General features: G+C 37.6%; 16 protein-coding genes and 1 long non-coding RNA gene across 27 annotated transcripts; 7 read left to right on the top strand and 10 right to left on the bottom strand.

Moving 5' to 3' along the window:
• Positions 1-13,932: 13,932 nt before the first annotated feature.
• Positions 13,933-23,203, bottom strand: LOC309473817 (cystathionine gamma-lyase-like). The gene is made up of 12 exons (XM_082135985.1): positions 22,926-23,203; positions 21,933-22,014; positions 21,757-21,852; positions 21,533-21,642; positions 20,535-20,669; positions 20,267-20,324; positions 20,104-20,181; positions 19,178-19,330; positions 18,279-18,400; positions 18,146-18,198; positions 17,431-17,569; positions 13,933-14,350 (listed from the first exon to the last, which is right to left on the bottom strand). Exons 1-12 carry the CDS (start codon positions 23,106-23,108, stop codon positions 14,336-14,338), a joined length of 1,224 nt encoding a protein of 407 aa, XP_081992111.1. The 5' UTR covers positions 23,109-23,203; the 3' UTR covers positions 13,933-14,335.
• A 4,796-nt stretch (positions 23,204-27,999) lies between these two features.
• Positions 28,000-35,855, bottom strand: LOC309474783 (cystathionine gamma-lyase-like). Its single transcript, XM_082137408.1, has 12 exons — positions 35,555-35,855; positions 34,535-34,616; positions 34,356-34,451; positions 34,129-34,238; positions 33,766-33,900; positions 33,496-33,553; positions 33,333-33,410; positions 31,384-31,536; positions 30,482-30,603; positions 30,349-30,401; positions 29,377-29,515; positions 28,000-28,605 (listed from the first exon to the last, which is right to left on the bottom strand). Exons 1-12 carry the CDS (start codon positions 35,735-35,737, stop codon positions 28,591-28,593), a joined length of 1,224 nt encoding a protein of 407 aa, XP_081993534.1. The 5' UTR covers positions 35,738-35,855; the 3' UTR covers positions 28,000-28,590.
• Positions 35,856-36,305: 450 nt separating this feature from the next.
• Positions 36,306-38,548, top strand: LOC309474787 (T-lymphocyte activation antigen CD80-like). The gene is made up of 5 exons (XM_082137412.1): positions 36,306-36,515; positions 36,654-36,989; positions 37,075-37,359; positions 37,544-37,702; positions 37,780-38,548. Exons 1-5 carry the CDS (start codon positions 36,467-36,469, stop codon positions 37,857-37,859), a joined length of 909 nt encoding a protein of 302 aa, XP_081993538.1. The 5' UTR covers positions 36,306-36,466; the 3' UTR covers positions 37,860-38,548.
• Positions 38,549-40,188: 1,640 nt separating this feature from the next.
• nit2 (nitrilase family, member 2) lies at positions 40,189-43,561 on the bottom strand. Its single transcript, XM_082137414.1, has 10 exons — positions 43,412-43,561; positions 42,826-42,944; positions 42,436-42,556; positions 42,261-42,349; positions 41,654-41,747; positions 41,078-41,152; positions 40,911-40,989; positions 40,724-40,822; positions 40,579-40,634; positions 40,189-40,483 (listed from the first exon to the last, which is right to left on the bottom strand). The coding sequence occupies exons 1-10, from the start codon at positions 43,437-43,439 to the stop codon at positions 40,389-40,391; spliced, it is 855 nt and encodes a 284-aa protein (XP_081993540.1). The 5' UTR covers positions 43,440-43,561; the 3' UTR covers positions 40,189-40,388.
• Positions 43,562-43,788: 227 nt separating this feature from the next.
• Positions 43,789-47,911, top strand: gtpbp6 (GTP binding protein 6 (putative)). The gene is made up of 10 exons (XM_082137399.1): positions 43,789-44,375; positions 44,460-44,597; positions 44,683-44,753; positions 44,954-45,084; positions 45,790-45,860; positions 45,944-46,102; positions 46,183-46,391; positions 46,857-47,005; positions 47,538-47,690; positions 47,772-47,911. Exons 1-10 carry the CDS (start codon positions 43,970-43,972, stop codon positions 47,896-47,898), a joined length of 1,614 nt encoding a protein of 537 aa, XP_081993525.1. The 5' UTR covers positions 43,789-43,969; the 3' UTR covers positions 47,899-47,911.
• A 179-nt stretch (positions 47,912-48,090) lies between these two features.
• Positions 48,091-52,603, bottom strand: plcxd1.2 (phospholipase C, X domain containing 1, tandem duplicate 2). Its single transcript, XM_082137411.1, has 6 exons — positions 52,207-52,603; positions 51,380-51,516; positions 51,064-51,192; positions 50,789-50,944; positions 49,255-49,441; positions 48,091-49,162 (listed from the first exon to the last, which is right to left on the bottom strand). Exons 1-6 carry the CDS (start codon positions 52,280-52,282, stop codon positions 48,930-48,932), a joined length of 918 nt encoding a protein of 305 aa, XP_081993537.1. The 5' UTR covers positions 52,283-52,603; the 3' UTR covers positions 48,091-48,929.
• Positions 52,604-53,760: 1,157 nt separating this feature from the next.
• Positions 53,761-60,261, bottom strand: plcxd1.1 (phosphatidylinositol-specific phospholipase C, X domain containing 1, tandem duplicate 1). Of its 2 annotated transcripts, XM_082190199.1 has the most exons (7): positions 59,761-60,261; positions 58,996-59,116; positions 58,514-58,656; positions 57,168-57,296; positions 56,796-56,951; positions 56,506-56,686; positions 53,761-54,914 (listed from the first exon to the last, which is right to left on the bottom strand). In XM_082190199.1, the coding sequence occupies exons 2-7, from the start codon at positions 59,105-59,107 to the stop codon at positions 54,658-54,660; spliced, it is 978 nt and encodes a 325-aa protein (XP_082046325.1). In that variant the 5' UTR covers positions 59,108-59,116; positions 59,761-60,261; the 3' UTR covers positions 53,761-54,657. The 2 variants fall into 2 exon arrangements, with proteins under 2 accessions (XP_082046325.1, XP_082046326.1); XM_082190200.1 differs by lacking the exon at positions 57,168-57,296.
• A 4,053-nt stretch (positions 60,262-64,314) lies between these two features.
• On the bottom strand, positions 64,315-78,001 carry jade3 (jade family PHD finger 3). Its single transcript, XM_082189729.1, has 12 exons — positions 77,802-78,001; positions 72,602-72,661; positions 71,787-71,846; positions 71,603-71,682; positions 71,306-71,463; positions 69,623-69,813; positions 69,300-69,511; positions 68,332-68,499; positions 67,996-68,112; positions 67,008-67,466; positions 66,264-66,381; positions 64,315-65,994 (listed from the first exon to the last, which is right to left on the bottom strand). Exons 3-12 carry the CDS (start codon positions 71,833-71,835, stop codon positions 65,153-65,155), a joined length of 2,394 nt encoding a protein of 797 aa, XP_082045855.1. The 5' UTR covers positions 71,836-71,846; positions 72,602-72,661; positions 77,802-78,001; the 3' UTR covers positions 64,315-65,152.
• A 1,309-nt stretch (positions 78,002-79,310) lies between these two features.
• Positions 79,311-86,248, bottom strand: rp2 (RP2 activator of ARL3 GTPase). The gene is made up of 5 exons (XM_082189699.1): positions 85,948-86,248; positions 82,862-83,530; positions 81,662-81,776; positions 81,479-81,564; positions 79,311-81,036 (listed from the first exon to the last, which is right to left on the bottom strand). The coding sequence occupies exons 1-5, from the start codon at positions 86,122-86,124 to the stop codon at positions 80,953-80,955; spliced, it is 1,131 nt and encodes a 376-aa protein (XP_082045825.1). The 5' UTR covers positions 86,125-86,248; the 3' UTR covers positions 79,311-80,952.
• Positions 86,249-87,920: 1,672 nt separating this feature from the next.
• slc9a7 (solute carrier family 9 member 7) lies at positions 87,921-130,192 on the top strand. Of its 2 annotated transcripts, XM_082137442.1 has the most exons (17): positions 87,921-88,278; positions 99,409-99,611; positions 100,255-100,332; positions 103,180-103,256; positions 103,858-103,970; positions 104,172-104,277; positions 104,759-104,900; positions 105,507-105,612; positions 106,638-106,726; positions 107,315-107,428; positions 108,730-108,841; positions 109,279-109,432; positions 114,005-114,064; positions 117,249-117,312; positions 121,561-121,643; positions 123,675-123,780; positions 128,767-130,192. In XM_082137442.1, the coding sequence occupies exons 1-17, from the start codon at positions 87,993-87,995 to the stop codon at positions 129,028-129,030; spliced, it is 2,157 nt and encodes a 718-aa protein (XP_081993568.1). In that variant the 5' UTR covers positions 87,921-87,992; the 3' UTR covers positions 129,031-130,192. The 2 variants fall into 2 exon arrangements, with proteins under 2 accessions (XP_081993568.1, XP_081993569.1); XM_082137443.1 differs by lacking the exon at positions 114,005-114,064 and having other exon boundaries at positions 87,922-88,278.
• On the top strand, positions 92,983-95,435 carry LOC309474826. The gene is made up of 2 exons (XR_014197434.1): positions 92,983-93,200; positions 94,046-95,435. It is a non-coding gene; the product is annotated as an uncharacterized lncRNA (long non-coding RNA).
• A 909-nt stretch (positions 130,193-131,101) lies between the features above and the next one.
• Positions 131,102-141,165, bottom strand: chst7 (carbohydrate (N-acetylglucosamine 6-O) sulfotransferase 7). 2 transcript variants are annotated; one of them, XR_014197433.1, is made up of 2 exons: positions 139,652-141,165; positions 131,102-132,083 (listed from the first exon to the last, which is right to left on the bottom strand). XR_014197433.1 is itself a non-coding variant. In XM_082137444.1 (2 exons), exon 1 carries the CDS (start codon positions 141,037-141,039, stop codon positions 139,789-139,791), a length of 1,251 nt encoding a protein of 416 aa, XP_081993570.1. In that variant the 5' UTR covers positions 141,040-141,164; the 3' UTR covers positions 131,102-132,083; positions 139,766-139,788. The 2 variants fall into 2 exon arrangements, 1 of the variants encoding a protein (XP_081993570.1); XM_082137444.1 differs by having other exon boundaries at positions 139,766-141,164.
• Positions 141,166-141,787: 622 nt separating this feature from the next.
• tubgcp5 (tubulin gamma complex component 5) lies at positions 141,788-156,617 on the top strand. Of its 2 annotated transcripts, none has more exons than XM_082137440.1 (24): positions 141,788-142,062; positions 142,255-142,408; positions 142,598-142,651; positions 142,753-142,861; positions 142,937-143,033; positions 143,129-143,208; positions 145,540-145,675; positions 145,773-145,890; positions 146,071-146,160; positions 146,437-146,530; positions 147,416-147,677; positions 147,759-147,961; positions 148,056-148,171; positions 149,353-149,621; positions 152,059-152,257; positions 152,342-152,530; positions 152,622-152,804; positions 152,920-153,004; positions 153,176-153,296; positions 153,931-154,082; positions 154,218-154,343; positions 154,549-154,637; positions 154,811-154,911; positions 155,906-156,617. In XM_082137440.1, the coding sequence occupies exons 2-24, from the start codon at positions 142,275-142,277 to the stop codon at positions 156,019-156,021; spliced, it is 3,123 nt and encodes a 1,040-aa protein (XP_081993566.1). In that variant the 5' UTR covers positions 141,788-142,062; positions 142,255-142,274; the 3' UTR covers positions 156,022-156,617. The 2 variants fall into 2 exon arrangements, with proteins under 2 accessions (XP_081993566.1, XP_081993567.1); XM_082137441.1 differs by having other exon boundaries at positions 141,789-142,062; positions 155,985-156,617.
• An 801-nt stretch (positions 156,618-157,418) lies between these two features.
• On the top strand, positions 157,419-201,944 carry cyfip1 (cytoplasmic FMR1 interacting protein 1). Of its 2 annotated transcripts, none has more exons than XM_082190191.1 (31): positions 157,419-157,631; positions 166,637-166,757; positions 167,032-167,121; positions 168,078-168,155; positions 168,246-168,347; positions 168,429-168,610; positions 169,569-169,665; positions 169,844-169,972; positions 171,126-171,230; positions 171,347-171,438; positions 171,824-171,941; positions 174,303-174,425; positions 177,863-177,988; positions 178,366-178,532; positions 178,621-178,768; positions 180,898-181,051; positions 181,392-181,548; positions 181,834-181,930; positions 182,047-182,123; positions 182,247-182,355; positions 182,454-182,573; positions 183,114-183,313; positions 184,650-184,737; positions 189,247-189,390; positions 189,959-190,049; positions 191,577-191,707; positions 198,576-198,648; positions 198,762-198,856; positions 200,287-200,525; positions 200,602-200,749; positions 200,826-201,944. In XM_082190191.1, exons 2-31 carry the CDS (start codon positions 166,641-166,643, stop codon positions 200,988-200,990), a joined length of 3,762 nt encoding a protein of 1,253 aa, XP_082046317.1. In that variant the 5' UTR covers positions 157,419-157,631; positions 166,637-166,640; the 3' UTR covers positions 200,991-201,944. The 2 variants fall into 2 exon arrangements, with proteins under 2 accessions (XP_082046317.1, XP_082046316.1); XM_082190190.1 differs by having other exon boundaries at positions 157,419-157,637.
• On the bottom strand, positions 184,744-189,257 carry fndc9 (fibronectin type III domain containing 9). Its single transcript, XM_082190201.1, has 2 exons — positions 187,936-189,257; positions 184,744-186,497 (listed from the first exon to the last, which is right to left on the bottom strand). The coding sequence occupies exon 2, from the start codon at positions 186,398-186,400 to the stop codon at positions 185,735-185,737; it is 666 nt and encodes a 221-aa protein (XP_082046327.1). The 5' UTR covers positions 186,401-186,497; positions 187,936-189,257; the 3' UTR covers positions 184,744-185,734.
• A 937-nt stretch (positions 201,945-202,881) lies between the features above and the next one.
• Positions 202,882-214,218, bottom strand: nipa2 (NIPA magnesium transporter 2). 6 transcript variants are annotated; one of them, XM_082190197.1, is made up of 9 exons: positions 213,789-214,218; positions 213,641-213,688; positions 213,464-213,554; positions 213,096-213,256; positions 208,202-208,429; positions 206,459-206,515; positions 206,240-206,330; positions 204,795-204,955; positions 202,882-203,924 (listed from the first exon to the last, which is right to left on the bottom strand). In XM_082190197.1, the coding sequence occupies exons 1-9, from the start codon at positions 213,901-213,903 to the stop codon at positions 203,269-203,271; spliced, it is 1,608 nt and encodes a 535-aa protein (XP_082046323.1). In that variant the 5' UTR covers positions 213,904-214,218; the 3' UTR covers positions 202,882-203,268. The 6 variants fall into 6 exon arrangements, with proteins under 6 accessions (XP_082046323.1, XP_082046322.1, XP_082046321.1 ...); XM_082190196.1 differs by lacking the exons at positions 213,096-213,256; positions 213,464-213,554; positions 213,641-213,688; positions 213,789-214,218 and adding an exon at positions 210,813-210,905; XM_082190195.1 differs by lacking the exons at positions 213,096-213,256; positions 213,464-213,554; positions 213,641-213,688; positions 213,789-214,218 and adding an exon at positions 210,806-210,889.
• Positions 214,219-215,477: 1,259 nt separating this feature from the next.
• On the top strand, positions 215,478-284,878 carry herc2 (HECT and RLD domain containing E3 ubiquitin protein ligase 2). The gene is made up of 92 exons (XM_082137227.1): positions 215,478-215,616; positions 217,298-217,406; positions 219,901-219,994; positions 220,092-220,223; positions 226,312-226,534; positions 226,637-226,737; positions 231,402-231,543; positions 233,877-233,987; positions 234,210-234,381; positions 234,996-235,169; positions 235,452-235,640; positions 235,804-235,955; positions 236,623-236,780; positions 236,888-237,001; positions 237,090-237,341; positions 238,650-238,843; positions 238,933-239,133; positions 239,282-239,510; positions 239,699-239,823; positions 240,090-240,268; positions 240,343-240,527; positions 240,636-240,800; positions 241,389-241,574; positions 241,831-242,001; positions 242,103-242,206; positions 242,305-242,455; positions 242,621-242,835; positions 243,003-243,135; positions 243,327-243,454; positions 243,727-243,922; positions 244,005-244,132; positions 244,554-244,867; positions 244,946-245,097; positions 246,116-246,307; positions 248,983-249,170; positions 249,277-249,469; positions 249,595-249,777; positions 249,882-250,066; positions 250,255-250,402; positions 250,551-250,747; positions 250,883-251,113; positions 252,394-252,532; positions 253,213-253,359; positions 256,963-257,105; positions 257,397-257,661; positions 257,970-258,112; positions 258,225-258,323; positions 258,461-258,629; positions 258,790-258,915; positions 259,161-259,269; positions 259,356-259,495; positions 259,613-259,803; positions 260,366-260,471; positions 260,553-260,644; positions 260,729-260,904; positions 260,987-261,098; positions 261,307-261,388; positions 262,486-262,629; positions 263,263-263,353; positions 263,442-263,619; positions 264,190-264,271; positions 265,655-265,826; positions 265,953-266,097; positions 266,274-266,499; positions 266,592-266,763; positions 266,880-267,066; positions 267,282-267,419; positions 267,732-267,923; positions 268,038-268,191; positions 268,841-268,948; positions 269,042-269,173; positions 269,258-269,416; positions 271,256-271,374; positions 271,483-271,608; positions 271,694-271,849; positions 272,180-272,295; positions 272,424-272,622; positions 272,780-272,994; positions 273,728-273,905; positions 274,391-274,552; positions 274,642-274,733; positions 274,841-274,980; positions 275,929-276,116; positions 276,237-276,434; positions 276,513-276,596; positions 277,847-277,988; positions 278,104-278,298; positions 278,429-278,541; positions 281,881-282,071; positions 282,167-282,272; positions 282,363-282,575; positions 283,861-284,878. Exons 2-92 carry the CDS (start codon positions 217,335-217,337, stop codon positions 284,131-284,133), a joined length of 14,484 nt encoding a protein of 4,827 aa, XP_081993353.1. The 5' UTR covers positions 215,478-215,616; positions 217,298-217,334; the 3' UTR covers positions 284,134-284,878.
• Positions 284,879-288,358: the final 3,480 nt, after the last annotated feature.

The raw sequence follows: 288,358 nt of genomic DNA, 5'->3' as shown, positions 1-288,358 counted from the left end.
TGAATGTTTCCTGTCGATGTTCTTGTTGTGAGTTTCCAGTTTCATGCCTCGTCATGCCTTTGTTTTATGTTTGATCACATTTTGTTAATAAATTGCATTTGGGTTCTCACTTCAACTTGCCTCCAGTGGACTAAATCATTATAATTACCACATGGCCTCAAGACTGAGCTATTAAGTGATAACTTTTTATTCCTCACTCTGCAGTGGAAAGCTGAATGAATGCTCATCATTAATATTTATGTGTTCACTTAAAGAGAAACTTATATGCAATATGCTCATGCAATGTCCTCTGGGAAAAGGTATTCACCCATTTTTCCTATATCAATCAGCACTCTAATTTATAGTGAAAAATGATAAAAAATACATAGTAGTCAATAAATAAGTGTGCTCACTTTAAACTGATGTGTGGCTACTGCCTCTTAAAAAGGGATAAAAGGCTGTATATAATGAAAAACTTATGTACACATGAATCTGTTCATGCTCATGGGGGCATGTTCAATTTATGAATACATTTGTCTGCATGTATTTTAGAATGCATCCTAAATCCTTGTTTTATACCATCATGTAGCAATCCATAATGAAATAAAGGATACTGGAAGCATAAATAACATCACTGTAATTCTAAATGTATCCAACATGTTAAAGCTGGGAAAATAACTTCATAGAGAGACCCTTTACCTTTGGGATCGCTGAGGTGAGGCTATTTCTGATCAGATCCAGGAATTAATACACAATGAAAGCAATTCAATTGGCATTTGTGTAAATTATTACTCTTTTTTTTATTTTTTGCACACCACAGTACCCAGCTCTTCAAAGCTTGAGGTTGTTTCATGGCAAAGTAGTTCCTCAGCATGTTCTCCAAAAAATTGGAAATGTGCTTCAAAATTGGAACACTTGGGAAATTCAGATTAGAATCCAGCGCAGATGCAATATGATTAAAATCCTTTCAAAATATGTGAGAATTATTGTGAAATGTGCATGCTTTGTTTGTTGTGTAAAAATGTCTTATTTTCTATTATCACGCTAAAGTGCACTCCATGGCATCATTTCTCTCAGCTTTGGTCTGTTGAGGAAAACACAGTATCTCAGAAATTGATTTTGCATCGAGAAGTATAGAGATCTTGATCCCTGGAGTAAGTGCTGGTCAGCTTCATCCTGATCCTGATGCTGTGGGAAACAATGTAGTTGATAAATGAGAATGTAAAGTGTCAGATGGTGTCTCGATTGGTTTTGCCATTTGACTCTCTCAGGAGTCATTATGATACTGCTGAAAACAATGAAGCCTAAGGTTAACGTATAAACGATTGAGTATGCATTATCTTTGTCTGCCTAATGATACAGACTCATAAAATTCATCCTTGTCTAAATCAATGGTGTATGTTTGGGGAGGAGCAGTTTGTTTGACCAATAGCAGAAAGATTTTTAGGAATACCTGTTTTCCAATCGGTAACAGTAGTGCAGAAATCACACAGGTATTGTTTGAAAGACGAATAAAGGACAAGTTCTAACTCTGTGTGCAGCAGAGCATTTATTATAGTTTATGTTGCCTGCATTATGAGTTGTAAATCTATACATTTTCTCCCCTCTTTCCACTAAGATAAGAGACCCGTACTTGTGTTTTGTAAACACATCATATTTTCAGCTATACTGCAGTTTGTTCTGACCTCTGCAGAGGGGAAATATAGGCTGCGAATAAACACAGCAGAGAGCTAAGAATTAAAGTATAGTCCATTAAATCTGTGTTTTATAAGGGCTTTAAATAACTGTCTGTGTTGCCAGAATACTGCTCTAAAAGCAGTTTCAGAATTGATTGGGTTGTGCGTTTAGTGCTTTGCATAATTATAAAGTGGTCTGTGTTCTTAAGTAGCAGCTAATAATAAATATCAGATTGCTCATTAAACTGACAATATGGCAATACATAAAGCAGTATAAATGAATGTTGCAGTAATTTACAGGACTTTAGGTATGTTACAATTCACTTTCAAGATGTAAACCTGCATGTCAAACATGGATCTGGGAGTCATTTCTCATCCTTCCTTTTTCACAACGATCAAAGCAAGCGGACACTCCTCGCCATAATCAGTTCTACATCTATTTATTAAGCATCTGGATTGGAGGACCATATTCACTTAGTACCACTAAAACTATTTTAAACAAATATACAGTAATTTCACACACACAAAAAAAGTATTTTTCTAGACTTTAACTTGGGCAACAGTTTTTCCAAACATGAACACAACTAAAAATGAATGATTTTGTGATTTGATGGTTGATCACATGATTTGTCCATTTATCATGTGTCGTATAGGGGAGGCCAGGAGTAACATATCATGAGCCTGACCTGTGGAGGTACTGTCTAAATGACTGAAGACCCTATAACTCGGGCTGGACGGTTCTTTGCATGTTGCTGAGTCAAAGTCTATAAGAGCTGCCATTGTTTGGTGCTGTGGTGCAGCTTTTTGATTTATGACCGTGCACTGAAAGTGCTGCTTATGGCTTTCCCAGGATACTGAGTCTTGGGGAAAACCTATTAACTTCATTTTAGAGCTATATCTACAATAATTGTATCACTGAATCTTGTACACAGAGACACAGAAATTGTACCCTCTGATCCACAAATATATTATACACAAGTAAATTATACTGTACACTTCCTTAGAGGGGTCATATTATGAAAAATTGGATTTCCCTTAATCGATCTTTTTAAAAGAATTGAATGGTTTAAAGCAGGGCTCACTCAGTAGTTTCGGGATTTCTTCGCTGTATTCTCGCTTTTTGCTCGCAGGTTTCTCTCTAGAGCTCCCCCCACAGCTTCGGAATAGATATTTGACAACACTGTTGTAAAAACTCGTTGTTGATTCTCAGACACCAGAGGCTAGTAGATCAACGACATCAAAGCAGATGGGACATTCTTTAAAGCGTCTTCTTCATTCGGGTTCGGACAGCGTGAGGGAGCGCAATAATGACAGCATTTTAGCAGATTTCTTTTGGCCGTAAAGCAATTGTTTACATCGCGAGTCCACCTGATATCACGCGAGACTTCCTGACGCAGCGGCCGGCGGCCCGCCGGCTCAAAGTTGCAGGTGCGGATTTTCCGCTCACGGGCACCAGGGGGGTGCGAAACGACCACCATTCAACCCGAAATAAGTAATATAACCATTCCAATGACTCCGAAGCTGTTCAGTTAAGGTAAAAAAGTTACTTAGAGCACCTTTAATGAACTGAAACTTTCTCAAACCCTCCTATAAGTGAGAATTCCCAGAAAACACACTAATACCAACTCAACGTAACTAAACAAAAAGTAGGCTATGTGTTGCAGAATTTTGTATTAGGTGTCTTTAACTACTATGTGTGGAAGTAAAATAATGACAAATGTTTTTGAACATTTTTATGGGCTGAAATTCAAGATGGTTGTATATTTAAGCAGTGAATATTTCAATTCAAAACATTTCACACACCTTTTCATTTTTAAAAATTCAATAATCCATATTCACCTTTCAGATTCAGATTTCTGAAAACTCGTTTTTATGAATGAATGACTCTCACACCATTGCTCTATAGTTTTCTTCGTCAACAGCCGCTTGGTGAGGTCGACTTACAGCTCTGGAGATTATCAATCGACAATCCACTGATATTCCTGTCATTGTTCCCGGGTATGAAATGTCGAATTTTCTGTCGAATTTGAACCACTGAATTTGTAGAAGCGAATTTGTAAATCGAAATAAAATGGACCGAAAATGGCTTGTCGAATATTATTGGTTGTATTTTTAAACAGAATGAATATTTTGGAAGTGAAATCTGAAAGGTGAATATGGATTATTGAACTTTTTTAAATGAAAACGTGTGTGAAATGTTTTGGATTGAAATATTCACAGCTTAAATATACAACCATGTTGAAAAAGCAAGCAGGGTTAAAGCAATGCATATTTTTAAGTGGTGCAGTTCAACAGGCTTTTTTGTTTCAAAGACATTTGTCATTATTTTACTTCCATAACTATGTACTTACATCAAAAAAATAGTTAGGTACTTGTTGTATTGCAAACACTTTTCCTGCTATTGAGGTGGAATACTGGTAAAGTTAGGGAGTGGTTTGGTGATATGGTGAGGTTTAAGGATGGGTTAAAGTGTAAGGGAAAGTTCAACAGATAGATGTAATTGGAAATAACATGCAGGTATTTTTACAACACAATGTATAATTTGATTGTGTATATGTACAAAGGCCTGTGATTTCAAGAAGACTTGAGAGGGTCTTGAGGGTTTGATTTGACATTTAATTAATTAATTATCCCATTCCTGAAACACATCATGAGTTTGTGAAAGACATCCTTGGATAACTGAGTGTTAAGATAATGACTAGAGTGGTTTTGAAATCGCATCTCAGCAGGAAAAGAGGATAATATCCTATTAGGGCTTTCAAAGAGAGGCTTCTCTCAGATAGAGGTCAAAGTTCTGGCTCAAATTCTGCTTTGTGCTGCGCTGGATGTTTTGGTCATGCTATTTTCAGAAAACTTTGTTTTTCAGAAAACATGTTTTTCTTGCTTTTGCACACATATATATCATCATACAGTATCAGCATTTTATAAGTTTACTTTCAGCCTGTGGCAGAAACACAGAGAGAAAAACAAAACATTAAAGCATACAAAATGTATAATGTTCAACAATTAATTATTTATATATTTTTTCAGATTATATATATAATCCCTTTCTTTGTAACACATGCTGTAAAACACCTCCAATTCCATAGAGGTGAATTATAACTCAATTTTGGTCTTGTAAAAATGTCTCCTGATTTATGAATCATAGCCTGCCTTTTTGATTTATTTAGGAACTCCATGTTCCAAGAAGCCCTATCTAGAAGTTGATGTTCTCTGATTCATCTGAAAGTCAGTGTCACCTTGTACATGAGCCTGTATAAAGACCTAGAGGCTCCATAAATTCCCAACTAAACAAATTTCAACAGGAGGGATCAAGGAAATTAATAAGACATTTCACAACTAGGCTAATTACAGTTTTTCTGAATTGCTAAAACACTAAACTCCATTCTGAACCAAATTCTCAATAGCCTATACCAATTTGTCGAATAAATCAATCACTATTTCTGAAAAACATTAAACAAGTTCAGGCAGTTAGACACTGTTTGCAAATATCCTGCACTCTTTTTGCAAAATTCTAAACACATTCTCACTCATTAAAACACATATCGCACTGTGATACATTTGTGTCGGAAAACACTAAACACAAGAGGCAAAAGTTAAACACAACTACAACACAGTTGTCATCATTTATACACACAACATCATTTCTAATGATGTGATCAAACCAATTATGAGCCAGTTCAGAATGCATAGGTGACACAGGTGAAATTAATTTTAATACGAACAATTGATGGAAACAATCTGAGAGGGAGAGGAGGAAGATGTGTAAGAGGAGAAAGAGGATGAGGACAACCCTTACAAAAAAAGAAATATACTTCAAGTTCATTTTATGAAGCATACTTAAGTAATGTTCAAGTATATTTTTAAGTATATTTTATGTAGTAAGTATACTAATATCAATGTATACTTGTAGTAAACTTGTAAGTGTACTGTTTCAATACTGCTTGGGACTAAATTGGCCCACTTTTAGTATATAAAATTATACGTTTAAGTGTACTATAAGTGTAAGAGTAGTAAACTTTAAGTACACAACGGTTTCTCATTTGTAATGCATCTGTACTAAGTAAACTTTTAAGTATACTAGTAGTTTACCATTTTAATACAAGTACATTTTTTAGTTTAGAAAAGTACACACTGAAGTGTATTCTCAGTAAACTACTAGTTTAGTAGTTTATACTACAAGTATACTTGTAAGTTTTCTTTAAGTGAACATACTTATAGTTTACTATTTATATATTATTTTTGCACTTGCAGTATACTACTATGTTCAAATGAAGATATTTTTTATACTTGAAAAATACCTTTAAAGATACAATATGTAGGCAAATTTTTTTCGGAGCTAGGGGTCGCTAACCTCTTACAATAACAAAGGCGTAGGTTGATGACGCAAAATTTCCTGCGGAATTTTGGAACTTGTCGTCAAGCTGATGGATCTAATAATGTTTATGGATGAGTGAATACATTGATGTTTTTATCATGACTGTGGTATGAAGCAGGGCACGATTGATAATAAGAGACAGGTATCAGCGCCACACGCGCGTCCCGCGAGCCTCGCGGATATAAAGGAATAAGGACATTTCATTTCACCAAACTACCCGCAAGTGCTGAATTAATACTCACACAGGTTAGTTTATTAGACAAATTAAACTTGTGAGGTAACGCAGCACTGTTTCTACACTATCACACTCAACTGCATTTGAGTGTGTTGAAAGTTATGTTATTCTATGTGTTAGTTTGGCTGTATGAAACTAGCAGTAAGCTACAGTGGTTCCCAATCCTGGTCCTGGGGACCCACAGCTCTGCACAGTTTGCATGTCTCCCTCATTTAACACACCTGATTCAGATCATCATCTCGTTAGGAAAGAGCTCTGAACTGAACTGGGTGTGTCAGATAAAGGAAACATACAAACTGTGCAGAGCTGTGGGTCCCCAGGACCAGGATTGGGAACCACTGAGCTAGATCAACATTAGAATAACATACTGATCATATTCTAACATTTCATCATGTTGAGCTGTATAACATTGATTAGTTTTATGTACATTTGCTCACCTGTCTAATAGCTACATGTAAGAGCTCTGTCAAGTCGAAGTTAGTTGCAGACGTGGAGCTCTTGGCATCTCGAAAACGCCACGCTGATATTGAGCCTTGCTTTAGTTCTCCTTTTTTCCCCAAAGTCTGCTTGCCATGATCCATAATGTTTGAACGAAACAACAACAACAGCGTGAGCGTGCCGCTAAACATAACGCTGTTTCCACGTCTGTCGCCATGGTTACTATGGCAGACAGTACAAGCGGAAACCAGGGATAACGCGGATATTACGTCAGTGACAGGCGACAAGTGAACAGGGATTCCGGGACGGCCAATTATTTAAAATTGGAATTTCTCTGAAATTAAAAATCTTTGGGAACTTTTGGGATATTGTAAGTACACAACTGCAGGAAAAATATCACACTATGCAAGTGATTTTGGGATATTTTATTATAAAATTCTTACATATTGTACCTTTAACTGTAGGCTACTTTAATTTTAAAAACATTTTATTAGCTTCATGCATCCTTTTTTATCAACACTTGAATGTCGGTAAGTTTCATAAAGAAAGGCAACATTTTAAACAAAAAAAGTTGAGAAAATCAAATTTGTGTCAAAGACTACGCCTTGATCAGATTCAGAACGAGGATCAAAACACAGATGGAGGAGATCGAGTCCAACGCTTCACAGTCGTTTACTCTTCATGGGTTACGCTTCATTTAATTTGGTAATTTTAAGCAGTTTTGATTTACACGCTGTTTAATGTTTGATGATCACGTTATTTTACATTTGAGTGAGCAAATTTCTTCTATCACTTGTTTCAGCTTCTTCTTGTACTGTATTTTGATCCGGAGATTCTGTACTAGAAGATGTCATAGCGCCCCCTACCGTATAACAATGAAAACATGGATAGCTGGAAAATTCAGTCAATGGTGGGGAAAGAGTAAAGTAGAATTAAAGTAAATTCCTATGGGCACTACCAGTGGACTAGCCTACACAAAAATTCAGATAAGCAGAATTAGAAACATATCTGTATTATATCAATATTCTAATCAATATTTTCAAACAATGTAAGTTTCATAAGACTGTATATGAAAAACTACTCGATCAAAAGAGTTAACACAACTACAAGCCAAGTATACTTTGAATACTTAATTATACTTTTAAGTATATCTCGATCAAAAGATTGAGTACAAGTACAGGCCAAATATACTTGGACTTTTCACTCAAGTACACTTAAGTGTAATTTTAAGTATATTTCTGAGAAGTACATAAAGTATATTTTTGAGAAGTATATAAAATGTAGACTGAAAGTATACTTTCTTATTTTTAGTTTAAAAGAAGTAATAGAACACTTGAATAAACTTCTTTTTCGTAAGGGAAGCAAGGACAGTGTTGTCAAGGCTGGATGTGTAAGATTGGAAGGTTATTCCCTTTGTCTGGCAAGAGACAACATTGCCTGTGATGTGGATAAAGTCCTCAGGCCAGAGCCAGAAGGAAGACATGATGTTGAAGCAGAATGAATCTCTCATTGACCTTGATTTTGCAGTTGCACCACATACCATAACCATAACAGTGTACCATAACTTGCTTTTCATTTAGTTTTATTTGAACTTTTTGGCTTTTGCAGTTGGACGGCAGTGCTGAATATACATTATAAACATATAATATACATTCAGTAGCCTACTATTCAATATACAGTACAATACTATACTTGCAGTGCATACAACAATATATTCACCTTACTCAGATGCAATTACTAAACTTTTTTATACAATATCATTTTTTTGAAACGTTCTGGATGCTGTGTTCTCCATTTTTTTTAAGTAGTGTCTAATTAATGTTCTGTAGTGCTTATTTTATTGACTCATGTGCGTATGATCTGAAAGCATTGTTTGATTGAGTACGGGTGAAATGGTTTTAAAGCAATTGTTTGACTTAGCCAGAAGAGTCAATGGTTTTGTGAGTTTAGTTTGAAAATTTGGATTTGTGTTTAATGTTGTGAGAAAATGGGTGAAGGTTTCAAGAAATGTGTCTTAGCTTTTGTGAAAAACTGTAATAGAAACTACTAATGTATACTATGCACTGAGAATATCAAAGTATATATATATGTATATATTGCCATAATAATTGTTGTAAGACTTTGCCTGTCATGTTGAAATGTGATGTCATATTTTTGTTATTAATAATTCTGTAACAATACTTTAATACAGAAGAAAATGTCTTGTTTTTACTTCTTAAAAGAGTATAATGCAATGCAGAAAGGACGAAAATAACAAAATGTGTCCTTTTCATGCCTGAAACTCAAAGCCTGAGTGTTATCACACTATGACAAAGTTCAGCTTTTGGTGTACAGGAAAGTGTCCATCTCAGTGCAATGACGCATTAGACAATGCCGTCCCTCACACAGGAAAATAAAGTAATTCAGCATTGTGTTCCACTGAATAACAAGTAATCTTCATTCTAGTGTGCGTCAGAGTAAAACACTAGGAGTGAATCTTGTCCCTGTCAGAACTGAATGTTACCTTGATGAACCTCCTGTCTCTGACTCAGAAGATACTTCTGTACCCTGTGATGCATGCGACCGATTTCACTCATTACAGAGCTAACCTGGAGTGCCAAAATTATTTAATTATTTAAAAAGACATAATTGAGAAATTAAAAAGAAAGTTATATGCACTGAAGCAGTTACACTGTCAGAGTTACACTTCAAGGTTACACTTCCTGTCTCTTCATTGCAAGGAATAAAAAAGGTTTCCATGGTTAAAATTTCCATGGTTACTCTGTATGGTTTCGTAAGACATCAGATTTAATTAAGTAGCGATAACCCAGTTTGCATCCCTTACATTTAGAAGTATTTGAATGTGCAGCAGAGGAATAATTTCCAATCAGCAAAGATAACAACCAAAAAAGCCAAAACAATTACCTTGATTGTCTTTTCTGAAAGATTGATCCATGAAAGTCTATTATGCCAGTGGCACCACATTAAACTGACGATGAGAGGTTCCATGTACACAACTGGACTTTATCGATTGTGAAGCTCTGAGCTGTTTTTGTTTTGTCCATTGGAAATGTAGTTTAGCATGATTTGTCAGACATGCTCATGAACACTATTACGATTGGAGCACTAAAAGTTTGATTAAAGGAGAAAATAGCACTGACAAGGATGAAAACAGCACACACAAAAAAAAAAACAAGCCCCTGGTTTGTATGATTTCTTTTACGTTACAAATGGCTTTGGGTAAAGTCCAAGATAAAAAGTTTTTTTAAGAGGTGGTTATAATGAACAAAGCTGCACTGTGTAATGGATTACTAAGATAGAATCAAGGGAAAGAGAATAAATAAACATACAGTGTGTTAAAATGTGCAACAACAAACATGAACCTAATACAAATATTAACATAATACCTTTTGTCCTACATAACCATAATTACAATCATTGGTCATTTAAACTTTTTGAGGATGTCTAATCTCTAAAGCCAACCGCTTTCTAAAACCAAATGGATGGCTCAAAGTTTAACAGAGTAATTTTCAACTTGATCTATCTGAATGACCTTACATGGCCAGAGCTGCAAATGAACTGGCACATCTTCACAAAGACACTCTGAGGAACGAAACGTGTCATCATCCAGTAATTACACCTATAACATTTCTAATATGATGCATAGTACTGGCCAAAGTCACTTTTCATTATTTTGTACCTGCGCCTATGCGATGGGAAGAGATTGTTATTACCCATTTAAGTGAAATATGAAAACTATTGAAAGGAACGTTGTAAATCAAAATATAAAAACAGCACAGTAAATCTCTGGGGATGAAATGGCTATTCATTATCACAACATTTAGTCAGTCCTGTAATAGCATGACTCATAAAGTAAAGCCTTCATTTTATCAAATTGTTCAAAGGTAAGCTTTTAAGCAGGTAGATGGTAGAGTGTGTAAATACAATTTCAGATTCCACTTTTTATACAGTTACGTTGCATTGATAAAGCATTTGAATGTTTACCAGCCAGTGGCACAGCATGTAAAATTGTGGTCATAGGAAAATCAAATAATGTGCAGGACCGATCTATTCATCCATATTGTGAAAAATACAAAAGCAGGGTAGGGACTTTTTTCGATCAGATCAATTGGATGAAGGCAGATCTGAATGTGAGCTTATGGTTAATTGTAAGAAAGGAGAAGACTGAGTTATGACATTTTGATTAAAAATTACCAGGTCAAAAATTTAACATGTGGATAATGGATGAATGGCTCACAAAATCAATAAGATGCATTTAGAAAATAGATGAAAATAGGGTGAATTTCTATTTCATGCCGACTTAAAGACAGTAGGCAGTTTAAAATGGACTAAAACAAAATATATGACAGTATTAAGAATCAGAATCAGAAGGAGCTTTATTGCCAAGTGTGCTTGCACCCACAAGGAATTGTTCTTGGTACTGAAGCTTCCAGTGCACATATACAAATACAAATACAACAAGAAACATAGTAATACAAATTCTAAGAATAAAATATATAAAAAAAATAAAAAAAATTGTATAAAAGTAAAAAAGGGGTCACAGTTGGGTTTAGTCCGAATAAACATTTACAGATTATGAACATATTTACAGTATTTTGAGTAGTATGAATAATATAAATATAAATATCACCTGAGTTAGAGAATATTGCACTAGACAGTGGGAGTATTGCACTTACAGGCATATGCCTTGGGGGGCATGTTAAGTGTTCAGAAGGGAAATGGCCTGTAGAAAGAAACTGTTCCTGTGCCTGGATGTTCTTGTGGCCAGTGATCTGTGTCGCCGTCCTGACGGTAACAGTTCAAACAGGGGGTGACCAGGGTGAGTGGAGTCTGTGATGATTTTACCTGCTCTCTTCCTCACTCTGGAAGAGTACAGGTCCTGGAGGGTTGGCAAGGGGGCACCAATAATCCTCTCTGCAGTCCGGACTGTCCGTTGTAGTCTCCTGATGTCTGATTTGGTAGCTGAACCAAACCAGACAGTGATGGAAGTGCTTAAAACAGACTCAATGACGGCTGAGTAGAACTGGATCAGCAGCTCCTGTGGCAGATTGAACTTCTTCAGCTGGCGAAGGAAGTACAGTCTCTGCTGGGCCTTTTTCACAATGGAGTCAATGTGATTTGCCCACTTCAGGTCCTGAGAGATGGTAGAGCCCAGGAACCTGAATGACTCCACTGCTTCCACAGTGCTGTTCATGATGGTGAGAGTGGGGAGTGCTGGGGATTTTCTCCTGAAATCCACAATCATCTCCACTGTTTTGAGCGTGTTCAGCTCAAGGTTGTTATAGCTGCACCAGACAGCCAGCTGTTCAACCCCCAGTCTGTAAGCAGACTCGTCACCATTTTGGATGAGACCGATGACAGTGGTGTCGTCTGCAAATTTCAGGAGCTTGACAGAGGGGTCTTTAGAAGTGCAGTCAGGGAGAAGAGCAGTGGGGAGAGAACGCACCCTTGGGGGGCGCCAGTGCTGATGGTGAGGGTCCTGGATGTGAGCTTCCCCAGTCTCACTCGCTGCTGATGCATGCATAAACTGATGATGCATATGTAAACTTTTGAACTGGTTCGTTTGTGTAAAATCAGATATTATTTTCACTTGTGGACTTCAAGCAATTTTGCGTTTAAAAGACGTCAGAAAGTCGTCCAAACAGCCCAGACATCTAGACTAAAACAAGCCAAAATTTGGGCTGTCAGTGAATATGTAATAGAGTCTAAACCATCGCCTAAGAATAGTCTAGTCATCAATTAGACAACAAAGAAATGAAATGAGTGAAGAAATTAAACCAAACCTTGTAATCACTGTTTCCTTTGCTTACATGAAGCAATATCATACATCTCGCAAGTTATTTTGGCAAAAACGACATATAACGAAATTCAAGGTTATTTTGGCCAGAAGTGCGTTACTCGCAGCCGGACTATATCGGGTCTATAGTTAACCTAGACGGTGAAATGACAGCTATTGCTGGCTGGGGCTGTTCAGGACAGTACTAAATATACTAAATACTAAATATGACCACAAACGATTGTTACTAGCATAGTGCAAACAGTGGCAGCTAACACTAGTCCATTTAGACTAACATACGATGTTGTCTGCTTAAACAGTTCAATTGCTGGTCATAGTTCTGAAATTACATATACGAAACTGTGGGAATAGCTAATTATATAATCTCAGGTCAGGAGAAGAATTAGGAGGATTCGCTGTCACCACCAACCTACTGTGAAAATGCTGCAAAGTAGCATCATCTTTGAGATAGGCTAATGTGTGCAAATCAATCTTCTCTTTTGGCTATGTGAAAACTGGAGAGCAGAGCATGAAAGGAGCCTGGCAAGATCAAACATGAATCTTGATGAAGGAAAAAACATTGTCACACAAGAAGTGCAACTTCAGCTTTGCTCATGTTACAATTTATTCTATTACTAGCCTGTAGCACGTACACATACTGCTCCCAAACTGTACCAGCATATTAAACAATAGGCTACTTATTTATAAAAAAAACATTCTAGAATGAACTTTACACCTCTGAGCCCGGACCCTTTAAGAGATTAGGGATGACATGTTGTATGCGCTATGTCTAGCTTAAATGGACAGTATTATGTAGAGTTTATGACTCTGAGCACAACCTTTGTCACTGAATACCTGGGTTAATGGTGTTGTGCTTCCTGTGTGTACATTTTGCTATATAGACCTTTGAGTCAGCAAATAACATAATTGAAGTGCTTCTTTCATTTGATACAGAATACTGTATATGCCTTGTGGCAAGATGGTGGAAAACAAGCATTGAAATATAGTGACAAACAACAAAGCCTTAACTGACTCCCACTGAATGTCATTTATCAGTAAAACTGGAAATATAAAAAGCTAAATTGGCTGTCAAGAATTGAAAAATATTTGCCATCCTGATTAAATATTTTTTACATAATATATTTTCTTCATCATTCAGTTTCTTTCAGCACCCAGATAAAAAGGACCTTGTCAGGACTAGTAATGTAAGCATCACGTCAAGCCCATTGTAGAAATAAATTTAAGCCTGATAAATACTGCAGAGAAATGATTACTTCTCAGTTTAAGCTGTCCTTGCAGCATCATTGATGTATTTGTTAGATTGGCTCATTCGATATGTCTTTTAATATTCATCTTCCAATTACATGTGTGGAGCTTGTTGACTTCAAAGTGATTGCTTATGGAGTACAACCATCAAAGACGTTCAGGAACAAGACAAAACAGACAGGGAGAGACTACAAATGGCTTTTAATGGGTCTGGCAACACAGACAACGATCATATGCGATCCCTTTAGGATTAAAAACACTTAGGCATCTAGTCAATATCTAGTATTTAAAATACTAAACTGATCAATGAAAGACATTATGAGGTGGCTTTGCATCTTTGATGCAGAAAATAAAGACTGATTGTGTGCTTGTGCATTACTTGAGAACTCAAGAGGGTTTCTGTTTTGTTTAGCCCCACGACCTCATCAAACTATAATTACAAAAATTAGAAAGACAAAAGAAGCAAATCTCCAGTACTTTGAATGAAAAGATGGTTTTTCAAGCATAACTGTCAAGCATAAAGTAATTGATCTTGTCTCGTCCACATGTGGCATCACTGTTGTCCCTGATTGATCTTGATCAGACTCTTACTTTTTTGGATGCTGTTTAAAAAACAAAACAGGTTGCATGACATTAGACTTAATGAATATTGAACAGAAAAATATCTAGGTTTTAACAGGAAATTGAAATTAGTATTTGGTTTAATACAGGGTTTATACATGTACACTACTATTTCAAAGTTTTGGTTTGGTAAGGTTTTTTGTTTCTGAAGAAGTTTCCAATGCTCAGCAATGCTGCATTTATTTGACCAAAAGTACAGTAAAAACAATAGGCTAATATTGTTATAATTGACAGAACTTAACCATTTAAAAGAACTTATCTATTTTTATATTTTAAAATGTATTTTATTCATGTGATAGCAAAGCTAAAATATTATAGTCTTCAGTGTCACAAGATCCTTCCGATATCATTCTAATATGCTTAGGAAAAACATTTCTATCATTATTATCCATGTTGATTATTTGATGAATAGAAAGTTCAAAAGAACAGAATATATTTGAAATAGAAATCTTTTGTTTGTGAAAACCTGTTTGTGGTTTGTCCCTCCTGACTGACTGTTGGAAAATTCTCACCACTGCTGACCGGGAACAACCCACAGGCCTTTCAGAGATACTCTGACCCAGTCACCTTGCCATAACAATTTGGCCCTTGTCAAAGTCACTCAGATTCCTGCCTATTTCTATTGCATCCAACACGTTGATTACAAGAACTGATTGTTTGCTTACCATCTAATCTACCAATACCTTAACATGTGTCTTTGTTAGGAGATGAGCAATGACATTTGCTTCACCTGTGACTGGTCATAATGTTTTGGCTCATATATATATGCACTGATCAGGCACAACAATAAAACCATCTGCCTAATATCTTGTAAGTTCCCCCTTATGCAAAGGTAAACGACACACATGCACCCGACCATCCACTTGATCTAAAAGATGATTCATCAGAGGCAACTTTCCATTGCTCCATTGCAACCATCTTTCATTGCCCCATTGCAACCATCTTTCATTGCCCCATTGCAACCATCTTTCATTGCCCCATTGCAACCATCTTTCAATGCCCCATTGCAACCATCTTTCATTGCCCCATTGCAACCATCTTTCATTGCCCCATTGCAACCATCTTTCATTGCTCCATGGTCCAGATCTGACGGTCATGTGCCCATTTTAGGCACTTTTGGTGGTGGACAGGGATGCATGACCATGCAGCAAACTGTAATGGACTGTGTTTCCTGATAACTTCCTATCATGGGCAGCATTACGTTTTTCAACAAATTGAGCTAAAGTAGCTCTTCTGTGTGATCGGACCAGACGGGCTACCCTTCAGTCCCCACATGCATCAATGAGCCTTGGGCACCCTTGACCCTGACGCCGGTTCACTGTTTGTGCTTCCTTGGACCACTTTTGGTACAGTAGGTACTACTACTGACCACTGTATACCAGGAACACTTCAAAGTCATGCCGTTTTGGAAATGATCTGACCCAGTTGTCAAGCCATCATTATTTGGCCCTTGTCAAAGTCACTCAGATCTTTTTGCTTGCCCCTTTTTCCTGCTTCCAACAAATGAAATTCAAGAACTGACTGTTCACTTTCTGACTAATAATGATATAATCCAGGGGTGCCCAATCCTGCTCCTGGAGATCTAACTAATTGCAGAGTCCAAGATTCAACGCAACTCTAAATTGTAATTATCAATTGTTCCTGAAGATCTTAATTAGCTGGTTCAGATGTGTTTGATCAGGGTTGGAGCTGAACTTGAGGTTTGTCCTGAGTTCACTAGCTAGCTGATACGGAGAGCCTGACAGTCTCTGCCAAGTGGTTGAAACAGCACCAGGCCACAAGGGCAGCAATTTAAGGCTCCTTGCAGACAGTGGTTCAATAAATGCAGTGAATATTAGCATATTTAGTCTTTTTTTTTTTTACCTCACAAAATGGCAGATAATTAACCTACAGTTTTCAGATAGAATGGAGGAGACTGAAGATCTATAACTCTCAGAGGAAAACTGTGTGCCAGGACCTAATGGAATTCACCTCCTCAGAACAGGTCATCAAATCAAAACACACCGCAAAGCTCCTATTGTATAAGCTCAGTGGGATTTTGGATATCAATTTGGATACAAGTCATGATTTACTTTCCATTCTCTTAAGATGTGCTGCAAAGCACATCTAAAGGGATCAGATATGGAACTGCAGGGCTGGCATTACATTTCTGAAAGAAGAAAAGACCTTCACAATAATGGGGTGCATGGTGTACCAGTGTACAAATCTAATCAACCTATACTGCTGCACCTTTGCTCTCTAATAAGCATCCGCTCACACATCTGCAACGCTGCGATATATCACGCTTAAAGACTGCATCCAACAGAGCGAACAGGCTTCCTGAGAGACTGCACTCATAGCTTTCTCCTCACAAATATACGTTTCTATGGGAATAATTCTCAGACTCTGACCTGAGCTGATTTGTCTTTATTTTCAGGAGCCTTATTTTTCGGTGCACTTTAGAGAGAGGGGAAATGGCCTGTGCTCTCAGAGATGGCTCACTGGACTTTATAGGCTGAAATGATCTCAGTGTTGACACACGCTTAAAAAAAGCCATATTTCAGGGAATAAAATCAATTTACATAAGGGTGTACCATTAAACGCATTAAAGAACCTTTGGTTAGAAAATGAAGCTCTACAAATAGAAATGCACATGATTACATATAATGCCTTTAATCAGTATCATATACACATAATGCACTGGCCATCTGTAGATCTATTTGGGACCAGTAAGACTGAAAGTGTTTATTTAGACTGTATTTTTCATTTTATTTTTTATACATTTTTCATTTAAATATTATGAAAGAATTATCCTATGCTCACCAAGGCTGCATTTATTTGATGAATGATACTGTAATAGTTTGAGATTTAACCATTTAAATTAACTGCTTTCTATTTAATATATTTTAATGTGTAATTTAGGACTTTGATGGTAAAGGTGAATTTTCAGCATCATTACTCCAGTCTTCAAATAATACTCACTTTTATTGCATAACATTTTGTGGATACTGTTTATTATTAATTAATAATATATATAATAATATATTCAGATAAGTATGTGTTGTGAAACACTGTCACTCACTGCAGCACAGAGGGCTTGGTCTAGGTCTGCAATAATATCTTCCTCATCCTCCAGGCCCACCGACAGACGAATGAGTGTATCACTGATTCCCAGCACTTTCCTCTCACTCTCAGGAACTGAGGCATGAGTCATAATCGCTCTGGAAAAGAAAAGTGCACCATGGGAAATGGAAGTGAATGAAACGAGTTTCTTTTTCTCCAGTATAAATCATAGTAACATTGGTGCAGGTGCGATATCAAATAAGATGTAACTAGATAATTCAGTGACGTTATCACTTGCATTCTAGTGAATTACTTTGTGAGCCATAAGAATCATTAATCCATCACACAATGATGTTTCAAAAGTCACCTGGCAATTAACCTTAACTTTGTTTTTATGTTGAAGGCTGACTATAATAGCCTAAAGAAATGTTACATTAGTTCTTGCTGAATAATGTTCTACAATGACGCCGAAGGCTCAGACAACAAAAGTGTTGTTTCTGCAATTTCCTTTATTACAGTGCTTGCGCCTCCTTGTGGCCATCCAAAATCCAAAAGCCCACTTGAGCAATTTTTTTAGGGATTAAACATTTATTACAACCAAGCACACTTGTTTCATAAACAAACCAAAAAAAAGTGAATATACTCAATGATTTTGTTTTCCTATATGCTCTAGATTTAAATGAAATCTTCCCTCAGAACAGTCAGTGGATTTGGATAGTGTTCTCAGTACTTACGGGTGCTCTGCTAGACTCTCAAAACCACCAAGACTTTCAGCAAGCGCAAACAACTGAAATGCAAAATACAACATAGATTCTTTAAAAATGTAGGATGGAAAAGATTTTCAAATAATATGTAGTTTCAACGCACCTTCAGATTGCTGAGGAAAGTTGAGGCGTGCTCCAGTTTTCCTTTAATGTAGAAAGTGACCATCCCAGGACAGCCTGTGCACTGTCTCTTTGTCAGCTCGTGCTGAGGGTGAGATGGAAGACCTGGAGTAAAAAAAGATGACAGAGAGTCAATTAAATCTGACTGGAATCCCTCAATATCAGTTAATTTAAACAATAAAGTTCAAGGTTGGCCACAGGTATAATACCAATGAGGTCCCTACACTACTATTCAAAAGTTTGAGATCAGTAAGATTTTTTTAAATTAAATACTTTTATTCAGCAAGGACACATTAAACTAATTAAAAATGATAGTAAAGACTTAAAAGATACAAAAAATACAAAAATGTTCTATTCATAGAATCCTGAAAAAAAATGTAACACAGTTTCCACAAAAAAAAAAAGAAAAAAAAAGAAAAATCGTTTTCAACCGTGATAAGAAGAAATGTTTCTTGGGCACTAAATCAGCATATTAGAATGATTTCTGAAGTATCATGTGACACCGAAGCCTGGAGAAAAGGCAGCGAACCCTGCCATCATAGGAATAAATTACTTTTTAAAATATATTAAAAATTTAAAACATCATACTGTTTAATAATATTTTTAAAAATTACATTATTTTTGATTAAAAATAAAAAATGCAGCCTTTGTGATCATAAGAGACTTATATCAAATACATTAAAACATCAACCCTAAAATTTGTGGGTAGTGTATATAAATTCACAATATCACACTCATGCAGAATTATTATCGACTCAAACATTTACCATTGCATTCATTTGAAATCTTATTTTCAGATGGGTTATTTTGAGCAATCACCAACATATGTCAAATCAACCCAACATACACTTCTATGTAATGTGAGGATAATAACACAGACACCTGGGAAGACTACTCTGTCCACTCTTGGGTCGGCCTCTAGAAACTGTGCCGCTGCCAGTCCGTTCTTAAAGTGCTGCTTCATTCTCAGGTGCAGTGTCTTCAGGCCCCGGTTGCACATATAACAGTCAAATGGAGAGGGAACGGCCCCAAGCTCTGAATTGAAGATAGGAGAACAGAGATGAAAATAAACTTCTACTTCTGCTATGCAAATGACTCAAGCTCATTTTCAGTGTTACCGTCAAAGACAAATATGCAAGGTGATATATTGCTATATAAGTGCCTTACAGAAAGCAGAAGATTAATCATCACATCAGGACTGTAACAGTTGGGAGGTGTGAGGTGAAGTTGATAAAATTACAGTTTGCTCAAATTATACATTAATAAGGAAGATTTTCCTGACACTTTCTCTGAGCTATGCACTTCGAAATCAAGAGGGAGTGCCAAGGACATTTGAATAAATTACATTTTACATAACTGCTTAGCAAAGAGACTATAGGTAATAACAAAAGATACTAAATCAGGTTATTACCTTCACCTGAAGACAAGTAACTTTCCTTTCAAGTGAATGAAAGGCATTTGTCTTGTTCCTTACAAAAGACCCCCAATAGGGTAGATAAAAGAACTTCATTCTTGCAGAATTCCTTGTTCGCAGAATTAGATTTGAAAATTACACTCGGTGTCTCTCTCTAGCATATTAAAACACAACATCTTCTCTATATCTATGTACATTATAACACTGAACTGAACCTTTAACAGTCTTTGGTTTGGCTTTTATTAAATAATATGATATAAACTGCTGAAATACACTAATACACTACAGCCATTTTGATCTTGAGTCACAAGGCCATGTCATAAAGAGAAGAGCTGTTTGCTCAAAATAAGGATGTTATCAGACTTTAAAAGTTTCAGTTTAAGTAGAGCCTTACCACTCTGAAAAAACCTCAGGCGTTCATAGACGTCCGCACGGTTGAGAGAAATCAACCCCATGACAACATCAGTGTGTCCTGGAATTATATAGATCATTTTAACTTTGATCAAGAAAATGTACAATTGTATAAAAGGTTTATATCAAATTTTGTTTGTTTTTACCATTCATGTATTTTGTTGCAGAGTACATGCAGATGTCTGCTCCAAGTGCAAGAGGGCGCTGTTCCAGTTATGAGACAAATTGTGAAATAATTAAATGAATACCTAGTTCTGTAAAAGGAAACTCTATCCTTGCACTGGAATATTGTACACAACACTTAATCAAATTAAACTTTTAATTTACAAAGTTAAGTCACCTTTTATTTTGTCTTTCATATCCCTAGTTATCTACTCTAAGTCATTAAAAGACCATCAAAATAAATGTGTATACCTGGAAGTAGGCTGACATGAAAGTGTTGTCCACAACAACAATTATGTCCTTGTTGTGCGCATGGACAATATCTGAACAGCCCTGAATGTCCACAACCTTCATAGTAGGGTTTGTGGGCGTTTCAATCCATAGCATCTGTAGAAATGGGAATATTACCCAATTTTATTTCAAGTAGTAATTCCCAGAGCAAATGAAAGTTCTCCCAAAAAATAAAATCCTGTCACTAATTTCTCACCCTCATGTCATTTCATTCACACCCGTAAGACCTTCGTTCATCTTCGGAACACAAATAAAGATATTTTTGATGATATCCGAGAGCTTTCAATCCCTCCATTGGGAGCAACGCAATTTACACAATCACAGGTAGTAAAGACATAATCCATGTGACTCCAGTGGTTTAATTTTAATTGTATGAAGTGACGCGAAGTGCTTTGCTTCTACCAAAAAAAAACGATTTACCTCTATATATTTGTATAGCGCTTTTCACAATACAGATTGTATCAAAGCAGCTTCACAGTATTAAATTAAAATAATACAACAAGGTTTGTTTCTAGTGGAATTTATTGATTGATAAAATTAAATTAAATATCCCCAAAATATCCCCAATGGGGGATATTTACAAAATAATATTATCCAAAGCACGTTCAACAAACAACTACTGTTGAGTCAACACAACACGTGTAAATTGCGTTGCTCCCAACGGAGGGACGGAAAGCTCTCGGATTTCATCAAAAAATATCTTTATTTGTGTTGCGAAGATGAACAAAGGTCTTCTAGGTGTGGAACGATATGAGGGGGAGTAATTAATGACAGAATTTTCATATTTGGGTGAACTAACCCTTTAACATACCCTACTGTATGCTGTCAGGTTTAATCCTGTGAGCAAATATTTCTCCATCCACCCTTACTCACAGTAATTTTGGCAGAGCTATTTACTGGAATATCACAAAAACTAATAGCATTCTTTAAAAAAAAACTGCTTTCTCTGCCAGGTGTACCTTTGTATTTGGTCTTAAAGCTGCTTTTAGCTCGTCTAGCTTTGTGAGGTCAACAAAAGCGACGTCAATGCCATATTCCACAGCTACTTTTCTGAAATATTGGTTAGTTCCTGGTGGGGAAAAACGTGACAGTCTCAGTGTCTCTCTCAGCTATATCTCAGTATTTTACTCTCTTTTCTATCAAGTGTAATAGTTTCAATTGTTTTTTAGGAGCAGTAACTCACCTCCATAAACATCATTCATGCATATAATTCCATCTCCCGCCTTAAAAAGATGTGTAATGGTGAAAGTCGCAGCAGATCCAGAGGCAAGAGCGAGACCTATTATGAAAGTCAGAGCTTTAGGTTTATGGCAATGTCATTTGTAGATAATATAAATGATTGTGTGTTGGTGCACTCACAGTATTGTGCACCATCCAACGCAGCAACTGCTTTCTCAAGACAGTTTCTGGTTGGATTTCTACACCTGCTGTATTCAAAACCCTGGCAGATAAAACATTAGAGGAAAAAAGTGTTGAATTCAAAATACTATAGAAAAGTGATTTGAATTGTGCAAATAAAGTGTCAAATATGTGAGTTAAATTTAAAATACACAAAAACTGTCAAAGGTGCAGTTGGTACAGTTTGCGGTGTCTTTATGAAGAGAGAGTTCACAAGCAAACCTGACCTGGCTGTTCTCATGACTGGTGTGTTTGAATATTCAATCAACTTGCAGCAGAAAACCATTCTGAAAAGGTATCCTAAATATTTGTCTCTGTTGACTGGTCCTAGAGGGGTTTGGGGCAGGGAGACCAGTTTGAATCAACTAAGACCATTTGCAACTAGCTATTTAAAGTTTTTTTCAGATGAGCAATTGAACATAATAATGAAGCATTTGACCTCAACCTGTTGTGTTGTTTAATGTCAAGTTAATTTAACTATACAGTTTTTACCAAAAAAAAGCCGACAAGTTCTATATCTTTAGTTTACCCTACTGAAAACAAAAACTTAAGCCGGCCTAGGTTTGTTAGTCTTCACGTATGGACAAGCTGAAACATGCCCAAGGCCCCTCTAAACCAGCCAGCAAACCAGACCATCTAAAACCAGTTACTAAGCCAGGATTTTCAGCAGATTAACTCCTTTAAATCAAGAGCTGAGTTATTAATGTAGTTAACCGTGGCATTAGTTTATATTTACATATAAATTCATTATTTAAAAAAAAAAAAAGCACAGTAAAAGTCCTGCCATGTTCATTTCACATCACATCCATTTGGAACAGCTCTAATCACAGAACCTATACACGAACCGACTGTGTTCACAACACAATCTCTAAACTCAAATCTCGGACTAATACGAAAAACAAAACTAGGCTCATATATCATATCTAGGCTCAGTGTCAACCCCTTACAATTTACCGCATGTTTTCCCGGACCGTGCTGTTTAAAGGTGGTAGACAGTGAAATGGGAGGCACTACGGCCATAGAGTTCCACTGCTCCGGCTCTGAACCAACGTGGATCGCATCTGTGGCGAACGATTTAAAGACCGGCTGGAAGCCGGCTGAGGCTGAGCTGCTGTCGTTCTGCCTGTGTGAAGCCATGACGATGAGATACAGTCAGTGTTCCGAGAGCACAGAAGAGTGAACAGTGTTTCAGCAACAAAACCGTTATACGCCAATCACTGTCTCTGTGTGTGTTTAAGGGCAAGCAGTGGATTGGCGATTTATAAGGGGCGTGCTGGGTCACGTTATTCATTGAGATTGTGTAATAAGTTGTGTTATATAATGTTTTTTATTCGTACAATACTGTAAATGATTACACAGAGGTTTTATTAACAGAATATATTTAGAAGCGGTATAAAGACTGTGACTTTAACGTGGGTTAAATTAATATTTAGCTCAACAATATAACACTTAATTCATAAACTGTCATGCTAGTAAAAAAAGGAAAAGAAAAAAGCCATAGATTTTGAGCTGAACTGTGTGAACTGGAGCTTTTTAACGGTTTACAAGATCTCCAAGAGTCTGAAGTGGGATGTTAGTCAACAAAAAGACATCAGGAAATAATATAGCCTAGTGGGGAGAAAAAGTATTTTACACTGCCGATTTTGCAGGTTTTCCTACTTACAAAGCATGTAGAGGTCTGTAATTTTTATCATAGGTACACTTCAACTGTGAGAGACGGAATCTAAAACAAAAATCCAGAAAATCACATTGTATGATTTTTAAATAATTAATTTGCATTTTATTGCATGACATAAGTATTTGATCACCTACCAACCAGTAAGAATTCCGGCTCTCACAGACCTGTTAGTTTTTCTTTAAGAAGCTCTCCTGTTCTCCACTCATTACCTGTATTAACTGCACCTGTTTGAACTCGTTACCTGTATAAAAGACACCTGTCCACACACTAGTGATGGGAAGTTCGGATCATGACTCTCTTGTTCGATCTCATTCATCAAAATGAACTAAGCTTTTTTCGAGTCATTTCGTTCATTTAAGGGGCTTAAATGTTATACTTTTAACAGGCAAATTCCCCGAACACATCCACCTACGCAATCTTGATCATATTCTGAATTAAGAAATCATTATAATGCAGTCAAAAATAATTTACAGGGAATATAAATAATGACTTTACCTTCCGAGTCTTTCGTTCATTTGTCACGTTCATGAACGACTCATCACTACCACACACTCAATCAAACAGACTCCAACCTCTCCACAATGGCCAAGACCAGAGAGCTGTGAAGGACATCAGGGATAAAATTGTAGACCTGCACAAGGCTGGATGGGCTACAGGACAGGCAAGCAGCTTGGTGAGAAGGCAACAACACTGTTGGCGCAATTATTAGAAAATGGAAGAAGTTCAAGATGACAGTCAATCTCCCTCGGTCTGGGGCACCATGCAAGATCTCACCTCGTGGGGCATCAATGATCATGAGGAAGGTGAGGGATCAGCCCAGAACTACATGGCAGGACCTGGTCAATGACCTGAAGAGAGCTGGGACCACAGTCTCAAAGAAAACCATTAGTAACACACTACGCCGTCATGGATTAAAATCCTGCAGCACACGCAAGGTCTCCCTGCTCAAGCCAGCGCATGTCCAGGCCCGTCTGAAGTTTGCCAATGACCATCTGGATGATCCAGAGGAGGAATGGGAGAAGGTCATGTGGTCTGTTTAGACAAAAATAGAGCTTTTTGGTCTAAACTCCACTCGCCGTGTTTGGAGGAAGAAGAAGGATGAGTACAACCCCAAGAACACCATCCCAACTGTGAAGCATGGAGGTGGAAACATCATTCTTTGGGGTTGCTTTTCTGCAAAGGGGACAGGACGACTGCACCGTATATTGAGGGGAGGATGGATGGGGCCATGTATCGCGAGATCTTGGCCAACAACCTCCTTCCCTCAGTAAGAGCATTGAAGATGGGTCGTGGCTGGGTCTTCCAGCATGACAACAACCCGAAACACACAGCCAGGGCAACTAAGGAGTGGCTCCGTAAGAAGCATCTCAAGGTCCTGGAGTGGCCTAGCCAGTCTCCAGCCCCGAAACCTGAAGGATTTGGAGAAGGTCTGTATGGAGGAGTGGGCCGAAATCTCTGCTGCAGTGTGTGCAAACCTGGTCAAGAACTACAGGAAACGTATGATCTCTGTAATTGCAAACAAAGGTTTCTGTACCAAATATTAAGTTCTACTTTTCTGATGTATCAAATACTTATGTCATGCAATAAAATGCAAATTAATTACTTAAATCATACAATGTGATTTTCTGGATTTTTGTTTTAGATTCTGTCACTCACAGTTGAAGAGTATACCTATGATACAAATTACAGACTTCTACATGCTTTGTAAGTGGGAAAACCTGCAAAATCGGCAGTGTATTAAATACTTGTTCTCCCCACTGTACATGCCTCTGTTCTGCATATGGATTTAAAGACATAAGCTATATTTCCAAGCATTTATACTGTCGCTCCGAGCAAGATGATGCATGGTTGGATTTTAATACAATTTAGCGCAATATAATAGGGGCTTGATGTATTGTAGTATTTATATATTCAAATACATTTCTACTTATAATCCCAGATAGCCTATATGTTTATGCTTTAGATTTCCTGCATAATTATATATATAAAGAAATCTGTTTTGAGACCTTTTTCAAAAACATAAAAAAAATCTGAATTATTCCAAACTTTTGACTGCCTGTGTATAGCCTATATTTAAAAAAATATAAAAAAAATTACAAAGGCCTGCCATTTCAAGATGACTGGAGCTTGAATTCTTATTCAATTCATGAATTGTCCTATTCATGAAACACCACGAGTTTGTTAAAGACATCCTCTGATAACTGAGTGTTAAGATAATGAGTGGAGTTGGTTTGCAATTACATCACAGCAGGAGAGGATAATATCCTATTAGGGCTTTCAAAGAGAGGCTTCTCTCACCAGATGGAGGTCAAAGTACATTCCAAATTCAGATGGCCTGAACTCTGCTTTGTACTTTATATAGTTTGGCATGATTTGGCAGACATGCTCTTCAACATTATTGCTAGAAGTTAATAAATGTATAAAAGATTAGCGTTAATGTTGACCAGGCAAAACAGCACTCAAACTCCCTGGTTTGTATGATTTCTTTTATGTTATGTTAACAATGGCTTTGGGCAAAGTCCAAGATAAAAACTGTATTTTTAAGAGGTGGTTAGAATGAACAAAGCTGCTCTGCGTAATGGATTGTAAAGGACTAAGGGAAAGAGAATAATTACTCATACAGTGTGTAAATAAGCAACAACAAACATTAACAAATCATACCTTTTGTCCTACATAACCATAATTATAATCTTTGGCCATTTAAACTTTCTGAGGATGTCTAATCTCTAAAGCCAACTGCTTTCTTAAACCAAATGGTTGGTTCAAAGTTTAACAGAGTAATTTTCCACTTGATCTATCTGAATGACCTTACATGGCCCGAGCTGCAAATGAACTGGCACATCTTCACAAAGACACTCTGAGGAACGAAATGTGTCATCATCAAATGTGTAATTAAACCTATAACATTTCTAATGTGATGCATAATACTGGCCAAAGTCCCTTTTCATTATTTTCTACCTGCGCATACGATGGGAAAAGATTGTTATTGTCCAATTAAGTGAAAAGTATTGAAAGAAACTAAAGTATGAAAGCAAAATAATTGAGAATTAAATGGCTATTCATTATCACAACATTTAGTCTGTCCTGTTGTAGCATGACTCATATAAAGTAAAGCCTTAATTTAATCAAATTGCTCAAAGGTCAGCTTTTAAGCAGGTTTTTCGGCTACGTGATGGTTAGAACTGACATTTCAGTTTCCACTTTTTTCAGGTACATTGCTTAATGCATTTGAATGTTTACAAGACTGTGGCATGACACAATGAAATCCAAATAATGTGTAGTCCCTGTATTATATTATAGTTGTTCTGATAAATGAAATGGCAACATATTTTTTCTTCCATATTGTGAAAAAGATAAAATGCAGCGTTGGGGCAGTTTAACTGCTCAGGGCAAACAATGGAGAACAACTATCACAAAACATAAAAACAGTTAATGGTCATCCAACAACACATTAAAAATCAATCGTATGTAAACTTTTGAACTGGTTCATTTGTGTAATCGTTCAGGACTGTACTAAATACAAACAAAATGTAATTTTTATGATCTTTATGATAAATGTATGACCCCAACCGATTGTTATAGCATAGTGGCAGCTAACACTGGCCCATTTAGAATAACATACAATGTTGTCTGCTTAAAAAGTTCACTTACTAGTCATAGATTTGAAATTATATAATATCATGAAACTGTGGGCTGAAGAGGAAATAAGTAGGCTATTTATAATCCCAGGTCAGGCAAAAAATTAGGAGGATTTAATGCTGCCACCAACCTTGAAAATGTTGCAAAGTTGCAAAATAGTTTAGAAGTTGGTCATTGCGAATCAAACAATATATTTTCTTGTAGATATGTGAAAATTGGAAAGCAGAGCATGAAAGGAGCCTGGCAAGATCAAACATCAATATTGAAAACTAAGATTAAAAAGTTTTTAAAAGTTTAAACTGTGCATATCAAAAGCAAAACTGAAAGTCAAGAATTGAAAAATATTTTCCACCCTGATTTAATATTTAGCATATTTTTCTTCATTATTCAGTTTCTTTCAGCATACCCTAAAAATCTTACACTGTAAACTAGGGGACAGCGAATTTGTCTTGTCAGGACTAGTGAAGTAATTATCACATCATGCCTGTTGAAGAAATACATTTAAGCCTGATAAATACTGTAGAGAAATGTTTACTTCTCAGTTCAAGCTGTCCTTGCAGCATTATTGATGTATTTGTTAAATCGACTCATAAGATACGTCTTTTACTATTTATCTTCCAATTATATGTGTGGAGCTTGTTGACTTCAAAGTGATTGCTTATGGAGTACAACCATCAAAGACGTTCAGGAACAAGACAAAACAGACAGGGAGAGACTACAAATGGCTTTTAATGGGTCTGGCAGCACAGACAATGATCATATGTGATCCCTTTAGAATTGAATTTGCTTATTTAAAGAATTAAAAATACAAAACTGATCTATGAAGGGTGATTTGAAACATTATGAGGTGGCTTTGCATCTTTGGTGCAGAAAATAAAGACTGATTGTGGGCTTGTGCATTACTTGAGGAACTCTAAGGGTGTCTTTTTTCTTCTCGATCAACTTGAATCAATCATTTGAACAGTCTATATAAAAAGATACAAATCTTCATTTACATCATACATCAGATTTCCCTTGCAGTCCTGGCATTTTCCTGTATTAAAACTTTAATAGTGGAGGCTGTATTGTTTAGTCCCATTACCTCAAACTATAATTACAAAAAGTAGAAACACAAAAGCAGCAAATCTCCAGTACTTTGAATGAAATGATGAGTTTCTTGAGGTTATTTGTTCCCTGACAAATACAGTAAAATTTTCAGTTATATACTATGTAATTTATGTGCAAAAAAAAAAAAAAAAAAAAAGTTTCCTTGTCTCATCCACATGTGGCATCACTGCTGTTCCTGATTGATCTTGATCAGTCTCACTTTTTTGGATGCTGTTTTAAAAAAGAAAATTTGAAATTAGTATTTGGTTTAATAAGATTTATTTGTATTAAGGATTCTATGCTTTATGCGTTTATGATATAAATATAAAAATGTCTATACAAAAACAATAAATTAAATACTCAAAAAACAATAATATTGTGAAATATTATTACAATTAAATGTATTAAACAAATTGATTTTTATATATATTTTAATGTATATTTTTAAATGTTATTTATTCCTGTAATGACAAAGCTGAATTTTCACTGGCAATTACACCAGTCTTCAGTGTCACACGATCCTTCAGAAATCATTTTATTATGATCTTGGTGTTGACACATACTTAAAAAATATATATAAATAATAAAAAATAAAAAAAACAATTCAGGGAATAAAATCAATTTACACGAGGATGCACCATTAAACACAAGAAAAGCACCGTTGGAGGAAATTAGCAAAAATTGCACAAATACTGATAAAGTAATTTAGTACAGGAGAGCCATTTCCTTTGTTTTCTTTAAATGTTTAAGCCGTGTGCGGAACGAATGCAACGATTGGACGATAATATTTGACCCCGAGACATCCACAGAAGATACATGTACATGTTTTAATATTTAGACCACTTTTATTATTGATTGCTATCAGGATGTAACCAAAAGGTGTTTATAAAACAAATTGTCTACCTTTAATTCTTGCTAATTTCCTTATTTCATAAATCATATATTATGCATGTATATGTTTTACAGATAAGTATGTGCACAAATGTGTTGTGAAACACTCACTGCAGCACAGAGGGCTTGGTCTAGGTCTGCAATAATATCTTCCTCATCCTCCAGGCCCACCGACAGACGAATGAGTGTATCACTGATTCCCAGCACTTTCCTCTCACTCTCAGGAACTGAAGCATGAGTCATAATTGCTCTGGAAAAGAAAAGTGCACCATGGGAAATGGAGGTGAATTAAATGTCCAATCAAAAACTTGTTTTAAGGACCTCAAATCTTTTTTTCCAGGATAAATCATGGTAACATTGGTGCAGGTGCGATATTAAGAAAGAGTTAGCAAAAGATATAGCAAATAGTATTGTGTGAAATCTGTCTACTGGAGCCTTATCAATAGAGCACGCATGCGGCGAATACCTCTGAAGTAAACTGACCCTGGAACATATTCAGAGAATAAGTTGCCATGGCTATTTATATACCCTGGAAGTTACCTCAGGTTTTGGAACCAAAAGTTGACGTTATCCGCTCAATCTGAGTAAATTTACCCAGGTAAATTGCATAATCTGCTTTCTGGGATGTCACCAGACAACATAAGTGTTGTTTCTCCAATTTCCATTTAGTACAGTCCAAACCTGCTCCTGGAGGGCCACTGTCCTACAGAGTTTAACTCCAACTTGCCTCAACAAACCTGCCTGGAAGTTTCTAGTATGCAAGACCTTGATTAGCTGGTTCAGGAGGTGTGTTTAATTGAGTTTGGAGCTAAACTCTGTAGGACATCAGCTCTCCAGGAGCAGAATTGGACACCCCTGCTTTAGTACAACATCTAAGTTCTTGCGCCCCCCTGTGGTCATAAAAAAGCCCTCTTAAACGATTTTTAGGGCTCACACATACATCCACACTTACTATACCAAGCATATTTGGCATATGCATTTCACAAACCAAAAGATTGTGAATATACTTCATGATTTGTTTTTTGCTATATGTTCTCGATTTTAATGAAATCAGTGGATTTGGATAGTGTTCTCAGTACTTACGGGTGCTCTGCTAGACTCTCATAACCACCAAGACTTTCAGCAAGCGCAAACAACTGAAATGCAAAGTACAACATAGATTCTTTAAAAACGTAGGACGGAAAAGATTTTCAAACAATATGTAGTTTCAACGCACCTTCAGATTGCTGAGGAAAGTTGAGGCGTGCTCCAGGTTTCCTTTAATGTAGAAAGTGATCATCCCAGGACAGCCTGTGCACTGTCTCTTTGTCAGCTCGTGCTGAGGGTGAGATGGAAGACCTGGAGTAAAAAAAGATGACAGAGAGTCAATCAAGTCTGACTGGAATCCCTCAATATCAGTTACATTTGAACAACACAGTTCAATGTTGCCCGCAGGTGGTATAATACCAATGAAGCTCAATACACTAACATTCAAAAGTTTGGGATCAGATAAAAAAATCTGAATGCTGAATTATTTCAGCAAGGAATTTGCTATGAGACTAAAGTTACAGTAAAGAGTTTTATATGGTTACAAAAGTTATTTCAAATAAATACTGTTCTTTTAAACTTTCTATTCATCAAAAAGTTTGGAAAAAAGGGCATCACAGTTTCTACAAAAATATTAACTAGCACAACAGTTTTCAACCATGATAATAAATGATTCTTGAGCACCAAATCAGCATATTCGAATGATTTCTGAAGGATCGTGTGACACTGAAATTATGCTGAAATCACAGAAATAAATTACTTTTTAAAATATATTAAAATATAAAAGTTATTTTAAATCATAATAATGTTTAGTATGACTATTTTAAGTTCATTTTGATTAAAAAAAAGAAAAGAAAAAGAAAAAAAGCAGACTTCTTTCAAATACATTAAAACATCAACCCTAAAATTTGTGGGTAGTGTATACAAATTCACAATATCCCACTCAGAGAATTATTATCGACTCAACCAAACATTTACCATTGCATTCATTTGAAATCTTTTTTTCAGATGGGTTATTTGAACAATCACCAACATATGTCAAATTAACCCAACATACACTTCTATGTAATGTGAGAATAATAACACAGACACCTGGGAATATGACTCTGTCCACTCTTGGGTCGGCCTCTAGAAACTGTGCCGCTGCCAGTCCGTTCTTAAAGTGCTGCTTCATTCTCAGGTGCAGTGTCTTCAGGCCCCGGTTGCACATATAACAGTCAAATGGAGAGGGAACGGCCCCGAGTGCTGAATTAAAGATAGAGGAAGAGAGAGATGGCAATAACCCTTCTACTTGTGCTATGCTCATTTTCAGTGTTACAGCAATACATTTTACACAACTGCTTAGCAATGAGACTACAGGTAATAACAAAAGGGAAATATTGCCAACAAATATTAAAACAGGATATTACCTTCACCTGAAGATAAGTAACTTTCTTTTCAAGTGAATGAAAGGCATTTTCTTGTCCCTTACAAAAGACCCCCAATAGGGTAGATAAAAGAACTTCATTCTCGCTAGAATTCCTTGTTCGCAGAGAAATATTTGAAGAGTACATCCGGTGTCTCTCTCTAGCATATTAAAACACAACATCTTCTGTATGTTTATGTACATTATAACACTAAACTGAACCTTTAACACTCTTTGGTGATAAGCTCAGTGGTCTATGATTCCTTGGCCTTGAGATTCCCTCATTAAATCTTTTTTATATTTTTTATATTCAAAGCTGATAGTACAACAGCACTCAGGTTTAGTACTTCATGGTGTAACAGATGTTTTTATGCACGTGTTTGTTTGTTAAGATTATATTTCAAATCAGCATTACAATCTGACAACAAGAAAATCATTGTTTTTCTTCAAAGCTTTAAAGATGCACCAAATGAGTATTCATGTCACAGTCTGTGTGTTTAGTTCCATTTTCATGGACTTTTAGTTTGTCTTCAGTCACATGTTTCCTTTGTTCTAGTTTCCCGCCATTAATCTGTTACCATGGACACTCAATTATTGATCACACCTGGTTGACATTTAGTTTGTTATATTGTGTATAAATGCTCTCCGTTTTCAGATCCTCATTGTCTGGTATTGTTTGTGTCTTGCTACATGCTGCACATTACCTGCTTCTCTTATTGGATTTGCATTGCAAGCCATTTGTTCTCTATTGTTAGTACTGTCCAATATTCTGGCTTTACTTCAAAGGGTAATACACTTCTCTTATTAAATAACGTGCTATTTAAACCGCTTATGAAATACACCAATACACTACAGCCCTTTTGATATGGAGTCATGCCATTAAGAAATGAGCTGTTGGCCAAAGATGTTATCAGCCAGATTATCGCCATAAAATCAAAATTCATGTTCCCCTCCCTCTTGCAGCGACATCTCTGCTCTTTTATGATGCCGTGTTTTTTGGTGTGAGGGCGGGACAACCTGTTATTTACATGAGATCACAGCCATAGCAAACCACAACCATCCAGTCAATTCCCTGATGCACAAAATCAAGTCCGTCCTACATTTCTTCTTCAAGAAGCCGTTTCACTATACGTCACAATAGTGAAGATACTATCGCGACTTCAGTTTCATGCTGACTTTAACGGTTTCAGTTTAGATTAAAGTCCCCCTGTGGTGGAAATCAAGCTTTTAATGTTGTTTATATGTCTATATGGTGTTTTTAATATGCTTTAAGACCAGCCATGTGCAAATTTATAAGTCAACAGCATTGCAGAGTACTTTCTCCAGTCTCAAAGACAGTCTCAAAAACGTGGTTTGAAATCACTGGTGTTTCTGACGTCACAAACTATCTTGTGACCAATCACGTCAACATGTGATCATCAACGAGTGGATCTCTGAGCTGGTATGAGTGAGCGGAGGCGGGGCTAATTTGCATAATAGAACCGCGTATACCAAATGAGGCAAGGGTGTAGAGTTACATTCAAGCTATTTTAAGGCACGAAGAATTTTTTTCCGTTTAAATGTCATTTTGGTAATCAAAGATGAGTTTTAAGGGATACATTTATTGACTACAGGGGGACTTTAAGTAAAGACTTACCATTTTGCAAAAACTTCAGCCGTTCATAGAGGTCCTCACGGTTGAGAGACATCAACCCCATGACAACATCGCTGTGTCCTGGAATTATACCAATTATTTGAACTTTGATCAAGCATGTTTTCAATTATATAAGGTTTATATCTAATTTTTCGTTTGTTTTTACCATTCATGTATTTTGTTGCAGAGTACATGCAGATGTCTGCTCCAAGTGCAAGAGGGCGCTGTTCCAGTAATAAGAAAAAATGGTGAAATATTTAAATGAATACCTAGTTCTGTAAAAGGAAACTCTATCCTTGCACTTGAGTATTGTACACAAAACTTAATAAAATTAAACTGTTACATAGTTACATCACCTTTTAATTGTCTTTCATATCCCTAGTTATCTACTCGAAGTCATTAAAAGAACATCAGCTAAGAAAATAAATGTGTATACCTGAAAGTAGGCTGACATGAAAGTGTTGTCCACAACAACAATTGTGTCCTTGTTGTGCGCATGGACAATATCTGAACAGCCCTGAATGTCCACAACCTTCATAGTAGGGTTTGTGGGCGTTTCAATCCACACCATCTGTAGAAACGGGGATATTTATTACCCCATTTTAGTTAGAGTGGAACTTCCCAGAGCTGATTAACACATATTCTGTCAGGTTTAATTGTGTAACTAAATATTTCCACATCCATCCACCCACTTACTCACAGTAATTTGATCAGAGGCGGAGCTATATACTGCTGAGAAATAAAAGGAAGATTTAAAAACCTGATTGCGTTCTTTAAAAAAAAACTCTGCCAGGTGTACCTTTGTATTCGGTTTTAAAGCCGCTTTTAGCTCCTCTAGCCTCGTGAGGTCAGCAAATGAGATATCAAGGCCAACTTCTGCAGCAATTTTCCTGAAATATCGGTAAGTTCCTGTTGGAGGGGGAAAGGTGACAGACTCAGCATCTCTCTTAACTTAATCTCAGTTTTTTTATTCTCTTTTCTATCAAGTGTAATAGTTTCAATTGTTTTTTAGGAGCAGTAACTTACCTCCATAAACATCATTCATGCATATAATTCCATCGCCGGCCTTAAAAAGATGTGTAATGGTCAAAGTTGCAGCCAATCCAGAGGCAACAGCGAGACCTATTATGAAAGTCAGAGCTTTAAGTTTATGGCAATGTCATTTGTAGATAATATAAATGATTGTGTGCTGGTGATTCACTCACAGTATTGTGCACCATCCAACGCAGCAACTGCTTTCTCAAGACAGTTTCTTGTGGGATTTCCACTCCTGCTGTATTCAAAACCCTGGCAGATAAAACATTAGAGAAAAAAAAAAAAAAGTGTTGAATTCAAAATACTATGCATACAAAGGTGGTTTGCATTGTGTAAATAAAGTGTCAAATCTGTGAGTGAGCAATAAAGAAACAATGTAAATCCATAGAAAAGTTTAACAATATCACAAGTATACTGTAACGTTGTGGTTTAACTCCAAAGAGAAACAGCTCACAAGCAAGCACATGCATTTATTTGAACCACCTGTTCTCATGACTCATTTGGTTGAGCAAATACTCCGTCAACTTGCAGCATCTTTGCTGATGTAATCTGTAACCACCAGATCCTGTATGTTGACTGGTTTCTAGAGGGGTTTGGGGCTGGGAGACCAGTTTAAATCAGCGAAGACCATCTTCAACCAGCTATTTAAACTAGCAGGCAATAAGCATACTTATGACCTCAACCTGTGGTGTTGTAAAATGTCAATTTCATTTCGTTCATTCATCAAGTGTTAACATAAATAGGCATGACTTGAGTTTAGGATCTTTCAACAAAGTAAAAACCCCTCTAAAACCAGTCAGAAAACCAGCCTGGAGACCAAAACCAGTAAGTCGGTTTAGACTGGTTTTCCAGATACGAGAAACTGTGCTTAGTCACTGTGACATACACCTATACACAGCTTATTTCTGCGAGTCATTCAAGTGGACCCTTAGTATTAGATATCTATAAATTAATTTATGATAAAAAAAAATCATACTTTTCTTTCATATTAAAAGTCCTGTCATTGTACATTTGACATCAAACCCATTTAAATGGAAAATGCCCTGATCACAATAATAGTCGCGTTCTCCATTCACTCGATCAGTACACGCATCGATTGCGTTCATAACAACATACAATCTGCATTCAAATATCGGACTAATAGGAAACAGCGCGTAATATATTCTCAATGTCAAACCACTACAACTTACCGCATGTTTTCCCGGACCGTGCTGTTTAAAGGTGGTAGACAGTGAAATGGGAGGCACTACGGCCATAGAGTTCCACTGCTCCGGCTCTGAACCAACGTGGATCGCATCTGTGGCGAACGATTTAAAGACCGGCTGGAAGCCGGCTGAGGCTGAGCTGCTGTCGTTCTGCATGTGTGAAGCCATGCGCACTCCGGATATGGCTGACGATGAGCTTGAGATACAGGGTCCCTGAGATCACAGAAGAGTGAACAGCTTTCTTACTTGCTGTAAATGGTTTACAGTAATAGGAGGGTTATATAGCAACAAAACCTTTCTACGCCAATCACTACACGTGTAGTGTCGGGCATGAAGTGGATTGGCGATTACGCAGGGGCGTGCTGGGTCACGTGGTCAGTGTACAGCGCAATGATAGTGATCTGATGATGCAACGTTTACATCACAAAAACTAAACCAAGCTGTCCACTGTTCTTTTACAACCACAAAATCATTAAAAAAGTTTTTCAGATAAGATAAACTCTATCCATCCATCCATCCAGTCATTTTAATCAAGTATGACCTGTGACGACATATGAACCTTTGACAGCTATTGAGAAGATTTAACAAAACAAGTGAATGTTTATGGGTAAATTTTTTGTAGAAATTCAAATTATTTGAACTTTGAATTTAATTAATTAATTAATTTACTTGCTTAAGGAGGCAAGTGCATTCCCCTACACTTCGCCAAAAATCACCAAAAGTTCAATTTATTTACAGTTTGGCATTTCATTTTGGTTTTGGGCACAGCCCAAAAGTATGATCTAACAACAACTGTGACAACACCAGTTTTATACCAGTTTGACAGCAGTACACACCTCCTCTCCTTGAGGTGCGGTTTTGAAAAAACCACGACTATCTTTAAGCGATGACAGGGACATGTTTGGTGCTTTGCTGCTTGCCATCACAAGTGTTGCCTCAGTACAAGGTAAGTCCTGTGTGTTTCAATTAGTTCCAGCTCAATCGACTCTTGATTCTGCCTTGATACATTAGATACATTGTATACACTGTAGGCTATTCTTTAGATTCAAGAATTACATTATAACTCATATCTACTACTATCTAGCTGATGAATGCATAGTGGGAGTGATTGGGGAGCGTGTCCTCCTTCCCTGTGTTTATAATGGGGTGAAAAATGTGACCTCCTTCCACTCCTTCTCATCTGAATGGAGAAGAGGAATGGAAATAATACAGACTGCAGTCTGGATAGAGGGACAAGTGGACAATCAAAATGTGTCCCACAGTGTCCGGACTACAGTGTCATCTTTAGCCCCAAAAACTGGAGATTTCTCCATGGAGTTACACGATATACATTTATCAGACACACATAATTACAGCTTTCATCTTAAGCCTCACGGTGAAAAAAGCAGCTCTCTTTGCACTGTCTGTCTCACCGTAGCAGGTAAGGATAAAATATTGAATGCAACCAGACATTTTTATTCTAAGCATTTTGGTTTCAAGCATTCAACCTATTTATCTGCATGCAGGTCATTTCAGCCATCCTACTTTATTAAGACAGAATGGAGTGGATGGTGGCGAAACCAGATTGTTTTGCAACTCCAGAGGAGGATTTCCTGCTCCATCCGTGTTCTGGCTTGTCAACCATACACAGAGTCCTCCAGAAACATTAGTCACAACATATATAAATGTTCTACCACAGTCTGAACTCTACAACATCACAAGTGTCCTATCCATCAACATATCAGCAGACACAGCCGTAACCTGTGTCATAGAAAACAACCTGCTGAACGAAACTTTAACAGCAACGAGCAGTACGTACCTCAACAGTTTCCGTAATGGTGCTGGGATTTTTTTGCATACACCAATAATATGTCAAATATGTGAATGTGTAATGTGAACAATACGGTAGTCAGAACTTGATTCAGCCTGAGATGTACAGCAAACACAATACAGTGATGAACAATATGAAGACGTGAGTTTTGTGTGTGTGGTCAGTTGGTGTTCGTTCAAGTACATCGGTGGTCCGGCTGTCAGAGCACATGTGGGCATTCAGCGCTGCTCTGTGTGTGGTTGTATTCTTCCTGGTGGCTGCGTCTTTGGGTTTCCAGAACAAATGGGACCGAGATAGAAAAAGAAAGCAACACAGATGTGGAGGTACCAAAGACCTATTTATATGATGGTCTAACTACTATGTGGATTTGTAATATGATGATAATTTCTTTGCGTTGCAGATGATTCATCTAGCGCAGGCTCTGACATGATTGTGTTCGATTTGGAGCAATGGGCTTCCCTTCCAGAAACAGATGTGTAACACTGTAACACTGTGATTGACTGGAAATGATTCACAGTTTCATAGTCTGAATCAGCTTGAGATGCATGGCACAAACTTCATTCAAGGCCTTTGGTTTATACTTTTCTTTCATTGAATATCCTCTTTTTTCAAAAGACGTGCAACTGAGTAGAATAAAACGTGTCAAGCTATGAATATGAATTGATCTGAATTCAATATGCAGAGATGAACAGCTCAAACTATTTTTTATTATTAAGTATCAAGACGTGATACGTTCTTGCTGCAGCATTTTAAAATATTTGGATGAAACGTTACATTTTTAGATTACGCAACATGTTGTTGGGAAAGAGCTCATAATAACTTGCATAACTTCACCTGATTTTTCCAAAGTGGTTAGACAGGCTTGAGCAGAAATGCAGATGAGTTACAGTATTAGTCAGCCTATATGTTCCACTGTTATATCATTCACTCTTTTATCGGTTAAGGGGTGCTGTTGTGACTTAAGACAATTTAAATATATTTAGCAGCACTGATTGTAGCAGAAGGACCATTTTAGCACCACAGTTTCATAAACAAAACTGTGTAATCACTGTGTAATATTTTAACTATTGTATTAGAGTCAGAAATGGAAGGCCCCATGAGACAAAATTCATAACTGTATTGTACATACAATTTAAATTGTTTATAACAGTAATAAAGCGCAAACTGTATTGCGCTTGTTCTTGTCAATAATTGACAAAATATTTTTGCTCTGTTGTAATCCACATTAATACTTTTAGTTACTCCGGAAGATAATTACTTTTAAAAACATTAAACATGAGTGAAGGTACTTTTTAAGTATTTTAGCTTTTTAACTATTTTAATATGCTGGATGTTTAGTATTGTATAGTACAGTTCGGTTTATCTTGTTTGAGGTTACATGAACACGGATGCCTTCTTCCATTGTCTGTAAATCATTTGTATAAGTGAATGTCCTTAGAAAATACATTCAATCAAGACAGATGACCGTGTCATATTGGGAACTGAATAGCTTCAGCTGTTTTAAATAACTCCTAAAGCCCTTACTTTAAATGATCTAAAATGCAACAGTTATCAAACTCACCTATGTCAGCAATTATTCAAAAGCCTCCTCTGACCCATCTTTTGTCAACTTCACCCCTGCATGAAAAGAGAGCGCAGTTACCATGCCAACCCATACAACATTGCACATAGTGGTCACAGAGCCAGAAAACACATCTTTGTGAGTAAACCACAGAGATGATGTGCTTTAAAACAACAACAACAACAACAACAACAAAAACTCCCATTCCATTCTTAAGAGACCAAGTTCCTATTTTTTTATGGATTAAACTATATACACTGGAATTCCTGAATTGTTTGTCTTTCCAATCCTGGAGCAATGTTTTTAACTAATTATTTCTTTCATTATTCAGTGCTGCTTAAAGTGTTACCTATAATGCAACACAATCTCACGAAAGTGCTTTATTTCTTGTGCCATTTATACACCAAAAATGTTTTTTTGCATGCATATGCTACGCACTTTAAACCCTTTGGGTAGGATTATGGGTTCGGAGTGCGTGCGTATATGATATGCATATCATATGCAGGCGAAAACTGTGAATCATATGCACGCATAAATGGCAAGAGAAATAAAATTTGTGGTATAGATACGCACTTTCATAAATTAGCCTTGTAACAATTCAATTTACTCCAATAGTTGGTATAAAACAAGATGCAACTTATATGAAGTAAATATTTTCCAGATACATTTTTTTTATCAGTTCTTTAGGCTGTAATACAATGGCAATATAACAGGCAATTATTTTGATTTGAAGATCATTTGTCGTAACCTCATGCCTGCCTGCCGGAGTGCTTATGATAACCACCAGAGGGCACTCCTCCCTAGTCCTTTACCATTCCATCGGGAACTACATTTCCCATTAACCTTTGCCTGGACACATTATCATGCGATTACATCCACCTGTGTGTCATTAGCTTATTAATGTCTGTGTATATGAGCCCTGTGTTTTCTCTCACTCTTTGCAAAGTCTTGTATGCGTTACACTGCCTTTATTTCTGGTTTTCAGTGTCATGTTTTCATGTCTCCCTGAATTTCCCTGTGTCTTGGACTGTTTTTATCTGGATTGCCCTGGGGTTTTGACCCTATGTTTGTTATGTGGATTGCAATTACCCTCAATAAAGCTGCGTATGGATCTACAACCCCAAGTCTCGGCGCAGTTCCGTAACACTTAATAATATCATCCTTAATATTTTTCTAATGCACCTCTAAACCTGTCCAGGAATAACTTTCCAATGTTTTAACCACTATATTAAGATGTTAAAGAAGGAATGAAAGACCTCTTATTTATTCCAAATATAATTTTTCATTGTAAGAGCATCAGCAAGAGTACAAATTATGAGGCACTTGCTGTTCAATTAAAACATCTGTTGTGTGATTCCCCGCATTCCACTGATGAAGTCATAACATCTGACATGTGCTGACTAAATCAAGATTTAATGTCCACTGCAGTGCTTCGTCTGTACGGGTGTTCAGCCCTCCTGAACACTGTTAACACTGTATAGATCATTCCGTCGCTGTGTAGTGATTGGGATCTGCTGACGCACATCAGCCAAATACTGCAGATCTACAAGCAGAAGAGGAAGAGTATATTTGCATTATGCTCAAATGGCTCTATATAGCTCACAATTTAAATACATGTAAAACACTGATGAAACTCACCTATGTCAGCATATACAACAGATTCCTCTGACCCAGCTTTGGTAATTACCTCCCCCCTGCAAGGAAAGAAGGCACAGGTACCAAACCATGATAATCTATTCTAATGTATGCATAACCTGTAGCAAAAAAGATAGAAAGCACTTACCAAGGATTAACCACAGAGCTGTGACCCCAGGCCACATAGCTGGCGGTCTCATCTCTTGCTGGTGAAGCAGTGGCCACATATACCTGATTATCTACTGCCCTGTGAAAAGGACACAGACTGTCTTACAGGGGAATGGAGAAGGGAGAACTGAATAGTTCAGGAAGTCTAGGTGGTCTGGGATACTGACCTGCCCCTCTGCAGAAGCTCCCAGTGAGCTGGTCCTGTGGTCATATTGAAGGCACCAGGATATACCAAAAGCTGGCAACCTACATAGACAGAGATGTGAAGAAATCACATCAAGCATAAGTTATATTTTATTCAAACGTTCACATATACCATTTTAAGAACTCTCACCTTTCTTGGCATAAATCTGTGCAAGCTCTGCAAACCTGATGTCATAACATATTCCCACACCTATTTTACAAAATGCTGCAAAGAAAGACATAAACTGTGTGAGTATACATCTGGGGAGAGTAAATATATAAAGGTAACATTGGAGATGTTTACCAATATTTCTATTCTGCCCAATACTGATAAGGCAATAATTGATAAATGACCAATATTGAAATGATAATATATATTTTCTAGATACATTTAAAATAAACACAAAAAACTTAAATCAATTGTTTTAAAGGCTATACGTGAATTTAGGCATCAGAAAAGTATAATGTACAAAATTGAAAATGGATATTCAGATTAAAACTAGCTAAATATTACATATACAGTGTTATTCATTTATTAGTGTTTTTACAAATCAACTAAATGTAAAAATAGGGGAAATAAGTATGCACAAAAATCTAGTATCTTCAGATATATACTGGTTCATTGATACTGATAAATGTATTAAAAAAAATCTCTAATATTGGCCAATGAGCAATATAGTACTAATATAACCATAGGTAACATGGTGAAGACTTCTATAACACTCACGTGTTTCAAACATGGATAAACTGTTTCCTGGACTTAGGGTTTCAGACTCTTGAAACCGTATTTTCCCAGGTACATCAATATCAAAGAGGTGAATCTGAAGGAAATTTCAAAATTATGAAATTTTATTTAATAAAATATGAAATATTTTATATTTACACAATAACATTCAAATATGTTGGGTTGTTAAGTTTTCTTTAAAGTTGAGTATATTAAGTGTTTTTAAGTATCTTATGGTCACAAAGGTTGCATTTATTCAATCAAAAATTCAGTAAAATTGTGAAATATTATTACAATTTAAAAATTAAATGTTTTCTTTTAAATGTACAGTAATTTATTCTATGATAGCAAAGCTGAATTTTCAGCAGCCATTACTCTAGGCTTCAGTCACAGTGTCACATGATCCTTCCTAAATGATTCTAATATTCTGAGTTTAAGAAACATTTCTTCTTATTATTAATGCTGAAAACAATTGTGTTCCTTAAAATTTTTGTGTCAACTGTGATAGATTTTTTTAGGATCCTTTGTTGAATAGAAAGTTCAAAAGAACAGCGTTTATTTGAAGCTGAGATCTTTAATAACATTATAAATGTTTTTTACTGTTACTCACTTTCCTGTGTTTGACAAGCAGCTTTCCATCAGGTCCAAAAACTGAGCAGGTGTTATAGAGCTTCCCTCTATCCTCCTCAGGAATGGAGCCTACAACATAGACACAATCATGTAAGAGACTAGAAATGAATGGCATCAACCACACCAATGTGCTGGTTTGTGTCTGAGGGTCTCACCTCCCACTAAATAGACCCCACACTCCTTGGCTGCCTCTGACAACACCTGTGTGGACTCTCCTGGGATCTTCTCAGCATACTCAGCAAAGAACCCGGTTCCATAAGGGGAGTTGAAGCACTCCTACAAAAAACATGGATAAAGGATTATTAAATGTCATACTGTTCTATAAACCAATGTCTATGTAGCAATCAAACACATTCATTATCCATCAGTGGTGAAGAGTAATATAAAGTAGTCAACATTTGAAAGTGGATCAAAAAAGTTAATCAAAGTTGTCTTAAGACACGAACGGGTATTGGTCAAAATCCACGTATAACTTTGATGAAAGGTTTTGATCCCCTTCAAATGTTGACTACTGTATAATCTAAGATAGAGAATGTAATACTTACAGGTAAAACTACAACTTTTGCACCTTGGCCTGCAGCCTCCTTCACAAGTTGTTGTGCTCTTCCCAAGTTGTCAGCCTTAATCTTTGACACATGTAACTGCACCACAGCCAGACGAAACTCTAGGGGGGCAGAAGATCAAGTTTGTTTATTAGCTGCTCCAGCATAAATGATTCACTCTTACAACTTTTTCAACCAGCTGTCTCTTATCTGTTGGATTTTGATTTGGGACTCTGTGCTTTTGTATTTTTGTCAAAGCAGATGATGCAGTCAAAAAAAAAAAAAAAAAAAAATGTTTTTAGTTTCTTTGTAGGTTTGGGTGATTGAAGCTAAAAGCACAGTCAACGCATGATAAGTGAACTACAACTGTAGTAAAAAAAAAAAATATATATATATATATATATATATATATATATATATATATAATGTTTTTAAGTTAAAACATTTTGCACATTTAATCAGTCCAGTGTGAACTTCTCAATGCAAAGTGAAATGAAGGATGCAACCATCAGCAAATAAAATATATGAAATGGTATAATTCGAAGACATAACAATGTGAATAATATAAAATATATATATATCTACTCACTCGACATTGCCTTAAAGATACCAGACATAACAGGGTACTGCTCAGAACCATAGACTGTAAAAAACAGAACAGACAGTCATGCATTGCAGGACACTTTACGCCCACTAAAATACGTTCAAAATAAAAGTCCTCTGTCGGAGCCATAGACTGTAAAAAAAAAAAATAGGTCGGAAGTCATATTTTTCTTCGTGTGTGAATGGATTATGTTTAACTATTCAACAAAGCATAAACACTTAAATTTCTTCTCAGTTTATGTATAATTTATTAAAATTCAGGAAGTTGAAATAACCGCGCATTTGAAAAAAGAAAGAAAGAAAGAATGAGTTTATTTTATACCTCATCTATCCTATCGGTGGCGCAGTTGAACAAACACCGGTGTTTAAACACAAGAGAGGAAGACGTACCAAAACATGCGTGGTGAAACCATAGACAGTAAAGGGTGAACCTGATAAATGCAGAGTTAGTTGTACAGTAAAATAAATGGCTCACTTGCTGATTTCGCTCTAGATCGCTTGCATATTTTGGACGTTGATTATATTGTAACTTGAACCTGAGCAGATGAATCTTAACAAGATCAGTATCCTGACCAAACATGTGTTTCTATGCAAACATGTCTTGGGTAGGTGGTACATGAACTTTGCTAAAAGTAAACCAGTCATATTTTTTCAATGTTCTTCAAAATTAGTTGCTTCTATCTTACCACGCACAAGACAAAGTTTAAAGACTGGGGTTGCACTTCCAGTTCTGCCAGCAAGGACTTTGTCATTGACAGCTTGCATGTTCAAGAGCAAAAATCACAGCACAGAAAACAATCCAGAGGAAGAGGAAGATGAAATTGATGAAGCTGAAATAGAGGAGCTGTTCCAGCAGCAGATCCCCACTGGTATTGGTAAAGAAGACCACAGGATCTTCATTGTTCATCCTGATGTGAAATGGGGCAGCAGAAAGCAGTATCTGACCACAGGTTAAAAAAAATACTATTTGAACTGATTTCAGTTAGTGTATAAATGTGACATATTGCAGAATACAGAGTTGTTCCCTTTAACAGCGGCACTTCAGATGGAAGAGGCTGTTGGGCTGGTGAACACTTTACACAAGTGGAGCGTTGTTGACAAGATCATCCTTTCCACCAAGACACCAGAAAATAAAAGAATTTTCGGCAAGGGAAACTTCCAGACTCTTACAGGTATATAGCTTACTGGTTTTGAATAAATAATATATTTTAGACACAAATTGACATCTTTTCTAATATGCTCTGATACATTGCTAAGATAAGATCAGAGCTACTCCTGAGGTCACAGCTGTCTTTGTGAACGTGGAGCGTCTTTTACCTTCCTCGGAAGTGAGTATTCAGAGCATGATACTGTTATTGCATACATGCTCACTTCAAAAGCTTCTTAAACTTGTGCACAAAAGAAAATGTATTTATAATTACTATAAAACAGTACTAGATTCTCTGTGGCTGTGATATTGTCATAATAAGTTCTACTTTGAATACTGTTGTAATTGAAATGTCAGTAACAATGTGTTATTGTGTTTCAGAAAGAATTACAGGAAGCCTGGGGAGTAAAAGTTCTTGATAGATACTCACTTGTTCTGCATATTTTCCGATGTAACGCTAGAACAAAAGAGGCCAAACTGCAGATCTCTTTAGCAGAGATTCCCTTGCTCAGGTATATTATGTTTGTTAGTTCACTCTTTTTCTTATCAATATTGTTTCCTGATTAAATCAAGAATCCTTTCCTAGCAAACACTTCCGTTCAAAAGTTTAAGGTTAGTACTTCTTTTTCATTTTGAATAAAGATTCTTATGCTCACAAAGGCTGCATTTATGTGCTCAAAATATCACATATTGTGTTTATTATTACAATTTACTGTTTTTTTAAATACATTTTAAAATGTAATTTATTCCTTTAATGGCAAAGCAGTATTTACAGCAGCCATTACTCCAGTCTTTTCAGATTTATAATATGCTGATTTGGTACTCGAGAAACATTTCTTAATATCAATATAAAAAACCAGGTGAGCTGCTTAATATTTTTGTGGAAACTGTTATACATTTTTTCAGAATTTTTTGATGTGTAGAAAGTTCAAAAGAACAGCATTTATTTGAAATAGAAATTTTTTGTAACATTATAAATGTCTTTACTGTCACTTTTGGTCAATTTAATGCATCCTTGCTGGAAAAAAAAGTTTTAATTTCTTACTAAACCCAAACTTTTGAACGGTAGTGTACTTTGCGACACAATGAAAGCCAATGGGTGAGTTTTATTTTGTCCAGTTTGCTGATTATTAATCTGGGGTAATAACCTTCATATTACACTAATAAGTAAAACCAAACACAGATTTAACATATTTTTTCTGTTTGAACACAATAAGATCACGCCTGAGAAATGAAATGGCAAACTTAGACCAGCAAGGTGGCGGCTCAAGGTACATTATGGGCTCAGGTAAGGAAACTGTTAAATTTAATCCAGGGGCATTTTTAATCCCAGGTTAATGTATTTAACTGGAACTAAAATGTTGTCTGCAGGTGAAACCTTGTATGAAATGCAACAGCGATTGTTGAAGGAGCGAGAGCTGAAGATCCGATCGGCCCTGGAGCGACTTAGGAAGAAGAGGCACCTGCTGCGCTCCCAGCGCAAACACAAAGACTTTCCTACCATCTCTGTCATGGGCTACACCAACTGTGGTGAGGTTTGGATAAATATGAACTTGTTCATCTGTTATATGAGATTGAACGAAACGCATTAATAGTCTTTGTTTCTGAAGGTAAAACAACTCTGATTAAAGCACTGACTGGAGATGCTGGTCTTCAGCCTAAAGACCAGCTCTTTGCCACCCTGGATGTTACAGTACATGCCGGACAGCTGCCAAGTCACATGACTGTACTGTTTGTAGACACCATTGGCTTTTTGTCCCAGCTCCCTCACCAGCTTATTGACTCTTTCTCTGCCACACTGGAGGATGTGATACATTCTGTATGTACCCAAAACACAACACAAAAAAGCTTTTATATTTTTAGCGATGTCATAGAAAATGTTGTAATACTTTACTTAAAGGCTTGATGTATAATGCATTTTAAAGGTATTCATAATGTGTGTTATAATGCATTCACTAATCTAGATAAATTTATATAGATCAGTGAATGCATTATACTTTTTCATAAATAATTGTAACCAAAGTTAAAATGCATCATTATACTATGTGCACATTACTTGTTACATCTGAAATTGGTTGTTTGTCATGTGTTTTAATACATTATAGAACACAAAGGTGTGTTCAATGAATAGATTATTATAACTGTGGTTACAAATATTCATGAGACCATACAATGCATTACAAGACATAATTGATGCATTAAAAATACTTCTATAACACATGATACTGTCTATAAAGGCTATAGTAAAGTGTTACCGAAGTTTTAACACCCTCTCCTTTTGCAGGACCTCATAATTCATGTGAGAGACATCAGTCATCCAGAAACTGTGAATCAAAAGGTCAATGTACTGAATGTCCTAAAGAATCTTCAGATTCCAGAAAGACTACTCAACTCCATAATAGAGGTGCACAATAAGATCGACCTCATTGAAGGGTGAGAGACAAAGCCAGTCATTTAGTAAGGAATAGTCAAATAATTAATTTGGTTACACTTTATTTTAAGGTGACGTAGTTACATTGTACTAACTCAAATAAGTACTAAGTAATATTAATTAACTACATGTACTTACTATAGAGTTAGGGTTTGGTTTAGGGTTAGTTATGTGTAATTATGCATAACTTACTGTTAATATAGTAAGTACATATAGTAACGTGTAACTATGTCACCATAAAATAAAGTGTTACCATTAATTTTATTATTAGTGGAGCTTGCTAAAACAATCAATATTGCTGATACTATTTTCAAACCCTAAGTATTAAACTTCCAAACATAACTCACCTTGAATTTTACGCTACAGTTGTAAATGATGCCTTATATAATGTGACCTGAAGATTTCAATTTTTCTTTTTTTAAAAACCACTTACACTTTAGTAACCACAAAGCAACTCCCAGGCAATGACATTTTGCATGAGCGAGATATTTTATTATTATTATTTAATAAATATGTTTTATATACATTTTACAGATACGAGGCCAGTGATCCTGAGGTTACCCCCATATCAGCTCTTAAACAGCATGGACTGGAGGTCTTAAAAGAAAAGATTGAAGAAGCTGTTGTTAAGTATACCGGAAAACAAACAATGACCCTCAAGGTGCAGCTCAACACACCTCAATTAGCGTGAGTTAAGTAAAAAATGAATAATGGATTAAATTATTTTATCCACAGACTTGCTAATGTGTTGCCCTTTGCCCTTTACAGTTGGCTGTATAAGGAGGCGACGGTTCAGGCGGTAGATGATGTTGGAGATGACTGCACCGCCAATGTCAAAGTCATCATTAGCCAAGCTGCATATGGCCGATACAGGAAGAGGTTTCAGGTCACCTAGTAACAGCTGGCCCCTGTTTCACAGCCAGAACGACATCGTCCAAAATAATTCACACAATAATGATGTGTAAATATTTATTTGCTTGTATATTTAAAATGGCTCAAAACCTATATTTTACTACAATAAAATCTGACATTAGGAAGCAAAGTTGCTTTGTGTTAATATAAACAATATTGTTATAAAATTCATGTATTTTGTCTATCAAATTCTTTTTTTATTAAGCAGCATGATACAGTAAAAGGCATATGTAAACACATTGAGGATTAAATATTGCACAAACATTTAGGCATTAACCTGCATACTTAGCCAGGTTCACACTGTACGATTTTGGCCACGATCTGGCCATCTGAGACTAATTTTGTGAATCCTAAAAGATTCCTCGGATCCTAGGCCAAAATCTGAAGTCTTTATTCGCTAGTTTGACATGTTTACCGACAGCCAATTAATGACCACTGCGATCAAATTTGACCTCAGACGAAACTCTGGCAGTGTCTTCTCCTACGACAACCGTCAAATCAGAAACCAATAGGAGCGCCGAACCTGATGACGCAATTAATGAGAGACAACAGACCACCACTTGCTCCACACATCGTCTTCCTTTTCTTCCAGTTTTCTTTTCAAGAGGTGCCATGATTAAAATTAACGCTTGAGAGTGTTTTTGTTTGCTAGCCACCATTTCAATCCTGCATGAAATGCAGATCACAGTCACCGCCCTGCTGAAAATACTAGCTAAAAAAGTAGCCAAAACCCCTCTAAAACCAGCCTGGGATACCAGCTAAAACCAGCTGACTCTGGATGAGCCTGCTTGCGTGCCTCTGGACTGCTGTAAATTCTGACGTTAATCACAACTGAGATCCTACAATGTGACATGGCTTACAGCGAGGATCATGGTTGGACTGACAAGCAACAGTCGTTAAGGACTACTATAAATCGTACAGTGTGTACCCGCCTTTTGGTTGTAAAACCTGGGTTTGTGAAGAACGCCTAAAAGACCTTGCATCTAAACACATTGTGCTTCAACAGCTCCTTGATTACAGCAGTTTGTTGTTGAGTGCAATAACAAGAGAGCAAAATGGGACGGGTCCAATGAAGTCGCCCGCTATTATGTTTAGACTTGAGTGTTCATCTCCTGGTTTCTGATCTTCTAGCCATTTCCTCACACAGTTCCAGTTCTTCAGGGTCAGAGTTTGGAGAGATGTCCGAGGGTGCGAGGCGATGAAGCATCGACCTGCCGTCAAATTAAGGCCTGCTACGAAAAACCCCCCTGCGCAATAGAAATATTTTGATCAGAGACCAGAGATTTAAGACCAGAAGTACGTGGAACCATCTTTTTTATTTTTAAAAAGCTTTTCTCACCAGGTCGACCATCCTGTTTACGCAATTCAAGATACTGGATCAGCTCTTCTGCATCAGGCTTATTGGCCCAAAGGTACGGGATAGATTTCCACAACTCCACATGGCGTTCTACTGACTGGCGGTCCTCATATGATAGAACCACTTGATAGCCTGATGTCCACAGGCTCCGCAAGGTCAGTGGGAGCTCCTTTAAAAATATGAAAGTGACAGTGACGTTTGAAGGCAAAGTTAGGTAACCCATACTCGGAATTTGTCCTCTGCATTTAACCAATCCAAGTTAGCACACACGTATTAGGAGTAGTGAGTAGTGAACACACACACGCTGCAAACCGTGGACCCACATACACACGGAGCTGTGGGAAGACATTTGCTGCAGTGCCCGGGGAGTGATTGGGGGTTTGGTGCCTTGCTCAAGGACACCTCAGTAATTTCCTGCTGGTATTGAGAGTCGAACCCGCAAACTGGGTTACCAGTCTGACTCTCTAACCATTTTTATCCCAGGTTAATGTATTTAACTGAAAAGTTTGGAATAATTGTTTTTTTAAAGATTTATTTTTGCGTTTTTTGTCTTTATTATGACAGGACAGTAAGTAGACAGGAAGCAAAGTGGGACAGAGGGAGAGGGACGGGATCAGGATTTTTTTTTATGTTTTTGAAAGGTTGCTGACCAGGGCTGCATTTATTTAATCAAAAATACAGCAAAAACAGTAATGTTGACAATAATATTGAACATACAATTGTACAATAAAATATCTGGATTATTTATTTTATATAAAAAAAAAAAAAATTATTCTTGTCATGGCACAGCTGAATTTTCAGCATCATGACTCCAGTCTTCAGTGCCACGTGATCCTTCAGAAATCATTCTGATATGCTGATTTGGTGTTCATTTATTATCCGTTATTATTGGTGCTAATTAATCATCAATTATTATTGAACTATATTAATGTTGAATATAGTTTTTGTCCTTTTAAATTTTTTTGTTGAAACCATGATGCTTTTTTCCCCAGGATTATTTGATGAATAAAAAGTTGAAAAGAACAGCATTTAATTGGCACACAAATCTTGTGTAATATGATAAATATCTCCACTTTTGATCAATTGAAAGTGTCCCTGTTTACCTCAAACTCTTGAATGCTAGTGTATTATGGTTTTCACGAAAATATTAAGCAGCTCAACTGTTTACAAAATTGTTAATAATAAGAATTGTTTCTTAAACACTAAATCAGCATATTAGAATGATTTCTGAAGGATCATGTGACACTGACAACTGGAGTAATGGCTGCTGAATATTCAGCTTTGCATCACAGAATTAATTTACATTTTAAAAGAGATGAAAATAGAACACAGTTCTTTCACAGTATTACTGTTTTTTCTGCATTTTTGATGCAGCCTTGGTAAACCTACCAGACTTCTTTCAAACACATTAAAAATCGTAATTATTCTAATCTTTTGACCTGTAGTAGAGTATTAATCATCAGAATGATATTAAGGAAAAACGTTGTTGTGTTTGAAATTCCAAATGGTTTCTTACATTGCTAGGGCACAGCTTAGGGCCAAAGATTTTCTTCAGAGAATAGATGAATTCCTCATGCAGTTTATGATCCAGCCCTTCGAAATGTCTACAAGCCAGAATGACGATTTCTTTGGGATGAGATTCAAGCCATGAAGCAACTGTCTGTAGAGTTTTCTATAAAACAAAACATGTTTATAAAGCAGCAAAAAAAAAAAAATTAAAAAAAGAAAGAAAGAAAGAATAAAATGGCAGACTTAAATCGCTAATTCATCTCAACATGTGCATATACTTACAATGACTGTTGCATGTGTGTAAATGACATGAGTGAAGTAAAGCTCTTTGGAAGAATCATTCTGTTTATTGGCAATTCGAAGATCAAAGTATCGAATGCCTGCTGTAAGTTGCTCCACAATGTCTTGCACCTGCTTGCAATACAATAAGGGGCTTTGATACGATGTTACAAATACATTTCTCATGTAAAAATGCTTTAATTTTTACAACAAATATTGACACAGAGCGCAATGGGAAAAACACTTGTTGTATCTCTACTATGAAATATTAGGCATTTTAAGAAGTCAAAATAATACAATATTTGAGGTATATGCCTGCCTGAGTAGTGGCCCATCTGTAAATAGCTGGTCGGGTGAAGCGGCAGAAAACTCCATCCAGCAACCGGAAGGTGTCTGACTCAGACCGGAGCAGAGGAGAAGTGATATCCAAACAGTAGCTCATTGCATCATGACTACCTGAAAACAAATGTTTTGGAAAGAATTAAACTCAACATTTCAAATCCCTGTGAATTTTATGGACAGCAAAAAGAGACTAGTTTCTGTTTTATTACTGTATCTAGTAGAGATTATTTAGAAAAGATAAAGAAATGTAATAGAAAGCTGTATTTGATGTGTGTTTTTTATTTTCAGAATGATAATTTGGAAAGTAAAGAACAATACATTATGCAGTAATTTATATAATAATGGTAGGACAAATAAAATGTAGGATGGGACTTGATTTTGTCCATCTCATTTGCTATTGCTTTGATCCCAAGTGATTGACAGGTGGTCCCGCCCTCATGCCACTAATCACGTCATCAGAGAAGAGCCGTGTAAGCAAGAGGTGGGGGAAGTTATTTTGGTTAAAGATTATGAGGGCAGATTAATTTAAATTATGATGTTCATGGATAAATCATTTAGCCTATAATAAATCCGGTAGGCTAGTATTTGTGAATAGTAAAGTATCCGACAATTCTATCCCATAAAAATAATTGTGGATTTTGATTTCATGGTGACTTTAAAGAAATGTTAAAATATTAAAAATGGCATAATATGTTTAAATAATAACATTTATAATAATAACATAATTAACATAATAACATCCGGTTTTACATCTAGTTAAAAAAATGTTTAACTTTCCTTGTCGTTCCACAGGGGCTCACTCACCTGGTATTGAGAGTTTCGTTAAAGGGACATCCCACAGTTTCTCTGGCAAACATGACATCCATTCCTCGTATTTCATTTCAGCCTCTTTAATGTGATCCGTTTGCCGGAGTGTATTCCAGTAGCTCTTCACAAATGCCTCTGGCTGCGTTATAAAACAAAATGAGTTGATCAGCTGAAACCGTCCGTGTTTGAGCGAAACAACAGATAACACACCATCGATAAGGAGGCTCAAAGCCCAACTCTTTTTAAATGTAGAGCCTAACTACATCTGTTAGTGAACTCCTTTTTCTACCAAAATAAAAGTGTTTTTGACGTGTTATGATTGACATGAGAGACTCTTGACGTGCTAGCTCTGTGGGCTATTTCCTTGTTCCCTGCTGCTTTAGTCTCTCGCGCTTTACAGCTCATTGCAGAACGGCTTTTTCGTTCATGAGTTGTTAAAACCGCCCCAAAACACATTTTCCTTTACTTGATAGAATTCTTGGTCATTCCTGTTCTGCAGTGCATTTTCATTTCCCCGTCATATAGCCTGACTAAGTCTAGATATTTTGGATAAAATATTACAGTCACAAAAGATAAAAAATTAGATTTTTCTTTTCTCACATTAAGAGCCACGTTACTGGATACTTTACTAATTTCTGAGATAAAAATAAATCAATAAAAAACTGACAATTTATTAAGCATATTGATGGTGTTTTATCCTTTTTTCTAATCAAAATTAGCCTACAGCTATCGTAAAAAAAAAAAGAAAAAAAAAGAAAAAAGAAAAGAAAAAACCTTTTTTTAAAGTAGACGTTCTCAAAGCTGTCAATCCCCCATGATAATTGTCTACGCTCCTTTTTCCATCCTGTTGTTTAATTTATTTATTTTTTACCAAATCAAGTTTTACCAGAACATTAATACCAGACATACTGTGACAACACAATATTCATTTAGTTTCGTTTTCTTTTTCTCTCTCTCTCTAATTTTTCAACATGTTATTCCATACTGAGGTTTGGAAATCTGGTGACCTTTCATCATTTTATCATCTTTGAGCTGGAAAGAGACACAAAACCCCCATTATCAAAGGTTAACTTTGACTAAAGGCTTTCAGCAGAGTCCATAATCAATAGAACAAAGCATAGTTAAACACCGCTTTCTATGTCAGCTAATTCTTGCTCTCTCTTGAGTGCTTTTTCTATTTGGGTGCTGATAGAATCAGAGAATCCTTCAGTATTAATAACTCACCTGTTGTTATTATTTTTACACTGAAACTCAAACACGTCATAAATATTACTATAAATAATATTAGGTATTTAATTGCATTAGGTATTTATTCTTTGAATAAATTAGGGCTAGTCTCAAAACTAAAATAACTTTTCCAAAACCAGAAAGACAGATTCAAACCATCAACAACGAACATTAAACCAGAACAACCTGAAGGGCTTTGCCAAATTTGGTGGATATTGAAATCTTTTCAAGGAATTAGACAACAACAACAATTTTTTTTAATGGAAATATGTGTGAAAACAGTAAAAAAAATAAAATAAAAAAAAATACAAACAATTGAATGAATATAGTTAGATATGTTTTATTTATTGAAAATCTTCAAATATTAAATGTGAATATTTTATATCCCATTCAACTGCTGATATTGTTTAGTATAAGCATATTTGTTTGTAAAGCAAACTGATATATTGATTAAACTGGTTTAAATTGCATGCTACTATGGCAGAGAACATACAGTATGTGCAACCACAGAAATAGTCCAGTGTCTCTTCATGCATTTGATTGTGTGCACCATGCAGACATTTACTTATTTGAATCATATTTCCATTGCCATCACACAGTAGAAAGTTGAAAAGAGTATAGATCATAAAGAATGAACAATCCTGAGTGTTTTATAATCCTATTTGTGCAGGCTTGCAGTGAGTAGTCTTCAGCAATTCTCATGCAAACTTCAAACTGTGAAACTCCGATGCTCCCAGGGAACTTATTGTGTCCTGTAATGTGCTTGTGTCTGGTGCTGTACTGTACATAAAGTTGTGGTAAGGTAACCGGGACCTTGATCGTGACATGTTGGAACCTTAAAAATGATCAACATTTTTGCAAAATCAGAGGTATATATTGGAGACTGCATAAATAAGCTTAAGACAGTAAATTCAAGTCATAAAAGTCAGTGCATTACATTATTCTACCCATAACTCAAAATGATCTATCACCCTCAGGGTGCTTACACACTAGATACAGCTCTATGATGGAGCGTTTGATGGACAGCATCCATTTTGAGGGTAAGGAAAGTCCTTAAAATGCACCATAACTATTAAAATTAATGGAGCTGACGCAGCATAAACTCTATAGTGTAAGCATCCTTATAAAAAAAGAGCAAAGTTGACTAGTATAAAAACATCACAAGAACGAGAAGCACTTCTTTCTTCAAATGTTAAATATATTGTGCAGGCTTAAAGGGGGTCAAGGCTCTGGTATTATGGTCCTGTTGAGCAGATTTTCATTCAGTGCAATAACGGTTGGTATGAATTGGCTCTCTGTCACAAAGTCCCCAGCTATGATGTTGAGAGAGTCGGTGTTAGAGCCAGGCTTCTGTTGCTTGACCCAGCTAAGTAACATGGGATTTGTAGACATCACCACATCCTTCAGTGATTCTGTGGGATGGGAGCATATGTACTTCAGATCTTCAGTAAGATTGATGCCAGTCACAAAAAAGCCGCCTGTAAAAAAAAATAGTGTGCATGGAAACTGATGTTTAATTTCACTTTTACAAGAATGATCATTTTGTCAAGAAAATGAAACAAAAGTTTATAGTTAAAGGTCCTATGACATGCTGCTTTTTGGATGCTTTTATATAGGCCTTAGTGGTCCCCTAATACTGTATCTGAAGTCTCTTTCCCGAAATTCAGCCTTGGTGCAGAATTACAGCCACTACGAGCCAGTCCCACAATGAGCTTTCCTTAGGACGTGCCATTTCTGTGTCTGTAGCTTTAAATGCTAATGAGGAGGAGAGAGGCGAGGCAAGGTGGAGGGTGGGGGTGTGGCCTTGACCAGCTTGTGGCCACGGTACCATGCGCTAACGTTTACAGTGGATGTACTGCAATGGCTCATAGACACGCAGTCGTTCAAGCTTTCCAGTTTGACCCAGAATCTGATCCGGATTGAGAAACACCTGAAGAAGTTGCAACTCAACGGCTACAGCAGGACGTCTCCGAATGGTTAAAATATTGTGTCTGGATATGGTACTTTAGTTGGTTTGTTTATGTTTGCTGTTACAGTTATTATCATGTAGCTAACGCTAGCCTACGTTGTTGGCTTTTCATGTTGCTCTGATTTGCTATATTTCTCAAGCTGTATTAGCATCTATATCAGTAATCTTTGTAGTTTAGAGAAGACTGTACTCTGGCTCATTTTTTAATGACAAATTTCTCCATGTCCACATACATTGAAGAAAATTAAATTAACCCACTGGTTCTTCAGAGGCTCCGATGAAGGAACTAAAAAAATACTTTTGTGTTAATTTGTACATCCAAACTCTGAGCAACTGCCATGCTTCGCTCATTTGCAAGCCATGATGTCTCTCGAGGAAAAACCAATATCGCGCTTGCACGGTCGTAGCTCATTTTCTCATGGGCGGGCCAAATTCTCTGGGCGGGCAAAGCAGAGAAAGGGGAGGTAACCTTTCCCCGTATGACGACATATAGGGAAGATTACAGATTGGCCCATCTGAGCTTTCATTTTCTCAAAGGCGGAGAAGGATACTCAGGGCTTGGTTTACACCTATCGCCATTTCTAGCCACTGGGGGACCATAGGCAGGCTAGGGGAACTCATATTAATGTTAAAAAAACTAATAAAGTGAAATTTTCATGCCATGGGACCTTTAATGTCTAAGGAAACATTTATCTTTTCCAAGGATGATAGTTTTATCGAGAGAATAAAAATAAATAAATAAAAATAAATAAATAATAAAAACAAGTTAGTGTTTCAGAAAACATTTCACTTTTCCAAAGATTATCAAGAGAATAATTAATAAAATAATAGCTTACGAATTTTTGTTACAGGAAACATTTTCTCTTTTCTAAGGATGATCATTTTATCAATAAAATAAATAAAATAAAAGCTTATGAGTTACTGTTACAGGAATCATTTCACTTTTCCAAAGATGATTCTTTTATCAAGAGAATAATCAAATAACAGCTTATGAATTATTGTTAGAGAAAACATTTTCACTTTTCCATGGATGATTTTTTTATGAAGAGAATAAATAAACAAATTCAATAATTCATTCATGGCATATCATTAAGAATTACCTGGCCGGCCATTTTGTTTTCTACGTTCAAATTCCTCGATCAGTGCTTCAGCCTTGCACTTGTTGGCCCACCAATAAGGTATATGTAACCACAATTCTCTGTGCCAGTTGGCAATATTGTCCTCATATGAAACGATAACTTGATGTCCCTGGCTCCATAATGTCCGTAATGTCACACGATCCTGACAGAAAAATCAGAAGTATATTTTCATAACGCATTGGAAATATATTTTTACTTATATTGTATATAGTTCCCATCATCCTTTTTTTTTAATTATTATTGATACATACCATTCTCGGGCAGAGTTTGGAATCAAAAACACTCTTTATAGTTGAGACAAGCAGTGTGTGAAGCTCTTGATTGAGGTCAAGGAAGTGGCTAAATGAGAGGATGACTACCTCCTTTGGATGAACATCCAACCACTCTCTGATCTCTTTTAATACTTTCTGAAATAACACAATAAATTAGTTAGATTCAATTAAAAAGCATTTATTTCTATTCTTCAAACATCAAACTTTAACAAATTAGAACTACACTGCACATATCAAAATGCACAAATAACAGATACTGGGAAATGTTATGCTATATTGTAAATCATTAAACGCCTTGGCAGTCTTTTAAATGTACATAATTTGTTCGATCAATTGTTTTCATAGTCTTACCTCCACAGTCATAGTGGTATAAACACCATGGTAGAAGTAGAGATCATTTGAGCTGTCATTGGGCCTATGTGCTATCCTCAGGTCACAGTATCGCACTCCACAATCTAACTGCTCCCTAATGCAAGACTCCTATGGTAAATAATGTAAAGCACATTCATTAACAATGCAGGTGCAGTAAAGATGGAGACAAACAATGTGAGTGAAACCATTGAAAGTGACATGACCATCTCTGTAAATACGTAACTGTATCTATATTGATTTTTATCTATCCAATAGATTTGGGACAAAGCTCATCCATCAATGTTACTTTTGTCATAACTATTCCATCTAATTGTGCTTTCAAAGCTATCATAGTAGCAAAGCTGAGTGTTTGATTGATTTCTCCACGACAACAGACGGCAATTTATTGGCTCTCATGCTGATAGATTTCAGAGACTCGTGCTCTACAGGAATCTGCTGATGCATGCTCACATAAATTGGTCTATTACCTCGTGAGGGATACCATACCCAACATAACTGCATTTATTTCAGATGTTATGTGTTTAGACATTATGGAGTTGGTTTTTTTTTTTTTTTTTTGTGACAAAGTCAAAATTGTTGAATGTAAAGAATTTGATCATGCCTTCTCTGCTTTTAGTATTAATGATTTTTGTATTTCAACATTTGAAGAACACCAAGGCTTTCAATGAACCCAGACACTTTACTATTTTGTTCGTGTAATTGACCAATTGTAAATGGTTCCAAGTAATTTAATGGAAAATACAGAAACATATAATGGAGATTGTGAAATTATGACTAATCAAAAAAATGCAAATGCACAATCCGAAAACAGTGACAACAAACTAAGCCTGTCACGATTATGAATTTTTAATTGACAATTAATTGTCGTACAAATAATTGCAATTAACAATTTAATTAAAATATTATTACAAAGTTTAAATCACTTCACAACTACAATTAGACCTAACTTCTTTTACATTCTTTTTTCCTTTAAATACCTTTTAATCCATTAATTCCTTTAAATAAAAAGACTAATTACCACCCCCCCCCCCTTTGGACCCCACCAACGTTAGAGAAATGGTTACAGTTAAGCTTATTTTTTACTTAGAATCGGTCATAATAATAACATTTATAATAAAACAGGCGCATATGATTTACTTTAATGCTGTGAAAATTAATAATATTTATATAATTAGTTATTTATAATAGAATATTATGTAACTGCAATATAATTTCCCTTATTTGGGAGGCAAAACATGATTAAAATGTTCACTTCACACTTATTGCAGTTAACTCAAATAATTGCAATTAGATCGAATAACCACAATCAGATCATAACTACGTACCTGTGCTATTGCCCATTTGTATACAAATGGCCTTATGATGGGTTTCATGTACTTGTCCAGCTTTTGCAACATATCTGGTTGAGTGAGGTCCACTGGAGAGCGGTCGTTCTTATCCAGGCAGTAGGTTATGGCATTATGGCTCCCTACAAACCACAACAATGACATGGACAATGACACATTGACCATGAGCATTAATGGTAGGCTAATGAACTAAACTGTCTAAGCAAATAAGCAGACCGTAAAATTCGCGGTCACTCTCATCAAGTACAATGGCACCCTCCAAAAATAACAATATCCACACTTTCAAAATATAGCTGTGGATTTATATTCAATTTAAACCATACAAATTCTATCATTGTGGCAAGATATGATAGAAAGTCAAATCCTCACAAAAATATTTTTCAGTACTCAGAGGTGCATATTAAGAAAAAGATTTTGCATGCGGTTAGTGAACATATAAATGAAAAAGTGAGGTTAAATACCTGGAATAGCCATGTAACAGAGAGGGGTATCCCACAGTGCACTGGGCAGATTGGCCATCCAGTTATCCATGGGCAGCTCACTCAATGACACTTGGCTGATCGCCGATGTCATCTTGGATATCTGTCAAAATGTAAAAGTTGAGAGAATGTGTACTGTATTTCATTCAACTTCAATCTTAAACTTTGATAAATATCCCAAATAAACACAAAGTGACCACCCTGTTAAAAAAAGACTCCAGCATAGTTAAAGGAATAGGCTTAAAAATAAAAATTCTGTCATCATTTACTCACCCTCAAATTGTTTCAAACCTGTATGAATTTCTTTCTTCTGCTGAACACAAAAGATATTTTGAAGAATGTCAGTAACCATTCAAACCAAAGTATTTTTTTTTTCTCCTACTAAGGAAGTCAATGGGGTCCATCAACTGTCTGGTTACCAACATTCTTTAAAATATCTTATTTTGTGCGCGGCAGAAGAAAGAAATTCATACAGGTTTGAAACAACAAGAGGGTGAGTAAATGATGACAGCATTTACATTTTTAAGTAAACTATTCCTATTAACCAGGAAGTCCCCCTAGCCTAGGTCAAGCAGCTTCATGTTGCTGGTCCGCCATCTAGAGTAGACCAACGCCAAACCAGCAATGGAAATTCATTGTGGTTTGTTTAGCAGGGAAAAGACCAGTGGCTATGCAAATACAGGATTTCATTCAAATGATATTATATGAAATGTGCACTGTAATGAGAAATAAAATATCAGGATTTACCAGGCTTTAAATGTTGTTTCTTAGTCCAGGAAAAATATTTCAGCAATGATCTTTAAAGTTCATTCGGTAGACTTGGCACGTGAATACAGGACAGTATACCGGCTTCAACAGATTCCGATGCTGAAGGACTCGGATGCTGCGAGGAAATGATATATATATTCGTCCACTTCATTGATTCCCATAGCACCATAGTGGTCGTGTAAAAGTGAGGTCGATGTTAATCGGCGCTAAACTTGTCATTGGCGGCACAAGGTTGAACAGGGCAGGGTATCCACAACAAAATCCCGCGTTGATAACCAATATAGTCCGGAAGAAACTCTCTTCTTCGTGTAATGATCAAATTAAACTTGTTTCAGAGTTTTCCTTTCATTTCAATCATCAAACGAATATACGTACAACTGGACGTTTTCATCATTTGTCCACTGAAGAGGTATTAGAGAAAATAAATGATGATAAAAACGGCGTACTTGACCACTGCATTCTCCTCCCGGTCAGGCTGACACTTTCAGAAACATACTACGGTGAAGGCTTGTGTCATGAATATTTATTACGTGACGAGACGCTTCGGCTAGTAGCACGAAATGATTTGCTGAACTTGACTTATGAATATCAATGACGTAACGAGACGTAGAGCAAAATGATTTGCTAAAAGGCAGACGTTGGAGAGACAGCTTACAATTTACAAATGAAAAACTTCGCTCATGAATATTAATTAAAGTATTTGGCTGGACGCATGGTAGCGTCGTCGCCCTTGCGTCATTAATATTCATAAACCTTACCCATAGTAGGATTCGTATTTTGTCATGAGAGCGGGCGAAGGAGTGGTTTCATTTCTACTTTATAATGAGACAATGGTTCAAGCGAGAAATGAGTGTGTCAGCAACACAGCCATTCTTTAATACAGAATACAACTGGTTGGACAAGTTTAATTACCTGTTTTCTCTAGATGGGACTGATGATGCAGTCACCACACAGCTCTGCTGCTGTGAGGGAGACAGAATGAGAATGCTAAACTGCTGACCTCAGTGTTGTAAGAGAAATAGTGTTTCGCGATGACACAGGACTTTTCTCTAATACCTCATAGTATGACTACAGAAGAGACATTTCTATAGCACATTATTCAGATTAATTTTTTCAGTTACATTTACATTTAACATCTTCAGGAAAAGAACTCTGAAAAATAAATTAGCCCAATGGAACCTATTCATTCCAGCTGTGCAGTTTCATTGCTTTCAATTTGACAAAGCCAACTTAATCCAGTTCACTATCACACAGTGACTCCAGTTAACCTTCCTTTAACTGCACTGAAATTCCATAAGAACAGAATGGAGTGGCTCCAAGGGGTTCTTTGTCTTGTATTATGTCACAACCCCCCTTTTTAAAGACAAAGATTGGAAAACAAGACAATATAGTACTTCAGCCATAGCACAATAGGACTTTTTCACATTATGCAAATTGTCAAACAGCGATAAGAATAGTCTAATGTTCATTACATTAATACAGAACACAAGCAGATGGCATTCAGTCTTTGTGCTCCAAGCTGCAATCCTTCAGTGGCTCTAGTTAGATTATACACATGGTAATAGAAAGATACTAATGGGTGCATATTTTTTTTTATCACATTAGAGTCCACCAGGCAAATCTCATTCCTCATAATAGAAAAATTAACAAAATTACAGCTTTTAAGGTGAAATAATTTTTAGTAGGTACAGTGTCAGTTTTCTAGAAGGCCTATAGCTATACTTTGGAAAAATAAACATCCCATCAATGAATAAATTGTTACTGCTCTACATGTTTGAAATGTGTACTTGACTTGAGTACTGTACTTAAGTAGGCTACACTTTTTGAGTATCTGTACTTACTTGAGTGTTATTTTTTCTGGAAACTTTTTCATCCAGCTCCAGTCAAACACACCTGTTCACTGAAACTACACAGAGCAGATGGATCATTGCTGCGGTTTGGTATCCTGATCTAGTTCTTTATTGCTAAACCAAGACTAAAAAGGTTACGTGACGGTTTATAAAAGAATGACTTAACTTTCTACAATGCTAAAATTAATTTATACTTTGTAATGTCGACGTTGAACAAAGTACATCAATATTGTTATCTATGATAAGACTATTACAAGGTGATACACACAATTTTACACTTGTTCCGGAGTACTCAGTGCATTTAGTACTTAAACTATAATTGCACTGACAATTAGCATTACCGTAACATCAGTCATGGACATACATTTGCAAACAGAACTTCTAAATGAGCATGCTCAGAACTATATTAAATGTTATTTTACAGCTCTCTCTTAGCGCCAAGGTCCAGTGTTTTTTTTTTGGGGGGGGGGGGGGGGCTATAAGGGCCATCTGACTGTATGTTATTATCCCTATGAAAGCTACAGAAGTGGATGTTTCTTTTACCTGATTTATATTTATTTCTCAACAGAGCGAGTGCTGTGCTGTTTAACACTGTAGTCAAACTCAGCTTTTTCTTCAAATGATCAATACGCCTTAGGCAGCTCCTGCTCCAGCTCCTAGCTAACACAGCAGCCGTTCAACCAAAAGAATCAGTTGAGTCAGAAGATAACTTGGTTAAGCTTGAAAAGAACATCAGATGACAGCTGAGCTCAGCATTATTTATCCATCCATATCAATATTTAAGTGAAAATGTAATGTCTCAGGCAGCAATAATGAATGATACACACTACTCTGCTGAAGCAAGTTAAGCATAATCTGATGACTTTAAATGTGGCACGCACAGGTATGACGGTAAGACACTTACATTAGCAATCAAAGATTTTAACTGTTCTTACCAGTGAGCACAATTTATATGACCAAACGAAACCGCTTCAGAAGTGATTCACTCATTATCGAGTTCTCTCTCATTGTGTTAGTTGACAGCAGGAGACAGGTACAGCCTGAGGAAACACCACAGAGTGCAGAAATTGGGGTTTCTGGAGCGAAGAAAATGATTAAAACTGTGGAGAACACTTCCATTTGGACTAGCCAGAGGGCTCCTGGAGAAGAATGAGGTTGAAGGAAAATGACAGACGAATTACTGCTTTAGAGCTTTACGTGAACATGACTTGTGACTTCACAATTTGAAGTGGCGGATGCACACTAACGTTGCAAAATCTCATGTTCACGAATGCTGCATTTATTTGATTGGGGGGAAAAATGCAGTTTATACTGTATTTTTTATTTTTAGACAAAAATAAAAATGTTGGTTTATTATTAAAGACAAAAAGTGTCCAGGGTGCTCAGGGAGTTCAGTCAGATGTTTGAAGGTGCTCTTTGGGGTCGGGAATTCAAATAAATGTGGAAAAGAGAGAATCCAAGGCACTCTTCTTCAAAATTATTTAAAAAGCCTTTATTTTACTGGCTATTTCATAATAGAAAAAATAAAAAACATAAGGAGAAGCAACCCACGCGTAGCGGCGCAAACAGCCTTCTTCAGGGTGTGAATATATTTACTGTATTATATTATCTTATTATTATCAACAAGAGTTGTGAAGCTTTATATTATTGTGGATACCATGATGCATTTTTTCAGGATTCTTTGAAGAGTAGAAAGTTCAAATTAAACAGGATTTATTTGATATCTTTCATAACATTATAGATGTCTTTACTGTCACTTTTGATCAATTTAATGTGCATAAAAGTCTTTAAAACTCTTTGAATAGTATGACCTCCTGAGAACCAGACAAAAAAATGTTTTATGAATTTAGTTTTTTTGTCAATACATTGGATCAGAAGAAACAAAAGGATTTTTGATAATATATTTTATTTATATTTATGCTATGTCCTCTGTAGTTATTAAAAAAAGTTAAAAGACATATAGGCTTAAGCAAAAACAATGTTTGTTTTTTCATTCTAAAAATTGATGAAAATGGATTGGTTTCAGGCTTATTTTTAACCAAATTTTGATGATTCTCAACAATGTTATGAAATATATAACATGATTTTAAATACTATTTTACTTTACACAATATGTGTGTAAACATGGCCATAAATGGGTAGTCCCAGTCTATACAATGTCTCTATACATTGTATCTAATTTGCATATTAATGTGTTCTTGGTTCAACATGCAGTAATGTAATAATGGGAGTAATAACTTGGCTCCTATTTCATAAGAATATATAAATTCATTTTCCTATTCACTTGTGTCTCCCCAAAATGCCTGATAAACATGCTGCAAGTCTTGTCCACTAAAAGGACATAATGTTCTTCTGAGAAGTTTAATCATGACGAACAACTTGAAAATTAGTCAGATTTAAATGATAATTACCTGTTCCTTGTCATTTTAAAGACCAAGGAATAGGAGTTGTCATAGTCAAACCTCCAAACATTTAGTATCTCTGAAAATTCCTGAATGTACAGTACATCCATACTTAAAATATAATGTCCTCTACAGAGGACAAAAGTCAGTGCTTGGGTCTTAGGAGCTCTCAGTATTTTTTAGAGCCCAGTTTATTTGACTGACTCGGATGGACATATGAATGCTTTTATGCCAAAACACGTGTTACTTTTCTTGTGCTAAAATACCACGTCTCTCTCGAGCACATAAAAATCCATTTTTGTTTTATTATTGGGCATTTTTTAATGATCTTTTGCAAACACAAGAAAGGGTTCGGGCGCTGAGAAATGACAGAAGATGGATTCGAGTAAAAAAAAAGAATACTGTATCCTTAGAATTTATTCTAAATATAAACATCAAGGTTTGACATATATCCTTTCACACTCTGAAGACAGTTGGAAGACCATTTCAGTTGCACACAACACTTTCTTTTCCAACTCAAGCATGCCAATTCTAACATTAGCAAAGACGTAAAAAAAAAACAAAGCAAGAGGAAGAGAGACCAAAGAGACGAACAGGAAAAAAAAGAAAAGAAAAAAAAGAGGTCCAGCCAGACAAGCAGATCCTCAGAACAATCAAACAATCATGATTTGTCAGATCAAAGTTCTTAAGTCTTTATTTATTTGCATAAGCATGTCAGTAAGAAAGTATGATAATGTTTCAGTACGTGGAAAGCATCTCGAAGTGCTCCACATCTTAACACAAACTACTATATACAGTCAAAAAGGGAGGTTCCTTTTATGTACAGAAACACTGCTGCACGGCCCATAAAACCTACTTTACACATGCTCTCATGAACTGAGTCCAAGTGGAGCTGCAGCAGAAACTCTATGGCTGGGTAGAGAGAAACAGTGATATAAATCAGTCCACAAAATAGACCAATCTGCACTTCTGCAATCAGCCAGCAAGGGTATTTTGGCACACCGCACTAAAAACCATCGGCTGATCCTCAACAGAGGAAAACAGAATCTGGCACTTCCAATTACCACCGTAGGACTACGGTCATTTGTGGCAGTGGGTTTCCGATGCTTTTGAAGATTGTCACCTTTGCACTGACGTTCTAGAGCCAAAAGACAGTTTTGCTCGGCTGGCTGACTTGACGTAGTCCCCAGCTGGACCTCTCTGGTTTTGCCCCCTCCCTCCCTGCCGGCACTTCCCTTTAGCCTCAGGCTCTGAGTCACTGAGCTCTGCATCCGGGCAGTAACCGTCGCTCTCCTGGCACGCTCTGCTGCCCCCTAGCGGCTGCTCATTGGAAACCGGTTTGGAGAATCCGGAGGTCTTGCGTGCGTTCTTCTCAAAGGCCCGAAGGTCCTCAGTTCGTACTAAACTAACAGTGGCCTCCTTGAGAGATCGACTGAAGTGCTCAAGAGAGGTTTTGTGGAATCCACCTGACTGACCCTTCCCTGAAATCTTGTTGCATGTGTCCTTCTCAGTGGGCGTCTGGCAGGAAGTGTCTCTTTGGAGTACGGGCTTGTCCATAATGCCGTTGGATTTCAATGGCCGGGTTTTCTCTGGTTCAACCTTGCCCTTCCCATTGGATGATTGACCGAGGAGGGCGGCATGCAGAGCCAGGGGTTTGCCCGATTGCTTTATGGCCAACGGGGGAGTCCCACCGTCTCGTCGTATGTAGATGGAGGCGGGCAAGAGACCGTTGGCGCGTTCCTCTATCCGCGCCCGTCCGAGATGGAGCTGCGGTTTGCCCAGTCCGATGCCTCCCTCACAAGTGTCATATACATTGCCACTGTTATCCGGGCACAGGGGTCCATTAACAGATTTGGAGCTGGTTTTGCCATTGCCAAGCGACACTTTGGGCATTTTGAGTTTTAGGGTTATTCTGGGAGGAGGGTGGAACATGTTCTCTAAAGAAGAGGACACTGGAAGCCCTGATAAAAGCAGAAGTCAGTCAGTCAGTGGTGCTGGGCAGTCAAAAGACAGGTTATTCAAGATTACAGTTATCTTTAATTCGTTGGATCTATTTGGCTGCATGAATTTAACTTGAACTCCAGTAAATATAGAGTCCAGGGCTAAACATGTTAACAAATGATTTGCCCAATTATGAAATATAAAATAATTAGAAAATATATTTTCATTTAAGAAATAAACTAAAATGAGTTTACTCCAAAAAAAAAAAAAATTGTAAAAGAAAAATTACCTGCAGATAACTCTTGGTTAATGAGCTTGACATGAAGATTGAAAATCTGCTCCTGTGCTTTACTCTGGGACAGCTTCAGCTTCTCTCTTCGACTCACCATGTAGCACAAGTTTCTCACCTGACAAAATGACACACAAAGATCACAACTCACAACATGATACTGATGGTTTAAGCATGCATATACACTACCATTCAAAAGTTTGGGATCAGTAAGATTGGTTTGCAGCCTTTGCGATTTCATAAGCGCAATAAGCCAAATCGGTTTAAGCGTGATTTTATGTTAACTGCAATTAATCGTGCAGCCCTAATATATATATATATATATAGCCTTGGTAAGCATAAGAGACTTCTTTGAAAAACATTTAAAAAAATCTTACTGACCCCAAACTTTTGAACTGTAGTTTACATAAACCAACTGAACTGTGCATTCATTAATTTTGAGAGAACCACATGTAATAAGATAATGGGTATGTGTACAACAACACTAATAACAGACTATATATATATATATATATATATATATATATATATATATATATGTCTCTTTGGAGTACGGGCTTGTCCATAATGCCGTTGGATTTCACTAAAAGGTCTTTACACACACACACAAAAAAATGAAGAAACATGGATGATACAGGGAAAATTGTTCACAGCAAGAAAAAGACTACTCAGTTGTTGCACATCCTGACCCATGCCTTATAAAAACCCATAAAAGACCTCATCCATTATGACGGGAGTACCCACCCTCTCCAGGTCCTGCCGCAGGTGCATGAACATGCGCATTCGTGTGTGTATGCTGTCCTCCTGTGGCTGCTGCAGGAGGTTCTCTTCATCTTCTTTAGGTGGCAGCAGAGCCTTATTAAAGTTGCTTTTCCTCTTTATCTTCCAGTACTGAAAGATGAAATCCAGCAGGTAGAGTGGCAGTCCAAGGTTTTGGGCCACTTCCTCAGGATGAACAAGGGTGTAGAACTCCTCCTCCAGCTCCTGAAGCTTCTGTGCCCTCAAGCCCAGTTTCTCGGTCTCAGTCGGAGGTTTATGACGGGCCGGACTCAAACCCGCTTCTCCTGCTTTAGGTTTACTGTGCTTCAGGCAGTAGGATTTGAACTTGACCTCATCACCTTCATCCAGGATGGTCTTCATCTCCAGGTTTTGCTCAAAAGCACAAGTGACGTGGAAAGGGATGGTGCAGTTCTTAACCGAACACTGGAAGACGAGAGACAGTGTTAAAAAACGTGGACAGTCTGAAAGATAAATCTAGAACCATTATTTTAATAATTGATTAAATTATTTCTTCTTTATTTAGAGCATTTTATAAATAAAAAAACCCCATCTTGCTCAATGTTTTTCAAAACATTATGCAAATTGAAGGCTATTAAAAAACAACTGAAAGACTGTATGCTACACATTGCGTACAAAAAAGTTTTTATATATATATATATATATATATATATTTCTGGTACAAAATAAATGCTTAAAGATTTGTATTATTTTATTTTATTTAAATAACTTCCAAGAGTTACAGTTCTTATAAAAAATATCATGACTTGCCTAATAATTTCAATTAAATACAATTAAAATTAGACTAACATTTTGCATCCAAAAAAATATTTTTAAATCAAAATTGTATTGCATTCGAGGATGATTCTGTGCTAAATTTCACATATCCAACTAAGCAATAATAATTCACTGTCAAACTATATTTGTATAACTTCTTTGCCCTATACAGCATTACCTGTATGCAGGCTCCAGTCTTGAGTTTACAGAGACTGCAGATGAGCGACCAGCGACTGGGAGGAATATGAGACACTTTGGTGATGGGTTCCATCCTCTCCGGGCATGCAATGCTCACCTAAAAACAAACACAAATTCTTAATACTTATTTTCTTTAAAGATCCCATAAAATCAAAAGTGGAGTTTTGTGGCTGTTAACTCTATATCATACACTTAAATAAAACTAACAAATAGAAAATATGCTGTCATAGGAAAGAAAGCTCAATTTCATGTTATTATTAAAGAAACAACATTAAAATCATACAAGCATGATACAAAAAAGTGATACACAACTTACCTCCGGTATCCAGAGGGCACAGCTTACATGAGCCCATTTAGTGCCCGCCCTGGTGGCCTTCATTGCACCTCCTCTTTTGGGACACAGAAGGCACTGTGGGTTGATACCAAGCACACAAGTTCTGCACAGCCAGTTTCCAACTGGCACTTTCACAATGCCATAGCAGGCCTGCAACAAAACATAAGTGTGATGAAATTCAGTATAAACATATCTTTTTCTAGTTCACAATACTTAATACAATCATATACTATAAAAATATTACAAATATGTATTTTATTCTTATATCAGCATCAAAGGCTATACTCATACAATTATACAATTAAACTTCTTACAACATTGCAACAGAAACTACATTACATTCAAAAGTTTTGGGTCAGTCATTTTTTTTTATGTTTTTGCTCACCAAAGCTATACAGTAAAACTATAATATTGTAAAATATCATTACTGCTTTCTAATTTAATACATTTAAAATTCATTCATTTTAATTAATTCATTTAATTATTAATTCATTCCTATGATAGCGAAGCTGAATTTTCACCATCATTACTCCAGTCTTCAGTGTCACATGATCCTTCAGAAATCATTCTAATATGCTGATTTAGTGCTCAAGAAACATTATTACAATCAATGCTGCTTATTTTTTTCAAGATTCTTTGATGAGTTTAAAACTTTATTTGAAATCAAGATCTTTTGCAGCATTATAAATGTCTTTACAGTCACTTACGATCAATTTAATGCATTTTTGCTGAATAAAACTATTAATTTCATTAAACAACAACAAAAAGATCTTACTAAGCTTAAACTTTTGAACAGTAGTTTATATAATATCTGCAATATTACAAAAAAGTAAATACATTAAAAAAAATCATAACAGGATAGTTAGACAAAAAAAGTCTTATGATTTTTTTTTCTTGACAAAGCATCCTTCAGATTCTTGACAATTTACTGATGATATCAAAGGTCTCACCTGGTGCACACAAATGTTGCACTTGTCGCAAAAGACCATGTCATTGCCCTCCTCGCTGTCAGGTGAGCGACATACATCACAGATGACGTCCTCATCGTACTCTATTCCCAACCCTTCCTCAGTCTCGATGGCGTGGTTCATGTTCTCATGGCACTGCCTCTCCAGTGCCTCCATCACCCGCTCCATCGTCAGCTCATCCACTGGCCCGTCGCCTAAATGTAACATACAAATCGTACTTTATTCCTTGAAGCAAGTCATGACACCAAATCTTACAGGGAAGACACCAGACGAGGCCTTGCTTTTACAGGCATCCCCTCTCTTACCCATCGCCCCAAGCTCTGCATTGAGCTGCTGGAGCCAGTATAGATCCATGTCATCTAGGTCATATCTGCACATAGCCTCCGCTAACTCCTTGATATTGACATAACCCGTCTCCGTAGAGTCCTGACTCCAGCACTGAATATATTTCCTCGGTTTTGTGAAGAGGACCTCCTTTGGCTTCTCGGCTATTATCCTACACACACAAAATAAGTCATCATGAGATCTTTTTTTATGGAATATTGCAGTACTTATAAATGATTCATCCATGCACACTAGGGTTGTCAAACGTACCGGTACTACAGGTACCAGCCGGTACTATATATATATACACACATATACATACATATATAGATATATATATATATAGATAGATAGTTGATGGTACCAGCATTTCTGCAGCACCGGTAGTACCGAGTTCTAGGTATATTCGCTACTCGCTAATAGACACTGCTTTCAAATGCTCTCGTTCATGTTTGAGTGCTCTATGAGTGTCAAATGTTTTTTTTTACAGCGGGTTTTTACAGGTGTTGAGCATTGCAGCCAATCACAATCATATCTCTTGAGTGCGTGAATGCAATGGCCTATCAGAGTTGCTAGTCAGTAAGTTGAAAACGCACACGGTTTTGTTCTGTTTGCATTGACTTCCATAGTATGGAAAAATTACTAGGGAAGTCAAAGGACCAATCAACTGTTTGGTTACCAACATTCTTCAAAATACCGTATTTTCCGCACTATAAGGCGCACCGGATTATAAGGCGCACCTTCAATGAATGGCCTATTTTAGAACTGTTTTCATATATAGGGCGCACCGGATTATAAGGCGCATAGAATAGAAGATACTGCAGTCAAACGTTTGACTGGGTTTGCGTTATGCAGTGGTCACCAACCTTTTCAAGCCTAAGATCACATCCAAAGTCCAAATGTAAACCAAGATCTACCACTTGCAAAAAAATATGAAAAAACAAGTGGCTGAGCTGTAAAACCTTGTTTATACTCGACGCGTCCGCATGAGCGCGAAGGTAATAAAAAACGAATATCCGTCTGCTCGGGCAGATTCGGCTCAAAGTCGTGCATCTTCGGATGCGGAGGCGCGCGCGCGGCAAAATGACGTCATTGTGACAGCGCGCGCGCCTCCGCATCCGAAGATGCACGACTTTGAGCCGAATCTGTCCGAGCAGACGGATATTAGTACATCTCATCACACCGGCACCCAGTTTGCACGTCTAAATCAGTTGTATGGTCTGGTGTTCAGTCTAAAACAAAACAGTTGCGTCTAGTATAAATGCCTCGTCTGTTTGGGGAGGTGCGCACGCAGTCAGTGGAGGCTCGCGCTCCGGTGTCAGGCGAAAGTATAAACAAGGTTTAAGTCAGCGGTTGTTTTACAGACATTAATATAAGGCGCCAGATCCATATATAAGGCGCTCCGGATTATAAGGCGCACTGTCGTTTTTTGAAAAAATTAAAGGCTTTTAAGTGCGCCTTATAGTGCGGAAAATACGGTATCTTTTGTGTTCAGCAGAAGAAACAAATTCATATAGGGTTGAAACAACTTGAGTTGAGTGTGAGTAAATTATGACAGAATTTCATTCACTAATCCATTTTGGGGTGAACTATCCCTTTATGTCACATGCAAGATGGTACATGTCCAAAAACCTGTTTTTGCTTGCTTTTATTCAGTGACATACCTCACAGAGGGCTGAGGGATGGTGTCTGGACTGACGAGTACTTGGACTCCTTTTTCCCATTCCTGCTTCCATGTGTCCGCCAACAGGTAATAATCCTCTGAAGTAATATGGTGAGAGTCTGGCAGCTTCATGGCACTGATCAAGTCTTTTCTGAACACCTACAAGGTTGAATTAAGACCAAATATCAACCTGAATGAGTGATATGCCCAATTTTACTATATATTTTTTTATTCATAGGTCTGCTGATAAAAATCAAGGGTCTTAAAACAGGTTAAGGTATTATTATTCTGTGTTTACCTCTGCTGGTTTCTTCTGAGCAGAGGCGGGGGTGCCCGGTTTGCTTCCATACTTGTTAGAGGAAAAGGACGTCGAGGGACCTTTATGATACAACAACGGAGTGAGCCAAGGATTAATATATATTTTTGTTCCCTATAAAACTTACACGTAGATTAGGAATTTTGTGAGGCTCAGTTTGACTCACTCTCATTGTCTGAACTGTCACTGCTGCTTGAAGCCCTGAGTCGTTTCATCCTGACGTATCCTGCAATGAAAGAGAAGTCCAGCTCAAATGAGTCTTCAACTCAACCATGTTCCACTTAAAACCAATTAGGCACAATGATTTCACCTACACCTAAACAAGAGATGTTTTCACATAACAGAAGAAGGGGGATTTTTTAAAATAGTAGTTTGCTACAACTAGTAGTCCAAAGTCTGGACCCACTTCGGCTTTTATATCATTGATGGGACAAACAAAATCGACAAAGAGCATAATGCAATATACAAGAACTGCCTGGTAAAAGTAAAGTACACAGATAATAACAGGAACATGCAAAGCCACTTGCAACGCCATCACCCTGATCTCAATGAAAATAATAATAAATGAATACATTTAAATTTAATTTACAGACTGAGAAACTTTTTGTGCTGTTTTCTAACAGTTTGGACTGTTGAACATGCACTTAACCTATTCATGGGCATGTTGTTTTCATAATTAGACAGATATTGTGATGTATCATTATAGGATTGTCTAGCAATATACTATCGCAGAATTGTTGTATTGTGATATTATCGGTATCCTGAGCCGTGTATCGTTCAAGGTACCCTGTGATTCCCACCCCTAGTAGGAGGAACCCTGATGGTATTACCATGGCATTCTTTTAAGTAACAAATATATTTTAAAAACATGTCACATAAACAATAATTCAGTACCATAATATATATCAATGCCCCATTGAATGAGATTACAATAGAGGGCAGCTTTAATGGTTTTTCTTTCATTGAGCTGTTTTCACTTACCATAAATTCAAAGAGCATGCTACTGTTTTTCTCTGCTGTGCATCTGCCTCTCGCTCATGCCTGAAAAAAAAGAATAAGACATGAGGAAAGAATGCAAAATTACAGTCTAAATGAAAATGTGGGATGGTAAAACAGGCAGTGGTGGTGAACAGGACTGATAGACACCCGGCAAAGCACAGCCTGTACTGCGATTTATTAGGCTCCAATACCTGACTGAGGGGCCTCCTTAAATAAATATTAACCTAGTTTTCTAGGAGCAATTGCAGCCAAACCACACATATGGAACTATGTACTGACACACCTTGAAAGGAAAGCTCTTATTAAGCAAGGCAAATTATTTAAAGTAAATAAAAACTTCTGATTAGATCAAATCACACTGCCTAAAAAAAAAAAAAAAAAAGATGGATTCAGGAAGACAAAGTCAACAGCAAATAGTTATTTTATTACTAGTTGATTCATTTTAGATTTTTTTCCCCTCACATATTGTTTTGATATTTTTCAAAAAGCTTTAGCTGTCAGACACTTGGCATAGTAAACCTCTGGGAGAAGTTGCGCCTTAAAAGCTGCTATAGTCATAAAAACGCAGACAGGCGTCTCGGACCATTGTGTAGCGACCTTTGAAATATTGTGCTATCGTTTGAGTTGGTTATTTCTGTGGTAATGGTGAGGCAGTTGCCAGACAGAGTGGACACTATAAATACCAGACTGGATGAGAACAGTCAAAATGGAATTTGCATATTTAGCAGCAAGTTGTTTTATATAGTGAATTAAAGGCATTGTGCTCCCTGAAGGACTCACTGCGCAAACAAAACAACAGGAATTGATAGAATTTAGAGTAATTTCAACATCATATCAACCCTAAAACCTACAATAAGAGAGGGAATTTGTGTGACTGTGTAATGTAACAGTTTAGCATTCAGGATGAGACACGAGGTAATTTAACGCCGTCTCTCATGACGCTTTGCAAGTTTTGAAGGAGGCGTGGCTTTGGAGGCGCTCTGAAGGGAAGGTGGCATCTCATGCTTTCAAAGCTAGCTTGCTATTGCTAGCCTCTCCGAAACTGCCTAACCTACCTTTAAAGGCCCACTGAAGTGCCTTGGAGCGCACAGCTTTGTTTGATGCGTTGTCGTAATTTCCACTGAAACAGGAAGCTAAGGCGGGACATATTGAATGGCTCCTCCCCTTTTCAAAAAGCCAATAGCGTTTAGTTTACCTTACAGACTGCAAGTACTTGACAGCACCATGGAAGTGAATCAGAGCGCTGATGATACGTTGGATTCAAAAGTAGAGGTGTGAATTAATTCTAGCCATTTTATTCTTAAACAACGTACAGTTGGAAAACGGAATAAAACTTGAGCATTTGAGCAACCGAACACACATCTCCAACCCATTTTGCTCTGTGACGTGTCAACGGTCGCTTTGGCCAGGTGGTTTTTATAGCATTGGGGCGGGACGCTTTAGATTCTAGAGAGAATTTGATTGGACAGAAGATGGGATGAGAAGCTGAAGTCCACGGTGATGTCATAAAAAAATCCATAATCCATTTTAGCGGAAGTGAGAGACTGTAAGTTTTGAATGATTAAATCTCCTAAATGCGACTTTTGTCAATGATTTGGAACACACCAGCTTATTCATAACCGTAAGGCTAACGTATAAATACTAAAAGCTAAAAAAACTTACATTTTGATTTCAGGAGGCCTTTAAGTGTGTGAACAAATAAACTCAGCGGTATATTGAATATTCATTATATATTGAATTTTCCGACCAAAAAAGTTTGAACAATAGTGTACTTGCTGCTTAGGCTATATAAACAACAAACTTGATGCGTTTAATTACTACAAAGAGACAACTTCTAGACAACTTTTGACTAAACCAATGGCTTGCGTTTGAGGAGAGTTTGTTTGTTGTTTACCCCAACAACAGTAGACGCTGGTTTGGAAACAGTCAATAAATGTTATCAATTCTTAACACACTTCACTTGACTAACATAATTCTTGTATGATCCTTATTAATATCATTATCAAGCTGGTGTGGATTTCTACAACTGTACTAAACAAGCATTTCTAAATTAGATCAAATATACAAAGCACTTTTTATTGCACTGCAATGTCTCCAGACTAAGTAAACGTAAAAACCAATCAGTGCGCCTCTTCACTGCTCCATGAAGGACTTTTGACGTGGATCTAAAGCCACATTTGTGACTGTAACAGACCAGCTTTCAAACGCAGAGAAGAACATCTGCTTCTGACGCACACACTCCCCCATTCGCACAGTGCGAATGTTCACTATAATGAGACTGAATGGGTGCTTAAGATCTGTGGCTCTGCATTTAGAAAGGACTGAGAGTGGTAAACTGAAACAGTGAGTTGAGTTTTTTTTCTCAAATTTGCAAGGTTTTAAGGCAAACATGAATTTGTTACAAGGGGACACTATCTAATCTGGGTGGCCTTGCATTGTAGTAGAAAAATGTCAAGAGAAAATGACACAGTCCTAAAACCAACCCACACTCCTTCTGTACAATGATAAAGCACAATGCTCTGCCCAGACAGACCACCCCACACCCCAACACTAACTAAACAGAGGCTGCTGAGAGCTACTTGACCACCACACTTACCTCACACTGACCTAGTGTGCCAACAAACCGTCCCATTTACTGGCTCTTTTAGAAATGCACTGTTAAAACGATCTTTGAAATTAAATTTGTCTCCTATGTTATGTAACTTCTTAGATTTGCTGTTAATTTTGAGTTGAATTGACCCTTAAGAAGAAAAAAAATTTTAAGTAGTGTTTTTTTTGCTAGGAAACAAAATGTTTTGAACAAATTTTATTTTCAAGCACTATTTTCCTCCACTTCATGCGTTCCAAGACTGACTGCATCATGAACCAATAGTATTCAAGTGCAGCCGGAGCAATTTTTGATGGACCTCTTTACTGAAGAACGAGTTTGAATGACACTGGAGGAAACATTAAATGAAACATGAATAAAATTAACTAGGAAAGGGTTTTTAATCTGTGGTCTGAGGACCCTCAGGGGGGCCACAAGGGAGTGCTAGTGGGTCTGTGGAAAAGTGTAGAGAAAAACGTGAAAAAAGTTTAAAGAAAAATTATTTTAAAAAAACTTAAAATATAATTTAAATAAATAAATCACATTTATTTTACATATATTTATAATGTTAATTTTTCCAAAAAAATTATTTGTTCTTTATACATGAAAATATAGAGATGCCTTTTAAATTTTGGAATGGGGATTCCCCGCATGAAGATGGTCATATTTGGAAGCATCTAAAAGATTGAAAACCTTGTTTGTGAACAAAAATAACAAATTGGAAAATGTTATTTAAGATTTTCTTTTTTTGAACAAGGATCTGCTGACTGACCGAATGAGATTGAGGCATGTCATTTGTTTGTCATGCGAGTCAACCTCGTCGTTTCACAACAAGAAGATAAAGGAGGTCGAATAATTCTAAATTAAAATGATGTGATACTTTTAAAAATTAAGGTTCCAAAATATATTTCTTTTTAAGAATTTTTATATAAGAGCCATTTTGGGTTCCCCCAAAAAACTTTCAGTGATCAGCTCTTAAAAGAACCATTTTCTTCTTCAGGTGTGCAGTAACAAGCAATTTTTGGGGCAATATGGTCCCTTGTCTATTAGCAATTTATGAGGCACAGATCACAGAAAACTTTTCAAATCCATTTGATCAACTTGAACATGTTGTGAAATCTGCGTGGGGAAATATTCCGCCATCACACGAAACTCCCGATCACATGGATTCCTATTGAAATGACTGGAATAACCATAAATGTGACTGCACCTTTAGAAAACATTTTAATAATCTAAAGAACATTTTGTGCAATGGAAAGGTTCCATGGATGTTAAATGTTCTTCATGTAACCACAGATGTCAATAAATAACCTTTACTTTGAAAGAAGTGAAAGATAGTGAAACTATTTATTTAGGCTATTATTTGTGTTGATTTGTCTACAAATTGATAAAAATCAAGCTCAAAAGTTGACAACATTGTGGGGAAAAAAGCTTTGTTTTCATTTATCAGCATAATTAAGGTTGTAGTAGGTGCCCCTACAATTGACAACAAACCTCTATTATTGAACGGTTCTATTATTAATAAATCTTTTAAGTGAAATGATTCAGAAGATTCGACGGAAAACGCAAATTTCCTCCACCTAGTGCCCAGACTACCTCACCTCGACACCTACTTAAATGCATATAGTTCATTCTGTAATGTTGCATTAACCCTCCACGAGAAGCACAGCATTTCGCGGGAAGCAGTGGGGGGAAACGGAAGCTCGAGGAGGGCATTCCCGCATTCCAATAACGATACTTCCGCTCCAAACTTCTGTTGCACGGCTTCAGAATTAAAACTTAATATTGATTTCGTGTCATTTTTAATTAAAATGTACAGGATGCACGGCATTTCTATATATGTATTCGTTTTATCGGTTGAATCATTCATTGCGCTAATGCAGTGGTATGTTCAAGTGTTCTTTACCGAACGAGGAGGATAAATACATTTCTCAAGACTTTAAAAACAAAGTTGTCTGATAACAGTTTATATGCAGAACATTTCCAGCGAAAAATGTAGTTGTAATTATGCAAAAACATAGTGTCCATTCACAGACTTAAAACAGTTCAAATCACATTACCTCTTTATTAACCTCAAACATGATGCAACGAGGAGAAATATATTTAGCTAGCCCATAATTACTATTTCGAAGTTATGCCCGTGCTGGGAGAACATATCTGCAAGTTCACCCAGCTAAATAAAGAACTGGAGGATAAACACAGCAATGCTACACTGTAAAGTCGCACTAAACAGTGTTTATGTGTGAGCATTATGTGCTGGCGTCCACCATTGCTGTACGCGCGAGGGTTTCTGACGGCCTTGGCGCCAAACTCGAGCCGCCCTACATGACGAACACTCTCCAGTCACTACAATCCCTTCTACTGCCATAATGCCACTTCCTGCGTGTATATAACATCATTCAGAGCGTGATCGCAAACTTTAACGCAAACATAATGGTATCGCTGATACCAATATAGTCCCAGTTGTGTAGTGTGGACGTAAAACCTTGCTCATAAAGGATCTGTATTGAAGCAGCAGGCCCCGCAGCCTGGATAAACTGGCACACTGAACCCTGTGTGGAGACACGAGCAGTATTGTTCATGCAGCACCCTTACCTCACATCCAAAAAATCCAGTGTTTCGGGACGATCGTACACGGCGATAGACTCCGCAAGGCTGTATTCTAGTCAGTAGTCCAGAGATGCGGCAAATACCAGTATTTTCGTTATATTTTTTTCTTTCTTGTCCCACTGTCAATATCCCAAAAGCAGAAATCACCCTCTCACCACGACACAACAGCTCTATTGTACTACCCGAGCGCTGGGTCCTAAACTCCGCCCAATTCATGGCCTTACTGACCGAGAGCGCTGGTGTAGTTACATCCTAGTTGCCACTATGGATGGCTATGATGTTAAAATACAGAATAAAGTAGCAATAATAATTTAGCTACCAATAAGCAGTTATCATAGTATATATCTGTAGGCTGGGTACCAGTCAAAAGGTTTGAAACATTACTATTTTTTTGTTTATTGAAGAAAGTCTCTTATGCTCATCAAGCCTGCATTTATTTGATCAAAAATGCAGAAAAAACTGCAATATTGTTAAATATTATTACATTTAAAATAATGGTTTTCTATTTGAATGTACTTTAAAATATAATTTATTTCAGTGATGCAAAGCTGAGTTGCTGAGCAATGTTGGAAACAGTTGTGCTGCCTAATATTTTTTGGGAACCTGTGATACTTTTTTCAGGATTCATTGATGAATAAAAAGTTAAAAAGAACAGCATTTATTCAAAATAGAAATCTTTTCTAACAATATAAATCTTTACTATCACCTTTTTATCAATTTAACACCCTTGCTGAATAAAAGTATTAATTTTTTTTTTTTTTTTTAAATACTGACACCAAACTTTTGAACGGTATAGTGTATATTGTTACAAAAGATTTATATTTTAAATAACTGCTGTTCTTTAAAAAAAAAAAAATTCATCAAAGAATTAAAAAAATATCAAGCAACACTGTTTCCAACATTGATAATAAATCAGCATAGATCATGTGACACAGAACTCTAGAGTAATAGCTGCTGAATATTCATTTACCATCACAGAAATAAATTATATTTTAAAGCATATTAAAATAGAAAACCATTATTTTAAATTGTAACAATATTTCACAATATTACTGTTTTCTCTGTATTTATGATCAAATAAATGCAGGCTTGATGAGCATAAGAGACTTTTTTTCAAAAACATAAAAAATAGTAATGTTTCCAAACTTTTTACACTGTATGTATATATATATATTCAGACACTAATATTTAATATAGTTAATATTTTTGTGAAATTTCTTGATAAATAGAAAGGTCAAAAGAACAGAACTTATTTTAAATAGATTTTTGTAAAACATGAAAGTCTCTTCAAGTAATGCTCACCACATATCCTTCCAGGTTGGCCAACAAATTGTTGTTGTGACATTGCACAACAATACTGAATCAGACTTTTATAGTAAATCACAATCTCTTGTACTCAACTCACAAAACTATTTACACCTATTATTGAAATTCATGTATTGAGATCTAGTTCAGCTTTGTGTCTATTTGCAGATGAAAAGACATGAGACGTAATTTTAGACCAAAATGAATGTATTGACAAAACACAGCTTATAGTCAACTCTACAAAATTGTCTGGTACAAATAAGAACCATTTAGAAATAATAATAAAATAAAATAAAAATGGTACAATGTGATTCTCTCATGTACACATTATTTTTTTGGTCACAGGACAGTTGTGCTCTTTAAACTTTCCTACAAAAATAGAGCAGTGTGAAGGAGACAACTCCTTTTAGTAGTACATTCAAAGTATCAGTTTGAACTTTTTACATTCTTTTCAGAACAGTGTTACCGTAAAAACTTATATGAAGGACAAATGTCATTTGTTTACAATAAAAAAAAAAAAATGCAAATATAATTTGGGGACAAGCCAAAAGCCATGCTAATGCGAGAAAAAACAAAAAACAAAAAAACATGGCATATATGTTATATAAAAAACCTGAATCAACAATTAATATTTCTGGCATTTGACATATTTTAACATAACTATTATTATTTTTACATTTATTCAGTATACACAAACTAAAAGACTATACAATATGTAATGGAAACATGTATACAAGCAAAAGAGAATAAAACACAATTTCCAGCTATACATTTATGGAAAAAACTAATTAAATAAATATCTATATAATCAAATTCATTATTTTCAGCATAAGTGATAAAATTCTCCACAGCAATGTTTGATTAGACTAAAGTTCCAGTTCTCTTTGATTTTGTTCTCTATCTAAAGGCACTTGCCTTCCTGATTGGATCCAAATAGCCCAGCTGACTATATGGCCCTGTTTACACCTGGTATTAAGATGCGTTTTGGTCAATCAGATCACAAGTAGACGAGGGAGACACATACCCGTTTACACCTAGTGTTTTAATCTGTCTCTTTTGTCCACTTTCGACCACTTCTGTCCTGATTTCTTCGAGGGGAGGGTCTATGGGTTGGTCAATGTGAGGGTTTTTTCAGATCTTGCCATCGAATGCCTCTGTAATTTACATATGAACATGCCCAGAGACAAGGGAAAAACACATGGAGAGCAGCAGCTTTCGTTTCTGCTCTGAAAGCCACAAGAACGCACTGAACGCTGTGAGTGTGTGTTAGAAATCAGGGATGGTGAGAGAACATGCTTGGTAAGTTTTTCATCTTCAAAACAAACTTGGGTCTCCAGCCAAAGTTTAAATCCCGTCTGGCTAGCGAGCTTCCCATAATGTTTACGCAATAAGTCAGTAAGCGGAGAGGAGGAGATCTTTTGAGGCTGTTCGACTTCTAACACATTCGACCACATGAGCGTTTACACTACAAAAGCAATCCGGTCTAATCAGTTTTCGACTACCCCTGGAAGTGGTCGAAAGTGGACAAGCTCAAAATGTTTTAGACCTGTAAACCACGTTTACACCTGTATTTAGCGTCATCCACTTGTGATCCGATCGACCAAAACACATTTTAATACCAAATATAAACAGGGCCTATATGTCGGATTCATAGGCATGAAAATGTCAAATTGTCAGATCACAGATCGAACTCATCTGGTAAAAATAAATAGTGGTTATAAACCCCTCAAAATGTTGAGATATCAGTGGCTTCGCAAATTAAGTAATTCCAATTGACAAAACCAAACAAATATAAACCCACATTAAGGTAAGGTGCCCCTGTGCGCCCCTTTCACAGTCCCATCTGCATGTCAGCAAAGTTGAAAAAGTTGTCGACATCACGTGAGGACGTATGTTTGCTCTCAGAAACAAATACCTGCAAGAAAAGCAGCAGATAGCATGGACATGAAAAGCATTGTTGGAGAAAGTTACTTTTAAAAGTAATTCGTTACAATATTGAGTTACTCCCTAAAAAAGTAACTAATTGCGGTACTTGGTCCCTTTTTTTCTAAATTTGTCCTCGCCCAGACTTGCTTGTTTGTTTTTTTTAACAAAAAAAACGTCTTTCCACGATCAAGCGCACACAACACCTCTGCACCTTATTCCCAATAATGGGGACGAGAGAGGCGCCAGTCGATAAATTGGTAAACAAAGTAACTTGCATTACTTATTTGAAAAAGTAACTCCAATATTTTGTTGTAAATTAAAACGTAATGCATTACTTAACTAGTTACTTAAAAAGTAATCTGATTATTGTGTTACATGTAATGCGTTACCCTCAACACTGATGAGAAGTAACAGCTTCCTCTTATAATTACCTTAGTCCCATTAAACACTTCATTGGCAATGGATCGACATGCCTCCACCACACCATCTCCGTTCAGCTCAAGGGCTACCACTGGACCTGCAGGAACATTGTGTTATAACATTTGTATTTGCAAACGTTTTCCCAAGAAGCTGCGCATGTTCTTTTTTTGCTTTAACACAATGCATTACAGCACCTTTGGTGATCCACTCAGTGAGGCTCTCTGCATTATTCTGGAACACTCGGTTCACATCCTCAGGGCGCATGGAAACCTCTTTGGTCTGAATGAGGACAAAGCCTTTGGTGGTCACCTGCATTTAGGTGGATACAGAAAAAATGTATGTAAGAAAATTAAAAGGTTTTTGGAAATTAACTTGGTTATCAGTTGGTGGACAGGCCAGGATTTGTGTTTTGTACTGAGAAGCATAAAAATAAAAATAAATGATCACTGCTATAAAATGGCAGATTTCTAAATAAACTCAGTGACAAAAAGGTCACATGACAGCAAACACGGTCTATTTCTGTCTCTTCCTCATATTCGCTTTAGTACAGCTAGATGAGATCTAAACGTTTTCTGCTACTTCTGAGAACTTTTTAGCTTGACTGAATAATACAGACCTGTTTAATTCAGAGAGTGCAAGGTTGGATTTAGTGAAAACTATATGAATTCACAATATTGATCTAATTAATATCTGCATGAAATCAACCCCATTTTATTCTTAATGTAAATGACTAACTTTGACCTTAAAACTTTTTATAATGTGCTGTTTTTCTGTTCTAAAAAATTATTTGATAACACTTGTACTTAAATATGCTTTTAATAATGGGTTGATGACTAAAAATATGATGCTCTTATAAGTACATTATAATTATTATATGTTTTGTAGTTCTTCATATATTTAACTGCTTCATGGCTTGAAGCCACAGAGCAATTCACTTTGATTTGAACTATGACTGAGTATTGTCCAATCAGACCTTTATAACTATGAAGCAAAGCTTTGCCTTCCTGTTTAGTCCATCCTGCTTTTGGTTACAAAAAATAGATCAGACAATACAGGAGCCCACAACCAAAGATATTTTCAGACAGTCAGTTATTTCCTTAATTTACGCAATTATGAAACTAAAAAGCACATTAGAACTGATATGGAAGCCAGTGTTGAATTGAAGCCTGTGTTGTCTACAGCAGACACAGATAGATAAAAGTTACAAATATGTGAAGTGGGAATAGTATGCATCCCCTTTTCTATATTTAGGTGGAGTGACTGAAGAAAGCTGATTTAATTTCAGCAGTTAACATGGAAAACTGACTATGAACAGCATTTGTTAATAAGACGTTAAACTAAGTGCATAAACGCAAAGCTTTTCTTTAGAAATGCTTTATAAAACTAGGTCTAACCTCATCAATAAGCTTCCGGGCATTAGCAGTTGTGTAGTCCCCAGAAAAGAAGACAAACAAGCAGGACTCTTCACTCTCTGTACGCCGGCCTCCTTTGGTTATGGGCACTATGCTCCGACTTGCTTCAGAGGAGATTCTCACAGACTTGAATTCGGACTCAGGATCTGGTAGAGGCACATGCTCCTGGACAACAGCATCTTCCGGTAGGAGACTCCAATTGGTCTCCCCAGAAACAGGTGTGAAGTCATGAATATTGCTCCAGTTGTTGTTAAAGATGCTGAGGCCTGCATCTTTAAAGTGGAAAGCCAGCTCAGGGTAGTAATACTGGAAGCAGCCAAACTTCATGCCCGTAGAAGACTCAATGATGGGCTGGGTGGCGCAGCACAAAAAGACGTCCATTTTCTTGCAGTCTCTGGTGCGGAACTGCTGGCAGGCCACCACACACTTGATATCTTTGCAGTCTCTGAAGAACACACTGCCTTTAACCGGACCCAACATAATGCGGCAGTTCACACAATCGTCAATGGTAATGGTCGCTGAATGGTCGAATACGTAGATGTTACAGTTCTCACAGTCCTGAATGACAAACTGCTGGCCATTGAGTTTGCCTGGCAACCGACCCACAGTCTCATTCTTAAGGCCTGTCAGCATGAAGTCTTTGGGATCAACCTGTAACAAAAGTGCAAACATGTCAAGGTCAAAAAATGGAGAACTTAAAAAAAAAAGTGATAAAACTATTATCAGCTATCTTTGCATTCTGGTTCCTTTCGCAACAGGATGTAACAGGGTTATGTGTAACATGTGTGTGTGTTTATTAGTTAGACATTTGATGCTTTTATCCATCTAAACAACTTCTGTTATTTAGTGGGGCTTGACCTAGTACATGCTTTAGAACAAACATGTAACCTTAAGTATTTAACCTATAAAGCCTACTGAACCTACAAAGCCTATAAATAACTTCCATGGCCTTGTAAATCATCAAAACCTTGATGTATCTGTTGTAACAATCTTCTACTTGCCTTCTGCCCTCTGATTGACAGTCTCCCCCACCACAGTCCAAAGACATGCAGGTTAGGTGGATTGGATATGCCAAAATTGGCCTGTGAATGCGTGTGTGTGTGTGTGTGTGAGTCCCAAGCCATGTAATGAGGAGGGTTGGGTAAAGACCTGGCAAGTGGCAACCTACCCCAGAAAAACATTGCCAAGAAAATTCATGGCCATAGAATCACCAAGAGTCGGATTCGACTGAAATGGTAATATAGATAGATAGATTTATCGCTCAATCATCCTTGCATTATATGTTTTGCCGTTAAAATTAAAACTAGAGCTTTCATAAAACTAAAGATTTGAATATCTTCTTACTAGGACATATTATTGGGAGATGGAGAGTTACAGCGTATATTTATATGCATTTTATGCAAGTAGTCGTTTATACTGTTATACAAATCTTGTTGATTTACATTACAAGCTATCACTTACATTTTGACCATATAAATAACAACATCTGCACCAAATTGCATATTTTTGACAAGTTTGTGACTCTGAATAAAAATCAGATTATACAAATCAAAATCAAATGATACAACAAATACAAATTGTCTAAACGTTCAATAAAATGTTCATTAAAAATCGATTTTTCATATATCAGGCTTTCAAGGGTTCAGTTTTAGTCTGGTGGATGATAAAAATGAAAATTGGGAAGAAAAAAAAAATCCACAAATTTAAAGTGAAGGAGGGATCTGTGCTATATCTAGGGAACAGAACACAATTGAGACTTTAAGAGCTCTTATGACTTAGCCACCTAGAAACCCCTCAGAACACCCCAACAATCACATAGCAACACCCTGGCAACTCCCTTGCTACAGAGAACTCTTGAGTTCACAGATTGTCCCTGCCAACAAAGGATCAAACCTGAGACATTTCGGTTGCCAGGCCAGATATTTCCTTATAAACATCTACTTAGCTTGTTGCTAACCCATTGCTATATAAGGACTACAGGTCAGATTCGTTGAGTATGTAAACTCGCATCCTTTCAGTTATAGTCCATAATTAGCAACATACTACCAGTTTATGCATTTAAAAAACTGTAATGACTGTGTAATTTATGTTGTATAACAAAATGTGAAAGTAATGTTAAAAGTCGTGATTAAATGGAAGTAGCAAAATAACTTTTATACCATACTGTGATGTACATCCATACTGTGAGTGTAAAAGAATATATAAAAATACAAATATATAGAGCAGGGGCTTAATTCTATGCAACGGTTGTTGATTGAATTTTGAGATGTTGGCATTCAAAAATGAATGTGATCTTGCAGTTGTGTCTCAATTATTGAGGTCTTCCATACATCAACAGTTATGACAGAGTGATGACATTTTTATTAAAAAATACGAGGTAAAAAATAATACTATAGTACATGGATGAATCATTCACAATGAGATCTAGCCTATAATATGCATTTACACAATAGATAGGGTGAGTTTTAATTTCATGCTGACTAAAGCTAAAACAGACCAACTAAAAATCCATAGGAAACACCCGAAGGCTTGGACATGTTAGTTCCCATCCATTTGTAATGTTTTGCGGTCGAAAGGGACAGACGGACACTCCCACCCTCCCTGTTCCTCCTCAATTTAGTGTCATGCATGTTGATGGCGACACCGCTTATGTGCTAATCCCTAACACAGCGTTATCTGGGCACGCGCCAGGCAAACAAGTTACGTGCCTCGACTTTAAGCCGTTAATAAGCTCTGTCTATAATTTACCATAGTATGTGAAAACCTATGACCGCCGAGAGACTCTCGTATCGATGGTCAATCGAAAGCAACAGTGGCAGGCAGGCAGTCAGTCAGTCTTAAACACTGAACTATAGGGGCCAAACCCTTCGCTTGCGTGCGTGATTACGCATGTAGTGAACGGCGTAAATGGACTTTAACGAGGAGAATTGAGCTAACGCATAATGATAATAGCTATTTCGGATGGACTTACATTTCAATCTATATAATTCCTAAAGAAATTAAGCAACATAACACCCTGTCTACGTATAGTCTAGTGAACAAAAACAAGTTAAAACGCAGCGTCGTACCTTTTCTCGTTTGTCCCAGCTGTATTGCTTTGGAGCCTCCTGGTTGCTGTTGCTGCCCAGCGCAGTGTTGTTGGTTTCGGGGAGGTCATTGCCCGTGGCGTTCTCGTCTCCAGTGGGCAAAGCGGAGTCTTTATTAGGAGATTTTCTCCGAGATTTTTTGGAGAAAAAGCACCCCATTTATGCACGATATGTCAGTGCGCCCCTCTTGTTGTAAATGCCACGCGTTTCTGAAATACTCTCGATCAGTCGCAGTAGCGCTCCGTCTCTCTCACCCTCCCCAGAAAGTAATCAAGAACACGCAACCTGTGCGCTTCCCGTTTCCTTGACCCTCGAATCAGCCAATCACTACAGCGGACCGCGTTACTAGGTAACAGCGAATCAAAGCCGATGCGAAGGGAGGGGGGTGGGGGGTTGCGGTTATTACTAATATTTGACCATGCAAAAAAAAAAGGGGGAAAAAATGACATTTTGTCAGTGGATTGTGTAAACTCATCTTTGCACATAAATAATTGATGTGAATCATACTGGTGATAACATTTTTGGTTTGGTTTGTTATTTATTTTATTTTATTTTATATGTATTATTCGCATCTAACAAATTTTTTTTGTTATATTATACTTATACATCTCTCTCTGTGTGTGTATACAGTATACAAACACATACTGTATATTACATACATATGTGTGTATGTGTAGGAGAAACAATGTTCCTCAAGAACATTGTAGTCTACATTTAGTGATAAATTGGTGATGATAATAATAATATCTTTACATTTATATAGTGCTTTTCTCTGCACTCAAAGCACTTTACAAGAGGGAATCTCTTCACCACCAATGTGCACCTGGATGCTCAACACATGCCCAATGCCCAACACACACACAGCTTATTGGTGGAGAGGAGACAGAGTGATGAAGCCAATCAATCATATATAATATGGGGATGATTAGAAGGACAGAGGACAATGGGCAAATACATTAAAAATCCAAGGATGCCAAGGGGTTAAACCCCTTTTCAAAGGACATTTTCGAAGGATTTTTTAATGACCTGGCCTCACTAACACCTCTTCCAGCAGCAACCTAGTTTACCCAGAGGTCAGCCATTCAGTACTGACCAGGCTCAACCCTGCTTAGCCATAGTGGGTAACATATTAATTATTTTTGGGTTATAAACTCTTAAGAAGAATTTAGTCATTACTGTAGACATAGTTTTAGTACTCAGAACAAGAAAATTATGACTTTCCATTTTCTCATATGGAAAAGGAAATGTGATAGCATACAGAAGAGCAAAAAGGAAATCTAAAATTCCTGTTGTTTCAATCATTGCGACAGCTATAGTCCTCGGAGGTCAGTAATATTAAGAGTTTTACACTCTTTAAAACAACTCAATTTTCTGTGATTTAGAGAAAAGTAGGCCTACTTTTGCTTCAAATGTTTGTAGCCTATCTGAAATTTAAACTAAATCTTTGTATCACCTCTTAAAATGTGTCTGTTCTCAGTCACCAAGCCCAAACTTCAACCCGGTTCAACGTTATTGTAAAGATTTATATTATAAATAAAATATTTTTCTTTAATTGAAGCATATCAATAACCTACAAACCAAAGCCCATAAGTGCATAATGTTACATTATTTGCTTACTGCTAGGCAACTGAAAAACAAGAACAAATCGGTGTTTTAAACTGGATTTAGACCAGACAGGGCTTCAAACAATTTGAAGCATTTATAAAATGCATAAGCTAAAAGGCTCATTTTACCTCCTTGGACAACAAATGACAATCAACATTTTCTGAAGATTAAGCACATCCTTTTCTGATCATCTGTTGGAAATTAATAATAATAAAATACTTTCAGAGTTTCAGGCCCAATTTTGTATTATGTTCATGGAAATTATAGGCATACAGTAATAGAGTAAGAGTGGAGTAGCGGTGTGCGTGTGTCTTTAAGAGCTTGAGCTGCGGGTTGCTGCTGCTCTCATATACCTGACGCAGCTGAGCAGAGGCAGTGACTGAGTGAGGGAACCCGCCAGGCCGCCACAAGCATCCTGCACCATGGAGGCGGTCGCAGCACCAAACCCATGGACATTATATGCACCAGGACACAGCTCTCTCTTTCCTATTTTAATGTTCATTTTAAGCCAATGCTGTAGGATAAGAGCAGATGACGGCGGCATGGAGGAACTTGCCACGGAGAAGGAGGCAGAGGAAAGTCACAGGCAGGACAGCGTGAATTTACTCACATTTATTTTGCTTTTGACACTCACCATCCTCACAATATGGCTCTTCAAACACAGAAGAGTGCGCTTCCTGCACGAAACCGGACTGGCTATGATATACGGTGAGAATGAGTCTTTTTGCGAAAGACGTTAGACATCGGCTGCGTCTCAAACCTCGTGAGCCGCCGAGCTCGACAGCATTTTTGGCTGTTATAGTACCGCGTCATCAGAGCTAAATCATTTTTAATTCGCGTGTTTTTTTGTTGTTTTTTTGCGCATTTTTTTTTGTGCCTAGATAGGCAGCTCATTAGGTTTTGAAACACAGCCATCATGTAAACCCTTAGCTAAGCCTCACATCAATGAGCCCGTGTAGCCTGCTAGCTTGAACGAGTGCTAATTCAAACCTTGTGGATCGAATGTCATGTCATTTCAATGTGCTGTTGAAGTATTGTAACGTAAGTTATAGTCTTGTTGGTTTCCTTAATATTGGTAAATGTAGCATAATAGCTGACACACGTATTTGCCTATATGCAGCCCACAGTTTTAAAATTGCATAATATTTCATGCGTTTAAGAAATTCTACTCTGTTTTCTCTCGGTCTCCTTTTTTATTTTGCTTCTGTCATAAGTCCTGTTGAGTTCCTCATACTAGCTTTGAATAGTTTGACACCTTTTGTATTTCAGGTTAGATCAGTCTACAGTAGCATTCTGATCTTAAGAGTCGTCACTATTTGTTAGCTCTAATTTAAAGGAATAACGTAAGGTCCCCCACAAAATGCATTTACTCGCTCATGTTGCTTCAAACCTTTTTTTGTGTGCTGTGGAACACAAAATATGTGTTTTGTTGTTGTTTTTTTGTGCAGAATTGTACTGGAAATGCAACTGATGCTTTTAAGCTTCAAATAGGACAATAAAGCATCATAAAAGAGATGCGAATCGTTCATATACCTGGTCTTTTGAAGCCACATGACAGTTGGGTGTGAGGAACAGATCGAAGTTTAAGTCATTTTTAAAGAGATGGTTCACCCAAAAATGTAAATAATGGGGTAATTTAATTTTTTGGGTGAACTAGGCTCATCTGCCCTAGTATTTTTGAGAGAAGGAGTGATGTCTGATATGTAGGCTATCGTTTGAGTTGAATCTTTAATCAGATTATCCAGAAAACCCAGTTGCACTGTTTAACAGCTCTTTGTAGAGAAATATTAGCAATGCATAATATTTAAATTTTGGTCTGTTCATCACTCAAGAAATTTTTTTTTTCATACTTCAAATTGTGTCCTGTGTCTTCATGTCTTGTCTTTAGTGAAAATGAAATCTTTCATCAGTGCATTCTTTGAAGTACAAAAGCATTGCTTGGAAGTGAGAGAAAGGCTGGGTTAAATGTAATTTACCGAATGGCTTATGGTTGTTGTTTTTGCTAGTTAGACTTATGTCTAACTAATTGGTGGGATTAGTTTGTCTGATTTGGTTAAACCTTTCTTTGGCCAAGGTGCTTTAATAGACGGTAGTGTTCTGACAGCTTACAATAGACTGCAAAAATGGAGGTTCATTTTTAGACCTATGTCATCATTTTAATATTTTAATTAGTCAGATGCCACTTATTTTTTACAGAATGTTGCAATGTTTATAAATGATTTATCTCTGCACATCATTATTTAAAAAAAAGAGTCCCTTTTCACATGACGTTACGCAACTTCTGTTTTGGATTATTAGCACCACTTGAATGGAGTTCACCCAATATTTGTATATCTTCCACAAATACGGTTAGGATGACTGCAGCCGCCTGCTTTCGTCTACATTCAAGGTGATCTCAAACGAACAAACCTGATCGGCGTGATTTGCTGCTTTAAGTTAAAATGGAGCACTGGATTCGTACACTTTCTGCTTCCCGTATTGACTCTTACACAGTGTTTGCTGTTTTATTGCAGATGAAGTTGGTTAGATGCGTTTGTCAAATAAAGCAAAATTAAAGTCCTTGCAAGGTTTCAAAATAATTAAGCTTAACTTTATTCTTGAACTGGATAATATTGGCTTTTCTTTCAGAACACTTGCTTTACTGGATGTGAAATTTGACATGTAATATAAAAATACTTAATCTATGTAATTTTCCCCATCGTAAAAGAAACCCATCACGTCAACGTTGGTCTTTTTATTGTATGATGCATGGCAGAGAGTAAATATCCTACACAACTGACTGCAAATTGGCATTCAGATCAAATTATTTTTTTTTGTCATTTCAAATGCGTTACATGTCACAATAGGTAAGAAAAGACTGTCGCAACTTCTGTTTCATGTTGACTTTAAGGGACATATTTTATCCTCTTGAGCCAGTTGTATGTTTTTTTAGCAAGATATTCTTGTTTTGCTTTGGCCATTAGTAGGTTCAGACATATAGCTCTTTTTTTGTTCCGTTTGTTGTTTAGATAAATTTGACAGATGTTCATGCATCTAAAATGTGTAAACGGTGACCCGGCCGGGGGCCTTTACATACCTGTCTGACATACTGAAAAACTGATATAGTATCACTACTTTGCTTAGATTAGAATGTGACCGTAGTGGAGAAACACCTTCAGCAAAATTACTTTCACTTTTAAATCGCAGCAATTACAACGTTCCACAAAAAGTCTTGGGGACTTCCAGTTCACTTTGCAGTACACTTCCAGTGAAAGCAGTGAAAAATCATAGGTGATTTTTATGCTAAATACAGCAGTTTTTGGTGCTCTGTACGAAGATTAAACAGAGGTGCACAATTTTACCCAATGTAGTCAGAAAGATTTTTTTTTCTAAACATATTTTATTCAACAGGAACACGTTAAATTGATCAAAAGTGACAGGCTTTTATAATGTTGCAAAATATTTCCATGTCAAATAAGTGCTGCTCTTTTGGACTTTCTGTTTCAAAAAACAACGCAAGAAGTGCTCAAAATACGAAGTTCAGGCATTATTCAGAGTAGCATAAGCCCGATAAGCGAGAATAAAAAAAATAAAAAAAATATATATATATATATATATATATATATATTTTTTTTTTTCTGTAAATTCTCGCTTATCGGGCTTATGCTACTCTGAATAATGCCTGAACTTCATATTTTGAGCACTTCTTGCGTTGTTTTTTGCCTCTTCACGATGACTTGCTTAATTTAGTCCCAATTTGTAAGTCGCTTTGGACAAAAGCGTCTGCTAAATGACTAAATGTAAATGGTTTCCACAAAAATATTAAGTAGCACAACTTGTTTTAACATTGATAATAATAAGAAATGATTTCTTGAGCACCTAAACTATGACTTATCAAATTTTCATGTTCTGATAATTGCTGAAGCTTTTATCATGGTATATGTAAAAAATAAATGTTCTTTATTGGCATTGATGGTTCCATGAATAACCTTTAACATCCATGAAACCTTTCCATTCCACAAAAGGTTCTTTAGGCTAGTTCTTTTAAGAACTCTTCACTGAAAGGTTCTTTGGGGAACCAAATGGTTCTTTTGCCAAAAAAAAAACAAAACAAAAACTAAGACCGTAGAAGAAACATTTTTGTTTCCCCAAATAACCTTTTGATGGAAACAAATTAATAAAAGAACCTTTTTTTTTCTTCATGCAAAAAATATTTTAATAATCATTCTAAATAACCTTTTCCACTATAAAGAACCTTTTGTGCAATTAAAATGTTCCATGGATGTTAAAGGTTCTTCATGGTAGGGGTTGCACAGAGTTGACCAGTTGAGTTTAAGAGTTTAATGCTCTGCCATGACACTTTAAGCTTGATGCCAGCTAGTCGCTGATCATGGCCTATAGAGGGCGCAACAGGAGAAGAAGTCTTTGAGGTCCACTTTTACTCTCTGTTTCCAAACAGTTAAAATTACAGATAAATGCATACTCCCAGAGCACTATAAACCGCTCATTGTACACGTAAGTTAATCGCCATTCTAAAAGAATGCGCTGCTGTATTGTAACGCAGTAAACACACACACACACACACACACACACACACACACACACACACACACACACACACAGACAGACAGTAGCTTGCACATCACATGCAGATCACGTGCACATAGTAACATTCAGGAACGCAGAAATGTATTGTTGACACTGTTCTGTGATTTATCAATAAAATAGCTTCTAGCAGCATATATTTCTTAACTAAAACCCACAGCTTCACTATTAGTAGAGACGCTGCCAGGTAGAATTTATTCACACACAATCGCTCTCTCACTAATGCATTTAAACTTTTGAGTAAGAATTAGGACAAATATAGACTATTTTAAAAGTTACAATTGTTGCTATACTCTCCTCCTGATCTTTAAATATGTCAATGCTGTTCTATTTATATTACAGAAGTATTATAGAAAATGCTTCTAAAACCCCTTGTTTTGGGATCTGGTTGTTTCTAATTTCCAGTTCGCTGTATAACTTGATTTATTTTTAAGCTGCTTTGTCTCTTTCCACACCCTCAAATAGGATCTTTCATATGCCTATCTATCAAATGCTCCATCAGAGCTTTCTCTAGTGTAATTAGCTTTGATAGTATGCATTTCCTCCTTATTAATCTGCTCCATTCTACTCCTTACGTCTTTTTAAGATGAATTGCTTGCAAATACAGAGCAGGTTTGACTTCAGCTGTTGCATTGAACCTGTTTGGCTCACGGTAGTATTTTTTTCATGTGGAATCAGGTTGACATGCTTTGCCTCACACGATGGAGACACCTGCTAACGTGCTGGACAGATGGTAATGTTACAGTAGTTGTGTCTGCAGTGTGTGTGTGTGTGTGTGTGTGTGTGTGTTTGTGTATATATATATATATATATATATATATATATATATATGTATATATGTATGTCGTGCTCAGAATTAATCATACCCCTGGTTAATATGATAAAAAATGGCAGTAAAAAATAAATCTGCATCGTTTATCCTGATCTTTTATTAAACAAATTGGCAAAAATCGAACCTTTCATTGAAGTAAAAGAATTGAAAGTGGGGGGGAAATCACATTATGAAATAAATGTTTTTCTCCAAAACACGTTGGCCACAATTATTGGTACCCTTTTATTAAGTACCTTTTTGCAATCTCCTTTTGCCAAGATAACTGCTCTGAGTCTTCTTCTATAATGCCTGATGAGTTTGGAGAACACCTGACAAGAGATCAGAGACCATTCCTCCATACAGAATCTCTCCAGATCCTTCAGATTCCCAGATCCATGTTGGTGCTTCTTCTCTTCAGTTCAGCCCACTCATCAGGTCAGGGAACTGGGTAGGTCATGGCAAAAGCTTCATTTTGTGCTCCCTAACACATTTTTGTGTTGATTTTGATGTTTGTTTTGGATCGTTGTCTTGATGGAAGATCCAACCACGGCCCATTATAAGATTTCTAGCAGAAGGCGTCAGGTTTAGATTTTTTTATCTGTTGATGTTTGATAGAATCCACAATGCCATGTATCTGAATAAGAAGTCCAGGACCTCCAGCAGAAAAATATGCCCACAACATTAAAGATCCAATGGTATATTAAATTGTACACATGGGGTACTTTTTATCCTTGTGTGCACCAAACCCATCTAGCGTGTTTGCTGCCAAAAAGCTATTTTTTTAGTTTCATCTGACCACAGAACCCTGTGCCGTTTGAAGTTCCAGTCGTGTCTGACAACAGAATATGCTGGAGTTTGTTTTTGGATGAGCAAGGAGCATTTTTCTTGAAAACCTCCCAAACAACATGTGGGGATGTAGGGGTTGGATTTTTATTTAATTTTTTTATAGGCTTTCTGACCCCAAGACTCAACTAATCTCTGCAATTCTCCATCTGTGATTATTGAAGAGTCTTTGGCCACTCAAACTTTCATCCTCACCATCCATTAAGACAATATAGACACACATCCTCTTCCTGGCAGATTTGTAACATCTTTAGTTGATTATAACTTCTTAATTATTGCCCTGATGGTCAAAATGGGGATTTTCAATTCTTTAGCTATTTTCTTACAGCCACTTTCTATTTTGTGATGCTCAACAATCTTTTGCTGCACATCAGAACTATATTCTGTGGTTTTACTCATTGTGATGGATGATTAAGGGAATTTCGGCCTTTGTGTTTCCTCATATTTAAACTCCTGTGAAACAAGAAGTCATAGCTGGACAATTTCATGTTCCTAGTCACCCTGGTGTGCTAAAAAAAAGGTAAATATTAATGGGAATATACTTCAGAGATATTTTATTCATAAAAAATTCTAGGGGTATCAATAATTGTGGCCAACGTGTTTTGGAGAAAAACATTTATTTCATAATGTGATTTTTTCCCCCCCACTTTCAATTCTTTTACTTCAATGAAAGGTTCGATTTTTGCCCATTTTTTTGAATGAAAGATCAAAAGGATAAACGATGCAGATTTATTTTTTACAGCCATTTTTGATCATATTTACCAGGGGTATGATTAATTCTGAGCACGACTGTATATTATAATATATCGATCACACAGGGTTCACACAGGTCCTTGAAAGTTTGTATCTGGAAAAAAAAAATCAAGGCCCTGCCCTGGAAAGTTCTTGAAAATAAGCATACATACAGGATACAGGTCCTTAAAAGTGCTTGAATTTAATTTGTGCAAGAAATTTTTTGACAGATGAAAACTGTAACAATGTGTCTGATAAGGTACGACGTAACCTTGCTCTCACTTGAAATGTGTCCCAACATTAAGTCCTTGAATTTGAGGGTATTGGACCTGGAAAGTCCTTGAAAAGTCCTTGAATTTGAAGTTAACCAAGGTGTGGGAAACCTGGGCTGTCAGGGACTTTCTGCTCTACCACCCCTTCTGTCCCTGAAGAACAAGAGATGCTGCCAGTAAAGTGTTGTAATTGTGTTTTGCTTTGGTGCACTGTGATGTATTCAACAGTGCTGGGGAAGACAAACACTAAGCTGCATTAGCTGGATTCTGATTGGATGGGTGACATCCGAGGTCACTCATTGTCTTTGCCGGATTCTAAACGTAATGCTAGCCCAAATACTAATGCCCTACACATGCTCATTTAAGCCTTGCTGCACACAGCAGCATGTGTGTATGTGTGTTTCTTTGTCCTTCAAGTAAACTAGCTTCTGTATGTTGAGTTTAGTGCTGGAAGTCAGGCTCTCGGGATTTGTGTGTTGTTGTCTCACACACACACACACACACACACACACACACACACACACACACACACACACACACACACACACACACACACACACACACACACACACACACACACACACACACACACACACACACACACACACACACACACACACACACACACACACACACACGATTACTCCTCCCCTAAGTGAATTCACACCTCTTCCCTCTAAATCAGGTTCACTGCAGGCATTAGGCTTGCTGCTATACTGAGATATGAGATGCTTTGTTTTAAACATGATTAAAACAACATTAATACAACCATTTTTGATTTCTTCTCACCTGAGCTGTGAATGGCATGTGACTTATGATTCTCAAACCACAGGAATTATGTCATGACGCTGACGGCACTGCAAGAACCGAATACACGGTTTCTTTTTTTTCTTTTTTGGCCATTAATGGAGGAATATGCTTCTTGTAGCCAGATTGTAGTCAGTAGTTCTGGGATTGGAAGTTAAATGTTTTTCTGAACAGAAACTGTTTTTTTCCTGAGGCTTCCTTTCCAAATGGTACCCGCCTACCCGGATAGAATTAAATTAAGGAATGAGTTATTTTTTTTAAAACAATTAATTTTTATTAATGTAATATTGCATATTATATAAATTATATATTATTATATTTTAAATTGTTCAATCAGTTTTTTCAAAAACACCTGCAGTTTTAACTAAACTTTTTTTTTTTTAATACTTCTGACAAAATTATAAGAATAAGGACAACTGATGTTTGATAAACAGCATAGCCTTCTTGGTTACAGAAGTACCATAATTTAGCACCGGACATGTGAACTATTACCCTCATGAGTACACACAAGCAAATATAACATATATGGGCAACATGAAGTGGTGCAATTCCAATAGTTTTTTCCGTTAGTGTGAAAAATGATTTGGTTTCGTGTAAAAACTAAGAACATGGTAACTTTATTAACCGGTTAGCAGAATTCAATAACATATTCACTCTGGACCAATTAAAAGAGATTTTTCCTCTTCCCTACATTGTTCAGCACAAAATGTGTTTGTTTTTGTTTCCTCAAGCTATTTGTGGTGTAGCCTAGTTATGGTATCTACCAGAGATGGGACCATGTCACACATGTGCAAGTCTCAAGTAAGTCTCAAGTCTTAACCTTCAAGTCTCAAGTATTTTTTTCTTGGGCAAGTCAAGTCAAGTCCTGTAGTAGGTCAAGTCAAGTTCAAGTCAAGTCACCTTATTATTGTAATTTTACCTGCAGAATCTGTGAATCTAATAAAGTGAAAAGACAAGATATAAGTAGCCTAACTGTCAGTAAATTACAATAATTTGGATTTGCATTGTAAATACTCATGTTCAGTAAAATACATCATGGAATCAAACAAAATTGTAACTTCATAAAATTATTTATTTTTCACTTCTGCCAACAGTGTTTGAAATGTTTTAAATTGTCAACATTGAGTCCATAAAACAAATAACAGCTTAACATCCAACAGACTCCTCTCTGAACACCTCCCTCTCTCTCTCTCAAACACAGTTTACGTACAACATTAAACTTTGTTACATTTCTCCTCTCACTCTCACACACTCACTCTCACACTCTCACTCTCTCTCTCTCTCTCTCTCTCTCTCTCTCACACACACACACACACACACTCACTCACTCATTCTCTCTCTCTCTCTCCCTCTCTCTCACACACACGCGTTTTTTTTTCCGTTTTTTCTCAGGGCCTACAGAGACGCGTTTTTTTGACCGCCTGCTTATGGGGCGGGCAGCTAGCGGATCGTTAGGAAAGATTAGATGAATGTGATCATTTATATTTGGGCCTTTTTTGGGCCTGAAATCGCTGATAAAACCTTAATGGCTACTTTAGCTATTATTACATTAGCTAACTACCAACTAACCAGATAACATTAACAAATTGACAAGCACTTACTGGGCAGAATGTCTGTTGATGTTGCATGTCTTGCAAAGCGCTGTTCGTCTTTTGCCATCTTGTGAATAATTCTTGAAGCCGAAAGCGATGACCCTCGGTACCCCTCCGGCTGACATGTTGATGTGATATCTGATCTAAGTGGGCGTGGTGTGCGTAAGGTACGAGAGGGCATGACTGATGATAGTTTCATGATCCAGTCATGACAACGCTATTCTCAGCCTGCGCTCCAGCTGGGTAATCAACTTGATTTTTAAAAAATAATTTATTTATTTTATATTCAAACTGAAAACATGATGTGATTAACACTCAAGTCATTCAAGTCATCATGTCTCAAGTCAAGTCAAGTCCCGAGTCTTTAACTTCCAAGATTGAAGATTTTGTACTCCTGGATAAGTTGACTAGGGGGTGTCAGTTAGTGAGGGATGGGTTAGTATGAGGTCAGTTAGGTTAGGAATGGTTAGACTTGGAGGTTGTTTGGAACACACACCCAGGATTGATCCCCTTGGGTGGGCCGCCTCAGGGGAGGGTGTATGGTGTTTAAAGAGCCGAAACACCTGATGATCCTGAGGTACACCACTGAGGATGTGTTCCTTGGATAGATGGGTCGGATGGACTGGATACTATTTTTACCCACTTTGTAGTAAGGATCACACGGGGGGTGGATGGGTCGGGGGTCTAATTGGGCGTTTCCTGTAACGGTACATGCACTAAAAACCAGCCTTCCGGGGGGAAGGGGGCATAGTGGGTGGACATACCTAAAACCTACCACACACAGGGGGGATATGGATGTAGGACTTGGGGTGGAGGGGTCACCATAAACTAGATCTACCCTTTGCGGGAGGAATATTCACTGATTGCTAATAATTTATTTTTTATTCTTTACCGGACGAGCCCGAGTCTTCTTGGCTCCATTATAGGGGGAGGGGTTTTCTGGGGGCTTTTGTAGGGTGATGGAAAGATGGGGTTTGCCAAAACAGGAATACCACAGGCACAGGGATGGTGTGTGGAAAAGAAGGTAGTATGAATAAGAAATAGCGGAAGGGGTGGATCAGTCTCATCAAAAACATGCGCCGGCCAGTGCATCCCTGCGGCTTCCCTAAACCAAACTGGGCAGCCCGGAGTGGCGGTCTGGGGGGAAGGCGTTGTCTCTTCACAACCCTCAAGTGTCAAGTCTCAAGTATTTTATTTTTTGTCAAGTCAAGTCACAAGTCATAAAAATAGCGACTCGAGTCCAAGTCACCAAGTCACAAGTCCCCATGTCTGGTATCTACCAGCAGGGTTAACTGCTAACTAAGCTAACTGGTTCATGCTTACCTGTTAAACCTTGACCCCCTGTCACAGGATCCTGGCTCTGGATTGTGAATGTTTACATGGTGATTGTATTTTTGAAAAAATGACGGAATGGACACAGAATTAATTCTACATATCCACACTACTCGTGTGTTAATTTATTACATTTTGGCCAATTTGATTCTGCTCTTGGGACCATGCACTGTCAGAAAACACTTCAAAAAAGTAGATGTGTACAGGTACAACAGATCATCACTGGGGCAGTGCCCTTAAAGAGACATCTTTGCATTTGATCTATCTTTAAAGGTACATATCAGTTCCTAATATCTAACCTAAGGTACTATTGAACCTTTTAGGGGTAGTTAAGGTACATGAAGTAGTATTGGTACTGCCCCAGTGATGGCCAATTGTACCCCTAAAGGTAAAGGGGTTTTGCATTTATTTTGAGAGTGGGTAAACTGCAGTGCATTTAACACTTTTCATAGTGTTCAAATTCAACAGAAATCAGCAGTTTCCCACCAAATCAGTTCTGTATAGACCTAGCTTTGATTTAAAGTAGTGTATTTTACCTGCTTATTCTGCTATATTGTGTATTTTTTGCCTCTGTTCTTGTTTCTTTAGCCCATGCTGTGTGTGCTGTTGGCTTCCTCTGGCACTTCAGTTCATTAGTATGGAAATACCCTCCAGCAGATTTGACACAGCAGGCTCTCATCTCTTCTCCCTGTCATCACACAGAAACAAATCTGTTCATACTGAGCTTTTAAGAAGAAGAGTGTAATTTCAGTGCCACTGCAAAAAAATTGTTTCCAAACAAGGTTCCCTTTCAGAAAGCCTTTTCCCCCCTCAAACTGTATGAATTGAATGTGTGTGAGTGATTTATCTTCTGTGTGTTGGACAGGTCTGTTGGTGGGTGTTATTTTGCGGTATGGCATTCCCTCCACCAGCTACCATAATAAAACTCCTCCGAGTTGCACCCTGAAGGAAGGTCCTGTCAGCACGGTGCTCCTCAACGTTAGCGGGAAGTTCTTTGAGTACACGCTCAAGGGGGAGATCAACCTTAGAGAAATCCATAGTGTGGAGCAGAATGACATGTTGCGGAAGGTACATCATCAACAATATACACACACACCTATAAAAACACTGCAGAAGAGGCTTGTCAGAGAATGAAATTTCAATTTCATAAAATAAAAAGATTAGATGAAACTCTTAAAAAAAAAAAGTTAAATGAAAATGATTGCTTTTGTAACTAACTGAAATAAAATTAGTTGAAGTACTAAAATAATATAAAATAAATGAAAGCTATATAGAAATATATTAATGACTAAAACTTTAATTAAAATTGAAATGAAAACTGAAAATGTAACAATAAAAGCTGAATCAAAATATTAATAAATACTTCAGAGGCATGTGTTTTTTAAATTGCATTTATTTACATTACAAATACCCCCGCCACAGATCTGATAGTACAACTGCAAAAAGACAGCAGCTCATAGATAAAAATTGTAAATTATTCATTTGAAAGCCTTCCATTATGACAGAAACTAAAAAAGGACACACCCCAACAATGTCTCATCTCAACTTCCTGTTTCAAAAGAAAATACAACAACACAGGATTGGCAATTACAATGTCAAGTGATTTATGACATCTTTAACAAGATTAATAATATTTATTTAAAACGTGTTTATTATATTTTAAATGTTTATTATGCATTTGTTTGTAACAATTACATTTATTTTGTTGCAGGTGACCTTTGACCCAGAGGTGTTCTTCAACATTCTGCTTCCTCCCATCATATTCCATGCTGGATATAGCCTCAAAAAGGTATGAGTGAGATTGTGAGCAGGGTGTTTACCTTTAATTGTTTTAGCTTTCATTTTTCTTGATTAGTAGAGCGTTCATCCGTTAAGGTGCTGCTTTACCTCTTTACATTATGAAATTTTAAGATATGATCTATTCTAAGTCAACCTGATCTCGGTTCTCTTTCCGTTTTTTCCTCAGTGTAAGGTTAACCGCACAAGAGAAGTGCGATACAGACCAGATGCTAAAGATCATGAGTTACTAGGCTGGTCAAACATCTCTTATATTACACTGGCACCTTTTAAATTGTGTTATGATTTACAGTTAATTTGTATTTAACATGGGAAAGCAGATTGTGACCTTTGTATAATTTGTAAAGCCAGATTTGGTTTTAGTGTTTAACGTTTTTGTTCCTCATGTGGCTTACAGTGTTTCTGTGGCCTTTTTATAGAAGCTTTTTGATAGTAAATAGTATTGGCACAAATACCTACACACACAAGTAGTGTACAGAGGCATTGCTTATTATTCTGCCTTATGTTTTTTTTTTAACACTTTCTGGGATAGTTCATCCAAGAAGACATATTTTAAAGTTTTGTTGGCTGGGTGTTTGACACACAGCAGTTTGACGTATTGAACACTGTACTTCTATTCTTCATTGTTTTCATTTGTATCAAATTAACTAGTGTCTGCTCTGACTTTCCATGTAATAAGGGCTCTTAGTCAAAGACATCCATAAAGTATACTCTACTAGGGCTTATAATCACGATTATTTTGCTAAGAAATGGCATTTATGATTATTAAAACTGGCAATGGCAATTGTTCTCATTTGAGAAATTACATTTTATGAGTATTATTGCACTTTCACATTAGCACAAATCAAGAGAACGTCAACTCATACCCAGGGTTTATTTTACCTCATCGAGTTTCCTGATTTATTGTATTTATCAGTCATAACACGCTCTCATTATGAAAACTGTTAAAACCAGAAGCTTCTCAAAAAAAAACTAAAACAGTGAAATTCCTAATATTAATTCCAATCATTCCAAATTATGTTAACGTTTTGCTTTGTGTTGTAGCACAGAGGTTGCATATTAAGTGCATTTATTTAGCAACAACAATTGCAAACAAAATGAATTGAGATTCATGTTTGGATTTATTAGAATTCGTCACTGAGAAGGTTTGCTCGCAGATTTAGTAGCAGCAAACACGTGAAGCAACACAAACAGTATGACACTTTAATTTTAGCAATGGAGCAATATCACAATGGAGATCAATAAATTTGATCTGTTTTTTTCAGATCATATATCAGCAATATTGTGACAATTCTGTTTAATGAATCGAGAGAAAGAAAATGTTTTACACACACTATCATTTTACTGCAGTGTTTATCAGATTAATCTCTTGTTTATGACTTCTGGATGCCAGATAGTATTGTGGTATTTTAGATTGTGCTGAGTGAGCAGGGAGGCCCTGAGGAAGTGAGAGGAACGGCCTTCTGCCAGCTGTGTGTGTTTGAGACAGAAGCACAAGGCTACATTGTTTCCTCTCTTTGTAAAACACTTGACTTTTTTTTGATGAGCTTTACAGAATGGAGGAAACATAAGCAGCTCAAAGATTGTATGAACTTTGCCAGTGTCACACTGAGCATTTATCTTGGTGTGAACAGGCTTTAAAGGGTCACTTCATCCAAAACAGAAAAAATACTGCCCTGAACTATCCCTTTAAAGCCACCACAAAATCTGCTCCTACAGAAAACACCTCTCTTTTTTTTTTCTTCTTTTTTTTTATGTCTACTGTATAGATGTCAACTATAATACGTAACTGATGGGTTTGCATTAGATTTAAGACAATTTACTCTGTAAAAGTGTTTGTTCTCTGATCCTCTTCTTTAGTTTCTTCTTTCTTAGTTTCATTCAGCTCACAGTACTGATTTACGCTCTCGCTATGATAATGGTTTCTTTTCCTGTCAAGAACTGCTATAAATTCTTTCATGAATGATTTCATATTTGATCTCTCTAGCTGTTTGTTTTAATTTAGTTTAGCTGACTGCAATTTAGTTTGGGTGGTAACATGGGTTCATTGTAAACCGACTGGTTTATCTGTATATGCATCTCAGTGATTGCTATCAGTCGCCATCTACTCACTGCACAGTCTCAGAAAGACCACGGTCGGAAGAACAGAAGAAGCCCTTTTGACAGGGAAATTATCTTGTAGTTGCTGCGTTTTGTAGCAACAGTGACTCAGCATCTTGTGACTGATACTCACACAGGAAAAAGATCTGCTCGGTAAATAAAAATAGAAGAATAAGATCTGTCTGTCAAGACCAATTTTATTGATCAGAAGTGATGGTCGATTCACTTTATTTTACAGTGTGTACTTACCCAATAAAGTAACTACGCAGGTTAAGATTAGGTTTAGGGATTGGTTCAGGGTTAATAACTAGTTATAACCCAGTTATTGTAATTGCTATAATAAGTACATATTATTTTTTACATGGGGAACAGGACTTTAAAATAAAGTGCTACCGAATTGACGGAAAACATTAAGTAGGTCAACTGTTTTCAACATTGTCACATAATACTGATTTGGTGCTCAAGAAACATTTTTCAGTGAAGACTGGAGTATTGGCTGCTGAAAATTCAGCTTTGCCATCAGCAATGAAATGCATTTAAAAATATATTACAATGGAAAACTACAAGTTTTATTAAACTGTTACTGTAATAATAATTAAACAATATTGCTGATTTTACTGTATTTTGATCAAATAAATGCAGCCTTGGTGATATGTAATATGGTATTTATTATATAAATTACATACAACATAGTTTGAACCGTTTTCTGGGTTTGACATGCTCTTCTTTGTTCCTCCAGAGACACTTCTTCAGAAACCTAGGATCCATTATAACCTATGCTTTCCTAGGTACTGCCATTTCCTGTTTTGTCATTGGGTAAGTCACTAAGGTTCATAGTATTCCCACTGACCATGGAATTGTGTTTACAGACAGACAGCGGGCGCAGCCAAGACATGCCTCAGAATCTTTCATTTTACAGATGTAACAGAACTATACTAAGGAGTGAACTGTTGTCTACTTTTGATGACTTGTTACAATAGTTGGATGATTTAAGTGAAGTAAAAAAAATACAGAAGTTGATAATGGCCAGTTATAGCATGTAAATATAACACTTTCTTTTATAGATTCATATAAATTTCAACGTAAACTTGTAAAAGTTTGTGTGCAAACCAATAAACCAGGTTCAGGCATGTAATGGAATTTGTGGCAGCAGTAATCAGTCACTATCAGATGCATTTCTTCATTTGCTGCCGGTTGAGCTCCATCTTTGCTCTATCTCAATAGCTTGAGAACACATTTTGTCATTCCATTCTGAATGCCTAAAGGTTTAAAAAAAGATGTTCAAAATATAGTTTAATATGTATTTGGATATGTGTATTTCATGCATATATAGAAGATTTCCATTCTGTTGAAATAATATGGTTAGTATTGCAAGATGCTATTCTAAACATTCTTTATTTGTTTATTTATTTGAAAGAAACCTCATGTATGGTGTGGTGAAACTGATGCAAGTTTTGGGTCAACTGACTGACAAGTTCTACTACACAGACTGCCTCTTCTTCGGTGCCATTATATCTGCCACAGATCCAGGTAATGTCATCTCTCTCTTTGTCCATTTTAGTTTTTCCATCTCTTTGTTCTCTTTCCTAATGGTATAAACTTGTTGTTGTTAAATGTTGAAATTTAGTTTTTCTTAAATGAACTGCTAACATTTGTTTTTATCAAACGGACCTGTAAGTGGAGCCATTTCAGGATTTTTATGCTTAATGTTGCTGATTTTTGTGGTTTTAGTCACAGTGCTTGCGATCTTTAATGAGCTTCATGCTGATGGTGATCTCTACGCACTGCTGTTTGGAGAGAGTGTTATGAACGACGCAGTCTCCATAGTCCTTTCATCGTAAGTCTCCCTTCAAACAGTATCACTTTCTTGTTCCCTTTCTGTTGCTACAAAAAAAAGGGGGAAAAATCACGTGTTTTGTCTGCGGCAGTTGGCGGGACTTCCCAGGCTGCCAGCACAGAGTGTGCTGGGGACATTTTTCACTGTAGTGTTGAATAGTAAAAACTAATGATGCTGCAACGCTAGTGGTATTTCAGGATGGCGCTCTGGCTCCCTCTTTTGGACACAATGAGCTAGAGATAATGCACCTTATTTGTCCCTGTAGTCAGAATATCACAGCAATACTTTGTTGTATTTCGACTTTGCTGGAACAAATGACATGCATATAAATAAAAATAATTGTAAAATAAAATGACTTTGGGTTCACATTATGCTTCGGGTCAGGTCAAAGAATGATTTTATATGTAATATTAAAAATGTATTTTTTCATTGGCTGTATTGGTCATAAATCAGGACAGTCTGTTTTGTCTTTTGTATGAAGGTCAATTGTGGCGTATCAGCCTGCAGGAGCCAACACACACACATTTGATGCCTCTGCCTTCTTCAAATCGGTGGGCGTCTTCTTGGGCATCTTCAGTGGCTCTTTCGCCATGGGTGCAGTCACTGGAGTCGTCACTGCCCTCATATCCTTTTGCATGTTGTCATGAAATTATATTTCTAAATATATCTAGGCTTATGAGTATTGACTGCATATTATGCAGTCAAATTCATGCTCTTTGACTGCATTGTGATGTTTATTCTTTTATTCATTTGCAAAATTAGAAACACAGTTGCAGTATCCTCTAAACAGGATTACTAAATACAGTTTGAATACACATTGTTCAAAAGTTTGGGGTCAGTTAAAAACCCAGCTAGGATGCATTAAATTGATTAAAAGTGACTGTCAAGACATTCAAAATGTTACTCCAAATAAAGGATGTTTTTTATATATTTTTATGTATAATAGAGTCTAGAAAAAACCTTATCACTGTTTCCATACAAATATTAAGCCGCAAAACTATTTTCAACATTGATGATAATAAGAAATGTTTCTTGAGCACCAAATCTTCACAATATTGTTTTTGATCAAATAAATGCACCCTTGATGAGCATAAGATACTTTTATTTCAAAAACATCAAACCCCCTAAACTTTTTAATGTATGTTTTTATACACCGAATATTTTTATACACTCTTTTTTGCACTGATTAGCTAATCAGATATGTGGTTTAAATTCTTAACTTTACCCACGTGACTAAATTCACCAAGCTGCACTGTTTCCCTCTACTGGAGACGGCTCTGTTCTTCCTCATGTCTTGGAGTACTTTTCTCCTGGCTGAAGCATGTGGATTCACAGGTGGGTGTTAATGTGTGTGGGTAATGGAGTGGTTAATCCGCTAGGTAACTCATCAAACTATATTATATATGCAACCCCAAAATTAATGTTTACTGTTGTTGAACATCAACTGGAATAATAGTGTCATAATCTGGTGTTTAAAAGATAATTTAAAGTCCACCCCCTGTGGTTAAAATCATGCTTTTAATGTTATTTATATGTCTGTGTGGCGTTTTTAACATGCGTTAAGACAAACCATGTACAAATTCTTTAGTCAACACCATTGCAGAGCATTTTCTCCTTAAAACTGCAGTGAACCAAAGACAGTCTCAGAATCGCGGTCACAAACTACCTTGTAACCAATCACGTCAATGTGTGATCATCAATGAGTGAATCTCTGAGCTGGTGCGAGTTGAGTGGATGTGGGGCTAATTTGCATGCTAGAACCGCTTATACTAAACGAGGCAAGGGTGTAGAGTTACATTCAAGCTATTTTAAGGCATGAAGAAATTTTAAATGTCAAGGAAAGAATGTTTAAATATGTAAATTTGGTGATCAAAGATGAGTTTTAAGGGATACAATTATTGACTACAGGGGGACTTTAAATTTTAATGTGCTTTATTAGCATGAAAATATTTAACATTCATGGTCGGAGCCGATAGCCTCGTGTGTAGCGCTCCGACATGTAGCGCAGTTGCGCTTCTAGTCCTGGCTTGTGGTCCTTTCCCGATCCCACCACCTCTCTCCCATTTCGCTTTCTGTCCTCTCTCCAGATTTACTGTCAAAAACGGCAAAAATAAATCTTTAAAAAACAAACAAAATACAAATACAAGTGAAATAAAATCCAAAAATTTTAAACTCTGTGTTGCTGTATCAGTTAGGCTAATATTGTTGAACTTTAACATCCTTGATGTGTAAATGTGTGCAGTCATTTGCACTTGTCATTTAATTGTTTTATTGGCCACCTCCAGCCTGGTTTGAAATCGCATCTCATCCTACACTTGGAACCAAAAAGCCACATATGCTGATTTCCTTTACTATTCCAGGTGTTGTTGCTGTGCTGTTTTGTGGAATCACACAGGCTCACTATACCTACAACAATCTCTCGGAGGAGTCGACCAAACGTACTAAACAGGTAAAATATTTTTGCTGTAGTCAAGGGAAAATAAATGAACATTGGATTCGGGTTTTCTGCTTTCATAGCAGCTGGTATAAATCCAGAGTGATATGAACTGTGGCAAAGTTGAAAAAATAAGTTATGTAGGTTTTTTTTTCTTTGGGATGGGAGCCCTGCGTGTTCTACTTCAAAAGATGCTTTGATATACAAGAGGGTCGGTAAGTCGAGGGATAGTGCTAAATGAATTCCCAGCACCCCGTGGTGTCGTCAGAGTGGTGCAATGTGATGAAGCGAGTTGGGGTGCATGCAGTAATTACGACACTCCTATGGTACTGGATTTCTCTCCAGGGGGACAGACTCCCTTTTATCAAAGCTCCAGTCTGTGGGAAGAAGTTATAGACTAGAGTCACAAAAATGTAAGATATTGGCGTCAGCTATATAGCTAACATATGTTGTAAAAGCCATTGTAGAGTATCGAGAGGAGGAGCATGCAATTCTAGTTCAGCTAGGACTTGATCTTAAAAACGTGCCATTTCGTTGAACAACTGTGCGATGGAAAGGTGCAGATGATTTCATGTGTGGTGTGTCTTTTTTTTGCCTTTGCAGTTGTTTGAGGTGCTGCACTTCCTGGCAGAGAACTTCATCTTCTCGTACATGGGCTTGGCACTCTTCACCTTCCAGAATCACGTCTTCAGCCCCATTTTCATTGTTGGAGCCTTTGTATCCTTTGGGCTGTTTACACCTGGTCACGTCATGTGTTTTTACTGATCAGCTAGCTATCTGATTTGTTAAAGCTGTTGCATTTACACTTGGCCACATAAATGTGTCTCCACAAAAATAAATTTGATCTCTATTTGCTATATGCAAATTTGGAGTTCACATCAATGAAAGAAACCGATTTTAGCTGCATTTTATACATCGTCAGCTTTTTTTTCAAGATCAAAGACCGCATTAGGAGAGAGAGCGGCATCAGCACTGCTAAGATCATTTAGTCTCACTACTGTTAAGGAAGAAGATTGTGCAATAAACTTGGCAGTTTTCTCTTCTTCGGCTTGCTGAAGAGATGCTCAGCTACTCTGTGGCGGGCCATATATGTGGTAATGAGTGTTAAAGTAGCACTATCACATCTGACTACTGGGAGTTGGTATAACATGCTCACACATGTTTCTTTTTTACCATTTTGAGAGGAGCAAAAATAACATATGTGGCTTCAACATCCAGATGCATTCCAGTTTCGTTTGGAGCTTGTTAACTTCTAGAATTCACCTCAGTCAGATAGTTAACAATTCTGAGAGTTTGACAGCACGTTGCAGATGATTTCCCCGTGAACCAAACCATTTTAAAGACTCAAGAACATCTGGGGAAATTCAAGGCTGTTTTATCACCTCTTTTATTTATGTGATTTATGACCACTAGGAGGCATTGTGTACAGGTTTTAAAGAAATAGCTAGTTACTTTTCTATTATTTTAGGAACCATGTCACCATGGTTGGCAATCTTCAAAAGGACAAAAAATACCATAAAAGTAGTTTGTATGACTCTATAGTTCATATGTATGCTATAAGTATTGTACACAATTACAGTACTTGTTTTTAAATAAATAATAAAAAGAAGATTTTGAACAGTATCTAATCTTGAATCTGGACAACATGCCAGTTTACATAATTGATCTTCAGCATTATCTTTGTTTTAAAACTTTTAACCAACAAAGTTGCCCCAATCTACAATTCTGTTAAAAAGTTAGAGATTTTGAATATTTCTGAAAAAATATCTTATGTTCACCAGTGCTGCATTTATTTGACACCATTTTTTTTTTTTTTTTTCAGGATTCTTAAATGAAGTTCAAAAGAACAGCATTTATTTGAAATTAAAAACTTTTGTAACATGTAAAATTGGTTTATTTAATGCATGCTTGCTGAATAAAAGTATTAATGTCTTACTTTTGGATGGTAATATATGTCTAAATTTCCTTTAAAATTGAATTGGTGTGAGAAGACATTTCCTTAACATTTGGACTACCAGATAGCCATCTTTATCGGCCGGGCTTTGAACATCTACCCCCTGTCTTTCCTGATTAACCTAGGCCGAAGACACAAAGTCCGTGGAAACTTTCAGCACATGATGATGTTTGCAGGTATTGTGACCACACCTGGCTTACTTCCTCTACTCTGATGCTTGCATTGCATTGAAGATAAGACAACTATTTTTAATGAATACAACTAAGTCGAATATAAATCAATGGAATCAGTGTTCTAGTGTCCTTTAGTGTCAGACTCATTTGATGTGAACTCTCGGTAGGTTTCAGCACCCTGCTGAAGGTTATCGAGATCTAAATTAAGAGTGAAATGAGCCATCAGAAATCAGAACATCTCTAATAACGGCTCTTGATGTGGAGCAGCTCCCTCCAGATCAGCAACACCACCCAGCTAAAAGGGCAGCAAAGTGCAGTACCTTTAAAACATCTGATTGAGTGTGATGGCTCTGTTTAAGTTCACTAACATTCTATTTGTAGCAGCGCTGTCATTCTTACTAAAATCTATTGTGACTGCTGTGTGTGTTTCTACTCTGCAGGGCTGCGAGGGGCAATGGCATTCGCTCTGGCGATCCGCGACACCGCCACATACGCGCGACAGATGATGTTCACCACGACCCTGCTCATTGTGTTCTTCACAGTTTGGGTGTTTGGAGGAGGCACCACGCCAATGCTGTCCTGGCTACATATCAGGTCAGAGTTCACAAGACCTTAATCATTGCATTATTTGTTTAGAGTGAGATGGATTCAGGAGCATTTTTCATGCATGGAAGTTTTATAATTTGTTCGTAGGAACATTTTAGGGATTTCTTAGTGTTTACAAATAGGATGGTAAAGCCCTAGAGCATCATGTAGACTTTGGGTGGGCTCTTTTGACCTGGACCAATAAGCTACCACATAGAAATGTACTAACAATACCTTAGAAACAGCATTGCAACACCCTAGAAATCACATTGAACAGCCAGGTGTCTGGTTTTAAATGCACAAGCAACACTTAGGGGCTGTTTACACGACACCGTTTTCAACTGAAAACGGAAAACTTTTTATGCATTTTAGCCGTTCATTTACACAACAACGTGTTTGGGGGTCTGAAAACACAAGCTTTTTGAAAATGGGTTCCAAAGTGCAAGGTTTTGAAAACGATACCTTTATGGTTCCCATGTAAACTTCAAAAACGTGAATTTGTGAAAATAGGTGACATCATGTGCATTTGTAGTTCATGTTCACACATGCAAATTAAGTGTTCGCGGGGTGTTTCTTTACAAAGTGACATTGCCAACTACTGGCCTGGCATGCACAATGCAGGCTTTTCTAGTCATTTTTGCAAATCAGTGTGAACGGGGATCGTTTTGACAACGTTGGCATCTGTTTTTAGTACATTGTTGTTGGTAAACACCCTTGGACAATGTCAAATTTAGTTTTTCAAATAGTACGGTGGATAGACTTGGATAACATTGAGAAAAATACACAGACTGTCCAGCAGATGGCTGAAAAGCTCACCACAAACATGTTTATTCATTTTATTAATCAAGCAGATTTTGTCAAATGAGGTCACATGTGATTTCCTTCCTTTCCGTGATTTTACTTCTTCTCATGATAATTTTGGGGGGGGGATATAGAGGGTATAACAGGCATAATTGAGACTGTGGTTAGTTTCACAGTGTTTTTCAACTGTGCAGTCTTCCATTTTGGTTTGTTCTGAGGTGAAATTGTTAATGAACCAGAGTTCTGCACCCAAGCAGATGGGGAAAGGAGCTGGAGTTGTTTGTCACTAATAGCTGGTGTTTGTCTGGCTGTCCTCAGCAGGGGCTGGCTGGTACGGCGCCATTAATAAGTGCTGCTAGTTTGTCAGAATAAAGAGGATTATTGAGGACCAGTGCTGATGGCAGCTGATGTAGAATGGGATTGATAAGCTCACATTATTATCTGCAGAACTGCTGTGCACTCATTGAGTCGCAGATCTGTGTAGGATGGACATGGCGAGGTGAATCTAAGCTGCGTTAACAACAGTATTTCTGTAAACAAGTTGCTTTTGTCCTTTAATGCCAACAAATCAGGGCGATACGGGTTTAAATTCTTTTCAAACACCAACTAAATGGCTTTGCGTAATTGAGAGCTAATGCATTGGAATTAAGACCGTACAGGAGTAAGAATAGACTGTGTTCATAACTGTAATTGTCTTGAGTCTCACGCTGCAACATAACACTCTTAATGGAGGCTTGTTTGTTTAGCTTGCACTGCATCCCATCTCCCTCAGAGATTTGTGCATGTCCAGTGAATATTTAGCAACCATAACTATAACAGATGTCAAGATAAGATATAAAGAGGAAGTTTTCATAGTAAGATTTGTTTTCTAAATCGGATATTTCAGCCTAATATTCAGATTCTGTCATTATTTACCCTCATGTTGCTTGAACATTGAATGGTTGTTTTTCTTGCTTTGGAACCAGTGTTGGTATTGTTAACTAAAACTGTAAAAAATAGTTTTCTGTCATTTAAACAAAGCTGAATTAACTAAAGATACACACACTGGCCACTTTATTAGGTACACCTCTTCAACTGCTCCTTAATGCAAATATCGAATCAGCCAAACAGTGCATCAGAATGGGAAAGAAAGGTGATTTAAGTGACTTTGAACGTGGTAGGGTTGTTGGTGCCAGTCGGGCTGGTCTGAGTATTTCAGAGCACACAACCATCTCTAGGGTTTGCGTACATGATAAATGAGCAGAACCGACACACCTAAAGTCCCACAATGCTTAGAACATGTTTTATGGCTTTTTATTTGTCGCAACAAGTATCAATTTTGTATTAACACTAAGGCCAGAGCTGGTACTGTACCAAAGCTAAAATTTTGCCAACCCTAAAAGTAGAAGTTGTGTAAACAATCATGCATTGTAAACAGTTCATGTTCGGTCTGCTGAAGTCGTCAATGCCACTAATACCAATGCTAATACAAATCATAACATTAGCATAAAGATTGTATTGTCCAGTTGTGTGTATCCACTGGTCCAGTGTGTTTATTATGGTGAAAGAGCAGCGTAGCTTTGTTCTCCTGAGGTTCCTGCAATTTACTGTTGCAATCACTTTAGGTTAGGAAGTTTTAATAAACCCTAACTTTTCACATAACTTGCAATTGGACTTACGAGTTTTACCTTGTAGGTGAAAAAAAATCCATAAACTTACATTGAAGAAAGGACTTGGGCCAGTAAGCAGCCACATAGCAAATAAGACCTTAGCCTTAGTTATTGCATAGTCCTTACTCATCAATGTGGCATGTTTTTTGGTAAGGACCACTGCATGCAAATGTACATGTATTTTCCTGTTTCTTTTTGAAGGACCTTTCATTCCCCTCTGTGTGCATGCACCCTCTAAATAAAGTATCATATCATTATTTAGTGTTACAGCACAGCAACTTAAGATTCATGAATTTTGGCAATTTAATGTTTGTAGGGAAATACTGTCGCCTCACAGCAAGAAGGTCTACGGTTTGAGGCCCAGCTGAATCAGGAGTCTTTTCTGTGTGGAGTTTGCAAGTTCTCCCCGCGTCAGTGTGTTTTTCCTCCGGGTGCTCCGGTTTCCCCCACACAGTCCAAAGACATGCAGGTTTGGTGGATTGGATATGCCACATTGGCCGTAGGAGTGTGTGCGAGTGCTGGGTTGCGTCAGGAAGGGCATCCGACGTAAAACCTGTGCCAAATCCAATGTGTGTGTGCGGATAATTCGATGAAGCGGACCCTGCAAATGAGTGGGACTAACGCTAGGAAAATATATAGGACAATAATCAGACAATACACCGGCAATTCAAGGAGACATTTGGCGTTTGTCTTATTTTAAATTCTGCACAGTAAGAGTAACAGTCCTCGGGTCTCATGGTGCATTAGTGTATTAACAGTAGTGATTTTTCTGCCAGCTGTGTTTCCTGAGCATTTAGGGATTCCACCGCTGGCTTTTTGTTGTTCTACTTTTTAACTAAATTTGATGGATGTAATTCTCTCTTTTTCTCTAAAGGGTTTCCATTTCCACAAATGCACTACAATTGACCCCTGGACTAGCTCACGCTACATTTTTCCATGTTGAGTGAGGGCTACTCTCCAATACTAACACATACAGGCTATTCTTAACTCGACTGCGGTTGTCTCCTGCTTTGGGCAACTACAGGCTAATCAATGTGCAATTAAAATAAGCAATCAGATCACTCGTTGAAATAATTTTGCAAAGCTCCTGTACTTAAATGGGAATTAGAGAAGAGGCTCAGGTTTAGCTCAAAGAAACAGATGGGATGCCATTGCTTTTTTTTTTTTTTTGCCACTGCTGACCAGGTCACCTGAGATTAAAGAGAGGCTTTTTTATAGCTTCCTGTTGAAACTGGAATCGATGGTGTACTTTTAGGCATTTGTCAATGAGATGTCTGAGTGCTGGGGAAAGGAAAAAAAATATCAGAATGCAAAGCATGGCCACTTTTACATTCACTTTAAGTGCTGTTTTTCATGAAGGTATTCAAGTGGTAATTGTATTACTTTACCATTGCTGTATTTTAATTATATTTAATTTAACATAAAAATTTTATTTGATGTTTATATATATATATATATATATATATATATATATATATATATATATATATATATATATATATATATATATATATATAAAAAATAAAGATATATATATATATAAATATAATAAAACATAATAAAACGGTAGAGAAAAGCCTATATACAGTATTATGACACTTTTGAAATGGCCTGACAGTGGTTGGCCGGCTGTCTGTGTCTCAAGATTGAAGCCAAAAGGCTCTCTTTTGCGTTGGTTTAGACTTTCTTCCTCTGTGTTGGCCAGTTCTCCTTTTTCTAGAACAGTCCTGAGAGGTTCCACTTACTCAATAAACATTGAGCTCAGAGCACAGAGGGCCAATTCATAGAAGGAATGTGAAGCACCGAACACACTTTATGTATGGGAAAGGAAATGTCTGTTTTGCAGAAGAGTTTAAATGAATTTCGATCAACATAATTTGATTTCTTCTGTCTCAGTGTGCCCAGACAGACCATTTAACCATTATATCACTCTGTTGGGAATGTTAATTTCCTCAACATTTTTAACTGTTACTTTTTCATGTGATGCCATATGTTCCAAGAAACACAACTAGCAATACATGGACCCAAAAACATACCAGATTTTGAAGTTTTATCTAAGTTTTCTGAGTAGAAGCTGTCAGGATGTTTGATGTTTGCAGGGCTGGTCTCAAGAGTTGTGTGTTGTGCTCAGGGTTGGAGAGTCTTCTGTTGCCGAGGAGGAGAGGCTGCGTAGACTGCGGAGTTACATCAGGTGATGAGGGACTTTGCAGTCCTGTACAGGTGGTGGTGACCTTTTGACCTCACTTGGTAAACCGCACACTAAAAGCAGTCGTTTGTGTGGGTGTTTGATACTGTAATGTCTGGGCTTCTGCTTTAATCAAACACTCACGTCTTGGTTGCTTAACACTCTATTGTACAGTCTCAATGCTAAATCTGCTTTACTCTTACTATCCTGTTTTGTTTATAGTGATGCACTGAAATGAAGATTCCTGTCCATCAAAACCATCAAAAGACATGCTTGTTCGGATATTACCTTTCATGTAATATGTCATATAGTTTGTCCACGTTCTTCAAAGGTCAAAGTGCACGATGAATGGAAATAACCAATCCTACACTCAAAACAATTTTAAGCCTTTTTCAAGATTTACGCATTTCAATTAATAGTAATTTCATCAGACTGAATTGAATAAACCTTAGACATTATTCATATTATGAATTAAGAATTTTAAATGAGTAAAAAAAATAGAGCTTAATAAAACATTTTGTAGAAGTCTAAATGTAACAAGAGAATGGACCATTTGGTGTGTGATTCGTATAAATTATTATTATTATTATTATTATTTATTTTTTTACTCCATTTAAAATTCTTAATTACACAGAATTTATTTATCTTAGGATATTTAGAACTTATTGTATTAATTACCAAGAAATTACCAAGACAAGCCAAGATAGTTTTCTATCTAGTTTAGTTTCTCTTTCGGTCAAATTGTCTGGTATCAGTTCTATTATCTGTAATAATCTTCTTCTTTACTCAGTATAGTGTACTACAGTACCATTTTATAGGCAGTTAACTTCCTTAGCACACTCAAATGTTTGTTCTTAGTGGTTAGTCTCCATGATGTGCCAGTGCATTTCTTCCAGGGCTGTTTTTAAAACTGGTGGGAGTCACTTTAAAAGAATGTGTGTGTGTGTGTGTGCTGTCGCTCCTGTTTTCACGTTGGTGTGCTGAAGGAAATCTTTACTCAAAGCTCACTGGCAAAGACCCGACACTGGATGAGTAATACCAAGAAATCAAAAGAAATGAGATTAGGCATTTGAAATGAATAAGCTTCCACTTATACCTGCATTAAAATCAAACAATCTGCTGTCTTTGGCTTCAGTACATTTGCAACCGCACACAGGCTGACAGCAAGAAGTATTCTGACCATCTTACAGGAAGGATGTGTTCAGCATCCACCATGCTGAAATGCTTGCGTGTGCATACAGCATAGAATGTGGTTAGGGGCGGCAATTTGTGCTCTCCCTCGACCTCCTTATGACCCATGCTGCAGGCCTAGCCATTACAGTAGCCTAATGTTTATGTTGTTTTACATTCATTGACTTCCTTGTATTCCATTTCCTATTTTGTTTTGTCTCTTACTTTTCCTCTTCTGAATACCTACATTTTTACCCTTCCTCAAAGCAGCTTGCGTGTGAGCAAATCAACCCAGAGCTGTAAGTCCTGTTTGGACAACTCTGTAAACCATCGGGAAGAAAAAACTGTCTTTTGTTTTACAGACAGTTCTCTTCCAGACGTGGTAGAAACAACAGCAGCTTGTTAAGACACCCAGTTTGTCGCAGATATGCGTCACTAGCTTTGGCAGAAGCATGTTAACTATTTTTTTCCCTCCTCTATTTTAATTAATGTCGCCCACATTCTGAGAAACAAATGATCCTCGTTGACTTTGAAAAGATAAGACATTCAGTAAAGATTTAACTACTTGTGAGAGCAAAGACAGATAAGTCAGCTCTTTTTGTTTTCATTGGCGCTTGTCCACATGGGCGGCACTAGAGGCTCAGAATGCCTAAGCATCTGCTAACCCTCAAGCTCTGTCTAACATCACAATGAAGTCTCTGTTGATCCTTGGGGTTCAAAAGCCAGTAGCCGCATCATATCCACTGCTTTAATTGAGAGGGAGAATGAAAGATGAGCCATAGGATCAAAGATCAGTAAATGTACTCAAAGGCCAAAGTGAAAGTTCACCTAGTGTGTCACTTATCTTAGCAGAATCTCACCCTCTGAGCTCTAAAGGTCTGCTGGGCTCTCCTCGTATTTCAGCCAGTCAAGTGAATGTCTGGCTGTTCACACAAGTTTGGTCCCCACTACAGACAGAAGTCTGGTCAGGTTTGCTGCTCATTCTGGCCAGGAACCATCCACTAACACAGAAAAAACATTCTGACCGACATAGACCGCAAACAACCCATAGTTATTTTAGGGATGCGCTGATATTCAAATTCTGGCTGATAGCGATAAGCCAATAATTATTATCATGTTATGGCCAATAACCAATCAATCAGTGTTATTTTAGTATTATTTATATACTATTATAGTATTTCTTAATATTTTGAAGCTTTTATTTTTAAATGTTCAATTTTAGTAATTTCTTTTTAACTTTAATCTATTTTTATTTAACTTTTAGTCATTTAAATACTTCAACTTAAATGAAAAGTAAAAAAACAAAAACAAAAAAAAACAATGAAAGGTCGATATTAAAATTCTATACTCTGACTAAAAAAATACAAATAAAACCTGAAAAAATAAAATAAATTGAGGGACTCAATTTGTATTTAGTGTATTTAGGCATCACAATGTTATATGTATTTTCAGATTATATTTAACAGTGCTAGTAAATTAGTATTTAGATTAAGTGAAATTAAGATGATGGCAAAGTAATCTAAATGTAAAAATAGGTGAAATGAGCATGCACAATTTAATATATCGCGTGTATTGATTCTGATAAACAAAAATATTTCTAATATCAGACGGTAAACGATATGGTACCGACATTTTGGCCATCCCTTTTTTTTTTTTACTTGCTATTTAGTGGTAGTTTTATCTTAATTAGATTATATTAAAAACTCTGTCTTAGAAGTTTAAGCCTGTGACCAACTGAAGAGAACAAATGAGTGGAATTGTCTGTAGACCATTTCTGTAACTACTTCTCAGTGTAAACCTTGCCTTGCTGCTGTAGATGTGTTGTGTGAAATAAGATCATAACATGATCAATATCTCTCTGCTTGAGTCTTTTGCATCTTTCGTCTTTTCATCGTGCTGCTGCTCGTTGTGGGCTTTGCTAAAAGGTCACAACGCAAATGTGGCTGCATTTTGCACTATGGGTTAAATGCTGTCACAGACGTGCACACACAGACTGACATTCAGTTTCTGTCTCTTTCAGAGTTGGGGTGGACCCCGATCAGGATCTTCAGCCATGTGGGGACAGCTTCCAGGTCCTTCAGGGAGTAAGTTTCAAAATGTTTCTGTCCTCCTGCCTGCCAATGAAGCTTTTTCCATCATTATGTTTTAAGTATTAAACTTTTGCAATGGACATGAGTGATGCTTTAAATTGTGCAATAATTAGCTTTTTAAACATTAACAGTCTTATAATGTTTCATAGACTTCCATGTATATTGAAGGAAGAACCTGGCAACTCCTTAAAAACCACCAGAACACCCTAGTTCTGTGGTTTTACACTGACAAATCTCACTTGCATTTCTTTTGCAAAATGAGAAACTCATTCTGAATTGCCGCCACTGACGTCATACTGTTCCTTTTGTGCTTTAATGTGAAACCTCATATATATACACTCACCTAAAGGATTATTAGGAACACCTGTTCAGTTTCTCATTAATGCAATTATCTAATCAACCAATCACATGGCAGTTGCTTCAATGCATTTAGGGCTGTGGTCCTGGTCAAGACAATCTCCTGAACTCCAAACTGAATGTCAGAATGGGAAAGAGAGGTGATTTAAGCAATTTTGAGCGTGGCATGGTTGTTGGTGCCAGACGGGCCGGTCTGAGTATTTCACAATCTGCTCAGTTACTGGGATTTTCACGCACAACCATTTCTAGGGTTTACAAAGAATGGTGTGAAAAGGGAAAAACATCCAGTATGCGGCAGTCCTGTAGGCGAAAATGCCTTGTTGATGCTAGAGGTCAGAGGAGAATGGGCCGACTGATTCAAGCTGATAGAAGAGCAACTTTGACTGAAATAACCACTCGTTACAACCGAGGTATGCAGCAAAGCATTTGTGAAGCCACAACACGCACAACCTTGAGGCGGATGGGCTACAACAGCAGAAGACCCCACCGGGTACCACTCATCTCCACTACAAATAGGAAAAAGAGGCTACAATTTGCACGAGCTCACCAAAATTGGACAGTTGAAGACTGGAAAAATGTTGCCTGGTCTGATGAGTCTTGATTTCTGTTGAGACATTCAGATGGTAGAGTCAGAATTTGGCGTAAACAGAATGAGAACATGGATCCATCATGGCTTGTTACCACTGTGCAGGCTGGTGGTGGTGGTGGTGTAATGGTGTGGGGGATGTTTTCTTGGCACACTTTAGGCCCCTTAGTGCCAATTGGGCATCGCTTAAATGCCACGGCCTACCTGAGCATGGTTTCTGACCATGTCCATCCCTTTATGACCACCATGTACCCATCCTCTGATGGCTACTTCCAGCAGGATAATGCACCATGTCACAAAGCTTGAATCATTTCAAATTGGTTTCTTGAACATGACAATGAGTTCACTGTACTAAAATGGCCCCCACAGTCACCAGATCTCAACCCAATAGAGCATCTTTGGGATGTGGTGGAACGGGAGTTTCGTGCCCTGGATGTGCATCCCACAAATCTCCATCAACTGCAAGATGCTATCCTATCAATATGGGCCAACATTTCTAAAGAATGCTTTCAGCACCTTGTTGAATCAATGCCACGTAGAATTAAGGCAGTTCTGAAGGCGAAAGGGGGTCAAACACAGTATTAGTATGGTGTTCCTAATAATCCTTTAGGTGAGTGTATATAGCTACCCCAAAACCACATTTAAATTCATTCTTCCGGGTTTCTGCCGTTAAAAATGTGCAACGATCCTTATAAAGATAAAGATTGTGAACCCCTTCAAAAGGGGCCATGTAAAGTTGCAAACAATCTTGAAGCCTCTTAGCTGTTGGCATTGTGCGTCAGCACTGCAGCCCGTGTCGTGTTTGAAACCCTGGGGTAATTTTTAAGAAGTGCAAATTCATGTAGCAATGTAGAGACACAAGTTGCTTTTTATATAATGTATTGTTACTCAAATTAGAATGGCAAAGCTAATTAGGAGTGGACACATTAGAAACTAATGACATTTCTCCTCTGTTCATCCTGGTTTAAACTGGTTCCATTATAGGACAATGAGACAAATCAGATCAGTAGAAGCCAATCATCTTTGCTTCTGCAAAAGAACAAGGACACACTCATTTAGAAGACTGCACGCACTAGTAATATGAATACTGAGGATGTCAAAAGTACTGGTACTGTGGTACAAAGTTGATGCTGAAATAATAAAGATAGCAATAGTAGCCTTTGTGAAGTATCAGTAGTCAAAGAGTTGACATGCTCTTTGAAGAGTACTTGTGCTTGCGACTGACCGTGAGCGATCAAACACACTTACTGAAAAACATAGTGGGATGGTAAATGTAAACAGGTAGAACTAACAATCTGGGCCAATCATTTTCTCACCCTCAAGTCATTCTAAACCTGTATGACTTTCTTTACTCTGTGGAACATAAAAGATGAGGTTGAATTAATTGTTGAGAGGAAAAAATGTTTTTGGGTGAACTATCCCTTTAAGACAAAAATAAGAAGTAGTTTGTAGGAATGTTCCCTACACGCTGCTTTTCATAAGAATAAAATAAATTAACTCAGGGGAGAGAACCTTTTTGTTTTTCACCATAAGTTATTTTTAGTGAGCTGTTTTTAGTAAGCTGTTAAACAGACATACATGTGTTTCTGTATATTGCCTAAGCAGGATATGGTAAGTGGTTTGAGAGTGACTAACCATTGTCTCTCTCTTTCCTTTTGACAACACAAACATCTGAAACAACTATGTTACAAGTATGCTAGATTAAAAAAGTAAAATATAATAGAAGTAAAACATTTTCTACGTAACTTGTACTGCAATGCTATAATGCTTAATATTTGAAACAGCCCAGTAAATTCATTTAACGCCGTACCCTTTGTAATGTAAAAAAAAGTGTGAGGCTATCCTTACTTTAAGAGGTTTTATGAATGCATTTATGTATTTATTTTATTTTCAGGACTACAATTTTGTATATATTACAAAATAATAAACTTTATATAGGCTAACTATAAATATAGAAAGCAAGAAAATAATAAGGATTTTATTCTTAAGAATGTTTCAAACCCAGCCCCTGGTTTGTTTCTAAATCAAGATCTGTGCATGGAGTCTCGCAGAGTTAATACAAATTAGATCATATTAATCAAACAACAGTGCTGAAAAGAGGAACTTACTGCTCTCAATTTTTGTCTTTATTCCTACATGCATGCCATTTTTGTTAATTTAATTTGTTAATATTTGTTAATATCAAACTTTAAGCAAAGTAGTGTGTTCGGGAGCTTATTAGTTAGTTTTTGCTTTGACGTGAAAATTGTGCAGCTTTATTTGTACTGGGATCAACTATTAAATGTTTGGGTATCATGACAACCCTAATGAGCAAACATACTTTTTTCTTTTGTTGTGGTACACTTTGTACACTTGTGGTCTTTGTCACACATCTAATCTTATTAACAGTGGTCCTCACTATAGTATTAACACTAAAGGAAGGCAAGCTTAGGGTAGGTTGCGGTGTAGTGTTACTCTGAGCTTGTTTGTGAAAGCTGTAATCTCTTTAAGTGCAATGAAGCTAAAGTTGAAGCTGAACTCAAGGTTAGGTGAACTTGGATAAAAAGACTCGTCCTATTCATCGCCCAGTTGAACAGGGCGAGACTTAAGATTTCACTACATTTACCGGGTCAATTGATGAATATGGAGTGTGTTAACTGTTAGTTTAGGATAACTGGTTAAGTATCAGACTTCATTCCACCCTTTCAAAAATCTGCTGAATTTTTCTATTTGGTATTATATTACCAGTAGTGAAATAATTAAATTACATGGGACTGCATTCTCTTGTTCGTCCACATCGGTTGACTTTATCTTTATCTATAAAACCGTATAATGACAGCAAATTAGATGTAAATGGAGTCAGTTTGTAATTTGTAATACCGGACTTGTAAAAAGTGACTTGTAAGTAGATGGAAAAATATATTTTTGCCTTTTTTTGTGGGCACAGAAAATACACACTGCACTTTTAAGCCTGTATTACCTAAAAGGCAGACTTTTGAGCTCACATTTAAAGTGTCATCTTTCTAAACCTTGATTTACTCCCAAATATCTTCAATATTTGAACAGCCTCTATTTCTACCTCGGACATGATTGCAGCCTGGATTGCTGTTTGCTGTAGGCTAAATATATATTGACTTCTAAAGTCAGTTTTTGTAACATCAATTCAATTATTATTTTTGCCTGCATCAATGATGAATTGTACTCTGACTTATCTTAATTTAGTGCTTCTCTGAATATTTACTTATGATATAGTATATTATAAGGTTTCCAAACCCTTCCCTACATTATACAAATGAGAATTGCTTCCTCTTTCTCCTCAGGATGGAACCCAGGCAGAAGGGCAGAGCAAGACCAAGCAGGAGAGCGCCTGGCTCTTTAGACTTTGGTATACTTTTGACCACAAGTATCCTTTCAGCATGCCATTCACAACAACACACACTTACACACTTTTGTGCTCCTGTCATTAAGAACTCAAGCACGGCTGAGCATTACTTCTTGCTTTTCCCGTTCTATTCTCTGTTCTTCCGTGAGCTTATCCAGTGAGATTACTTTGGCTCCATGCAAATGACTAGCAAAAAAACATGTGCTCCATAGACAACAAACAAAAGAGACACTTGTCGATGAAACTCGCTAAAGCGGATCTGGATGAATATAAATGCAGAGTGAGGCAGATTGCAAGATTTCATAGGATAGCTGTTTTGATCAGAGATGGAGTTCCTCCGAGGCCTTAACTGAGCCTCTAAAGCCCCAGACCGACTGGCCTCAACCTCATTTGCGCAACTGCCGCTCCAAAAATATGAGCCGCTGGAAATGTCATTACGTACTTTGTTTGTTTTTTTTTGCATGGAAAGTCAAATGAAATGACTGCATTTTCACTTCACTGTCCATTTTCACAAAGTCTTTAAGTCCTGAATGACACAATCGATGATTCTTGAGCTATCATTAGGGCCCGTCCACTGCAGTTATTTCGTGCTGAGTGGTTTTCTGTAGCTGTACCTTTTCAGTAAGAGGGTCGTGGGTGGTGAAAGGAGCAAAATAGCAAAAGAACAGGGTTTTATTTACATCAGTTGCTAGAAATAATGCTTAAAGGTGAAAGCAGCACACACACATTTTCACCCTTACTTCTCAATCCGCTTCCTGCACAGCTGTGGCTAGCAGCTCCACATGTGGTGACTCACAGTTCCTCAGAGCTTATGTCAGATGTTTATTAGGAGTCTTAGCTTGCGATTTTCTGTGCTCCCACAGCCAAGCATTTGACCTTACGTGTGTGTTGTTATTATCACAGCGACCTACCTAACAACATTCAGTTCCTTTTTCACAGGCCCTTGGGAGTGAAGTAAAGTGTGTTTGTGTGCTTTCCAAAAGGCCAGTGTTATTGAATTGGCCAGTAGCCTCTTTTATTTCTCTTTGAGTACCAGACCACGCTATTGAACATCCTACAGAGATCTTTTTCAGTCTTTACCTGGCAACCCCTCTCTAGCCCTGTAGGGAACATCCAGCCTCCCCTTCAAAGATATTAAACACTTCCAAATCCATCACAGAGTGTTCTTGGTTTCAAGCCATCGACACTTTACCACCGCCTTCTCTATTTTTATCCTCGTCTGTCAAAAAACTCAGTATTGCTGCCAAATGCGTACTAGCTGTCCTGCTTAGATCTATGCGCGCTAGAATCTGAGTGAACTATTTAAGGGGATGATGATCTGTTTACTCCATTATTATGATGCTTAGGCTCAGTCATATCTGTTCTGAGATGAGTGCTCGCTGCTGCCATGCTTAATATAAAAGCTTCTGTTATAAGCAATGCTATTTTTAAATTGGTTGGTTGTTTTGAAATCTTTGACTTGGACGAATGTCAGAAGTAACAGTCTTGCAGTCATTATTGATCATTGCGTGTATGAATTAACTATTAACTATTAAGACGAGTAAATTATTTACTCATCCTCATAAAGTTCAAACCCAGTGTGCAAACTTTCCTTTTTTTTTTCTTTTTTTTTTTTTTAAGGATCACAAAATTATTGTCTAAGCTACTCTTTTGTGTTCAATGAAAGTGAATAAAACTGTGGCTTGGCAACCCATGGCACGTGTGCCAACATTGGCATGCAGAGGGGAAATCACTGGCATGGGACAGTAGCTAAAGAGATATATGTAAATCAAGTCCCTCTAACTTTGCATACGGATGTACATTTTGAAGTTATCATTCCTCATAGTCACACAACCTGTTTTATTAAGTTAGGTGCTATAATACTATTATAGTGTGTAGTGTGAGATTTTAACCTGTGCTAGCGCGCAGATCTTGCCGGTTGCATAAACCGCCAAGACTAGTCTTACAAGTTAAAATCAGAGTCCAGTAGCCTCACGTGACAGTACAGAATCGTGGTTCACACTGCCATTGACACCCTCAGCTGATTTTTTTTCCCCCTTAACCCGAGTACAGTTACCTGAAGCCTATCCTAACCCATAGCGGCCCCCCTCTGACCACCACCCTGCCGGCCTGCTGCGGTCCACTGGCTCGATGTCTGACCAGCCCCCAGGCATATGAGGTAAAACCACATACGCACAGCACACACAGTTATTGAATCAGTCAATCTGATATATACACACACACACACACACACACACACACACACACACACACACACACACACACACACACACACACAGAGTACAGGCCAAAAGTTTGGAAACATTACTATTTCTAATGTTTTTGAAAGAAGTTTCTTTTGCTCATCAAGCCTGCATTTATTTGATCAAAAGTACAGAATTTTTTTTTTATATTGTGATATATTATTACAATTTAAAATAATTGGTTTTCAATTTATTATACTTTAAATTATCATTTATTTCTGTGATGCAAAGCTGAACTTTCAGGATCATTACTCGTCTATCACAATGATCCTTTAGAAATCATTCTAATATGATGATTCATTATCAAAGTTGGAAACAGTTCTGCTGCTTAATATTTTTTTCATAACCTGTGATACTTTTTTAGGATACTTTGATGAATAAAAAGTAAAAAGTGTTTTAAAAATATAAATCTTTTGTAACAACAATATACACTACTGGTCAGTAATTTTTTTTCTTTCTTTTTTTGAAATAAATCAATACTTTTATTCAGCAAGGATGTATTAAATTGATAAAAAGTGATAGTAAAGAAGATTTATATTATTAGAATTTTTTTTTTTTTTTTTTAATAAATGCAGTTCTTTTTAACCTTTTATTCATCAAATATATTAGGAAGCAGAACTGTTTCCAACACTCATAATAAATCAGAATATTAGAATGATTCTAAAGGATCATGTGATAGACTGGCTGTCACATGTGACACTGAAGACTGGAGTAATGATCCTGAAAATTCAGCTTTGCATCACAGAAATAAATGATAATTTAAAGTATAATAAATTGAAAACCAGTTATTTTAAATTGTAATAATATATCACAATATGAAAAAAAAAATCTGTATTTTTGATCAAATAAATGCAGACTTGATGAACAGAGGAAACTTCTTTCAAAAACATTAAAAATAGTAATGTTTCCAAACTTTTGGCCTGTACTGTACGTATGTGTGTGTGTGTGTATATATATATATATATATATATATATATATATATATATATATATATATATATATATATATATATATATAATATAATATAATATTAAAAAAAAAAAAAATATATATATATATATATATAATATATGCACGCACGCACACACACGTATGTATACAGTAGTCAGCTTTTTTTTTATCCATCTATTTAATTTTTTTTCAAATTTAATTTAGTTTTTTTATTCTATTCTGTGTTATTTCAGTTTTGAAAAGTCTTATGCTCAAGGCAGCATTTATTTGAACAAATATACAACAAAATATTACAATTTAAAATAATGTTTTACATATAAATATATTTTAAAATGAACTGTATTCCTGTGATTTAGTCCAGGCAAAGTAAAAAATTTTGGAGCCAAAAATAGAACTAATTGTAAAATAATTTTTTTCAGCATAGATCATTTCTATGAGGTGTCCAGAGCAACATACTAAAAGTCCTAAGAAATCCTAGTTGAGGAAATATGTTAAAGGAACACGCTGACTTTTTGGGACTTTAGCTTATTCACCGTATCCCCCAGAGTTAGATAAGTCCATACATACCATTTTCATCTCCGCTCGTGCCGTAACTGTCTGACGCACCCACCGCTAGCCTAGCTTAGCACAAAGACTGGAGGTATATCGATGGGTACTTTAATTGTGTAAAGTTTCATTTTGATAGGAGTAAAGGAAAAAAATAGCCCCATTGGGGTGTATTGTTGCCTGGCCTTATTGGCACACATCTCGGATTGATGAGAATTTAACATATTTCCTCAACTAGGATTTCTTAGGACTTTTAGTATGTCGTTCTGGACACCTCATAGAAATGATCTAAGCTGCAAAAAAATATTTTACAATTAGTCTGCCTGGACTGCAAAGCTGAATGTTCAGCAGCCATTACCATCACATGATCCTTCAAAAATCATTCTAATATGCTGACACACTCAACTTTGCCATTACAGGAATAAATGTCATTTTAAAATGTAAAAAGTTGTCATTTTTCACAATATTACTGTAATTTGATAAATTTTTTTACTTAATTTACTCTTAATTCAAATTATGTGAAAACAAAACATACATTATCCATTGACTAGGTAGATTCAAACTGATACATTTTGGAATTAACCCAATGCCAATATTCTCAAAACGGCCCATTATCTGCCATTAAATTGGTCATCACCTCACACTGCACTTTGGCATGTTTCTGGAGAAGTAGCTTTTTCAGAAAGAGTTCCTCAGCAGCACGCCTTGGTTTCCATAGCTTGCTTTCCAATGTTGTTGCTCTGTGAAACCCCGTTTGAAAAGAAAAGAGAGAAAGACAGACAGACGCACAAAAGCTTTTAGACTGGACACAGACCCTAAGGAAGACTCATTCAGTGTGTGCCCGGTCACAAAAGAGCCTTTCATGATGCCACTCTGATGATGGTGAGCCCGAGAAGCTTTCCAGTATCCCAAGCATGGAGAACACAGTTATTCACAGTGGTCACAGCCCCATTCACTCCTGCAAATTCCCCTATTCATCACAATGCTCATACTGTAGCTCAGGCTGCTTAGCTGAGCTCACAAACGTCTTATACTTTGTGCTGTTGGGTCACAATGAGCTAAATGTCCTGCAGAACTGCTTGATCGCCCACCTCTCTCCCTCGTAACACAATTATGCCCCTCATAGCTGCAGCGCATGGTACGCTGTGAATACCAGCAATGACTTATCTGTTTTCAGACCTATAATGATGATGGTTCTCCTCAGTGCATGAGTCATACTGTTTAAGTCAAGTACATCCTGTTGAACTGGGTCAGGCCATCTAAAAACACCAGTGTGTCTGTCTATATACATTTCGATTCCTCTTTTTTCTTGTTTTGATTGTTCTCTAGGCCCTCCTAAAACACTATATTTTTTATTATCATCATCCTCTCATTTCACACTGACTTTCCCTCTCTGTTCTGCTGTCTTGTTTGAAAACAAAGCTTTCATTTTCATATTCACTTCCTCCACCTGCGTTTTAGTTCCTCTAGTCTAGTTAAAACTGGTTTGTATTTTGCGTCAAAAGTGAAGAACAGGCTTGAAATTACTTCTTTGTTTAAAGATCTTTTGTGTTGAACTTGTTTTTATATTACTAAAGGGAAATCAGGCAGAACAGTTCTCTTAATGATAATCGGTCATTTATGGAGGTTTAAGTATGGGATAATGAGTCAGTAAGTCATTGCCGGAAAATATGCACCGCTAAACTGGATAATATTTGTCCCATGCAACAATTGACTAAAAGAAAGAGATATTTTTTTCAAGCAATATCATATATTTTGTTATTCATTTATGTATTTGCAAAGTAGCCGTGTTATAAGAGGAATATTGTACAGTTAAATCAGCCATTAAAGCAAAACAAACCTACCCACAGCTAATAATGTACATATCAGGACACATTATGGCCAACTTATTTTTGCTTTGCCACTAAAAATATTCCATAAGACGACAAAATCAAAACGGTAAAAAAATTAAAAATTATATATATATATATATATTGCATGGGACAAATATTAATTATCCAGTTTAGCGGTCATTATACAAAAAAGAAATTGTTTGCAGAATGCCAAAATTGACCAATCAGAAAGAATCTTCCCTGAGAGCCATGCAATAAGAGATGATAAGGACTTTCCTTAACTCTGCTGATCCACTGAGCACAGGTCTAGTTCTTTCTTTCTTTCTTTTTTTTTGTGAGAACTTAAACAGGCGATCTTCATTGACTAAATCACACCAACCCAAACCATTAACAAGGAACAGGCATTATTTAGATCCTTCTCAAAGGATTTAAACAGCAGCTATATGTGAAGCTAACTGTTGCATAACAGAGTTTAGTTTGTTTGATCTGTTGGCACACAGAGTAATCCCCTGGTATGATTGTGCTTTGGTGACAACCCCCTTCAGTAGAACCCAGTGACTGTATGAAGTACCATTGAACCCAGTGATCTGTGCATGGCAAGTCTTTAAACTGTGGGAGATGGTTTTCTTGCAGAATGTTTGTTACATGTGCATAACGTGAATGATGATGTGTAAATTTGGTGATTTTACTATCTTTGCTTATGCTGCCTTCAAGTCCATCTGGGAAGCTCCTACATTTGAGTTGTTTATTGTTGTGATGGCACGTGTTCAAACGAAAAAACAAAATATGAACGCGTTGATGTGATTGGTTACAAGGTAGTTTGTGACGTAAGAAACGCCAGCGATTTCAAACCACGTTTTTGATCACTGCAGTTTTAGGGAGTAAATACTCAGCAATGATGTTGACTTATGCTTTGGCACATGGTGTGTCTTAAAGCATAAAACAAAACAAAAAAAAAACAGACATATAAACATTAAAAACTTGATTTTCACTACAGGGGGACTTTAAATCATTTATGCATTGTCTTATAAGTAATGATTTAATTTTCATTAAGCCAATTGTGACTTAAAAAAAAAAAATCAAGATATTTAAAAAAAATATTTAAACCTACATTGTTTTTAATGAAGATATTTTTTTAAATGGCAAGCATTTTTTTATTTAATTTTTTAGGACATTTTTCTAATGTTTATCCTGGAAATGTGGTTGCGTTGCTTAGCTCATGCCGTCAACACATTAACCGAGTCAGAATCAAGCATTCAATAGTGCTGTAGCAAATATTGATTTTTCTACTTCTAAATTGACTTGGTTGGTCATTCATATACATACTATAAATGTATGGTATTTCCAGCTGAACTTGAAGGCTGCATTAAACACAGGTAAGTGTGTGATTTTTCTCTTGCATAAGGACATCTAAGTCTATTTCTCTTTTTATCCTGTCTTCTTGTATCTCCACAGTGTCCCTCATGAACCTTTGTGTTGTGCTTGAATAGTGTGTGTGAGTGTGTGTGTGTGTGGACCTCAAGCATCCCGTCCTCCTCCCTTCATGTCCGACTTGTCACTGTGCTCCTCAGAACCACGAGCCGCTGCGAGACAGTGACTCAGACCTCATCCTGAACGAAGGAGACCTGGCGCTGACCTACGGTGACACGGCCATCACGGCCAACGGAGCTTCGTCATCCTCTGGCCCCGAAGGATCGGCCGGGAGCTGGGGCGTGAACGGCAAACGCAGCGACAGCACATCGGAAGACGCTCTGGAGCGAGAACTGGACACACGTGAACATGAGCTCTTGAGCCGTGGCACACGTTTAGTCTTCCCCATCGAGGACCACGCTTGACCCCGCCCCCAAACATTAAACCACGCCTCCCCGTGCTTCATACCTTAACTTTTCTTGCACATAACTCCATCTGACCATTCATGACCCCTCCAAATATCTCATGCAGTGGGTCTGAAAAATCAAGGAAACAGAAAGATGGAGAGCAGGAGGGTTTGTGCCTCGGGATTATTTACCAGAATGGAGGCGGCGTAATTGAAGATATGACAGACTTCGATTCAGGGTCTCATGAAAATGTGACTTGTAGGAGGAAAAAAAATATAAAACTGCTGTTAAGAATGCATTTCGAACGGCTTTGGATACTAAATGTTCTTCTTGCTGTTTTATATGATAATGGACTGGTCTCTGCTGCCCTTAACATTCACTTTCATACGATCACTGCCTGCCATATTAACATTTTAAGTCATTAATTCTTTGTTTTCTGTTAGCAATGCTGCCACAAACTGGAAATAAGATTGACATATATGACTGAGCCAATTTTTCTTGAAGGGAAGTCAGTTTTTACGTATAAACAGCCAGTATTACATTAGACGATAATCTTTTGCATTTAAATGCTCACCTCCACCATCAGGAAAATGAGTCAGTTTGTAAATACTCCAGGCCATACATGGCAGTAGTGTTCGTGAAAGCTTTCGAACACAATAGCAACATTGTTTGACATGAGTGCATGTTTATCTCATGACTGCATACGGGAACCTTGGAACATTCAACTTTAGACAGTTGGATTTTACATTTCCTTCAATATCTTGGTTGTATGAATGTCAGGTTGACGTGCTGGTCGTTGTTTATATGAATGTTGTTCTGCACAGACGTGGGAGTTTTTTTTTTTAAACCGCTGGATGCAACCAGAGTGTATGGGCCATGCACTTTAGCTGCAGTCCTTGCATGTATTGCTATATTATATTAGAATATTAACCACTTGCACACACTCTCAGCCAGAAAGTATGTGATGAAGGATGATGTCATCAAGGAGACTTATCAGTATCAGAGTTCACGTGTGTGGGGTTAATATTGCGCCTCGTGTTAGAATGTACTTCTTGGTGGAGCTTTCCATTTATGTATGAGTTGCTGCTAAAAGGCAGTCGGTGGAATCTGGAATGTTTGGCATGAGATTGATCAGCTGTATGTCTGTTCACACAGTAAACGGATGACCCCTTGCCATCAACCGCCAACGTGCATTTCTTCAGTCCTCCGTGTCTAGAAATGAATTCTTGTTAATGAATGCAAGTCTAAAGTCTAAGCATTTAGTTAATAACTAACTTGCAGATGTTTGAAATGTTATCATTCATTCCAATTTATATTCAACATCATAAACTAACCTTGCACTCTTTCCATGAAGTAACCTTTACAGCTGCCTCAATTGTCAGCACTGTCCGTCGTTTGCTTTTAACAGGGCTGTTTGAGCTGTGTGAGGAAACGCATCACCGGGCAACAAAATCGAATTCAACACCTGATCAGAACCTAAATGTGAATTTAAGGAGATTTGCACTATTTCTGTGGAGTTTCGGCTGGAAAATGAGCCTCATGGGCTTCGTGGCAATCGCAGTTTGAGGTGGAGAACCTTAAACCGGCTGTAGCAAAAGACTGAATTCACATGCAATCCTGCAACACGCGGGTTATGAAATCACTCCTCTTCTGAATGACTTTCCCAACATGTCTGGTAGCTTTTGTCCGCACCGTATTATTGGTGGACTTGTATGTACCTTCAGGCTATGTAACTCCCTCCTGTAGCATTCATCTTTTACTTGCTGTTCTGCATGTCAATATATGCCATATAAACAAACAAACAACAACAAAATCCATAAGCTGCCATTTTTATGTCTGTGATGTGAAACACCAAATTGCTATTTTCCCCCCATATACATTCCAAATATTATTATTATTATTATTATACATAAAGATGCACTCAGCCTGTCAAATAATGCAACAAAACTGTGGTGTACATTGTAGTTTAACAATTGTACATGTATGAAAATAGCCAATATATTAAAGTGGGCTTCAGTAGCAATACCTAAATAAGGTATTTGATTTATTTTTTATGTCATTAAATAATAATAAAACAAGAAAACTAGTGTTTACTACAAAAATGTATGTACAAGTTTTATTAATAAATAAGAGATTTGTTCATTTATTCATTATGGTTCACATAGCTTTAGAGTAAATGTTGTTTAAAAGGTGACAAAACAACGTTAACAAAATGATAATACCGTCAATGTTCTTGACCAGTACAAGCATTTGTATTAGAGCACAATAATACCTGTATCCTCAAAGCATGATTGTGTGTTTTAGTTTTCGATTAGACGTCCCGCCCATTTAACTATTTAAATTGCAATCCTATCCTCTTTATACATAGTCTAACAGCCCGGTGCAGACTTCATACAAAAAGAACAAACTGGTGATCTCCAGGGGGAAATTTCACACCAGTGGGAATGCTATGAGTTTGTTGTAGAGAAGTCAGAATTTCCTTTGGGAAAACTCTTTCTACATCCTTTTCTCTAGCTCTTCAGCTCACTGAATTGTACTGTGCTTCACAGTTTTCTTTGGGTGGTACCAGAGATATTGGAGTGTCTATGACACATAATCCCTTTTCATATGTGGTTGATGAATGCAAAAATTCCTTGGAATGTTTTATAATGAAATCCACCCAATGAACTGAGAACACTCAACGGTCTGTCGGATCTGTCTCCAGGCCTAGTGCATGTGCAACGACCCAAGCGCCTGTCTCGTGTGGCTGATTATGGGCTGCTGGGGATTGGGCAGGGATTATTGCGGATGAAATCTGGCTGTCAGGACACAACCGGGACTGAGCCTTTGGTAGCCGTTTCATTTTGAACGGGTTTCCCCACTGTTATCGTTAGTCTTTTTCCTACATGATTCTTGTCACTACCATTTGAGATCGGTGGGTTTGTAAGTGTCTCTCATCAAACTCTTCTGCTCCATGATGGCACTGCGAAGGAGATCTCGGGGTGTTTCTCCTCAGCTCTGTCAGTTCCAACTGGTGTAGCTTCATATCTGGCTGTTCCCCTTCTGTCCTGTTCCTACAGCACATCAGGATCCTAGAGTAGAGAAAAACATAGTAGCTTGAGCTGTGTTATTGTGGACAGGGGATATTGGGACATTTACTAAAAACACTGATTCTGTGTGGAATGTCAACAAAGTTTAAGACACTTTATTTCTGACACCGCTAGAATTTGTCACAGATATTTAGCGTGACAGTTTAAATTCAAAACAGCGTGTTCCTATAGGCCTATTCTTACTGGAAATGAAAATTATACATTACTAATAGAATAATTACATATTGTTAATAATGTAATGATCTAATGATTAAATGATCTAATATTAGATTATCTAATATATTAATCGTTTTTTGTTGTTGTTTCTTTTGGTGTTTTTATTAACCTCCCTCCAAGACAGATCATTACCAGGCTTCCCACTTTTTTTCAGCGATCATTTTCCAGGACATTTTCAATTTCACTTCGGCGGAAATAAAGTAATAACTCTCTCCATAACCATACAGTAAGTCTTTAAAATATGTGCAGTTTATGGCCATGACTTAACTATAAAATCAGTTTTTTAATATGAGCTCTTAATTATGCATTACGACAACTGCTTCTCGTTTTCAATTTCAATACCATAGCAAAAAATAAATACAAATATTTTGTTTAAATATTTCAAAATAAAAAATATTAAATAAAGTCAGTGAATTATTAATGCTAATAATAATTATAAGTAAATAAATTAAAACATTAGCATGTAGCCTCTAAATACTTTTTAAATTTTTAAGTAAACATTGCTTAATCAAATAAAAAAAAAAATTATGAAAAGAAATGCATTACATGTAATAGAACAAATGGCAGGGCTATTAATCTGCATTTACACTAGTTAATGCAGATTAATTCTGACACGTCAGACTTTATTGTCCCATCTGTTGCTATTTGTTTATCACTGTGCCAATCAACACAATTTTGTATTCAGTCATATTTAAATATGGTTGTAACTCCCAAAATTTTGCAGTGTGTACTTAGCAGCATGAAAAATAAAACTTTCAAATTGCTAATTGGTTATAAACAGATAGCAAACAAAGAGCACTTCCTTTATAATCACTGAACCTGTCGATCACTTCAGTTCAGCACTAGCTCACGGAGCTCTGCATTCTTGTGAAAACTCCCATTATAATCAATGATGCTGACTACACTGTACAGTGAATCTCGTTTTCGCGAACATGCAGAATTCTGGTGCACTCAACAAAACTCTGGCGATTTGAGCGGTATTGAGCGGATTGCCGGATTCTAATTGTTTCAGGGAGTGATAAACTTAAGGGAAAGAACATTGTTAAAATAAATTTCTAGGACATTTTTCATTTGATCTAATTTTCCATGTTTTCCAGGAATGGAAAGAAGTCGTTTTCCAGGATACGTGGAAACCCTGAATTATAAGTAGGCCTAGTAATATATTTTATTACATTAAAATAAAAATGTGTGTTCCGAAGATGAACGAAAGTCTTACGGTGAACATTTGGAACGACATGAGGGTGAGTAGTTAATGACAGGAATTTTTTTTTGGGGGGGGGCGAACTCACCCTTTAATTATAAAATTAATATATTTTTTGTATTGTTTCTTTTATATAGATGAAATGCATGGGCATGCCCAAACAGTAAAGTTAAACCAAAAGCAATCAAAAACATAAAAATAAATATGCCATATAAGTCATTTTTGAAAATAAGCCTGTGATGAACTCTGATACCAAGAGACATAGGTCTGTCCTGGTCAGTGATGTATGTCTGGTGCCAACATGTCTAAGTCACAGATTGAGCTGGTGAGGCTCAGCTCCAGGGACTAACCAGCATAAAGCAGTCCCTATATTTCAGCCTGTTCCAACCACGTGTGGTCAGTCTGTTAGGTCACACCAGCCCCCATCACTTGCCTCTGATAGCGATAACAAAGCAGCCTGTATCATGATCCATCGCTCTGTTATTCAGCACCGTTTACATGCCTTGCCATGAAATTAGACTCAAGCATGAATGCTAATTGATTTGTCACGTACCGCTATCAGATATTTTTACCGGTCACAGTGCTGAGAAGATATTTATGGTAAATTTGTTGTGCTGACTCCACTTCCAACATTTTTTCCCATTGTATTGACTAGAGTACAAATGAAATGGGTCATTTCGCTGATCCAGGCCTGTTTGGAACTTATCAAATTATTATACCCCAGGACATTGCAGAGTTCAAGAGGATAGAATTAACCGTATGACTCCACTGGCACCATGTGCTGTCGGTTTCAGACTGGATCAATGACCTCAGCTAAACTCGGCTCTTCTTTTGTCTCTTTTTAATGTTCATGATCATTAATGCTTAATATAGTGTACTGGTTCTACACTCTTGCCCATGCCAGTGTTTTTACAGCAATTATTCATTGAAATTATACCCTTTAGAGCTGCACAATTCTGGTTAAATTGAGGATCACGATTTTTGGTTTAAAATAGAGATCACGAATCTCACGAATCTGAATAGACAACTAAAAATAACATTTAAAGGGGACATATCATGCTAAATGCACTTTTTTAGCCCTTAAATGCATTTTGTTGTATATTTGGAGTGTTTAGAAGTACAGAAAAGATGAAATTATTCTCTTCAGGTGCTTCGTTGATATCTTTATATTCTGTTTTGGTCATATTTTTCAACCGGTTCAGATTTTTCTGTTATCTATGACGTTTTTTGAACTATCACGTCACAGTATTTGCAGAGGAACTGCCAAATAAGGACATTGACTTCCGGCCCAACACTTCGAGCAATCCGCCATTATTATTTCTCGCTGCAATTTTGTAGTCCAAGCTAAAGGATGCAGAAGTTACGAGAGGGTAAGTTAAAATGTTCGGTTGTTGGATGTAGTAACCCACACGCTTCATTACACCGTCTAATTTAGATGAACTGCCGCGCTTGTGACAGGAGCATGTTTAACTGAAAGAACGAGCAGAGAGAGAGACCCGGTCGCGCGCGCGCTCACTCTCTCTCTTCAGAGCCAGGCGAAAGTGTAAACAAGACCTCACCGTCTCCAAACTAGACGCTGTCTTGCTCTCTCTCCCTCGGACATATTAATCAAAATAAATCGACACGGTGGTAAAAGGTCGGAAGACCAAAGTTTCATGTGTAAATACAGTACACACCATTGCGATACATCCATATGAAGACGTTGTTCTGCAGGTTCGTCGTCTTCATTTTCATCTCGCTCCGGCTCTGGCTCGAACATGTAAGGCTGGCTGGACAAGTCTTCCGTTGTTGACATTTTGTTAATAACGTGTGTATAAAAGTTTCTGTGCGCTAGATAATCCTATCTCTGCTACCAGACTACAAAAATGGCCGAACGGGGTGGAGTTGAACCGAGTGTCACCGCTAGAGGTGGGCAGATCGATCCTTGAGTATCGATATATCGATACTGACGTGGTATCGAAAAGGATCGATCCTCACATAAAAATATCGATCCAAATGTGTGTTTTTTTTTTTACCAGTAATTTTGATTAATTTAGCACGCAATTCAGTGCGTAAAATAAGCTTCTAAGTGGAAAAATAAGCGAATGTTAGCGGATAATTGTGTAGGCTAGAACTTTTTCTCCTAGTCATCTGGATACAAGACGAAACCAATCAATCACAGAGCGTTCGATGCTGGTGCTTCGCTGAGCTCACAGGACCAGTGCGTTTGGGAAACAAAGCCTTGCTTAGATGACAGAAACAATCGGGTTTTTTTTTTTTAATAAACAAAGCAAAAGTGTATATAACGGTTCAAAATGTTGACGTCAGTAAGATTTTTTTAATGAAATTAATATTTTTATTCAACAAGGATCAATGCATTCAAGATCAAAAGTGACAGTCAAGGGTTTTTCACTGTTAAAAAAAAACTACTTCGTATATGCTGTTCTTTCAGCTTTGTTCATCAAATAATTCTGCATCATGGTTTCCACAAAAAATATGAAACTGTTTTCAACATTGATAATTATAAGAAATGTTTCCTGAGCTGTAAATCAGCATATTAAAATTAATTATCATCATGACTGGAGTAATGATGCCGAAAATTCAGCTTTGATCACTTGAATAAATTACAGTTTAGTATGACATAGAAAACAGATAGCCTATGTTAAATTGTAATATTACAGTTTTTACTGTATTTTTGATCAAATAAATGCAGAAGAGAATGAAAAATCTTACAGACCCCAAACTTTTAAACAGTAGGCTAGTGTACAATAGTACTTTTACTATAATTAGGATAGTTTTGTAAAAGTCACTGACTAATAATTACAGGCGAGTTGAGAGCACAAATCACAAAATATTTAGTAGTCATGAAAACGTATTCAGATTTAGCATATTAATGATGCATTCACCTCATAAATCATGACACACTGCTCTAGCACAGGAAAGTGCATAAGTTTAAGTGCATGCTTTTAAAACGAAAAAGTATTGGTATCGGTATTGATATCGGCGATACTGGCCCTGTATTTACTTGGTATCGGATCGATACCGAAATTTGGAGTATCGCCCACCTCTAGTCACCGCTACAACCTGGAGAGGGGGCGGGGTATGAAGTGTCTCAATATTATTTAAAGAGACCGCACCAAAACGAGTTGCTTTCAGAAGCACATTAGAAAAGGGGTAGAAAAGGGGCCTGTGGAGCTATAATAATGAGGAATTCAGACCCAAGCATTGCAGTTCCGCTTTATATAGACTACAAATGTATGATTTATATGTAAAAAGGAACAATTTAAAAGCATGATATGTCTCCTTTAATTTACTAGAGTTTCTGACAAAATGTTAATTGCTGCAGTCATTTCAAAACTATTTAATTAATTTTATTTTATTTTTTTATTAATGATTCAATGACAAATACATTTAACAGTCACTTGTTGCTACCTACTGGTGTAATGATGTAATTGATCCCATCTTTATCTGTAGCGTTAAAGGTAGGGTAGGCAAAGTCTCAGGACAAAATTTTTTTCTTCCAATCACTGCATTCGGTCCAAATGCATTGATAGGATGTTAACGTATGTATTCCCATACCTCTGCACACCCTGCTTGCACAGACATCACACGTCATCAGCGCGGAACGTTCCGTAAGGCTATGCAGAGTTGTAGACAGGCAGTCACAGAGCGGCGCAAACGAACAGCAGCCGCATTTTACAGTTCCTCCTGAACCAAAACAACAAGCTTGTGTTGCGTTCACGCCATGTTGCAACCGTAATTACGAGATGGCAACCCGTGACGTTCAGAGCTGTTCATGTCCTTAGACCTGGATTTATGTGTTGTTATATAAACACTCCGCTCTGGCTGTGCGCATTCATATGTTTTGAAGGAGGCGTAGCTTTGGAGACGCTCTGAAGGGAGGGTGGGATCAAGATTTGCTATTGCTAGCCTATCTGAAATTGCCTACCCTACCTTTAAGTTACTTTCAAAAGGTGATTTACTCTATTTTGATTGCTACCATAGACATCTGTGTTTATATCCAAACTATAAACTACTATCCCAGTATTTCTGTAATTTAAATTATTGGAACACAGAAATAATGATACTGTGTGGTTGAAAAGTTATTTGTGAAGCTGTTTCAAACTTATTATACATCACAACTGCTCTCTCTGAATCAGCGGCAACAAGATTTGAATGTTCGCTGTGATCATATGCTACTTGTCAAAGGTTTAATAAACATGGCCAAATCGTTGTCGTTTAGGAATAAGACCGCGTGTGTTTGAATCGAGAGTCGAGACCGTGATCATTTAATGATTAATCGCACAGCTCTAACTTTAGCTAACTAATGCTAACATTTTGTTAGCATTAGTTTGTGAAATAGACTAGCTAACATTTAAAATAACAATGAACAATACTTTTACAGCATTTATATTGATTAACATGCATTTTCAACATTAATTATAAGTTAATATATTATAAACAAACATTAACATTAAACAATAGTCAAACTCAAATCTATAACTTTATAAAACATCACGTTTCGTCTCCCCAAGGGGTCACTAAGCATAATAAAATTCATATCCTAAAGTCCTCTAAAGGACAGAACTCATTGTATAGGCTAGATCATAACTGACACCAGAAAGTGCGCTTCAACCCTGGTTATAAGGCTACTGGTCACTCAGCATATGTGCATGGCATTTAGATATACTGCATAACAGCACACTGCCAATAAAATCAATTTACATCTTTACAACTACACTGGTTACATTGTTGCATAATCATTCTGGTACTGACACACTTGTCATGTAACGGATGGAAGCATTAATGTATAGTTGTGCTAGATTAATGTAAACCAATCCATTTAACAACTTTAAACTGTGCTAATCTAAAACAGTAGAAAATAGGCCCGTTCTTATCATGGATGCCACATTTTGCATTTTGATCTGATATAGAGTAGTAGAACAGGCTACAGCATGCAGTGACCTTATTTCACATACATGAAAATATAATTCAATTACAATAGTAATAATATTAAATAAAGGGCATTTCCCTTACAAAAATATACTCTGGAAGTGCATAGAGATGACATGTTAATACTGTATGTACCATGATATTATCATGGTGTAGGTCAAAAAAAAGTGCCCAAAATCATTAGTACTTTTTTAATAATGTATAATCAGATTTACAGAATAATTAGTGTAAACTGCGAATTAACTCTCTACTTATGTAAAAATGTACGGTGACAGCACCATGTAGAGAACCATGTTGAGTCTGTAAGATTTTTTTTTTTTTTTTAAGAACTCTCTTATGCTCACCAAGGCTGCATTTATTTGATACAAAAATACAATATAAATCATTTTCTATTTTAATGTATTTTAAAGTGTACTGTATTCCTGTGATGGCAAAGCTGCATTTCCAGCATCATTACTCCAGTCTTCAGTGTCACATGATCCTTCAGAAATCATTCTAATATGCTGATTTGGTGCTATTATCAATGTTGAAAACGAGATTAAAAAAATTTCAGGATCCTTTGAATAAAAACTATAGTAATAAAAAACAGCATTTATTTGAAATTGAAAACTTTAGTAACATTATAAATGTTTACTGTCACTTTTAATAAAAATAAATAAATACATAAATAAATTACTGACCCCAAAATTTTGAGTGGTAGTGTTATCTTGGTATTGAAATGGTAACACTTTACAATAAGGTTCATTAGTTAACCACATTAGTTAGCATGAACTAATAATGAACTTGCACTTATATAGCATTTATTAATCTTTGTTAATGTTAATTTCAACATTTACTAATACTTTATTAAAATCTTGTTAACATTAGTTAATGCACTGTGAACTAACATGAACAGCTTTATTTTTTATTAACTAACATTAACAAATACAGTAACAACTGTATTGCTCAAGGTTATTTCATGTTAGTTAATACATGAACTAATGTTAACTAATCAACCGTATTGCAAAGTGTTCCCATTGAAATTCATGAAGCATGTGCTTGCAGAAATGTAATGGTACTGTACTACCATGGCACATGTCCAAAAAACAAACAAACATGCTTATGGTGTCTTCGCCAAAAAACACTTTTCTTTTCACGCTCTGTATATCTGTAACAATAATACTGCAAAAACTAATGCACAGTGTGACCTGATATCACTTACATTTGTGTTGAGGTTTCTTCATAGTGCCCAAATAATGCTGTCAGCTCACCAAGCTCTGGGTGAAACCAATGGTTGACATCATGGTGCATTGTTAACATTTAGACATGTACATACCATACACTCATGTTTAGGTGGTTTTAGGTCTTGTCCATGTTCCTCTTCTGATAACCCAGGTGTTTCATGACCTCACTGCAGTAGGCTTCGACCTGGTTCACCTGCTCCACATTCAGCCTTTCCCTCCAGGCGTAAATTGCCTCTTTGGCATCTCTGGATGATATGAGGAAGGGTTTATCTGAAGAATAGCCCTGTCCGTGGGTCATGTTCATCACGAACTTCTCCATGGCCGGAGAAAGGGTGAGGTTGGAGAACCGATAGAGCCTCTGGAGCTCGTCCACAGGTCTGAGCACCAGGTCTTCGTATTTCAGCTGTATGTAGTTTCTCCTCACCCACTGCGGAGCGTTCATAACGAGCAACATGTCGCTGAGCCAGTTGTCGCATATTAACTCCATTGCGCTGGAGACATAGTTCTCGGCTCGGTGGACCCTGTTGCTAGGCACCAGAAGGCGCTTGTATTTGTCGGTCTGCTTCTTGCTCCTCAACACCTGTATGCTCTCCTTCACCAGAGCCAGTTTGGACTTCATCCGAGAATTGTGCACAGCCCTGGGGTCGCGAAACAACTGGACTATTTGGAGGTTGATGGCGGGATCTCGCATGAGAGGAACCAAAACAGCTAGATCTAAAACCCGCACATCTTTGATGACCATCACGGGGTACTTTTTGCACTCTTTCTCCAGCTCTTTGAGATCTCTGGGCTGGCATTTGCTACACACGTCTCCTTGAACTAACCCAATTTCGTGTTTTTTATACGCTTTGCAGAGAGGCTCGGAGCAAATGACCTTGTTAGTTTTCCAGCCGAAAATAAACGAGGTGCTCACGTTGGACGAGCCTGCGTAGAGTTTTAACACTGAGAAATCGCATCTAAACAGAGAGTTCATCATGTCTCTCACTGCTCCTTGTAAACTGCCCGCATCTCCTGGATAAAGCGCCTGCCACATGTTCCACATGGGCTCGTATAAATAAAACACATCAGGGTGCTGATTAAATAATTCCCCTAAAAATGAGGAACCTGTCCTCCAGGTTGCGTGGAGGTAGATGTGTGTCCTGGACTGACTCCTGTTGCCATAGTCCTCCACCTCCGTTGAGTTGCCCGTCCTGGTGCTACTCCACAGGGCGATGGCGCTCTCCAGATCGGGACACTTTTGTTGCTGATATCCATCTTTAATGTGGGACGATTTGCTCCGGTAATCTAACACGTAGGGAATTAAAATCAGCGCCACGGAGTATCCTAGAATCAAGATGATGTATTTTTTCTGAAGCCTTCTCTTCATGGCCCCAGCGGAGTGAGTGACGCGGGGATCTCAGTGGACTGCTCGTCTCCTACCTGTATGAATACTGTCGGATTACAGCAGTAACAGTAAAGTTTAGAGGGTGGGATCTTTTTTTCTCACCCGTAATGTGAAAAGTCCCGCCCCCTGCGCCAGGATTGGCTAGTGGGAGTTGCGCCTAAGAAGATTGTTATTGGATAGTTAAGAGGTCACTCATAAAGCCAAACTAATCATAGTGAGCGAGTGGAAAAATGACACCAGCTTCGACTACCTATCAAAATACGAGCACATTTTATTCGTATTTTAATATAAATTGACCAAATACGAAAAGTAATTAAATAAACTAACATAACTATGATTGAGAACAATCGTAGATTATGTAAAAGGTAACATACATAACCATTGTTTTGGCCAGCGGGCGGAAAGGTAACAGTTGTTACGTGACCTCGCTATCTGATGATACAGTTCGAGACCTTTTTTTGTTCAAACTATTTGTAGTAAATGCACTATCTGTGACACATCAATTATAAACAAACTGTCCTTTTACTTAGTCTCTTCAGAATTTTTACAAAATAATAAAATACTTTATGATGGAAAGGTACGCATATAAAAAAAAGTGCACAAAATATTTTTTTGTATACTGAATGGATTTTTTTCTGGACTTTCGATGTTTTTGTCTGGCTCTTGATTTGTTGTGTCTCGTCATGTTCTGTCCTGGTCGATAGGTGGCAATAAAGCTCATCACCTCTGCGTTATTGTCCACACACGGCGCCACAGAAGAAGCGTCTGAAGTCATGGAGGCGGCAACAGTGGAAATCATAATACATGTAATATGATAATTAGATAAATAGATTTAAAGTCAGCCCTCGGTTCGACTTTCGCTATCGGATTATATTCGGGAGAAAGAAGGCACATTTTCGCTTTATCTGTGTCACGTAGGGAGCACCCTTGTCATGGGTTTCTTGTTTTGCTAGCCGCAGCTGTTGATAACGGCTCGCCCCTGTCAGCATCATAACCAAAAAGCAGGTTTGTGCTTATCTATCTATCTATCTATCTATCTATCTATCTATCTATCTATCTATCTATCTATCTATCTATCTATCTATCTATCTATCTATCTATCTATCTATCTATCTATCTATCTATCTATCTATCTATCTATCTGTCTGTCTGTCTGTCTGTCTGATCTCTTTCTTTTTTATGTATCTTGTGTTTCAGTTGATCCTTGAATCATCATAATGGCTCACTGGAGCAGGTTTGAGAAGGAGCTGGAGTTGGAGACACGGAGACTCATCTCACATTATACTGCCATTCAGGATGAGGAAGATCAAAACTTTCAAATGGCTCTGAAGTTTACTTGGTCCAATTTCAAGTAAGTACTTGGCACATTTTTTCTTCCATTTTATTACTGTAATGGCTTGCGTGTATTTGTGAAAAGTAAAGACTAATAAAAACGAAATAATTGAATTAAAACGAAAAAATTTTTTCCATTTTGCACTTAACATTTCATTTTTGCGCATAAAATCAATCAATGCTCTCATCGTGTTTTGTCCCTTGATAGGTTTCACCATTTTCTTGATGTCAACAGACATAATGTGGAGCGATCCATTAATGGGTAGGAAGTCTGAAGCTTTGCACAATTCTGTGTACTTTATTTTTTGTTATGCTGATATTTTGATTATTAAAATTAATTAATGAGATTTCTTTTTCTCCCAGGATTCATGAGAAACTCATGATTCACTCTGACTTAAGCAAAGCAGAGAGCTGGATACGGCTAACTGAAGAATTTCTCAGTTCTCCTCTTCCTAATACCGAGGGAACCAAGGTGGGATAACACTGACATTATCCAGATATTACTTGGAACACTACATATGCTGAATATCTCTATTACTGTTTTCAGACTGATGCCCATTACAGTATGCTGTCTTTATTACTCCATCTGTCTGACTCTCCATCCAACACAAACTACTGTGAAAGACCCAGACTGAAAGAAACAGGTTTGATTTTTTATGCTCTTTTGTGTAAATATATGCATACTGTTGGACAACACTAAGCCTAAAATCGCTACAAATTAATATGTTTATATCTACAGAGAAAGAAGACACGTTTGATTGGGCAAAGTACCTCATGGAAGGAGAAGAAATTGATACTGGGCCCTTTCCAGACACTCCAGTGAGTGAACTCTATTCGATTATTAGATCAGTTCTTGTCTAGTATCATGTACTGGGCAATATGGCTTATAAATGATCTGTCAATATTTTTCAGCTTGTTGATATTTATACATTTTTTAAAAAGAAAGATTTTAAAGATTTTGAAGAGATTTAGATCATCAGTTATGAACAAACTGTCCTTTTGCTTTGTCTCTTCAGAACTTTTAGAAAATAATAAAATACTTTGATAGAATGCTTTGCAAATACAAAAGTGCTTCTAAATGATTAGTCAAAATTCTTCAGCTTTTTAATATTTTTTTATTTTCTGTAAAAAGAAAGATTTAAAAGATTTTGTAATGGTAGATTAAAAAAAATAAAAGCATGAACTTTTTTGTAACGAAAAACTGTCCTTTTACTATGTTTATTTAAAGTAAAATACTGTGAAATTCTACTTAAAATCACCAAGGCACTAAATAAATACTAAGAAAATTATATTTCAGAATTTATTTATATGCTCTAATATAACAATACATAGTAATTAACAACAATTGAATATTTGATACAGCACTTGCATATTAATGGAACGTTTTAAAGTGCTCTATTATGCTTTTTCAGATAATACTTTTCATGTATGTAAAAGGTCTGCAAAGATAAAAGTGCATGATAAATTGATTTATTGTCTCCCAAAAGAAAGGACAGATTCTGATCAGCCTGAAACGAGTCGTCGATAATTCCAGTCTTACTTTCTGCATGAACCTACGTACAAATTTGCGTAATGCCATCCTATGCTCTTCATTAACATCACATCAGGCCGGGAACTAGGGTTGGGAACCGAGAATCGGTTCTTATCCAGAACCATTAGTGTTTTTGAAAAATACCGGAACCGTGTGAAATTCCTAAGTTTCGGTTCCGAAAACGGTTCTGGTGTGATGTGTGGGCGAAGTGCTGGAAGCTTATCCTTTAATAGAATGTGAATATTGTCATGAATATTAAAATAGTAATGAATGCACTGAAAAGCCCTCGCGCTACTCATACATTCTGCGTCAGATATCAACGCAGAGAGAGAGAGAGAGAGTATAAAGACAGTAGAGCTGCAGGATTAATCTTTAAAAGATCTCGATTCAAACACCCACGCGATCTTATTCCTAAATGAAAAAAAATTCACACCGGAACATTCAAATCTGTTTGAGCTGTCGCTGACCCAGAAAGAGCAGTTGTCAATATATATGAAACAGCTTTACTTTCAGTCTTTTCAACCACACAGTATCGATATTTCTGTGTTACAAATATTCAAATGATCACAGAAGTACTAAGATAAAAGTTTATAGTTCAAGTATAAACACGGATGTCTATGGTAGCAACCAAAATAGAGTAAATCACCTTTTAAAAAAGTCACTTCAAATAACGAGTGTATCGATTACATCTGATGCTTCAAAACATTCATAAAGACGACTGTTAAAGCTGCAGTTCGTAACTTTTTTGTGTTCAGAATTTACAAAATGTATATAATGAGCGAGTACATCATGAATGCCTTTTTTCAAACCGTGTTTTTGTCTTATCCTGAATCACTACGGTAAGCCTGTAATAAGCGTTTATACTCGGACTACTTTACACATGTCAGGTCGTCACTGCTGTGGAGTATTCCAGTACCTGCATGAGTCGTCATAGACATATACAGAGAGAAGTAGCTCTGGCTACAATGTTCTTCCGCAAGACGCATGCAGTTCTGTTTATTAACTGCTAGAGCGCTGATTCATAATGAAACAAGTGAAGTCTTTATGAATCAATCATTCAAACCGATTTAAAAAATACTCTGTTTCACCTGTCTGGATGTTACATGTGTGTTCAAGCATATTCTACCCCTTCTGAGAGGGTATTCTCCACTGCTGGAGAGACAATAAGCTAGGAGATTCCCAAATTCTCCTAGAGATTGCAGAAATTTTTATTTTCCATCAGAAAAATGAATTATCTTTGCATAAATTGCTAAATAATATGTTGAATTTGTTGACATTACCAGTCTGTTAAACTCGTTTGACAAGTATAGGAAATAAACTAAAGGATTGTGCATTTTTCCCCTTACTACTAGTTTTTTTTATAAGTTGTTTTAAATAATTTTTATTGAATGGGAACCGGAACCGGAACATTTCTTACGATCCCCAACCCTACCTGGAACTGATTTGTTGAAATTGGTATGTGTACAGACACTAATTCTTCAGGACAGATTCTGAAGTGCTCCCACCAAGCTTGGGACAAGGCGACAGATGGCTTGACGCCTCAGTGCTATTTTATACTATACTGACTAATGGTATGTTAGCAGTAATGGAGCACAACAGATCATTTGATCTTTTGGCAGGACTGGTCTGAGGAAGAGAGTGAAGAAGAAGATAGCCAGCAGCCCCTGAGCAGAGAGGATTCTGGTATACAGGTAGACAGGACGCCACAGGAGGACCACGAGCAGAATGACAAGACTGTCCAAGTCACCTGGACTGGTAAGGGACAGTATTAGCACATGTTCTAACAGTAGCCATTCGTTCATGAAGGTTGTTATCAGGACTCACTCCTAGTTCCTACTGTCTTGTTTTGTAGTGGGGGAGCCGGACTCCAGGGCTTGGTTGGAGCAGCATATTGTCACTTCATATTGGGTTCCCAACTCTCCCCGCTTTCCACACAGCCTCCACCTGCACTCCAACCTTTACAACGTCTGGTAAGACATTTTTGTGATATCTTATGCGCTTTCAGAATCACAAGCCCATTAATTTGGACACAATTAACTGATTTAATAAAAGTTTTGAAGCAAATACTGTTCAATCTTTAAATTGAGTAAAGATTTCATGCTGTTATTTTGCATAATTTTTTTTTGCACTCTCACTCTCTTTTTCTCCAGGGATCAGCACCTGTATAACACTGGGCCTCTCTACCTTCCTGAAGAAAAGTCTTTTGTAACAGAAACACAAGTGATTCGGGAAACTCTTTGGTATGACATATGTAAGATTGCCATGTTGAAAAACTAGACAGACATGTTCTTACCAAAGGAAAGTACATATCTGATGTGGAAATTGTATATGTGGAAGGTATAAGGATGCAAGTTTGAACCTGTTTAAGCAGTTCTGGTTTTTTACGTTGCACTGGTTGCTGACACTTGAATGTTTACTTTCCCAGATAAGAATGTATCACAATGATGACTGATTGCTCATATCAAGGTTTTTTTTTTCACAGGAAAAATCATGTGTTCTTTTCTGCCTCTCCTCAGGCTCTTCTCTGGTGTAAAAAAACTTTTCATTTTCCAGCACAGTGATGGCAAGGTGACTGTGAGGAATGATGTGGTGGTCACTCATCTAACTAATGTGAGTGGAGACAGTTTTTCATCATTCCCTGTCAGGCCTAAGTTTTTGGGGTTTGTTGGAAGTTTACCATGCTCGTATAGTAGGGAAGGTGCGACTCATATTTTATGTAATTGAATTTATTTATTGATTGACGTGACAAAACTGCCAGATTCAAACTGTGCTTTTGCGCTATGGCTGGCATTGAGCCAAAGATGAACGCAACTCAGCGCTTGTCACAACTATTCAATGTTTTTAACCACTTAATGTTTATTTTAGGTTTCAGACATTTAAATACATATAATTTATAGCAAAACAATACATTTATAGTTTGTAAAATACACAATGGTTGGTGTCTATGGAAGCAACAATAACAATCCATTCAAATATATTTGCCGACATGTTTTATTCATATCAGATACACAGTGTAAGTAACTATAAAGTTTACTCTATTCTTCCAGTTCATCTGCCACTTACTTTCATGTATTTCGGGAGAAACTGATGAATTCACGTGCTGTAATAAATCCAACAGAAAGGAATCTCTGAACTGTGGCCCAAACAAACATGGCTGCGCCCATCTCATGTTACAGATCAAGATCATTTATAAAGGTTTTTATAAATGTTTTTAGACGACAAAACAAACTCGCATGTATTTAAGAATCGGAATAGAAGATAGTTGATGACATGGAAAGCAAGTTTGTTAATATTTAGAAATAAAAGCGCTACATCTGTCAGCCATCACGATGGATACATTATGTATAATTACATGCAAATATGTAATTGCAGTGTAACAAATGTATAATTACACTGTAGCACTTAAAATAAAGAGAACTTTTTTTGTAATTGTGTAAGATAGAACCATAGGATTGATGGTTCAAGGTGCTTTTATGTATTTCTATTTGTGTACAGAACTGTCTTCACTCTGTACTGGAGCACATAGCGGCCTATGGGCAGGCTGTTTCCCGTCTGCAAAAGTTTATTGATGAAGTGACCGGCCACAACGTAGAGCCCTGTCCTCCAGTTCTTAACTCCACGTCGTCCTCTTCGTCCTCCAAGAAGAGCTCTGAGCCTCCCTTCCGGACCTACCAAGCATTCGTTTGGGCCCTGTACAAATACTTCACCAGCTTTAAAGAAGAGCTCAATAATATCGAAAAAGACATTATTTCCAAAGGTTGTTTTTTCTGTGTCTGTAAATGTATTCACAGTTATTTTTGTATAATTATGGTATTAATTCTATTATGATTCTTCATAGATGAGACGGTGACTCTATCATCTGTGCTGGAACGGTTAAGTCCTCATCTGGCTCAGATCACGATGCTGCACAGGGTTTTCTGCACAGGAGTGGCTGAAGTGCCGCCAGGAACGCCCAACGTATTACGAGCATCACACTTACTCAACACCCTCTACAAGGCCATCATAGAATATGACAGCGCGGGCGAGGCCTCTGAGCAGTCTGTAAGTGTGCCTGTTTTTTTAATTTTTTATTTTTTATCAGTAGATGTACCACTCATCTTTTTTTGCAAAATGATTTTTCCCCCCTTCCTATCAGGTGGCGCTCCTTTTCTCTCTCTGGGTCGAAACGGTCCGGCCGTACCTTGAGATTGTAGATGAATGGATCGTTCACGGTCACTTATTTGACCCTGCCAAAGAGTTTATAATTCAGAGGTACAAAAAAAACGTAAATGTGTATGTACACTACCGTTCAAAAGTTCGGGGTCAATTTTTTTTTTTTTCAGCAAAGATGCATTAAATGAATCAAAAGTGACAGGAAATACTTTTACGTTGTTACAAAAGATTTCTATTTCAAATAAATGCTGTTTTTTCTACTTTCTATTCATCAAAAATCCTGAAAAACATATATCACATTTTCCAGAAAAAATATTACGCAGCACAACTGTTTTAAATTTTTCTTGAATATTTTAATCTATCTGAAGAATTATGTAATTTAATGATGTAAGAATGGAGTAATGGCTGCTAAAATTCAGATTTGCCATCACAGGAATAGTTTTACAATATTTAAAAAATATTTAGAGTATAATATTTACAGTAAATATTTAAAATATAACAGTTGTTTTAAATTGTAATAGTTGTAAATATTGTGTTAAATTTCACAATAGAAAAGCATGACCCACGTGAATTGCATAATTCAGAGGAAAAAATGGTTGGGGAGGGGTGATGGTTTACTATATTATGATTGAAATCGCATCAAAATAGCCTTAAACAATAACTATTAACTGCAAAATGTAATGCTTTTTAATACATTTATTCTAGTGTTGTCAAAAGTACCGACTTCAACTCCAACGGCATTGAAATGCTGTTACTCGCCAGTTGCCGGGTAACTTTTGTATGAATTTTGACAATGCGTGGTTGTGAGAAAGTGAAATGGCTTAGTGCAACCATCAAATTGCAACAGTTGTGATGTAATTATGTAAATATAATAAACATGCATAGATTGATGCGTCACACTGTATTTTTCAGAGTAAAGCACAGCACTGTGTTCATTTTCAGTTTCGATTCACAGTAAATGCTCTGCAAGTGCTGTGTTTGTGTCGCTTATAATTTGCATTTTGGGAATGCAGAGACCATCAGAGACTTATTTAAAAAATCTTACTGACCTCAAACTTTTGAAATGTACTCTATGTAAGGAATTACGTACAGTCAGCCGGTCATTAGTGCAAAATAAATCCATTCAGACCAGGGTGATACAAGTCCCCTCAGCGTCGTGTCTCGGTGCTGATCACTCTTTTGGGGTTTATTTTGCACTAACCACCGGATGACTTCACATTATCCTGCTTATTTACAAAGCTGCCTGCCAAAAAAAACAAATATATGGGCATGTTTACTAGGAACAAGGATGTACCAGTAAACCACAGGGACTTCTGGTATGCAACTTACACGCTGTATAGCGTCTCTGAGACGGTGGAGAATGAGGAGAGGCTCAGCGACGCTGCCAGTGGAAGCTCTGGTGGGGAGCAGGCGTCCAGCAGCAGACAGCACACCATGGTGTCCTTCCTCAAGCCTGTACTCAAGCAGATCATCATGGCTGGCAAATCCATGCAGCTGCTGAAAAACCTGGACTGCAAGGAGACCGAACAGCCAGATGGCTCCTCCAGAGGTCAGTGTCAGAGAGAATAAGTTTTGTATTTCGGTTTTCAGTTTCAGTTTAGTTTATGCATTTCTGAAAGTGGCTATTTTTTATTTCATTTCAGTATGTTTCACTGCCCATCCCCTATAATATAAGAAATTTGTCAAATATAACAACACAACACTGCAGAATTTACTGACAATGTCATGTGCTATAAATGTGCCAGTGCTGCAACAGTAGGAGTATCTTGTTATCTAAGAACACTTGTGATTCATAAATGGACTGCATCTACGTAGATCCAGCATCAGCCATAGGCTGCGTTTGAGAACAACTAGTCACCGGTTTGTGTTTATGGCACAGACTTTTAGAAATATATTCAAGACTTTTGTTTGAGGGTGTTTGCATCAGTTAAATCAATTGTTCTTAAGCAGGAGAATGGGATCTCAGCACACTTTAAGGGAGGCTGTAAGATGGTGTAAAACGATTAAAAAATTTAAGCTTTTAAAAATCAAGATGAAAAGTATCTGACATTTGTGGTAGATTTTTCCCCTACGCACCTGACTTGGGTTTACCTGGGTCGTCTCCTAATCGACATCTTGACCCCTATGAACACTATCCCTTGGGAAATAATATCTCTAGTGTTCCACTAACCTGCTGCGCAGCATTAACTACTAGACAGACTCCAGACAATGCCTTCGAATATGTTTCAATCACGGCCGGAGGATCTCAGACCAATTTCAGAGAGAATCCCACCAGCAAAAAGTTTTTATAGAATATGAGCATGGCAAAGGTGACATGATTCAGTACATACATTTTCTCCAATATGATTCAGCAAACCCTTCTGTTACTAGGTGGAAGCTTTGTTCCTCAAAGTCATGATTTTATAAATTTAGATATGTCTAGTGTCATTTCCCCTTTTGTTAGGCTATAATCGGAGATGATTCACTAATGCACACACACTGACTGTATGGGGACATTTCAGGTTTGAAAAGCATATAATTGTTAATCCTGCAAGAAAAATGTATATTTAATTTAACATGATTAATTTAAAAGAATCCATCACACATTATATTACTTATTTTCATTTGTTTCCTTAACAACTGTCCTTGTTATTTAAGAACCAGGATTCCGAGAGTCTTGGTACTCTGGAAAAAGGAGAACATTTTAAATATGAGCATAAGATTTCTAGACCTGTAAAAATCATGGACATTTATAAAATCTTATGTAGTGGCCATATCTAAAATGAATACACATTATTATCAAGCTCTAAAAATTGCTGAGAAAATGACATTTATGAGTTGTCATAATCACAAACAAGTAGAAGTTACATAAATTCGTGGTTGAATCCTGAAGAAAAAAATAGTTCCCGAATCTACTGAAATTAAAAAATGTAACTTTTAATTTTTAATAAAGTTGTTTTATATTATACGTTTAATTTCTGCTACTACTTTGCTGCATGCTAGTTTATTATTGAAGTCTGTTGTCAGTTATACCCATGACATGAATACGTCATATGGTGGTTCATTTTCTCTGTAGTTCTGTATAGTTATCAATATTGTTTTATAGTTTCAGTATAGTTTTCATTTTGTTGCACGTTCACAATTTTATATTGGTGTCGTTTTTGTTAATGGTAACAACCTTGAAGAAATCATTTTTTCTTAAAAAATTCAAATAAAAAAATGTATATATATATATATCCTAAAACACACACAAAAAAAAAATATAGATAATATATATATATATATATATATATATATATATATATATATATATATATATATATATATATATATATATATATATATATATATATATAATATTAAATATATATATTTTTTTTTGTGTGTTTTAGGATGTTTTACTTCTATATTTCTAAAGGGGTGCTCCGATCATGATTTTTGGGGCAGATTACGATCACTGGAAGCAGTATTGGCCGATAGATCACCGATACGGATCATAAAAAAAAAACAGTTTTTATTAACAGAAAGTAATGGAATGTAAAACAACACTGCACTTCAATTCACTGTATAAATTAAGGAGCATGTCCTGCAGTTTAGCAACAGTAGACTTTATTTTTCTACAATCACTGATCCAGCTGATTTGGACGTTAAGTTTGAGCGTTTAGGGAGGAAAGAAATGCTCTGACATATCACAGCCTTAGTTTCTTGCTGTCTTATTACAATATCTCTGCAAAGATGTTGCAAGTTTATTGTCCCTTTCAGACACCCGTTAGAACTGCCAGACTGGTGAATGTAGTGAAGCAATTTAGCTGCACATAAAAAAAGATTGTCTCCCGAGTTTTGCGTCATCTGATCAGCTCTTCTGATCGGCCTTTATAGAGACCACCGATCTAACTGTATAAAGCTATTATCGGCCGATAACGCACCCTTAATGTTTCTTATAGCATATAGAAAATTTGATGATAAACAAGATTGTCTTAATATTTCTGACACTTGTGTCTCTGCAGATGCCGAAAGAAAGAGTCTGTACACGCTTTTCTTGGAGTCAGTGCAGACACGTCTTCGGTATGGAGAAGAATCACCTACGAACACGGTTACTGAGCAACAGGCCACTAAAAAGAGCCTTATCAAGATGCAGTCCATTGTCGCACGTCATCTGGAGCTGGACGACATCCATGACCCCCTGCTGGCCATTAATTTTGCAAGGTAACCGCAGAATACAGAATAAATGATTTGACGTCGCTGAAGAGCACACAAAAGTGCAAAGGTAATGTGTGGTATCTCTTGCAGGCTTTATTTAGAGCAGAATGACTTCCTCGAGAAATTCTCTGGCGGCAGTGTGATTTTGGACCGCTCCTCCGAGTCTGTGACATGTCAGACGTTTGAGCTCACGCTCCGTTCCTGTCTGTATCCACATATTGAGAGGAGATACATCGAATGCTGTGGGAACCTCATGAGAACCCTGAAGAAAGACTACAGGTAAGATCCTGCAGGAGAATTCTTAATTCACAAACCTCACAATATAGTTTTGTAGAGCATTTATGCATAAGCCTCTCTTTTTTAATCTTAGGCTTTTAGGGTACTTGCAGGCCATGAGAAACTACTTCCTGTTGGAGGCTGGGGATACCATGTATGATTTCTACACAGCCATCTTTGACAAAGTTCTGGAGAAGGAGAGCTGGCAGCAGCTGGCATTCCTCAATGTGCAGCTGCAAGAGGCTGTTGGACAGCGCCACCCAGAGGACAGCAGCCGGTACTGCATATGGACCTCTCTAGAGATCCTGTGGTTTACCATTCAACCCTACCTGTCACCACTCAGTATCCTGTGGTTCACTAATGTTTCTCTCACATCTTTCTCATGATTCTAGGTTGTCCATATTTCTTGAAACTATCGATCCTGCAAGAAAAAAACAGCCAGTGAATAACCTTGATGGTCTTACTCTGAGTTATAAGGTTACAATGAATTTAATTTCAACTTTGAAAATGATTATTTTAGCTTTTTTTGCTTTGATGATTGTATTTACACATTTATAATGCAGTAAAATAATCGATCTGTTTCGAAATGTAAATGTATGTATCTATTTTTATAAATTGTGCATTTTTGTGTATAATTTCTCTCTCCAGGTTCCATGGCCTGTAGATATTGTTATTAGTTCAGAGTGTCAGAAAATCTACAATCAGGTCTTCCTACTGCTGCTTCAGATCAAATGGGCCAAGTATAGTCTGGACACATTACGATTCAGTGGTGAGTTATGATTGCATTTCATATTTATTTTATTTTTTTTACTTTTGTTTGTAATCAAATGAGAGGGAAGTAAAGCTAGTGGATATTCTTACAAAAAGGATACACTATTAAATGCGCAAGCCAATAAAATATCTATGTAGTTCATATCTATTTCATTAACTTCCTATTTAAATCATTAAAGGGATAGTTGAAAATTCTGTCATCATTTCCCTGTTTGTTTCTTTCTTTTCCTGAACAAACGAATATATTTTGAAGAATGTTGATAACCAAACAGTTGATGGACCCCATTGACTTCCATAGTATTTTTTTTTTTTTCACACTATGGAAGTCAATGGGGTGCCATCAACTGTTTGGTTATCAACATTCTTCAAAATATCTTCTTTTGTGTTCAGCAGAAGAAATAAATTCATACAGGTTTGGAACAACTTGAGGGTGAGTAAATGATGACAATTTTCATTTTTGGGTGAACTATCCCTTTAACTTGATCGTTCCATTGTAACTTATTTTTGGTCTGCGATCACAGGTCTTTTTTTCCCGTGACATAAGAACTATCTTTATTCACAGTACTCTCAGATCAGGATGGTTTCAGTTCACTTTCGCTTTTATGGAATCTTAAAATACAGTCTTCCCACAGATTTGACAGTAGCCGCTAAGAGGCAAGAAGGAGGCCAGTCTGAGGAAAGCACAGCCAAAGAGCCCATAAACCAGCAGATTCACAGGATGTTTCTCCTGAGGGTCAAACTCATGCACTTTGTCAACAGCCTGCACAACTACATTATGACTAGGGTAAGTTTGACATACGGAAAATATAATTTATTTATTTAATTAATTGTAAATTTTTTTTTTGAAATTCAGAGAAATTTGATTTTAACCGTTTTTTTTTTATCATTATGTGGACATTTACCATGCTTTCATTCACAGATCCTACATAGTACAGGTCTAGAATTTCAACACCAAGTGCAGGAGGCGAAGGACCTGGACCAGCTCATTAAAATCCACTACAGATACTTGTCCACCATTCATGACCGATGTCTGCTCAGAGAGAAAGTAAGCTGAAATTAAACAAGCCAAATCATGTGTCTGTCAGGAAACAAATAGTACATGTTTTAGATTTTGGCTCATTCTTACATGCCACATTTGCAGTTTTTCTTGTTAATTCAGTAAGCTGTCTTCCTCATGGTGGTTGGCCATGGTGGTTATAGATAGTTGTGTTGTTTCTGATCCATCAGTTGGGGTTACTGTGTCTTTGCAGGTTAGTTTTGTCAAGGAGGCCATCATGAAAGTGCTGAATTTGGTTCTCATCTTCTCAGACAGATGGCAGGCTGGTTTTGGGGCCTGGAAGTAAGTTAAAAAAAAATGCATCATGTATGGGATCTTTTCAGTTTTTTCCATCTTGCCACATGTCCTCATCTTGCAACTTTCACCTCAGCTTGAAGAGGATGGGGTTTTACTTCTCTTTAGCTATTTTTAAATGGCTTTTACCATTCTTTAAATATGTTTCTTTTCTTCCTCAGAATCGAGTCGATCGACAAAATGGAGTCAGATTTCAAAAACTGTCACATGTTTCTTGTGACCATTTTAAACAAGGCTGTTTGCAGAGGCTCATTTCCTCATTGTAAGTCATAGTCAACTTTATTGTCATTCTACTGTATACATGTATACAGTCGAACGGAATTTTGTTCCGTACAGACCGAGGTGCAACCAATACAAGAATAAACAACAACATCTGATACACACAATACATAGCAACAGTAAACAATTACAATAAAACAATCAAATAGTGAAATTCAAGCATAGCAGAAAGTCATAAAACCAGTAAAGTGACAGTGCATAATGGTAAATTTTTTTTCAATGCCCATTTCATTTAGGTGACAGTCCACAGTCATTTATGGGCTCTTATTCCTTCATTGGGGGGGTGGGAAGGCGGCAATTTATGGCAATGAGATGATGAATGGCACCCTGGTATTCAGGGCTCTGACAGCTTGAGGGAAAAAACTATTACAGAATCTTGCAGTGCGAGTCCTGATGCTGCATAACCTCCTACCAGATGGTAAAGGGACAAACACACTGTGTGAGGGATGGGAGGGGTCCTTTATAATGGCAGAAGCTCTGCGCACACAGCGTGACTGAAAGATGTCTTGGATGGGTGGTAGGGAGACCCCTATGATCTTTTCAGCTGTCCTCACTATGTGCTGCAGGGACTTTCGTTCGTGTGCTTTACAGTTTCCAAACCACACAGTGATACAGTAGGTCAGGATGTTCTCCACAGTTCCTCTGTAAAAGATGGTGAGGATGGATGGCGGGAGCCTGGCTCTCTTCAGTCTCCGCAGAAAGTGCAGGCGTTGTTGTGCCGCCTTCATTACAGTGCTGGTGTTGATAGACCAGGTGAGGTCGTCAGAAATATGCAGACCAAGAAATTTGGTGCTTCTGACTCTCTCCACCTCTGAGCCACTAATGAACAGGGGAAGATGGTCAGCTTGCCTTCTACGGAAGTCAACAACCATCTCCTGTGTTTTATCCACATTAAGAGATATGTTGTTGTTGTGGCACCAACCTAACAGTAATTCCACCACCTCTCTGTATCGTGCTTCGTTGTCGCCGCTGATGAGGCCAGTCCCCCACTGCTTCTAATTATGACCCGGAAATATTTCGTTTTACTCACCATATATGTTTCGTTTTCTTTTACAGTGGAGTCCTTGGCGCTGTCACTAATGGCTGGATTTGAACAGTGTTAACAGATTGAACATGGCTTCAATCCAGAGCATTGAACACAAGACGGATTATTTATTGTACTGCTGCATGACGGCTGCTGTACTGTTCTTGTTTGTCTGTACCAGGATATCTGACATCATAGCACATGAGACAGGCAAAATCACAATAGCATTTCATTGGTACTGAAGTAGCACTTTGTGTCTGTCACCAGAGAAACTTGTGTTAAATTGTCTACTCTGTCTACAGCACATTTGCTGCATCAAGATACGTAATGTAAGGTTTTGTGGACGTTTGTTTTTTCAGCGTTGTTGGCCAGTGTTGAGGCTCAATATGTTTAATTGTCCTCTACATGCAGTGGATATGTGAAGTGCACATGCCAAAAGCTATTTAATTTACAGGTGATCTAATTATGTATATAACATGCAACAGTGAATAGAAAAAAAAAAAGTATTGTACATAATATGAGCTAACAATGAAAATTGTAGACTACATTTGTATGCAGTTCAAGCCTATATTTGTATGTTTGGTGGTTGCTTAAAGCTGTTTTTCATTGTGCTGAATGGATTGCATATATTAAAATAATTGCCCTGATTTTGAGGTACACTATAATGTTGCATCATACTTTTTTCATATGCACTGCCATTCAAAAGTTTTGGGGTTTATTTTTGAAGAAAATGTTTGTTCAGCAAGGACTATTTAAAAGACTTTTTTCATCAAAAAGCAATAAATATTAAGTAACAACTGTTTTCAACATTGATAATATGAAATGGTTCTTGAGCAACATCAGCATTTTAAAATGTTTTCTAAAAGATCATGTGATACTTAGGACTGGAGTAATGGCTGCAAAAAAATTGCTTTGACATCACAGGAATACATTATAAAATATATTAGAATAGAAAACAGTTATTTTGAATTGTAATAATATTTCACAATATTAGTTTGTCACTGTTTTTGATCAAATTAATGTAGCCTTTAGACTTTTTTCAGTAACATGGTTTCCAAACTTTTGAACTGTAATATGCATCTCACACAAAAGGTAACTCTCATCACTCTAACAACAACAAAAACTGAATTGGCATGAAGTACACAATACAGGAAAATAAATAGGATGTGGTAAAGAAATATATGAAAAGGAGGAATATTAGAAAATAAAATCAAAGTAATAAAAAAAAAAAAAAAAAACTCAATAGAATAGCATGGGGATGCATATACGAGTTTGTGTATCTTAACTTTTAATAGGTAAATGTTTATTTAAAAAATTTACATTTCACATTTGAGTTCACATGATAAACCAACATTTCACATTTTCTAACGCCTACTTCTGCGCTCACGGACAGTTATATTCCTGAACGCCCTCTGCCGGCAGTGTGCAGAACTGCGGCGCTGGAGTTTCCTGTTGAATTTCCCTGTAGAGCGCAACAGGAACTTCCAGCCTGAGCTGCGCCTGCGACAACACTCACCGCGAGCAGGATTCCTCCGCAAACTCCCTCAACCACTCCAAAACACCACCGAAAACGCTCTTACAAGTTCACTTCATCCTCTCAGCCACCCCAGAACTGGAAATCACAACGGAAAATGCATGAATGAATAATCGAAGCGGATAGTTTGTCCTGGAAATCTCACGTAAGGGTGGGTAGAGCAGAGCTTTGCCTTACTTTCATTCTGGGTGTTGTCTTTTTTCAAACGCTTTCTCTGTAGTTTATTAGTCAGTCAAATAGTCAGCGTTCGCGTACTTTTGTTCTAATATATGTTTATGTTTCATTATGGGCAAGGCAGAATGTAAAGGTATTGTAGGGTTGAATTCCTTTGAGTTGTTTGAAGTTTCACGTCGTGGATGAAGTGGGCCTGTTTGTTCACGCGACTGCGCGTTTGGAAACGCGAACGGCTTCAGTCGACGCGTCTAACCAGAACTATTAAAATACATGAAGTTGTCTGCACTGCAAACGCAAGAGAACGCGTCGTTTTTTATAATGAGTGCGTTATAGTTTATCTCGTAGTTTGGGTGAACAGCCTTCTGTACAACTTTACTGAAACTGAGTAGCCTACTAGTGTTTCTGTTTGTTAAGCTATGGGAACAGCAAGTAATGTAATTATTTTGAGGTTTTTTTTGTTGTTTGCTTGATATTTTTCCATGCTTGCCTGTCAGATACACCCACTGGTAAGAGCACACATCTATCTATCTATCTATCTATCTATCTATCTATCTATCTATCTATCTATCTATGAATGCCTATAGTTCATAGCATGGTCTGCAATGTGAAAGTAATATAAAGTCGGTGGCGAAAAGTAAGGAAAAATGCCCCTGATAATAAATTCAAGGGGACAAATATTGTCTCTTAATAAAAAAAAATTCCTTTACTGTTCTACATGTATAATATTTTCATTATTATATTCATTATTGTTGTTGTTCTTGACATTCTAAGATTAAGGTTTACAGAAACAGAAAGTCAATGAGAGATTTGTGTTGGTTTGCATGCTGGTTAACCAAAATCCAATGAGAGCAGTCAACTTAAGTTGAATCACAGCACTGTAAACTTTTAGTTTGTCTCATAAACCCTGTCAGTTTGTTTCCTGAATGTAGATTAAGACTAGAGCTGGATTAAACCGCTCTGTCAGGGGTGGTTCTCTTTGAAAATCCCTTAAGTCTAGAACTAGGCTTAGTCTGTGTCTGTAAACCAATTATGTGGTGTCAGTCCCCTTCTCCTTATCTTTAATCCAGTTCTTTTCTGGATTGAAAATGACTTCAAGACAGAAAAGGAGGGGAAACATGTCTTTATTGACTGGAGGTCAGCAGGACTGTTGAAAGTTCAGACATGCTGTTCACTCAACCCTTTCCAGATGCTGATAATGATGCTTTAGGAAGTTATTTGTTCCAGTTGGTTTATGATTCAGCAGATTAGAACAGATTAAACCACCTTTTCACCATCTCTGACAAACAACAGATGAGATCATTAATTTCCAATGGAGAGATCTGTGCTGAGTATTGACCATATGCGCATGTGAATATCTTGATCTGCTTTGAGTGAAACTTTCAAGTGAGTGTGAGGAAAGAATTACCAATATTTTTTGCACTAAAATGTTAATCTTTAAATACTGTTTCTGTAAAATGGGGTGGTTATGAGTAATTGTGTCCGGAAAATTATTTGATAATTATTTACGTTTATTAGCCCTAGAAATGATTTTCTTTCAGAAAATTTGTGTGAATGTATATTCATTATTCATTAATTTTACCATGGTGAATAAGTGAAGGGCCGCATCACGACCAGTTTGAAAGTTCTGAAGGACAATCATACGTCAGAATGTCGGAGATAGTAGAAAAGGCATCTTTAGGCTTAAAAGATCCAGCCAAACACAATTGGTGGCAGGTAAACACAAGTTTACTTTGATGTATGCAAATGCTTTTTGTGTAATAAAACAAGACGTGATGTTTATTGTCATATGACATTCAAAGTTAGTGTGAGAATTTCTCTAGTCTGCAAACTAAGTGTGAAAAAAGCAGTATGTGTCAAAGTTGTGTGTATTTTCAGTGAGAGCGCACACCAGTGTGCTGCATGTTGTGAAGTTTTTGTTTGTGTGCCAGTGCGTGCCACAACCTCCGCTGCCACGAAAGGAAAATGTGTGAGTGAAGATGTGAAAAATTCAGAGAGGAAGACACTGTGGGCAGCAGGTGTTGAATCTGCACAGCATGTGTTGCAAAAAAGCACTTTTTTTTTTCATACTGCGTGCTGCTGGAGTTTGGGTGGTTGCTAGGGTGTTCTAGGTGGTTGCTAGGGTGTTATGGGTGGTTACTAGGATGTTTTGGGTTATGTTCTGGCATGCATGGTCAGATATCCATCAACACAGATGGAAATCTTCTCAGACTCATTGTGCTAGAGAGCCGCTGTACTTTGTTTAATTCTGTCTTGGTGGATGTCCAGGAGTAAAAGCTCATGGCAGACGGCCAGACTTGGGGTATATTGGGATGTCACCCTGAAGATGGTAGTGTCAGTCTCCAGGAATGTTTGGTCTGGATGGTTTATTGTGGTTTTGATATTTTTTAGATATTCTGACTAGAGTTTTCATAAGTGTGTGTTTTTTCTTGCATTTCAGATTGTGATTCGTGTACATGCTTAGAATCAGCGTCTTATCTCCATCCTGGCTGTAGGACTGGAGACAGTCCAACGTCAAGTGACGTTCAAGTTCAACGTCCAGTGTAGTTATTCTTGAATGGGCTTAGCAGTCTCCAATCTTGTTTATTGACAATCAGCATGAAGTCTGGTTTACTTTACAGCTTATTCTGACCAAGAAGCTTCCTCCTGTCTGACCGACATCAAAGCAATAAACCACAGCACCTCAGCAAAAGAAACCAGAAAAAGGGCTCTGGTGGATTTTGCTAGAAACTTCAACAACCATAGTGCACTTTTGATTTTGGCGCCACCCCTCTGTCGAGCCTGTGGGCAGGAATACAAAAATGTGCAAGGTTGTTCTGTCTGCACATTAGGGGTGGGCTGGCGATATAGCAAAAATATCATAACACAATAGTAGGCAAAAAATGTAGGCTTACAAGGCAACACAATATAAAAGAAGAAATAATCATAGACCATTTAGGTGATTGACCTCATTACAAATACAATGTAATATACAAATGAAATAAACTTTTTTCACAGTATGTGTTTTTAATAGTACTATTCAAGCAAGAAATTAAATAGGCTTAAATGTAAAAATAAAACACTACATAGCCTAGACTTCACTGTATAAATTATAAACACACTGACTGAAGTTATTCAGTGAAGAGCAGTAAGTGATTTTCTCTGTCTTTTGTTGTTTGATTAATGACAAGCGTTTATTAGGCGGGCATATTAAGGACAGCAGATTTATTATGCTTTTCTTATAAAGATTATCTATCATTATACAGTGTTTTCCATACATTAATTGTGCTGTTGCTTATATAGTTTGATAACTTGTTCTTAATTTCTTATTTATATTTGACAGTAGTCCTTTTTCCCCCTGAACATAGCACCTACCGAACCGTACCAAAACCGTGACCCTTAAACTGTGGTAAAAGCCGAACCGTGAGTAATTTGAACCGTTACATCTCTAACACTAACAGTACAAAGCTGATCCTTTAAGCAGACACAACTTCATTTTAAGAAGGATATCACTGAAAGTAGGCAGTTAAGCAAGATACTGTTCTTTAACATCAAACGGGAAGCTAAACCAAATTGAGTTTTTATTAATTTATTAAAACGCCATTTGTTTTGTAGTTTTCCAGTGAAAATACACCACAGTCAACATTTTTCTAACATTTTCAATACTTTTCTGACCTCAAGAACCCTTGGGTTTATTTGTTCATCTCTCAGTCATCATTGTAAGCCCATTGCATTGTGTTTTGCCCCCCACACTAAAAATTATAGAGCTTTCATCATAAAACTAAGCTTTTAAATATCATCTTAAGACATATTACTGGGAGATATAGAGTGACAAATGATGTTTATATGTATTTTATGTAAGTAGTCTGCTATACTGTTATAAAGATCTCATTGATCGTGATGAGTTTGTGCGATGACTTTAAAGTTTGTGAAACTTGCATCAGTATCATTACTGACTGATTATAATTTGTAATCTAAAATCTGCCCATCCAAAAGACTAGATAGAGAATTAGAGACCAAATATTTTACCATGTTTTACCATGTTTTCTCATTTTCTCTGCTGCCATCCCCATTTATATGACTTTGCTTGATCATGACCTGGGCCGTCGAAGAATATTCAGGCGTGTAGAACTTCAGGGACATGACAAGGCTTGTAAAGCCTGTGGAATGATTGTGGTCTCTCTAAACAACATTGCACTACTTTTAACTGCAGTGGTCTAATGGACCAAAACACATCATTCTCTGTGTCGGGGCCGCTTTGGCTTAATGATCTGGTTTAACTGCCAGTGAGTAAAAGAAAAGAGAAGATTTCTGATTGCATGTCAGCATTTTTTTTCAAAGATGTCATCTGAAAAAGAAGTTCAGGGAACTACTGCAGCATTAAAGAGGAACAATGTTCAGCTCACTCAAGACAACTTCCCTTTTTTACCTCACAGCGATAAAAAAAAAATGGTTAATGATTAATATTGCATTTAGGAATTTAATTGTGACCATTCAGGTCTGCATTATATTTGAAGCAAGTGAACCTACAGTGAAAAGTGCTAGACTTCATCAGCAACTGTGTTTGACAGAAATAACCGCAAATGTCCACAGTCCTCTTACCCACTTCCTTTTTGAAGAAAGATATTGAGCTGCAAACTTAGCTATGCTAAGCTTAAAAATAAAGAAACAAATAGACCTTTTTTGAATATTTACAGGTTGCGTCCTGCCTGGATTAGCTGCTCATTTATAAATATTCATCATGTAGTGTTTAAATAATGGAGCTGCCAGAAGTGGGTGTGACATGCTGTAATGCCGCAGGAAATAATACCAGCTGCAATACTGTACATTCCTAAACACAATCTCGGCTCATGAAAAGGGCGCAGTAATTGTGTGATGTCAGTTCTGAGTTACGTCACCTTTTTTGTGCTGATCTCAGTTCTTTGTATATAATTGTATAACATATAATACTTATTTATTTACACATACCTTTTGGACCTTATTTACCTCATAAAGGGTGCATATTATTACTTTAAAAGTACATATTTTACTTCTGCATGCCGTCTTATGTAGACTTCACATCCAAAACAAGCTAAGAACTGTTTCTTATTGACTTCATATTTATTTATATTATCAAGTCAATTATCAGGTCAGTAAATCATGAAAGTTCTTAAATGGTTAACTTCATATTAGATGCATCGGGACGGGAGTATGTGTAAGACTGTGTGTCTAGTGCCTAGCTGTTGTTGTTTTTTTGTTTTTTTTTGTTGAGACGTGTTGGTTGCTATGATCCGAAATATCCACGAAAGTGTTAGTAGTATCTGTTTTTGCATATTTCATTTAGAAATTTAAACATGTTGACACAATGTGAAGTATTTGCACAGGCCATGATGGGTATTAGAGCAGCACGAATTGTAAAAAAAAAAAAAAAAAGATATTAGACAACTAAATTAAATAACATGCAAATTAGAGGTTCTGACAAAATGTTCATTGCTTTGGTCTTTTAAAAATATATTAATTTATACTAAATTAAAAACATATTTAGAATTTGAAAGTCAATGTCTCATTCATAAAGACTTGTTTCGTTAATTAGATGAATCAGCGTTTGTAAATAAATCTTTAATGTGAATGATTCAATGACACTGTTTATAAACACTCACTCCACCTCCTGGCATAATGATAAGCAATGAATACATGATACAAGTGTCAAATTGCTTTCAAAAACTTATTTTCTCTTATTTTGATCTCTACCGTAGACATCGGTGTTTATACCCAAACTATAAACTTTTTATCCCGTTATTTAAATGTTTGTAACGCATAAATAACGATAATGTGTGGTTGAAAAGACTATTTGTGAAGCTGCTTCATACTGTATTTACATGGCAGCTGCTCTCTCCAGATCAGCGGCAGCGAAAACGCAGATTTGAATGTTGAAGTGTGATGTTTGTACTTTCATAGGTTGACCAAAATCCCTTAAGTCTTTGGTTTAAATAGTTTCACATCGCAAGCGTCAGCGGATGGTGAGCAACACGTGTTTCTGACACTGATTCATTAAAGGTGCTCTAAGCGATGTTGGGTGAAGTCACTTCTGTTGACGTTCAAAGTATTGTCAAACAAAACGGAGGCTAGCTCGACCCTCCCTCCTCCTCATCCCGTCCCTTCCCCCTCCATCCGTGCTTCCTGAAACAGTCATGAACCATTTAGAAAAAACAAACTGGATTTACACTCCTGTACAGCAAAAACAGAGCCACCTGAATGTCGGATTGGAAGCCCTTCTGCCGGCGGAGTTCTCACCACCTTTTGAACGCTTTTTTTCCGATGTAAATTCGGGACTTTGCGCGTTCCTTCTCCTTTTCCTTTTCCTTCTTCTTTGTTATTTGTTGATTGGAACGTTTTCTCTTTGGTCGTGTGTCGGCCATATCAAAATTCTCAAGAATATAAATTTTTAACGTTTGTCGTTGTCTAGGGCATCTCTCCTCTAGCTAACTTCCCTCTTCATGCTTCTCTCTCCTCCACTCCCCACACCCCCCTTCATGTGCACGTGCACTAATCCCCTAACCCCCACCCCCAAATCATTCTTGTCGGTTATTGGCTGGAACACTGTTTATGTTCTGTGGTCCAGGCTGGGCCAGTTTGTTTTTCTTGCCGTTTGTGGAGCCTGGGCTGTCTACAGAGATCGCGTTTTTTTTTTTTTAACAGAGTGTTCAGGGGACAGGCAGCTAGTTGATAGTGAGGAGATGTTTGCTGTATGTGACAAAAAATGTTTTGGCCTAAAAAACGTGTGACATCGCATAGAGCACCTTTAACGTGGGCAGCAACAAAATATGCAGTGTTGCAGAATCGTTGTCATTTCGGAATAAGATTGCGTAGGTGTTTGGATCAAGATTGCGATCTTATAATGATTAGTTGTACAGCTCTGGATCTCAATTTTACTTTGCATCATTAGATTTCATAGTTGATATTCAATCTGTGTTCAATCTCAATCTCATTACCGTTTATTTTCCAAACTTTTCAAATTTCACCACTAGTGACTTAACTGAATTGCAAAAAGAATAATATCTAAACAGATTTCCAAAATGCCAGCCCTTCTGCCCAAAGTAGTCCTGTCCTGTTTACATTCTTCAGGAAGTCAGTCTACGAGTGCTTACTTATTGTTGTCTATGCACACCACACAGTGCTAGAAGACTGTACAGTATTTTAACATCAAAACAAATGACACTATTTCAGCTTTGATGCAGTGTGTGATTAACATTTTCGAGTACATTTGTTCAGTCAAAAGCACTCGGCACAGTTTGCAGATGCAGCTGTCAGTGTTGACCACAGCAGTGTGTGTCTGATAAACATCACTGTTTCTCTAGAGACACTCTGCAGGGTCCCACTCGCTTCTACTCTCTTCCTCATCACATATCTCCTTCTGCTTTTTTTCTCTCTAAGTTCCTCTCTCTTTTAACTCTCTGGAATTGATTTATGATCAGATACACAAATGCCTTCCTATATAAGTTTAGATGTGTGCTTGCTAGTGATGTCCAGAGGCACAGCTGAGCACACTAAGGATGTCTGCAGTATTTATCTGACTATGGTTTATAGTTGTTTACCTCTACAAGACCACAGATGCCCTTCTTCATTTCCTCTGGCCTGCTTTGTGTTTCCTCTTTTGATGTCCTTTAGACTAATTGTCTTGTCAGCAACTGTTGTGCACTTTTGGCCATTACCAGTTTAAGTGACCAGCAATTTGTCTGTCCATGTTAAATGTGCTGCAAAACATGACATGCAATGATTGCAATCACAGCCAATCAGATGTTTGTTTAGTGTACAGGTTCTGGACCAGCTTTTTCAGTGAGAGTTGGAAGTTTCTAGCAATTAAATCAATGTCAGCAGCATGAATTTCCCTTAACAGGAGAGATTTATTGCATTGTGCCGGATTAGGAGATGAACATGATTGCCCTATTAGGGGAAGAGAGGAAGTAGGATGGCACTTTCATTCTGACAGTTGACGCTGTGAGGTGTGAAAAAGTTGCCCAGTTGTTACCATAACAAAGTTTTTTGAGAGTTTTGTGGTCTTATATTTTCCTGTCAACTGTTAAAACTCTTGCTTGCCCTGTTGCTATAGTTTCCAAACATTTCCATTATTTATGTTAATGCTTGCTATCTGTGATATCAAAACCATACAGCGTGACTGGAGTGTTTTGTACAGCCTTCTGGAGCAGAACAATGTGGGATTAAAATTTTAGTTTTGTTATTTCTTAGTCTTGAAGAATTTACTAATCTTACTTATTAATGTGAATATTATTAGTAGTAAAATGTTGCAAATAGTAACAATGAGTGTACACTACTGTTCCATTTTTTTTGAAAAGTCTATTATACTCACTAAGATTTATTATTTATATATAACATTTATTTGATCACAAATACAGTGAAATATTATTACAATTAAAAAAAATTTAAATATATTTTGAGCAAGATTTTTCATTCTTGTCATGGCAGAGCTGAATTTTTAGCATCATTACTCCAGCCTTCTGTGTCACATGATCCTTCAGAAATCATTCTAATATGCTCAGCTGTTGCACAATAAACAACTCATCAGCTCATTATCACATGGGTTAATGAGCTGATGAGTTGAATCAGGTGTGTTTGATTAGTGAGACAAAGAAAATGTGCAGTGTTGGGGGTCCTTCGGGACAGGTTTGGGAACCACTGGTCTAGACTTATTCTTACAGTATGTAACTATAAGTGCTTCCAAGTTCCAACCGAGTGTTGTCCAGTTGTCATCTCAGCTTTAGAATGTCAGGCAGTTGATATTGTTCTGATTCATCGCTTTTGAAGTGGAAGGTCAAGTCAAGCGTGTTACATTCTGAGATAGGCATTCAGTATTCCTGTCAAATGATCTGTTGTATACCGCACACTTTGACAAATATGGTCTTCTACATGCATAAAATAATGATAATTTTTTTATAGCATTGGTATGCTATCCTGAATGTAGCCAGTGTTCTTGTCTCATATGTGTTTCATGTTTCGTTTTAGAGTGATGGCGTCCACAGTGACTCTGGAAGATGCTCTGTCCAATGTGGACCTGCTGGAGGAGCTGCCGCTACCAGATCAGCAGCCCTGCATCGAGCCTCTGCCCTCGTCCCTCATTTACCAGGTAACAACTGACCCCACAGCAGCCCTTCATCTAGACTGCAAAAAAGATAGACGACGCGTCTCCACTTTCTTCTACTGTAGAAAGATTAAGCCAAAATATCCAAGAAACGGTTGTTGCTTTGATCGAAATGCTTTGGCTTCACTTTTCAGGACATGTGCGACACACTTGATCTAGATCTTCAGTATATTTTAGAATATATATATAAACCCAAATGACCTACACATGTACAAAACTGTACTTGCATAACCACACTGCTGCTTTTTGCCACCCTCAGCCCAACTTCAACACCAACTTTGAGGACCGCAATGCCTTCGTGACAGGCATCGCCCGTTACATCGAGCAGGCCACCGTCCACTCCAACATGGTAAGATCCTCTCAGCATTTTCAATCAAACAGCTTGGCTTGTTCGACTCCACCTTCATGAGTTGCCCTTCTTTAATTTATTAAACCTCGACTCCATCACAGCTCTGTAAAGCTAACCTCGGCTGTCTGAACCAGTCTATCAAGCCGGCTCTCTGGAAGCCCTGCTAAAGGAGTCTGTCAGGGACTTGAAATGATTCAATAGGGCCCATTTGAGTATCTCATTGTCCGCGCTCACCGTGCTCATTTGAGGAGCCCGGCCAAGCGAAGTAGGCTGCTCTGAATGGTTTTTGTATTGAATGTGAACTGCTGTGTGCTCTATTAGTCAGAGGTAATAGCTGTCGGGGACTGTTTGGCATCAGTGAGGAATTGATGTGTGTGTGGAAGTAGTTTGGTGCCACACACACACACACACACACACACACACACACACACACACACACACACACACACACACACACACACACACACACACACACACAGAGAGAGTGAAAGGTTGTTTTGTTACTCCTAGCACAGATTTTCTAAATTGTTAAGATCTTAAGATTAAGTGGGTTAATCTGTTCTTTGGGAATATATTCAACATGAGATAAAGGTTTATTGTAGAATCTGTACACATTGGTCTTCAAATTCTGAGATCACTAGTCCAGAAATAATTTTTATTTTACATTATTAATATTAGTAGTAGTATTTAATAGAAAATCTTTTAAATTTATTCAATTATTTTCATCACAATTTCAGTTTAATTGAAAATTGACAAAACGTCAACCAAATGTCTTATATTTAAGATTCTAGATTATTTCTAGATTAGTCTGTTTTTTTTCCTCATTTAATTCATAACTTGTTTCAGTATCCTAAAACTTCATTTTTTGATGGGAGGGAGGAAGGAAAGATTTATCTAACTGCATTCAGTTACTCGAGTGTATTTTAATTGTGTAATGATATTTTGCTGTGTTGCAGAATGAGATGTTGGAGGAAGGACAGGAGTATGCTGTGATGCTGTATACATGGAGAAGCTGTTCGAGAGCTATCCCTCAGGTAATTAGTAATGCCCAAAGCCTCTCAAAAAACCACCAACACAGACTGGTAGTCTGTTGATTTGACCCTCTCCATCTGTCCCTCTCTCAGGTGAAGTGTAATGAACAGCCTAACAGAGTGGAGATCTATGAGAAGACCGTGGAGGTGCTCGAGCCTGAAGTCACCAAACTAATGAACTTCATGTACTTTCAGGTAACACTTAATGCTATTTTCTTAATTTGAGTACAGGATGTTGTAAGATACACTAATGCTTCGCTCTCATTTCACTCTCAGAGGACAGCGATAGATCGCTTCTGTGGGGAAGTGCGACGTCTTTGTCACGCTGAGCGGAGGAAGGACTTTGTGTCTGAAGCCTATCTGCTCACGCTGGGGAAGTTCATCAACATGTTTGCGGTGCTGGATGAACTTAAGAACATGAAGTGCAGTGTCAAAAATGATCACTCCGCCTACAAGAGGTAACTTTCTGTGAGCCTCAGTTCTGCTTCTGGCCTCGTCATTAATACATGTGGCCTCTAGATGGCAGTCATGCTACATCTTCTATCCAGTTGTTATCACTGATCCATACATGCTTTTTTGGTACTTCATTTGCATTAAACAGACATTTCAAACTGAGAAAAAGTTTACACATACACACTACTGTTCAAGAGTTTAGGGTCGGTAAGATTTTTGTAATATCTCCTATGTTCAACAAGGCTGCATTAGTGTGATAAAAAATACAATAAAACAGTAATATTGTGAACTATTATTACAATTTAAAATGAACACTTTTCTGTTTTTTAATTTTTTGCAATGTAATTTCTTCCTGGCTGAATTTTCAGCATAATTACTCCAGTCTTCAGTGTCACATGATCCTTCAGAAATCATTCTAATATGCTATTAAATTAATATGATAAACAGAACAGAGATGCTGCACAAAAAACTGCGTACCATAATATCCATTAAGAGACTAGAACTGTCTAGTTTTATTCTCCCTGCTCTTTCAAAGTGTTCGTGTGGATTTGAGTTTATTTTCAGCATGCCCACCCACTGAACACATTTTTATGAAATGTCAGATTTGTCAACCACCCATCCAGTTTTCCTCCGCATGTCATCTAACTTTCTCGTCACTCTCTTGCTGTCTTTCTCCTATGCCTCTATCGCAGTTTTTTTTATTCTGTTTGTTTGTTTTTCCAGGACTGTAAATATGACTTTTCCTGCATTTCACTGTCCCCACAACAAAAAAACAACAGCAACATATTTCAGATATGTGTCAGATTCTTTAAAAAATAAATCCAACATTTTATTATATTCTGCCTGAATTATATATAATTGCTTGTCGTAGTGACACAACGCTTGAACTGAACTCATTGTGATATATACACCATCAGTCTTACTCTTCATTACTTACGGGATATTGTCCTCTTTGTCCATCAGAGCTGCCCAGTTCTTGAGGAAAATGTCCGAGCCATCCTCCATTCAAGAATCTCAGAACTTATCCATGTTTCTGGCCAACCACAACAAGATCACACAGGTACCACACCATCTTTTGTAAACTACCACTTAATTCAGATAAAATGCTTGTGTTTGGAAGTAGTTTGGTGCCACACACACACTTGCAAAATGCATCTACAGCAGCCTAATAAATGTGGCAGTGCTCCAGACATGTTCTGTGTATGAGTCAGTGATATTGACAGGCATCTCTGTTTCAGTCCCTACAGCAGCAGCTTGAAGTGATTAACGGATTTGATGAGCTGTTGGCAGACATTGTTAACTTGTGTGTAGACTACTACGAAAACAAGATGTACCTCACCCCCAGTGAGAAACACATGCTACTCAAAGTAAGAATGAACACACTGACATTTACACACTTTTTTCTAGCATCTGGAACATAACCATTTAAAGTTTGGGGTAACAAGTATTTTATGCTCAACTCATAAAATACATTAAAAACAGTGATATTGTTTAATATTATTACAATTGAAAATAACTTTTTTATTTTAATATATTTTCAAATATAATTTTATTCTTTTGATGGCAAAGCTGAATTCTCAGCAGTCATTACTCCGGTCTTCAGTGTCACATAATCCTTCAGAAATCATTCTAATATGATGATTTGGTAAAAAAACAAACAAAAAAAACATGATCAATGTTGAAAATGGTTGTGCTGCTTAATCTTTTTTTCCGAATTCTATGATGAATATAAAGTTTAAAAGAACAACGTTTATTTGAAATAGAAATCTTTTGTAACATTAAGGAGCTGTTTACACGACACCCTTTTCAGCTAAAAGAGTAAAACATTAAATGCAATTTGGACGTTCATTTACACGACAACAGCGTTTTGGGTGCCTGAAAACGCAAACTTTTGACAACGAGTTTCAAAGTGCTAGTTTTTGAAAACGGTCTCCGTGTAAACAACCAAAACGCGAATCTCTAAAGAGACGATGATGTCATGCACATGGGTGTAACCTGTTCAGCCTATAGTGTTTCAATGCCATGGCAGCAGAATACAGGGTTTTTAGTCGTTTTCGTGGATCCGTGTGCATGGGGATCGTTTTACCAATGGTGTCGTCTGTACGCGGAAAACTCAAAGGAAAAACTTCTGTTTTAAGCATACTGTTGTCATGTAAACGTACCCTAAAAATGTCTATAATGTCACTTTTGATCATTTTAATGCATCCTTGCTGAATGAAAAGTATATTTAAAATCTTACTGACCCCAAACTTTTGAAAGTTTATTTTATTTTATTTTTTAATATTACAAAAAGTAGAAAAAAGTGCCATTGTAGTTTTAGCTAAGGATAGTACCATATGGTGTTGATATTTCTCAGACTTTTGATGATATTGCATTTGAATCTTGATATTTATGTATCATCATCTTGAACAAACAATAATTCAACAGATTCAAAAAGTTTAATGTAAAAATTAAAACACAACTAAAAATAATATATTATTAAGGCATTGTTCCACATAGTTTGTTGTGACTGTCTTGTAGGTGATGGGCTTTGGTCTCTATCTCATGGATGGAACCAACAGCAACATCTACAAACTGGATGCCAAGAAGAGAATCAACCTCACAAAGATTGACAAGTTTTTCAAGGTGTGTGTATGTGTGTGTGCTTTTCCTGATGTAAACAGCGGCCCGTCTCGTCTGACCACTTGTGTCAATCTGAGACAGATTTTGATGTGATTTGATATTCTGCTTTACCCCTACAGCAATTGCAGGTAGTGCCTTTGTTTGGTGACATGCAGATTGAACTGGCCCGCTATATTAAAACCAGCGCCCACTATGAGGAAAACAAGTCCAGGTGAGTGCCCATACAGGCCATAGTTAAATAGGAACGCTGTTGTTTGCCTTTGTGTTTTAGCTTACTATAATTAAAGGAATAGATCCTTCCAAACTTATATACCTTTATCTTTATCTTTTGTGAAATACAGAAGATATTTTTAACAATGTGCTCGTTGGTCTTTTCCAAGAAACTGCAAATTCATCATAAAAGTTTTATAAGTAGTCTGTGTCCACATGCTGTTTTTTTTACGTTTGGAAAGAATTTTTTTTTAACAGTACACAATTCCGAGTTTCTGCTTTTTGTGAAAGAGAATAAAAATGGTCTATTTTAATATTTGTGTATTTACTAGTATTTACTAGATCCTTCCATGTTTTTTAATTGCCTGTCCTCTTGCATCCTCTAGGTGGTCGTGCACATCTGCAGGCAGTAGTCCGCAGTATAATATCTGCGAGCAGATGATTCAAATCCGTGAAGACCATATGCGCTTCATTTCTGAGCTGGCTCGCTACAGCAACAATGAGGTGAGAATTATATTTTTTCTTCTTCACTGTCTTTCTAAACAAATGCAGTGTAGACTGCACAGTCACCATGCACTGACTCATTGCCATGACGTTGGCGGGGGACAAAATGTCTGTTACCTAATCTGTCAAATGTCTTGCTCTTTCTAAACATAAAGACCTCTGACGAAGTTAGCTCTCTGAGTCGGTCTCAGAGAACTAACTTCAAAAAGAATTTTTTTGTTTGGCTGCAGTAATCATCCTCAATATTATCAAAATCGAGTTAATCTCCCACTGCTACAGACTTTTTGTTAAACATCTGGCCTTATTTGATTTACCTGTAAATTATAAAAACATTTCAGTTGTCAATGCAATGCTTCACTTAAACCATAAAAATAAAAAATAAAATATATATATATATATATATACATACATACACACAGTGCTAAACAAATTTATTAGACCACCTTTTATAATGAAGCGAAAACTGAAACATAATGAAGAACAACCTGAAACAACTAAATAGTCTATTTACACATAATAACCAAACAACTTGTATGGCGTCCTTTGGCCTTGATAACAGCTTGCATTCTTGCTGACATTGTTTTTATGTACAGTACTTTTCCACAGTCTCTGTTGTTATAAACTTCCAAATGGTTTCTAGTTGTTCCCAAAGACTTGCTTTTGATGAAACTTTTGTGCTATCTATCTTTGAATCCACTAAATCCACAATCCACAGCTGTTTTCAACACTTATGATATTAAGACATTTTTATTGAGCACCAAATCACCATATTGGAATGATTTTTGTGGGATCATGTGTCACTGAAGACTGGTTGCTAAAAATTCAGCTTTGCCATCACAGAAATAAATTACATTATATACATAGTATGGTATACTGTAGTACTCTTGTTATTATAGTAAATCTGATTTTCCCTAGCTAAAAATTTGCCTCAGCATCTTGAATGCTGAAAAATCTCTTTCAGAAATTCACTAATGGTACGGCTTAATGAGAATCAGAAGCTACAGTGGCTTACGTTGCTCTTGAGTTTGTTTTTGCTCATGTGAATAGATTTCAGGAATATTCATTAGCCGTGGGAGGGCGAGCAGCTCTCGCTTCATACACTATTCCCTTTTCCACGGCTGAATGGTTTCAAGGCTCAATCTTGTCAACTCGAAGTTTGCATTCAGAACCACTGGGGTCGGTAGTCTTACAGATGAATATGGAAATGTAAGGGCAGGAGGCCAGCCTGGGTTTGAATTAAGTCATGGCAGCAGCAGCACTGTAATGAGAACACATTGGCAGCCAGAGGACAACTGGGGTCTGCTATTAGTGACAGCAACCCGGTGACGAGGAGAAGCGGGGAGGAATTTGTTTGTTCGTTCCACAGCTATGGTTGTCAGATGCCAGGGGTTTTGACACGGTGCTTGTATCTTGTGCTGTCTTGGACTGCTGAAACAAATGCATAGATGCAGGGGTTTGGCATTTTCTCCTTTGTTTGTTCATTTTGAATGCAGCTCCTGTTGGATGCTGCAGGTATCCTGGTGTTATGTCATTAGCTTGTGTGATGAGATTTCAGTGGTTCATTAATTTGCTCATTTTCTCTGTAATGACAGTAGTTGTGTGGAGCTCTATTCGGACGGGATTAACTTTACAAGGGTAGATGGAGTCATGTAATTTTACCACAGAACGTCTGTAATGTTAATGGCCAATTCGCACAGGATAAGATATCTCAGTAAAACTAGCTGAAGTGGGAGGGGTAACTCGATTTGCGCATCGCCGTCAACCTCATGTCTTCATGTCGTATTACGTTTCTTCCTGATATCACGTGCGCAAACACATATAACCTATATTTATATATATAAAACAGTTATGTCCGCCGAATGATGTATTAATTAACTTCAGATTGGATTGTGTTGGTAATAGGCACTTACCTAACGCTAAAAGATGTTTTGTGCCTCTAACAAGTGCTTTCGATCTTCTTTCTGATCTGAATGGTATGTGGAAAACACTTAGTTTTGCCACAGACTTGTCACAGCGTCTAGAACGCAACTGAATGCTTTTTTCAAGCGTCTCATACTACTAAACTACAAATGACGTACATATTTACCAGCGGGTTTATTCGCACGGGATTAGTATTACTTGAGGTAATTTTTCTGGACCTTTTTACTGAAGGTAAAAGTCGCCGTAATCTTTACTGACATTGTCCGTAATGATTAATGATATGGCACATTCAGACGGGACTAAAATCACAGAGAAGCTCTGGTAATAATTACTTTACCCCATCTCTCCATGTTAAACTAGTCCCTTCCGAATAGGGCTTTAGATGTTATGTTATCTTGTTTACTTGCTGTTTATTATTGCTTCCTTTTCCCATTTTCGCAGGTGGTGACCGGCTCAGGGCGTCAGGAGTCTCAGAAGACCGACTCTGAATACAGGAAGTTGTTTGATCTTGCTTTGCAGGGCCTGCAGCTGCTCTCTCAGTGGAGTGCTCAGGTCATGGAAGTGGTGAGTGGACATGTCACACTCATATTTGTGTGTGAACACCACCAAGAGATACTTTTGACCCATAATGATTGTGGTTATGATACAATATATCTACATAATAAAAGCAAAAAAAAATCACTCAAAAGTAGTCTAATTATTGTATAACCTTCTTGAAATTTAATAAAGTTTTGTGTAAAGTTAAATTTTGAGATTCAGACTTGATGAAGCTGTGGATACATGTGCTAGCAGTATAGATTTGTATGGAGCCCCTAACATTTTTGCATTCTCAATCAATCAATCAACATTTATTTGTATAGCACTTTACAACAACCGTCAGGTATCCAAAGTGCTTCACATCATAGAATAAAATAAAACAACATATCATACAATAAATACATATAACAGTCAAATAAAAATAAAAAAAAAAAGTTGAAAAGAAACAGGAAAAGGAAATTGTCACACCACTACTGCGTATTAAAAGCCATTCTAAACAGGTGGGTTTTGAGTTTAGACCTAAAAAGTGTTTCATCTGCAATTGTACGAATATCAGGGGGTAACTTGTTCCAGAGTCTCGGGGCAGCAACTGCAAACGCCTGATCACCCCATCGCTTATACTTCGACCTTGGGACTTCTAAAACCAGTTGGTTTGAAGACCATAACGACCGGCTGTGCTCACGCAAGGTTAAAATCTCAGATAAGTACTCCGGGGCCAGGCCATTTAGGGCCTTAAAAACGAACAACAAAATCTTAAAATCTATTCTAAACTGCTCTGGAAGCCAATGTAAAGTGTAGAGGACGGGAGTGATGTGTGCACGCCTATATGTATTTGTTAAAAACCAAGCAGCAGCATTTTGCACAAGTTGAAGGTGTGAAATGGAGCTTTGATTTAAACCAACATAAAGAGCATTACAATAATCCAACCTCGAACTAATAAAAGCATGAATCACCTTTTCTAGATCATGCCTGTTAAGAAAAGGCTTAACTTTAGCTAGAAGACGAAGCTGGAAAAAGCTCATTTTGACAACATTGTTGATTTGCATGTCAAATTTCATGTTGCAATCAAAAGTAACCCCCAGATTTCTGACAGCAGGCTTAAGGTATGGAGCCAGAGCCCCCAAACTCACCGCTGAACCGTTTGGGTTACCGAAGATGATACACTCAGTTTTTGCTTTGTTTAAAATAAGAAAATTTTGTGACAACCACAACTTAATATCATTAATACAACTAAGTAGGGAGTCTAGTGCAACACTGTCATTACGTTTTAAAGGCAAATAAATCTGCAAATCATCAGCATAACAGTGAAAGAAGAAAGAATTGAACCCTTGGGTACCCCACAAGAAAGAGGAGCAGCTGACGAGGATCATTTACCAATCATAACAGAGAAGCTCCTATTTGCTAAATAGGAGCTAAACCATTGAAGTGCCAAAACTCGAATGCCTACACAATGATCAAGGCGAGAGAGGAGGACTGCATGGTCCACTGTATCAAACGCCGCTGTGAGGTTTAAAAGCACTAAAACAGCAGGATTCCCGGCATCCACAGACACGGCAATATCATTATGTACTCTGAGCAGTGCAGACTCAGTACTGTGACGTGATCTAAAACCAGATGGAAATTTTTCAAGCACAGAATTTTTCTGCAAAAAGGCTTGTAACTGTATGAAAACAACTTTTTCCAAACCCTTTGACAGAAAAGGCAGAGGAGAAACTGGTCTAAAATTAGATAACACTGAAATTCTCACGCAATATGTTTGCCCCCCCCCCCAGAAAAAATTTACTTGCCGTTCGTTTGTAAAACCTTTAAGACCCCCTAGAAACTCTTGTGAGTGAACATAAAAGCATTAAAATATATATCTAATTTTTTTTCTCCTTCACCATGTCCCTTTAAGGGCTCCGTAGATTTGCATACAATAAGGTACAAAACTTTGAGAACACACTGAAAATCTGGGATACAAAAACTAAGGCTATGTATATTTTGGCATATAATGAAATATTACATTTTGTATCAAATGAAAAATAATATTATACAGTATACTGATACAATATACAATATATGTACAATATATGAAAACCATTTAAAACCAGTGTAGCATAGTGCTATTGTGAATTTACAAAGGCTGCGATTTTAATTAAATATATTTAATACAGTGTGCGCTATAATTATTTGCATGCATGTAGGTTCCGTGCATCTGACAGCGGGTCCGTTCACAGTAAATGCTGCTCCATGTTATCATTTACATGTGTTGAGCACATCTCATCGTAAAGAACTGGCCAAATATTAAAGACTAATTGAACATGTCATTTGGCCAATATTAAACAAGGATTTGATCTGCTGTAAAGTGTAACAACAACAATTACCAGGCATTTGGCACCCTCTGAAGGCATTTATTGTAATACATAATGTACGTAAGTTGATTGTTTATATTATGTATATTATATTATGTATTTTTAACAATGTTGTTCTATAAAAACATATTACTTGCTCTTGATACTTTATTTGAACCAAAAATGATTGCCTTCGTTATTATATATTTTAGGTAATTTAAAGGCAGTTGTTTGCGTTGGTCTATTTTTATTACCATACAAAAAATTCCAGTTACTTTCCAAAAACAATTGACTGATTACTCTATTACCAAAATAATCATTAGTGACAGCCCTACTCTCAACTGTCTCAAATAGACTAAACTATCTTCTTTGTCCTTTGTTGTTTGATTAACATTAAAAACAGACAGCAGCAGGAATATTAGGCGGCTGTCACTTTAAGAACTAATGCTCGGAGCAAATAACATGTGTTTTATTTCTCAATTGTTTACGTTTACCTAAGACATAATCGACAATGTGTATGAGGTGGGCAGTTTGACATTGTTTTGTGTGAATTTGTCCGCTCAAGCAGACATGAAAGAGGCTTTCTGGGTGGTCAAAGTACCAAATTCAGTTATCTCGCTTGAATTGGCAAAATATTGGCAGCCTGTTGCACTCATGAAAGACTAAACTAACCTCAATTTTCAGTAGCATCAACCCACCCATTCAAGACAAAGAGCTTGAACCTCATTCATTGAGTAGACCAGACCTATGTTCTTTCACTTTACTTCCACAAGGCCATCAACATTTTCACCTTTGATTTTAATCATTCATTTCACTTTAATAGTCAGTTCTAGCTATGCTTTTTTTTTCTTTTTCTTGGAACAGACGTTCCAAACAAAACACTCCATACTGGCAGTCTCATGAAATATTGTTGCCATAGAAACAGCCTGCAACAAGTCCATTCTTTGCAATTAGTAAAATGGATTTTGATATTTGTAGCTAATTAGGTTGGAGAGAGAGATGATGGACCATAGTTTCAGAAATTTGTTTATAGATGTTGTTGATGTTTATTTAAGCAGCATTGAAAATATCTTACAGAATAATCATCATAAGCAAGTATACATGAAAGATTGTAAAATGTTTTCTTTTTTGCAGTATTCCTGGAAATTGGTGCACCCTACAGACAAATACTCCAACAAAGAATGCCCAGATAATGCTGAGGAGTATGAACGTGCCACCAGATACAACTACACCAGCGAGGAGAAGTTTGCTCTGGTGGAGGTCAGTACACCTGCAGGGCCAAATCTCAATTAACAATTAATTCAGTTGTTCTTTAATTATATATTTTTTTATAAGTCATTATAAAGATTTTTTTTAATTTAATTTCAAATAAAAATTATTTTTGTATTTAATTATTTTTATTATTTCTTTAGAATGCCTAAAATTCAGTATCAAACTCTGTGTAGGCTTGTGTTTTGAATCCGCTTGATGAATCCTCTCTGAATTAACTCAATGAATCAGATCAATGACTGAATTGACATCACTGATGAAATGTTTGTTAATCCGTGTCAATTGTTTAGTGTATCCAAATTAACTCAATTAAGTCAGTCTTCGTTTTCCAGTCCTCTGTCTGAATGTGCTTCTGTCTACTTGTTTAGGTCATTGCGATGATAAAGGGCCTGCAGGTGCTGATGGGCCGAATGGAAAGCGTGTTCAACCATGCAATCCGTCACACCATCTATTCAGCTCTGCAAGACTTTGCCCAGGTCACACTCAGAGAACCGCTGCGTCAGGCTATCAAGAGAAAGAAGAACGTCGTCCAGAGGTACAACAGAGCTCCAAACCGGATGATATTTCTGTCTGACTGCTCTAGTGGTTTAAGTCTTTGTAAGCTGACAGTGATGTTGTTCCAGTGTCCTCCAAGCCATCCGTAAGACCATATGTGATTGGGAGGCGGGCAGAGAGCCACATAATGACCCAGCGCTGCGGGGCGAGAAGGACCCTAAAGGGGGATTTGATATCAAAGTTCCTCGTCGTGCCGTGGGACCCTCCAGCACTCAAGTATGCGACTCTCCAATTTCCAGTTTCTATACCATATAAAGGACAGAAACATGCTCTACACAAATGCAGACAATATAGCAACCCCATTATACATGCATTACATTTTTTCTTACAGTGGTGGTAACAAACCTCAGAACTCAAGGGGGCAACAGAGTTATCCTCAAATGCATGTAGTTTATGATTTCCTCCATTCTGAATGCAAAAGCATGTGAAATTTATATTGCATCGACATCGAGTCGATTGGGGTCATGTATTTATGTAGAGTATGGTTCATGTTGAGGAAATTGATAAATCTATTTCTGCTGCTGATGCCTTTTTCAAACAGGGTCCAAAAGCTGTACTCGCAGATTTCAGATTAGCTACATAACATCACCTCATCCCATTCTCACCTTATACAACCCCTTATATGAAACCGCCTAACAAGTCATATTGCTTTCTGTTTTTCAACCTGTTATATATACACACACACACACACACACACACACACAGTCACACATGCTCTGTCAGTGTCATTCAGAAGAACTTGTAATCTTCCGCTAGCTTTTGCCGCATATATTGCATGAAGCACAGTTGAATCCGATGTGCCGTGGTAGGGTGTTGTATTGAATGTCAATAGCGCCTCGGGGATTTGAGCTGTAATCGGTGCTGCCTCTCAACATGATCTCAGTGCTTTACTATTGCCATTTTTTGAGAGATTCATACATGCGTCATGATTTCTGTTTGTGAATGATTAAAATGTCTCCACGATCTGCTTTTGAAAAAATATTATATTTTTCTTTTTTTTCATAAACAGTCGGTTATCGCAAGTGAACGTAAACAGTTAGGAGAAAACCGATTGCGTGTCTGTATAATAGATCCGTGCTTTAAATTGACAGCAGCCTAATAAACCTGTCTTTTGTTGTTTAACATTAATGACAAGCGGCAACAAAGAGAAAATCACTTACTGCTCACTTATCTTCAGTAGCTTCATCACCCTTACTTTGGCCTAAATGGTCTCTCATTCTTTTTTGTTACCTTGTAAGGCAACATTTTTAAAATATGGAAATTAGTTTGGCTGTACTGCTCCATCACTTGCAAAATAGTAAAACCAACATGAAAAAAAAAAAAGTCATGATTTTGATGAAAAAAATCGTGAAATAAAATGTTTGCCATATCGCCCACCCCCTACTCTGAAGCAAAATTTGGCCTTTGCTGATGCCTTGGTATTAAATTAATACCTTGTGATGAAAAGTGACAAGGTATTCATTTATAAGTGGGGAATTTATAAGTGAAAAGTGGGGAAATGCCTGTCCTGCTCCAACCGAGCAACTTTCATTGAGAGAAATTGCAATGCCAGTGGATCGTTTACTATTATAGACCTCCTATGTATGTATTTATTTATTTATTTATTTATTTAATTAACTAACATAAATAGGATATTTCATTCTACTTTTAAAATCTGGTCATAAGGCACGAGATTAATTGCAATTTTATTCCACTGGAAGCACTATTATGAAATAAATCTGCATATAGTTTTCTGGGTAAACAAGAAAAGTCTTTATCTCAGATACGCACCAGACTTAATAAAAAATAATTTCCACTAAATATTTTATCAGTTTTCTTTAGTATTATCCAACTATTTAATTTTTGGAAACAATGATATAATTGTGTTGCTTTTAAAATATCATATTTTATTTTTATGTAGCTGCCTGTATATTTTAGGAATAGTTCATATTTCCTCTCACAAGGGGATCATATTTGAGGGACCTGCATCAAAAAGTTTGAAAATCCCTGTCTTATATTATGAACAGGGCAATTTGACCCAAACAATGACTGTTGTGAATGTAGCCTCTCTCAGTATTTGAATACATTGTCACACGGACACACACTCACACACAATTCCAGATGGAATCCAAGGGCAGAGATACAGACGAGTCCTTTGATACCTGGCTGAAATGTCCAGGGAGGCTTTGACACTTGTATGCCCTCCATCAGCACATAGAGAACCCCCCACCTGTGTCGAGATGACACGAGCAGAATGGTGATGTGAATCTGTCTGTTGAGGAGTGGCTGTGCTTAGTAAAGATGTCCAACTTTTCATCAGAGACTTAATGTCCTTTCACCTGCTGCTTCTTTCTGTTCCTCTATAGCTGTATATGGTCAGGACGATGCTGGAGTCTTTGGTCGCTGATAAGAGCGGCTCAAAGAAGACTCTGCGCAGTAGTCTTGAGGGACCAACCATCCTGGACATCGAGAAATTCCATCGCGAATCATTCTTCTACACTCATCTGCTCAACTTCAGTGGTAAGGAACAGGCTAAATGCCTGTCCTCCCCAAATTTGTTGTATGTTCACCCTTTTATGAACAGTAAAACTGATGTGCAATTACCATGATTTTAGTGTCCAACTATATGACTATACTATTTTAACCAAACCTTTTTTGCATACCACTATGTACCAAGACACATTATCTCTGATAAATCATTTATAATAAACATAGCAGCGTTCCATTACAAATTAAGAATTGTCCATTTTGATTTCATGGTGACTTGGTGTCCAAATACTTTATGGGGCCAGTCTATTTAGTTGAATTTGGTCAGACGGTATTAATGTTTTGTCTCTTCTGCATGCGTGTTGTGTTGCAGAGACACTGCAGCAGTGCTGTGATTTGTCCCAGCTCTGGTTCCGCGAGTTCTTTTTGGAGCTCACAATGGGCCGCCGCATCCAGTTTCCCATTGAGATGTCCATGCCTTGGATCCTCACTGACCACATCCTCGAGATTAAAGAGGCCTCTATGATGGAGTGAGAACAAAATATTACATTTTGGTATCACTTAAGTGTCCTTGTTACGGACTTTACATGTACTTACTATAGTAATAACAGTAAATTATGCATAATCGCATGCATCTAACCCTAAACCAAACCCTAACGCTATAGTAAGTGCATGTTGTTAATTAATATTACTCAGTACTTAAATGTATAATTACACTGTAACAAGAACACCTTAGTGTAATAAAGTTTTTTAGTACATGAATTGCCATGGTATATGTGCAAAAAAATGCTTATAAGTCTGCCTGATGTACACAGGTACGTGTTGTATTCACTGGATCTGTATAACGACAGCGCACACTACGCTCTCACAAAGTTTAAAAAGCAGTTCCTTTATGACGAGATTGAAGCTGAGGTAAAACCCTCTTGACCTTCTACATTCATTCTAAAAATGTTTTATTGCATTTTGCATTTAATCTGCTTTAATGTTCTTTTAAGTGATTATGCATCTGGATTTTTTCTTTCTTTCAGGTGAATCTCTGCTTTGACCAGTTTGTCTACAAACTTGCTGATCAGATTTTTGCCTACTACAAGATTCTTGCCGGAAGGTAAGTCTGTCTGTGAAAATGTCATTTTCAGGACAAATATGAAAAAAAAATTCTGTAGTAATGTAAGTAACTTTGGGGACTTAAAGTATCTTTTATTTTCTGTAACACGATTTCTCTCTGTAGTCTCCTTCTGGATAAGAGACTAAGAGCTGAATGTAAGAATCAAGGTGCCAATATCTCGTGGCCTTCCTCCAATCGTTACGAGACGCTGCTCAAACAGAGACATGTACAGGTAAGAATGGCCACTCTTCTGTACGATTACATATTCATTTCTGTTTACTAATGCTGTTCTTAAGTCCACTCATCTTTTTTTGCCCTTTTCTCTTGAAGCTCCTTGGACGATCAATCGACTTGAACCGCCTGATCACCCAGCGAGTGTCCTCTGCGCTTTACAAATCTCTTGAGCTAGCCATCAACCGCTTTGAGAGCGAGGACCTTACTTCCATCATGGTGCCTTATCCTTCAAGTGTTTTTATGGAAACATACATTTGTCATTTTTCTCTCTCACTGAGACCTTGAATTTGCTCAGCTGTGTTTTAGCTGTGTTTTAGCTGTGTTTTAGCTGTGTTTTAGCTGTGTTTTAGCTGTGTTTTAGCTGTGTTTTAGCTGTGTTTTAGCTGTTTTTACCTGAATTTGCCTGTTCAGGTTTTCTAATGAAAGAGAGGTTGCTTTCATTGCAGAATTGAAATTCAGTGCAGCAGAAATAATTCGCTGGCTCTGCCAGAGAGTGAATCGTTTTATTAATATTTGCTTCCTGTATGTGTGTGCGCGCATTAATGTATAGATATTGGACGTCTGATTGTGACACAGCTTTTTAAAATGCCATGAAATTGTTCCAAGGCTCATTATTGGTTTTCATACAAATTGTTGCCAGAAGTCTGTGGGTGCTTGAATAAAATAGACTTGCATTGTGTGTAAACATCATTATTGTGTCAAAACGTGAGAGGGCTTTTTTTTTCAGTCGCTCTTTCTCTCTTTGTCTATGATCAGGAGTTGGAGGGTTTGCTGGATATTAACCGGATGACCCACAAGCTCCTCAGCAAGTATTTGACACTGGACAGTATCGACACCATGTTTCGCGAGGCAAACCACAACGTATCCGCACCCTATGGCAGAATCACTCTCCATGTCTTCTGGGAACTCAACTATGACTTCTTGCCCAACTACTGTTACAACGGCTCCACGAACAGGTGGGTCAGCCCATCACCCTCACCCCCCGATATGTCGTAATTATAAGAAATTCGGGGTTTTTTTGTAAAATATATTATTACATATAAATACTAAAAAGAATCATGCAGGCTCTACTAATCTTACTGATATGGTTGTGCAATAATCTAAATGTATAATGTCATAAATGGATAGCATTTTAACAGCTATAATTATGTAGACTTTCAGGCTTCAGCTGTTGCAAAATGTATTCATTCATCCATATTTCATTTAAACAGAAGGAATTGACATTTCTTTCATCACTTGTCAAAAAACCAGACGCCCAAGACACTTAAATTAAGATGGAGCATTGCTTATATCTTTAGTTTTAGAGAATTGTTAATTGAGTTATTTCATTAGTTATTGATAGTCTGTGCTTAAATGTGAATAATCAAAAGATATGACTGGGATGTCTGTTTTATTTTAACCAGTAAAGGACTGTTATGTTTCAGAAGTGTTTTTCCACACTTGAGACACACTCTTGTACACAGATTTTTGTTTGCAGCATAAGTGTCTAATCTGCAGCAATTTGAGGCAAATCAATTACCTTTTTTATCTTTTTTTCTGTGAATTGAGTGTTTATCTACCTTTTGCTGTTATATCCATCACTTTTTATTTCTCATCTCTTTTATTGTCAAATAATTGTCGAACACGATCATTTTACAAGGTACACTCTGACCCAAATATCAAATATGACAGCAGAGAGAAAAAAAAAACAGCTTTGTAAGGATCCATAGTGAGGTGGGAAATATTTCTATGACTAAATTGTGAGGTCTTCAAGATGGAGTGTACAGACGTGATGTACAGGTAGGCTGAATGTGGGATAAAAAGAAGATTAAAGTCATCTTTACACTGTCAGGTTGAGGTGGCTTTAACATTTTGTGGCTTTCAGGGGATATCTGACAAATTCATCATAAATGTAGGCGTATCAAAATGAACTAACACCATAAGGGTTCAGCTGTTGTCTCAGTGCAGTTCATAACTGGTAGGAGGATGGTTACATCTTTGTAAGATTTCAGAAACTAATTAGCTTCAGCTCGGGATGCAAAAAGGTACACCGAGCACATTGATGCCACTTCTCGCCTGCGTCTGTTATATTAAACACACAGCTACAGTTACTTTAACCAGAACAGATATTTGTAGCCCTTTTTTTTTGTCTGAAAGCTTGTGTGATGAGTTTTTCCAATGTATTGGTACTGTGAATGGGGATAGAGTGGGCATGCTGAGCGCAGCCTGATTGAACAGAGAAGACAATAACTGCATGGCAAAGCCAATAATACAAAAATGGTCAAATCAAATTTTTCCCCCTATCTCTTTTAGATTTGTTCGCACCGTGCTGCCGTTTTCTCAAGAGTTTCAGAGAGACAAGCCTCCCAACGCCCAGCCACAATACCTATATGGCTCAAAGGTGGGTTTGAACGAGTTTAAATATCAAACCTAGATCAGTTATATCTCCATTGTTCACATGCAGTTACAATATGCCTCTCACAAACAATAACATACAGGGAAATATTTTTTATTAAGCAAGATAGATAGGTAGGCAAGGTACATTTCAAGCAGAGAAGGATATCAATGAATGCACAAACAGACTGTTTAACTCACAGAGACATTACAATCAAAAACACGTAAATGCATTAAAGCTATATATAATCATATAATATAGCTTGGTTTTAGCTGTGGTTTAGCGGTTGAATCTTAATTTTGTGTCTATTAGAAAATCCTATTTTTTTTAAGCATAAAAATTATAACTTTCAAATAAGAATGATACAAATTATAATAAATATGATTATTATTATTATAAGTATTAGGGTGGCGCAATGGATAAGACACATGCCTTTGGTGTGAGAGACCCGGGTTCGAATCCACTGTGAGACACCAATGTGTCCCTGAGCAAGACACTTAACCCCTAGTTGCTCCAGAGGCGTGCGACCTCTGACATAATTAGCAATTGTAAGTCGCTTTGGATAAAAGCGTCAGCTAAATGAATAAATGTAAGTATTAAAAAGTGGGTGGATTTGATTTTATTATAAATTATTACAAAAACAAAAATAATGGGGGTAAAATTTATTAATTTAACATAAACCTAGATCAATAAATTCTTATGCTGAATGCATTAACTCGTGTTTACAAATTTAACCTTATTAGAAAGGTATACCAAAACAATACTTTGTGCACCTTAAAGTCCAGTACAGTGTAAGCTATGGGGCCTCCCATCAGTTTCCTTGGTTGATTAGCTAATGATGTTTTCATCTGACATTTTAATGCTAATTTAACCCAATCAGCCCAGCCCAATTGTCTGAGCCTCATTTCCTCAAAATGCTTTTCACCCTGTTGATTGTCCTCATTGTGTGTAAGTTTTAATAGTTAGAATTTTGGCAGTCAGTATATCACATTTGGCACCCCAGTTATTCTGACTCGGGGACAAATCTGTGTTTATTAATTTGTGTTCGAAGTTCACGACTCTGCTCGTTTGCCATTTCTCTGCCATGCTCGACTCGAAAAGGATTCTCGATCACCGTTGCGTTCTGAGAGTCCTCCTCCCCGCAACTGGGCATATATAGACTTTTCCTTCCTTCACTTCCCATGTTCCCACCCATGGGGGTCAGAGCCAGGTGTGGATGGTTCGGACCTGGCTGGTTTCCTCTTCCTGGGTCCCTCTTTGCTGGACACATGGTGTGGAGACATCCCCAAAGCAGAGCCACAGCAATGATTAGCAAGAGAATGCTGCTGGCCAGCCAGACTCCCATCGCCAGCTCCCTGCCACTCCCCCCGAGCTCAGTGCCTTCATCTAGGGTACTAAAGACCTGGCACTGCTCTCTGGTAGGATTGGCAGACTGGCAGGTGACACAGAGGATGTATGTGGTCTGAGGACTGAGGTCGCCCAGACTGGTGGACGTCTGGCTCACGGGAACCCTGTCCTCGCGCAGGAAACTCTTGCGCGTGTAACCCATCAGAAGGCTGTTCCAGTTAGGGTGATACATGACGCTGTAGAACGTATCCACACAGCCTGGAGAAGACGGCCAGCTGACGATGGCAGAGGTGGCGGTGACGTTCTGAATGGTGATAGGCATGTTGAGTATGTCTTTTAGGTCAAGACTCAGTCTCTTATGAACGCACAGTTTGATGATGAAAGCTGGTTTAAGACGACATACAACGATTTTGAAGAATCTGAAAGAATAGAGGGCAAAAAACATTCATTCAGATAATTTCTATCCTTGAATGTGGTACAAAAAGGCCCTAATAAATTACCAATGAGCTTGCATCTGGCATAAAACAAAACTTTAAAACATAAAGAATTTTAAAACTTCAATCATTGATTTCAGAACTGAAATTGTGTTTTAATTGAAGGGCTTTGTCAAAAGGAATTAATCAGTAACATTGATGGTAACTGATGGTTGAGAACGGATATATAAAAAACCTGCAGCTTTGCTATAAACGTGTTTTAGCTAATTGCAGTGGTCAATACATTTGTATATTTTTTTCTGTCTAATTTGTCTTTCATACTGTGATAATTAACATTGAAAATGGTTGAGTAGGTAACACAAGATGGCTTTTTTGTATGGTTATAGTCTGTTGTCATTTCAGTTTTCTCTTCCATTCAAGTACAATTGCCCTGCACTAGCATGGTGTTAGCTAAAGCAGATTTATCTAGTGGGAAAAAAGCACCAGGTTGAGTAAAAGAGATTTATTTTTTATTTTTTTATCCGCCCTTGATTACATTGTATCTAATTTTTTTTTCCTCTCCAAAACTATGTATCAAGGTATCTAAAGCAGGATTAAGTGAATTTCCAATTGATGTAACATCCATATATCCCCTTGCCAAGAGAGAAGTTCTTAAGGGATTCTCTCGAGTCATTATAATTGAATGGCATTACAGCACAATAAATATAGTTTTGAGGTTAAAATTATATAAATGTCATGGTTTAACAAATAAACTATATATTTAGTGTCCACTGTTTTAAGACCGGCCATTGATTATGCATGGTCAAACACTGATTCATGATTATTTTATAAAATAAAAAAATTCTATATGTACATTTTTATTAGTCCAAAATCCCCTGCTTCAGCTCTTAGAGAGCAGACATAGATCTCAGGATATTTATCTTTGGCTTAAAATGTGAATTAGTTTGTTCATTATAGTTGCCGTGTTTTGTTTCTCTTGCTGCTCATGGATTTAGTTTGTTTGAAGCCCATAAACTCAATCCATAAATCACCACATTGGACTTGTGTGGATGAGTGGTGAACCTTTATGCTACACATTCACACTGTAATTACTCGGCAATCAGCACTGTGTGAAAGCTTGAACACTAATCATTTTGATCTTCCAGAAGCACACTGTCAATAACACTCAGACAATTCCCTCATGTCTGAGGAAAACAATGTATATTCCCTTGCTCTATGTGCCTGTCACTCTTTTCAATCTGTTTCAGAGCTGCATAGTTACTAAAGATTGACCTTTAGTTATATTTTCAGACAGTACTTAAATTGGTCTTTTACCATTCTTTACAGGTAATCCACACTTTAAAAAAAATCTTTGGAAATCTAACAGAGACACAGGTGTGTCTGGGAAAACTAAAATTGAGAGGTAAAGGAGCAAAAATCCTACCGTAAGAGATAAGAGTCGTCACTTCATAGACAGGTCGTCTCGCTGTTGCTGACAGAATCCCCCTGAAGCGTGAGAGTGTATGACCTGTAGCTTTCTGTTTGGCATGGCTCAAGTCTGCTTCAGAAAGGGCTCCACATCCACACCGCTGCACAGAAAAGCTCCTCTTTCTGATTAGAGCAGCAGACGGCACATAAAGCAGAGAGAGAGAGTTCAGTGGGGAGGGGGGAGACGACACATCAATGTTTTGCGTAGACTGCATTTTAAACAGAATTACAGCTGGGAGAGCGTGAACTCTCTTGCTTGTCCTCTGTCTCTTACGCATCCTTTCTCCCTCAATCATTGGAGGAACACACCGAGTTTTTCCTCCCCCACTGTGCTTTCAATTACTCCCTCAGACTGGTGACCTGTCTCCTCTGACTCACTGCCACAACACCTACGGACATGCATGCTCATGCATTTATGATTAATCTTTAATAGGTCAACATAAAAGTACTGTTTGCTAATTAGAGAAACAGAAGGAACTTGTTTCTTTTCTTTCTTTTTTTTTGCCGTTTAAAAACTATTACAGTTTATTTGAATTGTAGTAACGTGACGCATATATATATAATGTGTATATATAGTTCAGTCATGAGCCAGTCCTTACCATGCAATCTACAAGCAATCACATCATTAACATATGGAGAAAGCTCATTGGCTTCTGCTGATTCTGCAGCCAATGAGATTGCTTGCTGCTTATTCAAATAGTCTGGTTCAGTGTTTGCTGTAGGCTAATCCTGCACTGCGCTGTCAGATTTACTCTTAAATCCTCCACCTGTCTAGATCTACTTTTCTGTATTTCTGTGTCTATTCATGCAGCAGCAGCATATCTTACATGCTCACAGCATACACTCTGTGTATCTATTGGCAGTAACAAGTCCATACTTGCTCTGCAGCAGCTGTAATAATAAACAGCAGTAGAACATTGCCATACTCATTAACATGCTAAAACTTTTCAAAAGTTGTCATGATTTAAATTATAAATTATATAATATATATACATACACACACACCCTTTGTTAGTTTGGCAGCACTGGGGTTATGTTTACATTTTCTCTTTTTGATGAATATTTAAAGTCACAGCTGGTTCTGAGCTGTGTTGGGTATGAGCTACAGTAAACAGATAATAATAATTTCTCTATAATTAACTAAGGGGTGAACATAGACATAAAAAAAAGAGTTGTAACTAACAAACGAAACAATGCCTCAACATAAACTCTTCAGTTTTGCTCCATGCATTCCATAACATGCTCTTTCTTTTTTATGATGATTCAGGCCTTGAATTTGGCATACAGTAGCATATACAGCCTCTACCGGAACTTCCTGGGACCTCCGCATATTAAGGCTATTTGCAGACTTCTGGGATACCAGGGAATTGCTGTGGTGATGGAAGAGCTGTTAAAGGTTGTCAAAAGCCTGGTATGTGCACGGGCATTCAAAATGAAGTTTGTGTATGGAGATCTGAGGGCTTTTGCAAAACCCTAAACATAATCTATTTTTTTCTCTGCTGCTCTCAAATGTGTGAGAGGAAATGCATGTTGTATTTTGTATTTATGTCCGACCACGTTCCTACTAGAGCCTACGAAGTGATGCCTTAATTTGAGTGGTTTTAAACTGTAGAACATATCAAGTCACCTTTATTTATATAGCGCTTTATACAATACAGATTGTTTTAAAGCAGCTTTACAGTGATTACAGGAAAATGATCCAATGATGCAAACAGTTCATTTGGTCTGTACAGCAGCTCTAAAAGAAATGAGTGCGATGCTAGCAACAAGCAAGTTCATGGGTTCATTGCATTCAATGATACGTTGTATACCAAATTTCATGATGCATCACATAATTTATTAAGAATCTTCATTGAATCAGATCATTGTTAGAGCAAACTTTTTTCTTTAAAGGATAAAGATTATCTTTTTCAAGATGTGTTGATATTAGCAAACATTTGTGCTGAAATCACATCGTCGTCTTGATCTTTCCGATGCAGCTTCAGGGCACCATCCTGCAATATGTGAAGACCCTGATGGAAGTGATGCCCAAGATATGCCGTCTGCCTCGCCACGAGTATGGCTCGCCAGGTGAAAATCACACTCCTAAACAAGCCTTTTATTTTCTGACCCAAGAGAGGAACTTTGACCCTGTGTAAATATTACCAAGTAAAAGACAAGCACTACATTATTAAGCTTTGATAAATCCAACTGTGCTGCTGGGCAGATTGGTAGTCTGCAGTGTCATTCACACATTGGTGCAAGCAGAGCTTCCGCAGCAGATGCTTTTTTTTTTTTTTTAAGACGTAGTCAGACTCCTTGATTTGAGAAGGTTTGGTAATTGCCTCTCGCCATCTTTCCCTCTCTCTTTGTTTGTTATAACATTCCGGGTGACCATACTGAGAGGGTGCACTCCATGCTGAAATCATGGCTGTGTCTGATTATGTGGCCTTTCAGACAGCCTGGAGAAAAAAATGAAGTGGGTGGAGTAGAGCGAGAGAGAGAAAAGCAGAGGGTATAAAAATGGCAAATGGTCTGTTTATGTAGTTAAAAGCTTCTGGTTGTAAGATTAATACTTATTCTCGGATTCTTGGCAGGAACTGGCATAACGAAAGAAAGTAAACTTAAAAACTGTCACTATAGATTCTTGTGGCTCTTCTGAAATTTTTTAAGATTAAATGTATGGGGATGAAACCACAGAATTTGAACACACACACACACACACACACACACACATTAGGGCTGCCAGTAGATTCACATTTTTAATCGTGATTGATCGCACACATATCATGAAATTGAGTATACACCACGTAATTTTTTGCATAATTTTCTATATACAACAAATTAAACTTTCAGATTGGACAATTTTAGTCATATCCAAAACTAAGACATAGCACAACTTATTTTGACACGTAAGGTCAGCTTATTTTTCAATTCAACAAAACTATGTATAACACTGCTCTGTCTTCACTCCATGAGTTAAATATAGACCTACACGGATTCTGAAGTTATTTAGTTAAGAGCAGTGGGTGTTTTTTTTTGTTTTTTTTTGTTTTTTATACAAAAAAAAAAAATTGTATTAACAATAAACTTTGTTTACGAGAGTACTTGCCTTAGTGTGTGTATTAAACCGTTTAGACACGTATCCGATGCCCAAAGTAGGTAGCCAAAACTTTTCTTGTCCGTGTTTTGCTCCGTCTCGGAGCACGCACACAGAAAGCCCCCTGAGGAACAGCTCATCAAGCTTTATAACTCTTTTTAATATCAAGCACGTGCTGCATGTCCCGCACTGGCTGCTTTTTACAACTCTCGCGTTAAAGGATTTGGACATTGAGGGCCATAAACACACCACTTTAAATGAAGAAACGGAATGTGGCCATTCGCAATTTCGCATGCTTGAGTGATTTATTTGATTTATTTGTGTTAGTTGTGTTAAATCATTTTAAAGCATTAAAGATTTTGAATTGATCACGTGTTAACGCATTAACCTTGACAGCTCTGTGATCTATTAATATAAATTGTGCAAATGCAAAATTGGTCCAGAGGAATACTTTTTAAGATGCTTCAACACTTGAGGCTGTCATTACTATAATGCATGATTTTGTCTCCTGGATCCAGGAATTCTGGAGTTCTTTCACCACCAGTTGAAAGACATTGTGGAGTATGCTGAGCTAAAGACCGTGTGCTTCCAGAACCTGAGGGAAGTTGGAAATGCGTTGCTCTTCTGCCTTCTGAGTGAACAGAGCTTGGTATGATACAATTCTGCTGTCACAACTTCATCTCTGGCCACTCACACCATACTACAGAAAGTTGTCCTCACCATCACTAAACCCTGCCTTGAAAATGTTACTGACTAATCCTACTTTGCCATCATCTTTTCTTTAAAGAAGACATTTCATCCCAAATAATATCTAGTCATTTATTTTTTTATTTTTTTTACCACTTTCAGCACATAAGCTATGCAAAGGGGTAGTTATCACACATTCCATCACCAAAAAGATCTTTTTCAGTAGATTGATAATGTGGTTTTGATATTTTTATTACAGTAAAGAGTGAGGAGTAGAGAGCGTAACTAATTAGCATCTTCCTTTGTGATTTGGTTTCTTTTATATTCTCTTCTTTGTGCTGAGATGAGTGACACATGAGACACAGCTTCACTAAAGTCTTCAATCATGAATGAGTCTCTAAATTTTTACTTGGGAATTATTCACAAACCCATGACAGGAAAAGGAATATATACCCAGCACAGGTGAATTCCATTTAATCTGCCACCTGTTCAGTGTGTACAATGTCTGACTTTGACACACTGTTGTCATGGGAACACATCTGCAGTTTTGTTGCATGTGGCAGCACTATCAATATCTCCATGTCAGTGTTCAACCCTTTTAAGATGCAGATCAACTTCACCTTTTTCTTTTTCTTTTTCTTTTGAACAACCAGCCCCTTTCTAACAATGCTCGGTATAAGATAATGGTCTTACAGAGTACAGTTTATGTCATACTTTACATGAAAGCAGTGCACATTTGATCAAATGTCTATTACAGCTCACTGCCTGCATGAGCGTGCCGTTTTTTTATTTTTGTTTGTAGGCTATAGAGCTGTTGTTTCTGTTATGCAACACTGTCACTTTAAAAGCACAACTAGAATTAGGTTTAACTGATATTTGGCGACACTTGCATCCTAAAGAGAAGGATTTTACCTTTATGTCGCATGTACATGGTAGTTATTCTAGAATAGACTTTTTTTGTACATCAAGAGCAGATATACATAATATAAAAGAATGTTATATAGATCCCATAACTATATCTGATCATGCTCCAGTCAGGCTAAAACTTCATTTAGGACAAGACAAACAATTTAAATACTGGAGATTAAATGTCTCAGTAATAAATGATTGTAAGGCGAAAGAAGAAATAAAACGACAATTGATTGAATACTTTGAGATTAACGATAATGGACTGGTTACCCCATCTATATTGTGGGAGGGGGCCAAAGCAGTGACAAGAGGTAAAATAATAGAAATAACATCCAGGAACAGAAAATTGAGATTGGCCAAACAAAATGAGATAGAGAATGAAATCAGGAAACTGGAAACTGAACATAAACAAACAGGTAAAATTAAAATTCTAGAATGTTTAAAGCAGGAAAGAAAGAAACTGGATGATTTGCTTACATATAAAGCAGAGGGGGCACTCAGATTTGTAAGTAGAAAATATTACGAGATGAGTAATAAAGCTAGTAGGCTCTTGGCCTTTCAATTACGCAAGGCTCAAGCGAGCAGGGTAGTTCCAAAAATCAAACACCCAGATACCTCAAAAATGCAAACACAACCACATGATATAGTCAAAGCATTTGAAGATTATTATAAAAAATTATATGAAGGCCAGAATTTAATAAATAAGGAGGAAAAAGTTAAAACATTTTTGCGAACAATTGAACTAAACAAACTAACAGAAGAAACAGCAAAGGAAATAATATCCCCTATTACAGAAGAAGAAATAAGGGCGACTATTGCAAATTTAAAAAACAATAAGTCGCCGGGGGTAGACGGGTTCTCCGGGGAATTTTACAAGGCATTTGTAAACGAATTAGCTCCTAATTTATGTAAAGTGTTTAATTATGTGCTACATGATGAAGACCCCCCACATTCATGGTCTGACGCAATTATAACTGTAATTCATAAAACTGGAAAAGACCCTACACAATGTATGGCCTATAGACCAATAAGCTTACTATGTCAGGATATGAAAATCTTAACTTCAATAATAGCAAACAGAATTCAGAAGCATATTAAAAAACTGGTCAAACCGGATCAGACTGGATTTATTAATAAAAGATATGGAACAAATAACATAAGAAGAGCTTTAAACTTACAACAAATTGGAAAAGATAGTAAAACACCCTCAATGCTTCTCAGCCTAGATGCTGAGAAAGCATTTGATAGGGTGGACTGGGTGTTTCTGGAACAGACTCTAAATTATATGGGGTTTCATGACACTTTTGTTAAGTGGGTAAAGATTTTTTACAAAAATCCTAAATCAAGAGTTCGAGTAAATGGTCACTGCTCAGATTTTTTTAATTTAGGTAGGGGAACTCGTCAGGGAGATGCACTGTCTCCAGTTTTATTTGCTCTTAGTATTGAGCCACTAGCGGAGTTAATAAGGAGCAACCCCAGAATACAAGGGATAACAGATAAAGGAGGGAAGTGTCATAAAATATCGCTATATGCCGATGACGTATTATTATTCATTGAAAACCCTGTTTCATCTATCCCAGCCCTTTTAGAGTGCCTTAGAGACTATGGCTTAGTTTCTGGATATAAGATAAATGCTGAGAAATCAGAAGCAATGATGATTTCAGGACATTGGCCCACTCAGTTAGATAATGAAGTATCTTTTCGATGGTCTAGTGGGGGTTTCAGATACTTGGGGGTTACCCTTACACTCAAGACATCACACTTATACTTGGCTAACTACACACAGCTTTTTGAGACCATAAAAAAAGATTTGGCGAGATGGGAGATACTACCTCTCTCCATGTTTGGAAGGATTGAAACAGTAAAAATGAATATTTTGCCGAGACTTCTCTTCTTATTTCAATCTCTCCCTGTTTTGGTTCCAGTCTCAGCATTTAATAAACTAGAAAAATTGATTTCAAAGTTCATTTGGCAAAATAAAAGACCAAGAATTAGGCTTAAAATACTTATGTCAAATAAGGACAGGGGGGGTTTGAAACTTCCTAATCTTAGATACTATTATTGGGCTGCTCAGCTTAGGGCTATGGCTGCTTGGCTTGGCATTGATAAGGAGGCAGAATGGGTTAATATTGAACAGAATTCACTTCCTGGAGTCTCTTTGACAGTTCTGCCATTCATGGACTTGCATGCACAGAAAAGAGTGAAGAATACAAATATATGGATAAAGCATACTGTAAAAATTTGGTCCACAATACAGAAAAAGTTCAGAGGAGTAATCACCTTATCACGTGCAATACCCATTACAGGTAACCCAGATTTCATTCCTTCTATATGGGATAGTGCCTTTAATAGGTGGGAAGAAAATGGTTTAAAGATAATAAATCAAATTTTTGATGGGGAAACCATAAGATCTTTTTCTCAATTATGTGACAAGTTTACACTGAGATCGAATGATCTCTTTAGATATTTACAATTACGTCACTATATTACAACTCATAAACATTGGGACATAATTAAAAGATCTCCAACAAATGTTGAAAAATATTTTATCAATATTATTGAACACAATCTACCTACTAAAAACCATATAGCACATATCTATGGGAAGTTAATGCAGGATCGATCCGATGACACGTTTCATATCAAAAGGAATTGGGAACTAGAGTTAAATACTGTCATAGAGGATGAGATGTGGACAGATATATGTGCTGGCTGTCATAAGGGTATCAGCAGTCAAATGTGGAAGGAATTTGATTGGAAAATGAAAATGAGATTCTTTAGAGTTCCACTGGTGGTTGCCAAATTTGACAGTACTTCGCCATTATCACAATGCTGGAGAGATTGTGGGATGGTGGGGGACTATGTGCATATATTCTGGGAATGTCCCAAAATACAAGGGTATTGGCAGGGGGTTAAAAGGGAAATCGATAAAGTTTTAGAAAGAGATATTCCAATGCACCCAGAATTTTTTTTGCTTGAAGGTTTCCCTTCAGATCAGTTCAGTAAATCCCATTTGTTTGTATTGCATATATTGTTAATGTCAGCTAGGAAGATAATCACTGTGAACTGGATGAAGGTGCGTGAACCCACTGTGACAGAATGGACACATAGACTGAAACAGATATACATGTTTGAGAAAATGACAGCAGACTTGCAGTTGAAATCGGAAATTTTTCGACGGAAGTGGGCACTAATTGAAAAATTAGTTTGAAGTAAATATCTTATATATATTAATGTTTGAACTATGCAGACAATGCACTGGTATGTGATGTATTATCTGAAGTGCTGCCAAGGACTTTTGTATTTATTTTAACTTGTTGTTGTTTTTTTGTTTTTTTTTTTTTTGTTTTTTTTTTTTGTTTTTTTTTTATGTAAATGAAAAGTTCAATAAAAACACAGTTCAAAAAAAAAAAAAAAAGCACAACTAATGTGATCTTGCTGTTATAGTTATTCTGTCGCATCGCAAATAAGCATCGACTTTGAAAAGAACAGAAAATAAGCAGCAAAGTCTGAATGGTAACAATTCAGTTTAATCAAAAGTGATTAATTATCACACACTTTTGACACCTTTTTTATTATATCTAAAATGTTTTAGAAATGAAATGTTTGTGCCCCCAAAGACGGGCCATTTGGCTGCTTGCAAATTTTGAATGTCTGTTCCACAGCTCTTAATGTGTTTGGGTTGATTTGTAATTTGTTAATGAGTTCAGCCCCTTTAGGGCACAAATAGGGAAGTAATGCTGCCCTTCACGTGCTATTGGAATTATCGTAAATATGAGTTTCCTCGTTAAAGATTGGACATGAATGGCCTCTTGAGTCATATTAACCACTTGGAAGCGCTGGGATAATTTTGATGCCCAAGTTCCCGAGTTGGATGTGACAAACTTTAAACATGGCGGAGAGGAGAACGATTGCGGCTGTGACTGGTATTCTTTATTCTTTATCAGAATCGTCAGCAAGCAGACGATCTAGACTTCAGCCACATATTTACTTTTTATTGGGGGTAGTTGACATCTCCAACTTTAGATTAAAATTAATTTATGGATGAGATAAATTGTATATTTAGGTGCTACATAGTGATATTTTTGTCATAATATGAATTCCCTGAAGTCCCAATTTAACACCTAGATATATTTCAGTAATGTGAGATCCATCCAACACTGTATGTATAATAAAAGCAGGTCCCAGGCACTCAGTCAAAATAATCAGGAGAAGGATCAGGTTAAAAAGCCTTTAATGAATGTGGCTTAAGTCATTTAAAAAATATGCACCAACATGTTTCGACCAACAAAATGGTCTTCATCAGGGCATGATGATGGCTTGACTGGCCTGATGAAGACCATTTTGTTGGTCGAAACATGTTGGTGCATATTTTTAAAATGACTTAAGCCACATTCATTAAAGGCTTTTTAACCTGATCCTTCTCCTGATTATTTTGACTGAGTGCCTGGGACCTGCTTTTGTTTTCCTTTGGATTTTTTTTCCCTACCCCAAGAGCACCTATCTTAAACTCCTCTGAATCTACCTGAGCGCCTGGTTGAACCTCTCACTGTATGTATAATAATTGTACAATAATTCAGTGGCTTTTAATTGCAGTATAACATGTTTTGTCCTTGTGTGCCCTTTCAATTCTACATTGCATTGTCAAAAATTAATGTTCATAATAAACCAATAATTAAGCTTATCTGAAAAGGTTCAATAACACAAAAAAAAAACATTTTAGATCTGTTAAGAAATTGGTTGGGTTTTGACTGTTTAATGGCTGAAACATCCCTCCAGCACGGTTGAGATTGCCGTTCACCCAGACACTCAAGAGGCTTTTCACAGATGTGATAAGCTGCTGTTTAATTGTCAACCGTTAGTCACAGTTATGAAAGTTACGCAGAGAGATTCTGTCTTCCACCACAATTAATCTTCAAATGATATAGTGTCAACAATCAAGGGCTGTCTGTTAAAATATAGATTTGCTGGAGAAAGTCTCTATGCATGTGTGAAATTACCTGCTCTGCCTGATGGCAAGGTCAGTCCAATCAGGTCCTTCGGCTGTAATTCTCGGCATTTTCATTGAAATGTCAACAGCCTCATTTGAACAGCTCCTGTCAGTGGAGTGACTGCATGGCTCCATCTACTGGAACCTGGTTACCATAGAAATCTGTGCCAAGGATTTCTAAAAGGCTTCATCAGACATGCTTTTTAACACCTTTTTGACATGACATGCTTTTTTTTCTTTTTGTGAGGGTATTCATTATTTCTTGAACGGCTAAATTGAATATTTATCTAAATGCATAATATTATTTATATAAAATATTAATCTCTCTTGCTTGTATCACTCGTTTACTAATGGTTACTCCATCATGCTCGCCTTTGTTTGCTTAAAAGTAGCTTTTGTTCATTTTTAGAGATGAACATCATAAAAACAATGTATAGAGCATATGTTTTAAACATTAACATTACAATAGCTAACATGAAATGTTAATGAACTGTTCTTTTACAGCATGTATTCATGTTTATGGTTAATGTTTGATTTCTGTTTCTCGGTTAATTTCTACATGAACTACATTTTTAACATTTCAAGTTGTATTAGAATTAAGAAAAAAAAACATTAATCAAGAGTAAATAATGTTAGTTCATATCTATTGCATTAAGAAACGTTAAAGAATTGAACATTACTGTAAAGTGTTACAAAAAAAACAAAACAAAAAGAACCACGAGCATTGATCCAGTGATTAATGGTTTCAGTGCTTCATCAACATGAGCAGGATCTATCCTGGTCATATTGAGAGCTAAATTAATGCACCAAAACTCTGATTTATATATGTACGTGTCAAAGCAGCAATGGACGCTTGTCTCAGGCTGCTTATTTGAATTTAACTCAGGCTTTAAAAACCATAGTTTCTGAAATTAGTTCTGCTTTCATGTAGTCTCAAGAGGAGGTGTGTGACTTGTTGCATGCAGCGCCCTTCCAGAACATCTTGCCAAGAGTTCACGTTAAAGGTAAGCTCATGTTTATGTATGTTTCCTGAGGATATTCAGTATTTTTAGCATGCTTCATGTGAGAAGTTCCTCAAACATATCCAATAATCTCTCTACATCCCACACTTGTGCAGAAGGGGAACGTCTGGATGCAAAGATGAAGCGTTTGGAGGCCAAATACACAGCACTGCATTTGGTGCCTCTGATCGAGCGTCTGGGAACCCCTCAGGTGGGTGAAACATCACTGCACCGACAGCCGCTTTAGTCGTGCTCTGCTGCTTTACCAGCTCCAGCACACACATCTACTTATTGTCATTAGCATCTCCAATTACACACTTAACTGCTGCTTTGAACTCATCCCAGAGCCTTCCAGATTGTTGTGTTGTGTCAGTGGTAATGGGCAAATTGATTAATTTCAATAAAAATTGTGATTTCTGGCTAAAGGTTACTTGAGGAAATTAGTAGTACTTTATCCTTCTAAAACTGCTATTATCGTTCACTTTTCGTTATATTAATTGGTATTTCTACTAGGGCATTAGTAACTGATCTCTTGCTTTCTTCTTATGCTGCTTCTGTGCCAAGTCTTTTCAAAGTCCAAAACCTATTTCTGCCACATAAGAAAAAAAAAACATGCTTTGGTTACGCTTTTTTTAAATAAAAAAATTGAAATTGACAATTATGAGACAAACGATTTTGAAATTTACAGTTGAAATTCACTCATCATTGACCTTTCTTCAAAATTTCAACTCGTCCTAATTGACTTAATATATATGTCACATATACAATTTGTCACAATTGACTTTTTATCTCACAATTCAAACTTTATATATCAAAATTATGACTAAGTATCTCATAATGTCAACTTTGTCATAGTAATAATTTTTTTTAAAAGCAGTCGTGACCTAATGGTTAGCGAGTCGGACTTGTAACCCGAAGGTTGCCGGTTCGATTCTCAATACCGGCAAGAAAATGTCGCTGGGGGATTGAATGAACAGCGCTCTATTCCACCCTCAGTACCCACGACTGAGGTGCCCTTGAGCACGGCACCTAAGCCCCAATCGCTGCAGTGAATGGCTGCCCTCTGCTGTGTGTGTGTGTGTGTGTTCGTTCGCTACGCACTGCTCCTAGTGGGTATGCACTAACTTGGATGGATTAAATGCAGAGGTCAAATTCTAAGTATGGGTTACCACGTCATGTCACTTTTTTAAATTCTAACTTGTCATAATTATGATTTACCAAAGCATAATTATTTCCCTTATGTGGCAGAAATCTGCTTCCATAGTTTATATTGAATGTTTAGGAAGTTGTAAAAGTGAAACAAACAAAAAAATTACTTATAGGTACAAGATGTTTGACCTCAGACCACCTTAGTAGTTCCTGTCAAAGACATGCCAAACAGGCAGTTTCTCAGAAAATGTTAGTATTTGAACATAAATGAGTCTTGTCAGAATTGTCACAATACCACTTAAATGTTGTGACAGTGCCACCTACTGGCCAAAATGTATGAATAATGCTAAATATTCATGGTTTGTAGCTATATTTGACTTTTTTAAATTCGTAGTAAAGTCTTTGTAGTCAGGATCTGCAATGTCTTGATGTGGATTTAAGTGAGCCATGCTGGTCCGATTTTAATCCATACCCTTTACGATCTCTCATCAGCAAATTGCCATCGCCCGTGAGGGTGACCTGCTGACTAAAGAGCGCCTGTGCTGCGGTCTCTCCATGTTCGAGGTCATTCTGACTCGCGTCCGTGGTTATCTGGACGACCCGATCTGGCGCGGGCCATTGCCCAGCAACGGCGTGATGCACGTGGACGAGTGCGTAGAGTTTCACAGGTTGTGGAGCGCCATGCAGTTTGTGTACTGCATCCCGGTGGGAGCTCACGAGTTCACCGTTGAGTGAGTGGAAACTGATCACCGGCTGTTTACAAAATTAGGATTTTGAGCTTTTTAAAAGATTTTGATCCTCTTCCAGGCAATGTTTTGGAGATGGTCTGAACTGGGCCGGTTGCATGATTATCACATTACTCGGTCAGCACAGACGCTTTGATATCCTGGACTTCAGCTACCATCTCCTGAAGGTGCAGAAACATGACGGCAAAGACGAGATCATCAAGAGTGTGGTGAGTTTGGTGTATTTTTCATGTAACTTCTGCAATCAAGTCACCAACTAATCCATTTGTTTCTCTCCTACTTTAGCCACTAAAGAAAATGGGTGAACGAATTCGCAAGTTCCAGATTTTGAATGACGAAATCTTTGCCATTTTGAACAAGTACCTGAAGTCTGGGGATGGAGAGAACATGCCAGTAGAACATGTCCGTTGCTTTCAGCCTCCGATCCATCAGTCATTGGCCAGTAACTGAGATTGCCGTACATTTGCACCAATTAGAAGTGGAAGAGATGGTAGAGGGAAACATATTTAGCAACAAGTTTATCCTCAAGTTTAGGACCAGTTTCACTGTCACATTCTTCTTAAGGAAGCCTTTCTCATGCCAGCCTGTAGTGTTCACAGAGCCAGTAAGTTGCCTTGCGATTAGTTGAGAGATTTGGTATGCACCAATCAACTGTACCATTATTGGTTTTGCACATCTCAGGCTTTGGTAAACTAGGCTAATGTGTTTTAAGATGATGTAGACAAACAGTTTTACTTAGTGTATTTCAGGTTGATTTGTTTTGTATACACACTCGTGCCTTATCATAGATAAATGACTTATCTTTTATATGTTAATGATAGCACAGCACTACTCATTTTCATGTTTTATACTTGGGGAAAGCAGTGGGAAAGGGTTGGAAAATGGCCAAGTGGGTTTTATCAACTGATTATTTAAGCTTTTGCTGTGGTGAGAGACCCGTGGTATATTTTCTATGTGGTGTTGTTGAATGATTGCATGCAAGGTTTTTTTTCTTCTATTATCCTGAATAAAACTTTAAAGGGATAGACCACCCAAAAATGAAAATTGTCATAATTTACTAACTCTTGTTATTCCAAACCTGTACCAGTATTTTTGAAGAATATGGGAAAACAAACAGTTGATGGTAGCCATTGGCTTCCATAAGTATTTTGTTTTCTACTATGGAGGTCAATGGCTACCGTCAACTGTTTGTTTATCCATATTGTTCAAATATCTTTGTGTTCAACAGAAGAAAGAAACTCGTACAGGTTTGGAATAACATGAGGGTGAGTAAATGATGACAATAAAATTTTTTGGGTGAACTATCCCTTTAAGCGTAACCAAGTTTTTACTCTCAATAAACGTGCCTTTTAGTATTTGAATTATGTAATCAGATTTTAATTCAATAAATATGTATCAAACTTGGTTTTCCTGGTTCTTTCTTTACAAAAAAAAAAAAAGGTAAGTGGGTTAAAGGACTAGTTCACAAAAAAATTGGTTGGGGAACCACTATATGAAAGTCTCTGCCAGAGGCCCTGAACCAGATCATCAAAATCTTCAGGATGTGTGTTGAAATAGATTGGAAGTAAATTATACATTTTGCAGGACAGTGGGGTCTCCCCCAGAAGAGTTGATTGGTTTGATACTATTCATAATCCGAAGGTAGCTGTGTGTAATGTTAATCTTTTACTGACAAAAAAACAAGAGAAAAATAATAAGATATTAACATTTCAGATACTTGGATGAGCTCAAGCTGAACAATTAACACTGGTAAACTGAAGCGCATTGCTAGTGGGTTAATTATCTCACCCAAACGCATCCGATACATACATACATACAAACAATATAAATGTAATATTACAGCTTGCATATGTACAAAATGACAAATGAAACCAACTTGTACTAAGTTGCGTGCTAGTAAGACTGTGATGATGTGAATATGCACTGGATACAGATAAAAACTACTGCACAAAGAATTCACAAAATTATATTAATAAAATAGCGTACTCAATAGAATGCTATTCAGGCACTCAGATTTTCACAAGGACCATTTTCAATGGTTTGTAAAATGTTGAGCCATGTTTGAACACTTGGTTTAATTGTGAATTCGTTGACTAAAATTAGATGCCATTTTTGTCAGTATAATGGGCTAAAACTTTATGAATATGACATGATATATTAACCGAACTTAAAAGGATTTTTGTCAAGTACTTATGCAAAAAACACTAGCTGCTTGTGAGAAACATGATTTTAGAAGACTATGCTTTTTTGGGTATATTTTTGGTTGGAAAAAAAAACATGTTTGGAGTGACATGAGGGTGAGTGATGATTTAAATTAGATTTAGACACTAATAAATTGAGATGGTTTCATTCCACTTGGATGTCTTTATTATAAAGTCAAAGCAACTACCAATTTTGTAGAAAGGAACTCAGTGCATGTAAATACAGATATCTGTACATAAAATATAACAAAAGTCTCTTAAAAACGTACAGTTGTTTATTTACAGTGCTACATGAGGAATGAGATGATGCTTACCATGTAGTCTAGATTGAAACAAAACAAAAAGAGGCAAACAAAACCCTTAGTACAATCGATTGGTCCATCTTTTTTGACGTGGTTTTTTTTTTTGCTTTGAGTTGATTGTCTTAGGTTTTATCTCATCTGAAAAAAGAAAAAAAAAGCTAAAAGTCCATAGAGCAGCCAAACATTTTCATTGATGAACTGCTGCATATTGGTTCCTCCTTGAATCTAAGAGACGGTCATAGTGCCGTTTCTCCTGGAGACGCTGTCGAAAGGCAACCCTAACTCTCTGTCGTCAAAGTCCTCCGTGACGTCATTATGTAGCAGCTCATAATTGGAGTGGTTGTGGGAGGCGATGCCGTTTGACATCGGCCCGTTCCTCTCGTCCTTCCTGATGGACACGGCCAGTGTCGCCAAGCTGATGCTAACGTCCTTAAAGGCGTGCAGAAGAAAGATGCCCACTATAATCGTAAAGAAACCGCTCATTGTGCCGATGATGTCATCGACCCCCATGTGTTCCCATTCTTTGAACAATATGGCAGAGCAAGAGAGCACCGAGGTGGTGAAGAACACGTAGTAGATGGGCGTCACCAGGGATGTGTTGAAGATGTCCAGTGCTTTGTTCAGGTAGTTGATCTGTGTGCTAACACAAGCGATCAGGCTCAGCAGCAGAAGCCAGGCCAAAGGCTTTCGCAACACTGGCTTCCCAGCGATGGCCTCCTTAATGGTGATGCCCAATCCCTTCACGCAGGAGACGGACAGGGCACCAATCACGGAGCAGATAGTGATGTAGACCAGGATGTTGGTCTGCCCGTGGCGTGGGCCCACTACGAAGATGAAGATGAGAGCTATGATGATGACAGCTGTTGCAAAGACCACAAAGCCTGGAGAAAAGACAATTATGATTAGTTATATACAGCACCTTCAAAAGAAACACATTTCTTTTATCAATATAAATATGTATGTACACAATCGTACAAAAGTTTGGGGTCAGTAAAAAAATGTATTAATACTTTTTAATTCCCCAAGACTGCATTAAATTGTGTGTCAGTAAAGACAAAAATTATATTTCAAATAAATGTTGTTCTTTTGCAATTTCTATTAATCAAAGAATATCACGGTGTCCCCCCAAAAAATTAAGCATCACAACTGTTTTCAACATTGATCATCAGAAATGTTTCTTGAGCAGCAAATCAGCATATTAGAATGATTTCTGAAGGATCATGTGACACTGAAGACTGGAGTAATGATGCTGAAAATTCAGCTTTGCCAATCAAAGAATAAATGTTCAAATATATTAAAATAGGAAACAGCTGGCATAAATTGTAATAGTATTTAACAATATTACTTTATGTATTTTTGATCAAATAACGATAGCCCTGGTGGGCATAATTAACTTATTTTTTCAACACTGAAAGAATCTTACTGCCCCCTAAACTTTTGAACGATTGTGTGACCGATATTGAGTCTGCATATTAATATTATAATAGCTCAGGGGTGTCAAACTCAGTTCCTGGAGGGCCATAGCCCTGCAGATTTTAGATCCAACCCTACTTTAATACACAAACCTGTGGTTTTTAAATAAACCATGAAGGACTTGATTAGCTGAATCAGGTGTGTTTAATTAGGGTTGAGGAGAAACCCTCCAGGAACTGAGTTAGACACCCCTGCATTAGCTGAATTCATCTCCTCCATGAGCCGTTTCTATCTGCATTCCTGGACGGCCTTCATTGTCTTTACATGTCATAATTTACCTGGATCAACCAGTTTTTTGGCCATGTCTTCCAGGCTGTCCATCTCCTCCTCTTGAGGTGCATGTATCACCATGGTAGTGGAGCCCAGGATACTGAGAAGACATCCAAGCTTTCCGTGCAGGTTCAACCTCTCTGTCAGGAAGTACGAGGACAAAACCGCACTGCAAACAGGCAAACATTCAACTTAATCAGGACAGTTCGCCCAAAAATAAACATTCTCAACATTGTCACGTCTATAATATTTTTAGAATACTTAAGGTTCTTAAGAAGGAATGTACTAAGGAATGTACTGTACTAAGTAGGAATCTCAAAGAACCTGTACTTTTGGAAAAAAGTTGATACAACAATTATGAGTGGCACTTTATTCTACAGTCCTGTTCCCCCTGTACTTATTACAGTAATTACAATAACTGGGTAATAACCCTGGACCAACTCCTAAACCTCTCATTAACCCCTGTAGTTGCCTTTTATTATCTAGTATTTTCTTAGGCAAGAACCCTGGAAGTACACATACTGTAAAACAAAGTGCAACCAAATTATTACAATTACTATTATACATTGATTATCGGATGTTTTGTTTTTGTAAAATTCATAATAATAAAAAGAGCCATACATGAGCTTTCATATATTTATCATCTATATTAGTTGTTCTCAACCTTTTTTATCCACAACAATTGTCCAGGTTTTCATGATTTACTATGTAAGGATTTTATATATATTTAAGATCTTAGCATTCCTAGACAAAAATTACATTTCCCAGTCTAGAAATCTCATGTTTAAAACGATGCATATATCCGGGTTTTTCCGAAGTAGGAACCCAGATTTCCACGTCGCTTTAGATTCTACAGAGCATTTGATTGGACGGAAGATGTGATGAAAAGCTGAAGTCCACGGTGATGTCATAAAAAATCCATGATCCATTTTAGCTGAAGTGAGAGAATGTAAGTTTTGAATGCTTATATCTCATAAATGCAAATTGTGTCATCAGCTTATTCATAACCTTAAGGCTAACATATTCATACTAGAAGCTAAAAAAAACTTTCATTTTGATTTCAGGGGGCCTTTAAAGTCTACTTGAGACCCCTTTAGAAGTTTGTTGTGAATAAAATAGGTTACGAGACTATGTTAACATCATGTGTTGTAGAAGGTTTTGGTCCATTTGAGAGAATAACACTTTTGACATTAAGCATTAAGAGAAGTAGCACTTTGAGAAGCTGATGGTTGCAATGGCTATAATTAAGCTTGCACTTGGTTTAAAAAACAAAAAAGGAAACCACAAAAATGAACCACTAGCATGACTCACACTTTGATTGTGCGACAGAAACATCCTGCAAAAAAACAATACTTTCCAGTTTCCACCTCCTGTAGCATAACTTTTTATTTACACGTTAACACTAAACAAGCATGTCATGTCATCAACATCAATTCATCAAAGATTCTCAAACCTGACTAGCACACTGAGAGCCCCGAGAGGAGTGACGAGTGTGGCGGGAGCAAAGGCGTATGCTGCGAAATTGGCAGCTTCACCAGCCCCCACTGTCAAAACAGACAGAATAAAATAGTTACTTCCAAGCAGCTGAGACACAAACATGATAAATATATGCTGTACATGTACAACTGCTTCAAGTTTAAGATAAATATTAGTCGTTTACTCTGTCACTTACTTGATAACAAGCCAGCCCACCAAAGCCATTCTTTTAGGTATGCATGACCTCCTTGCCCTGGGTAAAGCAAGATGATTAATGTTTCAAAATTATTCTATATTTTTTACTGTCAGCAATTTGGTGTGTCATACTTTCTATAATTAAATTACATTGAATTTCATGTATTGGCCACCCTACTTTCTAGATATCAACACTGAAAAAAGTAAATGACAACTACTTGGTTCAAACATTATAATCTCTCTATTTTTGTAACTGTCAAGTCAAAGAACTAAAATGTTACAAGTAAAACCCTCTATGGTCCAACATTGCTATATTCCATTATCCCTCTATGGTCCAACATTAAAACCGTTAAAACATTTGCGTACGGTAAGATTTTCTCATGTTTTTGAAAAAAAGTCTCTTTTACTTATCAAGACTGCACTTATTTGATAAAAAATACAATAAAACCAATAATATTAAAGATATCTGTCTTCTATTTGTTTTCTATTTTAATATATGTTAAAATATAATTTATTCATGTGATGGCAATTTTCAGCATCATTACTCCAGACTTCATTGTCACATGATCCATCAGAAATTATTCTAATAGGCTGATTTGGTGCTAAAAAGACTTTTTTTTATTAATATCAATGTTAAAAACAGTGGTGCTTTTTAAAAATTGTTATATATATATTTTTCCAGTATTTGAAGTTCATTTACTTGCTGAATAAAAGTATTAATTTCTTTCTTTTTTTAAAGACAAATCTATATCCACTATATCAATAAATTAGTTTTACCGTGACTATAAAGGGTAAGATATGAAAAAAGCAGTACTTTAAAATACCTATTTATGTGTAATTATCAGAAATTAAACAAATACCTGTAAAATGTATTTTCGGTTGATTGTTCTTTTGTAATTATCATACTTTATTAATTCATTTAAATAAATTAAACAATATATAGGCTATATATATACGCGTGTGTGTGTGTGTGTGTGTGTGTGTGTGTGTGTGTGTGTGTGTGTGTGTGTGTGTGTGTGTGTGTGTATTTATAATGAAAGAAAAAATAAACAAAATAATCATGTCCGATTAATTTCTTCATAAAAACAAAATATAACATAAAATAACTTATTAATACCATGATCATTCAATGGAACGTAAACTACTCTATACACTAAATATGTATTCCAAGATGGGCCATTGGTAATCATGTCATTTATCAATGACAAATCATTTTAAACAATTTGAAAGTCAACTATAACACAATACAAGTTTTTTTAAACACCTTATTTAAGCAAAAACAAGTTTGAAACCAACTTGAGGTATTTAAATACAACATAAATGGTTAAAAGATTTCCGCTGCTTATGTTTATTGTCTAGCAACCAAAAAATGCTATCATATTACAGAATACAGCACTGGAATAAATAAAACTTTATAAAAGTGAAAAGTCATTGGTTATAGTTTTCTTTTAAACAATGAAACTTATTTTTGTTGTCATTATAAATGACATGAGTCCATATACAGGGTTAAATATCTCAGTATGGTGAAGTCATGGAAACAGAGTTAATGATTTATAAAAAGTGTGTGGCAAGTGATCTGTGCTGTGCTGCACCTTTAAGTTGAAACAACAACAGCTACAGAACAGGTGTGTCAGAATAAAACATCTCAAAAATGTCCCCACCCATATACCAGTTAAACTTATGGCAAAACTACGTATGATTTTCTGACACCATAAGATTAAAAAGCTTACAGAAAGAAACATACCTGCTCGCATCGAGCCCTTCCTGGCCAGTCGAAGGAGTCCTTTCTTCTTTAAGATGAAACTACCGCCGATAAATATACTGGAGCTTATTGCCAAAGCAAGGCCTATATAGAAGTCGTACTTTCCTCTGTCTTGACCCATAGTGTCGTAAGTAGAGTTTCCTCTCGTCACATTGACATACATGCACCAAAGATTCAGTCCAGATGAACAATCCTGGCCAACTGCTGAGCCTGGCAAGAAATAAAAATATAATAATTATGTAAATAAATACCAATAAGTTCCAAGTTAGGGATGAACTTATATCCTACCATTTTTATAAGAAACACTACTACACACATTACAGCTCACAAGACCTGATATTTTATTCATGTCAACACACACACACTGCTCTGAGGGAGAATGAAGAATGACAGTGTGTGTATAAAGCACAATAACTGACAAGATAATATGAGCATTACAGGAAGTGACTCTATAAAACACAGTAGGCTCGAAGTCCTATTACACATGTTGACTTAAAGCGAATGGTATCAGCATTGATCAATGGGTTTCACCCTAGTGACTTCTTTTTCTTCCGTCATTCAATACAATGAAAGACTGAGATAGTCATTGTGCAACTCAATCCGTGTCCACGGAAGAAGTATTTCAGGTTTGTTTCAACATAAGGCCAGAATTTGAATGACAGAATTTTATTTTTGAGTGAACTATCCCTTTAAGGCGCAAAACATGAGCATACAGCTGATCCAGCAAACTTTACAGCGGTACAAAAATCCCATGTCTATTTTACCTAAGTGTTAACCCAGCCATCTCTTAAGGGTCAACATTTGGTTGTCGCGACATTAGGCGAAATCTTCTTGATATGACAACATGATGACAATTACCTTATGCATCCAGCCAAACCCAGCCGGATAGCTTAGCCAATTAGCTTCATAATTCACATCAAAACACACGCTTGGCTAAAGGAGGTTATGAAGTCATTCAGAGTACCTAGTTAAGTTCCAGCGATCAGCTCGACATCGTGTCCGGTCACACAGATTTCACGGTTTTGACTTTCACATTTTCTCGCGACCATGAAATTCAGACGCGATGTTGACGCGAACCCAGGATCCACCTACACAGCAGCGATGTCCGACTCGTGATCGAATCGTTCTTTTGAGTCGGATCTTTTCAAACAATCAGTTGAACCGGTTCACAAAACTCGGTCTGAACAATTCTTCCATTAATTGGACTGAATTCATCCATACATTTTTCAAACTGCTAATATAGTACATATAGCTAGGAATTAAATGCACCAATTATAAGATCAATTCTTTAAAATAAAAAAGATAATAAAAATAAAATATTACTTAACATTTCTAGTATTAAATATTAATTATTAATATTAGCTTAAACAGAATAAATTAAAAGGGCAGCACATGTCTACCGTCTTAAGAGCTTTGAAGTTTTGAAGATTAAATAACTTGTTCACAGGCCTTAAAAAATTCAAAAGACAATTTAAAAAAAAGACATATTGGTTGACTTTACTATAATGAATGTAAAACTTGGCATGGAACAATAACACATTACTCATTCAGCTGATGGCACTCATTTACTTTCATAGTTTTTTTTTTTTTTTTTCTACTATGGAAGTCAATGGGTGCTGTCAGTGACAACTGTCTGGTTACCAACATTCTTTAAAATATCTCATACAGAAACTCATACATGTTTGGAACAACTTGAGGGTGATTATGTTATGACGTTATTATTATTATTTTTGGTTGAACTATCTCTTTAAAGATTCGAGAGAAGATGAGTAAACTGATAGCAAGAGCTTTTGTGAAATGAGGATGAGGAGGAATGTTCCAAATAAAATGTATTGTATATGTTTTTGAATTTATTGTATGATTGTATCAACACTGTGAAACGTAAATTACATTTTGCTAATCTAAATGGGTTAGATTTTTCCATGCAGCCTACCACATGATGCAGCAAAACGCCATGACGTAAAAGAATCACCGAACGCATTCTTTGAAATGAATTGTGCGAAAGAGCCGATTAGAGGCAAGTCGGACCGAGTCGGACACCCATCAGTAGAAGGAAAGAGGAAACGTACGCGCATGCGCGGAACTTCTCTTTTGATTGGTCTTGTGACGTCTTGTGTTAAAGTCTTCCTTCATGCGTTTAAACATTGTAACAAAATGTAAAGTGCGTTTTAATCATTAAGGTAAAAACTTGTTTTTGTTATAGATATGTTAAATCATAAAAAGTTCCATCCTCTCCTTATATCAAAGTGTGTGAGTGCTTTATGTTGAGCCCGTGACGTGCAGGAGTTGCACATAAGTAAACGATGAGACAGGTGCAGAAACCAGACATACAGGAATCTCTCTTGACATTAAAACAGCGATTTTTCTACAGCTAATCAAAACAAATTTACAGTATAAACACAGGTAAATATGTTATTAACATATCAAAATATAAAAACATCGATAGATTGTAGAAGTATAAAACGGCAAACATTAGCAACTACAGAGCAAACGAAAAAAAAAAAACGTAACTTCAAAGAAATCAAAAGAAATAAACTGTGAATACAACCAGAAATGCCCCTACTGGAATACATAAAAATAACGTACAATTTACCCTGGGATTGAAATAATTTCCGTTCTCTGATGGGACTGGATCAGGACGCAGTGGGATCGACTAGGTTTAGGAAGCCAACTGTTGTTTCAAAGGTAAGAAAAACAGCCTCTACTGGCCGTCATCTCGCGATGCTTACAATTACATTCAATTATTGATGGTAGACTTACCAAAACTGTTACCATAGAATTATTCCAGACGTAAATCGGCGTTTATTTGTATAGAAACATGAAAAACATTAATATTTTATATGTACCTGGTTAAACATTTATTTGGAAATATAAAGGGGGGGAAAATTAGACCAAGAGAATTTTTTTTTTTATTATTGTGATTTATTCATGGTTGATAATTTATTGTTGAAAAATTATATCATAACCAAATATTGGATTCAATCTTTTTGTGAATTTGTTTTCTATCAATAAAGGAAGGTTTCTGGTTAAACATTAAAGCGCACTAGTGTGATCAATTGTTCAAAATAATTGTACATTTTATTCAATATTATTAATATACATTTTCAGGAAAAAGAAAATCCTTTCCAGGTCAAAATGACCCAAACACAATATAAGAGTCAATCAATAACTTATTAACTGAGATAAAACTGATGCATAATAATCAGGATAAATTCCATATTAAAATACACTTTTTTTATTTAATATAATGAAGTCTATAAAATGTTATAGGATGTCTCCCTTATTTGGATTTGGAGTGGTTAATTACCATTAACACACAATATCCGATCTTTGTTTGTTAAACCAACCCTGTCAGTTCTTGATAAAAAAAAAAAAAGATGTACTCATGAGTTAGTCCTCTTTAGCTTTGGCATGGCTCCAAGCAAGTTTAGTTTCTTGAGAGATGCGTAATAAGGTAACACCCACAGATACTGTGATAAAACCACACAGAATACCCAAACAGTCCACAATGCCGAGTGCTGTCCATTCCCTGAAAAGAATAGCGGAGGCTATGATGACACAGGAGGTGAAAGTCACATAGTAAATGGCCTCAAACATGTTAGAGCTAAAGCTCTCCAAGGCTTTGTTGATAAAGGTGAACTGGATCAGAATACTGACTATGAGAATTCCCAGCAACCCCAGGAAGAGGTAAAGTGCTCTGCTATCACTTGTGGGTGTTCCACTGAAGGCCTCCTGAGCAGCCAGTCCCAGGCCTTTGCTGCTGGGCACAGTGAAACTCCCAAGGAGAGAACAGATGCCCACATACACCATAATGTTGGATTTTCCATGAACCGGAGACAGCCAACCGATCAGAATGATCAGTGATAAGACCACCAGTGAGATGTACACCAGGAACTCTGAAACATGAGTGGAAAGATCAGAAACATGGTATGGTTCAATGTATGAGAGTGAGTTAAAGGGACCCACATAGTTCATAGTTCAGTCATCATTAACTCACCGTTTCTTTGTTCAGTTGAACACAAAAGAAGATATTTTGAAGAATATGGGTAACCAAGCACTTGCTGGTCCCCATTGACTTCCATAGTAGGAAACAAAATACTATTGAAGTTAATGGGGACCAGAAACCAAAATTCTAAACTGAACAAAGAAACTCATACAGGTTTAAAACAACATGAGGGTGAGTGAATGTAAATGATGACAGAGTTTTCATTTTTGTGTGAACTATCCCTTTAAGTTTATTCATTCACACATCAATTAATATAATGATGATGAAGCAGGAATTAAGACTGAGGAAGACTTTTAAATGTCATATTTTGTTCAGCAAGTCTCTATGTATTGCTATGCAAAAACACACCAGAAAAAAAGAGCTGCAAATGCTCTTATCCAAAGCAACTTGAAAAAAATCTGCCGTTAAGTGATTTTCACAAAAGTACAATAAGATGATTTCCATAACTTTGCAATTCATGGCAGGTTTCTGTGTTAACCCTTCTTATTCTTTAAGGTATACTCCACCCAATAATGAAAATTATTTCATCATTTACATACCCTCATGTTGTTACAAACCTGTATTACTTTCTTTCTTCTGCAGAACAAAATATTTTGAATAATGCTGGTAAAAAACCATTTTCGGTTCCCATTGACTTGTATTTTTTGTCCACACTATGTATGTCAATAAGGACTGAAACAGTTTGGTTATCAACGATCTTCATAATATCTTTTTTAGTTCCACAGAGGAAAGAAAGTCATACAGGTTTGGAACGACATGAAGGTGAGTAAATGATGACAAACTTTAATTTTTGGGTGAACTATCCCTTTAACCATAAGACTACCATTGAGAATAGATGAATTATGGCTCCACCAGACATGTTTATCATACCTGGGCCCATCAGTCTTTCCTCTAGTTCCGCTCTTGATGTAACATTTTCAGACTTAGGTGAGTGAATGATGAGCACAACTGAACCACAACAGCACAAAGCGCAGCCGAGTTTTCCTATGAGATTGAGATGTTCCTGAAGCAGCCAGGATGCCAGAACGGCCCTGATTAATGATGAAAAGACAAAATCACATGAATCACTCCAGGTCACAGTATAGATGCTCTGATATGCTGATTTAAATGTGAAATAAATGTCAACTGTAGTTGTTGTTGTTGCTCTAATATTGAGATTGAGATTGCTCAGACCACTGCATTGAATACATTTCAATTAATGAAGAATATCTTAATATAAACATAATAAAGAAATTCACCCAAACAGGACTCCCAGGGCTCCAAGGGGAGTGACCACAACTGCCGGGGCAACATTGTATGCCAGAAAATTTCCTATTTGTCCCACAATCACTTTGGGGGGAAAAAAAAGCATAAATACACACTACCTTTATTAACATTAGTTACATTTTATTTGCATATATAGAGGTAATACTCACTTGCAAGTGTACCACACCACCACACACAGTCAGCCAGGTAAGTTCCACCTGTAGTGACATAAATCATCCTTTAAATATTAAATCTGGACAGGAAATGTAAGTTCTTTGGGACAAAATAGGGAAATAGCGGTCTTCTGATGTGAAATACCTGATTTGCGGGCTCGCAGTATCCCCTTTTTCTGGAGTACAAACGTGGATCCATTGATAAAACTGGACACAACAGCAATCGCAACACCAACTACTGGGAATGAAGTGTCGTCCATAAATGTATGCGAGTTTATGTGTAAACGGTCAGTGTAAGTTCTTAGATCACTCTTTGACTGGTGTTGATAAAGCCCTTATAGGCTTGTTATGTTGTGGTGGACTTTGTTATTCGTCTAGAAATGCACAAAAACATATGAAGCGGTGTACATTACATCCCGGAAGTGAATTCTCAGGAGTTCCTTGCCAAACTAACGACCTCTACTGGTTAAAGGAGAGGACCAAACTAATATCTAATAAAGAGTAATTTAACAGATACATTTATACGCATTTAAAGCAAATAAAACAGAATTATATTTAAAGGGCCCATTCTGTGTCCCTGTGTTTCACGATACCTGTAGTACAAATATGAGGTGGCTGCGCAGAGCTTCAAGCTGTTAACAGCAGGGGGCGTTGTGATATAAAAAGTAAGTTTACATGTGAAAGTCTCAGCCACCTTTCACTTTCCTTGAATGGGGAAAAAAAGATGCAATTCAAGTGATTAGTCACTTTGGCTGTCAGTCCCATGAGGGTGAGTAAATGATGACAGGATTTTCTTAAAAAATACATTTGATCATTTATTTTATTCAAACAAATTTTCAAGTTTTAAAATGTAACAAATTTTAAGTTTATAACAGGGGTGCCCAATCCTGTTCCAGGAGATCTACCTTCCAGCTAAGTTCAGCAACCCTGATTAAACACAACTGAACCAGCTAATTAAGATCTTCAGGAGCACTTGGTAATTACAGATAGGTATATGTTGGATCAGGGTTGAATCTGAAATCTACAAGTAGGTAGATCTCCAGGAACAGGATTGGACCCCTGGTTTATAAAGTGTATTGTTTATTTCGATCTTCTTCAAATTACTAAAACCTATGCACGACAACAACAACAAAAAAAGTGTTTTTAAAAAATATATAATATATATATATATGATTTAATATTTTGATTGTAATATTTTTCTTTCTTCTATGTTTTTTATCTATATTAATTTTTTACTTATTTGAGACATGGTTAGTATTTCATTTAAGCAATTCTATGAATTTTAATTACAAATATTTATTTAATTCAGAACCAGGGCACTTTAAATATAGAGGATTTCATTAGTCCTACATTTTACTTTACTTACACTGTACTAATGCTAAATTAATTAACAATTAAATAAATGAAAAATACATTTAATTAAATAAAGAAAAATTGGTGCTGAGGTGTGGCATCTAAAACTCATAATTCTTTTAAAATTATGCATGCAATTTTATGACCTCTTATTAATTTTGAAACTATACTGAATATTTGTACTTTATGAATTAATTTGTCACACCTCATGATAACCTAGTGGAATCAAAAATGATTGAAATCGTGACAAGTCAAAGTACATATGATATACAAAATCCCATATACATTAATATGCATTTTTGCTTAAAATATAGGCAAGTCCAAGAAAAATGCTTATTTGTGTATTATAGTTTATGCGGTAAAACCATAGACTGTAAACGAAATATACGTCATTTTATAAATTCTCAATTTTTATGAACGCCGTGCTCCATGTGTCTCTATCCCAGCCTGTGATTGGCCCTTGCGTCGTCCCGCCCTCCGACTGATGTACGTCATCTGATTCTTCTGCATCTGTTTGGCTGCCAATACTGTCAATCAACACACGACATGGCCGACATTAAAGTGCAGTGAAGCTGGTGGTAGGACCGAAGCAGTAAGGATTCAATAAGACAACCGAACAGGTAAAAAAATGCGTTGATTCCGTTATGACTTTTATGATAGCAAAAGGTAGCTGGGTTGCGGTATTAATAGGCTGTAGTGTGTTGAAGAATAACAGGCCAGAGCGCTGTATTTGGTAACGTCCTGTCTTGTAGCTGCTAGCGGCTGACAGCCTGAGTTCCATCAACAACACACCGTTCTCAGATAGCAACCTGCAGCATTACATCAATCATCTGTTGATTAAAACAACTACACTATTTTACTCACATGTAGATACTGACATAAGAGATTAGATACGGATGTGACCAAGCCAACACCCAGTTTATTTTAATACATTATTTTAGTGATGCTCTCCTGTTCGATCAGGACTGTATGCTTTAACACAGTTCCACAATCATATTTGAATATTTTTTTTATGATTTTATATTCATATTTTACTGCTTATGTTAAATATTTCTCTTTTGTTCGTTTTCATGCATTGCAGAAATAGGTGGAAGACAGTTTAACATTTCAAGGTTGATTAGGCTTGAAGTTAAAGGAACAGTTCACATAAAAATGTAACGTTTGCCAATATTCTTACATCATTTTGAAGAATGTGTTGTGCAAGGACAATGAAGGGTGACAAAATATGTCAAATCACATAAGGGATTCAAAATGATTTAAAAATGTCCATTATTACGTGTGTGCTTGTATTCCAAGAATTGCTTGATCTTTTTCGCAGAATCAATCTGGGTGATTCTTGAGTTCCAATCATTGACTCAATGATTTGATCTCAATATTTAAAGGAATAGTTCACTTAAATATTGAAATTATCTCATCATTTACTCAATCTCAATCCATTCTATGAGTTTCATCTTTCATCCGAACACAAGCCGAGTTATATTAAATATCCTGAGTCCTGACTCTTCCCAGCTTTGTTATGGTATTGAATATTGAGTTTTTGAAACTCCAAAAAGTTCTTTCATCCATCATAAAAGTAATCTATAGGTTAAGTGGGTTAACAAATGCCTTCTGAAGCAAATCAATGAGTTTTTTGTAAGAAGAATATCCATATTTAAAACTTTATAAACCATAATCACTGGCTTCCGGCAACGGCTGTACGCGCGTTCACGAGATAGTCGAGTTTGGCGGAAGGTTGACCTCTGACTGACCTGACGTATTTTCGGTGTGTTTCACAAAGATATCATGCATGAAGACTTGAAATATAGTGCTTGAGTTGTGTGGACTATTTTGATTTTGAGATATAGGCCAATATCATTAATTCACCATTCTTTTCATGAAAAAAATTCTCAAAAAAATTCAGGATTTGGAAAGACAAAATTTTCAATGTTGGATGAACTATCCCTTTAAAATTACTTGCTGTTATTTCTAGGCCTATTTTAATGTTTTTGTAATGCATTAGATGTTTGTTAGGAATAGGATGAATGTTCAACACCAAGTATTATGCTGAATGAATATAGTTTTGAATTTGGCTATGAGGATGGTTCCCACTATCTGAAACTGCCAGATTGCATCATCACCTACACACTGTACTGCAATGACTATACTACTGTGCCTTTGAGAAAATCTATATGCAAATAATCAATATTAACTAGGGTGGGATAGTCATTTTAATGAGATCTAGATAGCATGACGTGTTTTGTTTCGCTTGTCAAAGCTTCACGCCACAGTGTTAACTTGTTGTTTGATCTGTGTCTCTTTAAGGAAGGCTGCGTCTGCAGCCTGGAGAGCTGAGGGAAGGATGCCGTCTCCATCTTTTTCCCTTGATGCCCAGCTGCGCTTCCATGACAAATGGCTGAAGATAGACTTGCAGGTAAATTTTGTCATCGGTCCAAATATTGTCGCCTAGGATGCCCCAGCCTTGGTGCTAAATATAGAGTGTTGATGTTTTTTTAAGGGGGCAGGGATGTATTGAAGTCCTTATCCGAAAGCTACTTGGTTGCACTGTTGGTCAACATTTAGCAATGTGGTTAGTGTACTAAGTCTCAGCAGAAACAGGAATTGTTTGTTGACATTGAAAATCTTTTGTATCTTGTCTCTTGGTGAGTACTGATGCTGAATGGCAGTAGATACTTTTTTTTTTTTGGTCAGTTTAAGACCTCAGATATCGCTTGAGGTCTTAAACTTAAAAAGCTTGTATTGTGTGTTTCTGAAAATGGTTCCCTTAGCAATGGGGTAACAGCATTTTAGTCAATGTGCCTTGCTGTCAGAGCTCTCAAAGCAAACAGAAGTCTCTTTATGCTTATTTTTCTGACCTCCTGTTGGTGTTTACTGTGAGACTTCTCATGCAGCCTGATTTTATGAATATTGTGAACTTGCCAAAAGCTGTTTGGGTGCCTTTTTGTTTGTGAGAAATGTATATAAAAAGTTATTTATTTTGGGAGACTATTGCTTGAAACAAGACAGGCTAGCTTGTCAGTTTTGTTTTGAAAATTTACTTAACTTTTGTTGTTTGGTTATGTTTCAGTGACTTCATTAGAAGTTGAATCATTTTGTTGTTCTTCCTAAATTGGGATATGAGATGTTATTAATAGGGCTGCATGAAATCTAATTGTGATTCTTCTTATAAAAAACGCTGCCTTTGTGATTTGATAATTCGCACTAAGTCATATCACGATTTTGGTTTAATTTCAATTGTGTAGCCGTAGTTATTAACCATCTTGTTGCCATGTCATCATGGTCCATGTTAACTCTTGTCCATGTTACGTTAATATTTCATTCGAACAGCAACAAAGACATGTAAACAAACCAGAAACCGGACATTAAGTCACAAGATGTGACCCTAAAAAGGACCGATTTTGCATTTCTACTAAAATGCTACACAAGTATTCTAAAAAGTACGATGTAATACCATTGTTCTTTTGAATTTAAAATGATTCTGAATGATTACCATATTCATATACTCTAATATTCATATTCTGATATTGCACGGTACTTTAAAGAGTAAATTTGGTGCTACCATAGTACATGTCCTAAAGCCAAGGTGGTACTGCTTTGTAGTAGCTTTTTGTTAGTGGTGGTTGTTGATATGCCCACCATTTATGTTAAATTCCATTTATCTTTTTACACGTATAAATAGTATTTAACTGTTTTACAGTAGGTTTGTGTGAAGTGTGGTAGTAGATTATACAGCAATTTTATTTCTCTCCAGTGTCCAACTGTAATGACTATGGTTTTCGATTGTCTATTTTACATTTTTCAGTTGTCACACCAAAGAGTTTGGCTTATGAAAATGTGACATTTTCTAAATTAGGATGCGTGTAAATACTATACCGCTACATGATCATTGACATCTTGTTGCAGAGATATTATTGCCTCATGTTTTGAAGGGAAAATACATCTGCTGTGAATAATTGTTCAACACGGATTCAGTTTCAAAACGCTGGATGAATTTAGTACTAATTCCTGGTAGTAGTGCAGTGATGACTTATGAAATCAACACCCCAAAATGGTGTTTATGTGTATCTGTATGTTTGGGTCTCTCTCTGTGACATTTGTCTGGAGTATTGCTCAAGGTGCTGTAGCTGTTATTAGCATCGGCTGTAATGGCTGGAAAGCATCGGGATGGTTGTGAAAGTCTCTCTGCTTTTTACAGTTGGAAGGCTGGAGTCTTGATACATTTTTTTCTTCATACATTTGAGTCTGAGTTTCAGTAATTATTGCTCAAGTACTCAGTGAGCATTTGGTAGCATTATAAGGTGACTGTGCTGACTAGCTGGCTGAAATGGAAATGCTGTAGATGCTAATGATCACCAAAGGATCTCTGCCATTTATATATAATGTTACAACATATTTCTATTTCAAGTAAATGCTGTTAATTTGAACTTTCTAATTGATCAAAGAATTGTTCAAATCACGATTTCCACAAAAATATGAATAATAAGAAGAAATCTTTCTTAAGAACCAAATCATTATATTAAAATGATTTCTAAAGGACCATGTGAGTGATGGCTGCAGAAAATCAGCTTTGATATTCAAGGAATAAATTACATTTTAAATATACATTACATTTAAAAACAGCTATTTTAAATAGTGATATTTTCACTATCACTGTTTGTACTGTATTTTTGATCAAATAAATGCAGCCTTGATGACCGTTCAAAGTGACTTTTGAATGGCGTACGTAACTTTTGAATGTTTTTTTGTGTAGTTTTACTTTTAACAACATATTTAAATGTCATATTTTGTGTCATAATAAAACAATATATTTATATTTTTTTGTTTAATGTTAAGTCTTCTTTCCTTAAAGTATAATAAATTAATATATCTTATTCTATATATAATAGCCTATCTCCTCTGTGTTACAGCGAGCCTTCTCTCCTGAAGGACTGAGCGAGATGTGGAACGAGATGGTGAAGGATGAAGAAATTGTCTTTGACAGAGAAGAGTCTGCCCATCCAGGTAAAAGCCCCATTACCCTTAAATCCTATTGGATTACTATATATTTGTGAAGTTGGCTTCTTTTCATGATGTTTTCTAAAACTTCTGAATTTCTCAGAGGACTGTGCCGATTGCACACAAAAGAAAGATGATACAAACGATAAGGAAAAGAAGGAAGAGGAGGAGGCAGTGGCGGCTTCATCTTTCCATCACTCCATCATTGAGATGTGGGACTGGGGGAGGCAGCCAGGTGGGTGGTGATACTTATTGACATACTCAGGGTTCAAATAGAGAGTGCTGAACTCAACATGCTGATTACTGCATCTTCTGACTGCCATCTTGCAAGGTCATCATCCCACTCATACGTCATTGGCTCAATCTGCACAGGATTTCCCGCATACTAAAAGAATACTTTCTGAAACACATTTCAAGATCTTGCACTCGGTTTCATTCAGAAATTCATTCACAATTCTGTCATTAATTACTCACCCTCATGTTTGTTTTTGAAAAATAAACATCTTAAATTAATATTTACTCTTTAAAATAACCACATTGCTGTTTGAGCTGCGCGCTAAAGCTGAAGAGCTGAAAGAACACAGGGAAACTGAAGCCCTTTTTTAGCAGGTTAATTAACTCAACCAAACGCATCATATATGAGAATAATCTGATATTTCTACAGCATAAACATAATATTAGAACTAGTCAGGGCTCCAGGCTAACATTTGAGAGCAGCGCCACTAAGTTCTACGCAGCGCCACCTCCTGATTTGGCGGCGCTGGAGGAAAATTTATCATAAAGTTAATTTAATCATAAAATTGCTATCGTTTTGTTAACAAGTGCAGTTACTAATAATATTACATGTCTGTTTATTGGAAATTTAACCGTGAAGGACTGAGCTTGAATTGATATGCAGATAAAATTTACTTTTGTTAACAACAGTAATGTCTGCATTGCAGGGGTGTCCAAACTCTGTCCTGGAGGGCCACTGTCCTGAAGAGTTTAGCTCCAAATTGCCTTAACACACCTACCTGGAAATTTCTAGCATACCTAGTAAGACCTTGATTAGCTGCTTCAGATGTGTTTAATTGGGGTTGGAGCTAAACTCTGCAGGACAGTGGCCCTCCAAGAGCAGGATTTGGACACCCCTGTTCTATAGTATCATACTTAACAGACAGCTTCAGTGATTATACAAGGAGACATTATTACTTGGTTTCTGTGTAATTCAGTCACAATTTGAAGAAAGGTTTTTGTTTTTCATGAGACTTTGTGCCTTTTTTTCCATATATTAATGAGTGGAAATGGCTGAGTGCCATGTGTACTGCTGCCAACTACTGGTTATAGTGGTAATTTCATGTCATTTTTAAAAATAAAAGTGTTACTTTTTGTCCTACACCTTTAAACTTTTAGTTTTACAAGTCATCACATTAAAAATAAATAATATTAAAATTGGTTCATATTTAGGGCTATGAAGTGCTGGAAAAAGTGTAACTTATTTCATGGCACAATGTTTCTCTTGGTGTCCATGTCAGCCCTGTTTGATCTGATATCTATGGCTTATAACAGAGAATTCTGTGCCGAACACTTCCCACTAGATCTCCCAGTGCTGTGAAGTAACAACCTCCTTGACCTGACTGCATAAACCAATGATTACTAAACACAGCAACGTACACATGACAAATCAAACTTTATCCTGAATATGTGTGGAAACGACGCGAATGTACTGAAATGTCATGTGTCTGTACATAAATGCAGTGTGCGATCAGTGATCGAGAGAGCCGCGTTTACTGTACGACTCCTGTACGTCACCAAAATTGTGCTTTTCAGAAACAATGACAGAATATCACAGAGCTCATATTTTAAACCCAAGCACGCACTGGAATGAATAATTCACTAAAAACACAATGTGAGTCTCTACTCCCTCTGATATAATCAGCCTGGCCTTCTTTACATTAGCACTGTTTTGGACTGATTCTTTGAATTAATTCCATTACTGGATCACTGAAAACTTTCCCAGAGTTTATCGGCTTAAAATGGTCTGGTCACAAACAGAGAAGCAGAATTGGGTTAAAGGGTTAGAATGGAAATTTCCTCCTACCAGGGCTACAGGTTCTTGAAGATGCTCTGTGTGATAATCTAACTGCGTAAAATATATTGTTAATGACCCAGCTTCACATACTTATGTAATTTATTTGTGTTATTGTGTTAAATTATTTTAACTCGTCAAGGATTTTGAAATTAATCGCACTCGTTAACGCTGACAGCACTAATTAGAACTTATATCTGCACAAAATGACATGAATGCATTATATATTGAAATAATTATGTTCTAGTCAGAATGTGTAACTCCTGTTGTTGATGCGCTCTTCTTGTAACAACGTGCTGAAACACAGCAACTAAATCCCAAAGAATTCACAACGTTTTATTACAATAATAAAGCTAGAGCTGTGTGCACTGAAGCTAAAGATGATCACTGGTAAACTGGAGCACTTTACTACTGTTAATTAACTTAACCAAACACATCCTATGTGAGATTAATCAGATATTTATACAACATAAACATAATATTATAACTTATATCTGCACAAAATGATGCGAATGTACAAGTGAACTTGAATCAAGTTACGTGCTAATCAGTACTCCTGTTGTGGAAGTGCTTTTCTGCATGACTGCATGACAGTCTCAATCATAGTTATTAATGTTGTGCATTGCTGTTTGAGCTGCATGCGCTGAAGCTAAAGATGCTTACATGTAAACTGGAACTCTTTACTAACGCATTAATTAACTTAACCAAATATATTTATAGGATTTATCTCACATAGGATGCATTTAGGATGCATTTATACACACACACCCACAAAATTAACATAATATTACTGCTTAAAATTTCACGAAAGGTTGCAAATGCACAAGTGAACTTGACTGTGCAAGTCATGAAGGTGTGTATGCGCTCTTCCCGTAACAGCACGCTAAAACACGGTTTTTCTTTTACAGTAGTGTTCTCATAATAATTTCATGTACTCTATATAACAAACTTGCACTGCAAATGTTGCACTTAACTTTGCAAAGTGATTCCAATCATATTTCAAGCAATTCAAAGCCATCATAGCGAACAGTGCGCATCTGAAGTGTCTCAGCTGGAGGAAATAATACATCTATTGTCTTTAATATGTCGGCCTTATTTACTTATCGGGTCAATAACGATAACGTTAAAATGCATTCCTAATATATATATATATATTATTATTGTATATATGGATTATTTTTACGATCGCTTTATTAATTTTTTAAAGCCGCGTCAAAGTGGTAGTTGCGTCGACTGTCCATGGAGGGAGAGAAATCTCTCAGATTTCATTACAAATATCTTCATTTGTGTTCGGAAGATTAGCGAAAGTCTAACGGGTTTGGAACGACATGAATGTGAGTAAATGATGACAGAATTTATCTAATGCGTTTAATTTATCTAATTTTAAATGCGTTTCTTTTTGACTAAGTATTATTAACTTCGCCGTGTGACATCCTGCATCTAATCACCTGCAACGGCCCCAACTTCACACACTGTTCTCCCTCCTCAGCATATGACATCTGAGTGCAAACCCTTGAGCAGTTTCCATTGCCCGTGTTTCCCCTCAGCACAGCACTGTAGTGTTGGATAGCAGATGGATTTGCCACATCTAAATGTGGCCCAGTTATTCAGCCCTGTCACCACACAGGTGACCTACTCCCTCTCTGGCAGTGTGTGACCCTCCATGTGTCTCGGTTTGTGTGTGTGTTTTCTGGGTCCCCTTGGCGCGTGAGGTGTTTGGGGCTCGGGTGACTGTACATACTGTCTGCGAGGTTATTTTTACCCTATGTGTGGTTGTAGGCCCTGTGTGTTTACAGACTGTTCTAGGTGGAGCAGCTTTCTGGTGGGTGATGATAAGAACATTTTAATGGGGGCCTATGTGGCTTTCCATCAGCATCACATGGTAGTAACCCCTCTGATTAATGACATATCCCACCCAAATGTACTGCCAATCATAATAGTAAAACTAGCATGATTGTGAAATATAGGTCTCTTTAACCTATAATTGGATTTCTTTAACATCCTATTGCAAAAATATTTTGTCTATTTCAGTGTTTATTCTACGGTTTATTTATTTTTTATTACAACTACTCAATTATTTTCTGTGGCTGTATATTACGTATCACAGAATAAACACTGAGCTATAGCATTGTATTTAAAGAGATTTCATGGTACGATAAAGAAAGGCTAATTTTTGCTTGCTGAATGGGAGGATTATAGAGAAACAGGCTGTTTTATTTTCTTCCATTTTAAACGTGTTCCTCATGTAAAATGAACTCTTTATCAGATTACCATTTTTCTCTTACGCAGATTGATAAAGATATGGATTGTAGGAGATCTTTTTTTCTCAGTTTTCCTTTTGTAAAATAGCCTGCGTGTTTGGATCTGAATAATTTGGCCCTTGAAAGAGCGGTTGAAGAGCCCTATCATTTCCTGTCATCTCCATTGTTCTAGTGATAAAAGTGGTGAGGAAAAAAGGACATTTACTGATAACAGCGGCAACTACTTCTATACTAAATCAAAATGTTGAATTGCGGGAAATAAACGGATGCTGGTGCTTTTTAGCTTCTGTGGAAACCCATTTCAAGCGAAACAAATTTTCAGCTATGTGGAAAGTAAAAGCATGTCGTCCTAATCTTTGTGTGATGTGCTCAAACCCTTTCTTCTCTCGCTCAGACTCACACTTCCATGCACTATAACATCGTTTTGGTGCTGTATAGACTGCGCTGCTTCAGGGCCTGTGAGGGTTAGGCAGCTTGGCTTACATAAGGCTTAAATGGATTTAAGATTGGCTATTTTAATTCACCCTGTCTGCATGTACGAAGCTTTTATCCAGAGGCTGTGCAGAGATGAATGCATGCACATCAGTAACAACCGTCCACTGAAGCCAGGCAGACAGTTTCAGACAAGCATAATGAAGGCTTTAGATTGGAATGCACTTCAAGGGCTCATGTCGCATCAACCATTGTTATATGACATCATTATTACTAGATCCAATTCTATATATACTTGCATTTTTTAGCTTTTTGACTTAAAGATGTACAGCATATCACATAAAGCAAAATATATTTCTTAGTTAATTGGAGCAACGGTGAGATAAAAATAAGTGCTATCATGATATACAAAACTGCAATAAAAAGCTAATGTCTTATGGCGTTCATCACACAGAGACTATTTATGAACTTTGTGTAGTTAGGGATTTAAGTAGCAAAAGTTAAAAGCCCTCGTGAGCAGGTCTCTAAATACAGTTTTGATACTATATTATAGAATTTTGTAATATTTCAAATATTTTAAATAGTTGACCAATATATATTTAGTATAATAGGGCTGTCAAGCGATTTACATAAAAAAAAAAATCGAATTAATTAAATGATGTGCCGATTAATTAATCTAATTAATCGCACATCAGTTTTGGCTTAGAAATTACCCCCAAAGTATAATTCAAAATCATTATTGTTTTAAATTAGAAAAGTATCAAATAGACATGAGGAAAAAGTAGCTTCAGAAAGAAATATTTTATTTGATTCAACAGAATGTATTGCGCCATAAACTTTTAGTCTACATCAGCCATGTTTTTTTGTTTTTTTTACAGAAGCTGCATCTGAATTGGTATTTAGATACATTTTACAGACCGTTTATTGCAGCTTATGAGGTGGCATGAATGCACTGCAATTAAAATTGCATAAATAATGGAATGAGATTAATGGGTTTTAAATGTATTAATAATTTTTTTTATAATATGGAAATATGAAATTGTTTTATTTGAATTTTTATGAAATGATACTCTAAGTAAGAAACTAAAACGGTCAATAGGTAAATGTCTTAATGGGCAAGTCATTTATTCATTCATTCATTCACCCGATTTGTTGAAAACCTGGATTCATTCAGTAATGAAACACCACTGTGTGTTGCTCGGAGACACACAACAGTTATGCTGGCTTTTATAGGTAATATTTTCGTTGGCAAAATTGAGCAAAAACAGACAATATTGTGTCTAAAATATAACACAATATTAACTTATTTATTGAGCTGTTGTATAAAATCAACATCACATGCACATCTCATGCTATTTAGGACAAACACAGCACTCGTGAAATATTGCAGTTGTTGCTCGTGTGATATTGCTTAACTATATATCATATGCTAATAAATATGACACAAAATCAGACGGGGCATTTTTGCCCCAATATCTTGAATTTTAAGGGCATTTTATGTAATGTAATGTTTGCTTATTTATCCATTATTTATTTATGTATTTATTCCATTATTTGTACAGAACCTGGAGAACTAAAGGACTGTCTGATGGCGCTGGTAGACGACCAACAGAAGCTGTCTTCGCAGACAGCTAAGAGCACACTTTCCTCCCTGCGCCTGAGCCAGAGACTGGTGATCCTGGAGCGCTACCTCATCTCACTCACCCACAGCATGATGGAGGAAAAGTACAAAGTGCGCTGGAAGAGTCCCCCCAGCCCTCCGCTCTCTGCCATCGATAATAAAAGGTTTGAGAAAAAGAGCTTTGATTGAAGTTGGATTACCTTTTAAACTTCTCAGGTTAGAAGCAATGGAAATAATGGTCTGAAATATTTTGTCGGTTTCCTTAGCACTCGGCCAGTCAGTAAAGGAGTGGAGGGTTTGGCCAGGGTGGGATCAAGAGCAGCGCTTTCCTTTGCCTTTGCCTTTCTCCGCCGAGCCTGGAGATCAGGTAAGCTATTTCCAGCATGGTTTGGCTGGCCATCAGGGTTACTTGCAGACAGTGCTGGGTTGTAACTGATTGCATGTAATCCAAAAATTAAGTACTTATAATTTATATTACGTTTTAAAATACTCATAATCAGAATACAGTTACTTTTTTGATTGATTTCATGATTACATGTAATTCTGACAATGGCAGTAAATTATTCACAGTACATTTATTCTCTCTAATACTTCTTTTTTTATCTATTAAATGTTCCTTTTCAAAAAACCCTACTGCTTATATATATATATATATACACACGTTCAGAAGGTTTTCCGGATTTGCTCACACAGACCAGCCACTAGTCATGTGCCTATCACTGAAAAATGAGACCCACACAGCATTTGATCACTGGATTTACACACATAATTTAATTTGCTCAACATTACAACAATGCATATCTAATCAGCTCCTGAAAATCACATTAATTATTATTTGAACTATCACTCAGTGAGTCATTTAACCACGCATTGCTGTCTTTAGAAGGCTTTTGCCTTTCAAATGCATTAAAATCCAGGAATTCATGTTTTCTGAATAATATCAGAATTTTTTTTCTGCCAGCTGAACCTCTTTGACCTAATATATTTACTTGAAGTACCCCCTGAGATTTTTAAAGGGCACCTATTGTGCCCCTTTTCACAAGATGTAAAATAAGTCTCTGATGTCCTCAGAGTGTGTATGTGAAGGTTTAGATCAAAATACCCAACAGATAATTTTTTACAGCATGTTTAAATTGTCACTTTTTTGGGCTCAGTAAAACATGCCGTTTTATCCCTTTAAATGCAAATGACCAGCTGCTGCCGGTCCAGAGGGCAGAGCCTCACAAGCTCACGCTCAGTCAGGACAATCTATCTCACGGAATGATAATATCAAAACAGAAACTCTCTTCATTTCGACCCAGAGTCGGACAATAATGCCCACAGAGCCAGATAATATATGCTGTATGGAGGTAGAACAGGTATAGTTTAGTTTAATTACGGTTATAACGTATTTGTCATCTGCTTTTATCCACTATTCATGGATTCACTATTCACTATTTTTATACAAGCCTACTGTAGCGGACCCTGTCCGAATGATGGCCAAAAATATACTGATGAGTTCAATGTTTATTGTACAGAGACAGTTATGATTTATGGGGATTTAAAAAAAAGCACTGGGTGGATTTTTATCATTATAGGGTGGTTGTGCACTCACACTGCCAACACACATTTATGTTCAAACGCAATGTAAAAGTGAATTTTGCATAATAGGTGCCCTGGTCAATAATAATAAATAATAATAATAATCTTAAGTTTACGGTTCTCTGATGTCGGTTAATGGTCAAAATATTTCATATTTTTTTAGGAAGTGTTTTATTTTGATATTACTTAATTTTTTTATGTTTATGATTTAATTTACATCCTTTCTTGAACTCACAATCACTCTGCAGTTCCACCATGAGCCCCAGTCTGGGAAACCCTGAAGTAATGTAATATTTAATGTACTTCATGTTGTTGATGGAAAATATATTCCATTCTTTCTTTTTTTCACTTTGGATTTTTATATCAATATGGTACAAGATTATCTTATTCAAATCAAAGTGATAAACAAGTTAGGTCAAAAGTGCTCTAAAAGTAATTTAAAAGTAGTCAGATAAGATTATATTACCTTAAATGTGTAATGTAATGGATTGTTATTAACTAAATTTTTTGTAATATAATTTGGAATCAGTAACCGACTACAATTTGTAAGTAATCTACACAGCACTGCTTGCAGATTACCCAGCATCCATTGCCCGAAACAGGCTTTGATTTTATTTATAACAACACTTCTGTTGACAAAATGTTTAAGGCATCTGTTTTTAAAATCCATTTCTTAGAAAGAGTGGTTTAATGTAATCAGAGAATTTGCTGCTACTTTACTTTCTTCAAGTTGTGTATATGAAGAGTTCAGATGCAAAAGCCTCTAAGTGCCATCTGAAATTTTCTTCTAGAATGATCATTTTTATCAAGCTCATATATTTAAGTTCAGTAATTTCACTTAAATGACAATTAATAGGTAATTTTCATTGCCATTTAAGTGAAATTACTGAACATAAATATACGAACTTGATAAAAATAATCATTCTAGAAGAAAATTTCAGATGGCACTTAGAGGCTTTTGCATCTGAACTCTTCATATATACATGAAGTTGTGTGTGTATATATATATATATATATATATATATATATATATATATATATATATATCAGAGCATGTGAGCGGAGTGGAGCAGTGAGAATCTCCGCTCATCGCTCACGGAACTGTTCACCCCTCCGCTCCCCCGCTCTAAGCTACATCAGGCCGCTCCGCTCATTATCGCTCAGCGCTCAACGAGGTTTGCTTCGCGCTCCACTCAAATCGCCCCCCGCTCGCTCCGAAAAAGGAAAAAAATCTACATGTATATCACTTTTAGCTTAGACCACAGCCTTACCTCCTAAACAACTAATGAGCAACAACAACGTTTTTCAAATTGAAATGTTTTATTTCAAATTACAGGCCTATGTAAGAAGGAATATAGCCTAAACAAAAAGTCCTGTAAAATTAAACGAATAAATGGGCCTAATAAAATAAATACAAATTATATAAACAAAAATATACATATACATTTTTTAAAAGTAAATTAACTATAAGGCCAGAATTTTGATAAGTGAACTTTTGCGCAACGCGCACGATTAAAATTAAAATTGGCTTCCATACACACAAACTGCTGTAAAATTAAACGAATAAATGGGCCTAATAATATAAATATTATTACGGATATAATATTTAATTTACACTTTGTTACAAGTTACAGAATTCAATTTGCTAACCTTTTGTTGCGTGTTCGCGTAGGTCACGTTCATGTTTTCGAGAGATGTGTCTTTTGAGATTCCAAAATGAATCTTTGCTGACTGACACGATGTCTCCACATTCGTTTTCTTTTACCACATTATCATTGTTAGTTAGTTTTATATTACTAGTAGCCTACACCTGTATGACTTCTCATTTTCCTTTTTTAAGTAGCCTACTTTTTGAACTCCATTATTGAGCCGAGTTTTGACTGAAAATAGTCTACTGTTGATGACTGTGCAAGACAGATGGATCCTGGTTTAGGTTTGACTGGGCATGCTTCAGACTCGTGGTGTGAACTGAGCGAAAATGGAGCGAAATTGGAGCGGGAAATAAGGCGACGCTCCGTCCTTTTAAAAATGCCGCTCTGCGCTCTGTCCAAGATCCTCCCGCTCCCGCTCCACTCCGCTCACATGCTCTGATATATATATATATATATATATATATGGATATATTTATATATATATATGGATTACCTGTTCAGAAATCTTTCCATGTAATGTGGAGGTTGCAGAAGCTTTGACACTGTATTTTACTCCATGAACTCCTTGTAGGATTTCAGTGTCATACCGATCTGCATGAGAAATGACATGCAAAGACAAAATATTGTGTCCAAAAACCAGAATCCATTTCTTTAAAACACGTTTTTGGGAAATATTGACAAGCATTACAGAGCATGAAGCATATAAAGGCATCCCATGATATTACTGACTAATGTATCAGTCTAGTGTAACACTTTAGTGACTTTTAATGAGTTCTTGTCAATTTTTTATGTGGCCTACATTTACAACAGTTGTTGGGCCAAAATTATTGCTCAACTTGTAGATTTTATGAGCTTAATGTGAAGCACATGAAATTGTTTTTCCGTTGGGCCGGGTATTAATCTCCACTTCAGATAGGTAGTGGTGCTACAAAAGGTCGACTTTGCAGCTTAACCCAGACTTGAGGGCAAACGTGACCAGAAATTTTGTTTCTGCTTGTAGCTGAAACCCTGAGCCTGAGCAGACGTTTACAGACTGGTAGGAGATATAGTTTTGATCCTTTTAGAGCAGTGCTGCACCGTGTCCACTGGGAATGGGTGGATACAGCCTCTCTGGCCTGGGAAATAAAGCCGCCCTGAAACCTGAGCCATATGCACATTCCATTGAACAAATGAGAACTGCTATAGTTATGAGAATATGAGAGAAAAAATAAGGATGGGAAAGAGAGGAGGCAGATGTATGAGAGGAAGGGTAAATGTTTATCCTGTGTTAAAGTTTACAGTGTTCAGGTTTTCCAGTCTTTGGTGAAAAAGAGACATCATAAGAGAACATTTTCAGATTGTACATAGAGCTGGATGGGATCATGGTTTATAGAAGGCCTGCTTTACTATTTAATCTCTACATCCAGAGCTTCATTTAAGAATAAAGCAGTGAGTGCATAAGAGGCTGTTGACCATGATTTGTGTAAATTGTTTTTTAATGTTAATTTTACGGTGTTGAGACTTGTTTTAACTCTGTTGTTATTGTATATAATTAAAGCAGCAGTTTTTGCATTATCATATTTTGCCATTCATTTGTAATGGATAATCCTATCTTTGTGTTTGTGTCCATTAAGCTTCAAATAGAAATAATAGAATTTGAAGATGCAACTTCTGAGTTTGACAGTGCAGACTGTCTGAAATATCTTGTAACTAAAGCACAGCATAACAATGACAGCCGTTAAAGCATTAAAATGTATACTACTGTATGTAAAACGTCTTGTATTCAAACTCATTAACTGGTGTGTTTGTGCCATCTCAGGTGATGATGCAGACCTGTGCAGTGAGTTACTGCAGGAGTCTCTGGACGCTCTTCGTGCTCTCCCAGAAGCCACTCTGTTTGATGAGGGCACGGTGTCGTCCGTCTGGCTGGAGGTCGTCGAGAGGGCTACCAAATTCCTCAGGTTTACTTGGCATCTTCTCTATTCCCAAATGCAGAAGTAGTGGTATTATTTCCCATGTCGTAGGTTTTTGTCTAGAAAGCTTACACTACCTTTCAAAAGTTTAAGGTTGGTAAGATTTTAAAAGAAGTCCACCAAGGCTATGTTTATTTGATCGAAAATACGTTAAAACATTGTGAAGTATTATTACCATTTAAAATAACTGTTTTACATTTTAATATTTTTAAAATTTTAATTTAGTCATGTGTCGCAATCTGAACTTTCAGCAGCCATTACTACAGTCTTCACTGTCACATGATCCTTGTGAAATCATTTCAATATGGAACTCGATTATCATCAATATTAAAACCCACTTAATATGTTTGTGGGAACCGGGATTTCACTGTCGCTTTTTAATCAATTTAATGCATCCTTACTGAATAAAAGTATTGAGTATTGAAAAATCTTACTGAATCTTACAGCTATAGGTGAAGAGGAGAGAGAGTGATGGTCAATTTTATCCCTTAAAACTCATCTTTAATCACCAAAATGACTTATTTAAACGTTTTTTTCCTGTGAAAATAAATAATTTATTCATGCCTTAAAATGGCTTGAATGTACCTCTACACCCTTGTTCATTTAGTATATTCCGATCTACAAATATGCAAATTAGCCCCGCCTCCACTCAATTACACCAGCACAGACTACCTGATCCACCGTGTAGTAAACAATGGCAAGTGGAAATATTGGTTTAATTCAGCCATATATGTTATCGGCTGTCGGTTATCGCCATTCAAATCGCCAAATTTTCATATCGGTGCATCTCTATAAGAAATGCTTTGAACAACTTAGAACGTGAGTGGAGAAAGGCATATAGTTCATCATAGCATTGTAATATACATTATAAACAAAATTCACCTGCTATATTGCTAAATGTACCAGATTTTTCATATCAACAGAAAAATATACTGGGGTAAACTGGTTTCTCTTGAGACTCCCCTGCTTCGCAGCAGTTAATGATATGCTAAAGCCCGCCCAAGCGTTGTGACATGATTGGTTATAAGGTAGTTTGTGGCGTAAGGAACACTGGCGATTTCAAACTGCTTTTTTCGGTCTTTTTTTCACTGCAGCTTTAAGGGGAAAATACTCAGCAATGGTGTTGCTTTAAGACAAACCATGTGCAAATTCATATTAAAAACACTACATAGACATATAAACAACATAAAAAACTTGATTTTAAGGCATGAAGAAATTTTCACAGGGAAAATGGTTTAAATATAGGGACTTTAACATAAAGGGCCCTATTTTAACGATCTGAAACGCAAGTATCAAGCGCGAAACGCAAGTAACTTTGTGGGCGGGTCTTGGGCGCTGTTGCTATTATACCGGCGGGATAAATGACTCTTGCGCCCGACGCAAATCTAAAATGGGTTGGTCTGAAGTAGCTTCATTATTCATAGGTGTGGTTTGGGAGTAACGTGAAATAAACCAATCAGAGCGTCATCTCACATTCCCTTTAAGAGCAGACACGCTTATTCTATAGCGGATTCCTATTATAACGGCGGATTTGCCAGACGCGCGCCAGGAACGGTTCACAGCCGAGGAGACCGCCGTTCTCATCAGGGCCGTAAAACACAGAGAAGTGACGTTGGGGATGGAGAAACACACCCAAATTAACTTCGGTTAAACAGGCGTATGATAATTTGGGTAAATGTGTAAGCTAGATGTATGCTTTTATTATCTATCTATCTATCTATCTATCTATCTATCTTATCTATCTTATCTATCTTATCTATCTATCTATCTATCTATCTATCTATCTATCTATCTATCTATCTATCTATCTATCTATCTATCTATCTATCTATCTATCTATCCTATCTATCTTATCTATCTATCTATCTATCTATCTAAACCTGCTGCTTCTGTGTAGATGAGAGAATCAAAGTGTATGCGCGTTGTGCACATTGATTATGGCCAAGCATGCACCCTTAAAATAGCATCTGAATAACATGCGTAACGCGCCACTGACTTTAAACTAGTTATTTTTTTCGGTTAGTGGCGGAATTGTTTTCTAAACCTGTAAAATAGCATGAGGGAACGTTTTCGCCGGAACACGCCTCCTCTTTGCGCTGAACCGCCCCTGGGAGCGCAAATGTATTTCTTAGTTAACCTACGTGCTTCTGTGGAGGGAAAAGTCCGCTGTGCGCGGGTGCAAAATAGGAATGATACATGCATCGGTGTACAAAGTCAATTGCGCTGGGTGCAAGATAGGGCCCTAAGTGTTCATAATTTCACACATTCCAAATGCTCATTGCAGTTTAAGTTTATTTTACTTTTTATATTTTGTTTTTCAGTGACATCCATGGAAGTGCCAGTGGAAAAGCTGCCAGTAACATTCCCCTGCAGGATCAGCACTTGGCCCTGGCCATCCTGCTGGAGCTCGCAGTGCAGCGAGGAACTCTCAGGTATTCAGAGTACTGTTTCATTTGACCAGGGTCCAAAATGTGTTTTGCTAAAATTCCTATAAATCTGTAACTGAAAGCTAATTTTTACTCTCAGTTGGCCCTTGGCGAGAGTTAATTTTGTACCTTGCATTTGACTTTTCTTTCCGAGAGTTTTGGAAGAACTGAAGGGTCTTATTCATAAATACTCTCTCTAACCTGCTTTTGCGTGTGTTTGTATTGTAGTCAGCTGCTGTCTGCGGTTCTGCTGCTGCTGAGGCTCTGGGAGAGTGGAACCAGAGAGATGGATAATGAGCGCTCGACCCAGGGCACGAGTGCCCCTTTACTGCCCCTCCTGCAGCGCTTCCAGAACATCCACAGCAGTAAGGAGGAGCCTGTTCCCGAAGAGGAGATCGAGGTGAGATTGAGGCCACATCCACACGAAGCCAGAGCTTTCCCTATCCGATATTTTTTTTCCCCGTTCAAAAAAAAAATTCCGTAAACACGGCGTCGTCTCAAGAAATATCTGCGTACACACGAAACCACTGAAACCGACTCAAAACGATGTAGTATACATGCCAGACCAGTATGTGGCGCTGTAATTCTGCCACAGACATGCACTAAAAACCGAGAAGAAGACTTAAAACATGCGCATAAACCTTGCGCGCTGTATACTATGGCTGTATACAACAATAATATTAGGCACAGTAGCTTCTTTTTTTCTTTTCTTTTTTAATCAAGAACTTTGTTGAACAATATGATGAACCATAAATGTAGTTGCTGTGACTTAACGGTGTCTGACTAGTTGACACTTGGTGTGATGACATCATCATTTCACAAAATATACGGATGGGCCGTACACACGAAAACGCAAGGGCGGCGGATCCGTGTGGACGAAACTCCAATACGATAAAAAATGTATACGTATACAGCGAAACGCGTCTCCGTGTGGACGGGCCCTGAATCACTGAATCAAATTTTTAGAACTGTGCTGTTCTTCCAGGTTTTATATCTCACTACTTTTGTTCTCAGATCCTTTCGGCCCCTCTGAGCCCAAACGAGAGCTTTCTGCGCTACCTTACACTGCCTCAAGATAATGACCTGGCCATTGATCTGCGCCAGACGGCTGTAGTCGTCATGGCACACTTGGACCGCCTGGCAGCCCCGTGCAGCCCCCCGCAGTGCAGCTCACCCACTTCTAATAAGGTACTGCATGCAACACACTCAGTCATGTTTTGACATTTTATTTACAGTGTCATACAGTAAGTAACAGTAGCTTAGCCTTGTGTCATCTACCTGGTTGCCTAGAGTCCCCCTTTTTGTTGTTTTTGCTGAAGCACAATGATTCTCCAGAAAGCCCCAGGGAACTCTCATTTAAATGGGATTATGTCCCTGTGCTGTCAGTATACTGAGCTATAATCCCTTTTAATGAGAAAAACAAAATAATTCTTAATAGAGCTCAATCTCTTTATGTTGTTCCACTTCCAGGGTACACTGCAGGAGGTGATCGGTTGGGGTCTGCTTGGATGGAAGCCTTATGCTAATGTGAATGGACCAATTCAGTGCAAAGCACTGTCGAACCTGGGCGTCACACAGATTGTCTGCTCAGAGAAGGGTTTCTTCATTCTGACCATCACTGGTGCTGTCTACACACAAAATTACAAAAGCACCACTCTAGTGAGTCACTCATTTTGTTAGCTGAATGTCTTGTTTTTGTTTTTCCCCCCATACTTCACAGATTAATGTGACTGTGCGTATAACTGTTGCTGAGACAGATTTCTCTTTATTTTTCTACTTTTGATTTGCACACTAAACCAATAAACCTGTGATTTCCCGTCAGGGTCCAATGCTAGTCCACGCATTGTCATCTAGGAAAATAATGAAGCTTGCAGCTCATCCTGATGGGCAGCACTACTTGGCTCTTTCAGTTAATGGGGAGGTGTTCTCCTGGGGTTGTGGAGATGGAGGCAGACTGGGACATGGAGACACCACGTAAGAGCATATCAGCTTCATCAAACTTTCAATAATTTCTCTCTGGGGTCGGTGTCTTTTTTTAAAATGTCTTTTAATGCTCACCAAGACTACATTTATTTGTTCAAAATACAGTAAAATTTTACAATTTTTAAATAACAAAATATTTAGGTTTATTTTAAAATGTAATTTATTCCTGTGATGGCAAAGCTAATTTTTGAGGCTTTTGAAATCATTACAATATACTTTGGTGCTCATATTTCATTATAATTTATTTGGATTAGAAATCTTTTGTAACATAATACATGTCTTTACTCTGAATTTTCATCAATTTAATTCATCTTTGCTAAATAAAAATATGAATTTCTTTAAAACAATTATCTCAAACTTTGAAACGATATTGCAGCTTGAAACAGCGTGTCATGTTCAAGGGGGAAAAACTTTATATGAAAGTCTTCTAAGGCCAAGTGCTGGTATGTTGCCATGGACAGTGTGAAATACAGTTTAGCATTAATTATGAAAATATTTGACCATTCAGTGTTGTGACTTGACCAATCCAGATTAAGGCATCCAGAAAATAAATGACAAATATGTAATATAAAAATAATTAAAAAATGTTTATTTTTCTTTTGTTCTTTTTCATTCTTTTTACATAATTTATGTTGTGTAAATTCTTGCGTTTCTACAGGTATTTAGAGGAACCCACCATGATTGCAGTATTCACAGGGAGGCCGACGGGGAAGCAAGTCATGCACATTGCATGTGGCAGCACGTACAGTGCTGCGATCACCGCAGATGGAGAGCTGTACACATGGGGCCGGGGAAACTACGGCAGGCTGGGCCATGGTAATATCTACAGTATAAACCCAGCTAAAATCCACTGCTGTTTATACCGAGACATGTAGAATCTTACCTCAGGACAATGTGAAATGTTGTCTACCTTGTTTCTAAAGGCTCCAGTGAGGACCAGACCACTCCCATGCTGGTAACCGCTTTAAAGGGGCTTAAGGTGATTGATGTGGCTTGTGGAAGTGGAGATGCTCAGACCCTTGCTGTGACTGAGAATGGTATGACATCTGAAAGAGCACTTTTAGCAGTGGTTTTAAGATGATGAGTGGATGATATGATCATATTTCTCTCTCTTACTCTCTACAGGTCAGGTATGGTCATGGGGTGATGGGGACTATGGTAAACTCGGCCGTGGGGGTAGCGATGGATGTAAAACGCCAAAACTTGTGGAGAAGCTGCAGGATTTGGATATTTTGAAGGTGTGCTGCGGGAGCCAGTTCTCTGTAGCTCTTACTAAAGATGGACAGGTGTACACCTGGGGCAAAGGAGACAATCAAAGACTCGGCCACGGCACTGACGAACATGTCCGCTATCCCAAACTGCTTGACATTCTACAAGGTACACAGCATTTTCCTTTGTTTTCAACCATTGTTTTCACAAAAAATATACATTTCAGGTTTTTAAAAACCTGAACGCAGTCAACATGACAACTTTTATTTTTTTACATGCTCCTGATTGGAAACAATTCCTCATTGTGAAATGTTTAGTTCATGTATTATACCAAAGTTTTATTTTTATTTTTTATTCTTTCATCAAAATATAACTGTTGTTATTGTTAAATGAAAGAATTGAAATTATAATTGGAACAAAGTAAAATATAAATTAGATGAAAATTAGAAATGCTGTTGAAGTACTAAAACTGTTCAAACTAAAACTGAATAATATATTTAAGGTATATACAAATATTTTAAAGTTGATTTGGTTTTTAACCATTTGCTAAATATTTAGACATTACTGTAGTTAAAGGGAAACTGAGAAACACTGTTGATGTTTGAAATCAACCCAAACAAACACACCCCTCACTTCATTGCTTCGCCCCCAAAATACCCAAATAATAATACGAAGATGTCGAACACAGAACAAGGAAGAACAAAAAATTAACATTTAGCAGTACACGAGTGTATATATGCAAGATTATTTTGTTTGTTGCCAGCAGCACACCAGCCCCAGACAAACATGTTGGTTCTGTGAAACAGCAAAACCAATGTTACTCTTGTATAAAGCAGAAACAACACAACCTCGGAGTCTGTTTTGGTCCCGCTTTGGTCTCTCCAGTGCTGGAAAGTGGGTCCTAAAGCTCTTGCCTGATCATAGCCCTTCTTTTTCCTGTGATAATCCTCTGACCTTTTCGCTTAACTGCAGTTTTCCTTCAAACTTCCCTCTTGCTTACTCTCTCTCCTCCCCCATCATGAGTGTATGCGCCCCCTACTGCTGAATTATAAATTATACAATATTCTATGCCGTTTAACGTTAATGTCATAAAGGTTATGCCATTAATAGCAAATGGTGGATGATTTAAAGCAGTATTCCCATTCGGTTATGTCAAGATGCTCTCAAGGGTGAACGTGACCTTGGGCCTCTGCATCTTGTTCAAAACACCAAGATGTCAGTGCTGACTAAGTAATCTGCTTATTCTCATTCAAGTTGGTTCCATGTGGTATGGAATGGCCACTTTTAATAATCCAGATCATATAAATTCCATATGAATAAAATCAAGTATTTTACCCCCATTGAATATTGACTTGTTTCACCTGTAAATGTTACATTGTAGAATAAGTGTGCAAATTCCTTTTCATGCTTGGTCATCAGTTTTCATCTACATTTAATGTAAAGTCTGCTCTTAATATTTGTTATTTGTCAATTTAGGTAAGAGGGTGGTGGATGTAGCGGTTGGCTCTACACACTGCCTGGCCCTCACTGAAGAAGGGGAGGTACACAGCTGGGGAAGTAATGATAAACTACAGCACTTTGACACGCTCTTCTCCAATAAGAAGCAACCTAAAGCCCTGCCGGGGCTCAACTCCAAACACATAGTGGGCATCTCCTGCGGCCCTGGCCAGGTATAACCTGTCAGTCACCAAGATGTAATGCGTTGTACACTGCCTTTAACTGTGCATGCTTTTTATCTTTCATATATTCTGTGTCTCAGAGTTTTGCATGGTCGTCATGCTCTGAGTGGTCCGTGGGGCTCCGCGTACCATTTGTGGTGGACGTATGCACTATGACATTCGACCAGCTGGACCTGCTTCTGCGGCAGGTCAGCGAGGGCATGGACGGCAGCTCTGATTGGCCACCACCACAGGAGAAAGAATGCATGGTTGTGGCAGCTCTCAACCTGCTCAGACTACAGGTCAGTCATCTTCAGGCTTCTTCTATGTGTATGACAGAATGTGCCTTTATATATTCTAAAACAACAGTTTGAATGGTTGAGCATGTGTCCTCTTAAAGGGATAGTTCCCTTGGAAGCGAAAATCATTATTATATTTAATGTATTTCAGCTCCATGCAGCCATCAGTAACCAGGTGGATCCTGAGGAGCTGGGTCTGGGCCTGGGCAGTGGGCTGCTTAATAACCTCAAGCAGACGGTGGTGACACTGGCCAGCAGCGCTGGGGTGCTAAACACCGTGCAGGCGGCCGCCCAGGCCGTACTTCAGAGTGGCTGGTCAGTGTTACTGCCCACTGCGGAGGAAAGAGCAAGAGCCCTGTCCTCACTGCTGCCCAATGCAGGTCAGTGCATGAATTCTGTGCTTGGAAAATACTGCGGATACTATTTATCTTATTCCTTTATCATATTGGCTGGTTTACATCTAGAAACATCTGTTGAGATGTGCAAAAATGCAAAAAATAAATAAATTAAAAGGTGATGATTTTTTCCAGTACAACTTTGATGGTCAAAAGCAATTCTGTGTTTTTAGCATCTGCTAATGAGATGGGTGTAAGTCCTGGCCGGCGCTTCATGATCGACCTCTTGGTTAGTAGTCTGATGGCGGATGGAGGGCTGGAGTCCGCTTTGAACGCTGCCATCACGGCCGAGATCCAGGTCAGCATGTTTTATTCATTAGTCACTTCATCATTTATTCACCCTTCATGCCTTATATATGCAACACTCAACAGAGCACTGCCAAAAAACAGACAGAGGAGGAAACAGATTGATGAAACATGAGGGGAAAGTGTCAAAAATAATAAACAATTTAAATAATGTAATCCGTTATCCAAAACGTATATACACAAGGTTATTTTTGTTTAATTTTATTTGTTTTTTGTTTTGACATTCCAGGTAATTAATTTCTGTTTATCTTCAATTAGGATATTGAGGCAAAGAAGGAGGCACAGAAAGAGAAGGAGATCGATGAGCAGGAAGCCAGTGCTTCCTCGCAGCATCGGTGTCGCACCACACTGGACAAAGACCTGATCAACACCGGCATCTATGAGTCTGCCAACAAACAGAGCCTCCCATTGGTCCAGCTGGTCCAACAGTTGCTCAGGTACTGCAGAGACTTAACTTAACTTGCTACTTCTGGTATATAGCCTGTAGTAACTCTTGTGTTTTGTGCTGTAGGAATATTGCTTCGCAGACTATAGCTCGTCTTAAGGATGTGGCACGACGTATCTCAAACTGCCAAGACACGGAGCAGGTCAGCAAGGAGCGCTCGGCCTCTCTGGACCTACTGCTGCGCTTTCAGAGGCTGTTGGTCTGCAAGTTGTACGTTGGTGTCAGTGGCACTGTGGGTGTGGGAGGATACAGTAAGTAGAAGAACTTAATTTTTTTTTGTGCATGGCCTTATGACAAGGGGTTTTGTTATGGAAGCCACCATTTGAGCATCAAGTCAACAGTATCTCTCATTGTCACAGCTTTGAGTCACTCAGAGATTCTGGGAGTAGGATCTCTTTTGAAGAAGTACATGGCTTTGCTGTGCACACACATTGGGGATATCCTTCCGGTGGCCACCAGCATCGCCCTCATCAGCCATCGTCACTTTGCAGAGGTGGCACGTGTCCTTGAGGGAGATCTCACGGGTGAATATGCCATTTCATGTTAATGTATAACATTAATCATGACTAAATAAAGCTTTAGAACAATTCTGACATTAAAGGAAAATTATATTTAAGTTCTGAATATGATTAACTGACCCTCATATTATTCCAGACCTGTCTGGTGTTATTTTTTCCTCTGAAGTCTATTTCTTTTCTTCATATGTTCTTTCATTTCTTCATTCGTTCTTTCATATCTTCATTTGTTTTCTTAAATGTCATGATGTTGAACCCTTAAAAGGGAAGAGATTGTATTTGATTTGAGGGGTACAGTGTTGCAAAGAATTTTCATTGGAAAATGTCTTGCATTTCAATCTCTTCCTTCTAAAGGGTTTGACACCATGAAAGTTGTTCAGAAGACATTCCTGAAATGAAATATGATGTCATTAACATCCAATTTGCACTTTATTTGGTTTGAGAGTTATTAAAATTTGTACCTCACGTGAAAATTCTTTAAAAACCATGTCCTACACCGTCTTAAATGGAGTATTTTCATTTTAAAGAGAATATTTCTTTAAAGTAGTGGTAAGTGATATTCATATTCGCCAACCATCCTGTTCCTTCATCTTCCAGGTGTTTTGCTACCAGAGTTGATTGTGTCCATTGTGTTGCTGCTGACCCATGATGCTGGCCTGATGCAGGAGACTGGATCCATTCCTCTGCTCGCTGCTCTACTGGAGCACCTGGACCGCTTTAACCATCTCGCCCCTGGTACAGAGAGAGATGATAACGAGGATCTTGCATGGCCTGGGCTCATGGGTATGAGAGAAATCCACCCATGCACTTCTTTCATAAACTAGAGAATCTGATTGTACAGTTGAGTTAGGCTTGAATCCAATTCAATCCTATTTTAAATTAAAAATATTTAAAAATATGTTAGCAAATGAGAGTTACACCAAATGTATGGAGTGTAACACAAAAGTTAGTCAATTAAAGATATTAGAACACAGGAATGCACAGAATAGTAAATGAAGAGCAGTGATGCACAATTGGCTGTAAACCGCTTTCTTTTCAGGTTTCTTTTTCAATGGGCCCAGCTCAAAGAACAACGAGGAAGTGTCACTTATCCGCAAAGCTGACCTGGAGAATCATAATAAAGATGGTGGCTTCTGGACTGTCATCGATGGGAAAGTCTATGATATTAAAGACTTCCAGGCTCAGACTCTAACTGGGAACAGCATCCTCGGTATAGCAAACATGTAACAAAAATGCCCGAAACCTTCTACTTGAAATTCATTTTAAAATAAGAGTTTTGTAAGTTGATTGTCATCTGTTTTTCCTCCACAGCCCAGTTTGCTGGAGACGATCCTGTGGTAGCTTTAGAGGCCGCTCTTCAGTTTGAAGACACCAGAGAGTCCATGCAAGCTTTTTGTGTGGGCCAATACATGGAGGTCTGTCTGACTTTAGTATTCACCAGTTTCAACACGCTTTATTCTAAGAATGTTCAGACTTCATTTTTCTTGTTCTTGTTGGTTCTATGTTTGTCCAGCCCAACCAAGAAATGGTGACAACGCCTGACCTGAGCAGTCTGTCCTCACCTCTTATCGATGCTGAGAGGAACCTGGGTCTGCTGCTGGGACTACATGCCTCGTATCTGGCTATGAGCACCCCTCTCTCCCGCATAGAGTTAGAATGTGCCAGTGAGTTATGATATTGCAAATGTTTCAGTAGTACTTCAAAAATCAAGATGCAAATAAAAAAATGTAAAACACATTTTTATACCTCAAAAAAAACAAAAAGATTAAAAGAGACTTTAAAAAAAAAAGTTTAACCTTTTTACTCCACTTTACTCTTCTACATTTCAGAATGGCTCCAGTCATCTATTTTCTTTGGTGGTCTTCAAACGAGTCAGATCCACTATAATTATAATGAAGAGAAGGACGAGGACCACTGCAGCTCTCCAGGGACCACCACTCCAGACAAAGCCAAACTCTACTGCCGCAGAATCACTCTGAGTGATCACGCCCAGCCCTTTCTGCAAGCCATCGCTGACAACACCACCCAGGACCACACTGTGAAGGTCATACACAGGGAAAGACTATAATTTATATGTCTCTTCATTTAGTATTATTTATTATACAGCCCATTCCCTAAGATTTCACTGTCAAAGTGTTTATCAGAACAGATACTGCATCATTTGGGATGTGTTCTGATGGTTGATGTTGGATTCTTTCTTATTTGCTGCAGGACTTTTTATGCCAAATCGAGCGGTGCTGTAAACAGTACCATCTCATCACTCCCATCACTTTTCCACCGGAACATCCTGTAGAGGAAGTGGGCCGCCTGCTGCTCTGCTGCCTTCTCAAGCACCAGGACCTTGGTAACTTAGAAAGTGTTTGTTGAATTGAGTGGTGACGGCTGCTTCATATTTATAGGTTTAGTTTCTGAAATACTACTCTCTAAACTAGAACTGAAGTTTCATTGTTACTGTATTTAATATTTTGTAATTCTTTGAATATTCCTTTTTTTTTATTTTTTTTTATTAATAGTAAAATCTGTTTTCTTATGCAGGTCATGTTGCACTCTCTCTTGTTGATCAATATGCCTTGGGTGTAGACCAGGGGAAACAGAGGTCCCTCCCCAAATCTGTGATAGATGTGTGTCGAATGGTGTACCAGGCCAAGTGTTCTCTGATAAAAGTGAGCAAAGAGTAAATCTAAATAATCCAAATAAAATGTATTCTATTTTACTCGCTTGGAATATTCAGCTTGAGCTGTCACATTTAGGATGAAATTTAAAAGAGTGGTTACAGGAGATAAATTTTAGTACCTTTTACTGTAGCTTTACATTTAAATACATATTAATACCAGGTCTAAGCTGTGTTGAAGTGTGACGTGGTATGTCACCTTGTCATTTACATTATAACGACCTCTTTGACCATCTCTTCTGTGATCTTTCCTGTGTGGTACAGACACACCAGGAGCAGGGCCGCTCTTATAAAGAGGTGTGTGCCCCAGTGATCGAGAGGCTGCGATTTCTGTTTAATGAGCTCAGGCCTGCCGTCAGTAATGACCTGTCCATTGTGTCCAAACTGAAGCTGCTGAGCTCTCAGCCTCGCTGGAAGAGGATCACACAGAAACTGATCAGAGACCGTCGCAAAAAGAGGGGTAACTAGTCTAACTGTTCATTTAAATGTTCAGTGTAAAATGGTCAGTCTGTAATTATAGCATGTTTCGCTTAATCTCTCAGTGCCTAAGAAGTCAGAGTCAGCTGATCTGGAGGAGTGTAAGATGGAGAGGGAAGGGACCAATGAAGAGCCGCCTGCTCCTATCAACCCCACGCCTGTGGACAAGAAACAAACTGTCAAATCTGCAAAGGTTTGCCTTTTCTCTCTCTCGCTCACTCTCTAATTGAATCATGCATATCTGTCATAGATTATCACAGCTGTATCTATAAATATCTCTTGCATCGCTGCTGCTCTGACATCTAGGTGTTATTTGCATGTGTTATATCTATAGTTGCTTTCCTTTCAAAGTTACTTTACCTTCTTCATCAACAGTATCTTGTTTAGTTGAAATTACAGTTTGGGGATTTCTATGGAATTTGTCATTTTAAAGTATATATATCTATATATTTTATTGAAGGGTCTTGGATGTTTGAAATAATTTTTATTTAGCTTTTCTTTACAAATATTATTATACACGTAATTAGATTAATTAATAAGCATATCATGTAATTAAAATTGTAATTGATTTGACAGCCCTATTTATATATTTTTTTGCATCTTTTAACTTGTAGCAGGATAAGTGGCAGCCTCTGCTAAACACCATAGGCAGTGTTCAGAAGTATCGCTGGTTAAGGCACAGCGTTCAGGGCTCCTTCTCTCAGTCCAGCCTCATGAGCACCATCGTTGAGTTTGCTCTGAAAGAGGAGCCACTGGACGTGGAGAAGATGAGGAAATGCCTCCTTAAACAGCTGGAACGAGCTGAGGTCCGTCTGGAGGGAATTGACACTATGCTTAAGCTGGCATCCAAAAACTTCCTCCTGCCTTCCGTACAGTACGCCATGCTCTGTGGCTGGCAGAGGGTCATACCTGAAGGGACCAATATTGGGTAAGTGCAAAATATTATCAGTGTATAGCACTTTAAGCAGACTTGTGTTTACATGTAATTTCTGCTTTGCTTCAATAGGGAGCCTCTGGCTGACTGTCTAAAGGATGTAGATCTCATTCCTCCATTTAACCGAATGCTGCTGGAGGTGACGTTCGGTAAACTCTATGCCTGGGCCATCCAGAACATCCGCAACATCTTGTTGGAGGCCAGTGTCAAGTTCAAGGAGCTGGGTAAGTTTAAAGATCAAAAACTCGAATATCTTTATACACAAAAGTGCAGGGTTGGTTTTTTTATTTTTATTTTTTATTGAGATAAGCCTCTTAGGCTCACCAAGGTGGCATTTATTTGATCAAAAATACAGCAAAACAGTAATATTGTTAAATATTAAAATAGAAAAGTTGTTTTAAATTGTAATAATATATTTTAAAATGTAATTTATTCCTGTAATGGCAAAGCTTAATTTTCAGCAGCCATATGATCCCTCAGAAATCATTCTAATATGCTGATTAGTGTTGTAAATGTACGATCTTCTGTACCAAGTCGGTAATGAAATTTAAAAAAATGTGACGCTTTGAGCGCTGTTCAGCGGAATCATAAACACCTCTGATTGCCCATTGTGCTCGCATACTCATCAAATATGTTTGTGATTGGCTACAATGATCAGTGATTCAAAAACATGTTGTAAATTTACTTCAGTGGCGCTCTTCACAGAGGTCTTACACAGATACACACGGGAGCGTTTGAAAGCAGGTGTCTATCAGTGGACCGTTCCGCAGATAGACGCCTGCTTGTGCTTTCAAACACACTCGCTTTCAAAACACTTTCAAACACTTTTGTGTGCTCTTAAACTATCCCGTGCGTTGATCATTATACCCAATCACAGACATATCCGATGAGCGCGTGAACACAATGGCCAATCAGAGGTGTTTACGATTATGCTCAACAACTGCATCAAATTTCAGTACCGAAGTCTGTACTAATAACACTAATGCTGATTTGGTGCTCAAGAAACCAATGTTTTTTATTATCAATGTTGAAAACAGTTGTGCTGCTTCGAAAGTACATCATTTTTACTTTTACTTTTGAACAAATTTGTGTCCTTTCTAAATAAAAGTATTAATTTCTTAAAATAAATAAATCGTATTGACCCTGCACTTTTTGTACAGTAAATCATATTGACCCTGAACTTTTTGTACAGCAGAGTATTTTGTTTTTTCATTTTACTGATTGTTGTTTCCTCTCCTCCAGGTGTGCAGCCAGTGCCTCTGCAGACCATCACTAATGAGAACCCAGCAGGCCCTAGTCTGGGTACCATCCCTCAGGCACGCTTCCTGCTGGCCATGCTCCATATGCTCACTCTCAAACACGGAGCCAACAGTCTCAGCCTCCTGCTGAACTCCGGCACCCTCGCCCTCACCCAGAGTGTTCTCCGACTCATTGGTTAGCACCTTCTCTCTTTATTTTCTAGGGCAGTTGGACTCTCTTGTATAGGGTTAGATTGATTCAGTTCTATGGGATCATGTGGGTTCTGTTCTATAGGGTTAGATGGGATTCTATTTCTGTTTTTAGTGTGGTTTGTATTTCTTGGTATGAATTTGTAAGGCCTGCCCAATTGGTCCAACGTCAGTTTTCGAAAAGCGGGCGAAGGTTTATGGTTTGTTACTGTCTTTTCCACGTGGCAAAGTAATTTGATTCCAATTAACCTTTTATCTGACTCCATTATATTACAACCTCGAATTTAGGTTAGAATGCAAATTAGTTATTGGTCATTTATATAATAGTTCAGCAGCACATTTGATTATTCTATTTAACTCTTTACTCTTATTATTCTTGTTCATTCGGGTGCCAAAGTCGCACAGGGTCCGCACACTGGCCATTCATATTATGTGGGCCCACGATGTTTTATTTACTCATCAGTTTTGGGTCACTGTAACGACCCTTCATGGTTTTAAAGTCTAGGAAGGTAGAAGGGGAACATTATGTCACCCGTCAACAATATTTACTATTAGAACACTGGAAAATGAGTGAAATCAGGAAGCAGCAGAGCGTTTGAACACAATTATTATGTGCAACTGGTCAAATGATCTCTCTCTCTCTCTCTCTCTCTCTCTCTCTCTCTCTCTCTCTCTCTCTATATATATATATATATATATATATATATATATATATATATATATATATATATAGACAAATAAAGAAACAGTTCAAATTGTTTACAATCAAAAGCAAATCAAACAAACCATCAAATTATATTATTCCAGACCTGGGAGGGGGAAAGGGAATAACTGGACAGTGCCAACTCAAAGAAAAGAATAAAACAAATAATCTTTCTATACCGTTTTAGACTAACCTAACTAATACAAAAGAAAAATGTAGAAAGGAAAAGTCTTCGACGTCCGAGACTTCGTATCCTTCCCTCCTCTAACTACCAAACAAAAATACAACAAATGGCACATGCCCCTTAACCTAGTGTATTTAAACAGAAAATAAACCTAAGTGCAATGTACGTCACGTGACATCTCTTACCTGTCCCTTTCCCTTTACCATTCCAAAAACAGCGTTACCGCTCTCAAACATTAAGATAAGAAGAATAGGATGGCAAAACAGCGAGATCTCACATGACCGATGTTACACACATAAACAGAGCTTGATAAATTCTCAACAAAAAACAAGCAAAACCAAATCAAGCTTAACAGAAAAGAAATGCCAAGCGCACAAAGTCAAGTTCACAAACAAAAAGGCTGCCGCCGTCTAGTGCGTTCGTGACTCCTTTTTATAGTTCCCGGGATTCCGGTAACCATATGACTGGATCTCGCTTGCAAACGTCAGCACGCCAAACCCCTCAGACGGTTGACAGCCAATCAGGCGACCGATCAGCACACAATATCGGAAAGAGAAAATAAACGGACAGCGGCAGAAACAATACAAAAGAAACTAAAAACACCAAAGTCGCACAGCTTGGTGTCGCATAATATCGTAACAGTCACTAAACAGAGGTAATTGGCTAATATCTTAGACGGTCGCATTCACGCTTACTCTTATCTAAGATATGTATAGCCCCCTTGGTTGTATACACTTGAACACTTGACAGAGGTCATGACCACGACTACAGATAAGCCGAACAATATTACTTCTCCGATAATAGCTTTGGTTTGGTCATGCCATGGTTTCCCACGCACACTTAACTAAAGTAACATTACATTAAACAGAGGTAAGACTCACCCTATTTAGGTTGGTCGAGCGGCATTTTGCTGTCTTAAACGGAAATTCCCTTTTAGTCTTTACAAACCAAGTACACTTGAGTTAGTGCCAAATATTAGCCGACGCTCTAAAATCGCAGTTGGTGTGCCCTATGCTCCACTAAAAACTGGACGGAGATTTGCGGATGGATACAATGGATACAACGTAATCTTACTAAAGTTATTCATTTCAGAGCAAGTCAAAATAAATCCAAATGTAAACAAGTTATTATGTCAGGTATATGTATCATGCCAATTACATAATCAGTTCAAAGATAATCAATACAACAACATCAAATGCTCAGAGATAGAGTAAAAGATGTACCTGACTCAGGAAATACATAATGCTGAGTGTCTGAAATGCACTCAGAATTACGGCGGATTTCATTACAAATAGTCTGAGCCTCTTGTTGCATTTCTTTAGATACCCAGACCAAGAAAGAAACCTAAACATATGCTAACAATGGGAATTTGCATTAATCACTGTCTCCAGAGTTTACACTTTTTGAGGGCAGGATGTTATTTGCATGAAAGACCCACCCTCCTCTGTAAGCAAGATATCTCTAAACTCTTAAAAACTTTATTACCTTTTGGTTTACTTCTTTGGGGATGAGACCTTTGTACCAGTCACACTGAGACATTTCAAATGATGCCAAACATGTATAGTGTTGTATGGTAATTGTTCACATTAAACCATATAGATTTTTGGTGAATTTTCAGGTGAATGATCAACTCAAGTGTGATCGTGTCTAGAATGTTAATGTAGGATGTTAATATAGCAAGAGAGTTCAGATGTTAATTTCCTTTGTTTTCTCAGAGTTACCCTCTCTTCCAGTTTTTCATGTCTTACAAATGTGTCGGCATTGTATTGTACAGGTCCCAGCTCTGACAGCAGTGAGGAGGAGCTGAGCTCTGTAGCTCATGGAGACTCTGCTACAGTTCTCGAGGAGTCCAGGAAGGAGACGACCCCCACCCCTCTCCCCGCCTCCGGCCCCGAGTTGGCAGCTATGATGAAGATCGGCACTAGGGTGATGAGAGGACCTGACTGGAAGTGGGGAGACCAGGTGTGTTAAATTCAACATGTTTGCATTTGTGTACACTTGAATTCTGAAGTGTGGATCAGACAATGGCAGGTCAGTTTCTTGTAAGTTCCTGTATGGTATGTTTTAGGATGGCCCACCTCCAGGCCTAGGGCGTGTGATTGGGGAGTTAGGAGAAGATGGCTGGATTCGTGTCCAGTGGGATACCAGCAGCACCAATTCCTACAGAATGGGCAAAGAGGGCAAGTATGACCTTAAACTGGCCGAGCCGCCACCTGCCACCCAGCCTTCCACTGAAGACTCAGACACAGAGGACGACACAGGTTAGTGCTGCACTCTGCTCTGGCATTCCAGATAACACAACAATTACTTCCTAATCTTGGTATTTTAATGTATTCGACCTTGTCATGTTGATTTATTAATATATACCTCTCTTGTATTCTCTCAGAAGGGGAGGTGATGGAGAAGAGTGTTCACCCTACTGCGATCATGTTGACCAGTACAGTTAATCTGTTGAAGACATTGTCACTATCCTCTGGGATTTATGCTGAGGTGATGCAGGTCGATGCCATTAGCACTCTGTGTGGTCAACTTAGGATACTGGTGGAGAGCGGAGCCAGTGACAAGACTGGTAACGGTTTCTTTTTTAATTTTATCAAATAATTAAATGTCACATAGTATTTATATATATATTTATAGGGTCCTTTCAACCACATTCCTCGCTCTCTTCTTTAGGTTGTTCGTCTCACAAGCTGGTGTCCCTTGAGCAGCACAGGAGCTGGTGCACGCTGGGATTTATTCGCAGTATAGCTCTCATGCCTCAGATGTGCAGTACCTTGAGCTCCTCTGCCTGGATAAATCTGCTCATACGCATCGTGGAGGGCCACCAGTCCTTCACTGCAGTCACACTACAAAGACAGGTGCCAGCACTTTTCTGGTTTCATTCAACACTTATCATGAGTTCTGCTTAGGTTTACCTAGGGAAGGAGAGTTTTCCTTGTGAGTACCACAGGGTTAAAAGGAGTGCAGCTGAGCAGTACACATTAGTGCTGTTGACAGGATCCATTTAGTGCCATGTTTTAATCAATCTCTCCGCACCCCATTGCAGATTCTTGCCCTACGGCTTCTACAGGCAGTATTACCATCCTGGGATAAGACCGAGCGCTCACAGGATATGAAGTTTCTGGTGGAGAAACTATTTGGGTTCCTCGGAAGCCTGCTCAGCACTTGTTCCTCAGATCTGCCCCTTCTCAGGGGTACTGTACATTTATTTGCTTTTCTCAATGTGGTATTTTCTCACTTTTTGTGATCAAATTCTTTGATTCAAGGTAGTGCAAAGTCTGATATCAGGATGTCAGCTTAACCATTTTTTTATTATTTTTTATTACATTTTGTGATTTACAGAATGTTCGATGCGTAGGAGGAAGTCCCGTCCTCAAGCCTCTCTGACAGCCACTCACAGCAGTACCCTAGCAGAGGAAATAGTGGCCTTACTGCGTATACTTCATTCCCTTGGCCAGTGGAATGGCCTAATAAATGAATACATTAACTCACAGCTCAGTGGTATCAGTGACGTCATGGCAGGCAGACACACTGAAGCGGTATGAGTGAAATTTATCATATTCAATAAAAGTCACCCAATAATAGTATTGTAAAATGATGACTTAAGGTGCCATATATTGATATTGAGTCCTGGCTAGAGGATTTTGAATTCGTCTATACTGTGTTTCTATCAGGCTGTGCTTGAAGACTACCTCCCCAATGCAGAAGCCCCTGCTGTGGGCAGCCTGATGGCAGTTTTGGCGGTCATTGGTGGGATTGATGGCCGTCTGCGCCTGGGTGGACCTGTGGTTCATGAGGAATATGGGGAGGGCACTGTGACTCGCATCACACCTAAAGGACGAATCACTGTTCAGTTCCACGAAATGAGGAACTGCAAAGTTTGCCTTCTCAGTCAGCTCAAGCCGGTACATATTCGCTAACGTGCAGTATTACTCCCTGTTCATTCATCATGCTGGATGGTTGGGGTGTAACCATACACTTATGTCATGATTCGATACAAATTGCGATACTGAACTCACGATACAATGCTATTGTTATATTTTAAGCCAAAATAAAGGCGTTTTTTTATTATTATTTACTACTTTATTATCATATTATTTTATTATTATCAGGACCCACAAATATTCCCCCACTGCATTATTATATATTATATTCAACATTATAGTAGTTTAATGTAGTAATGTCACTGAAACTCCATAAACTTTCATGTCAAAATGACTATTCCCAAACGGAATGGTTAGTTCATCCCCCCAAAAATTTATTTTTGCACGTCACGCAAGCATTTGAACATCCGTGTTTACTTTAGTATGTGCGTCATTGTAAATCTGTTCATCATATAAAGCCATTGTGTCTCTTCAGAAGACTTGGATTTAGATTAGACAACTCGATTGATTATTTTTATGATGCATTTGACTTTTTTGTGTGGACCTTTGAAGTTTAGAGGAATGGACTTTAAATGGAGGGACCGAAATCTGTAAGGTTTCATAAAAAATAACTTCATTTGTGTTTGGAAGTTGAAAGAAAAACGTGTAGGTTTGAAAAGACATCAGGGTATATATGATGACAGAATGTAAATTTTTGGGTAGATTATACCTTGTACAATCAGCTGAGTCTTGGATAAAACTAACTATATTGCGAATCATATAGTTTACATCAACGTTACATATCGTCGCTTTTTTATATCATGATATCTTTCTATTTCAAAAAAATGCTGTTGTTTTGAACTTTCTATTAATCCTTTAAAAAAATCTATCACTGTTTTCACGAAAAATACTAAGCAACACAACTGTTTCTTAACCACAAAATCAGCATATTAGTTTAGTTTCTGAAGGATCATTTGACACTGAAAATTCCAGTATTGGCTGCTGAAAGTTCAGCTTTGCCATCACAGCAATAAATTACATTTTATAAAATATTAAAGTAGTAAACATTTATTTGAAATTGTAATATTTCACAATATTACTGTTTTACTACATCTAAATATGCTGACTTGGTGAGTGTAAGAGACTTAATAAAATAAAATAAAAGTCTTTCAGACCCCAAACCTTTGAATGGTAGTGTAAAATATGCACAATATACACACAGTACTTAATATTGAAGATATATTTAGGGCAGTATGTTTACAAACATGACCATCAATTATCTCTGTGGTTGATGTTTATTTTCTGTTTTTAAATCTTTGCAGATTCACATGGTTCCATTCAGTGTTCAAAACCTGCCCTTCAGTGAGCCCATGCTGACTGTGTGGGCGAAGCTAGTCAACTTGGCAGGTAGCAAGCTGGAGAAACAACGCATGAAGAAATCCCTTAGCAGAGGACTTACAGGTACAGCACATGCAGCAGTCATGAATCAAATGTTATTCTCGTGTGATCTTATATTATTAATCCTGGGTATTCGTACGCTGCCATAACACACTGTACATTCCTAAACCCTGGGCTAACGTCCTTATTAGCATATTTGCAGTGCCTGTGTCACTTACTGGACGAACGTCGCACGTTGATATGCTTACATTAGGGTTCAAGCATTGTCCAACCTCATATTATATTTTCCAGAATTTGCAGACTGTAGGTTTATCCTGAATGGACTTTTCATACTATAAAGATAAGAATGAAACGGTCTCTTCTAAACTTCAATTGTCGTGTTTTCTGTCCCCGTTTGATATTTTTCATCTCAAGTGCTAAAACTACTGTTTATACAACGGGGTTTGTTTTCGTTACTGTCCCAAAGCATGTGAATGAGGCACACGATTGGTTGTCTGTTGCTATGCATCTAGGTGTAACATTCTAACACTTCACCGTTTCACCAAAAAAAAGCTGTGCCAACCTCACTTCTAAAATATAAGTGTGAGTCATTCCTTTACCGGGGGTTTAAAGAACGACAATCACCTGGGGTTAAGCGCAGTGTGAAAAGCCCTTATATGAATTTGCTAATCTTTATCCATGCAGAAGCATCTGTTCTACATGTATGGAAATAACTATTCTGGTTTATGTGTTTGTCATTGCAGCTGATCAGGTGGATGTGCATTTGCTGCGGTGTCAGCAGCTCAGGCTGTACATCCTGAAGGCAGCACGGGCTCTGCTCTCCCACCAGGACAAACTCCGACAGATCCTGTCTCAGCCAGCCGTCATAGACGTCAGCCCCAATCCTACAGGTGCAATGATTCTTTCATGCTGTGGTGCTATAAGTGTTCCCATTTTTATCACTCAAAGCTGGACCACCAATCAGACAATGCAGTTGCAATGGGGATTAAATATCTGTAAACTGACTGTAATGTACTGACAATGATTTGAACAGAATTGTGTCTGGATGTATCCCATCACTACCCCCTGGTGGTCATGTGTAGATTTTTTTTATTTTTTTTTATCTGCTTTTAAATATGGTGCCTATAGAGTGGTGCAGGGATTATGTCAAAACCGGGAACACTAATTCTCCAGTGGTTCCCTCGAGATTTTCCTAAGGGTATTTATAATGGGTTTTTTGATTTTATGAGTAAAATTAGGTCTGTGGTTAACATAACTCGATGACACTTGGACATTTTGTTCTACAACGTAAACTGCACACACTTAAACCCCAAACGTTCTTATCTAGTTTAAATGTATGCATGTATTAATTAATTAAAACACTTTATTTTTTTATAAACAACAGCTTTAAAATTTGCAATTTTGTTTTGACTGTGTAATTAACATTGTAGAGCAAAACGTCCAAGTAAGGGGGGGTTACGACAGTAACCAATTGTTCTCTTTCATCATCTCGTGTTCGAGATCCACCTATGGGAGAGACATGGACAGCTCCCTGATTGCCCAATACACTCACAGTGAGATTCTGTAAGCCAGAGAAAGATGGTCACCCAAAGGGGCAGTGCCTGACATGTCCCATAATCATGAACCCGCCATACTGATGCCATAACTGCTGTGTACAGGCAGGACATGAAATGTGTGTGGCACACACAAGAGAAGGAGGGGTTAAGACGACCCCACCCCCAAAACAGAATGTGCTCCCGAGGTTCTGGTGACATCTAGCCTGTAGTAACGCACAAACGTATGGGGAGAAGCCCAGCTGGCAGCAGAGCAAATGTCCTGGAGCGATACTCCCCTGAACAGAGCCCAAGAGGCGGCTAAGCCCCTCGTGGAATGAGCTCTGATGTCCCCATGGGGGCTGCGCTCCCTTCGATTCATATGCCAAAATTATAGCGTCCACAAGCCAATGTGAGAGGCGTTGCTTAGATATGGGATTCCCCTTGCGAGGGGGTGCCGATGAAATAAAGAGCTGGTCACTCTTCCGGAAAGCACTGGTCCTAGCCAAATATGTCTGTAAGGCATGGACAGGACACAGGGCATTCAGCCTTTGATCCTCCGCAGAGGTAAAAGGAGAAGGGTGAAAAGCGGACAGCTCTAACACCTCCGATGTGAACGCAGGAAAGCATTTCGGCATGAAGGCCGGATTAGGCTTAAGGAAAACCTTATCTCCTCCAAGAGAGAATTTAGTGCACGAGGAATGGACTGAGAGTGCATGTAGCTCACTGACACGTTTAGCTGATGCCAAGGCCAAGAGCAAATCTGTCTTGAAAGACAGCAGCTTTAGGGAAATATTTCTCAGGGGCTCAAAGGGGAATTGAGACAGAGCCTCCAGCACCATGGAGACCGTTCTTCTGATGGCTGGCAAAGAGCAAAAAAATTTAAAGAAAAGAAAGAAAGAAAGAGCGGACGGATGGCACGCTAACAGAGGGATTATCTCCGCCAGCCATGGTGCTTTGGGCCACCTGGGTGCTATCAGAATGAGAGACAGGCCCTGCTCTCTCACCCTGTCCAGTGTGGGAATTATTAGGCACAGGGGAGGAAAAGCATACAGCAGCACTTTGGGCCATCGGTGGGCCAGTGCGTCTACCCGAGAGGTGCGTCCATCTCCTTTAGCGAGAAGAACAGGACAATGGTAGTTTTTGCACGAGGCAAATAGATCTACGGTTGCCTCTCTGAATCTCATCCATATCATACCCACTATCTGAGGGTGGAGGCACCAATCTCCATAAATTGGGTTCCCCCTTGATAGAAGGTCCGCGCCTCTGTTCAGAATGCATGGAACATGAGTTGCGCGTAACGGCAGGAAAATAAACGTCTGCTCCACACCAAAAGCTTGTGAACCAGAGCGTGAAGTTTTGACGAGCGCACTCCAACCTGACGGTTGATGTAAGCCACTGCCGTGGTATTGTCGCAGCAGAAAATGATTCAGAGCTTTCCATATGGTCATAAGTGCTAAATAATTTATGTGCGCTGAACGTAGTCTGCTTGGCCACAAACCGTTCAACGTTCACCATTCTACCCTCCTGGGTGGCATCCCAGCCCAGACATTCAGGGCCCTGACAGCCAAGGCCGAGGATCTATAAGCGGCCTGGTGCAAAGAGGCAGAAAAACGGTCCATCTTGTTAGACAAGAGCGAGCAGCCCACCCTGGACTGGGTTGAGGTGCCTGGCGATCGATGGCTCGATAGCGGGGGATCACCCATTCCGAGAGCTGCCATATCCTTTACCTCTAGACCTGCAAGACCGTGTTTAAGATCAAGTGGGTCGCTCCAGTTGTGCTTCATGTGCCTCGCGCATGCTGGGAGGATGGGGAAGAGTTGTTTCCTCGGACCAGGAGGGGGTCCCAGCACTTTCCCATCATAAATCTCCCTTTCCTGGTCAGTGGCGCTCTGTGGAGCCGGCCACTCAATGTTGAGGCGAGCGGCCGCTCGCTCACACACTTCCAGGAGGATGGACTGAGGTAAGGCCGCGGGGGTGTTGACCTGGGGAACGCCAGAGGGCGGGATGGCCTCTTCGTCCTCTGAGACCCCGAGAAGGCCTGTGTCGTCAAAATTAACAGAACCGGCCGGTTCGTCGACGAGCGGGTTGCTGGGATGTCCTCTTAGAGTAACGCAGGATTGGACTGGTCAGTCCAGATAAGAGAAGTCGCGCCCCGGGAGGCCCTGGTAGCACGTCACAGTGTCCCCCATCCGAGTCAGAAAAGCCGAACTCGACACACTGGGTCGCAGCAACTATAAAGCAGCGTCGCAGGAGTTTTTTCGGCAGCATCAGGCAATGACTGCAGTTCTCCGGGTTCTCCAAAGCCTCTTCTGCGTGCTTAAGGCCCAAACAGACCATGCAGAATGGGTGAATGTCCTTCGCGGCAATCAGCGCACCACGCGCGGCCGGGCAGGCCTGTGATAGGCTGTTCCCGGGAGAAGCGGCAGATTTAGAGCGACATACCGGCAAAAAACTGCCTCGGGCAGCCGTTGAAAAGGAAACGGGTGATAAGATGCGTGAGCGTGGGCGGCTCAGAAGCAAACACAGCTAAACTTAGTAGAAAAACAACTGTCATGCTTGGCGGAGGCTGATCTGGTGAGTTGTCCTCCTGCAGACACGTAAGTGAACAGCATAAATCCAACCGAGCTGTGTCAGTGCAGAGATCGCGAGAAGTGAATGTCAACTGGAGAACAGTAGCGCATGCAGGCTTAATATGTCCGCAGGCCTCACCTGGCATTGGATGCTTCTACAGAGGTCAGGTACGGATGCCCTTCCCATAGGTGGAAATTATTATAAATTCCCATAGGAAAATCTTGAGGGAACCACTAGCAAATTCTTCTTCTGTGTTTCGTCATCATCCCTGCACCACTCTATTTTGACTAAGGTCTATATGTTGTTCACAGTAACAACAGACTATTTACTTTGTGAATGGCAATTGTGTGATTGTGCTTATGTAATATTTTGTGTGTTTGTGTTCAGAGGATCAGTGTGTGTCGTCTCCTGATGTGGGAGAGTTGTCTCCTGAGGGTCCTCAGCCTCCCCTCATCCTCCTGCAGCAGCTGCTATCAGCATCCACTCAACCTTCCCCCATCAAAGCCATATTCCACCGCCAGGAGCTAGAGGTGAGAGACCACATTTACACTTCCTTGATATTTGTATTAAATGCATGTTAAATTACATGCTTGGACGTGCTTTTGCTTTCTAGTATAATACGCTTTTTATTATCATTGTACAATATTTTTATTCAGCAAGGGTGCATTAAATTGATCAAAAGTGTTTCATATGTTCATATGTGAGCTTTCAGTTACCAGCTCCAGATGTACCAGATGTTACATCACAGAGTTCCACCATATTTGTTTTTTCCTCTGAATTTCAAATGTCTTTACTCAGTTTTTGTGTGTATGTGTGTTCAGGCAGCAGCTCTGGCTGTGTGTCAGTACCTGGCTGTTGAATCCACACACCCATCCTCCCCTCTGTTTGAGGACAGTAGCTCTAGCGAGGCCACAACACCGGTCACTGTGCAGCATATGCGCCCACCCAAGCAGAAGAAACACAAGACCTCACCTGTGCCCCCTGCTCCCATCGTCCTGCAGCTGATGGAGATGGGCTTTCAAAGGAAAAACATTGAGTTTGCCCTTAAATCACTTTCTGGAACCACAGGCGCTTCTGGAGTGCCAGGTGATGCTCCAATAGCTCACGTTTTTTTTAAATGTTAAATTGTCGTATGTTGTATTCAGTGTTAGCATTACATGCTTGGGTAGTCAAAGTTCTTTCTCTTGCATTTCTTGCATAGTACCATAGAAATGCCATGGTCATTTGTACGCTAGCATGATGGTTATACTGTTATTTTTCATGTATCTTGGAGTAAATACCATTGTAATCATACAGGACAATATATCTCTGTCATGCTATCCCCACATCATTTTTTGTAAGAATACATAGAGCATTTTTTGCTAGCAACTCATTCATGATTGCTTGGGTTTCAGGTGTAGAGGCATTGGTGGGCTGGTTGCTGGACCATCCAGATGTTCACATTACAGATCTGTCAGATGCAGATACTGTATCAGATGAATACTCTGATGAAGAGGTGCTGGAAGAGCTAGAGGAGCCTGAGCCAGCTTTCCCTGTGGTGTGTATAATTACATGTACACACAATCTGATCCGTCACACACCAGACATGAGGTGCAGATTCACTTGTAGTCATTTATTGTGTGACTAACAATCTTTCTTTTGCATGTCAGCCTCCTGGGGTTGTGGTAACTGAGAGTCAGACGTTTAAAAAGAGGTCGGATTTTCAGAGCAACGATGATTACGCTGTATATGTGAGAGAGAACATTCAGGTGAGGATCTTACTAACTGGTTTGCATATGCACTTAAAAAAATTTGTATTTTGGGTTTCCTGTAGAAGTATTGAAACATTCTTAAAATGAGATTAATGTATTTAAGAGGCAACCTGATTGAACTAATTGTGTTGCAGGTGGGCATGATGGTGCGTTGCTGCAGGACGTATGAGGAAGTATATGAGGGCGATGTGGGTAAAGTGATAAAGCTGGACAGAGACGGCCTACATGATCTAAATGTGCAGTGTGACTGGCAGCAAAAAGGAGGAACTTACTGGGTCCGTTACATCCACACTGAGCTGCTGGGTAATACTCTTTCTGTTCTGCTCTGCTCTTACACACAATAACGGGCAGCTTTAATTATAAAAAAAAAATCGAATGACAAAAAAATTATATTAGGACTTCAACAGCCCATTTAAAGTGGATTTAGGTCTTTTTTAAATAAATGTAATTCTGTATTTCCCAGGATTTCCTCCTCAGAGTTCTCCGTCTCATATAAAGATTGGTGATAAAGTGCGAGTTAAGCCCTCGGTCACAACGCCAAAGTATAAGTGGGGATCTGTCACTCACAGGAGTGTGGGTGTGGTCAAAGGTAACATAATTGTTTAAACTATTTCTCTTCACCGCTTTAGAGGAACACTTCACCCCTAAAATGAGCAGATCACCCTCATGTTGTTCAAGACCTGTTTGTTTTCCATTATTTAGTGAACTATCCCTTTTTGTATTTAGCAATTTGTTTCGCTATATATCTCAAACCTGTAGAACAGGGCTGTCTATTCAGCTATAATTGAACCGTTGTATTTGGGTTTCATCATAGTGTGTAACATTTGTGTCCAGCCTTCAGTGCCAATGGGAAGGATGTGATAGTGGACTTTCCTCAGCAGTCACACTGGACTGGACTGCTGTCAGAGATGGAGCTTGTGCCCAGCATACATCCTGGTGTCAGGTACACAGAGTACAAGTGAAAATCACATCAAGACAATGACTAAATAAACAACTAATAAACATTTTCTTACCTTTCACTTTCCTTAGGTGTGACGGATGTCAGATGTTCCCTATAAACGGCCCCAGGTTTAAGTGTCGGAGCTGTGATGACTTTGACTTTTGTGAGAGCTGCTTCAAGACCCGTAAACACAACCCTAGACATTCATTCGGACGAATAAATGAACCAGGTCTGAAAGAATTCTGTGTATTCTTTAATAGCTACTTTATGTAGTGTAGCGTTACAACAGTGTACATTTCTTTATGGGATGTAACCAGTCTGGTTTGACCTAATCATTTCTCTTTAGGTCAGTCATCCACCTTCAGTGGGCGCTCAGGAAAGCAGCTGAAGAGACATCACAACAGTCAGCGTGGGATGCTGATTGATGAGTGGTCCAGAGTGGTGAAGAACCTCAGCGTGTCGTCCTCCGTTAACCAGGCGTCGAGGCTCATAGACTCTGGAGAGCAGTGCTGGCAGTCCTCAGGCTCTCAGGGCAAGGTCTGTCTCATTATAGGCATACACTACCATTCAAAAGTTTGTGGTCAGTAAGATATGTTTTGAAAAAAAAAATATACTTACAATAAAGTTACAAGTTAGTAAAACAACAATTTAGTTACAGCAAAGACATTAATAATATTACAAAAAATATTTTGAAGCACAACTGTTTTCAACATGGATAATAATAAGAAATGTTTCTTTAGCACCAAACCAGCAATAATGATTTCTGAAGGATCATGTGAGACTGAAGAATGGAGTAATGATGCTGAAAATTTAGCTATACCATCACAGGAATACAGAACATTTTAAAATATATTAAATTAGAAAAGTTATTTTTAAATTGTTCAGTATTATGGTTTCACAATATTACTGCTTTACTGTATGTTTGATTAAATTCAGCCTTTCTGAGCATAAGAGACTTTAAAACAATATAAAATATATTATTGACCCCAATCTTTTGAATGGTTTTGAGTATTCATTTGCTTGTTCGCATATCAGAGATAAATTGGAAACACTTGTTTGAGGAAAAAAATCTGTGTTTTGTTTTGCTGGTTTTCAATAGCACTGGATCAGGTTGGAGCTTTTCCCAGATATCTTGGTCCACAGACTGAAAATGATTGTAGATCCAGCTGACAGCAGCTACATGCCTTCACTGGTGGTGGTGTCAGGTAAAAAACATGAAGCCTTTTCAGGTCAGTCATAGTCTAACCTTTTATGGGTGACCTGATTTAACTGTGGTTGTCCTCCAGGTGGAAGCTCGCTCAATAACTTGATCGAGCTGAAGACCATCAACATCAATCCCACAGACACCGCGGTCTCCCTACTCAATGACTGCACAGATGTTGGTTTGAATTTCCTCACAAACATCTGTTCTTCAGGGTTGTTTCTTTAGGAATGCTGAGCACTCTTGTATTTGTGTGTTCAGTATCACAGGTACATCGAGATTGCCATAAAACAGTGCCGGAGCTCAGGGATTGACTGTAAGATCCATGGTTTGAGCATTGTGGGTCGAGTTCGTGCAGAGGATGAAGATCTGGCTACTGTGCCTTTCCTGGCATCTGACAATGAGGAAGAGGAGGATGAGAAGACAGTGACTGGAAGGTGTGTGATAAAGATGGTTTAGTATAGAAGAAAACATGATCTGGTATGTCATTGAGTTTCTTTTTTCGACCTCTCTTTGCAGTCTGACTCGAAAGAGGTTGTCAGGGCTGGAGTCTGCTGCCACCATCAGAACTAAAGTCTTTGTCTGGGGTCTCAACGATAAGGACCAACTTGGAGGACTTAAGGGGTCCAAGGTCAGTAATGTGTAAACATGCATTCAGTTTTGTAGTTTATAAAAAAAAATTAAAAACATATATATTTAACATTTATTTTTAATGTATTAAATACATTTTAAAAAGTAAATAAAAGAGAAATTAATTTGATTTAAAACAATATTTTTAATAAAACTTTTTTAGCTATAGCTTGCATTGACAAATCTTATTGTCTTGCTCTCTCTCTCAGATCAAAGTCCCATCATTCTCAGAGACGCTGTCTGCTCTGAATGTAGTGCAGGTTGCTGGAGGCTCAAAAAGTCTTTTTGCTGGTGAGTTGTTTAAAAATAACAAAAGCAGGCCTTTGATCTTTTGCTTGCTGCTTAATAAAATGTGAAATTTTTATGAAAAAAAATGTGAGGCTGGTGTATCATACTGCGTTTACTGTCATTTTGCAAAAGGACACTCAATGCCCTGTTACAAATGTGTCTTTCTAGTTGTATTTTAAATCTGAAATGATTTGCCATCGCATTGGATGCTTATAATTTTATTACATTTTTACTCCTTTAACCAAAAGAATGATTGGTCGCACAGCTGGTAGCCAAATGTTAATTGATCAATTGGGCCCGTGGAAGGGATATTTGCAGGATCAAGTAAAGAACTTGGGAGTCATTTTGATTCATCCTTAATTTTTGATCGACAGATAAAGACAGTAGTACGCAATTGCTTTCGTTTATTTAAGAGCAATAGCAAAACTGAAACCAATTCTCTCAGCCAGTGATCTGGAAAAAGTTGTCCACGCGTATATTTTTTCACGCCTAAATTATTGTAGTGCACTTTATGTTGGGACCTGTCAAACGCACATTGCCCGTTTGCAGCTAGTACAAAATGCTGCTGCAAGGCTGTTGATGAATGCTGGGAAAACAGACCATGTTACTCCCCTTCTATCTGTGTTAGGTTGGCTTCCAATACAATTTAGGATACAGTATAAGATCTTGATATATGTTTTTAAAGCACTACACGGAATGGCGCCAGAATACCTGGCTGAGCTCATCAAGCCCTATAGCGCAGGTGTAAGACTAAGATCAGCAAACAAGTTTCTGTTAACGATTCCCTGGGCGCGTCTTAAAATGAAAGGTGACCGTGCTTTCACCGTTGCTGGTCCTAGATTGTGGAATAATCTACCACTGGACGTTAGATCCTCCTTGAATCTGAATGTTTTTAAGGGCCGCTTAAAACCTTATCTGTATTCTTTGGCTTTTTAGCATTTTTGTACATGGATGTTGTATGTCTTGTTTTTCCTGTCCTATTGGTCTTATTGCAATGTACAGCACTTTGGAACTACGGTGGTAGTTTGTAAGGTGCTATCTAAATAAATACGGTAAACGAACGAACGAACGAACGAACGATTGATTCTTTGTCTTTCCAGTGACTGCTGAAGGTAAAGTATATGCCTGTGGAGAGGCCACTAACGGAAGACTTGGTTTAGGACTGTCCAGTGGAACCATCCCTATACCAAGACAGATATCTGCCCTCAGCAACTATGTGGTCAAAAAGGTTGCTGTACATTCAGGTATGCCCTTTTCTGTTTTAAAGGGACCAATTATGATCATTTATTATATCGTGTTGAAAATGCTAATTTTTGAGTATAAGTAAAAACATGTTTTCATGCATGTATCTTTAAATGAAAATGAGTAATACTGTTCCCCGCCCCATCCAGAATAGGGCTGTGCCTTATGCCTTGGATACTCTGCCAAAAACGAACAAAACATCTTTTCACGTTTAATTGCACGTTTAAAAACTTCGTTTGACATAACCTTGTGTGTATTTGACAAAGTTCACATAAAAACAATCGGTTATGTCTGTGAATGTAAACAGATCTAATATACACATGCACGTTTATTTCCCAGCTGTGAATTAAATTGACAGCAGCGTAATATACATTACCTACAAGATGTATCTAACTGCTGAACCATATGTAACAGCAGTCTGAGGCCAGCAGCCTCAGACCCGAAGTTAGGGTGGTGCTGACGATCACATATCCCACCCCAAACACTTCACTATAATTATAAGCTGTACCTTAACGAATTCCCAAACACATAGTTATGTTCAAAAACAATATTAAAGTGAATTTTGCATAATAGATCTCCCCTTTAAGGAAATGTTGTCAGAACTTGTTTAAAGTGGATAAACTGTTTGTGTGCAGGTGGGAGGCATGCCATGGCGTTGACTGTGGATGGGAAAGTGTTCTCTTGGGGTGAAGGAGATGATGGCAAGCTTGGGCACTTCAGCCGAATGTAAGTTATTTGCACCTTCTCCCACAGTAATGTAGAACATGAAGATTTCTAGAGGGATCTGATGAGAATATTTTTTTTTTTAAACCAGGAACTGTGATAAGCCACGGCTAATTGAGGCATTGAAAACCAAGCGCATTCGAGACATCGCCTGTGGCAGCTCTCACAGTGCTGCCATCACCTCCAGTGGAGAATTGTACAGCTGGGGTCTGGGTGAATATGGCCGCCTGGGCCACGGGGACAACACCACTCAGCTCAGACCCAAACTGGTATTTGTTTTACTTACCTCAGTAAACTCAGACCTCTCGGTTCAGAACTGCAGGGTTCCAGTATATTTTGTAGAGCAATCCCTATAAGGTGGAGGTGATGTACAACTTTGAAAATTGATTTGAAGAAATTCACAAAATTGCTTAATACGTCGGCCCAAAAGTAAAAAAAAAATCCAGCTTTTGAGCCCTTTAATAATTTTTTGCACAATGTCCTTTAACTGAGCCAAACATACAGTTTTAATTCCAAACATACAATTTTGAGCTAAAGAAACACATTTTATAATGTCATTATTGTAGGATTTATTTATTTTTTATATGCAGTTAAAACTGAATCTTGACAGTTTTGGAGATTTTTGTCTTTCCCTATTCATGTAAGTAGGAGCTGTACTTGAATGCCTGTTGCGTACATAGAAAACAACTATCAAATTGCCAAGATGACCGTAGAGTGAACTGACTTGTTTTAAAGAGAATTTGCTTATGCTCTTTGTACAACAGTTGAAATAAATGTGATGCTGTTTAGTACAGTGTGTCCCTGATGGCAGTAGATCAAACTCTATATCTGCTTCGCAGGTCAAGGTGCTTTTAGGCCATCGTGTTGTCCAGGTGGCTTGTGGAAGTCGAGATGCCCAGACTCTTGCCCTTACAGATGAAGGTAGATACCTGCATTTTGTTTTGTAGATTTAATTTAAGGCGGTATTGTTTCGGTGCGTGTGTGTGTGTGTGTGTGTGTGTGTGTGTGTGTGTGTGTGTGTGTGTGTGTGTTTGTGTGTGTGTGTGTGTGTGTGTGTGTGTGTGTGTGTGTGTGTGTGTGTGTGTGCTCGATCTTAAAGGGATAGTTCGCCCAAAAATGATATTTAAGCCATGATTTACTCACCCTCAAGCCGTTCGAGATGCATATGTCAATCTTTTTTCAGACGAACACATTTTCAGTTATTTTAGAAAATGTCTTAGATCTTTCAGTGGTTATAATGTGAGGCAATGGGGTCCAGCTGCTTCAAGTCCGAGAATGTGCATGCATCCTTCACAAAAATAATCCACCCGGCTCCAGGGGGATAAACGAAGGCCTTCCGAGGGTAATCCGTGCGGTTTTGTCGTAAAAATGTACATATTTAAAACTTTATAAACGAAAATAACTGGCTTCCGGTGGCGGTTGGTGCGCGTTCATGGAGATGGATGCTGGCGTATGACGTAGGACGTAGCGTAGGAAGCGTCGTGACGTAGAACGAACGTAGAGTTTTGTTTTGCTCTGCTCTCTGGCTGCGCTGTCACGTTCGTTCTACGTCACGACGCTTCCTACGCTACGTCCTACGAAGGCCTTCGTTTATCCCCCTGGAGCCGGGTGGATTATTTTTGTGAAGGATGCATGCACATTCTCGGACTTGAAGCAGCTGGACCCCATTGCCTCACATTATAACCACTGAAAGATCTAAGACATTTTCTAAAATAACTGAAAATGTGTTCGTCTGAAAAAAGATTGACATATGCATCTCGAACGGCTTGAGGGTGAGTAAATCATGGCTTAAATATCATTTTTGGGCGAACTATCCCTTTAATGCTCTGCTATGACATGACACTTTAAGCTTGACGTCGCTGGTCCTGGCCAGTAGAGGGTGCAACAGGATAATAAATCTTGAAAGACCACTTTAAACCTCTGTGTCCAAACAGTTTAAATAACAAATAAATGCTTTCTCTGAGAGCGCTCCACAATGTTTGATTATACTATCTAGATGCTCAAAATTGATCGGGAGAATGCACGTTTTAAACAGCTTATTGTACATGTAAGTTAAACGCCATTCTAAACTATTGGGTGCTGTATTGTAACGCACACACATACAGAAGCTCGTGCATCACATGCAGATTGCACGCACAGAGAATCATTCAGTTGCGCAGAAATGTATTGTCAACACTTTAGTCACATAAATGTAGACTTAAAAAAAACACACACACACACACACACACACACACTAGGGGTTGAATGACTTCAGATTTTATTTTTTTATACATAGCCTAAGTTAAATGAATGTATGATTTGTAGGAATGGTGTTCTCATGGGGAGATGGAGACTTTGGGAAGCTGGGCCGTGGCGGCAGTGAAGGCTGTAACATTCCTCAGAACATTGAGCGTCTGAATGGGCAGGGAGTGTGTCAGATCGAATGTGGAGCTCAATTCTCCCTCGCCCTCACCAAATCTGGAGTTGTGTGGACCTGGTAGGATTTTAAAAGGATATTTGTTTTTTTTCAGAGGCATTACAATACAATTCATGATTTATGAGTTAGTTTTGTTTCCAAGTAATCCCTAACATGATTGAAATTTCATGTTGTTGCATTGTGCAGGGGTAAGGGCGATTACTTCAGACTGGGTCACGGCACAGATGTTCACGTGCGCAAACCCCAGATGGTTGAAGGACTGAGGGGGAAGAAGATTGTTCATGTCGCTGTAGGGGCTCTTCACTGCCTGGCTGTCACAGACACTGGACAGGTGGGCCAACCAGTTTGTTTTTTGCACAAGAACTCCTTCCTTTTACTTTGCATCATGAGTTGTTTAATGTGCCAAAAAAAAAACAAAAAAAACAAGCATAGTAAACAACTCTCCTTTTATTGATGAAAAGCTATTTCGCTTTAGTGCTTGTGTACGATGAAGTGTTGTTTTGATAGGTGTACGCGTGGGGGGATAATGACCATGGGCAGCAGGGGAACGGCACAACCACGGTCAACAGGAAGCCTACGCTGGTGCAGGGTCTAGAGGGGCAAAAAATTACCCGTGTGGCTTGCGGCTCCTCTCACAGCGTGGCCTGGACCACTGTAGATGTCACCACACCCTCCGTTCACGAGCCGGTCCTCTTCCAGACTGCCAGGGACTCTCTTGGAGCCTCTTATCTTGGTAAAATCTTCCCTATGTCCATTACCTTGGTGTCACTGTGTGCCTTAAAATCTAAGATTTTGTGGGTGGTTTTCTTTCTTTTTCTTTAATAGGTGTGCCATCAGACAGTGACCCATCTTTACTGAGTAATAAGCTGAATGGTGTGAGCAGTGTGAAGCCCAATAGGCCATCTCTGGCAAAAATCCTGCTCTCTCTGGATGGTAATCTGGCCAAACAGCAGGCCCTGTCCCATGTGCTCTCATCCCTGCAGATCATGTATGCCAGGTATGACTTCAATGGCTTCAGAACTACTTTGCATCCCAGGTTTATTGGTTTTTCTGTTCCATAAAATAAAAGCTCTGGCATCACTTAATCACTCTCATGTCATTTGAAATCCGTAGGGATGCAGTGGTGGGAGCATTGATGCCTGCCTGTATGATTCCATTGGAATGTCCCTCCAGCTCTCCGGTGCCACCATCAGATTGTTCATCAGCTTCCAGCCCCTGTGAGGCTGAGGGTCCAGCTCTGCTCTCAGAGACAGAAGAGAGGGTCAGTCCGCACCCCTGGATGGACAGCAAACGAGGAGAGGTGAAGAATTCTGCCTGTGCATGACTGCATCATTCACGTTTGTTTATTTAATGCTTAATTTTCAGTATCCCATAATGTTCAACTTCTTTCGCCTATTTTTTAAAATTATTTTCCTTTTACGAAACAATCCATTTAAATGTCAAAAAAAAAAAAAAAAAATAGTACATGCTCTGCATTTAAATGTGCTTTCTGTCATATGTTATTGTGTGGTCTAGGTGACCACATCTGAGGATGCCACTACCCCGTCTTCAGTGGTGACCCCTGCCTCTGCCTCATCTCGGCCCTTCATCCCAGTCACAGATGACCCTGGTGCTGCCAGCATCATTGCTGAGACTATGACTAAAACCAAGGAGGTCAGTCACCAATGGTTTATTGCAATACTGTTTATAAATTCAAACAAATAGATTATTGTTTAATTTTTTATTATTATTATTATTATTATTATTATTATTTTTTATTTTTTTTTCATTGGTTTGATAAATTTTTTTAACAAATATTGATTGATTTAAATGTTCCTGTTGATCATACTTTTTAGATGTTTGTTCCTGATCATTCAAATGAAATGCATGCATTTTAAGTCTGTTTGAAAATTGGATTACATTTGTATGTTGTGCCACAATCCTTTATATAAACTGAAGTTAGCCTGGTTTGATTTATTGAAACAGGACTCTGAGAGTCAGAGTAAAGCAGTGGGCCCAGAGCCACAATATCTGGATGAGTTCACCGGTCTGCTGGTTCCCGATGACACACGTGTGATGGTGGACCTGTTGAAACTGGCTGTGTCTCTGCGCTCAGGTGATAAAGGCAAGGAAGTGCTGTCTGCTGTGCTGTCTGGCATGGGTACAGCCTTCACACAGGTAAAAAAAAACAGCTCTTCAGTTACTCATTACATGTTTTCCTAACTAAATTGGAATAATTTCATCTTTTCGTGCTTTGTGTACTCATATCTGAATGTATTTGTTTGCACGCAGGTGGCAGATATGCTGCTGGAACTGTGTGTGACTGAGTTAGAGGATGTGGCTACAGACTCTCAAAGTGGACGACTGTCCTCGCAGCCTGTGGTGGTGGAGAGCAGTCACCCGTACACTGACGACACTTCCACCAGTGGAACTGTGAAAATACCAGGTCACCTTATGCTTTTCTGTTTATGGAGCATCCTTCATTATGTAGCAGCCGTTACAACCTCATTAGTGGTGCTTGCCAAAGTGTCATTATTGCTCAATTGAACACATCCCTAAACCTAAGGGTTAAACTTTGTCACAATTAAGCAAAGTTCTTCAGAAAATGTAAAGCTATAGTATTTTAATGAGGATGTGAATGAACCAACCCATTATTATTCAATGATAAATACAGTAAAAACAATAATATTGTGAAATTATTAAAATTTAAATATGTTCATATGTTATGTATTCTTGTGTTGGGAAATGCTGAATTTTCAGCATCATTACTCCAGTCTTCAGTGTCACATGATCCTTCAGAAATCATTCTAATATGCTGATTTGATGCTCAAGAAACATTTCTTATTATTATCAATAATAAAAAAAATATCATTGTGCATAATATATTTGTGGAAACCATGATACATTATTTTCAGGATCCTTTGAATAGAAAGTTCAAAAGATGTATTAAATTGATCAAAAGTGCAGCAATTTCTTTGAAAAATATTACTGACCCCAAACTTTGAATTGTAGTGTAGATGCTCTGTGAAAAATAATGAATACCGGTAATTAAAAATATTCAAATCTCATAAGAAATCGTATTTAAATGGTTTCAGGTGCTGAAGGTTTGAGGGTAGAGTTTGATCGCCAGTGTTCAACAGAAAGGAGACATGACCCACTTACCATCATGGACGGAGCCAATAGGATTGTGTCTGTTCGATCAGGTGACATTCTTTTGTCTTTTTATTTAAACACCAGTCAAAAAGTTGTTGTTTGAACTACTGGCCACATAACTTTACTTGTCTCCACCCCTTCAGGCCGTGAGTGGTCCGATTGGTCCAGTGAATTGAGGATTCCAGGAGATGAGCTCAAATGGAAGTTCACTAGTGACGGCTCTGTTAATGGCTGGGGCTGGCGCTTCACTGTCTATCCCATCATGCCGGCTGCTGGTAATATGACCTCTCTTCATTTTTCATGCTTCATATGTATTATGATATTCTGAAGTACTTGACCTTTTATTGAATTATTCGCAGGTCCTAAAGACCTCCTATCAGACCGTTGCATTCTGTCTTGCCCTTCGATGGATCTAGTAACATGTCTGCTAGACTTTCGCCTGAACTTTGCTTCAAATCGCAGCATCGTGCCAAGGTTGGCAGCTTCACTTGCTGCTTGTGCCCAGCTCAGCGCATTGGGTAAGAGAAGAACCATTGAAAGAAGCGTTTACAGTTTTTATATTATCATACACACAAACTCGTCTCATTTTGGTGAAGTTTTCTTTTCTGACATTGAAATAGGCCATTCATAAATAAAATCCAAGTTGTTTGTTTAAAAAAAAAAAAAAATAGACTTTGTCTATGGATGGAACTGACTGTTTTCAGAAATGTTGTGAGGGTATTTTGTGCCACCTATTGACGAATGCAAAAAAATACAAATTGGTTTAATTAAAGGTAGGGTAGGTAATCCTGTTCAGAAACATTTTTTTTTATACTGGGTGAAATGGTCCTTCCATCCTGATAGTAGTCAATACATTATGTGTTTAGAAAAAGGAATGAAAAAAATCAGACCTCTGTAGCAGCTGCAGGACAGTAAAAACTCTGACCAATCACTGCCATTCGGTGCGAATGTAAAGAACCAATCAGATGCCTTCATGTCTCGTGCCCGAGCCCCACTGCGCGCGCTGCCCTGCGTGCACTCATCACATGTCACCGTTCCCGGAAATATTCAGCTCAAAGCACCTGCATTATTATGCAGTCAGCGAAGGCAAACAAGGCAAAAACTACTTCCTCGGACCCTGCCCGCGCTCTTGAACGACCTCCTCTGCTTCGCCCTCGACCCCGGACCTGTCCTCGAACCGACGATGCGGTACTTGTCTCCGGACTCGGAGTGTACGTTAGTCTTCATTAGAGTCAACAATGTTTTCATCATGGAAACTCTTACATGCAAAACACCGTATATGTTATGAATCTTACACGAAATTCACCTTCATCACAGTGTAACTGATGGTAATGGAAAAACGTGTATCAATGCAACCTGTTTTTAGTTTTGCCTTATAAATATAGCTCGTTACCGAATCAAACTTTACCATTATCGATATGCTAGCTTGATAGTGAGTACTAAAAGAAATCTTATTTGTTTATATTCATAGTGATAAAGTTAGGTATTTTATTACATGTGATTCTGACATGATGTCACTGTATGTACTGCGCTCCTTCCTCTCCACTCGTCTCAGGAAATAAATGCGTCTTGTTCCAGCCTGAGCGTTTGGCGTCGCGCGTTCATGTGTTTTGGGGGCGTGGCTTTGGAAGGAGCTCAGAAGGGAGGGGGTGGAGTGAATGGAAATAATGAGCTGTGTTTATTGCAGATTAAAAGGTCTACAGTCACTCGATTTTTATATTTTCTTTTTCAGAGTACTTACATTTTAATTATGTATTGGTATATAAAGACAGTTTAAACAAATTTGGAATTTTTTTTTTAGAAAAAGGATTACCTACCCTACCTTTAAATAATAATATAATTAAATATAGTATATATGTATGTATGTATGTATGTATGTATGTATGTATGTGTGTGTGTGTGTGTATATAATATATACACGTATATATTTATGTATATATATATATATATATATATATATATATATATATATATATATATAATTATTATTATCATTTTATGGTTTAGGATGTTATATCATAGACATTATAATTGTATCAAAACCACAATGCTACCTAAACGTGTAGTTTATTTGAATTGTAAAATTTTCAGAATAATTTTTTAATATTTTGTTTTATTAGATACAAAATAACTAATAATACAACTAATTATTAGTATTAATTACTTTTCCACCAGTCTGGATTTTGCACTTTATATTATATTTTCCAACATTATACAAGTCTAATTTTAGTCTAAAATTTAAATGTCTTTGTAAGGGTATATATTACAAGGTTATATAATGCCATCCTGAAATCTCAAATTAGATGTTTTATAATAAATTTTTGTTTCTGTATTTCTGTTTCTATGTGCATGGTCAGCTGCTGGTCATCGTATGTGGGCCCTGCAGAGACTACGCAAGCTCCTTACCACCGAATATGGACAATCTATAAACATCAATCGCCTCTTAGGAGATAGCGAAGGAGAGGCTCGCTCTATGGTTAGACAATGTACATTTTTGTATTGTATGGTTGTATATGTGTTAATATAATATAATTATTTTCTTTATTTTTAGTTGTATAATTAACTTTTTCTGAATGTTGTGTAGAGTTTTACAGGAAGTGCATTAGCTGCTCTGGTGAAGGGACTTCCTGAGGCTTTACAGAGACAGTATGAGTATGAGGAACCTATAGTCCGGGGTGGCAAACAGCTACTCCACAGCCCGTTCTTCAAGGTCTGTTTGTCTGCCTAACAGACGTACTTCGTAAGTTTGAGAGATGAGTTTTCCAGAAATAATGTTTTAATTTTGAAATGTTTAGGTGTTGGTGGCACTTGCATGTGATCTGGAGTTGGACACTCTTCCATGCTGTGCTGAGACACACAAGTGGGCGTGGTTCCGCCGCTATTGCACCGCCTCCAGAGTGGCAGTGGCTCTGGACAAGAGGACCCCTTTGCCCCGCCCTTTCCTGGATGAGGTAGGCATTTCTAATATTGGTTTGAAATTAGAGAACTTCTTGATGGTTGAGATTCTTGACATCAACTTGAAGCATTTTGCAAAGCTATGTTATACATTTATACCTTCTTTTATGTACATGTATATGCATCTGATCTAATGAATTATCTTTGATTTCCTGTGTAAAAAAAATGTGTATGTACATACATAATCTTTTACTATAATATTTGTAATGTAAAAAAACATTTTCTAGTTTATAAAACCATGTATAATGTCAGCACTGCGCTGTTTTTTGTTTTTGTTTTTTTTGGTACAACTAATACTGATCCTAAATTCTCTTCATTTTCACCAGGTGGCAAAGAAAGTCCGCGAGCTGATGGCAGACCATGAGAACATGAACACGCTCCATGAGAGTCATGACCTGTTTAAAAGAGAGCAGGACGAGCAGTTAGTTCAGTGGATGAACAGGTAATGTATTGTTTCAGCCAGTGAAGCATAAGCAAAAATGTTGTACCTTTTAAGTGATGCTTTAAATGGTCGGGATTCCAAAGTAATTTGTTAAATTTTGTGATTTGTTCATGTTTACTGTTATATAGACGGCCAGATGATTGGACACTCTCAGCGGGTGGCAGTGGGACCATCTATGGCTGGGGACACAATCACAGGGGTCAGTTAGGTGGTATTGAAGGGGCCAAAGTCAAGGTTCCCACACCAACAGAAGCTCTTGCAACACTGCGACCTGTTCAGCTGATTGGTGGAGAGCAGACCTTGTTTGCTGTCACTGCTGATGGGAAAGTAAGGCTTTATCTGCTTTTTACATTTTAAAAGACTTAACATTTTTCTCTTCTCAGCTTATACATAATTAAATACAGACCTATGTTGTATAATCTCTAGTGTCAGTCACTATGTCAGCTGAATAATGTCCTTAGTAACTTGTCTTTGCTGTTCTCAGCTGTATGCTACAGGATATGGTGCCGGTGGTAGGCTGGGAATAGGAGGCACAGAGTCTGTCTCCACTCCGACCCTGCTGGAGTCAATCCAGCATGTTTTCATCCGGAAGGTGGCTGTGAACTCTGGGGGCAAGCACTGTTTGGCTCTCTCCTCTGAAGGAGAACTGTACTCCTGGGGAGAGGCTGAAGATGGGAAACTGGGTCATGGAAACAGAAGGTCAGCCTCATACTGTGGTTACTACTGTTGTCTTTTCATATGGGCACCTTGGGTTCATCTTCATGCAGTGACTTTCTGCATGCTTTCATTATTCAGCTGTTTTCCATTTTCACAATGCTTACAGAAAAGTATATTATCGGACGTGGTACCATAGTTGTACCATGATTTTTAGAACCCATACAGTGGTATTCTTTTGAAGTGTCTTTGGTTACACATTATTTCGATAGTCCACTTTAGACATTCTGTTAACTATGAGTAACTTTGTAACTACATGTCAACTACCAGTTATTAGAGTATTAGTAGACTGTCTGCTTAATATCTGCTAACACTTTATTTTTATGTTTCCCCAACATACATTCTACTGACTTAAAGTAACTTATTCTACTATCCCTAACCTAACTGTCTACTAATACTCTACTATCCCTAACCTAACTGTCTACTAATACTCTAATAAGAGTAAGTTACAAAGTGACTTGTAGTTTGTAAAATGTCTAAAGTGGACTCGTTCACAGTGTCTTTGAGTATCATGTAAATTCTGAATTTTATACCATGGGATATGTCAGAATACCATTGTATTTCTAGCTAATACCATCACTGTATAGTACCACAGTTCTTTCTGTAGTTCCTTAAAGAACCAGAAGTCATTACCCACTCAAATATGTGCGCTGGACTATCACTGATTTGTTATAGCAGCTTGTATTAATCAGTACAGTATGTGTGGTCTTTTCCCCAGCCCTTGTGACCGTCCACGCGTGATTGAGTCTCTCAGAGGTGTGGAAGTGGTGGACATTGCAGCTGGTGGGGCTCATAGTGCCTGCATCACATCCACCGGAGAGCTCTACACATGGGGGAAAGGGCGTTATGGTCGCCTTGGTCATGGAGACAGTGAGGACCAGCTTAAACCAAAACTGGTGTGTTCATTAGTCATTTTTAATGCATATTTATTTAGCATGAAAACAATGAAAATTGCAATTAGGGAATAACATAAATGTACACCTCATTTAAAAAAAATAATATAATACATTATATCATAATTTCATATTGTACTTGTATAATATTTTATATTCAGTAATTATTAGTTCATCAGCAATTGCTATGTACAATCTCTATGTTTAGAAAAATTATTTTTTAATGAGCGACTGGAAAAATTATGGAAATCCATTTATAACTTGCATAACAATAATTTTTTTAATTATTTCTAAATGATTTTTAAAATATATAAATAACTAAACTAAGCAATCAAACTGAATCACTCAAATGGGTCAGGCTTGTTAATGGTAGTTCAATTTATTTAAATTTTTTGAATATTGGAACTGGACATTTTTGAAAAGGGATAATTTTGTTAATAGTATAATATATAATGTATAATATGTGCATTGCCTGTGCATGTGTATAGGTGGAGGCTCTGCAGGGTCACCGGGTGATAGACGTTGCATGTGGCAGTGGGGACGCCCAGACTCTGTGTCTGACTGATGATGACATGGTGTGGTCATGGGGGGATGGAGACTATGGCAAATTGGGCCGAGGAGGTAGTGACGGATGTAAAGTGCCTATGAAGGTGAGACTGCTTGTGCAGATACTCAAGTGTCAAAGATTTTCTTGTTTAGTGATTCCTGTATTCACATCTCATTCTCTTTCTCTGCTTAGATTGACTCATTAACTGGGTTGGGTGTTGTGAAAGTGGAATGCGGCTCTCAGTTCTCTGTGGCTCTCACCAAGTCTGGAGCAGTTTACACATGGTAATCAATCCCTCAATACAGTTGTACCGTAAGCTTATCTTTTATTTTTATTTTTATTTTTTTTTAGGACACATATAGAGTAATTTACATGTTCATGTGTGTTTTAGGGGGAAGGGTGATTACCACAGGCTGGGACATGGCTCGGATGATCATGTTCGCAGACCCCGGCAGGTCCAGGGTTTGCAAGGCAAGAAGGTCATCGCCATAGCAACTGGTTCTCTTCACTGTGTATGCTGCACAGAGGATGGTAGGTCATCTGGACTATGTTTTTAAACCTTGTTTTTATTTGTGTTAAGCAGGCCTTTGTAACCCTTATCATAATCTTGTTTAAGATCTGTATAGGGTCTTTATAGCATTCATATTTTATATATAGGGTCCCCACATGTCCTTAAAGTCTTAAATGTAGTTGTAATTTAAGGCCATAACAAGTATTAAGTATCTTAAATGGTATAAGAAAAGTTATTAATTATAATTTCAAGATGTCTTAAATTTGGGGGCAATAAAACCGGAATTGTGAAATGGCTTGTGAATATTAAAATTCGAAAGGCGTTGATTTAATTAAATAAATTTGACCGCTGCACATTTCAAAGGAAAAGCTGTTGCACGTTCTACAAAATCGCAGTTTCAGGGCTGTTTACAAATTATGAATACAGTGCATTTATGCCAATCGATAGCTTATGCTCTACTGTTAAAGAATTATGATCATTTTTACCTTATATCGTATATATCATGCCTACAAACTCGTTGCATTTCTAAAAAGTGCAGCTGCATTGTAAACGGGTTACCAGGGTAATCACTATATTTCTGCGCCATCTGCAGAAATAAAGCGCCGTCTGCATTTTCATTCAGCCGGTGGATTGAAAAGAAGATAAATTTTTTAGAATTAGGATATAAATCATATTTTAAATAATATAAATGTACTCATTTAGAATTTTGACTCAAAAAATGGTTTAAGGCTGAAATGTGAGGTTTAACATTTTGTTTTTGTCAAAACCTTTATTATTTGAATGGTAAAGTTGTTAAAATAATTTTTTGAGATTATGCTCTACCCATCTCATATATGGTATTCATTTTATTTGTGCAGGTCTTAAAAAGCCTTAAAATGCAGATACTCTATATATAGCTATTTAGTATTTTCTTTTGTCTGGCACCTTTTTGTGAAGTATATGCTAATAACATGAATGTAAACACACAGGGGAAGTGTACACATGGGGTGACAATGATGAGGGTCAGCTCGGCGATGGGACCACCAATGCTATTCAGCGGCCTAGGCTGGTGGCAGCACTGCAGGGCAAGAAGATCAACCGCGTGGCTTGTGGCTCAGCACACACACTTGCCTGGTCCACTAGTAAACCTACCAATGCTGGAAAACTGCCTGCTCAGGTACCATGCCACCAAATATAACTCAGACTACAAAGACGTTTCAAAGAACTAAATATTTAACCATTCAGCCTTTTAAATGTGCTAAATGCTGCATGTAAATAATTAAATGCTTGTCTGTAGGTTCCTATGGAGTACAACCACTTGCAGGAGATTGCCATCATAGGCCTGAGGAACCGATTACTGCTACTTCACCACATCTCGGAGCTCTTCTGCCCCTGCATCCCAATGTTTGACCTGGAAGGACGACTGGGCGAGACTGGACACGGTGTCTCCGTTGGCTTTGACACACTCCGTGGAATCCTCATATCACAGGGCAAGGTGAGGATATTTTAAAGGAGTATTATTTATTTTAATTACAACTCTTACTTACAAAATTGAATTTTTTTATGTCTATAGGAGGCAGCATTCCGTAAGGTTGTGCAGGCCACTATGGTTAGAGACCGACAGCATGGCCCAGTGGTGGAGCTGAACAGGATACAGGTACACGTGCTTTAAAAACTACTCGCTTGATTTGAGATTTGCATTCAACCATATCCTAATTTGGCCTCAAATACAGTAAATTTCACTGTCTTAACTAAATAAATTGTGTATTTATAACATTTAAAATGTGTTGCATATTTGCAATAAACAGGTGCTCATGACAGTAAATTAAATAGTTGAATGAATGAATGAATGAGGCATTTATATAGCGCTTTCATATGTACTACTGTACACCCAAAGCGCTTTACAATCATATCAGGGGATCTCTCCTCAACCACCACCAGTGTGCAGCATCCACTTGGATGATGCGACAGCAGCCACAGTACAACGGCGCCAGTGCGCTCATCACACACCAGCTATAGGTGGAGAGAGGAGAGAGAGTGATAGAGCCAATTCAATGTAAGGGGATTATTAGGAGGCCATGATTGGTAAGGGCCAATGGGTGGAATGTGGCCAGGACACCGGGGTTACACCCCTACTCTTTACGAGAAATGCCATGGGATTTTTAATGACCACAGAGAGTCAGGACCTCGGTTTTACGTCTCATCCGAAGGACAGTTACCCACAAGTTGTTGTTGTTATTATGATGTTTCAACATTATAAGAATTTTTTGTAAAATTGTTTTGTTTTTGTTTTTTTCATTAGTAAGAATCAGACGATTATTCTTTGTTGCAATTTTAAAATGTATTTAAATGTATTTGGACCAAAAAATATTGGACCTTATTTCCTCACCAAAGCAAATTTTTACTTGCGTTTCCCACTTGGTTTGAGAGTTCATTAGGATGGTAAGCAGAATCCAAAATGAACAATTACTTTTAATGGGCAAAAATAGCTTGCGGGTCCTCCGTAAAATTGTCTCCCTTTCCCTAATCACCGAAATTACGATTGCATTTTCTGCGTCTTCCTGTCGGCATGGACACACAAGTGCTGTGTACACCATTTGATTAACTCATTTTATTTTCGTTACCATTTTGAGTGAGAGTTAGCAGCCCTAAATCTTAATATTTTGAGAGATGTTCATTAAACATCATATGAATTTGTGATTTATTTTTGGACCTGCTCATCATGAGATTTACCCCCAAATATGTATCTTCATGGGTCCAGTGTCCCTCTAATATTAGGGCCCCTGGAGTCTGGCAGGGATCTGCTGGAAATCTTAAGAGTGGTGTTTATACAGTACTTCAGAGCAGAAGTGCTGCTGTATATGGAGAAGCCTGTAATAATTAATCCTTTCTCATTCTTTGTATCAGGTCAAGCGTTCCCGCAGTAAAGGAGGACTGGCAGGGCCAGATGGCACCAAGTCAGTGTTTGGGCAAATGTGTGCGAAGATGAGCTCTTTCAGCCCTGACAGTCTTTTGCTGCCACACCGGGTCTGGAAGGTCAAGTTTGTGGGTGAGTTTGTACTTAGAGAGGGATGATTCTACATGAAAGAGTGGAATTGGTGGGGAACAGACCCTTAGATCATGGCCCATCTACACCATGTTTCTGACATTGTGTGTGTTTGTAGGCGAGTCGGTCGATGACTGTGGTGGTGGATACAGTGAATCTATTGCTGAAATGTGTGAGGAACTACAGAACGGTCTCACTCCTCTCCTCATCGTCACTCCTAATGGGCGAGACGAGTCGGGAGCAAACAGAGATTGCTTCCTGCTCAACCCAGCTGCCAAGTCCCCTCTGCATATCAGCATGTTCCGCTTCCTAGGTACCACCTGCTTGTGTTTCCTAAACTAAAAATACTTTCAAGTCTTTATGGGAAGTCTATAATTTCACAGCTATATTATTTCCCTTCATTAGATCTGTTGGTATACCATTATGTTTTTATTTGTGTACAGGGGTGCTCCTTGGCATAGCAATCCGAACAGGAAGTCCTCTAAGTCTGTACCTGGCTGAACCTGTGTGGAAACAGCTGGCAGGCATGAACCTGACCATTGCTGATCTCAGTGAGGTAATAATAATAATATTTCATTACATTTATATAGCGCTTTTCTCTGCACTCAAAGCACTTAACCATAGAATGGGGAATCTCCTCAACCACCACCAATGTGCAGCATCCACCTGGATGATGCAACGGCAGCCATATTGCGCCAGAATGCCCACCACACACCAGCTTATTGGTGGAGGAGAGACAGAGTGATGAAGCCAATTAGTGTGTGTGTATATATATATATATATATATATATATATATATATATATATATATATATATATATATATATATATATATATATATATATATATATATATATATATATATATATATATATTAGGGGTGTAACGATACGCGTATTCGTATCGAACCTTTCGGTTCGGTTTTCGGTACTTCGTTGGACCATTTTTTCTGCCGACCAAAATTTCGTTATTTCAAATGAAGGCGCGGCGCGGGTGGCAAGCGCGCTCATAGAGGCTGGCGCGACCACAACATCAACTGGCAAATGCAATGTAAGGAACGAAACTGAGCTACTCTTATTGTGTTTGTGTGGACCGTTTATCAGTTTTGACCTGTGAAGCGGGACTCGCGAGCCCTATGCGCGAGCCTGATCAAGCAACACCACACAGCGCTAAGAGATCCAGACCAGTAAAGAAAGCATTTGAATTTCAAGTGCTTTTTGAATTCGCCACTGAAGTAATAACATCGCTGCGAGATCTAGTGAGAAACATGCACATTTCTCTGTTATTAACGGATCAAACAGCGCTGACGTGGAAACCAGGAAGAAACATCGTGCCATGAATGAACTGGCCGGTGTCCACAGATCAGCAACATTCACCGTGGAATGGATTTGCTGTAGTAACACTAACTGCAAGGTATGGAAGTTTGTCAGGAATAGTGGGCCATAATGCTTTCAAGTAACATTACGTCTGTTTTATTTTGACATTATGAATACAATTGCTGCCCTCAAATGTTAATCTGAACTAAAATAAACCTTTGTTTATATAACTAGCCTACTACTACAATATTACATTTCATTTTGTCCATGGAGCTATTTTGTTTTATATGCTCATAAGAAGAGTCAAGTATAGCTCCATTATTGCTCAGTAAAAATACTGAGAATGTTAAAAATACTTTATGATGTTAGTTTCATTAAATAAAATAATAATGAAAAAAAATTTAATTCAAGGAAATTTCTCTGCCATTTATTTATTTTTGCTGTAGCCTATGGAAACATACCGAACCGAACCGTACCGAACCGTGACACAAGTGTATCGTATCGAACCGAACCGTGAATTTTGTGAACCGTTACACCCCTAATATATATATATATATATATATATATATATATATATATATATATATATATATATTAGTACTGTGCAAAAGTCTTAGGCATGTTAATACCCCCCCCCCCCAGTTTTAAGTCAGTTATTTATATCTTTTGCTGTAGTGTGTCAGTAGGAAATATCAGTTTACATGTCCAAACATTCTTTTTACCATTAATTGTAATAATCCAGCGAGATTTATGTATGCACAAGGAGTCTAACAACAGCCGGTATTATCTGATCTAACCATCATCGAGTCCGTCTGTGATTACATGAAGAAACAGAAAAAACTGAGACAGACTAAATCCAGAAGAACTGCGGGAACGTCTCCGAGATGCTTGAAGAAACCTTTTGCACAGTACTATATATTTATCTCACTATTCTGGGGCGTTAGGACCCACACAGACCACGGGGTGAGCGCCCCCTGCTGGCCTGACTAACACCTCCTCTAGCAGCAACCTGGTTTTCCCAGGAAGTCTGTCTGTCTGTGAGAAACCAAGGTTATCATTAACTGAAATTATTACAAATTAAAACCTAGATTTTTTTTTTTTTTTGGTTAAATAAAAAATATAATTTGTAGTGTTATTTGTTTTTGTTTTTTGGGGGGGCAGGGAGAGGGGGTTGGTGTTTTCTTTTTCTTTTTTTCTCTCTTCTTCCAATCAGTACATCAGGATTACATGACAAGGTATGTCTGTAGTTGGAGCTTATGGCAAGGCCTCTTGAATCCATTATATAAATGAATGGAATGAGAGCACATACCTCTTGTGCATTTTGTACATTTGTTCTGATGGTGGTCAGCTGACATAGATGCCAGTCATAAACCTACCACCTTTGATGCATATATACTGTAAGCAGCTTTCTCTAAATCTACAGTATGTGGCATGTTTGTGCTACAGTAAAACTGCATTTCTCAGCAGTTGCTTACATCAAATTACAGGAATGTTATGCAGTTATACAAATATTACTGTTTTAGTTGAACGATCTCTGAGATATAAAGTGTGTGAGTGTGCGCACTTGCACGTGTGATGTGCAAAAATGAATGCGAGTGTATGCATCTCCTGCGTTCACGCTGAGATCATGTGTTGCTGAGACGTCTGTAGTGATGGCGTTTCTCAACGAAGGATGTCTCTTGCTCACAGAGCAGCTGTTGTTTGTTGCTTTTGCCTGGAGATATCAGAAAGGTTAAAGAGAAAGATTACCAAGCACAAGACAACAGTGAGACTCTGACTATGATGCACTCTAAAACACCCACACATTCCTTTCATTCCTTTTTTATCGTCATTTGCACAGGTTCAGATTATCTTTAATCATCTTTGTTGAATGAATCTTGAATAAACCTAAGTCATGGACACATTCTCTTGCTAGATCACTCAGATCATCCAACTACAACTTGAAGGATTTCTGGTACCTAAATCTGAAAAGTGGCAAACTTTTATTTAAATTCACTGTAGTTTAAAGTTTGGAGTTTGTAAGATTTTGAAAGAATTATCTTAATATTTTACAATATTACGGTTTTGATAAACACAGTCATTTTCACATCAGATCACAATTTAAAATAGTCTTCTATTTTAATATATTTTAAAAATGTAATTTATTCCTGTGATTTCAAAGCAGAATTTTCACATAATCCTTCAGAAATTATAAAAAATAAAAAATAAAATTCAAATATGCTGATTTGGTGCTTAAGAAACATTTCCTATTATTATCAATGTTGAAAACAGTTGTGCTGCTTAATATTTTTGTGGAAATCGTAATACTTTTTTCAGGATTTTTGATGAATCGAAAGTTTGAAGAACAGCATTTAAATAGAAATATTATGTAACATAACAAATATCTTTACTGTCACATTTGATCAGTTTAAGGCCAAATTAAAGTATTCATTTGTTTAAAAAAAATCTTCCCTTTGTCCTTTTGAGCTGTGTGTGTGTATATATATATATATATATATATATATAGTATATTTATTGAAATAAAGTTTTGCTTGCTTTTTTAATATTTTTAATCCAACCTCACATTCCTTTTGTGTTAGGTGGACAAGGACTTCATCCCCGGTCTGATGTATATCCGAGATAACGAGGCATCTGCGGAGGAGTTTGAGGCTATGCCCTTGCCCTTCACTGTGCCCAGTGCCTGTGGACAGGAAGTCCAACTTAGCTCCAAATATTCCCACATCACCTTAGAGAACCGAAGCGAATATGTACGGCTAGCAATAAACTACAGGTGGGACTAATTTGAGAGAAAAAAAGTGTTACCAACACATTCTGAGAAAATAAATAAATAAATATTACTGGTATGTTGTTGTTTTGTTCTTCCAGGCTGCATGAGTACGATGAGCAGGTGTCGGCAGTAAGGGAAGGTATGGCACGTGTGGTACCGGTGCCTCTCCTCTCTCTCTTTACCGGCTATGAGCTGGAGACCATGGTGAGTGTGTCTTCAACAGAAACGCACACTGAGCAAATATGTTGTCAGGAGTTCTTGTTAGACTTCATGTCACGTGTTTGTGTTGTCTAGGTGTGTGGTAGCCCGGACATCCCCCTGCACCTGCTCAAATCTGTGGCCACGTATAAGGGGGTGGAGCCCACATCTCCTCTGATCCAGTGGTTCTGGGAGGTGATGGAGTCTTTCTCTAACACAGAACGCTCGCTCTTCCTCAGGTTCGTCTGGGGTCGCACGCGCCTCCCCAGGACCATTGCGGACTTCCGTGGACGGGACTTTGTGGTGCAGGTAACTTGTGACTTTGAAAAGTGTCAATAAAAGGAATAGTTCCCCCCCAAAATTTAAATCTACCCACCCATATGTCAATCCAAACCCAAATTAATTCTTTCTGCTGTCAAAATGAATGTATATATAGTTATATATATAGTGTGTGTGTGTATGTATGTGTGTATACACACACACACACACACACACACACACACACACACACACACACACACACACACACACACACACACACACACACACACACACACACACACACACACACATATATATACATACAAACATACATACATACATATATATGTATATATATATGTATATGTGTATATATACATATGTATATATATGTGTGTGTGTGTATACACACACATATATACACACACACACACACACACACACACACACACACACACACACACACACACACACACACACAGAGTATATGTATGTATGTCTCAGTGGCGTGCTGCCCATATAAGCTCTGAATTCTCTGCATACCTAAGCCATTCATGGACTTGCTGATTAGTATTAACACTATAAATTACTATAAATTCCCTTGTTTGTGGTGTACCATAAAGCTTACACGATAAAATGTTGGCAATTATATGTATGTAACTCTCCGTCATTTATTTATGTGCCAAACAAGCATAATTTTCTTCAAATCTGCCACTCACTGATAGTTCCGGGTAAGCGGATCCACAGCAGCTTTGGCACCTACGCTCTGTTGTTATGTATCGTCATCACTGTCCCGCGTTCGCATTGGTTTGTTGGCATATGGTGGATTTAATGCGCAGGGAAAGCTGTCCGCGGATCGCTCGCCCCAGAGGAAAAATGTGCTGCTGCTGCCAGATCTCGATCAACGAAAATCATATTGTGTTTGATACAAGACTAACTAGACTAAATCCAGTGAAAAAAAGTCTTAACTGAAACTACGTATTTTCATAGTATTTTATTTTCTCCACACGAAAACTTACAAACCATTTAAAAGAATAATTATATTTGTATTATACTTACATTTATTCTGATGATATTTTAACTCAACACCTGACTCAATTCAACAGCTTTTAATGGGTGCTTGTGAAGGCATCAACAGGTAAATGTTGGCTACTTATAATGGTCAAATATATTAGGAAACTTTTAGCTGTGTTGCAATGTGTCATGAGAGTAAGCAACTGAGCAGCTCTGTCTAGAGCAAACGTGCTGATTATAAACCCATCCAACGTGCACCATGTGTGTGTGTTATAAAATATAATGGCTCATTTTTTGAGTTTTTGCCCTATTTGTCCAGGTTCTGGATAAATACAACCCACCCGACCATTTCCTCCCTGAGTCCTACACCTGCTTCTTCCTGCTCAAGCTGCCTCGCTACTCCTGTAAGCTAGTCTTGGAGGAGAAACTCAAATACGCCATTCACTTCTGCAAGTCCATTGACACGGATGACTACGCACGGATTGCTTTGAGCGGTGAACCCGCCGCTGATGACAGCAGTGACGACTCTGACAATGAGGATGCGGACTCGTTTGCTTCCGACTCCACACAGGATTACCTGACAGGACACTGAACTCTTAACCCCTGGTTAAACTCTGTATCACAAACAAACACACACACACACACACACACACACACACACACAGTGTGGTCTTGAAAATAAGCTGACAAGAAGAAAAAGTTCAAATGAAAACTGAATCGAAGATGTTTGTTTTAACCTCACTTATTAATATGTGCATAGACACAAATACAACTAAATGAAGAGAAATATGTGTATATCATTATGTGCAATTAGCTTTAAAGCACTATAAGCTGGTGAAAAGCAAGATAGAGAGATTGTTGTTTTTTTTTATCTTTGTTGTGAAGAGAACCAGGAAGAGAGGAGAAACTACACATCTCTTTGTGTTAAACGTTGTGCTCACGTTTTATTACAGAGGACAGACCGCTTAGCCTAGCACTGTGGTAGACGACTCCTGACAGGCGTCTCTGTAAAGATCTTCACATCAATTTTGTGTTAAATAGCTAGTATTATGAATTTTAGCTTCGCCTCTTTATTTGGAAACAGCAGTGTTTCTTCAAGAACCTTTTTAACTTGGAGCAGGACATTTTGTGTTCTCATTTGATCAGTGGAAGCCTGATCAGGGGTTGTTTTTAGTTCGTCGGTCACTGTATCCTCTCCTCCCATAATGTATCTGCACTGTTCTCCTTATGGAATGTATATAATTTGATTGTGCCATGTGTTTATGAGAAATCTCATTCCCATGTTATAAATAAATGGTAATTTCTGTTAATAAATTTAAACCAAATTTCTCTTGTAAGTTTATTGTTGTTGTTTTTTATATTTTGAATTTAAATAATTGTATATTTTTGTGTTTGTATTGCAAATTTGAATTGGGGGAAAATGTTATACATTTTAAAAAGGGAGGAAAAAACATACTAGCTGATAACGATGTAGTCTAAATTTATCAGTCAAAATATTTGTCAATATATTATTTGAAACTCGCACAGCATTTTTTTCTTTCTAAATTACATTATTTATATATATATATATATATATATATACACACACACACAGTGGGTACGGAAAGTATTCAGACCCCCTTACATTTTTCACTCTTTGTTATATTGCAGCCATTTGCTAAAATCATTTAAGTTCATTTTTTTTCCCCTCATTATTGTACACACAGCACTCCATATTGACAGAAAAACACAGAATTGTTGACATTTTTGCACATTTATTAAAAAAGAAAAACTGAAATATCACATGGTCCTAAGTATTCAGACCCTTTGCTCAGTATTTAGTAGAAGCACCCTTTTGATCTAATACAGCCATGAGTCTTTTTGGGAAAGATGCAACAAGTTTTTCACACCTGGATTTGGGTATCCTCTGCCATTCCTCCTTGCAGATCCTCTCCAGTTCTGTCAGGTTGGATGGTAAACGTTGGTGGACAGCCATTTTCAGGTCTCTCCAGAGATGCTCAATTGGGTTTAAGTCAGGGCTCTGGCTGGGCCATTCAAGAACAGTCACGGAGTTGTTGTGAAACCACTCCTTCGTTATTTTAGCTGTGTACTTAGGGTCATTGTCTTGTTGGAAGGCGAACCTTCGGCCCAGTTTGAGGTCCAGAGCACTCTGGAGAAGGTTTTCGCACAGCATGATGCTGCCACCACCATGCTTCACTGTTGAGACTGTATTGGACAGGTGATGAGCAGTGCCTGGTTTTCTCCACACGTACCGCTTAGAATTAAGGCCAAAAAGTTCTATCTTGGTCTCATCAGACCAGAGAATCTTATTTATCACCATCTTGGAGTCCTTCAGGTGTGCTTTCATGTGTCTTGCACTGAGGAGAGGCTTCCGTCGGGCCACTCTGCCATAAAGCCCCGACTGGTGGATGGCTGCAGTGATGGTTGACTTACTACAACTTTCTCCCATCTCCCGACTGCATCTCTGGAGCTCAGCCACAGTGATCTTTGGGTTCTTCTTTACCTCTCTCACCAAGGCTCTTCTCCCCGATAGCTCAGTTTGGCCGGACGGCCAGCTCTAGGAAGGGTTCTGGTCGTCCCAAACGTCTTCCATTTAAGGATTATGGAGCCCACTGTGCTCTTAGGAACCTTAAGTGCAGCAGACATTTTTTTGTAACCTTGGCCAGATCTGTGCCTTGCCACAATTCTGTCTCTGAGCTCTTCAGGCAGTTCCTTTGACCTCATGATTCTCATTTGCTCTGACATGCACTGTGAGCTTTTAAGGTCTTATATAGACAGGTGTGTGGCTTTCCTAATCAAGTCCAATCAGTATAATCAAACACAGCTGGACTCAAATGAAGGTGTAGAACCATCTCAGAGAATGTCTAATAAGGCGAGAAGTTTCACTCTCAGTACACTTCCGGCTTCTGAACTGGTTGCAGTTCCCCTCTGATTCCATATGAGGACGCTCACAGGACGAGTGCAGAATGAATGGAGGTCTATGGCGCTATAGCCATCAAAATCCACTCTTCTCAGGATATAATTTTTTGTCTAGTAATTTGAATGTTGTATTCGAAAGGAGATGCAAAGAAATTACACATTGCTGGGTGTAAGATTTTTTAGAGTCACTTATTTGCTTTAAAAAGTATTTTAAAGTGTCAATGACGTCATACACATCGTACGACCAGAGATACTGCTTTACGGCAGTCCTTCAGTCACTTTGGTGCTTTCGCGCTCTGCACTTTCTTTTCTCTCGAGGCATCGACAACACAGCTGACAGGTAAATACACGTGCTAGAAGAGTTTTTGTTTTGTTTGTTTCTGGTCCCGCTTCGGATGCCACGATACCATCAAGCGGTGTCTCTGGTTGTAATCAGTCCTTCACTGACCAATCAGCGTTCATTAGTAGAATGCTAGCGTGTTATGGGCAACAACAACTCAACCTGTAAGAAATCGAAAGAACATAAGTACTCGTTCATTCAACGTTAGACCCATGTTGAACTTGCAAAACCTACAATCAAATCTGACATTTCTCAACGGCAATCGGGTGAAAGAGACAAATTTAGCCGTCTAGCCCCATAGACTCCCATTCATTTTGCACTCATGGGCGATTGCCTCCAGTGGAACTCTGGTGGAACTACAACCAAAATTCGGTACAATAGGACTTAATAGGGAGTGGGCAGGCTCTCCGTAGATGGGCTCTGACCATCTCAAGGATGATCAGAAGAAATGGACAGCACCTGAGTTAAATATATGAGTGTCACAGCAAAGGGCCTGCATACTTAGGACCATGTGATATTTCAGTTTTTCTTTTTTAATAAATGTGCAAAAATGTCAACAATTCTGTGTTTTTCTGTCAATATGGAGTGCTGTGTGTACAATAATGAGGGAAAAAATTTTTTATATAAATTTTTTTTTATATTCACCGTCCAATAGAAAAGATTAGTAACGGTTTAATCTTTTTGTTACATTGAACCCAACCCCCAAATTTTACCATTTGTAAATGTAAGTCCTGCCTCATGTTACTTGTTTCCAGTGGTGATACTGGATAATAATAATTTATGATAATGAAATAATACAAATTGTATGTATTTTGTATGAAAATGTATTTCTCTAATATGTGTTTATCTAATATCGTCTACTTTGGCTTTGGTCTTGTGTGGGGTTTCCAGACATTTAAGACAAATTCCTAAGAAACACTGACGAAAACTCACCATAATGACCTGCACAACTCATACTGGCTTATGTGGTAGAGTCTGAGCTCTTTTACCCCTCAGCTTTCACATGCAGCCAGAGGAAAGTCAAGTGATGTTTACCCGTGAGCCGGCTGATCCGTCTAGCTCAGCATACGTCACTCATGGTTCACAGACTTAGTTGTTAATGGGCCACAGCAGGTCAAAGGTTACATTGTAAACCCGCCTCCTCTATCTTCTTTTCTACGTCAAAGTCTGAGGAGATGAAAGGATATTAGGGGTGCATGACAGAGGAATGAGGGGGGAAGAATTATGATGACTTAATTTGGCTTAGAAAGCAGGAGCATTCTTCACCGTCTTAATGCTTTTTTCTTTCTTTCATAAGCAGGAATCACAGAGCGCATTATGCTGGAATAGGTCAGGTGCTCTACTCATGTCGGGTCGGCTCCAGGCAGCCTGAAGAAATGAACCAAGGATGTAAAACTACTTCATTTAGAAATTCAGCAGCAAGGTCTGACTTTACTGTACGTTCTTTCACAAATCATTCAAACAGCATGATAAAATCAAAACACTTGTGGTAAAGAAATTGTGGTTTGGTGAAAAACTGTTTTTTTGTGGCATTTTTGAAGGAATTTGCTTTCTGGCT

Source organism: Leuciscus leuciscus, assembly GCF_965113295.1.
Source record: "Leuciscus leuciscus genome assembly, chromosome: 14".
Lineage (NCBI taxonomy): Eukaryota > Metazoa > Chordata > Actinopteri > Cypriniformes > Leuciscidae > Leuciscus > Leuciscus leuciscus.
This window is presented reverse-complemented; position numbering and strand designations above follow the sequence as displayed.

Bases quoted from the DNA above. Each gene is read 5' to 3' on its own strand.
- fndc9 (XM_082190201.1), bottom strand. From the start codon at position 186,400: ATGCCTATCACCATTCAGAACGTCACCGCCACCTCTGCCATCGTCAGC.
- nit2 (XM_082137414.1), bottom strand. From the start codon at position 43,439: ATGTCTGGTATCTTTAAGGCAATGTCGA. The intron at 42,945-43,411 runs GTGAGTAGATAT...CTGCCCCCCTAG, and splicing joins TATCTTTAAGGCAATGTCGA to AGTTTCGTCTGGCTGTGGTG. The intron at 40,484-40,578 runs GTGAGTTTCATC...TTCTGCTTGTAG, and splicing joins TGTTGTATATGCTGACATAG to ATCTGCAGTATTTGGCTGAT.
- chst7 (XM_082137444.1), bottom strand. From the start codon at position 141,039: ATGAAGAGAAGGCTTCAGAAAAAATACATCATCTTGATTCTAGGATAC.
- gtpbp6 (XM_082137399.1), top strand. From the start codon at position 43,970: ATGAATCTTAACAAGATCAGTATCCTGACCAAACATGTGTTTCTATGC. The intron at 45,861-45,943 runs GTAAGGAAACTG...TGTTGTCTGCAG, and splicing joins AAGGTACATTATGGGCTCAG to GTGAAACCTTGTATGAAATG. The intron at 47,691-47,771 runs GTGAGTTAAGTA...TGCCCTTTACAG, and splicing joins CTCAACACACCTCAATTAGC to TTGGCTGTATAAGGAGGCGA.
- plcxd1.2 (XM_082137411.1), bottom strand. From the start codon at position 52,282: ATGAAATACGAGGAATGGATGTCATGTTTGCCAGAGAAACTGTGGGAT. The intron at 51,193-51,379 runs GCAGGCATATAC...TATTGCAAGCAG, and splicing joins ACAGATGGGCCACTACTCAG to GTGCAAGACATTGTGGAGCA. The intron at 49,163-49,254 runs GTGAGAAAAGCT...TCTATTGCGCAG, and splicing joins TAAACAGGATGGTCGACCTG to GGGGGTTTTTCGTAGCAGGC.
- slc9a7 (XM_082137442.1), top strand. From the start codon at position 87,993: ATGGAGGCGGTCGCAGCACCAAACCCATGGACATTATATGCACCAGGA. The intron at 108,842-109,278 runs GTATTGTGACCA...TCTACTCTGCAG, and splicing joins GCACATGATGATGTTTGCAG to GGCTGCGAGGGGCAATGGCA. The intron at 114,065-117,248 runs GTGATGAGGGAC...TGTCTCTTTCAG, and splicing joins AGACTGCGGAGTTACATCAG to AGTTGGGGTGGACCCCGATC.
- tubgcp5 (XM_082137440.1), top strand. From the start codon at position 142,275: ATGGCTCACTGGAGCAGGTTTGAGAAGGAGCTGGAGTTGGAGACACGG. The intron at 154,083-154,217 runs GTAAGTTTGACA...TTTCATTCACAG, and splicing joins ACAACTACATTATGACTAGG to ATCCTACATAGTACAGGTCT. The intron at 154,344-154,548 runs GTAAGCTGAAAT...GTGTCTTTGCAG, and splicing joins GATGTCTGCTCAGAGAGAAA to GTTAGTTTTGTCAAGGAGGC.
- nipa2 (XM_082190197.1), bottom strand. From the start codon at position 213,903: ATGGACGACACTTCATTCCCAGTAGTTGGTGTTGCGATTGCTGTTGTG. The intron at 213,555-213,640 runs GTGAGTATTACC...TTCCCCCCAAAG, and splicing joins GTGGTGTGGTACACTTGCAA to TGATTGTGGGACAAATAGGA. The intron at 213,257-213,463 runs GTGAATTTCTTT...ATCATTAATCAG, and splicing joins GCCCTGGGAGTCCTGTTTGG to GGCCGTTCTGGCATCCTGGC.
- LOC309473817 (XM_082135985.1), bottom strand. From the start codon at position 23,108: ATGGCTTCACACAGGCAGAACGACAGCAGCTCAGCCTCAGCCGGCTTC. The intron at 21,643-21,756 runs GTGAGTTACTGC...TTTCCCCACCAG, and splicing joins CATGAATGATGTTTATGGAG to GAACTAACCAATATTTCAGA. The intron at 20,182-20,266 runs GTAAAAACAAAC...ATATAATTCCAG, and splicing joins TGCAACAAAATACATGAATG to GACACACTGATGTTGTCATG.
- LOC309474787 (XM_082137412.1), top strand. From the start codon at position 36,467: ATGTTTGGTGCTTTGCTGCTTGCCATCACAAGTGTTGCCTCAGTACAA. The intron at 36,990-37,074 runs GTAAGGATAAAA...ATCTGCATGCAG, and splicing joins TGTCTGTCTCACCGTAGCAG to GTCATTTCAGCCATCCTACT. The intron at 37,703-37,779 runs GTACCAAAGACC...TTTGCGTTGCAG, and splicing joins AAAGCAACACAGATGTGGAG to ATGATTCATCTAGCGCAGGC.
- jade3 (XM_082189729.1), bottom strand. From the start codon at position 71,835: ATGAAACGACTCAGGGCTTCAAGCAGCAGTGACAGTTCAGACAATGAG. The intron at 71,464-71,602 runs GTAAACACAGAA...TCAACCTTGTAG, and splicing joins CTCAGAAGAAACCAGCAGAG to GTGTTCAGAAAAGACTTGAT. The intron at 67,467-67,995 runs GTAATGCTGTAT...CTCGTCTTCCAG, and splicing joins AGACTGGAGCCTGCATACAG to TGTTCGGTTAAGAACTGCAC.
- plcxd1.1 (XM_082190199.1), bottom strand. From the start codon at position 59,107: ATGACATCGGCGATCAGCCAAGTGTCATTGAGTGAGCTGCCCATGGAT. The intron at 57,297-58,513 runs GTACGTAGTTAT...TATTTACCATAG, and splicing joins ACAAATGGGCAATAGCACAG to GAGTCTTGCATTAGGGAGCA. The intron at 54,915-56,505 runs GTAATTCTTAAT...TTTTTTTTACAG, and splicing joins AAAACAAAATGGCCGGCCAG to GCGGCTTTTTTGTGACTGGC.
- LOC309474783 (XM_082137408.1), bottom strand. From the start codon at position 35,737: ATGGCTTCACACATGCAGAACGACAGCAGCTCAGCCTCAGCCGGCTTC. The intron at 33,901-34,128 runs GTACACCTGGCA...CCGTTTCTACAG, and splicing joins CTTTAAAACCGAATACAAAG to ATGGTGTGGATTGAAACGCC. The intron at 33,411-33,495 runs GTAAAAACAAAC...GTATAATTCCAG, and splicing joins TGCAACAAAATACATGAATG to GACACAGCGATGTTGTCATG.
- herc2 (XM_082137227.1), top strand. From the start codon at position 217,335: ATGCCGTCTCCATCTTTTTCCCTTGATGCCCAGCTGCGCTTCCATGAC. The intron at 243,923-244,004 runs GTAACTAGTCTA...TTAATCTCTCAG, and splicing joins AGACCGTCGCAAAAAGAGGG to TGCCTAAGAAGTCAGAGTCA. The intron at 278,299-278,428 runs GTACCACCTGCT...ATTTGTGTACAG, and splicing joins CAGCATGTTCCGCTTCCTAG to GGGTGCTCCTTGGCATAGCA.
- cyfip1 (XM_082190191.1), top strand. From the start codon at position 166,641: ATGGCGTCCACAGTGACTCTGGAAGATGCTCTGTCCAATGTGGACCTG. The intron at 181,931-182,046 runs GTAAAACCCTCT...TCTTTCTTTCAG, and splicing joins ATGACGAGATTGAAGCTGAG to GTGAATCTCTGCTTTGACCA. The intron at 189,391-189,958 runs GTATGTGCACGG...TTTCCGATGCAG, and splicing joins TAAAGGTTGTCAAAAGCCTG to CTTCAGGGCACCATCCTGCA.
- rp2 (XM_082189699.1), bottom strand. From the start codon at position 86,124: ATGGGGTGCTTTTTCTCCAAAAAATCTCGGAGAAAATCTCCTAATAAA. The intron at 83,531-85,947 runs GTACGACGCTGC...CTTTTGTTACAG, and splicing joins GCTGGGACAAACGAGAAAAG to GTTGATCCCAAAGACTTCAT. The intron at 81,565-81,661 runs GTGCTGTAATGC...ATGTTCCTGCAG, and splicing joins CACTGAGTGGATCACCAAAG to GTCCAGTGGTAGCCCTTGAG.